Below are 267,757 nucleotides of genomic sequence, written 5' to 3'. Positions count from 1 at the left end.
TCTGCCGACAAGAGTACACACCGTAATGCTGCTACCAGTTAGCAGCTTAGTTGAGTGTGTGCTTTTCATTTATGGGTTTATTTATGCGTTTATTTATGCGTTAGTATGTGGTGTATGAGAGGACTGTATGGAGCTGGACCAGCACAGTGTTGCCGCAGATTCAAACGGCTCTATGTAAACACCCGGATCTCTTTAACTCAGTCACTGAAATAAATGACGACTCACATTACTGTGGATAAGATGTCCCAGTGCGGGAGCTGAGAACAGTTTGAATGTCTCTGTCCGGTATCATTATGACACAGAAATAGTCTGAACACATTCCTGGTGTCAAGCAGGTTCCTGCCTGGACAAGATCATGGACAGTGATAAAATGGCTTGTGACGTAATACATTCCTGTAGGACATTTCTCTCCTGATAAAGTATCAAAATATTATTTTATTAGTATGTTTTTCGGGCCTTTTCCTTTTTTTTTATTTGACACTATCTGGCAGAGAGGAACTGTGGGGAGAGGGAGAGGTGATGATTTGATTTGAGCGAGGATGTTGAACACAGTTCGCATCTTAGATCCCTTAACTAGGCCAACAAGATGACCCCAACTGTGCCATTAGATGGCCACATTTTAAACAAATAAAATTATTTGCACAAACTAAATCTTGACATCAATGAAAACATTCACATTTTATTTATAATCTCTATTTCAGTGTTTTTAAGAGTTTTGAAAAAGAAAACCGAATAAACCAATAATGGTTTTCATGATTGCCACTGTACACTAAGTTCAATAGAAGATGAATTTAGTCTGAACCTGTTATTTGTATAACTACTACCCTCCCCCCTCAGTTCAATGAAGTATCCCCACAGTCTGTGTAATATTGTGGACACAAAATGCCTGAGAAATATGTGAAGCACAATAAGCTAAACTGATGTGACTTGGCCAAACTTCAAAGCCTCTACAGACACTGATACGGCCTCTAAATAAGCATGAAAAGAATCCATTTCCTGCGTTTATGTCTGCGGTTTTTCAGCAAAAAAAGAAAAACGAGATTCCCCACTGGATTACACAAACTACTGCTCCCCACACAAAGATGAACTGATATACAGACATGGATTTATGTAGAGGAAGGAGTTCTTTCATCTTGACTTTTCAGGAACTTTGAACAAAAGTCTTACTTTGAAGTTGAAACAACAATGTATTCTATTGAAATGAGTTTTAAAAAGACTAGACAGACGACGGTGTGCAAATAATCCTCATACTGGATGTGAAAATCACCTCAACAAAAAGGAATGAGCGTCCTGATACTAGCTACTCCGGTTAAAACAATGTCGATCAGCAGATGTGACTCCAGTCATCATGGCACATCTTTCACACCTTTAGATACTGAAATGTTGGTGTAAGATATCTGATGTCACACTGGCAGTGAACGCAAAGCATCTTTGGCAGCATTTCTTTCACACCATAAGTGATGTTTCTTTTGAAAATGTAGATTAATCGACAGACTGGTATAATTTTAATCACATTCAGGTAACGTAAAAACAAGAAAGTCCCTCTCTAGAGCAGTGCTTGGATGTGGAAACTTGGCCGTGTAACATGGCGGACCCTTTGAAGAGGACCCGCCCCCATGTAGATATAAAGGGCTAATTTTAAGCTAACAAAAATACAATGATTCTTAGTTTCAAGTGATTATACAATGAAAATATGGTTATGGATATTATATTACATTTCTGCTAATAAATTCCCAAAAATGCTACACACTGTGCCTTTAACACATGATTTAAATCCAGTTAGGTCTCCTCTTTGGAGGAGACATTTGAGCTACTTACTACGTCAGACTTTCAAGTTTGAATCTATGTCTGTTAACTTTACATTTGACCTGTATCCTCCTGCTGTGCCGCATTAGACCACAAATCAGAAGAAGTACGAGTCCTTAAAGTGACTTTTAACCACCTGGAACATTCTTAAACACTGGTGGATCATTTTTAGATGCTGAGTCAGTGAGAAGTCAAGGTTCAGGGGGTTTTGGGCCAAATGAAATGCATTAGCTTCATTCTTATCAACGCCAGCAACTTTTCCACCCCACCAATCTCAATCTAAGAAATCTCTGCTACACTGCGCACAGGTTTTTGCTGCTGTCTGTATGTCCCAATGGAGTAACACTTTATAGTTATGGGGAAAATGTATTATCTATCTGGGTTGAGATATAGTGTGAAAAATGCCTGCAGTTCTGCAGAGTGATACAGCCTGTTAGTTAAGGATTCATTTTGACCAAACCAGAGCTGGTGATTGTTTGATCCGTGGAAAGACTAACCAAGACGTGTTTGGTGTTTTATTTTGTATCTGTCCAGTTTGAATGAAGTGTGTTTTACGATGAGTTAACGAGGCAATTAGGCCTCAGGTGTACAGTGTCAGGATATTTCCTTCATTGACATTTTGTGGGTATAATTTGTTTATTAATCAGACTACGATAGAGCTTGTGTAACCTAAAAACTCCCCACTTGTGTGCAATGCATCCTGGTACATGTAGGCACAGCCGGAACGACTCGGCAGCAGGAGAGATCAGCTTTGTCTCTCAATATAGCACGAGCTTGGCAATTTAATTCTTCAGTGGATTCCACTTATCATCAGCAGTGATTGGACAACCACATTCAAGTTGGCAAATGGTCTCTTTAAAAAGGCAACTGAATACTCCATTCTACAGTATGTGGCCATCAACAAGAGAAGCTACTTTTGAGCGAAAGATATTGATGACGTAATGTTAGTGCAGATTATTTTCTCTTTTAAGAAGCATTTTCAAAGCACTTTTCTGAATGGCACAACAAAGCAATATGAAAACATAAAATGTGCACTATTTGGTCTGTAAGGAGTTTTTCCTGGCATAGTGTGTCGTTTGAAATCCCTCGTTTTAACAAACCTTATAGCACTGTGAGACTTTTTGCATCTGTGCTCGTCTTTTCAGCACGAAGGACTCTCACACTAACGTCTGATGAACTGCTGTTTTCAGCCTGCTGCTCTGATGAGCCATTGATTGAGAACATCAGCTTTTGAATGACAACAGCTCTCGTACCCTGACCAGGAAATATCGACAGTGACACACAATCTTAACTATTTTTTTAATTTGGAGGAAAATTCAATTGTGCAGTAAACAGATTACCGACTCACGCATAAGCTGTGCACAGAAGTGTCTCACATCAGGCATGGTACAAAATGTGTGATGATGAAGAGTCCCCTTGTTAAAACATATGCCAGATGCCTATAAAAGTTCCGATGAATTACATCTACAAATCTTTAAATAAAATTACAAACTCAATTAACTAAATAATTACTGTAATGAAGGCCCCATATTTACGATGGCTTTGTTAATGTTTATGCCTTTTGTGTCCAACGACACATTAGAAAAGGAGAAGGTTCATCTTAAAGTGTTTTAAATGTCTAATACTATAAAGTATTATAATTTGACATCACAAATAAGCCTAAATCTGATTAAACCAGAGGAATGTGTCCTTAAACAAATTCATTTTGGAATCAACTCTTTTGATGTTTAATGCTAGTCGTTGGTTCCCTACATTGTTGCAACGTTATACAACAGCCCAAATGGAGATTTGAGATAATTTGAGTAAATGGATGTACCTAAAAGATACAATGTTGTACCTTTTAGCCTCAAAGCTGCACCTTTAGACTAAAAAGGTACAAAGCAGGTTTTTTTTCTGAGTGCAACATCTTGTGGCCCTCTACCCCAACACACCCGGTGACATCCGAGCACAAGCAAAAACCAAATTACACTGAGGTCGGACATAAACACAGGCTGTGTCGAGCTACTGTACATGACCACTGAGGCACCTAGATGGCCAGACGGTATATTTAGTAGCTTCACAGGGATCAGCAATTCGGAGCTTGCGGAAGGCAAACACTAATCATGACGGCCTTGATCAGCAGGATGGTTTGAAGGTGACTGTAAAGTAGCAGTCAGGAGGCAGCAAGGCCGGTGTTTAAGTCATTAAAAACACGTCAGGGAATTATGAATGAGCCGAGACTTTAAGCCCATCTTTAAACTCATCGTGAGTGACTTGACGTGTGTGTGCGAGGCGTGTTATTATATCAAAGTGTGGCTCAGCTTTCACTGACACACTCATCTCATCTGTAATTAACTCACAGCTGTTCTTAATGTAACTCACACCGGCTCATTTCACAGCAAACAACCAGAAACGATCACTTAGATACAGGAAAAACAGATGAAAACGCAGATGAACTGCACTCAGTGATGCTAATCAGACCCAACATCAAATTGCATCAAATCTTTAAATGTATCACGGTGAAGCCTAAAACTGTGCAGACACACACAGATCAAATCAATATCTCACTAATTGAGACATATGAATCAGATAAAGCTTTATCTGTTTGAGTGTATTCATGTGTGCAGCTCTGCAAAAACCTTGTCTAAAAAATACTATTAGAAAGCCTTTGATGCACTGAATCTCAAAACTAGGCAGGAAAATGATCAGTGTATGTCTTGCTCAGAGAGTAAACATTAACACTTTGCAGTTGTCCACCCTCATCAGAGCTAAACACTTTGAACAGCTGCTTCACAGCTACACCAGCTCAGTCAACCCGTCAACTCAAAGTTACTGTCAATGAAAAGTTCTTTAAATCATTGGACATGTTGCTGCGTACTCTGAATACAGGTGTCGACTAGATCCTATAGCCATAAAGAAGTCTGCTCCATGTAAAGGTGAGGTGATGATTTGTAGTTTTGCAAACAGAGCTGTCGTGTATTTCCATTGAATCACCAGGACGGGACAAGACGTCCTTCTGCTGAGAGAAAAAGGATGCTCTGTGCAACCGGGTCAGCACAGGAACAAATACCCAAACATTGAGGTCACTCCCCAAACAGGAATAGTCAGGTTAATGGACTCTGGCTTCAACGTCATGGCAAATATGCAGGAAACAGGGCGGGAAAAGGACAGCGGTGTGCACACACTCACAGTATCCTGCCAAATCAAACCTACGGGAGAGCTGGGCGGGCATTTTAAAAGTCAGCTCCCTACTGTACATAACATCCTCCCAGAGAGTGAGCGCCAAACAAAATCCACTTTATGTGCGACCGGCCACACCCTCTCTGCAGCCGAGGTGTGACAACACACACATTCAGAAACTTCCTCGTCAGGATTTGCAGGCTGCGACTCTCAACAGGCCAAACTAAGACTGAGTGTTCCAAATACAATTTCGTTCGACAGCACTGATTTCTAACATCACCTCCCTGGTGCTGTCGGATGGTTCATCCTCCTCCATGACTCACTTGCCAGTAAATGGGCATCCAGGAAGGGGGCAGGTACAGTGGCTGGTTTGTGAAATCTGCCTTAATGCTCGGTAACCTGAGACCTTCACCTCGAGTCAAAACACTCCGGCAGAGAGCATTGGCCAGTGTGCGCTATGGGAGCTGTGCTGTACTTGTACACGGTCAGTGTACATCTGTGCATGTTTCAACATAAAAGACTACTTGTCAGGACTTAATAAATAAAAGACTGTGTTACTATTTAAGAAGGAGACAGAGATGTAACTGTCACGTCTTATAGGTTACAAGGAAATCCTACATGAATGAATCATTCTAAATGTGATAAAAGAGAAAAGGTGTGTATTATAAAATGTTTAGGGCTGTTTTTCAATTAATTGATTAATAATTTAATCTATAAAATGTCAGAAAATGTGCAAGGTGATGTCTTCAAATTACTTGTTTTGTCGGAACAGTTCAAACCCCCGAAGATATTCAATGTACAAAAGATGTAAAATCAGCCAAAAAAAAGCAGCAAATCTTGAATAATATTTGCTTGATGAATGACAACGACAAATCGTTTGTCAATTCATTTTCTGTTATTAGACCGATCGCCTAGTTGTTTGAACACTAAAGATGTTGCTCAAGACTTGGAGGTCAACTTCTTAAGTAGGAGTAACTGAAAGTACCTCACCCTCCTCTGTCATCTCACAGAGAGTCGTATGTTAGGAAAATTATGGATTAGGAGTTGAACGCTGGGAAGATAAAACTCCACAGGACATCCAACACCTTTAGACGGGTTGGTTTTAATATAAATTGTGATTAGAAGGTGACAGTTACAGCAAACAAAAATGACAAAATCCTGCGTGAACAAAGAGATAACAGGATGGAAGTAAAAGCATCTCAGAATAAACAGAGCAGATTGTCATATTACCATTTTCCGTTCTGCGTGCTGTCATCCCCATTCATCGCAACAGCAGCGGTGTCTGAAATAATCCAAAACGAGTGATAGTAATCTACAGAGCTGCTGCTGCTGGTGCTCGGTGGCTGCTGGACCAAAATGAAATCCATTCTGTGACACTCGTTCACAGCCGAGTGAGTGAGGACAACCTTAAGCCAGCTGGATGAGCATTCATTAAGTCCTCAGCTGAGTTGCACTTAGTCTTTGATTTGTTTTTCTCTCCCTTTCTCCGTCTCTGATTTACTGTGTTGCCTCTGCTTCCTGTCTCTCTGTGTTTGCTCTCTCCCTCTCGCAGCACCTCGAGTGTCGGTCGCTATGTATGTCTGAAAGGGTCAGAGCAACCAAACATGAGGTGGGTGAGAGAGAGAGAGAGAGAGAGAGAGAGAGAGAGAGAGAGAGAGAGAGAGAGAAGCCTCACAGTAAATCCAAGTACATGCAAGTGCAAATTTTTAGGTTTTTTTCTGTGGCGTCTTCTTACATTATGGACACACACATTCACATGGAACAATAGTAGTTATTATTAGAGCACCATGCCAAAAAGGAACATAATCCTTGATACCAACAAGCCGTGTGTTTGTACACTCAGTGTGTGTGTGTGTGTGTGTGCGTGTGTGTGTGTGTGTGTGTCAGATTGAAGGAAGATGATGAGGAAGATGGAGGGGTCTGTAATTAAAACAGCTAACAAACATTTTTCTTTTACTTGACTTTTAAAACTACACTTATGACAATAACATATATTTGTGTTTTGTTAGTTGAAAAGAAAGACAATTAAACCACATGTCATTAAAGAGTATTAAACACATGCTGCACATTTTCGCTGATGTCGAATAAATCTATTTACTCTGTTTTCATTTTAAAAGAGTTAAATATTAACACTGGCTGTGTAGAGGTGAGTGTACAAATAAACAGGAGGCACAAATTGAAGAATATGGGCATGACATCATGTAAATATATTTTACTTAATTCACTCTAATATTGTATTTTCCTGCTTAATTGTACTTATTAACGTGTGCTGACCTCAAACTTTTTATTTCACTAATTTTTGAAAACTGCAGATCAGGAGGGAATCAGTGAGGATCCCAAACGGCTAACAAGTTGTAACGTCAGTTAAAAATAGTTAAATATGCTCAATGCTGTCAGTGTGGCAGCAAAAACCACCATCCACCACTAATGCGCTCTTTCTGTCACATGACCATTGTCAGGACCACATCAGGAGAAGCACTTCAGCTGAAAAGACATGAACCAAAGGATGGAAACACTACCATATCATATTTGTTATAAAGTTCTTCATCATGATTTAGGATATCTGGGTGACGAATGCTGAAACTAGAAAAGAGACAGAAAAAGGATCGGATATCAAGGAGAAGTGAAGACGTGAGAGGGGAAGAAAAAGTGAAAGAGCAGCAAGAATATCTTGTATGTTTGACCTGGTCATGTGAAACTAGAAACTAAGAGTGGCAGAGAGACACAGACTGACATTGAGGTCGCTCTCTCTGACCCAGCACATGTGGAGAGACATTAGGTCATTAAGTGAAATATTTAATTACCTATTAGCTATGTTTTTGATCTCTACATGCTCCACTGGCTAACTGCTAACTTTGTCTGCCGTTTGGTGCCAAGCAGATCGCGTACAATGGGCTACAGCTGAAAACAATGCTATGAGAGCGGTGAGAGTGAACCAAAACTATAAAGTTGTAGGCCTGAAAACCAACACAATGAATGAATGAATGAAAGGCTGCATAGAGCTGAGTGGATCTGCAGAACCAGGTGAGCTATCAGTGTTACTACGAGTGACCCCTTTCACATTCAAGTAGTCATGTAATCAATTGTTAATATAAATATATTGATTGTAGCAGCTTTAATCTGTCTAGATATGTACTCATTTTCATGGTACATTGGTATTTTTGCAGTAAGTTTATCCGTGTTTCAACTGTGGAAGCCACAAAGACAGAGTAAAATAAAATAACATGTGTTTTGCTGTTTTCTGACCACCATCTGGATTTTGCTTCAACTAGTGCAGTGGCCTTGCAAAACATGCCTGTTCGGAATGGGCCCAATGCTTGGCCTGTGAACCGCTCATCCAAACAACTTTGACACCGAGCAATACACCTGCTATGACATAGTTGCATCACACAACCAGGCGGCAGCTACTTAGAATCCCCAGTTAAATAAACCCTGAAAAAACCCTCCCAGGTCTGCCTATAGCGGTCAGAAACACTGGTGAAATACACTAAGCGGATGTATACATTTCCAAATAGGTTGGTTATAAAGTAGAGCATGAATTCAGACTCAGCTCACAGAGCCCTGAAGGAGACCAAATTGCACCAAATTTGACACAGCGTGTCCTTGGAATTATGTCGATTTACTGTATGTGCTGTGGCCACAACTAATGGTCGATGAATCTGTCCATTATGTTTGCAATTAATAAATTAATTATTTATACAAAAAAAGTAAAACATAGACACAGAGTCTTTACTTTGCTTGTTTTGTCCGACCAATAGTCCAAAACCCCAAATACATTAAATTTACAATTATATGAAACACTGCAAATCCTTACATTTGATAATCCAACACAGATAATTTTAGCTTCATAAATGGCTTTGACACATTTTTGTTCATTCCTTTTATCAACTAAGTGATAAATCAACGACTTGTTCCAGCACTAATGGGTGCTAAAACTATTAGGTACTATACTAGGCATCATATTGTCATATATAAACGATACCTTGCCCTAATTGTGTGCATGCAATGGCTGATGTGATGCACAAATGAGACTAGAAGGAAACATCAGCTGTTTCTTACCCGGCAACTGAACAACTTATGTATCCTCACGCATCTGAGAGTAACGTGCCCTCTGCTTCGACTTCTGCAGTTGAGAACAAGCCTGAGGACAAACATGTGTGTTGATGTAGTTGTTATGTAGTGGGTCATTGTTGTCCTCATGCTCCACCTCCCCCGCCCTTTTTTTTTTGTTCTTCCTCCTCTAGGCTGTTAATGCGCTGTCTCCACTGGGGGACAAGGCAAATGTGCAAAAGCCAAAAAAGGGACACAGAACGGGAGGGAGAGGGAGAATGGGAGGAGAAAATGTCAGGGAGCGGGAGTGCGGGAGAAAAAATTGAGTGTGACAGCATGTCGGTGGTATTAGGCTTGAGAAGAGCGAGCGTGTCCTTGCCAGAGGAGAGAAGCTGTTGATTCTACTGGTCCCAGCCAAGGCCTTGTCGCCCTCGTCCTCATCTCTCTCTCTCTCTCAAAATCCCCTTCTTACTCAGTCGCTCCGTTTCACTCATGCATATTATAAACAGGACATTTTACTTAATCCCAAATCTCTGCCCCTCCTCCTTTGCTTCTTTGTCAGCTCGTAAACTGTGAATTTTAATCTGCACAGAACCGGTTTTCCTGGTTAAAAATACCTCAGACAATAACTTATCACCCTAGCGGACGATGACAACAGCTTCACTGTGACACACACTCACACAGGGTTTAGACGAGGTTCAGACGAACATCACTGCTGAAATAAGACAGTGACAGGTAATTGCTACTGTATGATGCTTTCTCATTTTTTTGACTGCATTTTACTGTCCACATATAATTTATGCACAACATAGTTTTACATTCTAGCTGCACAGCAGCTGCACTGTTTGCTCGACAATGCAAACACTGCAGCTAGATGCATCAGTCAAACTGGGAACAATCTGCAAATTAAAAGCAATTTAGAGATTTTCTTTTCAACCTGACAGGAAACCAGGTTGAAATTTGGGAAAACCAGTGCCACTTAAACGGTCAGAATATAATAAACTGAGTCTTTCCTAAATAATGTGCCTCAAATTTCCAGCACCCGCTGCACTGCAAAGCAAAGCAGCTTAGAAAGCATGGATTTTCAATTTAAATTATTTGTCACTTGACATAGGATAAAACATACGGTAAAAAGTATTTGCAGGTGGTATTTGGTTGTATCTGCAGTCTTCCCTGTCGTCTTTCTATTTATCCCGGCTGTGAATGTCTGTGCAACATTGACAGCTCCAGACATATAAAACCAGCCAATAAAATAAGCCTGCCGCTCTGAATGCAACACTGGCTTTACTGTATTTGGAAGCAGCGCAGTCAATGTTAAACTGTGTCAGAAGAGATTTTAAAAAGGCGTGCATGTGTTCATGAGTCGGTGTATGTACTTTGTTACAATAGCCTTAATGGAGCGGAGTGTTTAAAAGATGCTAATCCCAGTCAGTGGTGGAAACAAACGTACCTCGAGCCTTGGCCTTCTATTTTTGCCTCCAGCATCCACAGCACTTCAAGCATGCATGATCCCGAACTCTGGTTTAGGCACCTCATTACCATTCTGTAAAGCGTTTAACATAGCTGGGGATGCATTTACTCCAGTGAGCAGACGGGAGTCAAAGCTGGATGCACCGGAAGTTCATATCATTTACATTTTTTTATGAGCAATTGGCTGCTTCAGTGTTTCTCTGGCATGCAAGCATTTCTGGGGCAGTAAACAAAACAGGCATATTTTCATGAGCTTGAATCCCATACAAGAGGACCGACAAGCAGCTGCTGAAGATTTCAGGAAGTTATTGAATCAAGTTTAACATTTTTGACAGTAGGTGATGCTCTTATCAGAAGCTAAACCTCCTCTGTTATTAAAGCTATTATTGACATTTTAATGAAACAATTAAAGTAATTACATCACAGTCTCTTCCCCATGTGTCTTTGAGTTTCTACAAACCAGTGAATCAGGGCCCCTCTATGTTGCTACATTAGGAAAATATCCCTCAATGTGTTGCAGCATAGCAACAATACTTCACACGTTTTGAATAGTTAAACATGTGTGTTATTAGACACACTGTAGAAAAAAGATAAAGAATGAAATTTAAAATGTAAACGAATCAACAAACAACTTAGCTTCCACTGGCGCGGGACAACTGCAACCCAAACTTAGAAAGCTTATCTTATTAACTTAGCTTACGTCTTAATTTATTGTCAAGCTTTACTGTTCTACTAGAAAGCATCATTGGATACAAGAATACTGCCTGCCTGGTATGGCAGCATCAAATCAGTAACCTGGTGCAGTGATTGTTAAACCATCTGGTGAAAAGAAAAGATATGAAAATAACTCAATCATAACTCAATATGAAAAATAATAAACACAAGCTTTAACTCCTGCCAGTTTATGCGTTTCATGATCTGTAATCAGTGGTCAGTAGACAAGTAAAAAATGGAAAACAACCCTATGGTTTCTCTGCTGCAGAAATGTTCAGCCAAGCAGCAACCACCACAGCTGGTCCTGCCAATGTCAGTACAATGCACAATGTCTATGTGGAGATCAAAGGTCAGATTTCAAACTTATCACATATCTGTCCAATACCGACTCAAACAGCTGGATTGGGTATCTGTGACAATAGGCCGATCTGGTATTGGATTATACTAAATAACAATTCAGTAAATTTATACCTTTGTATATGTTTGTTACATTTATTTTTACAAAGTTAGGAAAGCAATACTTAAGTCAAGCCTGATGTTTCTTTACATAAAAAATAATGATCCCAGTCACTTACAAAATGAGGCATACAGCTTATTAATTATACACTGGTATCGGATCGGTACTCTATATTGGCCGATACCCAAAGTCAAGGTGTCAATATGGGGACTGAAAAAGCCCAAAAGACTGGTGCACTCCTAGGGTTGTGTGAGCGTTTGAAAACTGATTTTTATATAGTTTTACTGCTGTTTAACCTGGCCTCCATTTACGTTGTCAGATTCACCATTGACATGCGACAAAACCAAAGTTTTCTTAATGAATTCACGGTAACACGCGTGAGTAATTGATAAACAAATGGTTGGTTTAAGGGTGAAGGATTCCTTTAAAGTCGATTTTCTAGCTCCAAACAGTTAAATCCAACTCCAGTTTGGTACAGCTACAATATAAGCAACCTGGTGAAGAACATATACTGTACATGTCCCGTACTGACCCACTTTGCAAAAGCGCTTACAGGCAGGAATGTCATCGTTATGGTCGTGACACCCATGTGACATACAAAACTGTTCGGTATTCCATTGGGTGCTAATATTATACACCAATGCTAAACCCCGTACGGGCACATTAGTGAGCTACAGAAAAACTCCAAACAGTTTGGCTCTCTTAACAGTCTGACCCAAAATATTCAGGCAGAGTGATTCAAAACTTGTTTTACAGTGACAGCTCTTGGTTAAGAGAAACAAATCGACCCAGTGGGGGAGAGAAGGAGAGGCGTCTATTTTGGCCGTCCAACTGACTATGTGACCCCTCACAGCCTCCTTGGGAGCCGACCCCGCTGGTCATGAATCACCACGAGATGTTTGGGTCACTCTGAATGTACTGCGAGGCTGGCTGGATTTTTTTTAAACATATTGTTCTCACCGGAGTGTATGTGCCTGGATGTGTCTGACTGAAATACGATGCCTACAGTAGCCGGATGGACAAACAGAATAGACAGGCAGGCATGACAGGAAACTGGGACATTGATTAACGAGAATAAGTAACCAAAAGAAAAAGAGGACGGACAATACAGGTCAAGATATTCCTATTCTTATTGATATTCCTATAACATGCTGCAATAAATGAACGACCAACTACTGTCATCTCTAAGAAAAGGAGTGAGTCAAAAGCCTTGACCCAGTTCTGACCTGGTGGCGAGGTCTTATGGACCTTTATGTTTGACTCATTCAGTGCGCGTTCCTTAGGCACATGATTCACATGCAACCCTGGCCTTCAATGTCAAGTCACGGCAGGCCTGGAGAAAAAGTCGTTCATCACATCACCAACAAACTGCAGCGGCAGTGCGTATGCACATTTTCCTAACGTGCATTTCCCTTAAGAGTTTACAGCCATGCTAGCAATTCTGTGAGACTGCTAAATGCTAACATCAGCATGTTAGCATTTAGCAAGTATAATGTTTACCATGTTCACCATCTTAGTTTGGGTTAGCATGCTAATATTTGCTTATTAGCGCTGTATTTAAAGAACAGCTGAGGATGATGGCAACGTCAGTATTTTTGTATTTGGTCATAAAAGCCAAATTTCAACTATTCGACCAATAGTTGTTGAGACATTACACATAAAATCAGATTTGTAAACATATCTCGCTCTTGTCACACAAGACTGACTTGAATGAACAAACAATGGTGAAATTGCTGTGACAATGGCCACTCCCAATAGCCTTTAAAATATTGAAAGAAATATAATTCTTTTAAATTGGAAATCAAATCACATTTTAGACACACTGGGTTAGAGATGTGTTAACGTCTATCAGATTGGAGAAAATCAGACTCTTACTTTCTGGTAAAGTTCATCTCTTTGCTAAGATCTATAGGATCCTTATAAAAGGTATCGGAGGACTTAATTTTAAACCAATTGTTCTGTTAATGTTATTATGTACGTATATATTTAGTTTTATATTGTTTGGATGTGCATAAATATAGACATACATATATATGTGTCTTTAAAAATATACACGTTAAATATTATAATGCGACAAAAAAAAAAGTACGCGACCCTTTCTTATTAGATTCAATGTAATAAGTAGACTACAATTATCAGAACTATACAAATATTCAGGTATATATAATATATCAAATATATATTTTTATTTATTTATTTTGCAACCCATAACAAAATCTCTGCGACCCACCTATGGGTCCCGACCCAATCTTTGGGAATTACTGCTGTACATGAAAGAGACCAGGTCATGTTGTACATTGTGGATATCATCAAGCTGTCAATATTTATATATTTATATATGACCGTCACTGTTGGTGGTCTGCCCCGCAATGTCGAGGCCACTTTCCCATGCTCCTCTCCGCCTAGACGAGAACACATAAACACACACAATTAAAGGCTATAATTTATCTTAGGGGAGCTGTTCAAAGATCAGAAATAGCATAAAAACCTCAAAATATAGGTTCTTAAATGTTTTCTCAGCTGTAAGTATTCTCAGTCAACTTTCGAGCAATAACTACGGAGGCAATCCTCCCAAACTCTGAAATCACTAGACATTTCTGGAGTTCATAGTAATGATTTTTGAGCCTCGGCGTCTCAGGAAGTACGGCAAACTACAACCCTATGATTAAACTCATATATGTACTATATACAACCAATCAAAGTGCATCTATATATAAATCTACATACTTATTTTAAATAAGTACACATTTTGAAATATGTTGCTAAAATAGGAGGGAGGACAAACATTTTGTCATACAACAGGAAAATATTTCAGGGTTAATTGGCCAGATTTACATTTCAGTACATTTCAAAAGGTCCCTCACAGCTAAAACACTGGAGACAGGTGATGCTGACCAAACACAAATAGACTCAAATCCTTGAGATAAAAGCAGGGTGGCACTGACTGCTGTCTGGGGGGGGGGGGTTTACCTTAAAACACGAGAAGAGCATCTAAAGGCCAGTGAGTACACCTGCACTCAGAGAGAGGGAGACAAACAAACCTCCCCAGCAGCTGGTTAAACAACACACACACGCAAAAACCTCGAGCCTCTTATTTATAACCTCGCCCGCACAGCAGAGAAGACGCATCCACACGGAGCGACAGTAACAGCTGGTTTCAGGAGGGAGTCAAATAGTTCAGGTCACACAGGAGGAACATTAAGTTTGAAAAAAGCAGAGAGAGAGAGCAGTTTAGGGTGTTTTACCATTACTGATTATCTATCAATTACTTTGTCAACCTATTGTTTCGCCTATAAAATCAAGTATCATAAGAGATGCCCACAACAACTTTCCAAAGCCCAAAGTGATGTTTTGAAATTGCTTAAGGAGGGTTACCAACATATTATATATGTATCTTATATATGTATATATAATATATTATGCATTATTTATAATTTCAATGATTTCTTTAAAAGACGAAAATCAATTATTCGTATTTGTGACGCTGAAACAAGCTATTCTTCAGTTCAATTTAGCTAATACAGAAAATAAAATAAATCTATGCTGATTATAATTAATATTCAAAATTTATGTCCTCCATCTTCTGTCTGTTATTTCACCTACTAATTTAGAAATTGTTATACGACTATAGTTACCTCTTTCATTTCAAAGGGATTATATTTATGTACAAAGAAAATCCACTTTTATCTCAAACCAAAATTACTTTATGTTCAGGGCATGTTGAACTATTGTATTTTGGCATAATTGAAGACTGATATGACAAGAAAAGAGTTAATTTACAAACCCGTCATGTTCTGTATACCCACCAGAAGAAAAAAAGATGTATAACGATCCAAAATGAATCATGCAATTGTGTAATAAAATAATAAAAGCTTGCAGAGGTATGGGTGTAAGAGTACACATCAATGGCCTTTTCACAAACACCTCATTCAGTAACAAGACTCTCCAAGCGGAATAACACCAGTCAATGATGAATATCAAATATCAACCCTTTAAAGAGGAGTCAGACCTTCAATCACGCTAATTTTGATGCAGACGAGTGACACTTGAGCACACTGTCTTGCATGTGTCATCACATCATCAGTCTTATTTGCTTTGCCTGCAGAGCAAATAGTTGGGAAGAGTATCACCTTCTTGTTGGCTTCTGATTAAAAGGATATCTGCATGAATTAATTCATCCACTACTAAAGTGAAACACAGTCCTCAGGGTGCTGATGTGTGTTTGATAATAAAACATAATTTAGTCATTATTAAGACAGCCTTGACACACAGACTTATTGATGATAAAGTGTAAGATTTATTTGTGCAGCACGTCAATATGTTATCAGATTGGATCTGCATATTGATTAAAATCATTTTCAAAATCCATTATTGACAGATTTTATCCAGCAGCTCAACTAAATGAGCTGCTGTGATAGAAAAAAAATCAGAATTCATAATCAGACTAGATCCTGGATCTCCAGCAGTAACGTATACTGCAGTACATGCATTTATAATAGACTTCTACAGCTTCAGTTTGACCATTGTGATAAAATAAACACGATATGTCTCTTTTCTACAGTTATGTGTGGACATTTACGCACAACGTTGGGTCTTTACCAACTTAAGTACCTGACTACAAAGACGGAAACACATGACATTAAACCACCAAACCGTGACTTGTAAATTTAAATCGGGTTCGTTCTGCAATTAAATCTTACTTTAAGCTACTCGCCAAAGGGCAAGCAGTGCTGGGTCAGCTTGACACCAAGTCAATTAGTCACTATGTGACAACTTTAAACACAAAACATTTCATTGAAGCTTCAGTTTCACTCTGTCTGTGGTTTAGCATTTTAAGATGAAATCATATTAATAAACGATCAGTTGTGCTGTTGTATAAACTCATAGGCCATCAATTATTAGTAGCAACATTACTTACACACTTATAGGAGCTCTCTACCTTACGTGTCGCTCTTCGTGTCCGGATTGGGACTGTGTCAGTCCGGCAGGAACATTCTGAAGCAGCGCGAGCAGCTACTGGAGTCTTCACGCTGCGTCTGGCTGCGTCCGTATGTCCACCTGGGGGTGTGGAGGGGGTCCTGCCAAGCCCTGTTGTTCGGGTCGGCGGTGCAGCGTCTTCCTGGTGCCGCAGAGTCTCCCCCTGGCAGTGGGAGCGCGCAGCGGGGACCGGAAATCAATATGCAGCTTCTAGAGATGAAGGAAACGCATTTCAATCAATCACTTAGTTACATTAAACATGTTATTATACATTCATCACATTATTACAAGCAAATAAAGGAGAAAAGAAGGTTGATAATAATAGCTGATAATTCAATTATTAAAGGAAAGGCAGGCTAAATATATTTTAATTTACTCATGAAACAGAAACGTTTAATACTGTCTGAGAACAGCTCGATCTTGAATTTATCAAAATGTGGGTGAATTTGATCGTGTGACACATTACATGTTCCTGTAGTTTCATAACATTGTAACATATTACATTTTCTGATCCAGCCCAGTCATCTCCTAGGAATTTAACGTGTGTTACTGTAATGCAACATTACACACACACACACACACACACACACACACACACACACACACACACACACACACTAAGATGATGCCTCACATGCCGCTGCTGTTTACATCACTGCTTCCTTTCTCGTGGGAACTATGAGGAGCAGCTTATTATAAGAGGCACAAAGGAAGTTCCATTGGTTTTGGTTTCCAAATCCCACTCTTCTTCTCATGTGATGACAGTAAATGCATTTGGAGTTTCACCTGACTAAGATACAGTTTAAAGTTTGTTGCAATTTGATAAATTCCCATGTACACTTTACACATTACGTGTCCATTATCAAGTAAATCAGTAAGGGAAGCTACTGGTGCTTACATGACTTAAAGAGTTTCTTCCCCAGTATACCATGCTATCATCTCCTTACAGGATGGCTTCGGTGGGCAGATATGAGATACAGTAGCTGGAGTGCACTGATGACTTTTGGATATATTTTGTTCTCCGTTTCATTTCGATTTTCCAGCTTTAACAGCTGACTTGCTTTTCATGTCCCAATTTTTGACAAAGGTCCCTTTCACAACAAAGTCTGAAAAAATAATTTCCGGTTTAGGTTAGAGGTTGTATTAACAACAGAGAGCACCCAACTCACCAGCAGTGACTAATAGCAATGAGATAGTTTTTAGGGGAGTTGCATTTAATAGGGTAACCAATACAGCTTGAAAACCAACAACTGAAATGATAGAGCGTCCTTCTCTTTCACTCTAAATGAAGCTGAACAACTTTATAAAAGAAGAATATTAGGGGAGTTGAAGGCATGCTGTCTCTTGGCATGGAAGAAGATGTGCTAAAAGAAGAATGGGAGTAATTTAATATAAAGTGTCTCTTCATTCAATTCAATCGGTATCAATACTATTTTCTTCTCCGTCCACCAGGTGGAGCCATGGGCAGAGAGGGGCAGCATGTTTCTATCTCTTTTTCTAAAACTTCATCAATGACATTCAAACAATCCTGAAATGATTCCCTTGGACAAACTTCTTTCTACAAGTTTATTGAACTTTTTACTACAACACAATGGTTCACATACAATACAGCATAGTGATGGGCCTATATATACAGAACTGTGATTCTTCACATAATCATGTTGACGCTACAGTATAGGCATACGGAAATAAATCAAACAAACATTTCTCTGAACAAAGTTAGCGTGTACCTTTCTTCTGCATTTTACTATGTCATGGCACGCTATTTTACTTACAAGATTAACAATATATAGCACATGTATTTTTAGATATGTTGAAATCAGACAGTGGAACAGAAGGTGACAATATATTACACATTCCCCCCTCCTGTAGATTCATTTATTACATTTAAAACATGATGTCAAATAGAGGGTTTGCTTGGACACGTACAGTAGGGTCTGACCAGAGGGATTTTTTTTTTTTTGGGATGTCACATGCTGGAATGGAGATTTTATACACTATGTATAAAATGAAGTAAGATCTGTAGATCCCTTCCATCTGCTAAGCGCTATGAGGATGACAGTGGTGATGACCCATGGCGGCTGTGATTCTGAATGTGAAGCCCTGAGATGTTGTTAATGCCAAAGACCTGTCATGAATGAGGCTGCTAAGGATCAGACAACCTTCACTGAACATACTTGGGTCCTACTTGGGCTAAGTCCAGTCATGCAATGAAGTACACTGAACTTTATCATTTTTCAACATAGAAGATTTTTTTGCGACACACTTTTGGTCTAATCTGTCCTTCAATTCAGTGACTAAGCTTTGTCCAAACACATCCATATCTTCGTCACCCACCTGAGACTTGCTGGTTTCTTCTATCCTGATTGGCTGGTCAGGATTTGTGACAGAAGAAAAACAGCACGACTCGACAACAAGCTACAAACTTCAAGCTTCTGTCCGTCCATCCCAGACTGGTGGCTGCTCAGCTGGGGACTGGTTTGCAGACACTCCCTAATCATCGGACTTCTGATGGTTCTGATTAAAAAGCACTTAATCACTGAATAAATTCCATGCAGACTAAAAGGTACTTCCCTTTTGTTTTTAAATTTAGATCACACAGTATATTAATAGTGTAACTTTAGATTCGTAGACAAAGGATCATCATCATTTCAGCCTTGTACCAAATAGGAAAATGCATCAAGCATCAGACATTTTTGGAAAATATTTGAATATCAACGTAGTATGACCTGTCCTGATGTGATAAACCCAAACTTTCTGGTCCTCTGCTGCACTAGAACATTTTGCAGGCACTTTTTCAGCCCATGTCCTGATCCTGTTACATGATGGAGGAAAACTCTGTGTCTGAATGAACTTCAGGAGAACATAACTACTGCTCTAATAACAGCTTTTTAAATCCACTTACAGCTATTGGTGTACTAAAGTTGCTGCTTTTTCAAGAAACTTTCAGATCCGCTCCTATTGAGCGTTTGAAAGGATGTTAGTATACTGTAATAAGCATGTAATGAGTAGCTCTAGAGGTAGTAATTACAAATGTATGCACATGACAGCATGTTAGTTTGATCATCATGAGAAGTCAGCTCTTATTAAGGCTCGGTATGAAGACTCACAAGGTGTGGGCGCAAAGCAGGGAGAAAGCCACAATAAATGGATGTGGGCAGCATTACCTGACATGTACAATGGCATCACACAGCTGCAACATCACAGTATCAAAGCAATTAACAAAAGGTTTCCTTGACATAGACTGTTAAGTCTGGGCTGGGTTTCCCTGACACATGTTGCATCTTCTATTCAATTAAAACTAGACCCTGATGTGTCTTGTGTCGTTTCTTCCAGTATTTAAGACACACTAACACAACAGCCCAGTTCTACTTTCAAATAGAAAATCTAAAGCACGGCGACCATGATCAGGTTTAGGGAAAACCAGCTCTCTCTCTCTCTGTCTCTCTATGACATCTGTCGAAGTCGATCAGACTGTTCACTCGCAGCATACCAACTCCTGACTGGAATCAGGAAACATGCAAAGATTTGAAAGCCAACCCGCTACGCGACATGCATGCAGAGTGTGGGTCTTCTGTTACAAGCTGGCGTTACACACATATGCTCTTATTTACGACAGAGAAAAAGGTCACGCCTGCCTACAGTATGTCATCCGCATGATGCCCTTAAGAAGAAGATGTGTGCAGGGGACGGTGTGCATTCACACAAACAGTTGCTGGTCAGAAATCCTCTACTGGAGTATACAGCACTATTATTTACAACATGTGTGTCCTAAGTCATCAGGGATGGAGTCAGCCCTGTTTCAGTTCAACCACCTAAGCAGGTAATCAGCATCAGTGATATCTGGTGACAAATTGATTGATCGATGAGTTGGTTAAGAGACATTTCTGTATTCAAAAAAGGAAAAACAAATTATGATTTAATTTACTTCCTGTACTGACTGAACTGGAAGGGACTGGACCTCAAACCGGAGGGTGGTCACCGTAGGAGGGGCTTCATTAAGTTTGATGACTATAGGGGCTACAGATCTTCATCATCATCATCTTCATCAGTGATGCAGTGGAGGGATGGGGAGACAGGTTGCATGCAGATGGGAGGGGAGGGTCCTTGGACGGGTACAGTGTTTGGTCATCTTCTGGAGAGAGACAATAAAAGGATGTCAGCGTTTGGAGGAATACAGAAATCTGTTAAAAGTTCTGTTGAATGATTATAAATTAATTTTCTAATGTTTTTTATTAAAGGACCTACGCAATGGTTTCCTTTGTTTTAACAACTTAAATCAAATATGCTTTGCATTTATTGCCACACATTTTCCAAAGTGTGAAATAACTTTGTCTAACCACCAAGCAGCCAGTGGTTTCTAGTTCATGGCAGTTTGTTAAGAAAGCAAATTTGCAGAGACTTTTTCTTCTCTTGCTTGACTCAGGGAACCCCCATCGAGGCTTCTGTAAGCAACTGCACGGACAAAGAAGACATTAAAGTGTGCCTGTGTGTAACTCGGTGTACTCTGTTAATTACCATGGCATTAACTTGCAGCGGTCTCCTGCTGAATGACGTAATGCCTGTTTGAATCATCCACCTCGCTGCCACAGTGAACATCACTTCTGTTGATGCAGAAACACAACACTCATTACCAAACAGATAACATGTAAGCTGATAACAACAAGACAAGAATTGATTTATTCCAATCTAGTCTGAAGTTAGTTAAAGTGACCAGAAACAATAAACAGCTAACTGACATCCTCACCTGTTGTCATTGATGTCTCTCGTTTCACTGACGTTGTTACCTGTTGGAAAGAAAACAATAGTTTGATTTCATTGATCAATACTAATTGATCATTAATTGATAAATTGATCCTATTAAATTAAAAAAGAGCATATAAAGGACACTGAGCTAAATACATCAAACATCCAGCATGCTTCACGATCAAGTATCTTGTGATAAAAACTGATTTGAAATCAGTGTACATGTGCTCTTGTGCTTACCGTTTTCAATGTTGAGTGGGAAGGACTCCAGTATGTCTCCAGTGTATTTGCCTGCTCTGTAGCCCAGCGCTGTGGACACTCTGTGTAAAACACCACAGAGGGAAAAAACAAAACAAAACACGGTCAAATATGAGCGCAGTTTGATGCATTACAAGTGAGGGAGACTTGTCTCCAGTAATTTGACAAATCACAAAAGAGTTAAAAGGAGCACAATGTTAAAGCAATACTTAATATAAAAGGAAATAGCCTGCCAGTTGTATGTTTTAATCAAATGACCATGTTTGGATGAATGACCTCTCAGTATGTCTGCAAACACCACAGGATGCTCTATTTTGTGAAGACTCTTCCTGACTGCCATCATCTGACACTTTAAGCCTGTAGCTTGAAACCAGTGGAAGGAAGGATCTAAACTCACGTGTTGCTCTGGACAGAGTTGGGGTTGCTGTTGACGCTGGCGGCGCTCGGCTGTGTCCTGTTGCTCTGGAAGAGGGCGTTGCTGTAGGTGTTGGCTTGTTCAGTGGCACGGATGTAAGTGTAGAACGGGTTGGTGGGAGAGCAGACGGGCAGCTGCTTCGGTCTCACTGGCTTGGCTGTCAGGATGATAAAGTAATGCAAGGTAAGGCACAACTACGAGGAAAATGAGTTACTGCAGACCAAAGAGGTGAAATAAAAGAAAGTCAGTTCAAATGTCATACATGTTAGACGTTTCACTGAAGAAAATTCCAATACTCAGACTATGTCCAAAAACAAAAGCATAAATCAAACGAGAAAGCTTGATTGCAGTACCGATCTGTGCTGCGTGGGGGCGCCTCAGGGCGCTCTTTGCCCTCATGGCATCCTTGATGCGGTCGACCTCCTGCTGGTAGCGGCGGCGGTCCAGCATTGCGCCCTCCTTGGCGTCCCTCAATGCATTCTCCAGGGCCTTAACTCTCTCAGCAGTAGACCTAAGTCGTTTCTCCAACTTTGGAAGCTCACAGCGCAGATCTGCATTGTCACGTACCAGCTGGAGGGGAGAGAGCGAGAGAGAGGGAGGGAGGGAGGGGTGAGAAATCACATGGGGTGGGAAAATTGGAATATTAATCAAAGATAATCAGAAGAAAAAAAGAGGCAGAGTAAGGAGTGAAAATATGTTGCCAAGTATGACTTACAGTTTAAGATGCTAATTGAAATTCCTGTTTAAAAATACTCAAGGAAGTATAAATACACAAAAAGACATGCGATTACAGTAATATGATGCAATATAATAGTTGTTCAGCACAATTTGCTTACATCACAAACGACTAGTGGGTTTTGAACATACTAGTTTACTTGAAGAGTGTTCAGAATAGCAATAAATTATCTTTCTGTTATGCACCCTCTAGCAGGCTCCTGGTTGAGCACTTTATGCAACTAGCAGGCAAATTATCCCCCAAAATTGCTGTATTTCTAGCAGTGAAAATATCACAATTACACCATCTCCTGGTCTTATACAATCCAAACTGCAGACTGTGTTTACATCACTAAAATTACAGTTCCTTTCTGCATTTCTCTCACCTGTTTGTGAACCTTTGTAAGTTGGTCCAGGTTATTCTCAAGAAAGGAAATCTTCTGCTTCTGGGTGCAAGACCCCCCGCTATCATCAGGCTCCATTTCGGAACTCTGCAGAGAGGACGACAAAGCACAAAGATGAGAAAATAAATACAAAGCAAGGTAGAGGAAGAGGTTTTATATTTTACTAAAGCAGAAGGTGATTGTAACACCAGATGGGGGCTGACAGAAGCTTTCATAAATACCAGTAACTCTCTGATTATCGTGAGAAGACATTTCAAAATTGCTTGAGAGTTGTGGTGGAACAAAACCTTCCACCTTATCAGATATTAAAATACACAGTAGCATGTGCTAAACAAGCTCCTTTTAGGCCAAAAATGACACCAGTTCTTCATCCTGGATTTTATATGGTTACATAAGGCCTTTAAATTGGATCTTTAATCCACTAGTCTTCACAAAAAGTGAATGTCTTTTGTTAAAAATCTAAAAGTCAAGGGGATTAGAGGAATGTTGCTACACATAGTGAAGTTTTTTCATCAGTGGGTATTCAGGCCACACAGTTTCCTTAACATGATTTAAAAGCTGCCTTCTCTCATCATCTTGGAGCTGCTTACTTTTTTAACCCGCGACGTGAGGTCTTGAACGAACAGCTTGCGCAGGTTGTGGAGGGTCTGGAGCTCGCGGGCCTGGAGGACAGACAGATGGAGAGGAGGTTAGGAAGACAACCGGATGTAAGACAAAGGCTATACAAGAGAAAGAAGAGCAGACTGAGGTAATACAAGAGAGAGACAGAGACACAGCAGGGGACAACGTTTCAGAAGAGACAGAGGTGTATATTTTACTTACGACGGTCTCCTCCAGACCCCTCAAGTCCTGTTTAGTCTGCTCATGGCGCTCATGCAGGAATCTGACGGAAACAGCAAAACCATCATCACACATAAGACAATATTTCTGTGTACTGCAATATCTGTGTGTTGTTTTGAGTGCCCTCTGCTGGAATTTAATTGAAGGGAGAGCGGACTGTATCAATTCTATACTTGAATGTTTTCATAGTCTCTATTGAAATAATTTCCCATCAAGTACTCTCTACTCAGACCTTTGTTTCAACCAGACTGAGTAGTCAGAGTGTGAGAAAATGGACCTCCACAACACTTACGAGAGCTCCTCCAGGCGCTCACTCTTGGTGGTGTCCTCGCTCTTCAGGCGCTCAAAGTCAGCACGAACCTGAGCGAGCTCAATCTCCAGCTTGGAGTTACGGCTGGAGATGTAGAGCAAAAGCACACGTGTTCGTTAGGAAAAAGAGAAAGGCAAGAGTTGAATGTACAGCAAACCTGATTATTCGACAAACTTTTTGTGCAAGCAAAGAATAATGTATGAAAAGATGTGTGCAATACTGTCAATAATAAGAACCTTTTATAATAAGCGATTATCACATCAATAGTAACTTAATAATGAATTATTTATAAATAGAAAGGACTAATTCAATTATCACGTACTCAGTGAGCTCGTCAATGATCCTCTGCTTCTCATTGATCTCATCCCGCAGGCGGGCCAGCTGCTGGTGATGGAGGCCACGGTGGGACTCCCCCTGCTGACGAGGAACCTGCTGGAAATGAAAAGAGATGCGGGCTTCAGCAGGAGAAACTAGAAAATGAATATAAAACGCCATATAATCTGTTCTTTGGAGCAAGAGAGTTTGAGGAGCCGTCTGTGCAACAAAGGCAACATATAGGGTCAGTTCCTCATGTAGCACCAAGAAATGGAACAAAGGAGTCAGATCTGAAAATAAGTACTTTGCTTGTATTCTATTCTGGGGTGACAGTACGCCCATATCAGAACTTTAATCTATATACTCAGGTTTCACACGAACGCTTCTTACCTTCACATTTCCATCCTCAATCTCACCCTTCTCTCCATCCTTCTCCTCAAGCAGGGAGTTATCTGGTACAAGACAAAGAGAAAGAAAGCATTCAGCACAGAGCAACAGCCTAATAACATCTTCAGGCAATTCCCTGAGAAATTTTAAAAAGAGGATGGCTAAACTATTCCACATTTCCTTTAGCGTGCATGTTAATCTTGCAGCTGTGTTATGTCAACAGTATATTTTGTGTATGTGTACACGTGTGGTGTGCATGTTACCCTGGTCTTGCAGCTTGGCCAGCTCCTCGCTCAGGGAGTCGTGGCTCTCCTCCAGCAGCCTCTTCTTCTGCTCCACGCTCTGCATGTACTCCGTCAGAGAGCGGATCTTAGCTTCATGCTGTGCGAAACACAAACGTACGGACAGCAAAAACAAGTCGTTAAACAAACAGCTGAAACAAACTACAATGAATGATTCATTCACGCATAGCCTGTCATCAATTCCACGTCTTCCATCCCTCACCTGAGAGATGAGGAGCTGGCAGGAGGAGAGCTCCCTCCCGGTCTCCTCCATCTTGCGGTGGCACTCCAGCTGCATGTTCTCCAGCTGGCGGCAGCGCTTCACCATGCTCTTCACCTCCGACTTGATCTTGCTGATGTAGAGGCGAGCCACCGTGAACTCCTCCTCGATCGCACCGCTGATCTCCACCGGCTGAGGATTGGAGAAAAAAAAACATGATTATTTTCTCTTCCAGTCAGGACAAACAGGAAACTCAATAAAAACACTATTACGTGTTGTGTAGTGTACCTACAGTTTATGTACATTTTGACCTTTAATTTAAACATCTTTTTACTCTTGGATCCAACTCACCAGCTTGATCTCCCCGTTGCCCACAATGGTGCTGAACTCGCTGAGGTCCCTCATCAGACCATTGAGGACGTCAGCGATGCGTTTCCTCTGCTGCCCGCTCACTTCCTGCATACGAGACAGCTCTGCCTCCAGCTCCATCAGACTGGCCTGGAGAGAAAAAGAGAGGAAGCAGTAAGGATCAGTGAAGCACTGCCCTTTTCCAACAGCAAGGAAGGAAGCGAGTGTCCTTCTGTTCCACCTCCTGTCTCTGATTTTAGCTTTCTTTCTGTAAATCTCACATTCACACCATTTGTCTTAAAACCTACCATTTTCTGGGACAGTTGGTCGGCCAGCAGCTGGTTCTGCAGGCCTTTCTCCTCCACCTCCTGGCTCTTCTGGTCATAGTTGATGGCCAGCTCCTCCAGAGCTTGCAGCACCTCCTTCACCTCAGCCTTGGCGCAGTCGCTCTCCACCTGCAGCCGGCCAAGTTCAGCCTGGACCTTGTCCCCATCGCCCTTGGATGAGGCCAGGAGCTGGAGGGAGGGAATGAAAAGAGAGGGAGACAGATGAGGACCTTCAGTTAAGACATTTAACAATCAACATTTTGACCAGTCCTCAATTATGCAGTTTGAAAGCTAGAGCTTGGTATTAAGTTTACGTTTAGAATAGCTCAGTATCCTCTCAAACATAGTCTGTGTGTGCATACAGTGTGTTTATTTGCGTGAGTTTGTGATGACCGACCTCATCCTGGTCCATCATCTGCTGCTTCAGTTTCTCCACCAACTGGCACTGCAGGTTGATCTCATCATCCTGTGTAGACAATATACTATCATTAATACCAACCTCACTACCATCCAGACTCCACCCCCTGCACGTGTGTATAAATACATGTGACACCGAAAAGTGTATAGGCTTTTATCTACCTTATCCATGATTGTTTTACATTTATAAATCCAGAATTACATGAGAAAGACACTAAATGTTCCTGTCCATCTTTCATTATACAAAATAACATCTGCATTTGCAAAGAGCTATAGAGGTGGAATTACTTAATGTACAGGCAAAAAAGTGTCTGTTGTAATTAGTATGTTCATGTTTTTGTGTTTGGACCTTGTCATCCAGCTGCTTGTACAGCTTGCGGATCTCCTCCTCGTACTTCTGCCGCTCCTCCTCGGAAATGCGGACAACAATGGAGGAGGTGTCGTTGTCCAAAACGGGACGCTCCTCCACTGTCTCGAAACGGGTCACCACTTCTTGCGTGGTCTGCTCCGTCTCAGGTACGTCCTCTCCTGAGGGTAGGGATCAAGTGACAAAGAGGACAGAGGAAAGAAACACATCAGAATGAGGCCGTTTTGTTTATGATTTAAGCACAGAAGAGCTGAAGTTACTCAGCTGAATCGAGGCTTCTGCTGGAATTCAGTTAGTCAGAAAACACTTGATGTGTCTCACCGTTTCTCCAGCGGTTGAGCTCAATCTCCAGCTTCTGGATGCTATCCTTCAGAGTTTTGTTCTTCTCCTTCTCCTTCTCGAACTTCTTCTTCCACTGCTCCGCCGTCAGCTCCAGGTTAATGGAGGCGGTGTTCCTGATGGTCTTGGCACTGTGACAGAGGAAGACAAAGACAGAGAGACACAGGGAGGAAAAAATGTGAATCAGTTCATTAGGAAAGGGCTGATGATCAGTGTTTGTGTTTGATTAACAGTTCTACTGGATGATGCAGCCAAAACTCAGCTTTATGTTTGTCAAATAGTGTAAAGGTCATCTGACTAGTATGAGAGGAAAATACTAAATAAATGACAGTTATAATGTCATTTAATGTGAATTTCTATTTTTTTAGACCTTTCTTGAGCCTTTTGACTCAAAAAGAAATTCATACCTCCCTGTTGAAAGATATAGTCAAGTAGGCAGTGTCAGTTAGCGATTGTATCTGCCTTGTATGGATTTTAGGTTATGCCCAAAACAGTTCATTGCCTTCCTTTTGAGAGGTAAATATAATCAGTTTGTGTTCTTGCTGAAACATAGCAGCATGTAAAAAGACTGATTGATTCTCATGCTCCTGCTGTATACTGCAATTTCTTTCCAAAGCTGCACTGGCTGTTTCCACAAATGTACATACCGTTGTCCAAACATCAGAGTCGACTTGGTCTCCGCGTCGTTGTAGCTGGAGGGAGAGCAGCAGATGAACATGGTGGTGCGACAGTTCCCTCCGAGGGAGTCCTGCAGGATGCGGGTCATTTTGCTGTCACGGTACGGCACGTGAGATTTCTGGAGGAGATAGAAGGAGAGAGGGAGGGGGAGGGGAAGAAGCAGAGAGAAAGAAGGGAGAAGTAAATAAATGAGGAAAAAAGATCAACATCAGGAGACTATTTGGAACCAAAAGAACGAAAGCAATGCCGGAGGTATGTTTCATTTGCTTCCTGATTTTGCACTTCTGCAGTGATTCATCAGCTTATATTTTCAGCAAAAATGCGAACTTTCCCATTTTGGATTCAAACAAACTCCAAAAACTGCTGCCAAAATTGTCCGATTTATTGTTCAGCATCTAACTAATCTATTAATTGGCAGGGATAGTGTTGGCGTTTGCCAGCCAAATCATATGAGCTGGCAGAATGGAAATAACAGTGCGGATCCTGGAAGTCGACATGAGGGACAGTAACTGTACATTAGCTTGGATGGATTACTGAAGGGGCCTACTAAGCACAGGCCCAAGGACCCAAAGTGTCAGGGCCCCCTCTGGCACACAACATCAACAAAAAGAGGCTAAACAACTATAAAGTCAGTGTCTTAGGAGAGGTGGTGCGGACTTTTGTATGTCTGTGCCATATGTGTACATGAGTGTAAGAAATGAGATACGAGTGTTATTTGTTACAGCATCTGAACCTGGAGATAAACTGGATACTTCCAGTTGTAGAAATGGAAATTAAACATGTTTTAATTTAAGTTTAATCACAAAATTCAACAATGGAAAGGGTACATATGTTTCACTACACCTAAACGTGGAGAAACTACTTCACGGCAGCTCCTTAAATATCTCACATATTGGCTCAATACGGACATACAGTATTCTCCACAACCAAACCAAGACGAAAACATACAGTAGGTACTACCACTTTTTGCCACTTTAGCACTATTTAGTTGATCTATTTTACTTTAATCCAGGTCTGCATTTCTGCTGATGTATTTACTGTTCCTCCACTGAGTATCCAAATACAGGTAAGTGGGGTTAAAATAGCTCACCGTGCCCTCAGCCAACGCAGAGATGACATTTCCCAGAGCAGAAAGAGACTTGTTGATGTTTTTAGCCTCATCCAGGACGGATCCTGCAGCTCCAGTCTTACTGACCTGGAATAAAGAAAGAGAGCCAGCAGGTCAAACATGAGCGATGAACAGCTGAAGAAAACACACACAGGAGACATGAATTTGAAGCAGCTGAATTGCAGGTTGGGAGTTGTTTATTTACAATCAGTCTTTCCCTCAGAGTGTCTCGTATACCTTCTCACTGCCAGCCAGATCCACCAGGTACAGTTTTCCACACAGTTTCTGCTCAGTCTCCACGTGCTCCTGCTTGATGTTGATCAGGAAGATGCTGTGGCTGCGAGAACTGTGCTCGTTCATGTCTGCACAAAGACAGAAGACACACAACCGTTGGTTGGAACAAAGGGCAAGAAGAGGCTTCATACAATCTGTTATTTACCTTCCTCTCTCTAACCTAGAGCCAGCAGTTCTTAGGATCACGGCAGTGAAAGTAATACCAGATTCATTTGTAGTAATTTATCTGTTCATTTTAAGTCTTCCGTGTCTTTTTTGTCAACCAGGACAGGACTGCAGGAGTGCAGATGACAGGCCGCCCTGATCTAAAAGCCCCTCTTCATCAGACAGGTTTCTCTGCAGACAATATCTGCTATCAGCACAGCACTCTGCAGCACCGTGAGTCAGCAGGCATCCACCAGGAAACAGAGAAGACTGCGCTGCTTGGGATTGCAGCCTCAAGCAACTCGGAGCCACTGCTGCATACATTCAGCTGATTTTCAAAGCTAGATTGTTGTAGGATTTGATTGTTATTACATTTTTAGCATTACAACGTTTTGTATTAATTCTGCTCTACTGAGCAAACATTATTTTACTCTATGTAAATAGTATATGAAGAAGTATATAAGTATAAGATCTATCTAATTTGTCACGTTTTGTCTTGCCCTCCGTACTGAAATCCATAGAATCCAAAGCCTATGCCTAAGCCGATGCATGCCTGTTATACAACCCTATTACAATGATGCTGTTTATTTAAAGTCATAACAGGCAGACATTAATATTTATAGCAATTTCTCATGCACCGAGGCACTTAGCTGCAGCTCAGTCTTAAAAGTCTGAGTTGGGTCAGACACTATTTTATTGGTCTGTCTGGTAGATCTGCTCAACGGATAGATGATTCATAACACATAGACGAGCAATCTGAGCTTTTCATCTTTAAACTGCACGATTCAGAATTCTCAGAGCCAGTAATAGATAACTGTTGCTGAGTAAGTGCCTTTATCTGTATAGAAAACATTTTTTTCAAACTTGGCTGAACACAAATATCTGTTATTATAAACATTTCCGGTTTTTTTCATCTTACATAAGACACAAAAAGCTCTGGAGATGCCTCCACCTTCTCTAATTAAGTCTTTACCTGGAAACAGACAGCCCCAAAGTGCATGCTTTCTTTTTAACAGATCTATTATAATGAATAATGTGATTTCTAAATAAATAATAAGCATATCTGTGCTTCTCAACTCATGGTGATTGCATACATGGGGCTATTATACTGGAAGTGATGAGGTATTACTGTAAACACGTTTTGAACAGCATATAAAACAATAATAACAGATTAAGCTGTTGACTGTTCTGAATCTTTAAACTTATTTATAGTGCAGCATTCTCTACCACGATAACACTAACAAAAAATATATAAAAAAATATAAATAAAATGACATTTCAACCCTTGGTTGTAAATGTGGCATTAATGCCGTTGGGTCATGCAGCAACATTTAAATGTTTGCGTCTGATAACCAGATTCAGACGCAAACACTATGAGAACATAGCCTTCTGTTCTGCTGAGCAAATGGTCTGAAATTAACTTTGATGTAACTGTAGTCCAAATAATTCGGTTGCATATCAATTGATGTGTGCCGTAACTATGAATTAGCATTCATTAATTGATCCATTAGGTATGAACTAATCACATAAAGTCATAGTGACTTGATCATATACTAATGGTGAGCAACGTGAATTCATGATAAGACCTGCATTAATTAATGCATTAAATCATTATGAGTCATGCACTAGTTCATTATTTATGATTTTTACCCTTTTTATAAAGTGTTGCCCACTTTACTTTATTTTGAATGTGCGTTCACTCTGACCTGTGATTCATCTCGTATTACCCGCATGCAAAGACTGTCGGGTCATCATTGTCAGGAAGCCGGAGTGCAGTGATTCAATTTAAAGTGATTAAGGACTCGCCCTGAGAAGCAGGAATGCTAATGCACAAAAGTTCCTACTGACGTGACACAATGACTGAAATGTACCAGATAAATAGTATTTGATTACTCTACAATTAAATTAGCTCCACAATATACTGTGTTGATTTATGTGGTGTTTGTTGTTAACAAGAATAAGAAGTTTTATAGGGGGACATTTACTTGGTTAACCCATTTTTGGTTCAACCACCAATCATTGATAAAGGTTTGTTGCTTGGATAGTATTCCAAAGAGTTGCTTTATTGTATTTTTACCTTTTGCAATACCTCCACTGCAATACAAAATCTGCCTCAACAGTAGTGATTTAAACTTATTCTTGCTTAAACAAATGTGAAAGAAATTTGTGAGCGGGATATTGTTTTGTTTTTGTTTTTTTCAGTATAACTGGCACAACATTTTGGCAGCAAACCAAATTAGATGAATCTTCGTAATACAGACATTGTAAGACAACTTCTTCACTACTGAAGCATGTTTATAGATTTGATGGAGTATCATTACTGGGTTTACTGGTAATTAGGTCACATGTTATTTTTAGCTTTTGTTTTTACACTGTAATGAAATATTGTACAATGCCGTATCAGAGCCATGAGTCAGATATTATTACTGAGCCGCAGAGGAGTGAGTCAGTGCACGGAGGCCAAAACAAGGTGCAGGAATTACAGATGAGAGAGCTTTTACTAACATACATTAAAGATATAAACATAATGTTGCCAGATTACTGAACACAGCATTATCAGAAACCAGTTTATTAGACGAGCTGATTCTGTTTGTTAGGAATGATTTTATTATATTTATAATAGCTCCAGGCAGAGTTTTTGTACTGCTTTGTTACTCTCTCCAAACCCAAAATAACTGCCCAATGCTGCCCATGTCATTACAGCGAATGCCATCTGACACGATGAATGAAGAAAATTATAGCCGGCTGTAACACGAAGATTACATAACAAGACACAATAACAGGCTACATGAACTGAGCTGTCTCTTCACGCATCAGTAACCGGTTGTGAGTGCTACTGCTGGCCCTGAAGCGGAGCTAGATCTCTCGCTCTGATATGGACGTGGAGGAACAAGACAACTTGTTTTATTCTGGACATCTAAAAATGTTTCACTGTAAGCATTTGTCTTTTGGGATGTTTTTTTCATGTTTACATCCTATGTTGCAACAACAATATTCTTAGATAAAGACTCACTGGTCACAGCAACGTGGCGGGCAGCTTTGCCCTCGTCGATCACATCCATCACCTCATCAGGGCTGGAGACAAAACGCTCAGTGCATCCCTGAGGAGAGGAGAGGAGAGGAGAGGAGAGGAGAGGAGAGGAGAGGAGAGGAGAGGAGAGGAGAGGAGAGGAAACCATAAGAGAGACAGAATATGAGTCAGATTCAACATCATGGATGTGATGAAGCCCACAGGCAGATTATCACCCACAAATACAAAGCACTTTCACAAACCTTGACATATGGCACCCTGTTCTTATCCTCATGGACAGACAGGTTGGTCTTTGTCACTAAAAAAGAATAAAGAGAGAAAATATAAAATTTGTGTTTTAAAGTATTTTAGAGGTATGACAAAGCCTACTTTATGTTAAGGAAAAGACTAAATCAGGCCCCAGCTGACAATTCAAAATATGAACATATAATTGAATATAATGCAGTAAGGCTCTCTGTATTGCTCTCAAATATTTATTCACTTGTAGATCAACTTTTCTCATTTATTATTATCTCTGCTGAGTCAGCACATGTGTCGGCATTATTTACTCTTCTCTCCTCTTTTGTATCTTTTGTTTGGGGAAGTAAACTCTTTAAATGTGCATTTGGCACCAATTCACCTTAATTCATTTCAATTAATTTATAAACCCCTGGACTTTAATGGCTCATATGTATTTCAACAAGACTTCTGATCATGTTAAAAATGTTCGCCATATTGAAAACACATCTGACAAAAAGCTTTTTTGATGAAAATGATTGCTCGGTGCAATTCAGTAGTCGCTGGAAGACGGGACATTCTACACTCTCGCTGTTGCAGGTGATCCATAAAGAGCTCATTAGCACTAACCATCCAGAAGGTCACGGATTTTGTCCATGTAGATCTCAAAGTATGAAACCTGTTGGAGAAGAAAGAAAAATAGGAAACCAAATTTAACTCGGGTTGAAATGTATCATCATGAAAGAATTATGTGTAAAAAGGTTTTTTATTGAACTGTTTGCAGAAAAAAAGATAAAGATTACCCAAGAAAAGAAGGATTAAAACAAGAAGCATACCACAACACAAATACACTACCTTGATGTGGAATTCCAGGTTTTCATCCATGGCAAAGATGTGATTGAAAATGTCCTCAGCGATGCGAGGAATGATACCCATCTGGTGAGCGTCGTGCAGTTTGCCCTGAAACACAAAGTCACCGATAAAGGTGTGAGAGTGAGATAGCTATGCAGGGCCAAAGGAGAACAAGTGGAGACTCCATGCAATAATGCCTTTAAATTCTCAAAACAAAAACGGTTAAATCAAAGCTGACGAAAGTAAAAGTCTGACTGGTTCTGTGAGACCTGCTACCAGTTTCTATCAAAATAGTCTTAATGTAAATTATGAAACAAATGTGCAATGTAAATAAATACAATTCTCACGAAGACCCAAAACTCCCCGAAATGTTTTATAAATGTTGAAAAAAACAACTTAAATCAACACAGACATTAACTTGCTTTGTTGCTCTGAATACTGTACCTCCATGGTGTGAGTCTTCCCAGAGGCAGTTTGTCCATATGCGAAAATAGTGCCATTGTATCCACCCAGAACATCTATGAGAAAAAAAGAACAGATGAGACCACAACACGTATATTTCAAATATCTGACATATCTTGACGTGGCTCATCATCCATACCTTTGACAATCTGCTTGGCGCAGGCGTTGTACACCTGCTCCTGGGTGGTGTTGGTGGGAAACACTCGATCGAACGCGTAGGACCTCCCCTGTGGACCGTGAACAACAACAAACAATTAACAAAAAACATAAAAGATATATAAATGTCTTTTCTAGCAGCTAGTCATCAGTCTGAGGTTTGGGAAATGATGTCAGCCGTGTGAGGTGGCCAGTGACTGATGTATCATCTGTTTGCATTTGCCTGACCATTAAAAAAGAGATTGGGTGATGATTGGGTAAAATGGGTGAGAAGAAAAAACACACATTAACGTTACTGGCTAATACTATTTATAATGGTGTTGTCAGTTTTTAAGAAAAACTATAATTAAATAAAAGCACAAAGAGGAGTCAGGACTTAAGTTTCTCAGAAAGAGTATATTAAAACTATCACTTAGTACCACACTACCAGGAAGTAGGTCAACAAATACATAAAGATGAAGCTCCATACGCACTGTTTCCAGAATATTTAATTACTGCAAAGCTCAGTAGAAAAAGCAGAGAACGACAACACACAAATGTTCTTTGAGTTTTACACTGATGTCCGCCCTCATTGTGTAAGAGCAGTGGAAGCTAAATCCACAGAAATGCATTGTCTTTATTCTAAAATTTGCCTGCCCCCCAAAATAAATCATCTCTGCCTAGAATACAAACAATCTTGGTTGAAAGACAGACGAGTGAGTCAGCCCTGAATGTCACAGAAGGCCACAGTGCAACACAATAACATGCGCTGCCAGAACAGGAGCGGTATTGAATGTCATTAACAAATTGACTCATCTGCAGATCGCCTCCATGACAGAGTGATTTACTAGAGAGAGAATTTCAGTCCCAGGAAGAGGGAGGTGGAGGAGAAGACACAGAAAGATAAATAAAAATGGTGACGGATGAGCAAAGGAGATACACGGGTGAGAGTCAGAGAGGCAGCTGCAAAATAGAGAGAGAGAGAGAGAGAGAGAGAGAGAGAGAGAGAAAAAAAATGCATGGAAAGACAGAAAGAGAGACAGACTTGAAGCCAGAGACAAGAAAAAGCAGGTCAGCCTGTGATGCTCAAGCTCACTGAGGGATTATCGATCCTCTCTGTGGGCAATTAGAGAGATCAGTTTCTGGCTCCACTGTCCATCAGGAAGGTCAGACTGAGATGTTTCCATTACTGCCAGAGAAAGTTTCAACGTGACTCCTCCCTCTGCACACTGCATTTATCAGCCTTAGCAGGACCAAAGCGTACTATTCCTCTTCTTTTAGCACTCTCAGTCAGTCAGTCCTCAAGACTGGGTCAGGGGAGATTTTCATTAGGATATCCAAATAAATTTGCAGAATTTCTTTTATAGCCTTTGATTTAACATTGATATCTGCAGTACACCTTTGGGCCACATGGGGGAGCCTGAATGTTCGTATTGTTCTGACAATTGTAGTCTACTTATAACGCTGAATCTGAAAGGAAGATGTATGTTCTGTTTGTTTTAATGAGGAGATGAAAAGAATGAGATAGCCTGTTTACTCCGCCTAAATGTATTTGTTTGTGTTTACACGTGTGTATGTTTTCAATAGCACATGCATAAAACAAAGTTGTGATTCATCAAACGTATATGTTTTCTAAATGTCTGGTTTGCCTGTTTAAGATAAATGCAGAAATGGCAGTAAAAATGGTCAAGAATGTGAATTTACGCATGCAAGTTGGTCTTCTCAGAACTTAAAGATAACACCTATTGTGAATTCGGTCATGATGGTGTGTCATTTTTAGTGGGTTCTCAGAAAAGAAGTTAGGGAAACACTGTACTCATGTACTCTGTTTCTTTTTCCTTCCTCAGACATGACATACTTGGCCAATAACTAAAAGAGGTAAAACCAGCAACACATACGAGCAGAAAATATCTATAATCATTTCAATTCTTCCTTTATTCACACTGAAAGTATTTCGAATGATTTTGGCCTGCAGAGATGGGATCAATTAAAGTTAATTTCTGTGAATTTAAAATCAATGTGAACCACATAGCAATGGCCAAATCTCTAATCTGAAAAATATTGATGGAACAAAATCTCCTTTTTTTGTTTATGAATCATATATTTTAAACTTAGGCTTTAATTTTGAACAAAGTCTGTTTTTATACACAATAAATGCAATAAGTTGACAATGTTTGCAGTGTTGAATAAACTGTATGAGACTCTTTATCTTCAATTTTGACAAAAATGTAACTCAAGTGTCCTGAAAGTGTGTCTGTTATGTAAGCATCTCCGTAAGCACCATATGTTTTATGATGTGTTTACAATAACAAGGTGTTTCATCTGCGAAGTGCAGACCTGAGTCAGCTGATGCAGGAGGCCAGTTTGCGCACTTTGACAACATAACATGAATTTGTGCTTTGTCATGTTATGGAAAATATACTTTTTTTTTTTTTTTTGTGGGGGGGGGGGCTGTGACATTGCCCCTGTGCTGCACTGATTATCATGTTTTCCTGCCCAGCCACGACCCAAACTGATGAGTCGAGCTGATGATTTATTGATGAAGGGCCTGCATGCACAACAAAGCGCCTCCGTTTACTTACCCCGACGAGGACTGTGTCATCTCCTTGGAATTTGGGGATGAACTGGTCCCCACGTACAATCTCCGACTGGTTGAGAGGACGAAAGCGACACAGCACTTTTATGTTACACTCCGCAGGGATATCGGCCATTGCGCAGATTCAAGGAGGAGGAAGGATGCTGCTTTATGCTGAGCTGAGGGATGCTGCTGAGGCTGGAGGCGAACCGTCGCTGATCGGGCCTGATCCGAAAATAAACGACGAGGGGTGCGCGAGGACTTCGTCCTTCTACGTCGAAAGGACTCTGAGAACCGTGGAGAGGTTGGACGGTTTTATCCCGACAAGCCGAGAGACGATGCAATCTATTTGTGCGCAGCTGGACGGTCGTTCCTTGTCGCAGAGAGGCAGGCAGGCTAAATTAGATGTCAAATCACAAAACGATCGCCTACATCATTAAAAACCACCGACTGTGATGTTACTCGGTTCTACGTGTTGGTTTGTTTGAAGCTCTTTCTCTCCTGAGTATTTCTTTTCTTTTCCCTTTCGGGTGCGGCGGTGAATGTGCGTCAGGCCGGTTGAAGGTGAGATGCTGCTGGAAGGGCAGCGAGGTAAAGCTGCTGATGATCGGCCTTCGTTGGACGCTACAGCGCCCTCTATCGGGAAAATAAAGGAAGGGCGTGGTCTGCATCCGTCTCTTTAAAGTGGTACCCACACAGCCTCGGCATCATCTCCCTCACAGATCAGGCGGAAACCAGAGCCCCGTGTTGCAGCGTCACATCCTTACAGAGCCATCAAGGATAACTTCATTCCCTTGTGTAAAGCGGCAGCCAGGCCCGATGATGCAGTGACTAATCTTCAAAGTCATACCTTGGCCCATCTCCGATGCCACACTGTATTTCTTGGAAGGTATAAGACACCATTATGGGAAGGCAGTGGAGATTATTGATTAAAAGATGAGTTTAGGCCTCATATTAGGCTCCTTGAAGGAGTATCAATCTGGTCAGACTAGGATGATGCAGCACAATGTCAAAACTGAAAAACACATCAGCATGCCCTTTAAATAAATACTTATACTACTTTCTTACTATGAGCCAACAAATTAGTTCCACCAAGGCCACAGAACTCTGTAAATTAATATTAAATAATTCTGGATATTTATCTGCATCAACATATAGACAATTGTGGGGTATTGTGCCAGATTTGTTAATTTAAGGACACTTTTAATTAAATCCTTAAGTATTTTTAAGATATTTTGATTAACGACAAATAAACATCTTCCTTCACTGGAGGTAATACACTTGGATTTGCTGATTTACTGAAGGTCAACAACAATGCACAAATAATCTGTAACTTTAACCCCGTCTTTATAAGAATATTGTGTAGTTGACACTTGACTGGGACACATAAACCCTCTCCTTGGGACTTCTTTGGAGTGTTTTGAAATATGTACATTGACAGTAATTTAGCAGGTATGAGACTTCCATTTGAAGCTATCAAACAAACATCTTGATATTTTTTGTAATAATAGCCTACAATGTTTTACGCATGTTCATTATAATCCTTCACAACGTATGAGAGTTCAAGGCTAATCCGGATATACCTATAAACATTTTTTCACTCGAGAAATCAACACAAGGTACATTTTCTGTAAATAGTTTAATATTAAATAAAAAAAGACTCCCATATAAAAAAAGAAAGCTACAGTCCACAATTTAATCGTCTTTTTTAAACATAAGTATTGAAAGCAAGGGGTAGAATGAGAAAAATACTTAATTACAATTCCCAGAAAAATTCACAATTCATTGTTTTCTCTCTTGTCTCTTTCTCTAACAATATAAAATCAAAATAAAACACATTAACTGTACATATGTACAAATCTCCAAGTGTAGAAATTGCATAATCTGCTTTCTTTTTCACTTTCTTTATTCTTTTTTTTTTTTTTAAATACAGCAAGAGATGCCAGTACTCTTGGGGCAGGGCAGTGTGTGGAGGAGAGCTCAAACAGTGACATGAGGAGACAGAGGGAAGAAATGACTCCAAATCCACAGTAATACACAGACTCAAAAGATCTACGCAAGACGTCATCGTTCACTGTGTTTCAGTTATCCAGCCGTTCATTCAACCAATCAAATGACATACTGTTCTGTCATTTGTATGACCTCGGGATTCCTGCAAATATTCAATATCTTTTCCAGACATTTATCTCCCCGCTGAGGAGTGGACGTTCGGGTGAGGTGTGAGATCAATGGATACTAAATGGTCTCCATCACACCACAGCTTTGTGAAATTCTTCACCGTGACAAATGACAGCATGTGAAGTGCAAGTGGGTTTGCCGAAAAGCGACAAATGACGCTCAAAGTTTTTCTGAGTTGTTCCACATTTATTGTGGACCTTGCAAACGTAAAAAAAAAAAAAAAAAAAAACGGATGTTGTCAGATTCACTCTGTGAACATGTCGGGGTATCCCGACGCGTTTCATGACACGAGTCAAAAGTTCTACAAAAGAAACTTTAAAATAATGTTTTCTCAGTTCAGAACATTATTGGTGACCACGAGGGAGCATCTCACGGGACACATGGAATTATGTTAAAGCGGTACTTTCTGTGTGGCTGATGTAAACGGACTCATGAAACCTGATAAGGTGAACATTATTTCCTTGGCTTGTCCCATATAAAAGATATTCTATACTTTGACAGAAAAGAAAACTCAAGTCTGTTCCTTCTTATATTCTCTTGCAGCACCTTCTGATAACCCTTCAATACATTTCCTTGAAATACAACCACCGTGTGTCTCTGCAGAGAACCCTTTGAGGGCCCCGTTCAATGAGAATGACTTCCACCAACGGTCGGACAGTGAGGGGCTCAGCTGTAGCACCGTTGTCCAACACACACTCGGACGCATAAAAAGACACACACACACACACACACACACACATCCACACACGTACAGACACACTTTCAACAGAGAGCATCGTTCAAGTAGTTGGGCTTCATCCTGACTCAGTTGTACACTGATGAGAAGAAAACACTACTCTTGTTTCTTGTGTGTTTTCTCATTGATATAATTCTAACAACAACCATATTTAACAGATCTCTGATCACAATGTCAAGCAACCATTATTTCGTGAACTAGACCCTAAGAGAAGAACTAAGTGAAAGAGTATCCACACAATTTCTCTTCAATTTGTTTGTTTTTTTTACACATTTTTATAAATTAACATTTCAGACTAGATCTCTCTCCTATGTGTTTTTCATAGCGGTTGCCATAACAATGATAACGGCATAATATTAGTGCAGTTGAACTAAAAAAAAACGACGGGTCTAAACATTGGTGAAGATGTTGGAGAGATGGAGGGGGAAAGTGAGACGCCTGGCCGCCTTTGATTGGTGAACAGCTGTGACTTCCAGCTCCCTCCACCGATCACTGCCTCTGAGACCTGGCGCCTCGTCGCCTCCTGCCGCGGACCGACCTCTCGGGCTTCAGCAGTGCTGTCTGGAGCGGGACAGAGACAGAAATTCCAGTCACATCAGCATTATCTCCTTCCCTCTGTGTGATGGAATGACTTTGCCACCGCAGTCAGAACTGCACCATCATTCCCAGTACGGAACAAAAAGATTCCTCTTCACATCTAGCATTTTGTTTTCTTCACAGGGTTGTAAGAGTACGGCGTACGAGACAGAATACTAACCCTCTAACTTCTGAGTCAACATGGACAAGAAGTCCTAAAATTTTTTACATACAATGGTATGACAACCCGGCAGCTCAATCTACTGACGAAGATAATGTGGTATTATTAAAAGCTCACCTAAAAAGGATTGTTTTCTCAAATGCTGTTTTTTGCTTGAATGTTATTTAGTTTTTTATCTCTTGAAAAGATTTTCTATGGCATTTTTTTTTTAATGACATTTGTTTGTGCTGCGCTGGAATTGCTGTGATACAAGCAAAGCACGCAAATGAAAACACTTTCTCTGTTACTTGTGTATTTGAATCATACAAAGGGAGTTAAAGCAGCCATTTGATGATGTGGAAAATACTCTTGGTACTCTAAATGCCAACGTCAGCATGCTCACAATAACAATGCTGACATACTAATGCTTAGCAGGTATGTTTACCATGTTCATGATCTCTTGGCTGATGAAATGTTCTGCAGGCATTTGGTCAAATACCAAAGTATGGAACAGATTTAAAAAAAAATGTTGTCCTGATGATGGCGCTAAATGAAAAAATAAGGGATCACCAACATTATAACAATTCCTCCTGAAGGGGAACATGAATGCCTGGACCAAATTCCATGATAATCCATTCAACGCTTGAGAAGACATTTCATTCAAAACCACAAATGCGAACCTCATGGTCATGCTGGAGGAAAAGTCATTGAGTCAGGCGATAACATGGATAAAAGAATCCAGACTGTTGGAAAGTACCAGTAACACTGTAGTGAACAACAACTGGAGAAGAAACAGAACATATTTTAAGGTAATAAAAAGTGAGAGGTAGGCCAAATAGAGAACTAGTTCTTCTGATAATTAAACCAATACATCAGAGTCTTACCGTGGCCTTGGTTTCCTCTAGTGCTGTAGCATCCATGTCTCTGAAGTCTTCCAACACATTCTGTAGCCTGATAGGCAAAGTAAGAAACACATTAACACACAATACACCAAAATATACCTGATACAGTCATTATGCAACATCTTTGATTCATCACAGTGCACGGTCTCAAGACCGACACCACTAGGAATGTCATTGGAAAACAAGAACACTTACGTTTGTTTCCTTTTCCTTCCTCTTCTGGCTCCACCCACTGCTCCCGCTTGATCCTGAGAGGTAAAAATCATTGTAAAAATGCAGTCATTCGAGTTAATCACAACGCCACATTCCTCTTTTATAGTCTTTGGTCCATACCGTGCTACATTCTGGTGTCTCAGCAGGATAGTTATGCAGTCCCACTTTGTGATATAAAATCTTGTTTTCAAGTTTAAAAGAATCATGGAGACCCAGGCACTCACCCTTCCCTGTTCGGTGCGCAGCAGCGTCCCAGCGGTCTCCTCATTGGGCCTCCCACTGCATCCATCCCTGGGACTGAGGTACCCCACATGGGGAAGATGCCCCTGCCTGTCTACCCCCGCCTCCACATAGGGGCACACAGCCGCAGCAGGCCCTGTGCAGTCCGTCTTAGCCTCCTCAAAGTACATGGATGGCAGAGGAGGCTCTGGGTGGGTGTGTCCCTCTACCATCACCGGTTTCCTTTGTAAAGGTGACGTAGGCCCATCGTCAGTGGGTTTGGGCGTCCCTTGGGCTGGGGAATGGGCTGCTGCTTCCAAGCTGAGTCGGGATAAGTCTGGGTTGCGGAGGGAACAGGCCCGACGTGGGCTGAGGGAGATTGGGGCACTTGCCCAGGGCAGAGTTTGAACAGGGGTGGACGGGGTATGGTGTTCCACGGGGAAAGAAACCGGTGGTAAGGCACAGAAGGGTGATGTGGGGTCAGACGGCCCCATGTGGGCCCTGCCTTCCTGCTCTTTAGCACTGACTTGAAGGAAGGAGGTATAAATCGTGTCCATGAAAGAGGTGTAAGGATCGATAACAGACCTGCCCTCAGATACCCGCTGTGGGGGTGGGCTGTGTTCTCGGGCCGGGGCTGAAACTGGAGCTGGAACAGGACTGGGTACTACTTCGGGAGCCATCTGACTGGCTGGAATGTCTTCCTGTGGGGCAGGACTTTGTGTTTCCTGCAATGACATTGGCTTGTCTCCTTCTGAGGGTGGTGCAAGGTTTAGCTGGAGGAAAAATAAATAAAAAAGGTTCAGGCAATCATTGAAATCACAGCTGTAGACGGTGTTTTTTTCATTAGCTACTTGATCCAAATACTTAAAAGTCCGGGTTCAAAACTATTTAGTTTATAGCGTATAAATACAAATTAAATACAAGTTAACTGGGAGAATGGGACTCCTAAAACAGATGTGACGCAATCCGATAAAGAGAAGACGTCTCACTCTGTTGGACTCTCAGTCCACTCGCGGTTGTAAAGTGGTGTTACAGAGCGGAGTGCACAGACCAGCTGAGCGAGCACTTTAACCCGTCAAAAGCCAAGTATGATATATGTCCATCATCTAGTTACTCACAGAATAAAATGGAGGTAGCAACAGCTGTAAAGCCTGCCACTGGTGATGTTAGTTATTTTAACCGGCAATAGCAACAGTCAGCGCCGGCTAAAGATGAGAAGCTGTCCCCTGAATGGTTTATCCACTGAGCTACAGGCCAGGTACCTACCTGTAGGTTGTTAAGCAAGTTGATAGCTCCATCAGGACCCTGCAGCAGAGGCATGCCCAAAGCAGAGGTCTGGACTGAAGGTAGGAGGATAGAACCTGCTCCAATCCCCAACAAGTTGTGGAGTCCTGTGATGCCAGAAAGATCTCCTACAAAGATTTGTCATAGTTGCACTGATTTAATGGCTTACTGATACAGACTATCTGCAATGTTTCAAGCATTAATACTGACAACTGTTGGTAGTTTTTGCTGGTATAATTTAATTGATTCCAAACATACAGAGTGTATTCTTTAGAAAGAAGTGTTACACCAACTCACCTAATACAGCAGAGTTAAGCAGAGTGGGCAGTAATTGTTGGAGGATGGGGTTGTCTTTGCCTTGCAGACAGAGGGGGATGAGGGTGTCAAGACCAGCATCAGTCGGTACCTTTGAGAATAGAGTACAGTAGAGGACCGAAGAGGAGTTTAGTTTCAGGAAAACAAATTACAAAAGCTTGAAACAAAGACAAAAATAAAAAAGGTAGAGATAGGGTCAGAGAAATGCAGACTGGCAAGACACAGACAAATTCTTTACATTTGTATAAATGCAAAATTAAAAATGTGCATTCACACCTGCAGCACATTAAGATAGACGGGCTGTAACCAACCCTAAAAAGGAAGAGGCCTTCATTTGAAAATAATTTAGCGAAAACCATATTTTAGCTGTAAAGGAAAACGGTTGATGGGTTTGTGAGGAAAATAAGTTAAACTAACACAGGGAGAAACAATGGAGCAGTCAAGGAAATTAACTCATAGGTTTTTCTCGGGAAACTATGGCGAGCTCAGAGGAAATAACTATAGGAGGTAGGGGAGCCTACCTGAGGTTGGGTATGTTGGGTTTGCTGTGCAGAAGCTAATTGGGTGTGGGGAGACGGGTGGAGCTCGGCAGAACTCAGGGCAGCAGAGAGCAAGGCAGGGCTGAGGGGCAGGAAGGCTGCGTGGGGATGAGGAAGAGAGGCAGAAAGGAGCAGAGACTGTAGGGCCTGGATGGTGCCCTCAGCTCCTGGGGGAAGAGAGAGAAGGCCTTGGGCGACCTCCAAGAGCCCTGCGCCCGATAGGGCTGAAGGATCCAGGAGACCAGAGGTCTTATCCAAGGTGAGGCCTTCCAATGTGGTGGTGATGTGTTGTGACTGCTGGAGAGGAACGTCTAAGCTCACCTGGCTCAACTGACCCAGCCCAGACAGAGGTAACAAAGGCCCCTGATGTTGCCCGAGTAACAAGGAGGCCATGATCAGAGCCTGAAGGCTAGCTTTTTCTGTGAGCCCTAAATCAGCTTCCTGTCCTGGGGTTGAGGCTGAAGGTGGGAGTGGATTCAGCAGGCCCAAAAGGTTCAGAGGCAGCTCTCCTTGTGCGCCGCTCAACAAAGGCAACAAGGGAAACAGAGGATTGTTGTTTAACTGCTTCTGTTGTTGATCCTGGTTCTGCTGCTGTGTCTCTTGTTGGTGTATCAGTAACTGCTGCTGCTGCTCCGATTGCTGCTGCTCTGCAAGAGTCTGTTGTGGTGCAGTGGCGGGATGTATCTGTGCATGTAGCCCTCCCAACCACAGCCCCCCTAGGGGCAATGAAGCTAGGACTGCTGGGTCCAGGAGGGATGGTAGACCTCCTGTGGATGACAGCAACTGAAGCAGCTGCTCTTGGTTCATGAAGGGGAAGGCCTCTGCCAGAGGTAAGGGAGAGGTTGAGTCACCCACAGCTGAAGGTGTATGAGGACTGTGATTATCCCCGAGACGAGAGGAGATAGCTGGCCTAGGGCTCGTGGCTACTGGAGGTTTGGTCGCTATGGAGCCCTTCGGGTCCACACATCTAGACTCATCTGGCCCTGTGGGAGAGACATGAATCATTTACATCTGTTCAGGCTGACTTATCAATCAGTAAAGACATTATACACAAGGGGTCCTGAGCTGGGCAGTTTGCTGTGTTTTATCTGGTGGTTGACTCTGGTACGTAATACTTAGCTTTACATTTACAAGATAGCAAAAGCACACCAATAAACACGTGCACACACGTCAATACCCAAAGAGGGTGAACCATGAGTACAGATGTGTATCCCTTGCCCTCAACCATCCTAAGAGCTACGATCATCCATAAAGCCTGATTTAAAAAAGGGAGAGCTCATGACACAGTTCATATAAAACAGACTTAAATGAGCTAAAGTTGAGAGAGTATCTTGATGTCTATGTGGGTGCATTTTCAGCATATTGCAAAGCTCTACAAGCCATGTTACATCAATATGTATTCGAATATTATGGTTGTATGTTCAAGACAAAAAAAAGCACACTTCAGACTTAAAATATCTTCACCTGCAGCGGGATTTCCTTGAGAAGACATCACAACATCAGTGGTATGGTCAGAGGAGCTGCCCTCCCCCTGTGGTACGGTGGAAGATGCTGCGAGAAGGGCCAGGACATGGTTGCTAAGATCAAGAGGCTTCGGGGAGCTGGATATAGAAACACAGCCTTGAGAATGACTCAGGTCCACTGATGAATTGATGCTGTTACTACCAATCTCTGTGCCCTGTGGTGACCGTTCCTGCGAAACAGAGTCAACTGTAGGAATGTGATTCTCAGTTGCTTGATGCTTGTCTGGAGTCTGGAACGTATGCCGAGATGGGCTGCAGCTGTTGTGTAAAGCTAAATTGGAGTTGGGCAGTGTTGAATGTCTCAGTAGAGGACTTGATTTAGTAGACTGAGGACGCGTTGGAGACTGCACCGATCTGAACTGGGAGGAAGTCGGGGGAGGAGAAAGCGGCTGAAGCGCCGACGGTAGAGGATTAGTGTTACTGGTTCGGCACGGCGACCGAGTCTGTGAGTGCCTGACGTTAGAATGAGAGGCGGGAGAAGAGGGCGACCGTCTGGGGCTCTGCTTATTAGTGTGTCCACCTCCTTCATGAGAAACAGATCCTGGCTGAGCTGAAGCAGAGCTGGATGCTGAGGCCTGCGCGTTCTGCACACTGAGCAGGCGCAACAGAGCAGACAGAGGCTGAGTTGGAGGATCCAAGCCAAGAGGTGCATGTGTCAGGCCTGTAGTGAAATCCAGAGCCTCAGTTTGTCGAGGAGGCCTGGAAAGGTGTGCCATCTGTCGAGAAACAGGGAGCCTTGGCGTCTGCCCGGGGAGAAGATGATGATGATGGTTTTCTAACATGACAGCATTCTGGTTCTGCACAGCTGAGGTAGAGGAGGAGTGCGAGGAGGTGGGGAAGGAAGAGGAAGAGGAGGACAGGTTGATAACTGTGTCTCCTGGTGGGGTCTTCTGCGGCCCATTAGCCAGCTGCTGGGTGTCTCTTACAATGCTGAGCACTGTGGGAGATCGCCGTTGCCTCTTCCTGTGCGACGCATTGCGCTCTGTTGTGGGAGGTAGGTGGGGCAAGGAGGAAGCCAGGGACTGGGCCAGCGAGTGGGATGGGGGGAAAAGGACAGAGGCTGCTGCAAGGGAGGAATGGGGAGGCCTAGTAGAAGCTTTGGAGGAGGGAGGGTGGCTACTATGTAAAGTGCTGTTTGTTACCTTGGATGACTGCTGCTGTCCGTCTTTCAGAACCTCCAGAGAGGCGGGCAAGCTCACCAGGTTGCTGGCCACCTTTGAGCCCTGGCCTTGGGTTATCTGGTTAGCCAGCTGAGCCTTGGCAGCCGCAGAGAGCAGGCTACTCGCAGGGAAAGAAGTTGGGTTCGACAGCTTTCCCTGATGGCTGTGATGTTGATTCAGAAACGGCCCCAGAGGTAAACTAGAAGTCCCTGCGGAGTTCAACCCAAAACCTGGTGGAATCGGACTCATGGTACTCTTTGAGGGCTTTGAGGAGGGAGCATTAGGGTTGCTACTGCTTTGGTTGGTCAGTAAGGAAAGGTTCGTAGGGACTAGGAGGTGGTGGTTATTAGTGTTGCTGTTGCCTGAGTTCTTAAACTGCTCCAATATGTCTTCCAGCTTGTACTTAGGGAAGTGGGGGCTGGGGTTTGGTGAGCAACCGGGGAGAGGGGAGTGTGGAGAGGAAGAGGTGGATTTCCTCCTCTGAGGCAAGTTACTTCCCATCAGTCCTCCTCCCTGATCAGAGAGAGGGGAAGGAGAGGCTGAAGGGTGGTGGGACCGCTGGTGAGGAGACACACAGTTCATGTTATGAACAGAGGGAGAGAGGGAGGGAGACGGAGAGAGGGGGGAGCCTCCCACAATGACACCATGAGGATGATGAGCGTGCGTCTGTGCTCCTCTTCCTCCTCCGCCCATGCTCATAGGGGAAGAGGGGGGAGGCGTAGAGAGGGGCCCTAGCCGAGGAGAACCCGGAGTCTCTGGGGTTTTCGGAGTTCTTTGACCTTGAGATGTGGGGGTGCGAGGTGATCTCTGGGCAGGGCTGTACGCTGGGAATGAGGAGGTGGAGGAGGAGCTGGAGGAGGCAGGAATAGGAGGAGGATTTTGAAGCCGTCTAAAAGCATCTAGGGGTTGGTGAGAGTTTGTGCCTGTGTGAAGGACAAGGGAGGAACCATTGTACGGGTAAATAAAGTGGTGGGAGGATTTGGGGCTGGCAGAAGGGTTGATATGGAGGTTGCTGTGGGGTCGAGCTGGGACCGGATGGAGTTTGGGATGGTAAATGCTACGGTCCTCTTCTTCCCGATCCACAAGTATTCGCTTTGGATTATGGCTGTCCACTCCGCTGCTCATGTCTGAAAGTGGACACACAGACACATATGGGTTATGGTGAAGTTGGTTTCCCTGCTTTCAAAGCAGATCTTGCATACAGTCTATAAACTAAATACTGAGAATTTAAATTCTGATTGAAACCGTTTCAAATATTCAGTAACGATACTTTGATATTTTAACACTTATGTGCACTATGGTGGATGTGTGTTCACTGAAAGCACATTATGGACAAAACAACCAAATAATTAAAAGGCAGTTGACATGCATTTTGTCAAAATATAAATACAGATGAAGACGGATTGACAGGACCACAAAGACAGTACTATTCTGCTGAGCACCGTAAAACTATGGACCTGTTCAAATATATTGTTAGGTATAAACTGCAGTAACAAATTTAAGCAAACAAAGTGTCCACGAAACGCCCCCTAATCCTTTTTGCTGAATATCTTCTGTCTTCTTTTAATTCCGCGTGGCTGACAGCTGCTGCACTGACCAGCACTCGTTGTTTTAATCCCACACCCACTTGGTCCCGCAGGATTTCCAACCATCACTGACTGCTCTGACAAGATACCCCATCCCACTCCCTCCTACTCCTGTAGGGATTCGGATCACACACAACATCCAAAATGTTTCTGGCCCTTTTTACAGGGAAATAAGACACATTTAGCTCTTTCAGTTCCTATTGCTTCAAGCTAAATCCATAAAAGTGTATTCAAACATGGATATGGAGCATGTCACCATTTTTCAGGTATCTAATGTTGATTACCATATCAGAGACACAAACCAGATGATTAAGTGTACGACTTCCAAGGAGAGAGAGAGAGAGAGAAAGGAAATGGGAGACAAGACAGCGAGGGAGAAACTAAACGGAAACATCTGAATCTGTCCTCTGAAGGCATGTGGTTTACTGAAGGACAATGAATTTTCATTAGTGGTGTAACGGACCACTGTTGATCCGGGATCCGTACGGATCCCCCCCCCTCACGGTTCGGCACGCATGTGAACCGCAGATTAATAACACAGTTTAACGTTAACCATCACAGTGTGAAATAAAGTTTTCCTGACGATCATTATCCGCCGACATTCAGTAAAATATGCGATCAGGACATCGGCATTTATGCTTTTTTAGTCGCCTATCTCTGATAATGTTACATTGTAAACAACCAATCCGTGTTTAAATTGACAGGAGAAGAGTTTTATGATCCACTAATTTACATGCATGGTTAAGCCCAATAATAACAGCCTCTCATAAATTATATATTATCTCCAATTCATCCCATCACAATGTTGACACTGACAAAGCGCTCCCACACAGAGTGAATTTGTGTTGGTGCTGCGGGACTTGTGAGCTCATAGTCCCATAAGAGCCCTCTACATGAGGCGAGTACTACACACACAGCACACTCAACCCAATATCAAAACTATGTAAATCAATCTAACACACCTGAACTGGAGAAAACTTAACAATAGTGATGATGCTGATTAGTATCCGTTTAGGAAATCAGTAGAAATTTGTATAGAAAAGCTATTAATAGATTAGTTTATGTTTGAATAGTACACAGGTACAGGAGTCAAACTTTACCTGGATGATGAAGGTTGGCGAAGGGCAGCTGTGAGGCCTGCATACTCCGACACAGAGCAGCCATTGCTACCACTTTCCTGCGGTGGTTACACAGTTTGGTCATGTCCTGCTCTGCTTTGCCTAATGGCTGGCTGTGCTGCTCCACCTTCACTCCCACAGTGAAGCTGAAAACCTGCAGGACACCAGATAAAAGAGGATTGGAGAGAACTCTTTGCATAATGAGAGAAATCTGAGCAAGATCTTTGCTAAACATTTCATCAAACGTATGACCGTTAAGGGCACCAGTGAGGGTATTTTTACACTTATAATATGCACACAAAGATTGTTGCTTATTGCAGACAAAGTGCACTCACATGTTTTATGAAGAAAAGGTCAGCCATGATTCTACACAGTTGGACAAACTTAATTCAAAAAGTTAGTCATAGATATTTAATCCAACACGTGTGGGGATGTCACATGCCTGCATCTTCCAGTGCTGCCAATGAGTACAGACTCTTGGCATAAAAGAAAACTGTAAACTTGAGTCAAACTCACTGAAGTGATATTCAAACACAATGCCTGATATTTGAAGCTTGTTTATAAGAGATGTTTTCTACCGCAATATCAAAACACATTGCGATAAACAAAGCAGCATGTATTGACATCCTGCGTGTCCGAACAAACGACGCTAACCCACCACAGTGGTCAAGTGAGTATGAAGAGGCTCAGAAGTCATCACCATGCTTTTATAAATACAAGTTCACATTCAAGTGTCACAGACTTACTACATCGAAAAACTCAAAAGTCCAGATAATATCTGGACATACTGTATACTGAATGTATTTCGTCTGTGCCCACCCTGACCACACACAAAATGGTTTTACCTTATTGACGATGAGCGGGCACTCAAGACCACATTTGCAGGTGCCATCAGTCAACAGATAGGTCTTGACCTCGTCCAGAGAGCATAGAGCAATGCCACTGGGACTATAAACAGAAGACAGGGACAAACTGTAACAGAAAACTCAAAATATATACGAACAAAGATATGTTCAAAGAAAAACTAAGTTTTAAGTTGCAAAGCTCAGCACACCCATTTTAGCCCAGGTAACAATTTAGAATTTAGAAATGTAAATAAAATCCTCTCTTAGATCTGGGAAATCTTAATTAACACAGATTATGTGATGCCACCCCAAAACGTTCAGCATACATTAAGTATTACAAGAGAAGAAAAATCTTTAAAATTGAACAAAGTTTAGTAAAAAGAACAGATTCTGCAGCCCACATCTGAAGCGGTGAAAACATAATTACAAACCATAGGAGTTTATTTGAATGTGATCACAGTTTCCTGTCTCCAAGTCATCTAGTCGGACTTAACTGATCACAAATCTAGGTAATAGCCCACATGTGTATAAGCTGTTTATACATTATATTATCAAGCTCATTGGTGCTTGTACATCAGCCACGCTTCTCTCCATTTCACTGGCTTAAATAGTACAAAGAACCGTCTTCAGAGAACCACAGGTCGGAAACAATTTCATATTTTCTACACTTAAAAAGATCCAAGCCACTGTTCAAAATAAAATGTGGTGCAAAACCAGCATTCCTGTTTCTCCAGATTAAATGATACACATACATTAACATTCATCCATGCATGTATGTATGTATACATTAATAAGCAGTCACATTAAATCACTGTCTTCAAATATGAATAAACATCAGCAATAAGTCTGCATATGCTTTCTGTTCAACTGGACCAACCTACCTGACATAGATCACCTGCCCGCCCTCCACTCTCCTCTGCCAGCCGATGGGGACGTGTATTGCAGTGGTGTGGACCCCGTCCTTGTCCCCGCTGACAGTCTCACTGCCTCCCATCATTTTGTAGCTGCGGCCTGCCAGCACCTTGGGAAAAGCAGCAAAAGTGTTGATACATCTTTTCTTTACATGCAAGTGAAATTTGTTTAAAGACCCCAGGGGACAGGATTATTCAAAACAAAATGTATAGTCGGTATCACAATTCAATAATCACTTTACCAGAGCTTTAAAATAGTCAAGGCAAATGTATTTGTATGGCCAAAAGGATCACAAGAATACTAATAATAATACTAGTTATTATTAATACTTTGAAAAATCTATCAGTGTCCTTTGTCGCACCTCACTGTGAGTCTCTAAATAAGTTAACACATGGATGCATGCATAAAATGGATGAACAAATGTCTTTGCTGGGAATTCTTCAGGATATCAGTGTTATAACCTGCATGCTAAATGTGTGGGCCACATTCATCTGACTACAAAACATCAAATACTACAGTGTGACCATGATGACGTCAGCCTAGGTTTACCAGAATATTGAAGGATGCTATACAATAAGGGCTGCTAATTAAATGTATTGCACTATGCCAGTCAATGTAAATTACTGAGACTCTACTTACCATCTGTCCTCAAAGAGGTCTGGCAAAGTGGCTAACACTTACTTCTTTATTTTGTGTGGTCCTGACAATTCAAGCGAGTGTGGTCTCTAACATTTTTAACCCAAAATATGGTATAAACACATGTGGTGAGGCCACAGCAAACGAAAAACAGATTTGATGTCAGGTTAAAGTAACCAAAAATAGAACAACTGAAGCACATTAAGCGTACCTTGTCATCTTTGAGAAGCCAGGATCCGTTTCGGCTAGGGTATCCACTGTCCAATGTACATACTGGTGGGTAAGAAGCACACAGACTGCCAGTAAAACCTGACTTGATGCTCAAAACACCTGGACGGGCAGATCCTGAATTTAGAGGATGCTTCTTGTAGATGAAACGGTTCAGTTCACATCAGAGTAGGGTCTAGGATGAAGATAAAGAGCCTGTAAGGAAAGGTGGAGGTGTATTATGTAATGTGACAGGGACGACTAAACTAGTCCCTGCAAGTGATGAGATCAAAGCGTATTTATAAAAGAAAAGGATCACATCGGATGCATTGCTCTCTCAAAAGGAATACAACTTCACAGCAAGCTGCGGCTACTTTGAAGTGGGAGGGTGTGTTTGGATAGGCCCGTGGTTTAGTGGATGTTTAGCTAACGTTACAAAATGAGCAGCTGCCCTTGCAACAAACAACATACAAGCTAACAAGCAAGCAACATGAAAGTAACTTAAAATACAATCTTGGTGTAAATCGTAGTTGCGCTTAGTCGACAGATCTGCAGTATGCAGCCATGGTGCAACATCTCACCAACTACACGACTGATACAAGGCAGGCTAGCAGCTAGGCTAACAGCTAAGCTAGTAAGCTACCCTACTTTGTATTATGTTGTCGTGACAGCTGTCAGGCGCACAAAACACTCCGATGTAAAACTCTTGCTCGTTAGCTACGGTTACAAGAAACGAGCGAGACACAATACTGATTTGTAAATAAAAACTCTTTGAATTTGGTCAGATTGCACTTACTTATTGACAGCCGTTAGCTAACGTTAATGTTAGCAGGACCTATCAATCTTTTCTCTGCGTCAACCTCTCTGTGTTGGCGAAGTTTTAGAGTCTTCGCTTTTCTGGCTCGCGGGAGAATCAAGAGTTAGCTGGTTAGCTAACGGACTAACCAGAGAATGTTTTGAAAACGGCCGATACTTTAATAAATAACCGTAAAATATAAGAACACCATGATTCAACCCGCGTATTAACGCGATCAATCAGCGCTCAGCGTTTATGTAACGTCTGCCAGTCCGATTTAAAAACAAAGGGCAATAACGCTTCATTTTACTGCGCCTGGGGTTTGGGGGCTAACGCTACCAGCTAGGCTAGCAGAGCTAACTGACTGAATTTACTTGATTCTGTAGGGTCCCAACAAGACTGAAGGATGTCCCGCTCCCGGTGCACACTTATCCAGCCGCTGTTTTGGTCTCTGTTTTGCTAAACCGTCTAGCATTCAATTGTATTCCGACAACCATTAGCGATCCATGTAATCCCAAATTCACAGTTTCCCACTGTTTTTTTTTTTTACAGATTCCGAGCAAAAAAAATAATGGAGTTTTCTGTTGCGCATGCGCATTCAGCGCTCAGGGAGTATTGTACCCAACATGCAACGGGACCTTTGTAGTGTTCCAGACAGATCAATGCAGAGCTCCTTGATAGAGGACAGAATAACAACAGGCCCGTGATACGCGCCTGCTGTTCACAATAATTGGTCATACGACATACCCAATTATATACCCATGTTTTTAAAGTGTTCTATTTATTAATGCATATCATATTCATCTCTGCTTCTAAGAGCGCTCCTTCATTCCCTGATTATCCCAAATAATTCCACCATGCATAGGCTAAATTCATTTTGATTTATATAGAAAAGTCTGTCGAGGCAGTAAAGTTATTGCCTTGTTTGTGTGTTTGTTGGTGTCTGGGCATACTATGATTTTGGTTAAAGACTGAAGACTGAAATAGACAATTTAGCAAAGCAGGCAACTGCCTGGCCCCCAACAGTGAGGGAGCCCAGAGCCTTCAGGTTCACCACATGGCAATTAGTCTGCAGTCATTAGATTATTTACAAATGTGTTTGGTGATGCTGTATGTAGGCCTACAATTGAAGCACAATATAAACTGAAATAATAAAGGCCTTAAAGTGACATCTGAATCAATACTCTTGTAGACGGGGCCCTCAAGACTGAGTAAATAAGTAGCCTGTATCAATTCAGTTTATACTGATCTTACATGGTGCAAATTCCTAAATATATGTGCACCTTATTAAGTCACCAAAATGTAATTTCTAGTCATTAACTAATTCATACACACTGCACAGAAGGTGGGGAAAAGGGGTGTTAATTTTAAGGAAAGGCCCACAGCTCATGTTTGACCCGAGACCCCTGGCTGGTTAATCTGGACCTGATTTTGGTGACCTGATAATGTTCCCTCTAGCACCACCACCAGGACAAACCTTCAACTTTCAAGTGAATCATTAGTTGTAAACACACAACATTTGTGGGGCAATTTTATGCTCCTAACAAATATAAACATTTGTTTTTTTGATTTTTTTAAGACCCAATGACCCCCCTAAAACCTCTAAAGACCACCGTCAGGGTCACTGGGACTTAAACAGTGATGTAAATGATCAAATAAAAAGTTCAACAAAAAGGTGACACACAGGTTTGCGCATTGTTTTTGGTCTCCAATCGATAAAAGTATAAGGAAAGTGAGCAGTATGGAGACAGAGGGAGAGAAAAGTATCTGATTTCTCTTCGTCATCGGCACTCACACTGAGGTCCCCAGCTGTTGCAAACAATCAGCTTGACTCATGAGTGCTCAGCCTAGCACGCACACCAACACACATATAAGCATGCACAAAATCATACAAAAGTACACAAAAACAAGACATAAGTGTCTCACCAGAGCCTCAAATCACCTTGGAAATCACATAAAAAAAACTATAAAGGGAATAAACAAAGGGCCCAGACTTTGTGAAAGTTGACACATAATTCTGAGGGCCACCAGTGAGGAGGCACATTGGTCGGCTGGTTTCAGACCCACTGGTTGTCTAGCGCTCCAGTCATCGGCAGCAGGTGAAGGACTCGTTCACAGAGAGATTTACCCACACTGGATGTTGTTGTTTCTTCTCTGAGCTGCGTGAATCTTGACAAAAGGTATGTTCCAGTTTGAAGTTTGAGTTATTCCATTACAAAATGTGTTTACATGACAAAAGCATGCGAGTCAGTTTAATCAATTTCATTTCAGCAAGGTAGTAACATAAAGCTTTGAAATACTAGTTGAATAACCAGCAATATTTAGAACGTTTTTGCCTATTCACAAAAACAGATTTTTATTGCCGTCATACTTTTGAGAATTTTGCTCTTCTTTCCCTGACTGGCAGAGGCACCCACATTTAGCTGTGATGAGATTGAATTTCACAACCCTAAAATAGTTTGGGTAAAAGTGGACAAGGGCACTTGTACAGTGTGTGTCTCTGCCAGTGCATAGCTTGATGTAACTTTTTTTGGTTAATACAGACACAAGAATACATCCCGTTTGCGTCATTGTATGTGCCGTGTTTCTAACAACACTGTGCTAATCTAGTTTCCACATCACAAACATCACATGAAATGCTACTTTTTTTAAGTCATTATCCTCTTCTAGAAAAAAAAAAGATGATAAAATATAGAGCCAAAATTCATTTTATGCATTTTGACTGGGTGTCACGCTAAATACAATGTTATTTCATTCCGTTGCGTCTCAATGAACACTTAGAAATATGCACATTTGACTAGTGGTACTTTTTTTACCAACCATGCCATATAACAATTGACATAGTTAAACACAGACTTGTAGGCACATTATTTGAGGATTAATAGAAAAAAGACAGAAGTTTAGTTCTTTAATATGGGAGTCTACTTCCCACATCTCTCAAACCAGTTTTAAACAAACGTTAACAGAAGTTTTAACCACATACTGTTCTTGTAACAGTCGGTAACAATTTTGTCATGTCTTGATGCCTTTTTTAATCGTACGATTATACACTATCTGTGTCTATTTATCCTCTTCTGTTGATGTGTGGACTAGTTTTTATTCTGTAATTTATTGTTTTGTTTTTATTGTATGTATGAATTCAACATGCACTCAACGTTTAACTTTGCCACCTTCTTGGCCAGATCATCATTGTTAAAGAGATTTTATATCAATTGGTTTTATCTAATTAAATAAAGGTTAATCCATTATCCCGCTGATCTGCATGACTTGTTGCAAAACTCCTCACAATCATGTGCTTCAGAAAAAAACTAACAAACTATATTTATCTTTGTAGGTGGGGCAGTAGTGACTTTATCCACCAAACAACATGGACCAGTGAGTAAATTTCCTGTAATAAGTTCAATTACCTCTACAATACAAATGTAATGCTTGCCCTACTTTTCCTTCCAGTACCTCTTCCCCATCTAGTCCATCAAGTCTCCATTCAAATTCAAGTGAGCTAAATGTTACAACAGTCAAGAGTGAAAAGCACAAAAGCCTCCGAACCAACGCAGTCTTTCTACAGTATATTAAAATCCCAATAGTGATAAAGCAGCGACATGTTCATTTGAAAAAATGTGTCATAGGAGTCTCCCAAAATAAATAATCAAGACTCAACTATTTTGAGGTGGAATGGTAATTTGATATCGGCACAAAGCATGTCGGTTACATCAGGTCACTCCGTGAGGTTGTCCTGTGAAAACATTTTAACCCAAACTTTAAAATGTCCTATTTAAGCTTTACATGTTTGAAAACAAAAGAGAGGGAAACTTTTCACAGGAAGGTAATGATATGAAGCTATGTATGCTATGTTAATGCTATGCTATGTAGATCTAACTCATGGCTTTGTGTTTCTTGTCTTTGTGCGTGTGTGTGTGTGTGTGTGTGTGTGTGTGTGTGTCAGAGAGGATGACAAAAACTCTGTTGATATCCATGACAACCCTCCAGCTCCTGAAAACGTAGTGAGAGAGGAAGGAGACACTGTGAGTGACAGGACCACGTCAACCCCCCACTGTTAGCGGTGCCATTCCCGGCCTGGTTTAAAATAGCCCCCAGCTGGGACAGGAACGCAGTGCAGCGTCAATTGGAAAAATAAGAGCCTTGACTATCTGTCTTTTACCACCCGAAGGCTGATCTGTGAGGGACGTATAGGGTTAGAAAACACTTTAAAGTAATAGATGAAGCTGAACTGTGTAAATGACAGTGTGTGCACATCTTTAGAATACTTCACTGCAGCAGTCAAATCCAATTGAAGGGTAATGTTTTTTTCTTTTTTAAAGTGCACATTCAATGAGAGTTTATCATATTGTCTCTGGACTGGTCATTGGTATTGGTGGGTACATTATTTTTCAAACCAACAATTTTTATAGAGACAAAACTCTACATAATGGAAAATATGTGGTATGATTTCAAACAACGGGGACATCAAGATAACATGTCCAAATATATTTCATACATATTTGACAAGTAGTCACTGTCCCTATTAATCAAATGATTTACCCCTGCAGGCTATGCTTCCCTGCAAAACGTTGCCCTTGTGTGGTGTTTTTAAAATAACCTTTTGTGTGTCCAGGTCTATTTTATATATGATGAGGAGGTGGAGGTGGAGGAGAAGGAACCAGAACCACCTCCTCCTGTACTCCGGATCAACGACAAACCCCACAAGTTCAAGGACCACTATTGCAAAAAACCCAAGTTCTGTGACGTCTGCGCTCGCATGATAGTCTGTATGTATTGGTAATTATGTCAAGAAAATATACACACAAAACGTCAACAACGTTACATTATGCTGTCTTATACATGTCATTTATTTTCTACATATAGTGCTTGATACTGGCTTACACTATTGCTGTCCCAATGTTTATTTTTCAGTGAACAACAAGTTTGCTCTGAGGTGTAGAAACTGCAAGACCAACATCCACCATTCATGTCAGTCCTATGTCGAGTTCCAGAAGTGCTTCGGCAAAATTGTGAGTCCTATTCCCTCTCTGAAGAGCAATAAAACATATCCATATTCCCATGACCTTACCCCTGGTGAGACAGATATTCATCACTAAAATGGTTGGAAATAGTGAGACAAGATGCTCTGTTTGTTTCCTGCAGCCACCTGGCTTCAGAAGGGCCTACAGCTCCCCGCTGTACAGCAGCGACATAGCAGATCCAAGTGAGTCCGCCGAATACCAATATGTGTCATGGCTGTCTAGGTTTCTTAACCTTTCTATTCATTTGTGTTTGTGAAAGAGTACAGCCTATTTGTGAAAGTGTGTAATCTAGTTAGCAGCACTTTCATTTAATAATCTGGCCAACTACTTTGTCCGTAACCAGACAACCCGAACCGGAACGACCCCGTCTTTGACACCCTGCGGGTCGGCGTCATTATGGCAAATAAGGAGCGCAAAAAGAATGAAAATGACAAGAAAAATGTGAGTGTGCAATAAATGTTTAATCCAACTGCAAAACCTAAAATCCTCAGATAAAACTTCTACATGTCTTTCACTCATTCATTAACTAACACCAGTAGAGGAAATTATTTAAGTAGGAATCTAGACATAACAGTATTAAAGCAAAATGAATGTTTTGAATGGATATGAAATATATTTGTGTACAGTTGTGACAAACAGCTTTTTCCCTCTAGATGATGATGATGATGGAGGAAGAAGAAGAGGAGAACAACCAACAGCCCAAAGAGAATGAGGAAGGAGGAGAAGGTAACATGTTCTGTATAGACCACAGGAAATTTGGAAAAAAACATTAAAAAGACAAAGAATGTGACATACCCCAAATAGTGAAGACACGTAAAATAACATATTTTTGAGTTACTGGGTCCATCATGTCCGATGTTCCTACAGGAAAGCCTGATGATAAGAAGGAGAAAGGAGGAGACAAAGCAGATGAAAAGGTAAGAAACATGTTAACTAAACAATTACAATTTTGAGCATTTCCTTTTTTATACTTTAAACTTCTACTCCACTACATCTCAGAGGGAAACATTGTACCTTTTACTACATTTATTTTATAGCTTTAGTTACTTTTTTCTTAACATAAGTTAAACATAAGTTACCCAATAGGTTCTAATATATTATTTTAATTTATCAATCAGGTTAGTATAATTATTGAAATGACAAATACATCAATGAACAGTAACATATTGTATATTATTCTGAAATGGGCTAGTCTTTAAACTGAGTTGCTTTTGATATTTTAAGTATATTTTGATTCTAATATTTTTGTACTTTTACTAGTTTTTTGAATAAAGGACTTTTACTTGTAACACAGTACTACTTTTACTCAAGTAAAAGTTCTAAATACTGACTAAAAGTAAACTAAAAGTACTGCCCTGGTCCACCAGCTGTATTAATGTATGTGTACATGTGTTCATTGTAAATCTGTTCTCGTATGCAGTAGCATCAGTGCTGTTTTGTCAACAGAGCAAGGGTACATTCTCCCAGACCCACTACTACCTGGCTCTCTACCGCTTCAAGGCCATAGAGAAAGACGACCTCGACTTCCAGTATGTTTGAAAGACGCATATAATGCCCAACATGCAGTTATTACAGTATATAGCATGGCCTATTCAAACCTACCCTCATTTTCAGTACACTTTTTTTTAAACTGTAATGTATTAGTTGACTAAAAAAGCAGTGATAAATGAAATGTATTGTTTGTTTGTGTATTAGCCCTGGGGATCGGATCACAGTACTGGATGACTCCAATGAAGAGTGGTGGAGGGTGAGCTGAACTTCATCATCTCTCGATTCTTTTAGCTTTCACCTTGAAATCCGCTGTCTGCAGTCAACCACTTAAAGTCGTGTGCTTCTTTTTGTTCCAATTTCTTGTGGCGGATGAACTCAAAGTCTGTTCTCGCTCTATTGTTAGGGAAAGATGGGGGAGAAGTCGGGCTACTTCCCCACCAACTACCTCATAAAAGTGCGTGCATCGGAAAGAGTTTTCAAGGTGCTACGTTCCTTTGTAGGAAACAGAGAGATGGGGCAAATCACACTGAAGAAAGATCAGGTATAACTGCACTAATGTGAGCAACTTTCCAAGTTTGTTTTCATGCATGGTCAATCTGTAAAGGACTTATCACGGTGTGTTTCAGATTGTTGTAAAGAAAGGAGATGAGAAAGGCGGCTACTTGAAGGTCAGCACTGGACGCAAGCTGGGCTACTTCCCTGCTGATCTGCTGGAGGAGATCACTGTGACATAAAAAACAACACAACATGCACTGAAAGAGCCCGCAACACACTTTCAACATGAGCACAAAGTAGAGATGCCACTGTTCTGGAGATCCTACTGATCTTTCAGCAATTTTCTATATTTGACACCTAAAGAAGTATCAAAATGCTGTCTGCAACGGCAGAACTGTATTTTGCTGTGATTTATTTGTGACTTTAACACAAAGTAAAGCAGGAGAGATGATTGATGCGTACATTAATAAGTTGAAAGAGACAATCAGATGATGTATTGGCTTTGTCGTGACTAGCATGGCAATACAAATGCTTAGATGCTGTTAAGTTACCTGCTGGTTGTAGCCAGCATCAAAGAGAAGTAGAGACAACCTGGAGAGCCTTGCACACGGTCATAAATCAATGCATTAGTTGATATGAAGGTAGACAATTAACATTGAAGATTGAACAAATACATCAATGTATTTCTAAATCAATTTCACCATGTTTTTAAGTGAGTGGACAATGAGAGTTCCTGTTACATCTCACAGCACATTAGTTAAGTTTGGCCATAACAAAACCTGAGTGTCCTTCATTGAACTTTCGTTATTTTTTTACCAGCTATAATTTAAAAAAAACATGAATTTAGCTATTTATTTACATTTAATGTCACTGTTAATTAACCTATTATACCGTTTATTTATATATTATATTTTTTGCATGGTATTCATTTATCGTTTTTAAAAATAGAGGTATTTTAATAATTATTATTGTTACATAAAATATCTAAAAAGGTCTTTGTTACCATTTGCAAGGCTCTCTCTGTCCTTTATAGTTAAGTAAATAGAGGCTTCAAAGCAATTTCAACATGTACATAGCTTTATATTAAGAAATAAAGTAAACAGTGCTATAAGGCAATTTCCTAGATTGGGCTTGATTTCACATGAGAGCCTGACAAATTGAAAAGAAGTTATATGAAAACAAGTTGTGTATAAAACAGCAATGCTGCTCAAAATAGTCTCTAAAGTTTGCACTAATTGCTGCTGATAAAATGCCTATAAAATCTGAAGAGTACTTCCTAAACTCCCTCTGCAACTTTCTTTCAAATGTTTCCAAAAAGGCATCATGGTATCTAAAACAAAAGAGGAGACGGAGAGAGACGCACAGGGGTCTCTCTTAATGAGTAGTTTCAGTATAGTTGCACCTTTTACTGTTGCTGAATAAGTTATAGCTTCTGGAGTTCAAGCTCATATCATATCCTGTGTTTGTCTTAAGACTGGCAGCTGGGATCCAGTTTCAAATCAAGATTGAAATTGGAGCGCTGTTATCAACCATGTGACCCAGTAGCAATTATCCTTATGGATTTAAAACGCATCAATATATATTTTCTACCATACTGTCTTTGACATCTGTTTCCTCCCTCGATGTAAAATATATTAAACACATTTTTGCCCCATCAGTTTCTATATTTTAGCAAACTTATTTCAAGGTTTGAACAATGACGTGTCCAACAGAGCAGCACCTATAAGACAAAGAGTAACCGCATCTTTACGACAACAGAGCAGAACAGAATGTTAAGGAAATTTGGCCAGATTGTACTTTGTGAAAACCAGCTGCGGCACATCGGCAGGGAGAAGTCTGTAATCTGGAGCAACGGCGTCTTCTCCTGTGCTCAAGAGCCTCTCGGAGGAGACACTTGTCGGTGGGCAGGCCAGATATTTGACAGCCACTCGAGCCAGTGCAGGATGTTGTGCCATCTTTGCTGACCAGTATGAAGACAGCGGGTCAGAGGCCAGTGACTGCGGGCTGCTCTCTGCTAGGTAGGTCTCTAAACCAAGCGACGTCACCGTCTTCGACAAAGACGCTGCATTATTTGCCACAAGGCTCTGCATTGCACCCCAGAAAAGGCTCGTCGGCTTGCTGCTGGTGTCCTCCGGTTCTGGCGCTGCACCTGATGAAGAGCCAGCGTCACCTGCTGAAAGCATCCTGTCCTGCTCTAGCAACTCCTCGACCTCCATTGTCACGGCGGCCTTCAACCTCTCAAAGTCCAGCTGGCTGAGCAGCGCCATGGGCATGATCTTAAACCTCGGGTCCAGCAGCGTGGCTTTAAAATAAGTGTTGGTGGGCGTTTGAAAGACATGTTCAAAGTGTTCCTCGAGGTGGCTCTGGAGTAGGCCAACCAGCTTGCGAGTCTCCAACAGATCACTCACATCCTTGTTGGCGATAAGTTCGTTGAGTGCAGCTCTGAGGGCCTGGATGCACGGAATCACGGTGGAAATAGACGCGTCATCTTGGCACACTGTGCGCGTCGCTTCCTCAAACGGCTCCAACACTTTGACGATGGCCTCCATCAGAGTCCACTGGTGCTCTGCGAGGGACCCACCGAGGTCCATCTCTGTTGACATATCGATCAGCGCCTTCTTCTGCTCCAGCAGCCGCTGCAGCATGAACAACACCGTGTTCCACCTGGTCGGCACGTCGTGAGTTAAGGCGGCCTCGGCGAGTCCGAGTCGCTCCTGGATCTCGTGCAGCTTGGCTACGGATTTGGTCGACATGTGTACAGTGTTGGTGATTCGTCGGGCAGTGTTGATTGCGGTAACCACACCGTGGCACTCTTCGATAGCCCCCGTCACAATCAAGTGTATGGAGTGAGCCATACATCTAATGTGCTCAACGCCACTGTCTGACACGGCTTTCACCGTGTTGCTAGTGTTGTTGGTGACTAAAAACCCAACAGTAAATCTGTGCAGAACCACAGTTTGCCACTCTTCGACGAGGCCCAGGAGGTGTTGCAAGATTTCTGCCGGAGTGTACTCTGTGTCGATGAGCTTCATACCGAGCAACGCACTGACACGTGTGCGTGTCACAGCCCCGCGCGCTGCTATCTTCTGTACAAACCAATGTCCTGTGAGAGAAAGGTAGGAGCTGGTGGAGAACTTTCTCGTCCAAATATCGGCCGTGCAGTGCACAACATTGCCCTCAATGTTCCTAAGGCTCTCGATCACTTTTGATGTTACTCTTTGGTGAAGCTGCGGAACAACTTTGTTGCTGAAGTGAATGCCTGCTGGCAGCGTGTAATGAGGCGCCACCACTTTCATGAGTTTACAGAACCCTTTGTTCTCCACAAATGAATACGGCAAAAGATCCATGCTGATCATTTCACCCACGCTGTCAGTGATGGTCTGGGTCACCGTGTGACCCGGTCGATCAGGTGCAGAAGCAGGAGTCGTTGGGGTTGGCTGAGATCTCCTGCTGCTCTGAGTGCCTCGGATGCCTGCCACATTGCGATGTTTGTAGTATATATGGTTGTGCATATTACTGGTGGTTAGATGTCCTACATTCTTGCCTCTGCCCACAACTCTCTTGCATATGTTGCACGCCACCTTCGTCACGTCATCATCACAGATGGTGAAATATTTCCAGATTGCACTCTTCTTTCTCCTTTGCTGTTTTGTTGTCGATGTGTCACAAACGTCTTCTTGTTTATCCCAAGCAGCAGCAGCATCGCCACAGTCTGTTATGTCTTCAATCTTAACAATATCATGAGCATCCATGACTAATTTATGAATGATCAGCAGTATACAGGATAACACGATTTTAAACGTGGTGGTCAGCTGGTGGAGACATGAATTTGTTCCTCATCTGGTCCACTTGACGCATTGTCTTAGGCACTTACCAAAATAAACCTCCACGAGTTTATTTTGTTTTCATGCAGCATGTAAACGCTCCTCCTCTTTCACCAGCTGGCACACAGGACGGATGTCAGCGATGACCACAATAGATCCACAGACGAGAGAAAGCAACTCTCTGGTAACCTGAGACAGAACAGCAGCGTGTCTTTTGCTGCTTCTTCTTCTTCTTCTTCTTCTTCTTCTTCTTCTTCTTCTTCTTCTTCCTTCAATTTCCTGCAGATTTCACGCCGCTAGTGTTTTGCTGCCCCTCACAGGCGACTTGGCAAAATTCAGCTCCCTTTCACAGACCATGAAGTCATGCATGTAGCTCGGGTGTTTTACATTTCGGTTGAAATTCCTCAAATCAACATTTTACTGTTGACATTCAACAAAAAAAGGTTTTCTGTTGGACAGAAATACAAGTTTCTGCTGCCATAAAAATATATTTTATTGATTTATTGTAAGGGGATACACAACTTTATTGTTTGTCATTTAAAATGTCACACATTGGTCTGCTTGATAGATATGTCGAGAAGTTGATGTGGATTCTTGTGGTTTGGGTTTATTTCTAAGTGGCGCCCTCTCGTGGTCACGTAGAGCAACTGTTTTGATGCCTGTCTTAAAGGACTGCTTCACTGTTTTAGAGAAGCGGACAGATACGAACTTAATTCTTCCCGATGGAAATGATTGTGCAACATATTCTGTACAAAGTAGGAAAGCGTGCAAAGATATAGAGCGCGAATAAATTAAAGAACAGAGAAAACACAGGTTTTATTTTCAAGGCAGTGGCGACTAAAACGCTATTTCAAGCGTCTCAGCGATGTATTTATACGATTAGGTACATTTTGAAGACAATGTGTGACAATTGTCAAAGCTTTCCAGGATGGCTCTGGCTGAGACGTTGTGCAACTTACTCAGACTCACTAAGACCTCCGCTGGATATGATGACGTCGTTTAAAATTGCGTAAGTAGGAAGCCCCGCCTAGTGCAGGGTATCAAAATGTAGATATATTGTCCTTTAACACTTCTCCATGATAATCTTTATCAACCAACATCCTCGGCATATTAATACCCGTAATGACTTTCTCTAATGCTGGTACTGTCAGAGTTTTGTTTTTGTACACCGTTAGGAAGCCCCACATACGCAGGGCATCAAAAAATTAGTTGAAACTCTTGTTGATCCTCTCCACGGAAATCTTTAGTAAAAGGCGAAAGATTTATGCGATCTGAAGAGAATCAAGAGTGTGTACTCCCTAACCGACAGAGTGTCCGACGCCATTCTCCGCCTTACAAGACTAACTCAGGGTTTCTTGTTTAAATACCACCATTGATGAAATTGTTTGGAGTCCCGAAATAAACCGTATATATCAAATACCTCTAAGAATAGTACCAAAATAACATGGATGAGAGTTACATGGAAACGGTTTAGCCTACAACTACCCCACGTGCGCTATGCATTGTGGGAGTATGGTAATCTGACCACGCCTCTACTTTGAACAAAGACCGCCCCTAGTGTAGATACTCTTTTTCTTCCTTTCGCATTAAGATGTTTATGTCTGTTGTATAAAGCGAGGGTGTGAACTGTTTTCACCATTAATTAGAATAATGTTTGCTCTCCTGCGTACGCATGCGCAAACAAAACTGAATTTCGGTCCAGATAATGGCGTACCTGTTCAGGGCATCCATAGCTCTCTATTTCTAGCTGCATACTTTATGTCAACAAGATGTTCACTTATGAACATTTTCACAACAATGTCTACGCATATTTAGTTTAATACATATCTAATATTTTTTTATTTATCTTGTGTTGTTCTTTCCTATGACTATACAAAGACTAGAAAGATAACAAAAAAAGTCCGACACAAAAATTAGGATCTCAAACTGTTTCATGTCTCTATAGTTTCGCACCCATCATTTCCGGTTACATTGCCATTATCTATTGGTCAGTTAACTATGCATTTTTTCATCTTAATGATTTTCTCACGGATGGGATATATGATTTCATCGGAAATGTCGTCAAATAGTATAGCTTCAATGTGAAGTCAATCACAATCATCAATTATTGCACATGAAGCAGGCTAATAAGCTCCTAAAATGTTGAAGAAGGCCTGTTTGAACAAAGAGGAGCTTAACATTTCATGGGTCTCTATATTTGCAGGCCTCATTCTTTATTAAAGACAACTTCTCTGGTTGGCTAGTGTCCTATACTCACAGTGATTTGTTGGCTTGAAATTCCACTGAAAAGCTGAGGCACTGGAAGAATTTCACCAGACTTGTCAGTGATTTGTACATTTCCCGGAGAGAGCCCTTGTCATTTTGTCAGCCTCCCCGTGGCTGCAGTATGCGGGGACAGCGGGGAGGGCTGTCAAACTGTGCCCGCCTGAGAGCGCCTTTCCCCGGGTTGATGATTCATAATAAGGGCCGGCCAGGTGGTGAAAATGAGCAGGGAGGCAAGTGTGATGGGTGTGCGTGCCCGCGTGTGTGTGTGCTTCTACATTACCAATTAGCCAACTACAAATTAGTCTCAATTGAGTACTAAGCACAATTTTCCTCCAGAGGCATTTAATGCTTTATTCAAATTTTTGGTCATGTTAAAATAAAGAAGCGTGGGGGGGGGGGGAGATAGAGAGAGGACGAAAAAGTGGAGAGAGAGAGAGAGAGAGAGAGAGAGAGAGAGAGAGAGAGAGAGAAGACTGGGGGGGGGGGGGGGGGGGGGGGGGCGCACTGAGCCGAGTATTCACTCCAGATCTTGGGGATTTGTGAGTCTCTCGCTGCGGAAAGTCTTCTCTACTTCTAAAGTGAGCGTAAGCTTAAACTCAGTAAATCACCACTTATTAATTTGGGCAGACTGCCTTGAAGACACGCGGGCTCTCTGCGTGGAGAAACGTTGCTGCTGTTACTGCAAAATGAGGGCGCTGTGTTTGAACTTTGCCATCACCTGTCTGTGGCTTCTCCCTTCAGCGGTGAGTAAGATCAGCGAACCGCCGCTCTTCTGCTCCGTGTTGCTCATTATTAACGTACGATGTTGTATAGGTGGCTCTCTGAAGTGTTCTGCAGGTAATTTGTGGGTAATTCCCTCATGTTCTAGATCTGCCACTGCTCATATATTGCTGCATTGTCTCCCAATCAAATGGTCAGTTTCTTTTCTGAGGATATGTTGGTTCTGAATTCATTAATAGTAAATCAGCATCAATAATTTCTGATAGATTTGAAACCGTTCTGTTGAGAAAGAATATAGAAAGAAATAATGATCAGTTGTGGCAGTTTTAAAGGATAATATGTAAGTTGACAGAAGCAGACAGAGTTGAGAACGAGTTAATTTACATGTGCTCTGGTGTGAAGTAGGAAGGTTTTGATCTGATTTCAGATTTAACTTGAAAATATTCCATTGAATAGTTCGTGACATGCTGTTTCATTCTAGGAATGACATGCTTTTGTTCTGATGTGATCTGTTTTTCTTCATGCAGGCTCAGGATTGAAGACTAGTTGTATCTTATGATGTGAGACTGTCTAGGGGACTTGATCAAAGTTGACTCTTCTATTAGATGGTGAAGTTCAGCCCAAATGGGTCTTTTCCATCGTCCAAATTTTAATTTGTTCCAGTGTTGTGGTCTGTAATTCTCTTTCAGGCATACTTGTAACTTAATTGTCTCTCTTGTCTTTAATTTAACTTACTTTGCTGCATGAGCAGCAGACTGCAGCATCTGTAGCTTTAACATTGAAACTGTCAGAAGAATACCTCAGAACAACCTCATTTTGTGCTGCGTTAGCTGAGCTATGATTGTGCAGCCTTTGTCAGTTTGACAAGTTTAATCTCCCCATCACTTTGTTTTTGAGTGGTGAAAAATGGACACAGTTAGTATCTTTTTAGCCAATGGCAAAAAATGTTTTCTCGGGCCCTTAAAATGCAATTACTGCTCTCAGGTTTCTCAGTTTTTCTGCTTCTGCAGGTGCCTTTGCACAGGTGTTGTGCGTGCATCCACTCCACCGCTGTTGCTCAGTTGCAGTCACTGTGCTGGCATCTTGACACAGAGCCAATGACATGGCTGTCACACAGTGGGCTCTAATTAGTGAAGGTGAGCACAGCACATAGCTGGAGATTCAGGCTTGTGACAATAGGCACAGCTAGAGCTGACTTGGTTACAGGAGAAGACGGAGATTGGCACACAGGGCTGGGGTGGTTAGAGGTGTTGTGAGTCCCACCTGTTGGTGAGGAATGATGGAGCTGTGTATTTTAGAAATATGGGGGAGAATAACACTAAACCTCAATCTGCCTTCGACACATTATAATGAAAATGGAAATCAAGTCCTAAAAAACAAGTGCACAGAACCTTTTGCCCAACTCATGTCTCAATTCTCTAGAGGCATAAACAACTTTGACTTGTCTCCCACACTGCATCCGATCGCTTCCACTTAAAAATGGAAGTGTGTTATGGGAGATAAAGTCTTGACACCTGAATTCAACTGCATAGTCATTAGTTTTTACATTTACTGGTTGCTCGATATCGTTAAAAAAGGGGCTGACCTATTGATCACAGTCAATTTTAAGACATTCTCATTCAGAGGACATCAAACCATAATTATCTTTGAATCGATTATCTGCTGCAGCAACACGGAAACACTGTCCTTCATTTGCGGTCGTCCTGTTGGTCTAGAGGCCTCTTTCTTCTCGCTCATCGGTCTTGTCACCTTCTACAATGCATCCTACACAAAACATGTTCTGAGGCTATATTTATTATGAATGAGCTCTTCAAAACGATTTACAAGTATTAAAGTACCTCTGATGAATGTGGAATGACAATAACCCCACTGGAGCAGTTTCTGGCCCTGTTTGAGCTATCTGGGTGTATCAAACCGACACAGACCCTGTACTCTGTTTAAAATGGACAATAGCAATTATTTGTCAGTATGATTTGAAGAGGTACATCAGAAATTCCTGGAAACCTTTAAAACCGTCAACCAATTTATTGTATGATGTCAGTAGTCCGCTTTTGTTGCCCACTGTTGAGAAGAAATGGACCAAGAAAAATTGTATCACAGAAAGGCAAGATCATAAAAGATAAGTTGTACATTAAATCTAGTAGTGCCTGGCTATGAAGAGGTTTGGTTTTATTTGCTCAGGTTTCGAGATATCTGTCCCTGAGATATCAGCATCCATCCCCAAACAACAGAGGTGAGTGGGATATTGTTTGTGGTGTTAACGGCATAGAAAGTCAACAGCAACACATCTCCCAAGAAACAGTGTCCCCGTTACTCTGGACAATCCCTACTGTCAGTGTTTTCTAAATTGGGAAGGTTTCTCAGTACAAACTAGCACCACAAACATGGCCCCGTAATCTCCATTGTATTGAGGCAGTTGCAGAAACAGATATCTCCCAACTTAAAGGTTCTCTATACGATATTCAGAGCATTATCGGTTGCCGTTGTTAGCGCTGTTAGCTGCGAGCCGCAGGCTCAGCCGACGCTGTGTGGAGGCAATAGATATGCTCTTTTTGAGTTCAGCACCATAAAGTTAAATAAAAAACAAAACCATCTGCATGATTACCACTGTGGAATAAAGGTAACGTTAAATGAGAAATGTGCTTTTCAGGGATTTGTGAGAATTTACCCTTTAATTTAAGAAAAAAGAGCACTTGCATTTTAAGTCTTTTCTTAATTTACATTTTGCTCTCCACAGGTCCAAGAAACAGCCAAGCCCTTGGAGTTTCAGAGCCAACAATGGAGAGAGGAAGAAGGAGTCGCAGGAGATACTGTGGGAGCTGATTTGAAAGTTAAACATATCTTCAAAGACCTACAGATCATCTCCACCAAACAAAAAACACCTGCTTACGGCTCTCTCGGCCCGTACGGATGGCCACAGAACTTTTCCCAAGCCCTTGATCAGTATCTGTACCGCCCCCCTCCTAAATCCAAACCGGCGGCAAAAACATCCCCAAAGACCAAGAAGATCCTGGGCTGGGGCGATTTTTACTTTAACGTGAAAACAGTGAAGTTCAGCCTCCTGGTGACGGGGAAAATCGTTGACCACATCAACGGCACATTCAGCGTCTACTTCCGCCACAACTCGTCCCGTCTGGGGAACATATCCGTCAGCATCGTCCCACCCTCCAAAGCGGTAGGATGGGAGGTTTTGGATCCAGCGGCTCAGGGCGTTCACACCAAAAACTCGGTCTTGGTTCCAGATCTGACGTCCCAGTTCCAGAGCCCACCTCAGTCCACCAGCTCTACTCCTCCCGACCATCAGAAGCCGCAGCAGGACATGATGATGGTGACCGAACTCAACTGCCGGATCGAATACCAGAGAACCAACCGGTCCAAGAAGACCAAGCCCTGCATGTATGACCCGGGGCAGACCTGCTACTCAGAAAACACCCAGTCCCAAGCAGCCTGGATCTGCGCCAAACCGTTTAAGGTTATCTGCATCTTCATCGCTTTCACCGGCACCGACTACAGGCTGGTGCAGAAAGTCTGTCCGGACCACAATTTTCAGACAGAGCAAAACCAGCAGCACTTCGGATGATCAATTCTGAGATATCAAACACTGACTTCTCATACATCTTTCAAAAACCATGTGTTCAGTTTTTAAAATAGGCTTGAGATTGACTGTTTTTATACGCTGTTAAATACTATTTTCAACACGTCAGTGAGTGCAGTTCCTTGTGTTAACGTGTCAATGAGATTAATGAGATTGATAACGTGAGCCTCGTGTTGTCTGAAACTACACTCATCTGCTAAAAGCTCCACATTGTCTTGAACAAAAAGCAGCGACTTAATTTACCATATCACTTTGTGTGTAGTATTGTTTTGTTTTCTGAATATGCATTGACAGAAGTGAAGACGTGAAATAGATACATCTTTAGAGACAAAATTGTGTCGTTTTTTTAATCAAATAAACACCTTGCCTGTTCATTGTACAGACGGATAAGATATTTCTTCTTCAAAGAACTCTGACGCAGAGTGGGATGAAACGGATGATTTACTGTTGCAGTTGCTTTTATCAGTGACACAAAGCACAAATGTCCTTGGCCTTCCTCCAGTCCTGATTTCACTTTCACCCTTTGCTCTTTGAAAAGTTTTCTATTTTCCCAGCGCTCAACTGTCACAGGCATGCTTTCTCTGTCGTTACGGCAAACAATACGGGTGAGTACATTATGCATTTATTTTAGAGCTTATTTAAATGTATGCACATTTACACTTGCATCTGTGTTAGAAGATCTCTCACCCTGCTTCCTAAGAGCTGTTGTAACTAAATCACCTCTTACAGCAAAGTAGGTCAGCTCGTCAACCCGGGTCCCCTCAACTACGAAGGAAATGTGTGGTTTGAAGAAGCCCGTTGTGCCCGACTTTGTGTTGTTTTTAATTTGTCAGTCCAGTTGAGTAAGTGTCACCGTATTTGTCTGATAACTGATTATCGCAGGTCCTCAAATAAGAAGAGTGCTGCTGTTTGTCCTAGAATATTTGTATTTGAAGGAAAGTTGACTGTACACTCCGCCCTTTGTGTAAGACTTAATTTACTCAAAGCTTAGAAAACATAATGAACACAATAGATGAAAGGAGACTAGCTTCAACATATATTATGCCTGAACAGTAATCGCTCTATTAAGCCAAAGGAAGGGTTCTGTAACTATCACGCAGCTACAAGCTGCCTTCAACAAACAAAACCCTGATAAATAAGTCACTGCCTGCGTGGCCAGCCACATATCACTTTTCATGTCCAAGGTTTTCCACTGAATAGCACTTTTTATTTTCACCGCCTTTCATTTAATGGATTGTTTAGAACATCAAAAGGCCCATTATTCTAACTCCCTGGTTTCCAAACCGCCGGTGCAAAGTATTATAATTTTGAGTGATGAAAGTGTGTTTTGCACACGCTCACTCTTTCTGAGGTTTTCAAAAGACACCAAAGGAGTAATCCTGGAAAACAACAACAAAACGCCTCAGAAAGTTTTGCTCTGCACAGACAGTTCATAACAATGGAGAGTTGCATCAAATCCTGTGTCTCCTCATGAAGGTTTTTATTAACCACCCTGAGTCGTTAAACAGAACAGTAAGTTCCATCAGGAGAGACAAGTGAATGATTAGTAGTTAACGTTTATTATGACGGATGCTGCGTTAATGAGTTACACAGAAATTCTTTGGAGCTTGAACTCAACGAGGAGATTTATGATCGAGTTGTGATTGCCCTGAGCGGCAACAATATAAATCCCCCCCGTGGAGTCCAGACACTGGTGGTGATGGTGGCTGATGAGGTTGATAGAATGATGAGTTGATGAAGTTGATGAATCTGCGAAGATTGGGCGGAGATGGGGAGGTGGAGGGTTGCGCAACAGCAGCTTGAACGAACTGAAGGTAGAGACACAATCGTATCTAAAGAAAGACAGCAGCCAGATGATAGGCTAACGATGTCCTTGTGTCGTTGTGCTAGTGGCTAGAGAGACCAGCTGATCTAGACAGCTGATATGATTGACAGCCCCGAACAATAACAGCCAGGAAATAATGAGTGTGCCTGCATGAGGAGTGATGGCAGATGTATGGTAAATAAGCTATGGGCTTAGGCATGCTATGGGCTTAGTTTCACAACTATTTAAGAAGTGGACATGTAGTTGTTGGCCAAAATAGTAATGTTGTGTGTCTACCCACCGCCCCATGCAGCCCCTCTTCCTCAGGGTCTCAGGATGTCTGGGCCGAGAAGGGCAGGTCACAGCGGAGTCGTGCAGGCGAGGCCTCAGCAGCGCAGACGGGTGGACGGGGCAGGAGAACCTGGCCCAGGACGACCCGGAGATGTGGAGCCTCCTGCAGCAGGAGAAGGAAAGGCAGTGTCGGGGACTGGAGCTCATCGCATCAGAGGTAAAGAGGAGAGAGACAGAAGCAGTCGAGTGTTGATGTTCAACAAAGACCATGTCAATAACGAGATGGAGAGATGGATTAAGGGTCCGGAAGGAGGATGACGGATGTAGGGAGGGGGGTCGAAGGATAAAGGGTTATGGGTAAAGGGATGAAGGGAGGGATCGGGGTTGTTGGATGTTGGTTGTCAGCTGGAGGGGAGCCGTCTCTTAGCGAGCTCTAATCCCCCACTGGTTCCTGTATTCAAACGAGAAAGAGAGAGAGAGATAGAAAGATTTTTAAGCATTGGTTTTGCCAATTTAAGTTGCTACCAGCCACAACACACGACAGCGCAACCGCAAGTCACCAGAGATGTATAGTTTCTAGAATTTATTGTTTTCTTCAGAGAGTTCAGAGATTTCCTTTGCATTTTTCTCCTCGCTAGTCAGTGATTCCATCTAAGTGGAAGCTGTGGGAAAAGAAGGGAGCTCTCATGCCACTACTCTCCAGTAATCATCAATCCACAGCACTATCAATCACAATGACATCTAAAAGATTTTTCATCTTCTCATGCGTGTGCTGTCAGTCAGTCACTGCAGCAGGCTGACTCCCAATGGAGAGACACCTTTTTTGAAAAGTCATGGAGAGAGTTTTGTGTCACATGGGGGACTGGGTTTAAATCCCACTGGAATGATTGAGGGATCCCAGAACAGTGACAGGTTTAGTATAATAACAAGGCAGAGGAGGCCAGGGAGGGAGACAGAGAGAGAAGACGAGCAGAAGTGAGAGTGGGAGAAAAAAAACTGCCTGAGACGGGGAGAAAAATTCATTTACATTCATTTCCTTTTCTGCAGCTCCATCACTCCTCTGACTCTCAAGTGTCTTTGGGAAAATGGCAGTGCTGAACCCCACAGGGATTCAGTATTAGATTCCTCCATATTTCTCTTTTAATTTGAATATATCACCTCTAAAACTTTATTATTTTGAGATAAACTAATCCGTTTTGCAGTTTCCAGAAAAGACTGTAATGAACATTCTGTAAGATTTATGAAACAAATTCAACAGATTAAAATATCTTTGCTTATCATCCTCTGACTCTGGAAATTGCCTTATTGTCATTATAATTGGTTTAGTTGAAGTAAATTGCATACTGGACAAGTAAAGTTTGGACTGTGGTTGTGCTGTGTAGCTGGGCCTTGCTGAAAAAGAGCAGGGGTGTTCAGTCACCCTTCGTCATGTAACAGGAGAAAAAGGTTATACTGTATTTGGATGGTGACAGTGTTCTGAATATATAAGCATGATATAAATAAAATGTTCGGCGTGTGGCTGTGGATCTTGACACTGTGCTTGTTTGTCCTGTCAGAACTTCTGCAGCCGTGCAGCGCTCGAGGCTCAGGGCTCCTGTCTGAACAACAAATACTCTGAGGGATACCCAGGACAAAGGTGACGACAGGGACAATGCACTTTCCAAAATAAATTGTTACAATTATTATAACATTTTGAACGATTTTCAGAAGCCCAAGTGTACAGTTTTGTTAAATTTAATTATATGGCAATTTTACTCCCCCAAACTACAATTTATATGATGCAATTCAACATAATATGATACAGTACTGTCGAACATAATACACTGTTATGCGATACAATATGAAACGCTATGAAATAATACAATGCAATACATAACAATGTAATACGATACAATACATAATGGTGTAATGCGATACAAGACATAACACTTAACGATAGAATATGTAACGATGCAATACGCAACGATACAGAATAATGCGATACGATACAAAATACGAGATAAAATAATACAATATAATAAGATACTTTAAAATGTCGTCTTTCTCAGGTACTATGGAGGTGCAGAGATCGTTGACAAGATTGAGCTGCTGTGTCAGAAGCGAGCACTCTTCGCCTTCGGTCTGGACCCAAGTCTGTGGGGCGTCAACGTTCAGCTGTACTCTGGATCCCCCGCTAACTTTGCAGCCTACACATCTGTACTGCAGCCCCATGACCGCATCATGGGCCTGGATCTGCCAGACGGAGGACAGTGAGTGAGCTTGTACTCAGAAAGAAAGAACACTCTAAATTAAAGGTACAGTGTGTAGCATTTAGGGGGATCCATTAGCAGAAACGGAATATAATATTAATAAGTATGTTTTCTTCAGTGCAAAATCACCTAAAAATAAGAATAGTTATATTTTTGTTACCTTAGAATGAGCCGTTTATATCTACATACAGAGAGATGCCGCCATGTTTCGGCAGTAGCCCAGACCTGACAAAGCAAGCACTATAGCTCTAGATAAGGCCATTGGTGCTTTCGCATCAGCCTCGGCGTTCTCCTACACGCTTTGCACACGGGAGAAGTTTCAGTTGGTTGCAATCTGCTCCTTCACAGCTGGATGGCTGTGATGACGCTGTCTGATGACTGACTAGAATAAGTCACATTCTTATGATTCTAACGAGATGTTACATAACATTCCAATGCATTTAGGCTGACATGTTATAGGCATTATCTGACAGTTATTATGTTGGCTACAGTTTTGCTAAATGTGCCATGAAATGATGTGAGATTTTGCCTGAGTGGTTCTGACATTTTTCTTGCATGAAACTAGATGTTTTCATGTGACTTAACGTCAAGAGGAATTAATGTAAATTACAGAATGTTAGTCACACAGTCTGGAGTCGTCACATTAGACCACCCTCTCTGAAATGAATACATCTTATTTGAACTACAACCACTGAAGTGTGGGAAATGTAAACAATAAGTCTTCCAAACTGACACCCAAACACGCATCCGAGTCATATTATCACTGCAGGCTATAATAGCTTATAGATGAACGCTGACCTGCAACTTTTATATGCAGGACACTAAAGCTTATATGATGGCTGGCTGGGAGTTAGGAGTACAGTAAATTAGAAGGATTTTGATATAAATGCACACAAATAGTTTATATTATTTAGCATACAACAATAGATTGAAAAATACAACCAGTGGAACAAGTAACAAGACAAAACATATGTACATATATATATATATGTACATATATATATATATATGTACATATACATAAGAAGTTTTTTTTATGTTTGTGTGGGGTTCTTTTCATTGAATATGGATTTAAATTGAGCATTTAAAGTAATATTGCACTTCTACCACTCAAAGTACCTGATGCAATTGCTCCAACCCAATTTGCATTCGGTTCATAACTTTGGAAAAAGTCACGTAACCTTCACTTGACAGTTAAATGGGGGGGGGGCAATACAAAGAGAAAAGTGAAAACTTTATCATTGTTTGTATGAAGGTTTGAGTGGAGAGTGAAGGATATTTCATCACACTGTCAGACACATTATGAGCAAAAACAGTAAATATCTCCTCGTCCTCCTCGTCCTCCTCCTCCTCCTCTCAGGTGGAACAGACACCCACCTGGCCTTGGTTGACCTCCGACCCCACGGGATGGACGGGGCTCGAGCTGAGAGGGTCCTGGAGTTGGTGTCCATCACCGCCAACAAGAACACCTGCCCCGGAGACAAGAGCGCTATGACTCCAGGAGGACTCAGACGAGTAGATAAAAAGCTTGTACAGGATGTACTGGTTATCTGGTTATTGATGGTGAAGAGCTGCAGGAGGAGAGGTTGTTTGGGCCGAATCTGTCAACCACTCAGTCTTGCTACCCAAATGTTATTGGACCTTTTGTTCTCCCTTTGTGTGTCTGTCTGTGTGACGTGTCTCTGTCTGTATGATTTGTCTGTATATTCATCGGCCTGTCAGTCAACCTGTCAGCATGTGTCTCTCTTAACCTCACCTTAATATTTAATTATTATACTGTTTTTCTGACAGGAACTCCGGCTCTAACCTCCAGACAGTTCAAGGAGGCAGCCTTTGAAAAGGTTGTGGAGTTTATTGATGAAGGGATTCAGATCGCACTGGATGTGAAAAAGAAGACTGGTGAGAGAGGAGGAAGAGTGTGTTTTATATAGTGTTAGACGCATCATGATGACACGATGTTTGGTGAGAAGGCTGTCTAATGCATTGTTACTAAGGAGAACCAGAGATAATGTGTTCAAAAGTGACATGATGATGTGCATCTAAAGGAAAACATTTAAAAGTTTTAAGGAGGTTCAATGTTGTACAGGGTTTTATATTCACTTTTTTTCTTTATTGCTCTTTCTCAGGAAATCTGTCCAGCTTTAAGTCCTTCCTGTTGGAGGACCAAGAGACGGTGTCGCGCATCGCGGAGCTCCGCCAGCGGGTGGAGCTATTCGCCAGACCCTTCCCCATGTCCGGATTCACTGACCACTAATAACACATCACACAGAAAGCCAGTATCCCCTTCATAACTCCTCTGATGTAATAGTCTTTTGATGACGCTGCCATGGAAACAAGCGTCGTTTCAAATCATGTTTGGACCTACTAGAAATGGAAATGATTTGTTTTGTGCATGTGATGAATAGGTTGATAATGATGATGCTTTCCATTAAGACTGTTTATAGTAGCCTAAAAACGTTGCACAGTAATGTACATTATCCTGCAGTTAATTCATTAACAGCTGCTGCGCTCGCTCTAATAAGTTCCCCACTTCTGAGACTGTTGTTTGCTTCTCTAAGCCGAGAAGGACCATAAGTGTTCAAGGTATTTGGCTTTTTGTCAATAAGCAGTATTGAGAGTCCTTATCAACGCCAGGCTTTGTCCCAGGCTGGGAAACTTGCAGCAGCTGTGTTAGGAATTGAACACAAGCTCAGTTTAAACCCGCAAAACCACAAACTAAATGGGGAAACAGTTAGACAGTGCACATTTTATTTCTTCTTTTGTTTGTATAACATACTATATCTCCTTCTATATTTGTGAATATAGTACAACGTGTATATATAGGCTACAGTGATCTTCTTCATTGCAATAAAAATTGGTCTTCAATGTTTATGTTTGTTGAATTTTCTAACAGCTCTATGTTGTCACTTGCACTGGTCTTATGAATACCTGCTGTCATATAAGACACATGCATTTCTTAGAGAGGCAGATGATTTATGTTTATGGGTCGGAGGAGGAAGGAGACTCGCCAGAGTTTATAAACACTGATCTGTATGTCTGATGGCATTTCCTCTCGCTGTCAACTTCAGGGAACAGTCCAGAAAAAGAAAATGAAAGCGGATCTTTTCAGCAGAAAGAGCCAGAGCTTTCCACCCTGAAAGAACACATGAGCTTCAGACATTTGATTTGTCCAATGAAGGCTTCCTGACTCCACTGAACAATTGGGTTTTTTCTATTTGAATGACTTGTTTCATGTTGTTAAAACTAACTTTCTTGCATGAAGACTACCAGACTGAACCTGTTATTAAAAAATAGAAACAGGCAGGTGGTCGAGGTGAGACCATCTTCACTTCACATTTAGCATCTTTTTATGTCCCCCTGTTACCCGACATTACATAATGCTCATAAACATAGATAGTTAATTGTATACAAGGTGAGATGAGAGCATTTTGTAACACCAGAGTCCTTCACTGTCCTCACAATACCTTCAGAACTTGCACTTCTATTGATCTAAACACGTTCTCTCCCCCTGTTTCTCAAATTGCTGCAGTCAGATCTTTATACTCCCAGACAGATACAAAAAAGAGCAGGCTTCCTCTTTCCTTCACTGCAGGATGAGACTTTGTTATTTTATTTTGATGTATGTTTTTATTATTCTGAAAGGACAGTTTCCTCTGAGACATGAAGTCTTTTATAAAGCAGCACTAAAACGAGCTTTGCAACATAACTTGCTGCCTCTTGGAGCGCTTAATATTTATTTCTCTGATGAACTGAATGGACTTTTATTTTGGTGTCAGACTTTTTTTTAGTCCTGCTGGGCTTTTCAGTCCGTCTTCCAATTTTTAATTTGAAGGTTATTGCTTGAGTTTGTGCCAGAGGAATGTGTCCCCTCCACAGAGACCGGCCAGCTAAATCACAGGTCAAAGGTGAGGGAAGCTCTCACAGCTCTGTCGTCAGAAAACACACAGAAACAACACAAGGACATACACACGCAGCATCACAACGCAAATACCGACTCATCTGCTCATCTCTGTGCCTGTTTCTCATGACCTGCCAACTCCTTTAACGCAGTGTGCGTATGTGTGTGTGTGTGTGTGTGTGTGTTATAAGGCTTTTAAATATCCTTCAGGGAAATCACATAGTCCCTCAAGCTCCATTGTCTGCCTCTAGCCATCTCCTTATTACCACAACAATCTTTTTGGTGTTTAAAAGTCGGATGATTTTTTGATGTTCGCTTTCTTCTCTCTTCATTCGCTCTTTTTGTCGTTTTACGGGGAGGAAAGAGATGAATACGAGCGCAGAGAGCCGGAAGGGTGGTCTGAAGGTTTCTTAAGAGGATGAAACATGAGTCTCACCTTCACTGAATAAAGCCAAATTCCTGTAAGAATTTAGAAGTTTGTTTTTAATTTATCCTTTATAAGCAGCAGAGGTGTTACTGAGGGAGTTAATGAGGAGGAAATAAGGGAGGGATAAATACTGTATGTCAATATTAAATATGACAAGTTTCAAAATATACAATATCCAGTCACAAGTTAAAGATTGACAAATCCTGTCTCCTGAGAGTTACCACAAATGTTTTTTTGTTTTACCATTACTCACCTTACAACATATTTATGGTATTTGTGATGACGCCGCCTGGATGGAACCGGTGGCTCTCTGAGAATCACTTTCTTTGATTTCTCGAGTGCATTCAACACCATCCAACCAGTGCTGCTGAGTGAGAAGCTGCGGGTGGTGGGGGTAGACACGTCCACCGTCTCCTGGATCACTGACTACCTCACAGGCAGACCACAGTTTGTCCGACTGGGCAGTGTGCTGTCTGATACGGTGGTCAGTGGTACTGGAGCTCCACAGGGAACTGTTCTGTCTCTCTTCCTTTTCACCTTGTACACCACTGACTTCTAGTACAACTCGGGGTCATACCATCTGCAGAAGTTCTCTGATGACTCTGCAGTGGTCGGGTGTATAAGGGACGGACGGGAGGAGGAGTACAGGACAGTAGTGGATGACTTTGTGGAGTGGGCCGGTAGAAATCACCTGCTTCTGAACATGGTCAAGACCAGAGAGATGGTGGTCGACTTCAGGAGGAAGACGACGGCTCCACAACCGCTGAGAGTTCTGGGAGAGGACGTGGACATGGTGGAGGAGTACAAGTTCCTGGGTGTCTCCATCGACAACAGACTGAACTGGAAGACCAACATCAACGCTGTGTACAAGAAGGGGATGAGTCGACTCTTTTTCTTGAGGAAACTTCGATCCTTCAACGTGTGCAGCAGGATGTTGGAGATGTTCTACCAGTCTGTTGTGGCCAGTGCACTTCACTTCGCCGTAGTCTGCTGGGGGAGCAGCATTGGAGCCGGATGAATAAAGTATATATCTATCTATCTACCTATCTATCTATTTTTGGTTACTTTAAAATCTTAATTCATGAGCTGGTTGTTATTTTAATCTGCAGACTTAAATTGACAATCACTTTCCTCCTCTTCATCGGCGTCTTTTAAAGACAGATGTGGATATCGATGATAAAAGTCAATGGGAGAAAGATCTTTCATCTGATTCACCTCATCATACGTAATGTAATCTGTGTATGCTTGTGGCTGCAGTATTGAGAGACTGTGTGTGTGTGTGTGTGTACACTTAGACTGTGCTCTGCTGTCATACATCAACACCATGCTGGGAGACTGCTCAGCATCCTGCCACTGCTGTCGCTGATCAAATAAGGCATAGGGCTGCTGTCACACACACTGGTGCATACACACCAACACACACACACACACACACCACTAAATGTGGCTGTATAAGCACCAATCAGGCTGCAAAGTGACAGCTGCACTGCCAACAGATGGATCTGTTCCATCAGAGTTACCGGTTGTGTATTTCTATCGTAGGATGTGGAAAAAGATCTGTATCTGACTCAGTTCCACGCAGGTGGTTGAAGAAAGTCACGGTGCAGGTTGGCAACAAACGCTCTCATCCAAACATGAAACAGACGGACTGTTTATTGAAAGAATCCAACCAAGTTTATGCATCCCTGTCTTTTTTTGTCATCTGTCATCATTGATTTTTATTTTTTTGTGAGTCTGATAATTCATTTTTACATGTGATAAGAGGTAAACAGAAACCAATAGATGCCTGAAACTTTCAAAATGATCCACTGAAATCTCTAAAACAGCAGCAGCATGGTTAACAAAACAGTTGTGATACAGCATCCCTTATTTGCATTAAATTGGCAAAAAATGCAATACCACTCGCACGGGTGCAATTATGTAGAAGGGGGACATATTCAACTTTTTCAATATTCATATGTGCCTTCAGGATCCATTCACTGACAATGCTGGTCACATTTACCAGATCACCAGATGCTTCGCAAACATCACACAGGCACAGAGACACTAAAGATTTACAGATCCTGATCTAGAATGCATTTCACCTTACAGTGACGACATCAAGGGGGGAGGGGGAGTGGATCTGACCCTAGATCAGGATTTTCTGTTACTTTTTCAAGCCAGCGAGAGATTCAGAACTCAGGTCCGTCTTTCTTTAGGTTTTTGTAGTCGGTGGTGATGGCCACAAGCTGGGGAAGAAGACGGAATTCAAACTGAGTGGAAGCTTGATACTGTTGTGCTAAGAAACAATTTCTGTATCCAATCTCACATGCAAACAGAGATGTATACATTAATTACAAGTAGGAGGCCATCTATGTTAACAACATAGAAATACTCGCAGTGTGCTGTATTACCTTGTACTGATACGTGGGATCAAGTTTATTCCATGGCTCTGGGTTGTTGGTCTTGTTCCAGCTAAATACACAAATAGATAAGGACAGAATTGGTATAAGTTAGGCTCTTTGTGAATCTGAGATGCATGAATAAAGCTCTCATTTCAGACTTAAACAAATATAATAAAAAGTGATCTGATACCCCTGAGAGCCAAGATATTTTATACACACAACAAAAGATAACAACCAAAAAGTTGTGGGTCAGATTCAAACTCAGCACTCAGTATGTGCTGTAAGCCTGCTGTGCCATCAACAAGACACTCTTTTTAATAATGTCATCAAGGATGTAAAGAATCATTGCTGCAAATAAATGATGAAAGACCTGCAAAGAAACAAGACAGAGCACCATCCTGTGAGCTTGTGTTAAAAGCACTTCGCTGTGTCTGCGTTTGTATAGCAGCAGGAGGAGAGGAAGTCCAGGCAAGAGGCGGCTGGAGGGGAAAATCAAAGTGAGCGGGGATCCCTGTAGTCAGTAACAATCGTAAAACAGAATCTCTCAGCTTGGTTGTAGTGTAAAACGTATTCATCTGTCCTCCACATGCCTTGTTAAAATGTTAGCACATCTGCATATGAAGATGAAATTCTAAAGGGAAGGAAGTCTAAAATCCATAATTTCCTTGTTTATACATCTTAATCTGGTGGTGTACTCCATCCTGTGACCGCCCTGTCGGGGGTCATTGATTCTTTTTTGGAAATTTGAGGCTAATTGTCCTCAAATAATAATAATGAAAACAGAACTAAACAGATGTCTAAACCAAAGGAAAACACACGTATTAAGCTCATTTTCAGATTCCTTGTGCATGGTGACGCATTTGTTTAAAGAATGGTGAAAAAAGCACCTGATGCTCAGTCTCAATTTTGACAAAATGCAGACGTTTACATTATTGAACAGGTAACTTGTTTAGTCAGTAAGCAGCTCAAGAAGGCCACCAAACTTGTGAACTTTTTGTTTTACCAGGTATCATCCTGACATATTACATATTATCTCTGTTGTATATCATCAGAGGTCCTTACGTGACATGGGGTCCTTTAGCCAACCGGAGCAGATACATGGATGCCCCGCCCATTCCCAAACAGATGAAGAAGAACTGGGGGATGAGCTGCAGACACAGAGAGAGACAATCCAAAGATAAGGCTTCTTAAGTCTTATTTTATTTAACATAAGTCGATTTTTTTTATTTCATATGTGATACTGTGCTGCTTATAAATGACAACACAACCTGAGGCTTTCAAAATAAGACAGCTGATGTGATTTAATTCGTGCATAGAGTGACTTGCAAAAGTATTCACCCCCCTTGGCGTTTTTCCTATTTTGTTGCATTACAACCTGGAATTAAAATGGATTTTCATTTGGATCTAGTAGTTGACCTTTACACAAAATAGTGACAGTTGGTGAAATGAAATGACAAAAAAAAAGAAAAAACTGAAAAGTGCTGTGTGCATATGTATTCACCCCCTTTGAGTTGAAGCCCTTAAATAAGATATGGTGCTATCTGGTGTTTACCTTCAGAAGTCAAATCATTACTTAAACAAAGTCCAGCTGTGCAATCTGAGTGACACGTGATCGGTCCCACCACCACCAGTAAATCCACTCTGTGAGTGTTAGTGCTGCGTTAGATCATGTGTCAGATAAGTATAAACTAAACACAGTACAGTGCAATACTTTAACACAGTATTCTAAGTAAATGGTGAATTAATGTAGTGTTACTGTTGTGTATATATACATAGAATGACAAATCAGTCAGAGGGGATGTTTTTCTGCAAAACAGGCATTTACTTCTTTTCTTTTTTACATTTTACCGATCAAACTTATATACTTTTACTAGTATGCATGACTTTTACTTAGCTTGTTTGATTTGTACTTTTACTCTGGTAAAAGAAACACTGAAAGACAGCCAGAGAGAGAAGAAGCACTTTTTACTGTCACCTTAAGATCTACAGCAACATGACTGAATAATAATCAGGCCTGTCTTTAATTCTGTCTGCCTGTCAAACGCTCTCTGTCTGACTGACTGTCTTTCTGATAACTTGTCTCTTTACACTTGATTAACTTACTGTCTACTGTGCGACTGTCTATCTGCTTACACAACAAATCACTCACTTCTCCTAATCACTACTTTTAGCTCTACGGTAGTGGATCATAACTAAGTACATTTACTCAGGTACTGGACTATGACTATGCCCACTGTCTGTCTCTCAGCCCGTCTGCCTGTCTGTCAGTCTGTTTGATGATAGACGAAGGAGCTCTGGTAGAGTCTCATAGGGATTTTCTCCCTGCAGCATTTCTCTCTCTCTCTCTCTCTCTCACTCTCTCTCTCTCACTCTCTCTCACTCGCTCTCATGGGAGGTCGATGACAAGAAGTTAACACTCTTTCACTTCGCTCTCTGACAGCAGAGCTGGTTAAAAAATGCAGAAATAATCCCATCCCCTGTAGGGACAACTCATATTTTTGAATGTATTTTATTCCAACAACTCATCTCCTTAAAACGTACGATTTTGTCAGTTTAGATTTAGGAGGTTTGTTCGGGTCATGAGAGTGTTTTTAAGTCTTAAGCCTCTCTCAGTTTGGCTTGATTTCAAATGAGCCACTGGAGAAACTTAACCTGCTTATTTGGAGTTAAAATAAGATCAGATGGGACAAAATTAGTCTTCTGATCGCATCAATTAATGTACCAAGACTCTATAAACCCTCCAGGCAATCATCAAGTGTGTCTGCTACAGAATTGTATTAACTAAAGCTAGAACCTATTAACATACAGTATATCAAGTTAAATTCATTGCGAATACATTTTATATTACATTCATTTGTATGTGATGTTATTCATATTGTAATGATATCATAGAAGGCAGAATTACATTTGGTTAGGAGCCTAAAAACAATAAATGTTAACCTGAATTTGAAAGCCTAACCAGTGATGGAGCAGCAAACTCGCTTCAGCCAGACCTACAATACATAACATTACTGTACTGCATCTGTTACAGTGAATAAACAAACAAATGAATAGATAAAAAACACAATACTTAACTTCTAGTTAACCAAAATGTATTTACATTGATGCTAATATGGCATCGTTGTTGAATAATGTGCAGGGAGAAAAATCAACATTTATTTTCTGCAGAACATGTGACCCACTAGAGCTGTCCAAATGATGATTCAGAAAAGCACATCGTCATATTAAAATGTTGTGTTATTTCAGTTTTAATAATTATTTTACATTAAAACTTTTGGGGATTGAAAACAGGTTGTTGTCACTGACAATAAAGTCCTAAAGAGAAACAAACAGGAAAGATATACATGTTACTTACCCCAGGGTGCCTCTTAGCATGCTCTACTGCTGTCCGAAATACCATGACTCCTGTTTATAGAGAGTAGGAACAATGTAATGAAATAAAATGATTCAGAGTCAGTACTTCAGGCCCTTGATATCCGCAGTGCACAGACAGGATTTAGACCTGTTGCTCTCTGCGTGCGGAGGGAGGAGGGGAGGAGGAGGAGGAGAAAGAGGTCATTTACATCTGATTACAGCAACTTCAGCTCCCTTGTTGGGGTGAATGCTCGGTGCTGGACACCGTGTAACATTCATTTTATCGTTTATATTCAAACGATAAGGTTTCATCCTTGTAAATATTCATTAAATATCCAGCAGAGAGAACATTTGATGCTCATATCACAGTGTTTAATCAGAAGAAGCTCAAAGGCCTTGTCTCCCTCATTTCCTTTACTGCATTTTGAAGACTTTCGACCCTTTGGGAGCTGACTGGAGGAAGTGGAAAAGCATACAAACACTGTGTCCTTTCAAGAGGCAGCTGGGGAATATCTATATTCTATGGGCCTCTTCAGTTGGCCTAATCATATCTGTAAAGATGTATCCAGTACACATCCCAGGAAAACACAGTTGAACTGAAATCTGCTACACCAAAGAGAAACCTCCTTGAGGTTTAAATGGGGCTGCAATTGAAGTACTTTTTTGTGTGAGCATTTTCTTGTTTCTCATGTAATGAAGTTAAACAAATTTAAAAAAAAGTAAACTATTGTTAAGAAGAAATAATGCAAAAAACAATGAATGATACCAAACTTCGCAAGTTGTGTCCTCTTCAAAAACACTCAGGGAAGCAATCCCTTTGTATTCTGGCTGTTTATGTTGGCAACTAAAGTCAGAAGCAATCCAAAACATAATTATGCAACACAATCACCAATATTGTACCCTCTAAACACTTTTCAAAAGACCAATCCACACATTCATTGACCTAGATACACTTTGACAAACAGACAGAGAGTTTAGAAACAACTCAGCTTGTTGACCATGACTTGCAGAAGAAGTCTCAGAGTTATGCAGCTGATTTTTAATCAAATGTTATAAAATGTTGGGTTAATCCAAGGAAAAATGTTCCCAGCAAGTGCTCCACTTGTGATTCAGCCTGGAGATTAGCTCTGTATGATTATCAGCTAACCCAGAGAAAAAAAAGATGAAAACATAACATGGTGATGCCTGAGGAGCAGAATAACAATGTCACCTTCACATTAACTCTATCACTTCATTTTGAGGTAATGGGAGGCTCAACTTAGCTAAACTAAGGTCAATGCAACAATCTCCCATTCTGTTACATGGACCAGTGCCTCTGATTCATTGTACTCCAGTTTAATCGGAAGTTAAAACAAATACAATTCAATACAATGTATGTGTGTGTGTGTGTGTGTGTGTGTGTGTGTGTGTGTGTGTGTGTGTGTGTGTGTGTGTGTGTGTGTGTGTGTGTGTGTGTGTGTGTGTGTGTGTGTGTGTGTGTGTGTGTGTGTGTGTGTAGCCAGGTGGACTAACCATTGGACAATAACTGGAACACATTTAACCACTGTTTCACAGCTGTTTTAAAGAGTAACTTGATCCAACATCTACCTTCTCGGTATGAAGCACCTACTGGACCCCCTGTAGGTTTGACAGGTCGCTCTGAAAAGTGTGTAACTGGATTCCCGTCACTTACAAAGCATGCAGTAGTGACAAGTTTTCACAGAAGTAAAAAAGTTCTACAAGTTCTAACTTCTCAAACAGCTCCTCTGACATAGTCAACTTTTCTACTTAAAGCAAATGCTATTCATGTTCAAAACCATTTAAATATGTTCCTCTCGTTATCCCCTTACTTCTACCTGTGCAGCAGTGGAAAGCATATGGGTGAGCAATAGTGAAGTGGATTATGCTGCAGAAATGATTGCTTATTGTTGATTAGTTTCTATGGGTATGTTGGTACTTTACTTCCACCTTTGTTCTTTGTGAGGGCTACAAACTACAAACCTGTTTTAGACACGTTTCAAGACCACAGTAGGAGAGTGTTTTATAATAAAATGACTGAGTGGAATATCCCTTTAACAGCAATCCCTGTAAACAAATACGTGAAATCTTACCAAAGAATAATGATTGGTCGGAAACGATGCAGAGACAGCGGTTTGTCAACACTTGTCCATGTCCAGTTTATAATGTTGCAGCCCTGACATGGGATCTAGATGGACAGCTGCCAAGAAACACTGAATGTTGTGTTGGAAAATCAAACCCAAAAAACAAACAGTAATCATGGACGTTTTTTACGAGCATCATGCGAATTTGGTTGTTTCTTGAATCTAACAAAAGATGTTTGTCAGAGGTAAGGAGCTTCTCACACGACGCATCAACTCCAAATACTTCTCAAAACAATTTGTGGCTTTCAGTGGATCAAAGTTATGTACACAACGTACTACACTTAATTACGATATTTTCATTCGTGCTACTTTATAATGAAACACTGAACTTTTTTACTCAACTACAACATTCATTTGACAAGCTATCGTTGATGTTTACTTTTCAGGTTAAGAATTTACATACAATGTAGATCAGTACCTAAAATATGATAATTCCAGATTAAACTACCCAAAAGTGGACAGAAAATAGTTTAAATTAGTTCCACCTCAACTAGCTGCAACAGCCACTGCTTTACACTTTGAATAGGTACTTTTGAAACTTAAATTACATCTTGTTGCTAAAATGTCTTCACAGACTTTCAAATGCAGGATTTTTACTTGTAATGGAGTTTTTTTATAGGGTGATATGAATACTGCTGTAGAAGAAAAAAAGGTAACAAATCAGCTCAAACACAATGAGGTTCACCAGTACGGCATCATGCGTATTAGGTTCAAGCTATAGCCCCATTTTCTCTCCCCACTGTGCAGGCGCCCCATCCAACTAAGTCGCTAGAAACAAGGCCATGATCCCTCACAGGCTTCCCACCCTTGAACACAAGGCATCTATGTTTGCGATAGTCTGCAAAAGTTTGTTTTTTCCCTGTGCAGAGTGAAGAGAGACAGGAAGCATGGAGAGAAAGAGGTGGTTGTCTGCCACAAAGGTTGTATTGGATTTCGACATGTCTTCACCTTGTGTAACTGTGCCATTCTGACATTCTGTCAACAGGCTATTTTAAACTCTGTAACCATCAAAAGAAGAACAAAATAAGTGGATCATATTGTTGCCTCCGGAATTATTCAGAATGTGTGACATGCAGGCCCCAGTTTTACACAGGAAAAATAAGATGCAATACGATTGTCCAGCCATTATATAAACCCTCATTGTGCATCTGTCACACCGCCAACTCTGGCTCCTTATTTTCTCCTCCCTTCTGACACAGGACTGTGTGACATGAGCTCAGCCCTGCCTGCTGCTCCTGCTGACCTGCAGCACAGAGCTCACAGATAAATCCTCCTAATTGGACACTAGCCAACACTATGGCACAAGCAGTGCCAACTCAGATCCAATACGGTGCAGGTATACCTACAGTATCCCGTAAGCTGTCTAATGATGACGCATATTGGCCCTAGCAGTAAATTTGACTTGTTCCTCGCTGACATCTGGCAAGGTGGTAGTGGCGGAGGAGCTGAAAGCAGGAATGAACATGCATAAAAGTGGGCACCATGACCACCCATCGCATGTTTTTTTTTTTTTGTTTGAGCTGTGACATATCTTGAAGGGCTCACAAGCACCAGGCCAACACGGATCATAGCCACATAATATTGTAATTACGAAATATAAACCGTAAGAGATTATTCACCAACTACTTGTTAATGCTGTACAACAAACCAAAAGCCACACATTGGCATCCCCCCATTAGCCAAACACAGTCAGCTGAAAGGGTTAGAAAACACATTATCCATCGTCGTCTTTGAGTTCCCACCTGCTGCTTTTGTTCCTCTAAATATCATTAAGAAAGTCTTGCTGAAATGTAGTGTAGCCATAGAAATGAATCCTGTTTACTTGTTTTTACACATAAAAGATTACCTTGTTTTTCCCCCCTTTTAATCCCTCTTGTTAAATTTGAGCCAATCACCCTTCAGTCACAGGCCTGCTTTGGCTCTGATTAGCCTCGCTCTGCCCTGTTGTGGAAACCAGGGGGTTTTTAGTGTGTGTGTGTGTGTGTGTGTGTGTGTGTGTGTGTGCGTGTTTGTTGTTGCTGTTGCTTGAGGAGAAACAGAACAAGCTGGCAGACGGTTTGAACCCCGAGCTGTGGCACAGTTCAGCACATAATACTATTAGACCGCAGAGGTCTGCTGGGTTAATAATGTGGACCAACAAAGAAACAGTGCAGCAAACACACCTGCAAGTCACCTGAGAATTCTTCAGTGAGTCAAAACCTTTGAATCAGATGAGAGAAAGAGACCTGGATGTATATAGTATAATAGCATAGCAACATTAGGCTGATTAAACTGTGGTTTTGTAGATGAGCAGGCTGGAAACAAAGCACATTTTTTTCAACTGGCACTCAGAATCCCACATCAGTTTTTAGCATCAATGGAAGCCAACAGTGAGAACGTCTCTCCTATAAGGAGATGTCTGACACAGCAGACTTTGCTGCAATACTGGCATGAATCAGCTTCTCAGAGGAAGCTTGAAACTCTTGGATTGAAACAGATCTACTAGACATTATAGGTCAATCTTATGTTGTATAATAGATCTGCTATTGGGAAATGCTCAGGCGTAGAGGTTGACAATATGCCGACTAGATTTTGTGTTTATCTGCGCCATCTAGTGGTTTATAACTATATTGAAACATCTTATAATATATTATGCTGCATTTAAAGGGTCAGTTCCCCCAAACATAACAAAAGATATATATATTTTCTCAATTACCTCAAGTCATTGTAAATATTTAGGATTGTTCGGTCAAGGTTTGGATACATTTGTCTGAACTGAAAATCAATTAGCAGTTTTGATATTTAATGGGCTTAACGTTTCAGTTATTTATCAAACAAAAACAAGCAAACAGTCTCTTGTAACAGCATGTCAAACGTGAGGATTTGTTTCTCGTTTGTTTTACATCACTGTGAGGTGAATATTTTTAGGGTTTGAACTGTTGGTCAGACAAAACAAGCATTTCGAGATGCTTTGGGAAACTGCAATGTGCATTATTCAGACTAAATCGCTAATATTCATAGTCATGTGGACACTGTTTCCTTAAAAAAATAAATAGGAAACTTTTTTCCATGTAATTGTTCAATGCTGTGAGCCCACAAAAAAAAAATCTATTCTCCTAAATTGTAGATCACACCGAGGGAATTAAACTAAAACTTGGTTTTAAAGTGAGCTGCAGTAAAAGGACAAACGACAGGACTGAGGAATAGTTAGACTTTTCCTCTGTAACCAGTGTTTCCTCTGTAACCAGTGTTTCCTCTGTAACCAGTGTCATCAGACAGCTGCCTGACTTTCATCTCAACCTGCAATACAAATAAAAGCAAACAGCTCTTTCAATCAGTGAAAATATATTTCCTTAAAAACATACAAACAACAAATGCTATTTACATAGTATCCAAAATATTCCCACTAGACCTTTAAAGATCATTCAATATGAATGGTCTCTTGTGGTTTCGCTAAGCATCATGGAAACAAAACAAAGCTGTATTTCCAACAAAGTTCCAGTCAGAACTTACAAAAGTCACAGGAGTCCAAAAACAGATGGGTGAAGATTGAGACCGGACAGGAAGTCTATTCCCATTTCCCCTGTTGGTACACAACAGGAAAAGGAAAAAAGACAAAGGAAATGTCTTAATATTGTAAAAACAGCTACAGCTAATGCACCGTACATCCCTGAGCTGATGTGATTGTTTGGTGCTGTGCTTCTTTACATTTCACACAGAGAAAGGCCCGATAGCAGACACAACTGATTAATCGCTGTTACAATCATGTGTGGGCAGGACCACCGTTTTCTTTTCTTTTCGAGTCCCTCAGAATCAAAGAGCAAGGTCTTCTTTACCTTTGATTGATTGTATCAAGTTCACAGCTGCTCTCTGGGGTTTGTTAAAAAGTAAAACATTACAAGTCACCAACCGATGTAGAAGACAAGTCAGACTGAATGAAAGTGGGTTCATCAAAAAAGTAAACACTTTCCCTCATTCAAAAATCATCTCCAGAATACATTGAACATCAGAGACTCAACAGTAACTGAGATCCCAGTTTAGGAGGAAACCAAAGTAACATGAGCAGCAACAGTAGAACAGCAGGGAGGCAGGTCAGACGTGGGCGTGGTGACAGCAGCAGAAGCTCCGGTAGATGTCAGTGTGGTAACGGAGGGCTCGGTGGCGCGAGCGGGAACTGGTTTGGCGATCTTCATGGGAACAAAGACGTTAGAAGCACAGTGCTCGCTGAGGTACTCGCCCCCTTTCTCCTCGTACTCCTGCCTGCTGATCCATCCCTCTGCTGCTCCTCCCTCTGCGCTAGGTAGATGCTGCAAGGCCCAGTCTCTCGCCCCGTACCAGGCGTCCAGGGCCGGCCGAGACGCCATTCTCACCTGGGACGGAGTCAGTCAGTTACAATGCATTTACAAGATTTTGTCTGGCGTATTTGGGCAGTAAAGCATGGTTAATGTGTGTTTTTCACATAAAAAGACATAAAACCATAACGGCAATAACTATCTTTACTGGTCAACGCCTGAAACGTGTGAAGTAGGAATGTGTAATGCTAAATAGGGTTCTAAAAAAGACCTTGTACCTTGAAGTGTGACTGGAAGGGCCTCATAGCCAACAGTTCTCTCTCCACTCTCTCCTTCATACCGGGGTACTGCATGTTCCCTCCCGTCAGAAACACATTGCTCACCAGCGCCTCCTGCTGCTCTGGTGTGTACCTGTATGTGGCACAGAAGACATAAGAAAGACATTAATACTATCTATCAATGAATACCTACGTCTTCTGAGAAAGAATGTTTTGAACGGGCATTAGTGAGGAAAAAAGACAATGTGCGTGATCCATGTGTATGTTCGCATGGTTTGTCATTACCTGGCAAGGACGTACTGCAGCGTCTCCATCAGTCCCATCTGGTCCTCTCCGGTTGGCGAGGGCTGGAACAGGATCTCTGGACACCGGAGACGCTCCGTCCCCACAAACAGCTGGTGGTACTCCGCCATGTTGAACAAGGGCTGGAGATGAGACAAAAGTTAATTTTGTGTGGTACCAAATGCATCGTCTTATTAGCAAAGTTTGTTAGTTTCCTGACTGTCCCGGCACATAAACATAATACAGCCCAAAAAAGTTTTTCTAACTCTGCCACACGGTAAACCGGCAGGTAATTGCCTACGCAGCATTAATGAGGATCTAAGTATCTTGTCTGGGAGCCTCCAGTGTCTCTGTGCCACTACCTGAACCACATTAGCAGGTTTCTCTGGCAGCGTGTCCTCGGGGAAGTCAGAATCAATCAGCGCCACTCCATCTCCCTCGTCCATCGGCTGCTCCAGCTCAGACACCTGGCAGAGGGGCAACAGAACAGCCTCAGGCTTCATGTCAGCCGCAGCACATCGACCGCAGCAAACAAGGACGGATCCAGTGACGCCCCGCAGCACATTCACGCCGACGACATGCAGAGATAATTAATAATTGGTACATTTGAATGTGACCTCAGCTCGGCGGTTCCTAAGTCGACCAGAATACAGTGTCCGCTTTGCTTCCTTATAGGACTTTTTCACAGCAGCCAGTTTGACATGTCATCGCAGGGTAAAACACAGGTGTAATTAATAATACTAAATATGGTCACCTTACAATACTCTCGGATTTGGTGGAGTAACACCCACCTCAGTCTTTCCCTCCACTCCGTCGCTATGCAGCAGCTTCTGTCTGCCCTGCTCCACAGCCAGCTGCAGTTTGTTGATGTACGACTGCAGCTCCTCGGCCGAGTCCATGTTGAGCTCCACCAGGCTCTTATGAAAGTGATCCAACAGGCCGTCCTCCAGCAGTTCCTGCACACAAACAAACTCTTTGATCACTGTGCAGCACACACCTGCTGTGTTTTAGAATCCACCCGTATTTAGTTCGAGCTACTTTGTATTCCAGATGTTTTAAAGTTACTGTTGTAGTGAACACAATCATTCCTCAGCAGAACAATTTGCCTTTTTTGTAGTTTATCAACAGATGCAAAGGGGTCAAAAAGCCTTATGCACATCAATAGCATCCGAAAAAACCCTAAAAGGCTTTCGAATAAACAGCAAATGATGCAATAGGCTTCTTGCCTGTACTGCTAGAAGTCTGTCCAGCCTCTCTTGGTCCTGCAGCAGCTTCTCCTCCCGGCGACGAGCGTTGATCTCCTGAAGCCGCCGAAGCTGCTGAGCTCGTCTCTCCTGCCTCTCCTCCACACTCACACAGCCGCCCGGCACCTTACCTGAGAAGGGGAGCTGCATGCGGTGAACCTCCCGCTCGTAAAACTCTGGGCTGCGCCACTTTTCCAGCTCTGTGGAGAACGCAACAAAAGAGGGAAAGGAGGGAAAGTATAGGGTTTAGGAGAAAATTCATGTCGGTGTGGAGTTTATTAATGTTACTTAAGATAAATGTCTTCAACTAATCCAAAACTTTCAACAGATTTGAGAACTTGCCCGGAGAAGCTCTAAGTGTATCAACATATATGTACGTTCGCACCGACATGACGTACCTTCTTGGTAATCCACAGCAGTGTAACTGTGTTCATGCAGCAGCTCCTCTACGCGGCTGAGTGTGATGGCGGCGAGGTGACCTGGGTATTTCAGCTGGAGGAGGCGCTGCAGGTAGGACGCGGCCTGACTCCCAGCCACGTTCACGCGCTTACAGTTCACCGCATCAAACCTTGAATTCAAAACCATATCAAAGTTAGACTCTACAGAACAGACTGTGCAAAACGTGTGCATGAAGCAGTCGTCTGTTAATCCTCACCTGCCGTCGATTACCGGCAGGATGTGAGAACAGTGGTACCCGGAGGACAGGACGATGCCGGTGTGTGGCGGCTGGAGGTTCCTTTGAGTGCTATTGTTGTACAAACTGTACAAACTGTCCACGCCGTAGGAGACGTGCGGGACGCGGTAGCACTCAAACAGCAACTCTGACATCATCTGCCGACAGTGCAGCGGGTTGCAGGGCGCCTCAGTCAGCACAATGGGGTTCGCCACGCTGTCCTAGAAAAGCACGGCGAAAGGAAGGCTGGTTGATAAACTGGATGTCATGGTCAGTTAGTTTGACGTTGCATATAAAACATAAAGGGATAAATATTACCAGCATGCATTACTGTAATTAAAACACACCTAATTTTCCTACAAAAAAAACATGGTGTATAACTTTCTTTATTCATTAGAAATAATCTGTTCTTGTGATAATTTCTACAAATTATAAAACAGTCTATTGACAACCTGGATTATTGACCAATTAATTTACAGACAGAATATATATACAGTAGAATGCAAATAATTAGAAAATTAAAAAACACATTGCTGCAATTAGAAATGGTTCATATGCATTCAGTGTCTGAGTAGTGAAAATAATCTACAGTCTGTGGTTTGATTAATCTGAGCACATAAATACACAAGACACACTTTAGATCAGTGATTTTAGTGTGTCAGAATATCATTTGGTTTGCCATTTACCTGTACAGATACAGCCACAGGCAGTTATTTATACTGAAAGATACTTTTTTATTTTATGCGGACAAAAATCTTCAATTTTTACTGACCCCAAAGGCCCACTGCTCTGTTTCTATATGACCTACAGGTTTTCTGACACTTTTGATGCATATAGTCACAGTGGTTCAGAAGCTACAGCCATTTTAATTTGGGTATGTCATTTTAGGCGGTTTTGCTCCAAAATAAGGGTGGAGTTGAACAGGTAACAATATAGTTATTGAATACAAATCAAACCAAGAGTGAGATCAATTAGTTAAACTAATAGTGTTAATATTTGAATGGGCCCCGGGACACTTTGTACTTGAAAAGTTGGGCCCCGAGGTCAAAAAGGTTAAGAACCCCTGCTTTAGATGAGAGCTCAGTGGAAAGGACGTCTAGTCGTTTCTCTGTGATAAAGTGTAGAAACGAATTAAACTTTAACTACCGTTTTTTAAAAGGCATTGATATGAAAATAAATGACATAATAAAAATAGCTGATTTCAAATCTAACCCAATGTCACGTTTTTAGCGTGACGAAAGCACGTGGCTGATGTAAATGTTGGCAGCAGCGGACACATCAGTCACCGTCCACCACTAACCTCTGAGCCGATGCCCAAGTGAGTGAACACATAGTCGAACATGAGCTCCTGGATCTCGAAGTTGACCACCACGTTTCGGTCAAACTGGCTCTTCAGCAGCCACCGCAGCGGCTCCAGGTTTGGGATATCGTTACCGATCTGGGTCTCGCTGCGGGCGGCCCCTCTGCAGCGCGCCGCCACCGACTTGAAGAGCAGCCGCGGAGAGTCAAACTCCGCCGCTGGAGCCGCCCAGCCGGCCCGGGTCTGGAAGGAGCCGTTATCTATCACTATAGGGGCCGATGTAGGGGCCAGGCACTGGGCGGGGAGTTCAAAAATGGGGTCAGGAGAGGTTTTACAGTCCTGAAATGTGAAAATTTGATAGACCGGTTCCTGTTTGGTAGCCATTTTGGAAGTGTGTCACTGCAAAATACAGCCGGGTGAAGTCTCGGTGTTGCCGACTTATAGTTCCCGATTGTTCTTAAGTCAACTATTCCAACTTACATGCATTAAATCTGTATACAGCAATATGTATTTTAAAAATAATTAATTAAAAATACGAGTAGCACTTAAAAGATTAAAAGATTACATATATTTAATATAAATAGAATACACGCTTTGGCTTTGCTGTTTCAAAAATACAAACGTGGCAAACAATTTTTTTATTTTTTTCAATGAAACACTCCCCGTTTATCTGCTTTTCAACTAAGGTATGGAACATTCACGTATTTCGTATCTATATGTAACCGGAGCTGCGACGTTGGAGGGTAACAGCAGACGGCGCTAGACATTATGGAATGGTGTCCACTCAGGTGCGCTGTGCCTGACAGAAGTAATGGGTAGACTCCTGCGGTACGTTCTAATGGATGGCAGCCGATATACAAAAGCATTTTTATTGTCTTTTACCAAAGATACTTTAATATAATTGCAGAATTGTAATTCTCACCCATTGCATTACATTCGTTCAAATTACGTCTTCATGTAGACCACATTTGTCGTCCAGTGTAATATGACTAACCAATGTCGTCTCTCTTTCAGCCTACAACATGCCACATTGACACGAATCAATTAACTCTGCTGTTATTACAATAAAGGTTCATTTTGAATATGTCTTTTGCCACCAGAGGTCGTGCTACACTCTATGTAAGCAAACTCCCTTTGAAATGAGAGACACTGATTTATCCTGGTGGATTATTGGGTAGGGAAAGGGCCTAGTGTAATATCTATAGGTGAGAGCAAGGCTGATGGTGTTGGTATTTTCTTTAAGACTCATGATGTTGTTGTTAGTAGAAGAAGGGACATTATTCCAGGCAGGCTTTTAATGATAGATTGCCTTTTTAGAGTAGAAAAACACAGAATAATAAATGTCTATACTTCTCCAGACAAAAAAAAAAGAAAGGGCCTGTTTATTATTATAGTCCGACTGTATAGAAACATCAGAAATTGTCAAAATATTGTTTAAATTTAAAACTCCTGTGTAGAAAATTTGAATTTACCTAATGTCACTAAATAGTTGTTTGACCAGAAGAGAACTCATGCTGTGCAGCACATTTTACATTTTAGTGGAGAACCCAAAGTTTCCATACAAAGGAATGATGAAGCAATAAAAAATTAAAATAGCCTAACGTTTCTCTACAGATTTCCATTTCCAATCTGTTTGCAAACTAAACGAGACGTTTCAAGTCTTGCTGCCATTTTTTTCTAATCACTCATCACTTAAAATCAGGGGGTCAACTGAATAAATATGCTAGAAATGGATGAGTCCGTTTTGAAGCTACATCTAAACCATGTGAACACACATTTTCCCTCAGGCTCTGAGATCCCTGATTTCTTTCTGTCTGCCATCCTGTTACTCTAAGCTGACCGGGTGAAGCCTCAGCTGGTGATGTGGGACACCTGCACATTTAAACTACTGTACATCCCAGTCTGCTTCAGGTCACAATATTCAGTCTAAGCACCATTTTGTGCAAATAATCTTTTGTTCTTACAAAATATTTTAATTTTTTTACATCATGGCAGTTGTTTTTAAAACTAGAATATCTATTAATATATTCTGGCCAGTGCAGATCTTGACAGCAAACTGAAATACAATATCTAAAGGAATTCATATACAAACATCCAGGCTGACTGTTAGTTAAACCCCTTCAATGCAGCACGATTCATCTACAAATCGATCTTTACACAAGCAGCGTTCTGCCCCCAAAAACTTTTAGATTCTAACAAAAATCCCAAAGAGTAATTTATTGTCTAAAGTAATGCTTAAGACACAGTATTTCCATTTGATGTAATCATCCAGCGATATACAAATGCTTCTCTGGTTTGAATCTACTGCTATATTGAAATGTAGTTTGGAATTATGACAAACTGTCCCACACTGTATGATGCTTGATGGTGTGTCAATGAAGCACGAGCACAGTTCACTGCTCAGGCACAAAGCTCTAAGTGACTGCCGTCCCCCTCCTCCTGATGCTAATAAGCAGATCTGGGTCAGCTCACCCTCTCGAACACACACGCACGGTTACACTGTTAAGACACACACATCCACACTATCCACACATCCCCACCCACACAAACATGCACATACGGTCACAAACTCAAATACAAATACACACACATCTATTTCCTCTCCTCCCCAACACACACACACACACACACACACACACACTGACGTCCATTCTTCCCAGGAGGCAAGACGTGACATTGTGTCGCTGTCTGTGCACGATGCTCGCAGCTCTCTGCTTGTTGTGCTTGTCATCCAGGCAGCGGTGATGAGGCGCAGGGGAACTAATAGGCTACAAGCACTCTGGGACTGCCACGCCTGATGCCAAGCAGCCTCCATTTTGTGGAGGAATGAACAGACTGTTACTTCCCACTGACAGGGAGGGGAAGGAGAGGGAATTTACATGTTGGGAACAATCATGTTTAGTGTTCATGAATAATACAATTATTTAATAAGGTAATTTATTAGTCTTAGTTTTAATTATTCACATGTCTTTCTTATTTAACATATTCAACAATATTTTATTTTTGGGTGGTTTCCACTGAAAGTGATGTGATTTACTGGTAAAATAATAAAAGTGAGTAGAAAATAAAATGTTGAATACAAGATGTAACTTGCTCTTTTTTAACTATACTATAGTGTCTTTTCCCCATTGCTCCAGAGTATATTGGCAGCGATGGAACAGTCATCGACTCCGGGGATTAGAACAGCAACCCCTCAAATACAAGCTCACTTAACTCTACTGAGGGTTTTCGCCTCCCCCTCAAATGCTGTTTTGTGGAGACGGGAAAAGACTGTGACTCCTCTGTGACTGTTTTTTAAACATATGTCAGTGATGATTATGTGTGTGATTATGAATCAGAGCATTCTGGAATCATTTTACATTCGTTGTCATGACAGCACAGCATTTTCTTTCCACCGTACATTCTGCAATCAGAAGACAGTTGTGTCATTATGATGCCACAATAGGATTATTAATTTAAATTTAAATTCCACTGATTGGAATCACAATAATTAAATTGGAAATCCTTAAGATTTCCATCCTGACTGAATTAGAATTTCTATTACAGTGAAAACAATGGATTTGTGCTTAAAGTTGAGCGTGTTTGGAGTCCTGAGCTGTGTCTGAGTTATGTGCATAGTCCCATTTTTGTGTGTATACAATAGTGAGAAACTGTAATGCAGCATTTTTTTCTGGAAATATTGCCACAGACACCCATTTCACAAATACTGCATATATGTAAATATTACAATACTTTCATCAGTGGGCCACATTGTGTTACCAACCATTGTGTTACCTCCTTCAACAATAGAAGCGTGTGTGTGTGGGTGTGTGGGTGTGTATGTGTGATAGAGAGAGAGAGAGAGAGAGAGAGAGAGAGAGAGAGAGAGAGAGAGAGAGAGAGAGAGAGAGAGAGAGAGAGAGAGAGAGAGAGAGGGAATGACGGATGGAGGAAGAGAGGCCAGTTTATGTAACAATCCTAACTCGGAGCACTTCTGAAATACCAGAGCCACACTGCGGACAAAACCCATGCAACCTCCATGACTCTCCTCCACACCCTTCACACACACGCACACACACACACACACACACACACACACACACACACACACACACAATCTTCCTCCTTGAGACAAATACACTGTACACATATACACTCTCTCTCTCTCTCTCTCTCTCTCTCTCTCTCTCTCTCTCTCACACACACACACACACACAGACACACACGCACATCGTCTGTCACTACCGATCTCTTCAGTCTCTGGCACTGTAAGCCCAGCAGATCTTTTTCGGCCATAGAGTGATTAATGTGTTTGTGCACCTGTCACTATTCATGCATTCATGTGTGTGAAAGTGTGTGCGTTTCATGTTAGCAATCTATGTCTTGTTTAGTGGATAAGATTAATATGTCTCAGTATCAATTCATCCACTGTTCTTTAGCATTTCAAAAGTCAGTAATGTGTTTTTAAGGTGTTCACGTTGGCTGATTAGATCTCTAGTTAGGTTGAAGTTGGAGGGAGCTATATTAAGAATTGACCCAAACCCTGCCATTGAACAGCAATCAACCAGTCATAGCAATCATAACTATGGCCTAGGTATGGCCACATCTGTAAAGTTTCGTGACCATATGCTATCACAGAAATATTACACCTGACAAAGTAATTTTGACAGGCAATTCTGCTGCTGTTGTTATTGTAAACTATGAGAGACTGGAAAGCTAACCAGGCCTTGCAACAGTAACAAAGGAGGGCGGGGCTTACAGTGTAAATTGTTCAGCAACAAAACCCACAGAAGGGTGAGGGTCGAATGTGGCTGAAATGTCAATTGACTGCTCACTATCGAGTAAACTGAAGCAAAATCACATTCACTTTTTTTGGTCTTGAAGACCATGCCCATTTTCACCTATCAGATATTTAACATTTTGATTTTTGTATTATTATTGCATTATAGTTTTTCAACACTCCCCCTTAATAATTGTATCTAATCTTAACACAACACACACAAGTGGTACATATATGGGACATATATGTACATATATGAAATGTATTTTTTTATTTTGACCTTTGGGAAAAGCACATTAATGATGGCTCAGTTGTATTCAACTGTACGTCTTGACAGTGAGCCAGCATGCACAATATCAGGACTCTGATTCTGGATCAGCTAAATGGAATTCAGCCATCAATAATTTTATAATGTAGGCTACACCTGTGTGCTATTCTCTAATGGGACAAATCAAAATGAGTGCTGTAAAAAATGACTTGTTTTGTAGGAAGGTATTTTAAAACCAAATTCAGCTGACATGTAGGCTACACGAGCGATCGTGCAAAATGTTCTAACGTATGGGTGGCGTGACATGGTTCAGTGGTCAGGAGACGCGCTTGACATTTTCTACATGCTTTTTCAATAAAAGGTATTCTCAAAACATCATATCAATCAGCATTATCTGATGCATATTTAAATGCAGATGCGCATAAAAAAATATATTCTCTATCATAAAACAAAAAAATTGCGACTGTGCTGCCTTGGAAGTGACATGTTCTGTAGCTGTTTATTTTGACTTTATTTTGTCAGTCAAAGGGGTTATGATTTGCTTAATTGTTTTAATTGTCCTTCCAGGCCAACCACTGAGTCAAAGCTTTCAGACACAAATAACCTGCGCTGAGGAAAATAAATCTCTTTTCTCCAAAATCTCAACATACACACACATGCACACACTCTGTCCAATTACTGTGGCCATGGCAACTATCAGAGATTATTGCCTCCAGTCAGCACTGCACGGCTGTTAGACGAGGCTATAAGCCCCTCCGTATCTCAGGCCTGCACACACACTCACACACACACACTCACACACACAGTGCAAGTGTCTCTTGCTGTCTCTTACTCTTACACACACATTCAGCCTGAATTAATCCTTCTCTTTGTAGCCTTAGAAGCTAAATTGGTCGCCACAGCAACCAATTTTAAAGCCCCTTCAAAGAAAAAAGGGAACACCGAAAACGCATTTTGTCGCGAGGAAGTAGAAATACGTGTATCGTGTTGGAGAGAATTTAAAGTGGACCGGTATATTTGTTTCAATATTGAGTTTTTTTATATTTCAGATTTGCTAAATTATTTTATATTCGGCAACATATATTTATTCTTACATGTCTTTATTTCACATTTAGATTTTTTTTTTTTTAAGATTTAGGGTGAGGCAGCATGTATTTTGCGTGCTTGCGTTTTTGTGTGCGCGTGTGTGTGACATTTGCAGCCGATCCTCTGTCCCAGCGTTAGCCCGAGGATTGTGCATGTGATGGGGGAGGGAGATATGCCTCGAGGACTCTCCCTGTTTCCTCACTGTCCTGCAACACACACACACACACACACACACACACACACACACACACACACACACACATACACACACGCACATACCTCCAGACATGGATGACACACACTCCCTAACAAACACTATGTTGGCCTGAGCACCAATGGCAGCTGGCAAAGCTGCCCAAGCCAAGCATGAAAATATGCGGAACTTTCTCTGTCCTCTGGCTGGTTTCTAAATTTAGACCTCTCGGTTCTTGCAATGCCGCACGTAAGATATTGTCTCGCATGTCTTAGTACTACTTGTTTCTGTGCGAAAATTTCAATCAGCCTTGAAAAAGAATACATCTAAATTTATTTGGTTTACATATATCCTCAAAAATGTTCAATGTTTCGTTAAAGAAGAGATAAATGCGTGAATTTCCAGCCTTCACCACAGCGGGATACATTTCTGGAGCAGGCTGCAAAAATGTGATGACACTTTTGCTCAGCCGTGTCACAGCAGATTATCGAGGCAAAGACGAGGTGCTTCGTATATTCCCGAGGATTAGAGCTGAGGTGGAGAATAAATAACTCTACCCTTTTTTTCCAATGTGCGGATATCAAGTAAATGTAGACCATTATAGACAATAATTAATATAGCTAGATTAAGTTCGTGGCGTGTTAAATGGGCAGACTCTTTTTTTTTAATTCTGTGTGAAAGAAAAAAAAAGGCTGAGGAGCAGTTTGACCCGTTTTTTTCCTTTCTGTTATAAGGAGCTGTCCGCGGTGCTGCCGGGGTTCTGCAGCAGGCCAGCTGCATGATGCTCATCATATCAGCAACGAGTTGCATCCCTTCACAGCCTGCTGAGCATGCTCATCTGGAATCAAGCTGTTAAATGAGTTGGAAACTTAAAATCTGTACACATATGCATTCACAACGTGAAGATCTGAGCAAACAGTGGCATTCATTTAAATCTTTTAATATGAAGGTGGGCGTATTTTGTATGGAAATAGGCTACTTGAATGTGCAAGAACAAAATAATTCAACATCATCGGGAAATGCATTACAATATTTTCTGTTGGCAAATAGTCTAGCATAATTTCCAAAAACATAATTTCATCATTCCTTAAAAATATTAGGCAACCCGTGGAATATCAGGCCTTTTGTCTGCACATGAGATGTGTGTACGACTCTCGACTGTGAGTGCACGTTGTCTCACACTAGGATACGTTGCAGTCGCGTGCTTTATTTAACAAATGTAAGATTGAGCAGGTCAGGCGGAACAGTTAAAATTCTGTCTAACGAAAAAACCCGAGATTGCCTTGTTGTACGAATAGTCTATTGGCCCATGGTTAATGTATATTTGGTGTTAATTGTATTTGCTATAAATTGTATATTGCAAAAACAACTGTAGATCAATGTAAGAATTAAAAATATATATAGTTTCATCCAATAAGCCTGAATATTTATAAGATCATGCATCTATGTCTATTCGTTGATGGCATTACCCGTCGACCTGTTGACAGAATGCAGCATGAAAGCAGGTACAATGTTTGATCTCTTCAGTCATGCATAATGTCAAGAGCAATTCCTGCTGCCTTTAAATGACCTGACCGTTTTATCCTCGTGATCACTCTGTCGGTGAATTAACGCTCTCTCTCTCTCTCTCTCTCTCTCTCTCTCTCTCTCTCTCTCTCTCTCTCTCTGCCATCCGTGACAGTTGTGCTGTGCGCGAGCCACACTGCTGACACACTATGCGGACACGTGCACGCTCCTCTCTCCTCTCTTTCGGTGGTGCAGTCAGAGATTCCAGCGCCCGTGCTGCCACCAAAGGGACCCCCAACTGACAAAAGAAAATGCTAAGTTGTCTTTTTTAACGACACATGAGGACATATTTTCGTTTTTGTCTCTGTTTTGGGGCGTTTTTCCCACGTGAAGCAGATGCTAAGGACTGTTTTATTTTAGGGAGTAATATGGATGAGCAAGCCAAGAGAAGCGGCTGAGGATTTTTAACGGGTTTGGGTGAAACGGGTTGGCAGCCGTTAGAGGACTGGGTAGCTTACTTTGCGACGACGATCGAAGAGGCAACAGGCATGACTTTACAGTAGCAGTTAAAAACGGAGAACAAATCACCCTGCATGCATCTGCCTCTTTTGCTTTCACTCGGTGATATAATTTTCAGTTGAAGAACGTGTTTTATTCGGATAAAGATGGCTCACCTAATACGACACAAGCTCACCAACAAGCTGACCAACGCGGCCCACACGGTGTCCAACAAATCTCAGGCCAAGGTCAGCGGGGTGTTCGCCCGGCTGGGCTTCCAGACCGCCACGGATGAAGAGGGTGTGGGTTTCGTCGAGTGCGACGACTTGGACTACGACTACAGGCATGGGATGCAAATGGATGTCCTTCAGGGGGAAGAGGAAGGGGGACACGCGGAGGGAGAGGGGGAGCTGGACGGAGACAGTCACTACCAGAGAGATGGCACCGACCGAAGGCCCTCGTCCATGAAGACAGGGGGCTCGCTGGATGAGGATAAACCACAAATCACGACATGGGAAGCTGGCTGGAACGTCACCAATGCCATTCAGGTACACCGTGGTGACTTTCATCTTGCATGTGTGCATGCAACAATAACGCGCTACGTGGACCAGGCCTGCGACTGGACCAAAAGTCACCTTGAACTGAGGATTTTCATATTATAAGATTTATATTTTAAGATGCCGCAGCCTTCTCTGTGGATGCGCATTATTTCACACAATCCAAGATAATATATTAAACAATATGTTCAATATTGTCAAATACTTTAACTTGAGCTAAATAGGCGGTAAATGTGTACCATAATTAACGCAGACTTTAATTTAACGTTTCATTATTGGTTTGAGGGGGAATTCATTGCAGCCAATGTGTTAGAATTTATATATTCAAATCTTTTTATCAGTGGAGTTGCAGGCAGGGCCTGTGTGGCTTTGATAGCCCTGAGGCTGAATGGCGCGCGCGTGCTTATCAGCGCCTCCATCAAATTGAAATTGTAACCAAATTAATTGAAAAGTTCGTTTTAAAATAGTATTGTTAAAGCCTTATTTCGATTCCGCCGATGTACGCAAACGAAAGGCCCGTTTGTTTCAAGGGCGAGGTGAATGAGAAAATGTTTTAGGCAGATACTGAAAATAAATCGTTGTGATATAAATGTTTTTGTCTGTGATCATTATATATCTATATATAGATATAGATATATATAAATATATATCTATAGATAGATAGATAGATAGATATTTTACAGTTATTATGTAAGATGTGAGCTCTGTGAGCCATGTCATTGCATGCCTGGGCTGGTTCGGCCTGTCACTGCGATGTGGGCCTCGTCCATTACCACTCAACTGCGCTTCTCTGTCCGCAGGGCATGTTCGTCCTCGGCCTGCCTTACGCCATCCTCCACGGTGGCTACCTCGGTCTCTTCCTCATTATCTTCGCGGCCGTGGTGTGCTGCTACACCGGAAAAATCCTCATCGCGTGTCTGTACGAGGAGAACGAGGACGGCATAAAAGTGCGCGTGAGGGACACCTACACCGACATCGCCAACGCCTGCTGCGCGCCCCGCTTCCCAGCGCTCGGCGGGCACGTCGTGAACGTCGCCCAGATCATCGAGCTGGTCATGACCTGCATTCTTTACGTTGTGGTCAGCGGCAACTTGATGGTCAACAGTTTCCCGGGGTTCCCAGTCTCCCAGAAGGCCTGGTCTGTGGTGGCCACGGTCGCGCTCCTGCCTTGCGCGTTCCTGAAGAACCTCAAGGCCGTGTCCAAGTTCAGCTTGCTCTGCACTATGGCGCACTTCGTCATCAACGTCCTCGTGATTGCCTACTGCCTCTCCAGGGCGCGCGACTGGGCCTGGGACAAGGTCAAGTTTTATATCGATGTGAAGAAATTCCCCATTTCAATCGGCATCATCGTGTTCAGCTACACCTCCCAGATCTTCCTCCCCTCCCTGGAGGGAAACATGCAGAAGCCCAGCGAGTTCCACTGCATGATGGAGTGGACTCACATCTCAGCCTGCGTCCTCAAGGGCCTCTTCGCCCTGGTGGCCTACTTGACTTGGGCAGACGCCACCAAAGAGGTCATCACAGATAACCTGCCTTCAACCATCCGGGCTGTGGTGAACCTCTTCCTCGTTGCCAAGGCGCTGTTATCTTACCCGCTGCCGTTCTTTGCTGCAGTTGAGGTTCTGGAGAAATCCTTTTTCCAGGATGGCGGGAGAGCCATGTTCCCTGACTGCTACGGCCCTGGCGGGCAGCTGAAATCATGGGGTCTGGGACTTCGAATTGTCCTGGTAGTCTTCACCTTGCTCATGGCCGTCTTTGTCCCCCATTTCGCCCTCCTTATGGGGTTAACTGGGAGCCTCACCGGCGCTGGCCTATGCTTCCTCCTGCCAAGCCTGTTCCACCTGAAGCTCCAGTGGAGGAATCTCCTGTGGCACCACGTCTTCTTCGACGTTGCCATTTTTGTTATTGGGGGCATATGCGCCATATCTGGCTTCATTCACTCGGTCGAAGGACTCATAGAGGCGTACAGGTACAATATCCACGACTGAGGGCTTCAGAGATGACCTTGGTTGAATGGCGATGCGCTAAAATGTCACACTCTGGCAAGTTGTCATGGCGCAAGACCTTATCAAAACATCATGTTAACCACTTGACAAAGAAGCTCATGAGGTGATTATTTGTGTGAAATGTACATCTTTTTTTATTTTGCCTTCGTGATAATGTGCAATAATAAACTTTTTAATCATAGTGTTAAGTATTCTACTCATTCCAGAAAATGTGTTTTATTGACTGGACAGAGGAATACAACCTCCGCATGAAAGGGGTGAATAAATATGCGGGCATTAAAAGGCCTGTCCAGGTATCAGTCTTCATGCAAAGTTGTCAAAGATCCAGTGAAAATGTCTACCATGGGTCTTACTGTGTATACGTGTTTATATCTGGGGAATGAAATATGTGAAAAACAATGGAGTGAATATGTAATTATTGGTTTTTGAGCTGCTAGATATATCAATAATCCCACTCCAGAGAAAATATCAATGCACCCATCAGATCAGATGGTGCTCTGTGGATTATAATAAACCGTAAAAAAACAACAAAAAACGTATGTGTAGTTGTTTAAAAACAAACTAACATGTGTAGTTTGTTTTGGTTTTAGTGTTTTATTTTCCATCTTATGCCTATAGTAGTCCTTGTTGGCTCATTTGTTTTCTTGATGTTTCAAGTGTCATTCTGGATGAAGTGAATTCAAAGTGCAAGCAAGTGGGTCCTAACTGTGTTATATGAAAAAAATGTCTGTCTGATAATATTCTCTTCCTATTGAACTTGTTAATTGTGATTTAATGGAACTAACCATGGTGTGTGAGACAAAGAGTATTTGTTGAATTAAGAGATAAATAAATCAAATATTTTATGGCTGGTGATTCTAATGATTCCTTGAAATGTAGCCATGACTGAGAGGCCTTGCTGGTTTCACTTCCTCTTGTAGTTCTACTGTCCTGGGCTCGGTTTAACTCACTCTTACAATGTTAATTAAGATTCCCTTTCTTAAAAAAACAACAATTTGCATTTGCCTATCTAAATAATCCTTGACAGGGCTCAGAGGCCTCCAAAAACAGCATATAGCAGACATGTGTGAAAACCCGGCCCTGTTGATTATCAACAATATAACTGCCGTCAGCTTCATACCTCCAGGCACACATGTGAGATGATTATCACTTCCTTTTTATGTTAGTGGGCCACATCAGGCCTTTTTTTAAAGGATGAGGAAGTTGTTCAAATAACTTATTTCTTTTCAAATTAACCTTTAACAACACTGATCTTGGCTATTGTACTTCAAGTATAGATGTCATTCAACACTTGAGCTCCTAAAACCTTCACTTTGTTTTGTTCTTGACACATTCTACCAAGTATTTGAACAACACAGACAGAGCAGAATCAAACAATAGTATCCTGTCACACACACGCCCACGTCTTTTATTGTCAGTCGTCAGTCAGTTTCACTTCTCAGGAACAGGAAGCCGAAGGTGGTGTCGAATCAACAGCAGAGAAAACAGTGAGGACCCTTGTTCAGGAGCTGACTTTCAACTTGGTGAAATCACTGCAGTATTTAAAGGTACGTGCTACATAATATCACAACAATAGGTCAAACGAGAATAGTATGTTTGATTTTAGAATGTATTTTTAACGTGGAAATGTAAGTTACATGTGTCGGTGGTTCTTTGACTGTGCAGAGTTTTGCAGTTGCTTTCATGCTGGCATATCTGTATCAAGTATTTGGTACATTGCGCCACAGAGGACCCAGGAACATGCTCCGACCTGTGATAGTAGTGCTCATGCTCGTCTCCTTTACCTGTGGGGAAAATCCTGCTATAAAAGTCACCTTGACTAACAAAGGACTTCAGTACGGTAAGTCGATGTGAGATGCTGTTTTTCACTCGGTTAACTTTATTCAAACACAAAATAATTGCTTCTTTGGGGGAGTTAGATTGCTGTGCAGCTACATTAGTCTTTTCATAAAGAACCCAACAAAACGGTCAATGAAACATCTTTCATTCAAAACTATTAAAACTGTACACGTGTGCTGTTCGTCCCAGGAAAGCATGTAGGTGCAGGATGGCTTCAGGACAAGCTGGATCTCGTCACTCTCCCTGACATCAGTGGTACAATCTTGCACTTCATACACTACACATTATCCGGGTAAGATTACATTTAACATTCTTGATTTATTTCATTAGACATTTTCACATTACTCCGATCCATGTCCTCACACCGGTCTTTGCTCTCCCCATGTGCACTAGAGTTCACATCACAAAGTGTGACTTTCCAGAGCCATCTGTTGAGTTCTATCAGGACATCACAGGATTCAACACATCCAGCTCCGGCCTCAGTGTTGCAGTAACCGGCAGGTGGACGACACATGCTGGCCTCATGTGAGTTTCCCCCGATCTCAGTCTTACATTTAAACTCCTTCATCGTGAAGCAAGTGACCCCACAGCTGTTCACTCAAGGTTTGTTGTCAGGTTTTCTTTTTGGGCAAAAGACAAATCTTCAGAGCACCTGAGGTAACCTGATTATCCTCTTTACCACAATATTAAATATTGTAATTCAAATGTATAAGTTACACACTTCAGTTTGAAATGTTGAAAGAAATGTACATGAAGCCTAAATGAGGAAGTGATATTAAAATTTAAAATAGCCTTTTTTTTTCTCAGTTCATCTGAGAACAACTAGAAAAGGAAGTGTCTCCTCGAAGGTCTCATGTCTCCAGTGATGTCTTGTTTCAACTCCTGTACTCTTGTATGAAACATCATTGGCTATTTTCTTAAAGAGAAATCACCGGTTCACTTATGACACTCCGTCCTAACTTTTTAAATTAAAGTGATCTTTATGTTGGCCTTTAAGTCACAAAACAGTACTAATCATTTTACTAGAAATGAATTGAAACCAGAACTTGCCACACTATCCTGGATCAAATGGTGTCAGTTAGATTATAATAGGTGTTGTTAGTGTGGCGGGGTCTTTAGGGGAAATGAGAGGGAACCAGCAACGCCACCAGGGGAACTACGCCCCTAGAAATATAAGCTTAAGAACCTTAAGATAAGATCCAAAAGGAAAAAACAGTAATTTAGGTGACTTCCTGTTCTTTCACCCAGTACCATGAGGCCACTATGTGTATCAGTTTATAACCACAGTCATCCACCCAGTTTCTGTTGAATATGTTGTTACAGCTAACTGGGGATATTATGAGGCCTGTTTTAACATGGAGTTTATATCAAATTATATATTTCGAACATGTCCAGTCTGGACTACAGAGCTGAGCCCATTCTTTCAAAGGATTTTAATGTGACTGATTTATTATTTCGTCACAAAGGCTTGAATTGTTAGCAAGTTGGTATGCCAGCAATGGCAAACCACCATTTAGATACAATCAAGAAAACAGGGACGGTAATAATGCGGAAGAGAAACTGAATTTCTTTACTTTCATAATGAAGATGGCTTTGCAAACAGGTTTTTTTTGCAATGCACGCATAATATGTTATAACTTGGACAAGTCACTGAGGTTAGTCTGCTTCATTTGTGTGTATGTTACACTCACTCACTCACACACACGCACACACACACACACACACACACACACACACACACACACACACACACACACACACACACACACACACACACACACACGGTAGTGGCTTTGGATATGTTAACTGCATGAATAAATGTTCACCACCACCACATGTACTGACTTTGTTTGTGCGTGTGTTTCAGACATGAGGGGGGATCATTCGACATGGCTATATTTAATATGGATGTGACCTCTGTAGTGAAGCTGGGGAAAGACGCTGACGGGCATCTGTCTGTCACCAGTGCCCACTGTGAAGCTCATGTTGGAGATGTGGACGTACGATTTCAGGGTGGAGCAAGGTACAGTAAAACACAGGGACAGGGAGAGGAAGGGGAATAGAGCAAATACTGATGTCTGGATGTAAGCCCTGCATTTTCATTTGTCAACAGTTGGATGTTCAAGCCTTTTGTGGAGTATTTAAAGGGGCGTATCAAGGATGAAATAGAGGCCTCAGTGAGTGTATATCTGTGTCACATTTATCAGTATTCTGTCAATGCTGTATGATCATCAGACAATGCTCAGTTGAAACATATTGTACAGACTTTTAGTGATGAGCATTGTAGGATATTTGCCTTGTTTTTTTCCTCCATAGATCTGCCCTGGAGTGGAGAAGTCCATCGTAAACTTGGAGTACCACCTACAGGCCATGAAAGGTATTGCAGCAGGCCACATCCTCAAAAAGACACTAAAAATGTCCATGTTGATACCAGTTACATCGTCCAAATGTAAATTAACAGCAAATAATCTAAATCAATGAATAGATAATTCACTCTACATGTGATTTCTACTCTCATCAGTTTCCTTTGATGTGGGGGAAAACTTTACTTTTGACCTCCCTCTCACCGGCATGCCCGTCATTGATGCTTCAAGTCTGAATCTAGGTCTTAAGGTAAGGATGCACACACTCTACAATCTATTTTTTGTATAGAGGAAGACCTCTGACTTTTGGCCACATCATTTCAGGCAGATCTTTGAAAGAAATGATGGTATAAACGCAGAACTATAGGTGTACCGTATGTCCAAGTTATGTCCTATGGCAGTAATTTATTACTACAGGGCGAGTGGCAAGACATGTGAAAAGAATTAATAACAACAACAACAAAGTGATCAATAGCTGTAATTGATCATTTGCAACTCTTCATTTAAAGGGAGAGTTATACAATATAAAAGGTCATACAGAACCTCCCTTTGAGGCCCAGCCTTTCACCTTGCCCGAGCAGCCGGGCTACATGCTGTCAGTGGGCCTGTCTGAGTTCACTCTGAACTCCGCCTCTTACGTACTCTACAAAGCGGGCCTGCTTCAGACCGTCATCACCGACAGCATGGTAAGAGCACCTGAAACACAAATGGCAACACAATCTTTCTGCCCTAATATTTGTCTATACTGTTAAAAACAATGGTGTGTCATCATCTCAGATACCTCCATACCTCCCCATGCACCTGAACACCAGCTGGATGGGGCCTTTCATTCCTCAGGTAAGTGTGTATCAGGGTTACATTTGGCAACACTGAAGGGTTTTATTTTTCCTTTATCAAAAAGCAGTACTGCTTCTGACATGTATGATCCCCTACCTTTATGATGAACATGTTTAAAACATATTTACATGCCATCACATATATAATAGCAAAATTCAGTGATCAAAAATCTTTAAACACTGTCATTCAAAATCAACAGTCATCCGGTAAATGTGCAAGTGATTGAACCACATATAATTATGTCATGGGGACAAAAACATTTGATACAAATGTGGGACCTGTTTTATTTGAAGGATTTTTTACTTTTTATTTTTCATAAACCGGTGCAGACAGCACCGGTTTATGCACAACCATGGATTTCATCTCATTTTCTAACTGACTCATTTTTGACACGACAGAGGTTTTTAAACATTAGTGCATGTTCTTTTTCACATTCTACATCACACGTTTATGCGCCATAATGCTCTTTATCTGGACCTGAGTTACTGCTCACCCACTCTTGTTTAACTGACATGTTACTTCCATGCTAGTCTACCTTGCCACCTGCACTTTACATTTGGAAAAAAAAATTGCTGATATGAAATGAACCCGAAGGACCGGAAAAAGCAACTTTATTCCAAACACAAGTCCATTAACTTCTGCATTGTCTGTAGCTTGTCATGAATCTCTCCTTGCTTGAAGTTGAATCTCAACTGTCTCACAACCATTTACTCTTTACGCTTATTCTTTCTATCTCGCTGCAGCTTCCCAAGATGTTTCCCGGACTTCTGATGAGTCTGCAGGTTTATGCCAGAAAAGTGCCAATGTTTTCCTTCCAGCCCGGTGTTGTTAAACTGGGTCTTGAAGGCACTGTCAAGGCTTTCGCCATCCAACCAAATGGTACCGAGACCCCGCTGTTCAAACTCAATGTTGTGAGTACTTACTCTTTATGTCAACAATGCATCCAAGTAGTCGTATAGTGGATATTATACAAGTACATTCAGATAAATTATAGTGCTGAGAGGAGTTGTCGGTTAATCAAAAGTTAATTGACAGAAAATAAATGGACAACTATTTTGATCATTTATTAATACTCTGAGTCATTTATCAAATAAAAATGCTGCAAACTAACCGTTCTCCAATGTGGGTTTCCTACATGTAATATATTAAACAATGAATGACTAAAACCACTGATTAATGATAAATAATCATTGGTTGTAGTTGTAATTTAAACCTCTTTCTTTCAGGACTCCACACACAGCGGTAAAGTGTGGATTGCTGGTGGACAACTGAAGGGCTCCGTGACACTGGATAAGTGAGCATCGCCATGTTTTTAAAACACACCTGAGCCTGAGTTCACAAACGCAAACTTAAAGTAGACTTAATGATATGTCTTACTTTCAAACAGCTTGACAGTGGCGCTGGTGTCGAGTGAAGTGGGAACCTTTCAGGTACGTGACACATAACGACACCACTCTATAGTCACAGGAAGCCTAATGTGTAAAAATACAGTGACTGAAATGATTCACGTTTCTCTTTGCAGACTGATACTTTGGAACACTCGATGAAGGCAGGCATGGTGCTCGTCTTTGCAAAGCTGAACGGTGAGCGTGTTTTTGTGTTCACAGCAGCCCTTTTAACGTGTCCTTGCAGGGGGAACACAGGTGCAATTAACAACATGAATTAGAGCAACACAGAGGGAAACAATGCATTTTGTCCTTCACAATATGCCGATACAATCCAACAAACTGAACACAATGTGTCGTGTACATTGTCCGTGACTTGACTTGTACTTGTCTGTTTCAGTGGAACTGGGCAAAGGTGTTGGTTTACCCGGAACGAAACACGCACAGCTGGTCAACACAGTTCTGGGGATGGAAGAGGTCAGTGTTAGCAAAAGATTACTCATGAATGTTAGGTCAACGTTTGGATTAAGAGCAGAACGTGTTGTGCTGACCTTTGCCTATATTTTTTAACAGGGATTTATAGCCATCGCTTCAGATGCCGTGTTGTTGTAAACAGACAAGAGGCTTCAACTGACAAACTGGTCTGTTTAATCTATCAAGCACGGACGCTCTTCATCTCACTTCAAATCCTTAAAACCAGTGAACTAACTGCATTTGTAGACATCGGATACATCACGATACAGATGTGTTTACAAGGTGAAGCATCTGCCCCACTCTGGATTCTGGACTGTAAATGATTAACAGGCCTCGTTAGCAGTATATAATCACAACCTACAACTCTACAGCATTCATGTCAAATCAACAGTTCATCTTTATAAATGCTTCTAAAATGGTTTTCAGGCTCAAATCAGATTTTTGTTTCAAACCAAAACATATTAAAAATGTTTTGCATTCTGGCGGTGTCGTTCATATTGTAGATTGTTGGTTTTGGACAGCACGCTGTGTGTCCATATTCATAGTACCACCGCAGCGCATTACATTTAAACTGGATCCGATACATTTCTCATGTTTCCTGGTAATCTCAATAACTGTCAGGAGCCAATTACCTGCATATGTTCACTGGAAGGGGTTGATTAAGGGGGTCCATATATTTTTGGTTTGGAAAAATAAACCTCAAGAGTTCACACATTTGAAAAGAAGAACACCACCACCAACATATTCATGAAACAATGACATCTCTTTATTTTGAAACTTTTCAGTGTGCATTATTTGGATCCTTTTACACGTTCACATTCTTGGAATGTAACACCACCAAAATATAAATATAAGCCTATTTACAGCCACTGTTCCTAAAATCTTCACCATAGAAAAACATCACACTTCGGTCATGAAAGGAGACACGGTGAGGTTACCAAATGGCTGATGGGTCATTTAGACAGCTGACCAGACTTCATACTGCGTGATCCTGAGTTGGACCCGACGAGGAGTTAGATTATTATGAACAAGAAGCTCAGCTGAACTGGAAGCAGGCGTGAGAAAGACTGACCTATTGTATACACCGATCTACTGAACTAATGACAGTTGAGCAGGATGCCAACCGTGGAGCGTCTTTGAACACTTGTGATGCCGAGTTTTATTAACAAACGTCGTCAAATAGCTTTCATTGTACCACAAACCCCTTTAATGTAAACTTAAATCTGTAGAACTGTCCTTATTAAATTCCAAAAGAGGAGAAGAGCAGAAAAGAACAAACAAGAGTTACAATAATGTTGCCTTCATCTTAATGTGGTCTTAAAGGAGGGAGCAAACAGGGGAACTGAACTGAAGTCAACCTGAGAGTCTGATGTAGAATAAAATGAACACAGACTTTGTCAATGTTCACTAAAACAAATATACCATAAATAACACCATCTATAGACATTAAGAAAACAGACAAGATCATAAATAAAGTGTTTTGGGGTATTAAATCAGTACTATTACTTCAATCTTCACATTTTCAGTTCGCACACTCAGTGATCCTGAATGTAACCCCGCAGAGCTCCTTCTGCAACACTGCTGAACGTTCACAATTCCGCACTTTAAACACTTCCTGCCTTTTTAAATGCATTTCAGTACACATGCTGAAAATAAGTTAGACATTCAGTACGCACAGTCTTATACTGTAACACATCAGTGTAAGAGACAAAACTAACAAACGGTAAGAAAGACTTCAAGAAACAAAGTCATTTTCATCCATTTGTATGACCAGAATAAAGTAGTCGTTAGTCCACCATGCTGGTAGATTTCCACCTGATGGCACACGAGTGTCAGCTGTACAAGAACTGGACAAGCACCGTAAGTGTTACAGCACCATGAAAGTACACCCACAAGGGCCTTCCTGTCTGAACTCAGATCCGACTGCAGCTCACAGCAAATCCATCTGTGAGAAAGTCCAGGTGGCGGAAAAGACGGCAGATTAATCTGGATTATCTGACCTCGCATGACCGTGGAGAATAAAAAGCCTGGAGCTTCGATACCACAAGAAACGAGTGCTGAAGCAGTGCGTCACTATAATACAGCCCGCATGTGGCTTTGAGATCATTTGGTCAGTTCTGCTGTACAAAGCAAGGTCAGCCAATCCAGAAAAAAAGTTAGAGAAAAGTGACTTCATTTCAGCGGTTACCAGTACTCAACCTGCTAACGAGGTTTTGGAAACAATAAGAAGAGAACATTAGAGACAGATAAACAAGTCAAGATGAAGGGGGGGGGGGGGGGGGGACAGACTAGAAGAAATAGATGAAATATGGAGGCACTATGTGAATTAAAAAAATAAGAGCTTAAACACCACAAGACTGAGCTTCAAATGCAGTCTGATTAAACTGGGTTTTTTTTTTTTGGTTTTTTTTTAAATGTCATCAGCTCAACACTCCCTGTCACTGCCCACGGCGGCGAGAATCAAACTCGTCTGCGCAGACTGCTGAGGAGGGACAAACGCACAGAAACAAAAAAGTACGTAGGGCCGGCGGATGGGGCTGTGTTGGCAGATTAGGTGAGGTGAAACGTCAGAGATCCATCGGTTCATGGCGGTGGACGAAGCAGTGGGAAGGCCGGCATCATTTGTCAGCGACCGCTGCCGCCATTGGCGCACGTATAGTACCACGAGCGGTCGCCGCCAACTCCTCGATTTCTGTGTTTAATCGTCTGATGACCCACTCCATTGCCTCCCGACCCTGAGGCAGACGGAGGGAGAGTATTACAAAACAGAATGTGTAGTGACGGGCACATTGCTATGAAGAGAGGGATCGTGACGAGTCATCAGGAGAATTTAAAAAGGGCAGCTTCACCTTGCCGGCGTTTGCAGAGATGGTCTTGGCCATGAGACTCTCGAGGTAGCTACTCAGACTGATGCCTTTCACACTGATCAGAGCCTCCTGGGTCAGCACCGTCCTGAGAACACAAATAAAAAGGTCACAAAACAGTCGACTCAAAGGTAAATCTCTTATAGATTATAATCTTTCAATTAAAAACTACCAAACATTTTTGCAATAAACCAAAATACTCAAACATAAGCACACATAAAAAGGGCCGAACTAGAGATAATAACATAAACAAATAATTAATCATGATGATAAATATCGCGGGTGACATTAGACATTTATGAAAGAAAACTAATCTACTTTTCAGGATCCTGCGGATGTGGCTTGTACGTCAACTTCTCATCCACAGACACCAGGTTAGTGAAGGAGATCTGGATAGACAAAACAGTCACATTTAGTCTTTGTCTCACTTACAATATTTACGTTGTCTACGGGCATTTTAGTAGATTTAACAGCAGCTGCAGTGAGAACAGAGCCATAAAGCCCCAGACACGGATCCTTCGCTTGTCGTAGTTAACGACAAAGGTCAGGAAAAACACAGGTGCAACTGATAACATTAACGATGGCTCCAGCTGCTACGCAGCAACTATTAGTGGTATAATTTGCACCTGTGTTTGACGAGTGAAACGTCCACTGTTAAGACTGTTAGACTACTATTACACAGACAGTCAGCCAACTCAATTCAACACCATGCTGAAATCCAATGTGGTGAGGGTGCAAGAAAAAAGGAGCTCGCTTTGAAATTCACCCACGCTACATGCCGATAGCGACTCTCTTCAGAGTTCAGGTCATGCGTGTGTGTTTAGGTTACAAATTAAACAAGTCAAACAAGTGTGTAGTGTCAGTAAATGGATATCTGAATAAGCAAGTCACTAACATGACATTAAACAAACTAACAATCAGGAAGTAGAAAGTCTTCCACACTATGGAGGCAGCTAAAAGGCTGGTATGTGAATGGCTTCTTAATGAGAAGCAGGTGTCAAGGCTGACTGAGGAACCTACCACAGCTTAGCTTAGTTTAGCTTCAGCAGTGGACACAAATCTATTTTGTTTTCCCAGAGATATGAAAGTTCCATTAAAAACAATGCCTGAAGTCCTCAGATATAATGAAGTGTTAATCGACAGCATTTCTCAACCAAAATAACCTCCTGTAATCAATCAGATGATAAAGAGGAGGCCATGTATTCATTTTCTGTCCTGCCCTCACACACTTTGTATCAGTGTTTCTTACAGAAACTGTGTTTATTAACAATGATGACAGCACTACTTACATTTGTAGATTTCAGCTCAAAGCTCTTCTCTTTGGGGTCCACAACTGAATGTTCCTGAACATAAGTGCATGTTCTTGTTACCCCGAACATCTGCAGGAAAAGGACACAACACAGGATTGGTTTAAAAAATAAATTAAAAAAACCTCTTGCCAACAAGTGGGATGTGAGGACCTTTAAATAACGATGTGGAGCCCTGACAGTCTTAATATCGCACATAATAATAATAAATACTATTGTCTTGTGTTTCTTTCCTCTACTAAATTATTTTAACTATTGAGTCGTGTTTTGAATTTCTTTAGCTTGCGAGGGACAGGTGATTTATATACAGCGGCAAACTGAGGAGGTCAAACCATGAACGCCGTCATGATTATCAAAGATCAGGCCAGGCGGAGTTCATCTCGAACAAGCCTATCATCAATCAAAAGAAAGCAGCAGCTCAAGCGTTTCATCATCTTAACTTACAGTCTTGGCCATGGCGGGAAGCCCCCACTCTGTGCTGAGCAGTCTGGTACTGTGTAACCGGCCCTCTGTGTCCACGCTTCTGTCCAGAACATCCACACCAAACACACCGGGGTTCATGGGGTTGGGGTACTTCTGCATCGCCGCCTTGGTCACCGTCTCCCATGGATGGCTGTCAAAAAACAATATCAACATTTAGCAACTTCCTAAAGGTCATTTAACACTCTGGAAAAGGATTGCGGACCGTCAATGTCAGCCAATTCTGTAATATTTACATTATGACACACACACACACACACACACACACACACACACACACACACACACACACACACACACAAACAAATAAATAAATAAAACAAAATGCATTGCTGTGGGTGACATCGCAAGAATCCAGCTGTCTTGCGAGATAAATGTGACAACAAACTGACAAATAACTTTGAAGTTCAGTTATTATGCACAGGACTCAGGAGGTAAAAAGTGAAAATGGTCCGTGCCCTGCCTTATAATGTAACAAAAATATGTTGTAAAAAAAGGTTCAAATGTCATATTGTCAATATTAAAGACTGGTGCAGACACAAAATGGAGGAATCACCTAGATATCCATAGACTGACAGGCGGAGCAGGAACGCCCCCTCTGCACAGCACGGACCATCATCGTGGATTTAACTACAAACTTATGGAAACGGACAACAATGTTCCGACCATTGTTCCACACTTACTACTGTCCGGTGAGCACAAACACACAGACAATAGACGCATCATGGTCTCTCGTTTGACAGACAGACCGTTATGAAACACCAATGATCGCGGCTCAGACACATTAATATCACGGAAATCATTTGTCTTTATAATAACGTGAACGTGTGGCTGAAACATTTCAGTACACTTTTAACATTTAAAATGACACACACGGCTGAGCTACTCAACGTTACAGCATCTAATAACAAAGTTAGCTTTGGGCTGTTAGCTTCAAAGCTAACCTTCAGCTAACGCTAGCTAAAGCTTAGCTTACTTCTAGCGCACAAATACCAACAAGTGTAGAGATTTGTTGAAACAACTTTAACCATAGAGGCGAATATAAGTCACATTTGCTGAATCTGATTACTGACATGAATGACACACAGTTAAGTAACATGACCGCGAGCGTGTGTTTAGTTACAGTTAACCTTAGCTCACGTTAGATAAGGTTAGTTACAGTTCACCTTAGCCCCTTAGCAGCTAAGGAGGCTAGCAGACAGTAACGGTAACGTATCACACGAAAGAAAAACAGTTACTAAACAGATTTACGTGTTTAAGGCATCGTCACAGACAGAAAAATACTCACTTGAAAATGTGCTCTGACGCCCAGATCTTCATTTTGTTAGGCTTTTCTTGTCAGGGCTCGGGAGCCGGGTGCCTGTGACCGCGGTGAGGAACGAAGGAGAAAACCTTAAAAGGACGAGACTCCCCCTGGTGGTAGAGACAAGAACTGAAGAAGAAAACCTTAAAAGGATGACGCTCTCCCTGGTGGTAGAGACAGGAACTGAAGGAGACAACCTTAAAACGACGAGACTCTCCCTGGTGGCAGGGACAGGAACTGCACTCTAACGTCCAGAACAATCCTTGTATTATATATTTATTTATTTGATAATGTCAAGTATTGGGGTTTTTTCTCCATTTTTGAGGAACTTTTACGTTACTAAAGCACATCTGCTTTATTGTACCTTAAACTTATTTTAATCCATCAGTAAAAAACGATCAAAAAACGGTGCATCCTATACTTACATTCGTGCTTTAATAGCAACTCAATAAATTAGCATTATTATTTCTTAACCTAATCAAAAGTAATTCCAATTCTACCAAAGGGGGCCATGAAAAAGATGCAGGACCCAAGCTGACTGAGCAACATCATACATCAAACCAACTAGATACCAACAGAACAGTATTGTCATCAGTAAAATCATTTCATACATACAATTAGGACGCTATTGTTATACTTCCAATTTTCCCATAAGTAATTTGATCTTCCTTAACAACTAATTAAATGTGGTGGCTACCTATCAATTTATTGTGTAAAGGAAACTTACTTCAGTTACTGCCACCACATAATCTAAAGGTACATTTACAATCAACCGACTGTATGACATTTCACCAAATCATGCAAGAAAAAAAAAGGCTGGTTGAAGTGTTGTCTGGAGGCGGGACAAATGACCGTCGAAGCTGCCAATCATGATCATAAACGGTTCTTATTGGTTCGGGGAAAAGACCGGCGTGTCTCAAATGTCGTCATCACGCACATATCCGATCTGTCCTTGAAGCATAACACGGGCAAGATGGTTGCATACTGGAGACAGGCAGGCCTCAGGTAAAAAAATACATATAATGTATATGTAGAGAGCTAGCTTTGTGGTCAGTGTTGACCACGTTATTGTAAATAAGAATTTGTTATTATAACTGAATACTTTCGCAACGTCCTTGTTGTTTTTCTATCTATTGAATCCTCAGAGGGCGACATAGCATAGCTTAGCTTTAGTTAACTGTTAGCTTTACCACCCATGCGTTTAGATTGCCGCACTAACGTTAGTTGAAAACCATCTATAACGTGACTCTTTCTGATAACGCATGGGATTATTAGTCATTAAAGCAGCAGTTGTGTTTTTCACTGTCAGTAGCGCGTGCCCTTTAGCATGCGGCTAACGAGTGTTCTCTCACTGCAGCTACATCCGCTTCTCCTCTATCTGCGCGAGCGCGGTGCGGGCGGCGATGAAGCCGCAGTTCCAAGCCAACGCTTTGAAGCTCGCAGAATCCAACGTGAAAGTCATCAAACCCAAAGCAGCAGCATGTAAGTTCATCACATATTATAAGTTACTCTGATCATACCGGCACATGAAGTCACCATGGCCCCCCGACTGTGACGAGGATAGGCGGCTGTGACATTGAGCGGTGTCAGCGGTGGAAGACTCATTCAGAGAGTTAACAATGTTCAAGTACAAGTGAAGGACGTGCGTCCTAGCTTTTATAAAAGCAGCAGCAGAAGAATTATCCGCTGCATTCATATACAGTTCAGTATCAACGGTGACCTTTCAGAGTGCTGTATCGTCATTGTGATATTATTGCTGCTGCACCAACATGTAGGTGTCATTTTAACGTTGTACCTAATCAAGGTGATCATTTATAACTAATACTAATAAGTATACGTCTATAACAATGCATTCTCTTTTCTAGATGAGTTTCCTGGAAACGTGCATACAATGTATTTTTGTATGTTAAATCTCCAAAGTAACTAATAATTAGATAAATGGAGGTTTGGGTTGAATTAAACTTTGGACACATGGCAGTCTTTTGGTACATGTCAACATCGTTCATTGAGTGCACTTGGGGTCAAATTATTCCTGATCAGGGCCCCTATACCAGAACTACTCATACCTTAAAGCTGATGCACAATACTGAACTGACCCCATGTATGGAGGTTATGTTTAATGACTGGAAGTGTCTGCACTTAACTGCTCATGACTCATTTTGGCCGACCTTTGCAAAGTTGAACTTCAAATCTTTAAAGTTTTTGTCATAAAAGAAGTTGAGAGTTTACTGTCCAAGTAGACTAATCCTTAACCTGCATTAACTGATATGAATGATTCTCGAGTTCTGTTTGGGATGCAAAATTATTTTCACTGATATTTTCAGTAATGTTTCTATTTTATTTTTTTTTCCAGGATTTGAGGCCGGGATGGAGATAGTTTTACCTTGAGTTGTGAGGTCCTTTCACTCTCCAGTCCTGCACACCGGGGAGAAGACAAGAAAAGATGGATGACATCAAGATGACCTGAATGAAATTGCTGTATTTTCCCTTTGTAATTTAAAAATGTATTAAAAATGGATATCGGAAATACATTTTGTCTCCTTGTCTTCTGGTGAATACAGTATTTACAGCACTGCAGAATGACACACAAAATACATTTTTGTTTAACAATTTTTATTTTGGTATAAATAAATCAGTACAGTAGTATACATAGTCATGTACAGAAACCTGGTATTTACAGAGGTATGCGTGTGCTGATCCATGAGTATATCAATGGTTTGTTGAACTTTCATTGATGCTGTACGATGTTGGGGAATAGGGTGTTTGTGTGTACTGTACAAGCATTAAAAATCTGAATCCAAAATCATTAGAAATGCATGCATTGCCCAGTGGTCTGAAAAAACAAGTACACTAGCAAACAACGGGCGGGCACTTAATTTGTTTTAACTGCAGTTCAGATTAGTGCCTTCTAAATTACTGTAACATGTCATTGTTTGTAGATACAGGCAAATGATAGAACATGACTCGAACATAGATGTCTAACAAGAGAATCCAACATTAATGACCGAAATGAAACTACAATCAAACAAGGAGAAGTGTTTTTGTCGGTATTCCTACTTGTAATGGTATAAGGAAAACAGTTTGATCCATTTTTATATAATTGCAATTACATTTTAATTGCATACGTTGAAATAGAAAGAAAAATGAAATGACTCCTCTGCACCAAATGTTATTTGCTCTAAAATATCCATTTTGAGTGATGGGAGTTCAGTGTGAACACATCCACAGCTGGCGATCCACCCTCCATGTCCCGTACTAACAGATGGTATTCCAACAAAACCCTAGCTGTCTTTCTTTTCCCTGGTCATCTTGATCATCGTCTCCGGCGATCGGTAGAGGAAGATGAGTTTCTCAAAGAGCGTCTCCTCCAGCTCCATCTCTCCCGTCTCGCGGACCACGAAAATGTCCGTGCAGAGCTTCAGGACCCGGTCCACACACGGGAGCTCCTCAAACATGATGGACCTGGAGATCCCGTTGAAGAACTCCCTGACGAACTTTCCGATGACCAGCACCACCGACATGTACAGGCCTACGATGCTGCGGTGAAGAGAAGAGGAGCAGATAGAGTGGACATGTTCGAATAATGTGAGAGAGATACCACTGTGAGCGCACAACAGCTGGACAGCTTTACTGTCACAATGCTGGTGAGATGTCTTGTTACCTACCCGTGACCAGCCAGAAAGCCCAGACTGGAGGGGCTGACTTTGTCACTGAACACCACGATCTCGATGTTGTGACACTTGTGGTCGGAAAAGGCGAGCACAGGGGAGCACTCCTCCACCACCCACCACTGGTCTGCCCCTCCGTTGACCTGTTGAAGATTGACTGACATGGGCCTGAAGAAAGACAGCGCCTGGAGTTCTGGCCGGTCCGATTGCGCTGAGGGGAAACATGCCGGGGTTAAAAACAAACTGCAAGTTTTAAACAAGAGATCACCACCTGATCCTTATCCAAGATGGATCCCTTTGAATGGTATCAGTACAATGCAGCTATAATTCATGGAAGAAAACGTCTGTAGTATGGTCAACATAGAATGAGCTGTAACTAACCTACTGTCATCCTGGTTGCCATTTTGGATATTGGTCCTTTGGGACCCCTGAGAAACTTTGGTAGCAGAGAATTAATGATCCTACGGGACAGAATAAGATGAAGAAAATATTCAGCGATGCTGCGCGGGACTGTCTGGGTTGTAAAATGAGAAATAGTTGATGACATACAATATTTCAGCTCTTAAAGTGTCATGCTTTCTTCAGTATTTTTAGAGTTTACTTAATTATAGCTGTAAGAGCCATTTTGTTATTATTTTGTTTTCTACAACCTCCCACCACTCGGGGGCGTAGTGACGCTGTCTATTAGGCCACAGGTTAATATAATCAGGGAGGTCACTTGAGACAGGTGTTGCTGAGTAAGCAGGAGCAAACAGTTTTTGACCGTGTGACATTTAATTTTATGATTTCTTTAGTATATGTAGAGGAAATGGATTACGACAGAGAAATAAAATACCTATATTGGAAACTGGACTTCGTTATTTATGGCACGCGTCTAAACAAACAATCAGCAACCGTGGTGACTTTTTTGATAAGCAACGGGGTCACTACAGTAGCCATTACTAGCATGTTTAACTCTCCAACATTAACATCTGTAGTCATTAAGCAAATTGCATTTCAGATCCAGAAGAAGACAAGCAGTAATAGCACAACCAAGTAAAAACCAACAGGTTGTGTGTGTGTGTGTGTGTGTGTGTGTGTGTGTGTGTGTGAGTGTTAACTGCGACTCACACAGGTTTGGTGCTGTTGCCTTTGAGCATGTGGATTATCCCTTCCCTCAAGTCATTGTCCTCAAACTTCACAGTGTGTTCTCCCACCGTCTCTGCATGCATTGATATGGACGCATCCCTGAGAAGGGAAGGAGAGGAGCGTTAAGCAGCACAGGTACCAAAGTTTGTTCAATGCTATGTGCGTCTTTGCAAAATCCAGCCAAATGATTTTAAAATTAAGTTACCGAACAGTTTAATGAAGAGATCTGCATAAAGAATTGAACATTTATAGTAAACTACTTGATTGATTTCTGAATCCCCAAGAAATGAATATGACATTATATAAATGGACAGGCACTTAATGCACAGATTACACATTAATGGAGTCTGTAACTTAACAAGTTTAAGGACTTTTAAGAACATTTGTTTTTCTTTCTTTGATATGTAAAACAATGGAGGGCTAAAAATCTGACTAATATACATAGCACAATAAGTAGCAAGAACACTTGTAAAAGGTATCGGAATAACATGTATTTAAGAAAATTTCGTATACTTCCGAATGCATTTCATGCCAGTACATGTATACATTGTCCACAAGCATTTGCGCATAAGCACTCATGAAAACAACAATGACACATGCAAGCCTACTGGATCTGCATTGCATTGTGAAACAATGACACACACACACACACACACACACACTTACCTGAGCAGTGTCCAGCGTAAGGTCATGTACATGTGAGAGGAGTTGCTGAGCTCCTGTATCATGGCCGCTCGACTTGCCGGGCTGATGCTCCACAGCAGACTGGCATCACTCTTGATCTTAGCGACAACAATGTCGTCCACCACGTGGTTCATTATGAACTGCATAGCAGACTGAGAGAGAGAGAGAGAGAGAAGGGAATTAGATTAACACGGTTATTTCAATAAATGTCACCATGGTGTTTTGAAATGAATTGAATCCTCATCTCTTTATTTACAGTATACTGTGTGTCCTTTATATTATTTTTCTCTCAATGCATTTTTTGTCTTATATAAAGCCTGTCGATTTGCCTTGTTGTTTACAGGTGCCTCACAAATAGACTTGCCTTGCTTATGCATCTTAAGTATTTGTCCAACGGTAGACACCAAAACAATCACTTCTGTATGTATCAACATACTGCAAGCCCTTTTCATGAAATCCACATTAAATAATTGTAATAAAATGCTGTGTTTTACAATAACAGGCTACCCTACAATTAAGAGAAACAAATAAAAAACTCACAAAATCATTAAAACCCACAAGTGGACTAAACAACAAATAAAAGTTGACCCACACAAGTTTACATCTACATGAACATATAGCTACAAACATAGAGGTGCTCCCCCTCGTGGCCACAGGCAGTTATTTTAATTAAGATAATTACTGCTATGACATATACAGTAGAAAGACTCAACAGTTTTATGAATTCGTTGCCCTGTTTCTGGTGGTCTCAGTTCAGTGTTTACAGTGAAATCTTACTGGATGGGTGGCGTAGACTTTGGTGAGTCTGTTGAATCCAGCTGCTGTATACGGAACCAAGTTCTGCTCCTGAGCGGTCATGGTGAACAGAGGCTGTGGAAACACAATCAGTAAAACATACACGCACACTAGACATGGACAATGACTAAATGGCTAGCGCCTGAACAGCAGTTAGAAGGGGAAGTGAAAACATTATCACTGTTATAAACCACGATGGTCCTGCAGGGGAGTGGTTGTTGTCTTTGGCTCTCGAGGCAACTGTCTGTCGGTCTGCTCCTTTGGTCCAGACTGAAATATCTTAACAACTACCCACTTAGCCCTAACTAGCTCCTGCTACCAGGTTTCTGGAAAACACGGCAACGACTAATTGAGGCGAAATGGCAGAGTTCGTCACACTATGCAATTTTGTGCCGACTTTCATGGTCCCCAGAGGATACATCCACTGACTTATCCTGTAGCGTCACCATTAGGTTGACAGTTGTGGTTTTTAGTAAAATGTTTCAAAAGTGTTTTTTTGCAAAAGAAAAACTGTTGTGTTAAATGATGGCGATGTGTAATGACCTTTATCCACAAGACACCACACCTGCATTTTGTCACTGTGGCATTTCAAGCGATACACACCTTTGCTGTTCCACCTTTTACAAGCAAGAAGTCCTCGATGAGAATAAGCTTTAGTGTTTTAGAATACGAGCATGCAAACGCTAAAAGTTGAAAGTAAGCACAGAGTTAAATGAACTTGTTTCCATCCTGACCTCATATCCTGCGATGCTGAGCTGGATGGAGACTTCCACCGGCTGATTGGTCACTCCGGCAGCTGACTGGACCAGTGACATGAAGAGGAGCGGGAACCAGATGATGCTGATGAGAGCGAAGATGATGAACCCTCCCATCCCATATTTCACCACCTTCTTCTTCTTCTGCCCTTGAGTGTGGGGGTATTTCTGGAAGAATTACAATAAAATTACCACAGTTCTCACCTTATAAAATGAGAAATTTTAAAAGAGAAATGTACGTCACAACTTATCAGATTGAAGCCTTTAAATTGAATATTTTCTCTGACCAGCAGTTATAAATTTAAATGTATATTTAATCGATACTTCCTCTTATTTTAGAAGCTCTAACCAGAATACTGTTACTATTTGTATTTAATAAACTACTAAATAATGTACTGGTCAACAGAATAGTTACATTTATACTAAAAAAATATGAAAATATTAATCTATTAACAATTATTATTAATTAATTAATTATCTGCCAATAAGGAAAGGAGATGCCAGTAAAAAAAATAAAAATTAAGCAACATGTTATCAACATTTTAAGGCAGATTATGGTGTACTTAATACTCAATAAACATTATTTAAATTGATAAACTTTGAGTTTGAGCTTCAGTAATAGTACAGCGAGCAGTATGTGCACTACACGCTCTCAATTACTTTCTCGGACTCCCTCCAGCACTTGAGGATAAATATGTTTGCATAGATGTCTTCAACACAAATCCAACTGGCGAGAGACAGCGTGGTGTCAGTCCAAACCCAATCCATCACGGCCCTCAACTCTGTCAGGAAGGGAACCAAACGAAACCTGGAAGAGGAGACGAGAGGACAATTTAAATACCACACAGAAAACAAATCACAAACACTCTCAACACTTTATCACAAGTGCTTAAAGCGTGGAAAACGTATCTGATTCGATGACGTTATAATAACTTCATGCTGTGTTAAGAAGATGTCTGTATTTATTAAAGCCAGTTACTGTTCTCTCACCCTTGGAAGAGGAAGAGGTTCAGGTAGTTGTAGTTCTTGGTGAGGAAGTTTCCCAGGATGCGGTTTGGGTAGCCACATTTGATCTGATAGGCAGACAAGCCGAAGTAGATACACTTTACAAAGTACCAGAGCTGAGCAACATGGTTTCTGTTGAATCTCCTGTGGAGCACAAAAGACATGATGAGATAAAGCAAAATCAATGAAAATATCTAAGATACAATTCTTTGCATCTTTCTTCTTTCTTTTCCCCTCCATTTATTCTAATTCTACAAATGGAGTCTTGAACAACTGGAATTAGGGTTGTAAGTTATATAAGATAAGTACAGTATGTGTGGGTTAGTTTTGTCAAGTTCATATTTTTCACAGCAGTCTAGATTAATTGTTCGATTTACTATCCTGAAATTGAATAGAAGCTCAAGAAGAAGAAGAAGAAGAAGAAGAAGAAGAGGATGAAGACAAGCACACTCAATGTGCACTTTCATGATGTTTCATGTAACTTTTTGAAATTATTATCTACCTTTATTTCTATCACACAGGCTTTTTATGAAGCCTGTAGAGGAAGATCATTTCAACTGAATTAAATGAGGAGAGTGAAAAACTAAGCTGATGACCTCTCTGTGACCCCGGGGAGGATGAAGAACATCCAGAAGTGTATGCCGAACACCAGCACCACCTGGAAAACACACTTCCCCAGCAGGGACTTCTTCAGGTAGAGGGCCCGGTCCACTATCATGGTGCCGAACTGCATCAGCAGCATGACCAGGAAGGCCTCTGGAACCTGGTCCTCCGAGAGAGACTCTGTGATGTCTGCTACTGACGAATATTTCTACAGACAGACAAACGATCAGCATGATTGTGTCGTACTGTACATAACATGCATTTAAAGTCTGTATATTGTTGGTTGGATGACAGGCAGGTCAGACTCTTACCCCAAAAGCCGAGTATCCATAGATAGTGACGATGAAGTTGACTACATCGATGAGAAACATGAGGGCATAGACGTCACACACAGGACTGTAGTCTGGGTGGATGATGTCATAGAAGAACTGCCTTATGGGTAAGTAAATGTGAAGGGCGCTGGAGAAAAAACAGAATATACATCGTCAAAAGACACTTTTCTCCAAGCTGCCATATTGACTCACTCTATATTTTAGAAAAGAACCAGTAAGATGATGTTAAAATGTCATGAGGTCGGTATGCAACAACGCACACTTCTATGATGGCAGCTTTGGCCTGTAGCATCCTCTCTTTGAACAGCTGTCTAATCCTCTGCTTCCTGGTCAGCGGTGCCTTGTTTCTTTGCCGTCTCTTGTTTTTGCTGTGCTGCTTTTTGGGCTTCACCTCTCCATTGAAAAAAATAAACGTGAAATGGAGAAATGTTAGTCATACATGGAGTTTAATGTCAACTACCAATGACAAAAAAAAAGAACAATAGACAACTGGAAATAAAGGAGAAGTGGAAGTCTCACAGTAGATTCACCCAAACTGTTGGGTCCGATTTGGATCGAAATATCTTAAGCTTTTCTGAATATTCACCATCAGATTCTGCTGAGTCGCCTTTCTTTCGTCTACAGAACATGGAGGTGGTGGAGGCCTGGATAGGGAGGAACTTCAGCCGGCGTTGACTTTTGTCTTTACTGCCCATCTTATCTCCTCCTGTCATCTTCTTCTTGTCGACTTTCTTCTTCATCTTCTTGAAAAAATCAGGCATCTCAACCTCTTTGTTGTCCCACAGCCCGTGGCACTACATGGACAACAAACTGAATGTTAACATGCAAAACTAGCTGCGCGGCAGCAATGCAGGTGGTCCCTTACAGGACATAAAGCGGCAGATGGGCATATTTGAATGAGTGCGGTAACTTTTCATGGTTACCTTGAGAATAGAGCGGTGGAAAAACAGAGCAAGCAGCTGAATGAGGTCGAAGAGGACGTAGCCGTCTTTCTTCTCCACCCCGATGATGTTGGGCAGGGCGAAGGGCTGATCAGCGTTGATGCCTCTGTAGGCAGAGGTGGTCCAGGGGAAGAAACCAAACTGGGAAAAGTACTTCACCACAACAGTCAGCTGAGAGAAACAGAGAAGAGAGGTCTGCATCATGCATCAGCTGAAACAATACAATGATCACCAAATCACATAATATGTTCTCCATAAAACTAATTTTCTTTTTTTCTGTCCTTGGTGTTCACATATGGAACTAGTAAACCAAAGATACAAGCAAAGAATTATATGTAAAAAATAACCATTTTTTAATCTGAACATTTTGAGTATTCTTCCAAAGTGGAATGAATTTATCTATCAAACATTAAACCGATTGCAGCCCTGGTGTCTATTTGTTCTAAAATTAATATTAATGCTCCGATGAAGCCCCTCAAGTTTGAAGATCATGTCAAACTCACCACTCAGTGTTGTAATAGCCTACCTCTGTGTAGATAATGGCAGTCATCCAGAAGCGTTTGCTCGGCCGGGGCACAGACAGCATGGCCCAGAGGAAGATGAGAATGGGCAGGATGAGGGAGAGCAGCGATGCCGTGACGATGTGGTTGAGGATGATGACAAAGTAGCACAGCATCTCTGACTTGGACACCATGGTGTTATAGAGGGCCATCAGCAGCTTCAGTGGCCTCGGCAACGTCACAAAAAACTTATCGGACTCTGAGATCTCGTCATTTTCAAACATACTACAGAAAGGATGGAGGGATGGGCGGAAAAGACAGAAATTATAATAATAATGTCACACAGCAGCTTGTCTCTCTCTTGCTAATTAGCTTTCAACTAATACAATTCTGTGTGTACTGACTTGTTAAGCAGCAGCTCACTGGCAGTGAGGTTCCTCGTTTCCTGACTCAAGGGTCTGGGAGATTCTGTGAGGTTGAGGCTTTTCTCTCCATCACTCTCCCTGAAGCCCAACGATGTGCCTTCTGGGTAATCAGCGCATTCGTCTTCTTCTCTCTGCTGTGCTTCCTCATTCAGGTCTTCTGTTTCCACGTCACGCTCCTCCCCTCGTTGTTCCTCTTCCTCTGTCTCTTCCTGCTCACGTTTCGTCTCACCCTCCATGTCCTCCTCATCATCCTCTTCTTGTTCTTGCTCACGTTTCGTCTCACCCTCCATGTCCTCCTCATCATCCTCTTCTTGTTCTTGCTCACGTTTCGTCTCACCCTCCATGTCCTCCTCATCATCCTCTTCTTGTTCTTGCTCACGTTTCGTCTCACCCTCTATGTCCTCCTCATCATCCTCTTCTTGCTCGTGGTCCTTCTTTTGTGGGAATTCATCTTCACAGCTTTTGAGACAAAGATAGAGACAGGGACATTTCAACTTCAAGAATCAAATGGGGAGATGGTTATGCAAACATTTGAAAGCGTTGACGGAAGTCTAGATTTACCATAGACGAACAATTTGCATCTATTTTGCACATGTACATATATTCAGGATTCTCTTCACTTGAATATGTTCTCCCTCACCTTGGTGAAAGTTCAACAGTCTCAAAGGAGGTCAGGTCGATGTTGGCTGTTTTCAGGAGCTTCCGTCTGAGCTTGTCAGCTGCAGGCGACACAGCGGGAGGATCGTCCAGCTCTTCCTGGGTCGGCTGCCGGGAGCCGAGCATCGTCTCATCTGTCATACAGCTGAAGGTGAGGAGGAGAGAGCAGGTGAGTAAACAGGGTTAGACTGAGGGGTAGACTGTGTATATATACACATATGTACGTTAATAATGCTATTCATTTATTTAATTTGTCGCCACGTCAAAGTTTACACATGCAGTACATGTATGCACACGTGTGATGAAAGACAGTAGAAGCAGAAAAACAGAATGAAAACATGAGAGATGTGAATATGTGACCGACTCAGTGTCCAGTAACCTACCTGGAAATGCTGCTGCCCCAGGACACTTTGGAAGCTTGGTTCTTTAGCTTGGCATAGGCATGGTGCGAGGAGGGGACATCATGTAGGGAGGGAGAAGGCAGGCAGTCGTCTAGGTCGTCTTGAGATGAAAGTGTGTTCTGACGGGATATCCAGTTTTCATAAAACTGCTTCACGCTCTCCTGGCTCACCTCTTTACCCTGTAGAGCGGGGGAGCGAAAGGGTGTAGCTGACCCAGAACTGTACTGTTTGTCCATTAAGGGTCCCCAAAATGTGCCATGTGAGTTAGTGAGCATGCACCTTTGATGATGCACCAAGCATCATTAATGTTACACTTGTGCTTTTTCTGCTTTGACAAGTCAAAATGTCTGCCGTGAGAAATTTTAATTTATTTAGCCAGAACTGAAACCACCAGTGTAAAAATCAACTTAAAACAAGTAACTAAATTAATATTAGGGTATGTCTTTAATTTACAATCATCAGCTATAAATCCTTTCCTCTCACCTTCTTCTGCTGTTGGCTGAGTAACGCGCGCTCGAAGCGCAGCACCTTGGAAATGTCCAGGGTTTCTTTACAGAATGAGTTCAGACTCCCTGTAACGTCGTCAAGCAGGGACTTAAAGAAGACCAAGCTGAACTTCAAGGTGCTAATGACGCGCTGCAGAATGTTTTCTGTAGGAGAGGACAAGTACATAGGTGAGCATGAATGAGTTGGTATAGTAAAGGTTTCCCTGCTCTTATAACAAATAAAAAGTAATTTAGTAATTTAGTGTTCCTTTCACTCAGACGTTAACTTGTGTTAGAACGTTGGAGGAATCCAGAGGTTTGTTGTGAGTGTAATGCAGTGACTCGTGTTTGTTTACCTTTTTCCTCCTCTCCCTCCTCCTCCACAGTGCTTTCATCCAGTTCATCCTCACTAGAGTCTGTTCTATCAATACCTGGAAGAAAGAAGATTTACTGTTATCATATTGGCAGTTGATCCATCAATCGAAAAGCTGCAGGATGTCTTCACAACTGCTGGCCAGACCGCTGTCAAATCCATGGTCGCTTCCTACGGATTCTGGTGACCTCCTGAGTTATAATTAACGCCGCTTTCCATTTTGGGCACTTAGGGCAGGATAAAACTTTGAAAACAAGACTCTTTATCTTATAACATACTGTCTTTAAACTTTCCAAGCATATTCATGCTCCGCAGAAGGTAAAGCTTTGGATTTGTGTCTAAATGTTTAAATCATCAGCAAATCATTTCTTATCATTTATAACTGCATGAAACAAGCTGTGGTTGGTGGTAGCCAGTCTGACATTTGAATTGAAAGACTGCAGAGGAGGATTGGAAGCGGTTTCATAATCACCACATGACGCTCTCTCTCACCCTGCTGTTTCTGCAGCTCTCTCTTTGCTCTCTTCTTCTCCTCTTTCTTTCTTATTTTCTTCTCCCTCTTCACGTCCTTAAGAGCCGACTTAGAGCTGGTGACCCAGGCGTCGTAGGCCAACTGGGATATCAAAGACAAAGATACACCTGTCAACTGATGATGTTACAACATAGCAACAACTCTCTCAGTGTTCACTTTTAGAGGATGATCCTAAAGCATGTAGAAACAAATAGTTCGTTTTGTGTTTCAGGGTTTTTTTCTGGCTCTCACCTGGAAAGCAGATTTCTTCTTTGGCGGTGGTTCCTCTTCCTTCTTCTCTGTAACTTCCTCCTCTTCCTCCTCGCTGTCACTTTCAAACAGGTGGTAGCCACAGTTGTTTTCCACTGCATGAAACAGAACAGTGTCAAAGCTGCATCACTATGCATACTGTTGAGCTCTTGAGCAAGGCATCTGATCCACAGCTGAGCCAATACAGCAGCTGGCTGTATCTACTGTTTCATTACATAACCTGAGGAGATGATTTTATGACAGGAAATCATTCATTCCCTCTGAGAGCACTGAGCAGTGTTTATGTTGGCTGATGTTGCTGCTCACCTCCAGGCTTAGACACCCAAGGCTTCCACCATTTTCCGGCATCTTTCTTTGCCTTCTCATCATCACCTGGAAAACGCAAATCAGTCGGTTTAGTCGTCACATATATTTGATGATTTTCTCCCTTTCAATGATAAAGAGTTCCACAAAGTAAACACTTACATGCAAGTATAGCTCTCAGTGAAAAGTGCAACACCCCATGTTGACACAAAATCATCTTTCACCGTAAAAATAAACTTCAAATATGGGTCTGATTTGAGCTCAAATGTCGATAGAAGACTGGAGCTATAATAATAGATAGAATTTGCTGATAAAATCGTTTCTGTCACAAAAGAGAAACCTATTAGAAATGTGGTATTAATGGTCTATTTCTTTATCTGAATTATTTACAGACTTTCTACCTATGTTTCATGGGCAGTAAATATAGAATTTGCTGGTTTATTAACAGTAGAAACAGAAGATAGATTCACTTGTGTTACGCAGTGCCTCCTGCTCCTCATTAGCAGGAAGAGCTGGTTTGTTTGCTGCTTTAGGCCCACTCCTCTGTTTAGATTTGATCTTCTCCATCCTAGAGGAAGAGAGTGGAAAGGCAAGTTAGCTGATCACTATGTATTTTTTATTGACAGTGAGAACAGTGAATGTTGTATTGTAAATGTACTTTGTACTGACTCTACACTGTTCTAAATGTGTCTTACTGTTTCTTCAGTGTCTCCACAGATTTCTTCTCCATCTCCAGTCTGGCTTCTACCTCCTTCTTCACTCTGGCCTCAAACAGCTCAGCGCCCCTTGGAGGTAGAGAGAGGTAGAGGAACAGAGCATGACTTACATTGTTGTGGTCACCATCTGTTCATTTCATCACTGCTGCATGTGTTTATAGCTGCGACCAGCAGCTCTGTAGCTCACTTCGTCTGTCAGTCGGTTGCTCCACGAAAGTTTCCCAACCCTTCAGCGGACACAGTTTTTGCCCTGGGAGGCTGAAATTTGGCATGGAGGTCAAATGTGTGAGTGGGAAGATGTGTGTTTGTGTTCATGCCAATTGGCAAAAAGGAGCTGTGGCTGTGAGAGTGGCAAATAAACAAAGAGGCGCATTACCTCTTAACTGATTAATGTACAATGCCCAAACTGAGGAACCGTTTGTTGTAAATTATTGTGGGAGGAATCATTGCACTCAGCAGAGTCCCTTTTTCATTTTCCCATGGTGGTCAAGTGTGAGGTTGTGTGTGTGAGTGTGTGTGTGTGTGTGTGTGTGTGTGTGTGTGTGTGTGTGTGAGTGTGTGTGAATGCTACATCTCAAATGAATAATTTCCAACTAATTGCTAGCATTTGAGTCTTTTAGTGAGTTCACAGCAGGTCAGCTGAACATTTCAAAATATGTAACAATTAAATATTTATGCAGAATAAAGTTAATTAATATTTCTGCTATTCATGAAATTACTGTTTTCCTTACAATAAGAACCACATTCTTCTTGCCAGAAAAATTTCTGTGAAATAATTATGAAATTATTCATGATTACCCATAAAATAGAGCGCAACAAAAACTTCCCCTGAACAGTGAGCTGCTTCATCTAAAGCAAGTTGGACTCTTTTGCCTATCACGTCCCTTTGGTTTTCTTTTATAAACTGAAAACAGGCAAGCTAGGTTGGGTTTAATGTATTCAATTTATCAAACTTTTACCCTCGTTGCCATTTATAACCTCTCACCCTAACTGTAAAGTTCACTTGCTGCGGCTTTAAAGCATGTTAGGGACCTAAACAGGAGGTTAGTGTGGAGTACAGACCTGGAGGCCAATATCTTAGACGACTTGAGGTCAGACACCACGTACAGGAAGTAGTAGCTGAGGAAGACCCTCCTCTGTACCAGGAGGACGGTGAAACAGATCGCGTCCCAGACGATGCCGGCCTCACCCTCCGGCAGCTCGCACTCAGCATCAGGAGCAGCTGACGAAATTTAAGAAATAGTTATACTCTATTTCAATAATCTGACAAAACTATTAGGGAAATAAATAAAAAAAAGCTCAATAAAGTGTCAGATCCCTGATTTCTGCATCCTCTACTGACAATAACTCTAACACCGAGTTTATTTTTAATACTAATATCAACAAAATTTGATAACACCTATATTCTGTACAAACAATAATGACATTTAAGTTGTCCTTCATCATCATCTGTTGCAGACACTTACGGACGTCGTAGCCTTTGATGGTGCAGAACATGCTGAAGGCCTGAATCAACCAGCAGCCGTTCTTCAACAGGCTGTCCAGGTAGGCACAAGATCCGAGCTGATCACAAAATACACAGGAATGGCAGAAAGAGGCTGTAATTGATAGCGTAGAGCCCGCACAAAAGGCTCACACGTTAAGTGGTGGGTGCTTGCACTGGTTTACTGTGTGGACACTCACAGACAGCAGGTTCTTCATTGCAATCACAAAGCAGGTGTATCCGATGAGCCAGTCCCACAGTCGCAGGATGTACCTGACAGGCTGCATCAACACGCTGCCTCCAAACAACATGAAGTAGAAACAGGCCACCAGGTAGCCCAGACAGAAGATGTTGATCCGCGTGGTGCCGGTGATGAAGATGAGGCACAGCACCAGCCAGAAGAAGTAGCTGAACACAAACACCTTCACCATGTCGAGGTAGCACCTGAGGACCAGACAGAGAGGGACGCTGAAAAAGCATGCTGCCAGAACAGATAAAAACAGACAAAGAGTGATTTCTAACATGACTGTAAAAGATATATCAGAACCAGAGACGTTTTTGTATCACAGAATTTGACTATAAGGAATAGTTTGAAATGTTGTGAAAAACTTTCGTAAGAAGATCGACACCACACTCACGTCTCTGTAAAAAAATTATAATTCTATCGCCTCTTTTTTAGCTCTGTCCAAAGTTGTAAAATACACCATGCTTCATGAGGCTAGCCGTTTCCCTTTGTTCCCAGTCTTTATGCTAAGCTAAGCTACCCGTCTCCTGGCTGTAGCTTCATATTTAGCGTACATATATGAGAGTGGTATCAATCTTCTCATCGAACTCTCGGCAAGAATGTGAATAAGGGTATTTCCAAAAATGTCAAACTATTCCTTAAACACGTGTTAGTTAATGGTTGTTAATTTGTTGATGTTGTTCTAATGGTGTTAATGGCTATAGATCCATCTCATGCTTATTTTTGTTATTAATTCATCTATAGCTTTTTCTTGAATAATTGATTAGTTGATAAGTAAATATACATTTTAATAGAATATCTTAACAAAAGCATAAATTACATTTAAATAATATAGGTTATCAAAACTGTTGATAAATTTTCTAGTTAAAGATCGTTTCAGCATTTGCTATGATTGTTGTTCATTCATTATTACAGTAAACAATATCGCAAAACACCTCATCCCTTCTGTCAATGAGACCCAGAGTATCTGATGATCGACATCTATCGACATAGAAAATACAATCAACTCTCCAACTCAAAACCAACTTCATCAGCCAATGAAACAACACAGCTGCTTTGCTTTGTCTGTGACACTGACGAAGACTCTTCGTAAAAAGTGAGAAGCATCCCGTAAACTAAATGGGAGATGTCCAGGACTGCTTAGGCAGCAGTTTCAGTTTACCAGAACAGCTTTCATGAGTTTGAAAGCAGACATAAAGTAATGATCTCTAACTCCACCCCTTAATACTCTTTGAGCAACCACACACCATGATGTGTGGACTAAAATATTCTCCACCAGCGGTTTAACCTACAGAGCAGGAAGCTGTTGGAAGAGATTAACTAAATGCTGGATTATGGAGTTCAGGCTATTTCCTGTTTTTTTTAATCTCAGGTCTATACATTTAGACTCTGAGGGTGACTCACAGTGAGTGAGTCGAGAAAATAAATCAATACAATGAGTTTTGGTTGTATAGATAAACATGAAAGATTCGAATCGACATTCAGACAAAGACAAGTCTGAGATATAATGGAAAGAAAAACACTTGAAAATAAAAAGGTTCTGTTTCTGACCTGCAGTGAAGGAAGTTATCTACAGGTACGAACTGGTTGAAGGAACAAGGATCCAGACTGCGGCTGATCTCAACGTTGTCTCCAGCAATCAGTCGCACCACTGCTCGGTTCTCCTCCTCAAACACCAGCCACTGCAGAGACGAGCAGAGCAACAGGAGGTGGTCATCTGCAGAGAGCAGGAGAGAGACAGGAGGAGGAGGTCAAAATCTAAAATACAGAGGAGGAACAGGTTCAAAGTCAGCAGAGAAGAGAGGAGCGTACAGATGGAGAAGTGAAACTCACAGAATATGAATGAAGGATTGGGTCTCATGGCGAAGTCGGGCAGGTAAAACCACTTAATGACATTAGAGGTCAAAGGTTGAACTGCAGATCTCCAGGGGTAATCTGATGAGGAAAAAAAACGTTCAAGGAGACTTATATGTAGACGGTGACATTTTTGAGTTGACGATATATTTAACAGGTCAAGTGACAGAAAATGAATCAGCAAATATTTTGATAGTTGATAACCTGTTTTAGTCGGTTTTACAAGCAAAAACACCAAACTTTTGTTGGTTTCAGCTTCTCAAATGTGAGAGTTTGAAGCTTTTCTTTGTTATATACGAGAGTTAACGTAATATTCGTGGGATTCGGACTGATGATTGGATAAAAGAAGCAATCTGAAGATTTTAACTTGGACTCCATTAATGGACATCTTTCACTTTTTTATGACATTTGATAGACCAAACAAATAATGAATTAATACAAAAATAAATCATTATTTGCTGTCTATTGGTCAATAGGCAGAACATTTTTTGCAGACTGTTGAAAACAGATTAATTACATAATTGATTTAAATACAATAAACAGTCTCTAGTTCCTGCTTGTAAAATGTGATGATTTGCTGCTTTTCTCCATTTGCTATCATTGTAAACTGACTGTAATATCTTTTGTTTGTTGGACTGTTATCTATTTGAGGACATCACCTTGAAATTTGATATTATTTTACCATTAATTGGTTAATTAAAAACATGAATGACAGATTAATCAATGACATATTTCATACTATGTGTTCTTTGCTGTGATGTTTTGCAGTTTTTTTCATTAAATGTCTTGTATTTGGCACTGTAGCCTTTGATTTGTGTCACTCTTGTCTTTATCACTGCTCATGCCACCCAGTTCCTCATCTGTTTTTTCAAAGCAAACTGGTGAATTTTTTTATAAAAATGCATAATTTTCTGCGTGCCACACACCTGGTGATAAACTGCAAATGTTAAAGTTGTCAGGAACTGGATATGAATTATATATAATTATATCAATCGTTTATTTCACGGAATCACAGAATTATTAAAAAGTCCATACCAACACAGAGAGCCGGAGGGATGCCAATGCAGAGCAGGTACTGCAGCACCATGAGCCCTGCAGTGAAGCAGCAGTATTTAGGCCACACCTCCCCGATGGCCTTTCTGCGTCGCCGTGACAGGACAGCCAATAAGACGCAGGAATGGAGCAGGGCATAGAAATCCATCCTCTGACCGATCACGTTGACTGCCACGATTAAACTGATCTAAGAAGAAGAAGTGTGTGCGTGTTAAGAAGTCAATGAAAGATACTTTGAACGGTTCAGATGACACACACTTCGGGCCCTTAAAAGTACCTCCAGTCCAAATTTGTAGTAGCAGAAGTTGATGAAGTACTTGATGCAGGGCAGGACACCATGATCCAGGTGCTGCCTCGTGATGCCCTGGAAGATGATGCTGAAGGGCAGGGACTTTAGGTCGTTATGCAGACGGAAGTAGAGCTGGTGCCGATGGACGGTCGCCTCAAACACCAGCAGCCCGAGCACCATCAGATGGTTCTACAACACAGAACACAGAAAATCTGAATCCAAAGGACTGTGGAGAGACTTCAAAAACCAACCAATGTGTCTCTGGAGTTCAGTTGTATGTCTTTCTATCTCTGAGGTCTTAATTGTTCGGTCCTGGTCAGCAAGCTTCAGAGCAAGGAGTTTACTTCCCTTGGTTACAAACAGCTATTAACAGGCTTTGCAGTTTATATACATAATACATAGTCCAGAGCGTTAGAGCCTGAATCTGGTTGAGTGTATTTGGTATTATATAATGGAATGCAAAACAGCTTTGTGTGATGTTGTGACTTTGGCAGGTGTGTCAGCGTACCCTGAGACAGGGGAGGATCCTGCCCTCACATTTACGCAGCGCACCACACCAGTAGACGGGGTCCACGGGCTCGATGTAGAGAATGGACCTCCCGAGCAGCTCCACCATGTTCCCCCTCAGCTCCGCTCCATCATCCAGGCCCGAGCTGTTGGACGGCACCAGACCCTGACATACAAACAACGTCAAAGCCCACTGACAGGTGATCCAGCTGTGCCGCTTGTCAAGCTGCCAACAAAAGCATTAGATTCGTTTTAGGTAACTGTTACAAACACACACAGTAATGGCTACTCACAGCAGTGCAGTTGGAAGAGTAATCAAGGGGTTTGATGACTTTGAGCTGGTAAAACATCTTGCACACCACCATGACGCAGGCCCACACAGCAGAGATGCTGGACGCTGTAGGTCGTAATCGTGGGAACGGAAGCGCAAACACCCACAGAACCAGGAAGAGCAAGTTCATCAGAGAAACCTGTGAAAAAGTTATTAAAGGCTAAAAATGTTGCCTTTTATTGGTTGACTTTACCTTCACGTTACGTAAAACAATATCAGGGGATTGTATACACACACATACCTACACATTTTTAAACACACACACACACACACACACACGTGCACAGATCAAACATCTCACCTCTTGCAGTGACACCCAGATGATGCCGGAGGACACGATTTTGAGGCTGTGGAGTTCCAGCAGTCTCCAGCTCTGCTCCTGGAGCCTGTGGAGTCCTGACATGGCCCGAATGAGCAGCAGGCTCGACCGGTCCACAATCACAACCCACTTGTCCTCGTGACTGCTGGTAACAGTTTCTGGGAGGAAAAGAAGGTATCAAGGGTAGGGAACATCATCTCTCATACGGCTCAGTCAGCAGTTAGTGGCAAGTCATTCATGTGTGATACACTGTGGTATCTGTGTAACCGAAGAGGAAAACATAACAGTGTATGGAATACATTTTTTGTGTAATTTATCCCACTCCTAATTGACCTCACAAAGGGAGGCTGAAGAGCCATTTTTGGTCTTGAGCTATAGTTACCCTCCTCTGTTGTCTCCTCCTGCTCTCCAGCTCCTTTCTCTGAGGAGGTTTGTTGTCCAACGCTGTGCAGAGTGTCCTGACTTTTCCCATTTTCCATTTGCTCCTTTACAAGTCTGGAGGACAACAAAAAATGTACTTAAATATTTACAAAATGATTGGAAAAACATACGCAGACACGTATCCACACATTGTTTATTCAACTTTACCTCACCTCAAAACACACAAAGTATGTATAGATATGAATTATATACCAAATAAATATAATACAGCATGTACTGTAGACACAAACGCTGATCCGTTTAACCAATAAGAATCAAGAGTCAAACAACAGCCTTACCTTTTCTGAATCTTTTCAATGTTTTCTTTAATGCTGGGAATGAAATTAAAGAGAGTTGTTTGAACACTACAGTGAGCATGACTGATATTCCTGTTACTGTGATGAACACTGAATAAAGTCAATAACTCAATGTTGAAATATTTATACACAACCTAAGCAGGACTTGTCGTTCTACCTGTAAGATTCAGAGGCAATACATTCACACTATGTGTGTCCAGCTGACTGATTAAACACTGATAATATCTAGATACTGTTGTGATGGGTCATCTGAAAAGTGAGCACAACGAAACATTTATGGAGGAATAAATGCAGCTCTTACGTCTCAGACATCACATTGACCAAACTCCTGAGCTCTTCTTCTCTGGGTGGAGAGAAAGATGGAAAAGATAAATGAGACAAACAGAGATATACAATATGTTTAACAGTCAATCAGAACTTATATAAAGTACAGAAACAGTATGTGTTTGTTTTATTTTAATATCTTTACTTGTACTGTTTTGAATATAATATAAGATTAGTAAAACCACTTTAATTTACAACAACATTTTGCTGCATTGCCTGTTAGATAATGAGCAGATTTAACTTGTTTAAAGTAGTCTTTTGTTGCGGTTTTGTGCTTTTTCTTGAGTCGATTTTAATATAATCCTCATTTCTCCTTGCTTGACATATTTAGCGACACTGTCACTTTACATTATTGTTAATTGAGCAGAATGTTCCTTGTCTGCACATATTCTTGCCATCTCACCTGGAAGCCTGTCTAACAGGTACGTTGTCGAGGTCAGTGAGGGTCAGAAAGTCCGAGTTGAAGTAGTGCAGCTGGAGGATACAAGCCAATAGAAACACAGCAGGAAGCAGGATACGTGCAAACAGCTCCACCGTGTCGTACTGCTCCAAACCCAGGTCGCGAAGACTGAAAAGTCAGACAGGTGTAATGCTGTGATAACTAACCAGAAGGGCCAAGTCTGCTGTCTGACAAAATCATTTTCTTGCTTCATTCCCAAGAAACGGGACTCTTAAAAAAACTCACCCTTCCTCCGACATGCCCATGATCTGTCTGAACAGCCCAGACACACTCCTGAACTGGTACATGTAGATGGCTATCAGCACCACCATGGAGTAACCGACCACCACCGCCCAGAACGTCTTCAGGACCCGACGCCACACGTCGTAACGGATCTGAGGGGAGAGACAACAGACTAAATATCTTGTAAACAAGCTTAGTAACAGTGTTTGATGTCAGTTAAAAGCAGATTGCCTTTTTAGTTTCGAGGGTAGGATTTCATTTCAGATTATGTAGCCAAGATCTTCCTCGTTGCCAGTGTTTTGGTACATTTTGTAAAAAGAAAAACATTTTTTTATGAAAAGTAAAGAGGTAAAACACGACACTGTAAAGCAGTTTGTCCTGAATGTTCTGCATCTTCCAAACAAGTTACCTCTAAACTCTAAACACCAGTAAACAGTGTTGCTGATGTTGTCCGAACAGACAAGTGGTGTTGTCTTGTCTTACGTCACTTCTACAGCCATTAGGCCTTCCTGTATAAGTGCCTTCTGTGTTTCTAAAATGTCAGCAGTAACATAAGATGGTGGAGAAAAAAACAAAACAGGAAAACAGCAACAAAAAATGACTGTGTAGGTGTTTATGAGTCATAATCAATACTTTTAACTGTAAAATAGAATTGATGAGTGGCAAATAGTCTGTGTGTGCGTTCCCAGTTCATATAAGAGCCGAGCGTTTTTATGCCCAAACAACAGCTGAATGATTCACTAATGATAATTTAGGAGTCAACGCATTACAGTGTAAGATGAACCTGAAAGCATCGCGGCTTTGTGTGTTGTGCAACAACGTGTCAACTATAAAAGCAAATTTCCTCTCCACTTATTGAGCCCTGCCATCTCCATATCAAATTTCCGCCCATCATCTGCTCAGAGAATAAATGTAATAAACAATTTTCACACCGAGGAGTAACATACATGTAGTTACTGTACGAGCCGCAGCGAGTTCTGTAAGTTACATCTTCAATGGAGAAGCTTGGCAACTAAAGTCAGATCACTAACATCACTAACCTGATAGAGGACAACACAGAAGAGGAACAGCACAATGTAGAGGATCTTGTAGACGACCACCTAAGCAGGTGAAACAGTCAAAATGAGGTAAATTGAAATAAAATAAAATATGATAGGCAGCTAACAATTTGCTCGACATGCAGGAAATCTACCAAAGATTAAGTAGACACCTGGACCCAAAAAGTCCTGTGACGGCATGCAGATATTATTCTTTTTTTTGTAAATGTGCTCATTTTTGTGATTCAATTTTTTTGTGGCTCTCAAAATACATATATTGTGTAAAGTACATATACATTCTTTACAGTATCTGAAATAAAGACCAAAAAATAGAATAGAAAAATACAAAAACATTTTCTGTCATTTATTCTTCACCTCAGATTTTAAGCCACCTATACGATCATGTAAACCTTCCCAAGTACTGTACCTGAAATAGTATTGTGATAAGTGACCTGATCTACGAGACGATTATAGAGTGTAGTTCTTCCTCGGTAGGTCTTTGACAGCACAAATGCTCATGTATGAAGTGGAATGGTGACAGATTACATGACAGGAACTTTAAATTAACACTGTGGGAAAATTTGGTCACCACAGCAGATGATAAAATGGAGACAACAATAGGGAAAGACTATCAAGACAAATCACTACACATGTGCCCTGAAGCTCTCTCAGCAGAATAATTCTCACATGCAGCTTATAATGCTATTCCTATTACCGTGACATTCACATTATTGTTTGGCAAAGTTTGATTAGACACAAGTCATGAACGGGACTTCACCCATTCTTAGTTTGTCAATAGATACCTTTCCAGAGAAGCTGACCACAAAGAACATGGAGCAGCAGAGGAGGATCCAGTATTTCACCAGCGTCCCTTTGACTACTGAGATCAGCATCGCTGCCAAAGGCGATGGCGGACTTTCCTCCGCTGATATGGAGGAAACCAAGAAGAGAAGGACGAGAAGGGCGTGGAGATACAGGAAAGAATTGATGGACAGAAGGAGAATAGGAGGAGAAAAGAGAAGAGAGACACTGTTCATCAAACTGAAGTTGGTCACAGCCTGGCTACATGTCAGGATGTTTTTCATGAGTACACAGGTCTTACATTATGATTACTCCAAGCAAAATGTTATTCTCTAAAACAGTAGCTGTAATCTTTGTCAAGGAAATTTGAAAATAAATTACGTGGCAGGACTTTGACTTCATCTAGAGATTCCTCTTTTAAGATCTGCTCCTCCTGTCTCTCCTTCAGCTGCTGACGAAACATCAACCAAAAGCTGAAGCTGTAGAAGACCTGCAGCACGCACACAAAACACACAGACACACACGGTTTTACAATCTGCTTTGGTAAACATTGTTTAGTTCAAATTCATATTTATGTAACAACTATAATACAATCTGGATAGGAAAAAACTTGGCTATAAAAAAAAGTTGCAAAAACTAACCTGTCAATGCACAATTATCAACCTCTGATCTGCGGGCACAGTTGAAAAAATCTTGTTTGACTGAATTGATTGATCTGAAAGTGTCTAGTTGGCAGCTCTGTTTAGCTTTCTGTCCTATCTGCACCAAAGAACCTGACAACTCATTTTCCTAATCAGCTTCTTACAATAAGTGATGGGATCCACATGAACACACTGTTATAGTTTAAACAGTCTTTCAGTTTTCTCTGTGTTCTTGTCACTGGTCCAACATAAGTGGTATTTCCATGCACCAATCTCAATTTAACACTATGAAAATCTAAATCTGAACCTGATGACAGTAACTAGAATGTGTGCTCATGTTGCCAGGAAGATGTTATTCAAATCTGATCAAAACACTCGCACACAGTCTGGATGATGAAGATCAGCTATGTTAAACAATTAGTAATTTATAAGTAAAACGTATTACTTTTATTGCTCATTTAATATGATAGGCCTAGATAAATACTTTCTTTAGGCACATTAACATTTACACAATCAAACCTTTGTAAGTGTAGTTGGATTAGCAAGAAATACTCTGATATTCTACTTAAGTAGAAGTAGCAGTACCACAGTGTAAGAATACTCCGTCTCAAGTAAAAGTCCTACATTAAAGTAAAAAGTATACAGTATATTAACATCAAAACGTACTTGAAGTATGAAAAGTGAAAGTACTCAATATGCAGAATGGCCCATTTTATGATAATATATGTATCACAGAATTAAAGTAGCTAATGCATTTATGTAAGCATCAATAGCCTAATTTAACCCCTATGTTGTAAAATAAATGTAATGTTAGTGGAGTAGACTACATTATTGATTGACAACATGTAGTGGAGTAGACTACATTATTGATTGGCAACATGTAGTGGAGTAGAAGTTTAAAGTTGCACAAAATGGAACTCTACTAAAGTAGAGTACAAGTAGTCTACATCAAAATTGTAGTCCAGTACTAGTTACAATCCACCACTTTTCCTACGCCAAGTTATTAGCTGACCTCATAACGTTTTTTAAATTAACGTCAACAAAACATATTTTCATATTCAATTAAATGTATTTTGTATTGCCCCAAATTACAGATGTGTCTCAGAGGGCCTTCCTTTCACCCCCTCTCCGCCTCACCTTGGCTCCCAGGTGCACACAGGGCGCAGGGTGGTAGCTGTTCAGGTCGAAGTCCATGATCACAGCAGGGGGCAGACCGGGGTACAGCTCGGCCCGGCTCAGACGCAGCCCGCTCAGGAAGCCCAGCACCAGCAGCACGGTGCCGTACACAGCCAGGAAAGGGGCGGACAGCATGGCGTAGCGGCGTCGGTCTCGCATTATCCAAATGATACAGGACCACACCAGCAGGGCAAAAGTCAGCCAGCTGTTGTAGGTGATACTCCACACCTATGAATAGATATTTTACATTGTGACATTGTTACAGCCAAACAGCTATTCCTGTCAAACTTTTACACTATTCTTGAATTTCCTGTCAAGGAGTTTAGTTAATGCTAAAAGCTAATGTTACTAAGCTAATGCTAGCTAGCCTTAATGCCATAGACTGTGGTTAATGTCGATGTCTGTGCTGTTTTCCACGTAAACTATTGGATATTCGTTTCGATAATGATATTTGGTGAGCTAAACTAACAAACAACCTGTCAAAAATAACAATTACATTGTTTTACATCCACTCAATTCGCTAACGTTCCTAATGCTACCACAGTGTGTTAAGTGTTAGCTACTTAATTAGCCTGCGGACTAGTTAGCATAGATAGCTAACCTCAACTCAATCAAAAGTTAAAGCTAGAAAATTAATCATAACCTATTATGATGATATTTTATGTAATTTATCAATAAAAAATACCTAACAATCTCTGGTTCCAGCTCCTAAAATGTTGCATTTCTCTTTTAGCATTATATCATTCTGCATTTATTCACTTATGGGTTTTTGACTGTTGGTCTGATCAAAGAAGTAATTTGAAGACATCACCTTTAGCTCTGGGGATTTTCCTTTCCTTAAACTAGAATCAATGAATATAAAAATAATTCACTAATTAATCAATAATAAAATAAATATTCCCCACAGTGGTCTTTTGTAATAATTTAATTTAATTTAAGAGTTTTAATAAAATGTTTATAGTATTTTATAATTATCCTCTTTGGCCGGTCATTTGCACTGCTGTAACATATATGAACCCTCCTTATCTTCTTTGATCTAATCTTATGTTACGTTATCTACAGTACTGAGCAGACCTACGCTACACATACAGCAGAACAAATGATCCTTTTTAGATATTTGTTCTCTCCTGTCGACCTCCGTCATGGCACTAGTCAGGGTTGCTAAAAGACTTGCCGCACAAACTCAAACTGTTGTAAGTATAGTTCACCATCATGATGATAAGGGCGCTGACATAGCTGTGTTTTTGCACCAGCAGTCCAAAGATTACCAGGCCACTCGGGCCTGAGGGGGGAGGTGAGGTCTCTGTTAGAGTCTTCAGGTTCTCCTCACTGTTTTCTCCCACTTCTCCCCCTCCGTCTGTTTCTAGCACAAGGGAGGGAAAAAGCACGACATGAAGAGATTTAATAAACAAACCAAACAAACTAATGTATGCATCGCTGAGATTTTATGACAACCCAAAATACGGTCCGTCTATTCAAATTTATGAAAACAGTTGTTGCTGAGGTCACATATTTAGAGATACGATAAGTGTGAAAATTACCATGTGATGGTGAGCGTTTGACTTCATACTGCGGTGGAAGGTAACAGTTTGTATACCCGGCCCCTTCTAACAGAGAGCTGAGATCATTGTCATCGACATCTTGCCAGGAACTCCCAGTCATTAAAACCATTGGCTGAGGAAAGAGAGTATACCATACTGTGAATTTAGACTTTGTTCTCAAAAACAATATTCATCAATAATATGATTTACCTCTTCCGTCAAATAGGTTTCATCATCCGTGCTGCTCAAAAGCTAAAAGGATAGAGAGAATCTTAGGTGTGTTACGAAATATTGCTGCCAATTTTGAAACGCTGACTTGAAAACCATGCGGCTGTACAGATGTGCTGATATTATTATCCAGAGTAACTAACAATGAGCCGAACAGCAGCGTTCTGATAACTGACATAATACATTAACAGTATTCCTGTGATCAAACAATAATAATAAGGAGAAACATGTAATTGTTTGCAGGTTACCTCCTGCTTGTCTCCTGAGATGTAGATGACCCTGGAGAAGCTTGGAGGAGCCTCTGGACTTTCCACTGGACTGTCACACTCCTCATCATCAACAGTATCCTGAGTAACACAACTGCTATTAAATGCCTGTCACGTAAGTTAATATAGTCTGAATACGGTGTGAAGTTTATGTGCCTGCATGTTCAGCACTGCAAGTGATTCTAGTCAAATTTCCAGTTTGGCAGTAGAAGTAATATTGGAAACTAGCCTCCATCCCTCTGGAAGAAAAAGAGCTTCCCGTTTAATACGCTCTCACAAACCTCCGTGATGTGAGCCCATTTGTGCAGCAGAGCCACTAGTGTGTAGTAGAGCAGCAGTAGAACCAAAGGGTTGATGAAGTCAGGCCAGCTGACGTGTGGGTGCAGACCAAGAACGTGCGGGTCTGAACCGTTGGTTCTGACCACTCCTGTCATACCAAACAACCTGGGACAGGTAGAGGGGAGGGAGTGCAGCATGGAGACGGAAAGGAAGAATGAATGGAGAGATTGTGAGGGACAGAGTAAGAGTGGAGAGAGGAATAAGAATACATGTGAGCTTGTATATTGTCAAACTTTAGTGCAAAAGAGATAAACCAACCAGGAAAAGTGTAAAGGGCAATTTCAAACAAATCATTAGACAAAGGTCTAAATCATTTATGTGCCTTTTCTCATCTCCACCTGCTCCTCTATATAGCGCAAATGCAAACATAAAAAAGGCAAAGTGATTACATCCAGTGAATACATCCAGAACAAAGTCTAAAATGATTGACTCCATGACCTGATTCTAATGAGGATGCACCTTGCATTGAAATATTTGTCCTCAGTTATTCACAGAAAAACTAAGAGCCTGAAACAAACATGAAATTGATGAAATCTGATATTCAATAAAAAAGACCAGATCAGTCCAGTATATCAGTCTAATCCTACGTTTTAATGACTTCTGTACCTTGCGTAGACATCTTCTGGGGGCACGAGCTGCTGGGACAGAGGCAGCTGGTAGAGGTACAGAGCCAGCAGGTGTCCTCCACTGAAGATTGCCATCATCACGCACAGGGAGCTGAAGAGCAGCAGGCTGATGGAGCGGCTGAACACCCACCACCACACCAGCCCGAGAAACACCCCGAAATACACACCTGAGGTGAGGGATGGCAGCGTGATACCTGCTCACACACACACACACACCCAAGAGAGAAAAAAGTCTAAAATAGACTTTTCAACATTTTAAAACTAAAATACACCTGCATGCTCACACAACAGCTGCTGTATTGTACCTGCCAGCCCCAGCAGTAAAGTCACCACCACTTTCCCTGCTGTGTTCATGATTGCTGTCAGCAGCAGCCTCAGTCCGGCTGCAAAAACAATCAGCTTCTGGACAAACTGGGGCGGAGCCGACTGAACCGGCACCGTGGTCTCATCTGAGCTGTCAAAGGACGAGCCCTCCGTGTCGCTTCCTCCCTCAGAGTCTGTTTCAGATGTTTCCACTTCCTGCCAGACCCATCAAACAATCAGACTGATATCAACGTGCTTTGTTCACGCATTATAAAGTCATAACGGTAGATGTGTTACCTCGGGGTCAGACGGCGGTACTCCGTTCTCATGCAGAGTGACTTGGGGCACGGTGCGCAGTCGTTTTTTGCACAGCCTCATGACGAAGAGGGAAGAGAAGAGGAGGCCCACATCTGGAGCCAGGAGACGCACAACGTTCCCAGCGTCAACCGAGCTGAACCTGGAAACACAAGCATCATCATAGGTTTGATCTCCACTGATCTCCATTCATACCAGAAAGGTACGAGAATCAAATTGTTGAGACTTTTTTGACATAGTAAACATGTAGTTTCCATTTGTCAGCTTTACGTTATTGGTACAGCTTTACCATATGACAACAAAACAAAAAGCCTTGTTGGGTTGATTTTCATACTGCACTGAAATCAACTAGAAGGCTGCCTGAAAGATAGGAAGCAATCTAAAATGGTTAGAAGTCATGTTTTTTAATGTAAAACTGCATAACCATTGATATGTGACCTGAAAAGTGTGATCCCATACCTTATAATGCCCAAATGATAGAGGACATCTTCCCAGTGGCCGCTAACTGTAGAAAAAATACAATAAAATAAGGTCACCAAGCTGGAGGCAAATCTGTTTTTCTTAGTTCCTGATATCTGTGAATTGAGCCGGGTTTGTTTTTACCGTGTGGAGGGATGTAGGCGAAGGGGATCTGCATGAAGCACTGCAGGGTCAGGAAGGTCAAGCTAGTATAGCTGAGCTGCCTCAAGAACTCACCTGTTTTACCTGAACACAGCAGCGAATGAGAGAAACCAGGTTGAAACAAAAGTTAGAGTTGGTTAATGGTGAATATATGTCAAATCAGCTGTAAATGTTGAAGGTTCATCTCTCTGTTTTACCTCTGAATTGGAGCAGCTCATGAAACGTTTCACAATTTCAGATTTCACAAGTTGGATTGAATAACAAAAATAAGTATTTTAAGCATTCTAAAAGTTGTGCATGGTAGTTGTTGTAACTTGTGTATAATTATATATATATATATATATATATATATATATATCTAATTATACTGCCAAAATGACTGAAAGGAAATGAAACCAAGGAGAGAGCACTGATGGTGGTACACACAGACACACACACACACACACACACACACACACACACCCTAATTGATGGACCTCGTACTTGTCTTCAAGATATTTTTCAGTAGAATATTGTCTCCCAGACAGTTGGCAGTATTTTAAATTGAACTGGTTCTGTCTCTTTGTGAGCACTTTTACAGATCAATAAGCCAGCTAAAGTGAGGTATGTGAGTCTGGGTATTCAAGTGCATTGTAGTCCTGCAGGAGGAGTATTCACTAAACTAAAGTTTCTCACAAAGAAGCCAAACATATCTTTTGAAGAGTCAATCAAAGTCGATCACTACAGGTCCGCAAATCAATCTCAACCTGCTGGTGGCGCTAGAGGATAAATCTGAGGATCACCGTAGTCTGCGGGCTTCATCCTCTGGGAATCATGAATGTACAAAATGACATGGCAATATATCAAATTGTAATTTAGGACATTCAATCAGGACAAAGGGATAGACGGACCTATCGACAGGCTGACATTGTATACCTAGAGCCATGATACCAACACGACGGAAGTCAGTAGATTAAATCAAAAGAAGTTAGCGTCTCAACAGCCAATTTAGCTCCCTGTAATTCCTGTCTTGGTAGTTATTTTGTTGAAGTTGTTTTCCGGTTGAAGTGATTAAGGCGTAGAAAAGAGCACGTTCCTGTTCATGATTGTTTGAGTGACCGACGTCTCGTTGTATCACACCTAGCCATGGATGTTGTTGCCCTCTAATAGGAGGTGGATAGAAATCTTGTTTTTATGTATGGTTTGATGTTACACACAAACTTATTTGTGGAATAGCTGGTGCGACCCAATCCAGAAGTTTCACCCGTAATGTTAAAGCCTAAATTCTGATTAGGTAAAATAGAGTTTAATATTCCTCTTGGATAGACTGCACCTATTCAGACAAACTAATAACAAATCAGTGTGTGAGGCAACATTCACAAAAGTCATGTGCATTATATATTTCACTGCATTAAATTTAATTAGAATCAAATGCTAGAAATGGGTAGCTTTAACATGAATTTGTTTTCAAAGCAATGCATCAGTTCATAATCTCAGTCGAGAGTTTGAGGCTTGTAATCAGAATGTTGGAGGTACAAAAGCATTAATAGCTGATGTGGCTCAACATTAGCTGAGGCTGCAAATGTGCTGTTGATGTTCAGGATTTTTACTAAAAGCTTCGTTTCACTTAAACCTCTCTGCTTCCCAATGAGGTAGACACACACACACACATACTCTCCCAGGTATCGGTGGATGTACAAAAACCTCATGAAACAAATGCACACAGGATGTACACACACTTGACCACTTAGCCCAAGGAGAGTGAGATCATATTAGGGAGATGAAGATAACTGGGGGATCTATGAAGCTTTCAAAGACAAGCTGAAAGGCAAACAGTTTTTAGATGGAGGGATGGGAAGAAAGAAAGAAAGAAAATGCTGTCAGGGTGCTGACATCACATCTTTTAATTCCTCACTGTAATTACCAAGCTATGTATAATTGATTTGACCGTTCCAACCACATCCCCTTTACAAAGTACTTTGACGGAGGGGTACAGATACTTTAATTCATCAGTAGGCAGTGATCAATACAGAGCACACACACACACACACACACACACTTACGCGATATAATCTCTCGTGCGTTATGTCCGTTATTCTCCCTCTTTGTTTTTCCTCCTCATCAAACTGTGACTATCTATTCCCATAATTTAAGAGTTTACAGTTCAGCTAAATTACCAAATTGATATTACGTTCAAAGTCTGTTGCTGCCTCAGTTGGTTAGGTTGTTTGTGTTAAAATGACTGTTTTTTGTCCAAGGAGTCTTGTGGCTTTGAAGAGCGCATAGATGGATACAACTGCTTCAGTTCACTGTTGGAAAAGGTGTCTGATGACGAGGTAAAGTGTTACAAATGTTCAAAATATAGCGTAAACTTATATAATATATATTTAAAATAGAATATATGAAATACATTTTAGCAGAACATTGCTCAGCTTCTGTGCCCGGACTCTTGCCTGTTTCTCCAAACTAGGGGAATGCCGAAAGCCACCTACTGTAAGTAATACACTGACTGAGGATAAGTACCTCACACAACCCCATTTCAAATGATCTAAACTATCCCTGTAGCAACAGAGGAAATTGCTTTTTCAATGAGAATTATTTGTAACATGGAGGAATGGTCTTATTTTAATGTGATCATCTTAAATTGCAAACACAAATGACTATAAATTAATTTCAATTCATCATCGACACTTTTACTTTGTAACTATATCAGAGCAAACATAAACTGGATGTGATTTGTCTCTGGAGCCCCTCTCACCTTTCATGGTGACCAGGCTGGGGTTCGGCATCAGCGGCAAAGTGAGCAAAAACAGGAAATACACCACCGACAGACCATTGTAGCGGAACGAAGACGCTGAGGTGCAGAGAGAGAGAACACGTTTACTTCATCTGTTCCATAGAAATGGTCGGAATTCATTCACTTGTCCACAGAAAAATATGACAAGCAGGTCACATTAGCAAGCAAAGAAACTGACACACAAAAGACGTGTAGGAGCAAATTTACCTTTATTAGCTAGAAAAAGTATGTTTTTTCCCACACTCTATCACATTCTAGTTTAACACAACAACATAACTATTTCCTTTAAGGAAAGGAGAGGAAGGGAAAGCAACATATAACTTGTCTGACGGTCTGGAAACATTTTGCCCATCGGCAAATATAAACTAATATCTTTTAACACCTTACAAAATTTCAAATTATCATCACCTTTTATGAGGTCAAGAGTCAACTTTGCAGCACATGGGTACGTAAGACCCCACATATTATCTAAGACAACAGTCAAAGTTACACAGCACACTTCAATATTTTTAAATCCCAGTAGATACAAACATATTGCTCGGGTATATCTTCGGTAGTGAGCGTGGTCGATCTCAGACCTGAACTAAACACACGCTGCTTCTTGCAAAACGCCGTCTCGATCGCAACGCTCGAGACTCCACTCATATATCACAAGATATGTATGAACCTCATAGAAAGCCACGTTGATTCCTGAATTTGAATCAGCATTGTCCTCAGTACTATTCAGCTGTAAGCCCACATGTACTAGCTTTACTACAAAAACTCATCAATACGCCACCTTCAGTGAAACTTGTTTTCACTAAAGGGAGGAAATATAACCAATATATTAGAATTAATCTAATGCTGATACCACACAGAAACCACGAGGGAAAATAATTGAAGATTATTTGATTTGGTAGGATTTTATCAGCATCTCCACGAGACACCTAAAGATACCTCTTACTCTGACTTGAAATTGCTGCTGAAATTCCGTTTGTATATTTAAACCTTTACTTTCTAACTGAAGAGAGAGGACCCACCAGAAATGTCATTTCTATCAGCATAAATGCATATGAATAAAAGGATTAAACAGACATCGACTCACCAGTCAGCAGGAGCAGTGGTAGTAATAAGTTATAGAGCATCCCGACCACGAGGTCCCCTGCCATGTCTCCGTCTTTGTGTCAGAGACCGCCACACCGCTCCGTTAGGTACTATCTCCCTCTAGATGTCTGCACAAATACGCAAATGTCTGAGCAATGTGGGGGGGGGGGAACTCCAACCCGATCACACATTTCTCAGAAGAACATCTATGAAGCCTCGGTCAAAGCATCCTGAAAAGCAGCAGTGAAAAATGCAGAAAATATAGTTTGAGTCCAAAACACTCAAACTATAACAGGACGGAGATGCTGTCAGTCCAGTGACAGGCAGCTGTGAGAGAGAGAGAGAGAGAGCAGAGAATCTAGATTTAAAATTGGGTGAAAATGATCTTTGCTTGTGTCTCTGTCACACCCTCCTTTCCCTCCCTCCTCTCTCTCTCTCTCCTCCTCTCTCTCCTCCTCTCTCTCTCTCTGTCTGTCTCTCTCCCAGACATAATGGGTTGTGACCCAGCATCTCTGTTACTATCCTCACATTGAGGCTAATCTCACTCAGGAGAATATCCGCGATCACTACATCGCTGCAAAACATGCTTTCACTGATACATAAAACCAGGCACACAATATTATGACGGCTTTGATCGGGATTGTGCTTAAAGGTTGTTACAGCTCGTGCGTGCAGGTGTCTTTGTGTTCATTCACGCGTTGTGTTGAATGTCTGATTTCTTTATTTCTGTAATCCAGCTCGATACTCATACAGCACTGTGTTTTGTTTCTGTACAGCCGCGTCAGGCTAGCTCATCATATTTGCGCCGTTGGGCGAAGGGAAGTGTATCTAATATTCATGGTTGTGAGGCCATTAAGAGCTGGTGTGACTACAGAGGAATGATCAATGCGAGGACTGAGACGAGCAAAAACATTAACTTTGCTCCAAAATAGAAGAGAAAACATTGCACCATCCTCCAAGGAAGATCTGATATGACTTTTTGTTTCTACACAGCATAGACTAACAAGACAAACCTGCTGAAATAGCAGCTGGGACTAAGTCTGCACAAGTGTTAACGGGGTGAGTCTGGAGAATGAGTAAATTGCGGTTTTATTACCAGTGACAGACATTTAAAGAGCCTGTTAACTTAATGGATCACCAGTTCAAGCAGGTATTTTATGCACTGGATGCTGTCAAATTTCTGTTGATTATTCTGTGTAGTGTATCCTGTTCATTTCTTAATGTGAAGCACATCAGTACAGGGTCAGTGTGGAACAGAACAAGCAAAGACTTGCTGCTTAAAATACCAAAAATAGCTCAAAATGTTTAAACAAAATTGTGTCTCGTGTCAGTAGTGCCATGAAATCTCCATGTCTCCTGCTTATGGATTCAGTTTCTCATGTGCATCGCATCCCATCCTGCTGTAAAGCACTTTGTAAAGTTGGGTTTTAGGAAACATAAAGATTAATCTTATTTGTATGCTCACTTAAGTTTGAATTCACACTCATTGAGACACGTCAGTTACGTGTTGAGGGTGTAATCAGCTGAGTTGTGGGTTTTCATATGTACTGAACAAGGTCACTACATAAAGTACAGCAATGCTTCTATGCAGAAATAACATGTTAGACTAAAGCTTAATTAATAGTCACAATTATTTTGTGAATCAATTAATCGTTCAAGTCATTTGTCAAGCAAACTGCCAAAGTTCCAGCTTGGTATTTATGAGGATGTGCTGCTTTTCCCACACGAGAGCAAATCGAAGGCGGATCAAAGTACATCAGGTTCTATGAAATGGTGATGGGCGTTTATCACTATTTTCTGACATTTTATCCACTAAACGATTCATCAATAATGAAAGTAATTGTTAGTTCGTGCGACTGCTGTATTTAATGACAAACTATTTTGTGAACAAAGTGGTGTTGAAAAGAAGACATTCTGGGTTTACGCTGCAAAGAAATAATAAGATAAGAGGAGCTTCAGTTATTTTCTTCTCCTCAGTTTTACAAAATGCTCAGAATACCATCACATCTCATTTATTCATCTCCATTTAATCATTTTAACACCACAAGCGATCCAGGAGATCCTAACCTTGTTAACTAAGCCCAAACCAAGCTAATAACTTCATTGTGTGCATTTGTTTGTAGATTATCACCGACGAGGCTCCTCTGTGGACAGATAAACCCTCGGACTCAATGAGAGGAGATAACACACACTCAATTACTCCGCAGCAGTAGATCTAAATTGATTAGGATGAGAACGAGTGCTGAGTAGGTAGCTAAAAGTTCATGACAGTGCAGTTAAAAAGAGCTGTGAGTGGACGTGCTGAGAAGGTCTTGGGTGGGGTTGTAGGCAGAGAAAGTGTGTGTGTGTGCGTGCGTGCGTGTGTGTGTAACTACTTATGAGACACAGGAATAGGAAGATGAAGAAAAGTGTTTGGGAAGTTATTATTATAGTCAAAGTTTTAGTTTTAAGATCAGAATTAGGTGTAGTTCAGAGTGAGTCAAGGATCGATTGATCATTTATGCTCAGCTTGTGAGCTAACTGCCATCATGTCGATGCATGATTGGGAAATCCTTGCAAATTTTTAATGCCCGGGTTTTGATTGAGTGCTGAGCCAATATTGATCGGTTGCCGGGAACGGTCTCACATCAGTTCCTCTGACATTTAACATATTGTCCGACCTCCACCGCTGCTGTCCAAGCTGTTGATACTACACTCTCACGGTGTGCAATCTGAGGAATGTGCACTATTAGTGTGCACATGTAATGTGTGAAAAGGAGCTGGGATTTGCAATTTTTTATTTCAATGCATGTTTTGTCCCAACACGTTCACGATAAAGGGAGCGTTTAGCACAACTAAGAGCTAAATGGGAAGCACCAACGTTCTACAAGGGGGCCCTTCACATGGTAGACTGTGTATGTAAACACACTGACACAACTAATGTTTACAAAACAAGCTTGTGATTTAATGCTTGACGTTATGACTTGGCTCCAGTTTTAATGTTAGCTAGGGTTTTTTCTGTGTTTTGCATAAGCAAAGGAAGGTAAACTTTTCTATCTGTGCGTCTGGTCTCTCAATCTGTTAATAATTACTTCATCAAGTTGATGTACGGAGACATTTAGAGATGTCATACTGTGAAAACCAAATGAAGGAAAGGAGACATGGCAATCATTTTTTCATGTGAGCCTAACAGATGGAGGATGGGTCCTCTGAGATTTTGACTGATTTGGCCTCAAGCTCCAGAGGGAAGCAGGTCAGCACAACACTCAAAGCCCACCGCAAAGCCCAGAGGACGGCCGGGGGGATTAACATACAGAGCCACAGCTTTTAGTCCTCTGATCTATTTCACTGTTTCTGGGACCAATCATCTTTTGACTTTTGCCCTTCTTGTGTATCTGGGTGGAGTGTGAAGGTTTGGGCTCAGGGTACAGGGTGTTTTCATAAGTCACATAGAGAGAAGGAAAAAGATCATCATCAGGAAGTGTGTGTTTTAAAGAAAATGCCTCAACAAATCAAATCAATTTTAAATAGTTTTATTTGTGTTCAGATTTCATCTCCAAAACTATACCCAGAACATTTAAGACTATTTAGAGAAAAACTTTAGGTGGCAGTCAATGTAACTTTGCAAAGTAACTTCAGAAAATACTTTTAAATAAACGTTGTTGTTTCTTTTTACCTGTTTACATACAAATGTATGACAATTATGCAGCTGTAAGGATAGAGTTGACAGAAATAAACCCCAAACCTGCTGCTCAGCGTTAGAAGACTGCTGCCACCTAGTGTTCAACAGACCTAACAGCAATATAGCTGGTGGTCTGCCCCTGTGACTATATATGAAAGGATAATTAGTTTGAAGAACTATGATTTCATCTCAAATGTACAGAATTCCCACAATAAGCCTAGAAAATAGGACAGAAATAATTGTTGGTATTTTTTTGTTGACATATATTCTAATTATAAAACCTCATAAGACCTGTGTATGAACATTGTTTATAATAAGTTTGTTTTAACATTAATGATGCTATAAATATTATTAGTCTGGTAAAGATGTTGACTGTGCAGTAACAGTAATTTAGGATTAAAGTTTAAAGACATGAAACAAGGCGTAATAATTCACACTTTTCACCACTTTCATAGTCTACTCACTTTAGTCTCGTGTTCTAATATAAGTTTTAGAGCGAAAGGATTTGTTGCAGGGCTATTGTATTAGTATGCAGTAGATGTACCTGTTTACCTAATAAACTGGTTGTTTTGACCACAGTCTGACTACGTTGCACCTAATGACTGGACATCTTGCATGTGCAGGGATGCCTTCAAGTGCCCTTCAGTATGAAGGTCCTGGGCTCCAGTACTTACTGTGTGCCGTTTGCATGTCCTCTATCAAAGAGGTTCCTCCAGTTGCTGCTGTTTTCTCCCACAGTCTAAAGACTTGCAGGTAAGATGAATTGTAATCGTCCCGAGCACACACCTAGGTGGAAACGTCTGATTGTGTCACCCTGCGATGGACGGTTCAAGGCTCTCACCCAGAACATGCTGGGTGGATTGAAGGAAAGATGGATGGATAAATGAGGTCCTATGATATTTACGCATGCATCCTGTGAGCAATTTAGATATAAAAGATACAAATGTATGTCTAAATGTTTGTTTTTTAAACTATTATTGTTGTTATTATTATTATTACTAATAGTAGTATTGTTGCTGTTATTATTAGATGGTGTATAAAATATGCTTCAACCAAACAAATAACACTATTTCTACACTTTCAGATTAAAGGTTAATCTGTATAGGCTATGGCTAAACACAGCAAACATACATCTGTGTTGACTTGTGTTTCATTGTATGTAGTAAATTTGTGTGTTTATTTGTGTTTGTGTTAGGGTTGGAGGTGTCCTCGGTGACAGCCCGTGTAGCAGTAGCTCTGGGAGCCCCCGGCCCGGCTGCTGTACGTGACGCCCACCCTTCAACCCGTGTGCGGTCGTTTTCTTTGAAGAGGGCGCCGTTTTCTCCGCAGAGCCGCGCCGGTGACGCTGCTCCGCGCCCGGGCCACGTGACGAGGCGAAGCGGCCTCTCCTCTCCTCGGTCCTTCCTTCCCAGGGTTCAATGAGCGCCGTGTGGCCCCACCCCGTCTCTCTTCAGCGCTGTCTATCTCCTCAATGTAGTGGGTTACTATTTTCGGAGAGAGGGAGAGAGAAAGCGAGAAAATAATAACCTCCAAGAATTGGTTATTCCTGTCTTTCACCTTCCACGACCAGCGGCCAGGAGGGGAGCGGCCTTCGCGGTGGGAATGTGCTGCTCCAACAACCTCGCGTCCTATTTTTTTGTCAATGTAAATGCACATGCAGTCTCAAGCCTGTAGCCTGTTTACCCACCTCGGATTCAAGAGGAATATTGATATATATATGTTTGTATGAGCGCGTGTAGCCTATGTGTGTACACATATATAGGCCTTATGTAGGCTACATAAACTGAGCCTGACAGCAGGGGTTGCTTTTTCACCTGCAAGAAACGTGGATACATTTCGAGGGATTTTCGCATCTTGGTCACGTTTCCGTTTTCTTTGACTTTTTTTAAATGATTTTTTTTTTCCTTGAAGAGATTCATCAGAGCCGAGCCGGGAGTTAAAAAAAAAAAAGTATCGGTGCGCAGTTTTGGAGGCTCGGTGGTGATGTGAGGGGCTGATAACACATTTCAGCAACAAAAGCGAGGGGCAGGGAGAGAGAGCGAGAGAGAGAGAGAAAAGGCCCTTTGGAGGAGAAACACAGCGAGGGACAGCCATCGCAAATGAGGACAAATCGGGGGGTATAGGATCGTTTCGGAGTTGGAGGTGGTGGGGCATCCAGCCGAAAAGACAACCGCAGTGAGTTTGGAGCTGTTTGGGAGTTGATTTGATGCAACGAATGCAAAGGAGCCGGAGGATGACGACGGAAGCAATGAGAATATCACACATGTAGCTCGTTGGGGTGTTAATATTATTTTCCTTCCCCCTGTCTTGCTGCCTCCCCCACCCACCCACCCCTCCGACCAAGACAGCCGTCGGGGAGACAGAGACATAGATAGAGAGAATAAGTGCACGCCTTTGGAAATGTTTATCATGAAAGAAGACGCGGAAACGAGCCGCGCCACAGCACGGGCGAGGTTTTCGGACACGCCGAGTTCGGCTCCTTGTCACGGGCAGCAGTGAGACGCAAGACCCGGGCTTTTGGAGATGCAAATTAGGCTGTTTGTTCTGCCTCCGTTCGAGGTGAAACACACCGATTTTGTGGCGTCTTAACAAACGTTGTGGATTACAAGTGTTAATGTGACACGGTTGACGGGGGGCAGAGAGTGGGAAAGCAAAAACAAACACAAAAAAAACTACACTGCATGTGAAGGAGGAAAAAGCTCGAGCAGGATTCAAGCTAACTGAGAAGGCGGCCTCGGTGTCGTCAGCCACAGTATCCTGCCCTTTCTCTGACAGCAAAATACGCGTTATGGACACATAATTCCTACAGTGCTGCACCACGGACAGTTTTTGGAGCAGGCCAGGGACGTTACACGGCGTACATGTGGGTGGCATTGCTACCGAATCCGCATGTCAAACGAGGGAACTAGACTAGTTTAGTTTATTTATTTATTTTTCTTTCAACATAACCACCTCCACTTCTTCTTCCACCTCCTCCTCCTCCTCCCCTGGACCCTCTTTTTTTCTTTTTCTTGCGGGAAGATGGGTTGTTTGGGCAACAGTAAGACTGAAGACCAGAGAAATGAGGAGAAGGCACAAAGAGAAGCAAACAAAAAGATAGACAAGCAGCTCCAGAAAGACAAACAGATATACAGAGCAACACACAGACTACTACTTTTAGGTGAGTTTGATTTGTGATTTTGTTCTCTATGCTTGCTGCTTTACAGGCAGGTTCTCTGTCTGCACAGTTGAGGCCTCCCGCCTCCCTGCATAACCTTCTGGGATGTTGTTTTGGGAAACATTGTCAACAGTGTGACTTTGCCATTGCATAAGGCTAAAAATGCAGCTCTGTGCCGGGTTTTCAGCATGTTACTGTCAAATTACCAGTCTACCATTGGCAACAACAAAACATACTGAGGCAGAGTCAATAGGTTGGTTTGAGAGCGTATATAGTGATGTCGAGGTAAATATATAAGTAGCGTGAACTGCTGTCAGTGATCATCATAGGAGAAACAACCACTTGCATCAATAAGAACTGAATGTATTGTCATTTATGCATGTATTTAAACAGAACATATATCATCAGCTGGACCACATAACATGCAGTGCATTATTAGTTTTGCATGTAGGCCTGAAAATTTAACACTAGGTTACCATTACCTGCCAGTTTGTGGGAGTGTAGCCCCCATACAGTGTCTTAAGAGAGTAGTGACTAAGAGAAATCCCAGAGACCTACCTAATGTAGACGTGAACATGTATAAGACTCAACATGTGGTTGTGTGTCAGAGAGTGAACTGGAGGTGGGCTGGGTCTCTACATTACATAAGAGACAAATAAGAGTGTCTTAACTTTCCCTGCCGTGCTCCCTTCTGTACCCTCCTCATATGTCCTTTCGCAGCAGGCTCACCACTTCTAAGAAGCCGTGGTGTTCTTTGTCAAAATCATAATATTTGATTGCCGAGATGCCAGCGAGGGTGCGTATTGTACGACACGCCTGTATTTATGTTGGGGAGGAAGTTGTGGTGACTTAAGGAAAGCAGAAGGACGGGGACCCACATGAAAACCAAAACAAAGATGTCTGCCGTCGTCTTTCTTTTATGTCATCTACCAGTTTGAGTTCATCACAGACCTGCAGGCTGGTGTTTGTGATTCTGCATGTTTTGGATGATCTGTTTAAATGGCAAATGAAGCCAAATGAAGCACAAAAGAGTCACTCAACTCAAACCTGGTGCAGCTGAAAACCTGAATGCTTTGTTTGTATCCATGTTGGGGGGGAAAGAAATGTAGTACAATCTACATTCTAACCAATGCCATTAAGAATGTAGCATCGAAAGTGTCTCGAAGCAAAACATGGTCAGTTGCTGTGTCGATCTGTACGCTCATTGTAGTTGGCACACACGCATTGTGGCCATCTATTTGCAGAGTGTGTCTGTCCACCAGGATGAACTTGTTGATCATTGGATTATGTTGCTCAGCAAAATTGTAACATGCAACTACAACTACACTGGTTATTGGATTAAACAGATCACCCAATTAACGTGTTAATGGGTTTGTGGCTCATGTTAGTAAAGTTTGCTTCACTTTAAAGAGGGACGCCTACAAAAGGAGTGGTGTTCACAAAGTATGTGGTGTATTGAGAGCTAGCAGTTATTTTAAGTCCTATCTTGACAAAGTAACATGTTTACATACTAGTCTCTATACTGAAGATGTGATGACCTTCAAGTAATATCATTGCAGGTATTTTAATTGACGGCACGATTCTAACGCTATATCGCCCCAATATTTGCAAAGCAAAGGGGCAATCCTGTCTGCACAAAGCTCTGCGAATGGAATTTTATTTGCTGTAAATGTTAAATTGACTAACAGTGTTGCATCCTTCCCCAGAGATCTCGTACATTTGAGTTGATCAGAGTTCATGACTTTTATCTGACGTGTTGCACTGTTTACATCCGTGTCTGCTTTACGGTGGTAACTTGATATGCCCTGTATTTCCATGTCTCCGGGTTCAGAAGAGACAAATTCATCAAGGACACGTTCAGCGAAGTTGTCATTAAGGTTATCGATCCTTCAGAGCGGACAACATCCACTAGCAGCCATGCTAGCTTTCAACATAACGTGATGATGAGTTTTCTGATTTGTTTCATAAATTCTCTCGTGAAATAAACAACTATATTGAGAATACAATAGTATCATCCCTGACCTCTGTACTTGGTCTGTTTCATGTCGGAAGAGAAATACACACAGTTTGGGACTTTTTAAATTGAGGTTATTTCGGAGTCATATAAGCAACTTTCAGCAGCCTGTTTGATGCATCACTGATGGCCAGAATCCTCTTATAGCATTGGAAAGTTTTACTTTTGCCGATGGTTTGCTTTGTAATCCATCTTAACTTCTCAAATGCATCAATGTGTAATGCTGTCTCAACAAACAGCTGTACAACAACTTTGCACTGATTTTAAAAATTTGAAATTCTAAATGTATGATCTGGAAGTATCTTTTAATATAATCAATGTAGAGACAAAGACTCTGACCAAGCATTGCGGGCCAGTTTTTGTGTGCTTATCTGTTTTTAATGCTTTGTGCTATGGACACACTTCTGGTACTCAAAAAGATTCAGGTTCACGCATCAAACATGCAACCCATCGCACACAAGAGGGACACGCTACGCTATTGTTCTTTATTCTATCGTGTTGGTATTTTGCAAGATGCTGTGGCATTTCTGCTTCATCTTGTAGTGTGAGAGAGAGGAGAGCTGACATTATGACATGAGGTCATCTGTTAGATTTGAGAGCATGATGTTTTGAGTTCATGGTATGTGCTGTAACTTGCTGAGCCACCAAAATGCCCAAATCCCAGAGTCTTCTGTGACTTGTCTGATAATGTGCCCGACTACCACAAATGCGTCTCGTGGGTGGGGAACGTTGGCTATTAAACAACCATTGCAAACCGCCAACAATAGGATTGTCATTAGAAGGCTGTTATTTGGAAATGGTTTTTTCCTTTACCAAACATCATAGATATACTCGAGAAATCCAACTTGACCAACATTTATGTCTCCTTTCTGAAATCTCACACCTACGTCTTCATATCAAATCTTAATATTGGGAGACTATTCTCAGCTATAATCCAGTTTTCACAGGGTTGTTGGAAAAAGGTGTCGGTACATGCATTTATCAGAACTCCAGTCACCAAAATCTCCACTTCCTGTGTGGAACATACATCGCAGCATGTCCATCCAAACATGTCCCTTAGTCACACGTTAAGCTGTTTTTATAGATTTGGCTAAACATGACCAACATTGTCATAAAGTGAGACATGTGGCGATACAGCTAGCTGTAATAATTTAGACATACTGGATTGAAAATGATCATTTATTAGTTTATTTAACAGATGCACTGCTGTAAATGCATCAGAGAGAAGTGGCCATTTTCCATCTGTACTGAAGTGGCCATGTTCCCTGTACTGATGTTACACACTGTACCTATCAGAGATTTAAATTAAGACAGTTATTGAAATGGTCTATAAGCAAAAAGAACAATGTTAATGTTAGTAAAGTAAATCATGAACCTCACTGTCTTCACTTTTAAGAAAAAGACTATTAGCTTGAATAGCTTCTTAGGATTAATATTATGGCAGATAGGTGCATTATTTAACTTCACATACAACTTTATTTTGGATTCTACATAAACTGTACAACTTATTTGGATCCCTTGCTCAAATAATTAAAAGTTTGAGTCATTGTTAATCTAACCTTCTAAAGATCAGATGAAGATGAAATAAGAGGCGACCGCTGAATGAAAGAAACAAAAAAAGGTTTAAGGTCTGAGACAGGAAAGGCATCGGGCCGTGTGAGAACTGAACTTGTTGAGCTTTAAGCGGCTCCCGCTCAGCAGTTGAACATACTGCAGGCGTTGCGTTACAGAGCCAGAGATGTGAGTTTCGTTCTCACAGCAGTGCAGGCCATCCACAGACCTGCAGCATACAGCTAACCTGCTAGCAATGCTGAACCAGCTCGTCTCTCATAATGCCTTTTAGCAACATTCAGAATGTTTGCAGTTTACTGTTCGTTGACAGCAAATGCCACACAGACAATAACGATGATCACATTTTCCTCACAGGACATAAAGACATGAAGAGCTCTTTTTTTATTCTACACCTGCTTTTTGACGGGGAAATATTTAACCCCACTTTTCAGGGAAAAGTCTAAAGGCAGTCATCATCATGTCTCAATCTCGTGATTCTGATCACAGTATCAAGTGGCTATTATTTCAGCCATGACCATGCAGCACTGTCCTTGCCTCTGCTCCCGGTTTTGCCAAATAATGTCAGTCGTGTGTGGAATCGGCTGTTTGTTCATTGAAAATGTCCTGTTGGGCAGAGTGATTTACAGCCGATGCAGCTTATGAAAATACCTTTTAGTGAGGTACAGAAAATGGGACTACTGTAAACATACTGTAGAGTGACGTGTGTGTGTGTGTGTGTGTGTGTGTGTGTGTGTGTGTGTGTGTGTGTGTGTGTGTGTGTGTGTGTGTGTGTGTGTGTGTGTGTGTGTGTGTGTGTGTGTGTGTGTGTGTGTGTGTGTGTGTGTGTGTGTGTGTGTGTGTGTGTGTGTGTGTGTGTGTGTGTGTTACATGTCAACAGATTCCTAATATTTCTTCTTTCATCTCTGTCTCCCAGGAGCTGGAGAATCAGGAAAGAGCACCATAGTGAAACAGATGAGGATCCTTCATGTCAACGGCTTCAATGCAGAGTGAGTACGATATGAGTGAAGTCTTACTTCTAAAGTAGCCCAACACGAGGACGCATCCAAAGTCGGTTGCAATATTAATCAATTGGCCAGCATGCAATGGATTGCAATATGCTGATGGCCACTTTTGGAGGAGCCTTTAAAATGAGACGGTTCCGTAAACCAATCCTCATGATGTGCTTGTTGTGTGAAGTGTGGACTTCACAGGAATTTTAAATGCAGTCTTAAGGTTTACTTAAGACTGCATCTCTGTAAGGAGAACATGTAATGCTGAATGAATTGGGTTAACATTTGTTTAGTTTCCAAACGCTGATCTCCATGGTGTCGGCAACTATATCTTCCAATAAACTTTGTTGGAGACATGCAAAGCCTCCTGGGAACTGTAGTTGGTAAACGCTGATGATTGTTGTTGTATCTTAGTTAAAATAAGGTATTGATAAGTATAGGAGTAGATGCCCATTAAGCTTAAAATAGAACAGAATATCATGGCTGTACTTTTCAGAAACATCTGTGCAACAAACTAAAGATGCAGGCCAGCAGCTTGTGGGTCTCCACATGACAAACAGAAACCTGTTCTATTAAACCTGGATCCTGAGGCAGGACATACATTTACTGCTGTTGGACTGAACAAGTTCAATAATGGCTGCCATAAAAGATTTTGGGTGAATGGATTGAGTATTGTGGTAACCTAAAGGTCAGAGTAATTGGCTTGTGACCGGAAGGCTGCTGGTTCCAAGTGCTGGCCCGATTTAAAGAATGACGGAATGACTGACTCAGCTCTCTCTATTCTTCTCAACTATGACTGAGCTGCCTTTAGACAAGGCATATAACTGCCAACCTCATCACTGGAGCTGTTAAGTGGTCAAAACTAGGAGCTGGGAAGTGTGTATGCATGGGCCATTTGTTTTATGGCTGAAGAAGCTCTGATAAACCCAAAAAGAGTTACATTTTTACGGCCCGTAAAACCAAAACAATCAGCTGAAAGACACTAAACGTTAGTTCCAGCTATGCATGTGCTTTCAGCTGCCTCACTTATACTGTCTACTTCAATACAAGGAACATAAATTTAATTATATATCATAAGATTTTGCAGACAAATTTATTTAGTGACGTACTGAATTATAACAAAATTGTAATTACTGTGATATTGAATTCAATCCCTTTCATTTGCATTTCTTTACCTTAACTTACTCTCACCAGACGCCATCAATGAAGCATGTCCTGTCATGTCTCTCCAACCACCCACAGGCATGCAGTCGTACTCTCATGACTGGAGAGTACGCGCACACACACACGACCATGTGATTTTTAATGACTATCAGGTTGAAAAAGTAAACGGCCTTCTCAATTCCCCTCCGAACCCAATAAACTCTGTCTTACCCCCTCTTTTCTCTCTCTGTCTGTCAACATTAATCAATGAGCATTACACAACTTTAATAAAAAGTAGTAGTTGTATTGTAAGTCTGCAGGCCTTTTCAGTCTAATACATAAAGTAAAATGGTTTTAGTGGGAATGCAACCACTCACTATAGTGTGTGTTTATGCGTTTGCATTTTATAAGAGCTTTTGTGTATTTTGAGTTAGTGTGACAGAATACGTTCTCCTTATTGACCTGTTTATGTTCTTCCCGATGGAAATTTCAGATCATCTGTGCTCTTCCCTGATCTTCACCCGTATTGAACACGATCTCGCCTTTAGCCCACGTGTTAGCAATTAGCTTTACGAAGAGCCTGCGCTACTTGAGCTTCTTTGACTGTAGGTGGCGATATTGACATGACTGCAGCTGCATGTCTAAACTGCTATTACAATTGCTTTCCTTCTGTAGTTCTCTGTGTGGACAATCTGCAGCCTGCTACATATAAGTGGAAGCATTTGGGAGCGAGTAAGAAACCACTTCCAATCTGATGCAAACATGCAGCTCCAACCTGGACTGAGAGCAGTGACTCTCTAATAGAGTTGACCGGTTAGGTGGCATTGTGAAGGAATTGTGCAGCCTCAGTTTTTGGTAACCAAATGGATGAGTCAAACTAATGAATGCAAATTGCACTGGTGTAAAGACATTGTTAAACATTGCATCAGTTTGGTTGAGTGCAGCAGAGTTCCTTGTGGAAAATGTTTAAAAACTGGCACAGACCAAAGAGGCCCATCTTGCCCTTTGTCACTGACACAGAACTATTGTAAACACAATGCGCTGTTGTCCTGGCAGGCTCAAGGTGAAAGATAGACTCACTTGCTCTCTGGTTGCCTTTTAATACAAACATTTCTGTCACAGAGAGTTCAAATGTCTTGTATAAACAGCTATCCTTCACAGCAGACAGACATAATTTCTCCAGCACGCATGCCAATGAAGGTCTGTTTACCCGTCCCAGATCAAAAACAGTCTCCCTGCAGCTCACTGAAGTGCACCATGTCACTGTAACATGGAACTCCTTTCCTCTTTTTTTTTTTCTTTTTTTTTTGCCTGCACTAAAACAATACTTTCTAATTAAACCCTCTTTTGTGACCAAAACAAGAGCACGCCATCTATGATGGCTGGTTATAAACAGCGCTGACAGTTTAAAGGATCCCCTTCATTCGACTGACATATACTGTAATATATATATATATATATATGACTAAAAACCTGCATCAGGATCCACAGTGTACCACTGTACCTCTTTCTTTCCTCATATTCCTTCTTCGTGAGGACACTCCCAAGTCTGTGTGTTACTGCTGTACGTCAATAATCCCTCACATGATCATCACTGAATCTGTGTGTCTGTTTCAGAGAGAAGAAGCAGAAAATTCACGACATCAAGAATAACATTAAAGAGGCTATTGAGGTAAGTGGCGAAAAAACACCAAAGCAGCACCAAATACTTAGTTCATAAATCCTGTCCCTCTTCCGTCTCTCTGTCATCCTCACTTTAATGTATTTTGTGTGTGTTTGTGATAGACCATAGTAACCGCGATGAGCACCCTGGCACCACCGGTACAGTTGGCATGCCCACAGAGCCAGTACCGGATCGAATACGTGCTCAACCTCGTCAACCAGAAGGACTTTGAGTTTCCCTCTGTGAGTAGTACAATATCAGAACACACACAAATACACACACACACACACACACACACACACACACACACACACACACACACACACACACACACACACACACACACACACACACACAGGCATATCAAACAGCACAAAGAACACAACACCGTATTCTTATTTTTGCCCTTTTACCGTGTGGCCTACAGTTTAAACTTCAATTAGAACTACCACGTAGTTAAAGTTTTATATACTGCACTTACAGTAGTTGTTTAAGCGTGTAGTTTTGCGATGCAAAATTCAAAGATCGAACATTTCAGGTGCACCCGCTAGTAGTTACAGTGACATTGTGGCCGATATAATCCATTATCAACAGGTGCAGGTATCCTCAGCTGTGTGTGTTTCAGTGTCTGATGGTAGGTAGTAATAGTCCCAAAATCCCAGGTGATAATCCCTCGACGCAGGTAGCAAACACTGAGGTTTACTAATGACCCGGTGGTTAAAGTCTTTGTGAGTTTAGTTTTCTCAGTGGGACGTTACTAATTGTCTGAGCCAAGAGACTAAACCTGGAAGTCTGTGAGTCTCACTGTTTATCCACAGACACCTGCGGGGCCTAATTCACTTTTCAGTTCCCTAAGTCATGTATGAATAGAAGATGTAGTTTCATTTTTTAGCAATGGGAATTAATTTCCTTTTAACATCTTGCCACCACGTTACTCGGCATATGTCCGTTATGTTGTCATTGAGGTATCGGTCCGCCAGTTAATGATAAAATCTTTAAAATTACACCAGAGGTCCTCCTCATACAGTACATGTTTGAATTTTGGAGTAAATTAGAGAGAAATAAAAACATGTTTCCCTGAAAATACTGCAGTTTGTTGAGCAACCATACCAGTGTTTTTAATGTTACGCCCATTTATCATAAACTGTATTTTAAACACATTTGCTTGGAGGTGTGAATTATTTTGAACAGTCTGCACTTCCTTGTGGGAAACTAGAGTCCTGAGAGCTGTCAGCTGAGCAGTATTGTTATCACAACCTCTTGTTTGTTTGCTTTTAAGGAGCACTATAATCTGTGCTTGAACTACATTTCCACACTGTGATCATTTAGATTTAGATTTCCTTTTTTAAAACAGATGTTCACACTGTTGATGGGAAATGATTTTCATACCAATCCAAACTGAATGGAAAAAAATCAACGCCCGAAATGTCACACATTCAGAAGTCTGAACAACTCTGTTGCTGTAGTCGGCAGCAATGTAATGTTGTGATTTGTAGTAAATGAGCTAAAACACTGGCCTCGTCCTTCAGTGCTTCGAGGGCACAGAGTTCATGTTAATGGCGTCCATGGCTTATGGGAAGATGAGTATTCTTGACTCGCCTGCTAATTAATGCATTCGTTGGCGTTAGGGCTGGGCGGTATACCGGTATACTGGTTTTAATTTCCCGTACGATATGAATTTTTCATATACCATCATACATTACAGCCGAGACAACTTCTGTCGCTCTTCAACAGGCAGTACAATATATTGTTCGCCGCTGAGAGCGCTGCGATCGGAGCTAGTTGTCTTAACTGTATTGAGAGGGAACCCTAGTCATGGTCATAACTTTATAATAATTAACAACCCACAACTAATGCTCTTTAGCGGGGCAAAACACCACGACACAACAGTTTGTGACACATAAACAATTTGTAACACTAATAATTGTACATTTATAAAATTTCCCTGCCAAACTGCATGCTGGGTAAAGCTCGCTAACAGTCTGCTAACAGCTGGGAGAGGCTCTGTCGCTCCAGTAACGTTACATTAAAGAACAGAAAAGAGCGATGCGGGATGAACAAAGATCGAACAACAAAAGGTATTTTGGTTAGACACATATGCAACGCTGATTACCGTGTAATATGTGTGGTATTTGTTATAAATGTAATGTTACGTTGGTACATAGAGGGTGATAAGAAGCTGTACATGGAGGGACTTAGGACCCAGGGGAATGTAGGTGAAGGAAACAGGAAGTGACGGAACGGAAGACACGCCACACAAACAGCTGTTCACCGCTCGCTGGCCGGTTGACCGGCAGGTTCTTTTCGGCGTTAATTAATTAATGCTTTAACGCGAAGGGAAAAAAATACCGTGATATACCGTGAAACCGACAGAATCTTACAAAATACCGTGATATGCATTTTTGGTCATACTGCCCAGCCCTAGTTGGCGTAATTACCTAATTAGCGTAAATGCTTGCATTTAATGTAAGATTTAGATTACGGACCTCAGGCAGCGAAAGCGCCTCTTGTTTCGTTCCAAACAGTCCCAGATGAAGACCTTCAGCAAACCGGGTGAACTGTCCTTACTGAACTAGTGCCCACACATGAGCCCCTGCTGAAGTGTCCTTGAGCAAGACACTTGTTGCTTTCCAGCCCCAGTGGTTCTGTTTTTAAACCTATGCTGCGCTCTGACCTCCTTGTGGGGATTGATAGTGTCTCATCGCACATCAAGGATTTATTTCTTCCTGGCTGCCCAGTTTGAAAGTTTGTTGTAGTTCTGTAACAGTAAAGAAAGAGAGAGAGAGGAAGAAAGGGAGGCTGTGAAAGAGGGAGAGTGTTACATCAAGGGACGAAGAGTGAATAGCATGACTGATTATAAAAGAGTGCTCTGTTAGTAAACACATGATGAGTTTGCTGTCATGGAAAAACTGCACGATGAAAGAATTTTTATTTTTAATTTATTTTTATTTTTTAAACACGCAAGTGACGATGCAGCTGACGAGATTCCTCTCGCTAACAGGTCGTTAACGTTGCAATTAAAGGCACAAAGCGAGTGGTAGTGAAGCAACTGAGCCAAACAAGGGTGTAGAACGATGATTAGATCAGCTGATTAGTTAATCATCAGAACATTCATTTGTAACTACTGCGATAATTAAGTAATTGTATGCCAAACATTTTTATTAATAACGATTTTATTCATGATCACAAAGCAAAAGAGGTAAAAGGAAGGAAAATGAGATGTAGGCTGTGTAACCTGGGCCTTTACATAAATACAACTTGTTGCACACCATGTTACTTTAGAGATACAAGAATGCAGAGACTGATGTATAGACGCTACAATCCAGCAAACAGGCTTTATATAACTCTGAGGTTTAGCCATATTAGCGAAACAGAAAATCTGTTGGATTTTTCAGTTGCTGTCATGGTTCATCTCTGGCCCTTAATATTCACACACACACACACACACACACACACATACACACACAGTTTTACTTTACAGTGGATGGTTTTAATTGAATTTCACTTCACTTATGATAAACTATACAGAAATGGATTAAATATAAGTTACTTATGGAAGATAATGATCAAATTTATATCCACAGGGTTCAAAACTATTAGAGGGCAGCACATGTATAGTCAAGTCAAGTGACCATCTTCACCAGATGCATTGATTTCTTTATTTATTTACCCACATGGTGGCTTTCTCTGCTAATTAATTTATAGTAAGTAAGCAGACAGCAAACTGTCTTACTCAGCAACACTTCAGCTGCTACAGGAATCAAATGTGTGAGTGTTCCTCTGCGGGAGGCTCTCTTTAACCACCAAATCACCGTGCTGCCCCAGGAATTCCACTCGTGCAGAGCTGTTGGGAAGCAATTATTTGTTTACGGCTGCTATTTGGCTTTACTTGTTTGGTTGGTTGACTTGCTTATGACGAGCATGGCATAGTTTCCAAGTTACAAAACAGGGTGGCGAAAGTCTATTCTGCTTTTCAATCTACTTGAGAGACTGCACACTGGATGTGGATGTCAATTTCATTGTCTGTTTTTGCATTGTCGGTTCTTAAATTTAGTCCCATAAGTATTTCTTACAAAGGATTACAATTCCGCTGCCCTCTTCTTCTTGCTTTTTGGTTTCCAACTCACATCCCTGTCTTGTGTTTGTTTCAAGGAGCTAAATGGAAAGTTGTGTGTCTGCGTATCTGTGACTCGGCGTGTATTGGTCTGGTGGTTGTGATGGGGATGTAAGCATCTATGCAAGGTTAGACCAGAAAATCAGCACCTAAGGCAAACAAGAGCGTATGACCCAGCGTGTGACTCCCCAACACTGAGGTGTGTGTGTGTGTGTGTGACACTGTGACACTGTTCATTTATCTGGTTGTCTTTTATGCTTTACTAAACATGGGATAGCAGATCATTACACATAGCTAATTGATCTATTCCGTTCTAGTTTTACATAATTGATATAAATGTGTGTGTGTACAAGGGCCAGACAGACGGGCGTCTGCGTATTCCCACTCTGAAACAAGGAAGTAGCCCGTGTTTATGTCAGTGAGTAGTGTCTGTGTAGTGAGTAGTGGTGCAACGGATCATAAAACGATTCGGATCAGCACAAAAGAAAAAGGGAAACGAATATAACTTTTAGCTGCTGATACTAATTGCTGATCATTGATGATCCATATTGACAGATACAGATCCATTTGTTGTTTGATTATAGCAGCTGATCTACAAGGCTCCAGACTATTTCTTTTTTTGCCACCGTCCCAAAAATTATTATTAAGTCTGTAAACCATCAAAAATTCTAAATGTTATCCTTTTACTTTGTTATAGTCATCTAGAGTGTTTTTTTTTCTAAATAGAAACACACATCATCAGAGATCGGCGACAAGAAAAGCATGAATGCCGACGTCCTGATCACATATTTTACTTAATATTGGCGGATAACGATCGTCAGTAAAACTTTATTTCACACTGTGATGGTTAACGTTAAACGGTGTAATTAATCCGCGGTTCACATGTGTGCCGATCCGTGAGGGGGGATCCAGACGGATCACGGATCAACAGTGGTCCGTTACACCACTAATGGTGACGTGTCTCTGTTATCCTCCACCACTATTGACCTTTACAGACATGTACACAGGCATCGCCTCAGCACAACGTACACCGCATGTGGTGTCAACAAAAACGTCTTCGCTCCCGGTGCCCTCAGACACACAAGCCTGCCCTCCTCTCTGTCTTCTTGCTGTCATATTTGGTGTAAGCTGCACCGTAAACAACACAGAATGTCAGTTAATGTTAGTTGACCCCGTTTAATCAAGCTTTAATCAAGATTGCAACTTTTTGCATGTAATTATAACATTGCCACGAGACGAAACTGAGTGTTTTTTATGTATTTCTGTTTCCTCCTCAGGAGTTTTATGACCATGCAAAGACACTGTGGCAGGACGAGGGGGTCAGGGCGTGCTTCGAGAGATCCAACGAGTACCAGCTAATCGACTGTGCACAATAGTAAGTACCAGCCACATGGTGACATGGTCTCTACGCTGAGGTACCAGTTCATTAGGTGCACAGTCCCATTTAATGCCATTTAATGTGTGTGTGTGTGTGTGTGTGTGTGTGTGTGTGTGTGTGTATTTGTGATAGATCTGCCAATCAGACAGATTGATTTAATTTCAGGCTAGGTGGTGTGCCTCCAGTATAAAATGTACAAAATACATTCTTAGAAGTAAACAGTTCCTGTACAATCACAAAGGTGCTGTAGGATTTGGCTCTTCGGTAACATCTAGTGGCAGCCGTAGGACACCACCACGAGCGTGGTGCCCATTAGGTAACTTCAGAGATATGACTTGAGCCTCCACGTGTACCTAGCACATGTTGTTATAATGTTATTTTACACTGGCATGCAGTGGAAATTAATTCAGGTCAGATTATTCACTGGAGAATCTTTCACCCTGTATAGTCTCCAAAAACATAACCTTTCTCATTGTCAAACTCTAAATGATACATTATGTATTTCATTGCACAAGGGCATCTAAAATGTGTTTTTACAGCTCAGAGTTGACTGGAAATGATAGCTAAGACAAAGCAAAGGCAGGTAAAAACACAGAGAAAGAAGAGAGATTATGGTGGAGTAGTTTTCATGTAACAGCAGCAGTTTGCAGTGTTTGTGAGCAAACATGGCCGAGGCTGAGTCATCTGCAGATCAGAGGATGTTTAAAGGAGAGGGGGTGATGTGTGAGGAGGACTGTGAGCCTGTAGCCTCAACAGCTTTTTACTGGTAAATCTGGTAAGTTAAGTGTAAACTGGTGAATATAACATGCTTTTAATTCAGCACTTTAGGTTGGTGTTATTTAAAGTTTACACGGTGAGAAACTCTCTTCCCCCTAATTCCCCCCCCTCAGGTGGTTGAGATGGTACAGTCCAGTCTTTTGTTCCCTCCCTTCTCTCGCTCACACATTAAAGCATAAACATTCAAACTCATCCTGTTTCTTGCTTTCTTCTTCTCCCAGGTCTTCCTTTTCTACATCTCCATCTGCCTGTCTGCCTGTCTGCCTGTCTGCCTGTCTGCCTGTCTGTCTGTCTGTCTGTCTGCCTGCCTGCCTGCCTGCCTGCCTGTCTGTCTGTCTGCCGTACTAGATTTGGGAGCTGATAGACTATTATTAGCGCCTGCGGTTGGGTCTCCATGGTAACCGTGCTGGAGGCCAGGGCGCAGGGGAGCTATTTTTGAAACGTGCTCTGTAATGTCAGACAGACGGCTCTGTGCTGTCATTCTGTCTGTCTGCCCCTCCTTCACGTGCACCCTCATCTCACCTTTCACATGCACTTCTTTTTAGCCATTTCTTTTTCACTTTGTTCTTCAGGAATACACAGAAGTCCTTAGACTCTCGTACTGTTGTGAGACGTTCACGGCTCGTTTCCTTTTCCTGTGACCTAGTTCACCTGTGATGCTAAGAACCAGCACTGGGCCACATAACAAGTCCACACCTTAATGAAACCGTTTAGATCTCACAATCTCAGCAGTAATATCCCCATAACAGTGTTTTTACAGTCGTTTTCTTTTCTTTTCTTTCTCCTCAGCTTTCTAGACAAGATTGACATTGTGAAACAGAATGACTACACTCCAACAGATCAGGTGGGTGAATCTCACAAAGTTAATATATCCTACACGTGTGTATCTTCTTTTCACACAGAGGTATTTCAAGATGAAGACGGTTTTGAAAGTCTTGTCTATATCATGTCATTAATAAGCAGTCTGTTACGGTTTGGCATCCCTGATAACACTTCCTCGAGTTGAACAACGCACACCCGTGTTTGAGAGTAAATAGAAGTGTTGTGTCTTTATCTGAGTGGTGCGTTTTCTGTTTACATTTTTAACCTGGAGTAGAGCAGCAGAGCTTCTTTATAGTGTTATTAATTAGACATATTTTTCTAAACCATCAAAGATAAATCTTAAGGAGTCTTTTAACCCAAGTTGCCCGATACGAGTCTGAAAGTAGGGGCGGAAAATATAAACATCTCGTGTCCCAGTTTCTCACCCTGACTTGTAAAATACGTTCAGGCCACAGAAGCCATTTGCAGAGTCTAAAGCTTGCTCCAGTTTCGCTGTGTAAGCATTCAAAATCCTGCTGGATGTCTTTATGATCTTAGGAACTTTTTTGTTACATTTCCTGTTTGTTTTTTTTACCAGGATTTGCTGCGGTGCAGAGTTCTGACTTCAGGCATCTTTGAGACGAGATTCCAAGTGGACAAAGTTAATTTCCAGTGAGTAAAAACACAGGAAGAAAATGGCAGTGAAACAACGGTATACATTAAAATGTCCTCCATCGCTTCAGTATTAAACGCGTACAATGACTCAGGATATAAACAAATGAGAATCTAAGTTCTAGTTTCTCCACATGATGGCAGTATTTGACCCGTCAACACCGCTGTCTCTTGTTCTACACAGTATGTTTGATGTTGGCGGTCAAAGAGACGAACGCAGGAAATGGATTCAGTGCTTTAACGGTAACTTGTGTTTTATTTCTGCTCCCTCTCACTTGCCTCGGCTCTTGTCTTCTTCCGTCCCCGTGTCTGATTTATTTCTGTCCCTCTCTCGTCCTCAGATGTAACGGCCATCATCTTCGTGGTGGCCAGTAGCAGTTACAACATGGTGATCAGAGAGGACAATCAGACCAACCGTTTACAGGAGGCCCTCAACCTCTTCAAGAACATCTGGAACAACAGGTGACGAGACACAGATACTGCATCTGCATGTTGTTTTCTGTCATTCTGTAGAACTACACATGGTAGGAAAAGTGTGTTTACACAGATTCCCAGTTCCAAACCTTGAAAAGAGTGGACCAATTCTTCCAGTCAGTGAAAACACATAGAAAATGAGAGGAAAATGTAAAATGTCTTTGGAAATGTTCTGCTGTCCTGGAAAGTTATTTCAACTTTCTCCTATTGTCCTTTTAGCTTAGATTGAACTAGATTATCATCTGAAAGGGTTAAGTTATGTTCAGGATCATATTAACGTTCAAATGGTAGTTTATGGATGAGAGTATGAACAGGCTGCTCTCGGTTATGTTGTGTGAACGCACCACCGAGTCACATGGTAGCATGTATGCAGGTTAGACTGTCGCATATCTCAGAGTTTTAAGGCCTCAGTTAAAATGTATTTGTCCGAGCTCTAAACCCAAACAGTCAATGTTCTGAGCCGTTAAGTCTTTTCAGGAAACACAACTCATTTTTCTCCAGTTGGGATCCATCCAGTATTAAGTGTTTTCTAGGAAGCATCTAATGTCATCTGCAGATGGAGCCGTCACCCACTGACCCCCTGTTTGAATTTATTTGTCCAACTCGTAGCGATTTCTTCCTGTGTCTCTGTTCCCACTCGGACCCGGTGCTATGGTTCAGTATGTGATGTTGATTCGTGGTGTTTTGCTCTCCTCAGGTGGCTGCGGACCATTTCTGTCATCTTGTTCCTGAATAAACAGGACCTGTTAGCAGAGAAGGTGCTGGCAGGGAAGTCCAAAATCGAGGAATACTTTCCTGAATTTGCTCGCTACACCACACCCGACGATGGTGAGCAGTTGCCTCCACTTCTGGACACTTTGACCTCATTCGGCCATTAACTTAGACAGGGAGGTGTGAAAGTAGTTAAGAGGTTCACTATAGCTTCTCAGCAGCACTGTTCATATTAGTAGCTGCGCAAATACAGCTGGCCCTTTTCAACTTGTAAATATCTCCTTTGGAAGCTGCTTTTTTTTCAGGAAATCATCTAGTTGTTGTTCGTAGAGTAGGGTGACCAAACCAAACTGCCTCAAAGAGTCCCAGCTGGAAACTGGTCTCTGAAAAAACATGCCAGATGTCCCAATTTTCCACCACCTGTGCCAAATATGTCACAGTTTTTAAAGAAATGCCTTGCTTGTCATAATAACCCTTTCCTGAGCATACAGAAACATCCCTGTGCTTCCACAGAGATACACCAACACGTACAACGATAGTTCTGCTTTTAATATAAAGTTTTTCCTCTACATTAAAACAGTTCCGCCAAACAATAAATCTGTGAGGTACACGCACACACACACACACACCTGTATGTGAAGGATTTTTACAATGCCGTGGAATATAACTCACTTCCTCAACTTGTTACATAATTACAGACGACATAATGTATTCCTGCTTACTAATGAAAGCCCAGAAAAGCCATCCTGGTTGTTGTATGGTCCATTCGTGTTTGAATATTCTCCACCTGAAAAGATTGCCTATGATAAGAAACGTGGGTTCATTAGCCTCTCCCTCCTCTTCCAGCGACACCAGAGCCTGGAGAAGATCCGCGTGTTACAAGAGCAAAGTACTTCATAAGAGATGAATTCCTGGTAAGTGCTATAAGCATAGGTTTGCTTTTGTGCTCTGTAACATGCAAAATGTAAACGAATCCCATGATAAGACCAAAACCAACAATAAACTGATCACATTAACAAATCTAGTTTGAGAGCTTATTTCTCTCTGTCATACACCTCTATTGTTGTTCAAATTAGAGGTTTATCCCACATACACTGATCTACTGCTGTAAACACTCACTGCAGCACCAAATGTGTATCAATCCGCAGTGGAAAATAGTCCCAGATAAATGCACTATTTGCTCCTGTTTGAGTAACGTATGCTTACAGCTGCATTGCCCAGCTGTTTTAGGAAACTATTTTTTCCTCTTTTTTTTTTTTAAACGAAAAAGAAAAAAACTATGTATTTGTGACATGTTTTTAAAAATGTATCTTCAGTAGGAACCACTGGGTCTTTGTGTGTTTGCTTTGCATCGGCTCTCTGTTCAAAATAGGAATTGGAGACAGCTGCTGAGACGACAGTCAATCAGCAGCTGTGTTAGTTGTACTATACACAGTGAAATAGTTTCTCACTCTTCCTTTCTCCGTCTACAGAGGATCAGCACAGCCAGCGGGGACGGGAGGCACTACTGTTACCCCCACTTCACCTGCGCCGTCGACACGGAAAACATCCGTCGCGTCTTCAACGACTGTCGAGACATCATTCAGCGGATGCACCTGCGACAGTACGAGCTGTTGTGATGGGAGAAAAAAATAAAAAGAAGTGTTCGGCCAAAAACACATGAACTGGACTATGAAAAACCCTGAGTCTCTGAACTCCCCTCTTCCACAAAAGTGTGTGAGCTCTAGTGAAGGAACGGGGGCCAAAACATACACACACACACACACAGTTAACACACCCTCAACACAGAACTTCCCCTGATGCAAACTCCCTATCTGCAGTAGACTGAGCTATTTTGATGGAAGGGCTTTTAGGGGTTAACACATGAACGGATTCTGATCTCCACCTTCAGCCATACTCCCAGCTCCACACCTCTCAACATCATCTATCGTCCACACACACACACACACACACACACACACACACACGTTCCCCTCACCTTTCTAGAAACGCAGACCGGCCCAGTCTGTGGACCGTATGTGCTGCAGTGTGGAGGCTTGAGAATGTGAGATTTCCCTCTTGTTGAGGCCGGAATAAATAACGGAGCGAGCTACTACTTCAGTGCAACTCGGAAAATGGATAACTGTTGAATTATTGCAAATAGAGAAGGAACATGTCATAGCAGATCAGCTGAACACTGTATCTAACAAGAAAAACTCACAAAAAGCACTGTGCTCAGAACTCAAACCGTGAACACCAATCCTTCCGATCACTTACACACATTCAGAATTTCCACGACAGGATCTGCTCGCACACAGAAACGTATCACACCTGCTTTTAACTGGACTGCACAACCGGTTGGTTCCGGATATGTACTGATCTGCAGACGAGTGGCAGGCTGGTCGAGCTGTCGGCTGATTTTCTCCGGCGCAGTGCTTTGAGATTAAAAGGAGCTGAGTTGACTGAGCCCCGAGCAGCAGCGTTGCCACAGACTAAACGGACCAGGGGTGTGTTGTGACCAGTTGGGCTGCAGTGGGGGGGAGGGGGGGACAGGACAGAGCCAACTCCGATGTGAATCCCTGATGGAGTCTTAGACACGTTTGACAGAGACGACGATGACGGTCCCTCGACTTCTCCACAGACCTGTTTTGCCACCTGACTTCGTCTCGTTGGTAGTGGAGCAAAACATGAGGAGGAAACATTGAGTTTAAAACAAAAAGAAACAACAAAAAAAAGAAAAATACCAACTTTTGCGGAGCTTAACTGACGGAGGGCAGAAAGCATCCTTAAAGAGAGCTCTCGTCTTGTCATGATTGACCCTGTTTTACTGTCTCCACAGCTGTTTTTGTCTGTGTAGACTTTGTGCCATTGTGCCCTGTGCGCTCTCTTTCTTTATCTTTACTCTCTCTGTCTCGGTCGTTCTCTCTCTTTTCTTTTTTTCCACCCCTCTTCTTTCGTCTGATGATTTTACTCCCCCATCTTGACATTTCTCCTACCCCCCCCCCCACCCCCCCACCCCCCCTTCTCTCTCTCTCTCTCATGTTCTCCTTCACTCCCCCTCCTCCTGACCACCACCTTCCCATCTGCACTTCTACCTTCCTGGCAGTGCTCTTTTCAAGAGAAAACTAAATATAATAATCCTGAAATATAAAAAAAAAATAAAATAAGACGACAACAACAACAAACGGGACACTAATGTTTTTTTTGTTTTTCTGTTATTTTTATACTGGTGTGGTCAAACAGCCTGCTCGCACCTTCTTGCCATTCCCTCCCTCTGCCTTCCTTCCATCTTTCCTCTTCTCACCTCCTTCCTCCCTGACCTCTTGCTCCTATGTATGTCTGTCTTTACATTACTGCTGAACTATTATTCTTGTACAGACTGTAAAATGTATTATTTTGTACAACTTTATTGAAAAAAAATAACTTTTAGAAGATCCCTGTGCCTTGATCACGACTGTACGTGTGTAATGAGCTAAAGTGGGTGTCATACTGCGCTGTATAGCTTGGCCAATCCCCTCCTAACTCCCAGCCTCCCTCTCCACTTCCTTCTCTCTTTCTTTAGCCCTCTTGCTCTTTATCTCTCACTCTCTCCCCTGTCCTCTCTCTCTCCTCGGGGACGGAGGGCAACCATTCGTAGCTTTTTTTTTTTTTTTTTTTTTCTCTCTCTCTCCCATACCCTCCCATTCTCTCTTTATGATTTAAATGTCTATTTTTGAATCCATATACCCCAAAAAGATAAATATATGAAATGTATATGGGTTTTAAAAAAAGTATTTTATTAGAATCAAATGAACCTTGACAAATTGTACACTTGATAGTGTGCGTATTGCTATAACTTAAATGCTTTCAACTGAAGTTGTGTTCAGGTTTCTTTTGTTGTTTTTCAGTGACATCTGCAAAGGACGTCCTGAAGGGTTAAAGAGGAGATGACCGATGCAAAACAGTGCTTGTTTCTACACAAATTGTATTCTTTTGCTAAAAAAAAAAAAGGCCAACAAAAAAAGAAATCCATTTCAGTTAATTATTTTGAATCACAGCAGAGACGGCCTGTACAGTATTAGCATCTCTCTCCTTTCAGAGCCCTCGTCCTTATTTAATGTGTACAACAAATATGGGTCTCTAATTTCTGAACAGAAGCTCTATATGATAATAAAGGTTGTTTTTTTTGGTGCAGACAGCGACAGGTCTGTGATGACGTATGTAAACACACTCACAGACACCGGCCACAATACTCTCTACTTTCTCACAAAAACTGTGTTTTTGCAATCTTATCCCCACATTTTTTTATATAAGTGTTGTAAATCCACGCTAGAGGAAGTGAAGTTTCCTGTTCGTTTACCAGTCATTTCCTCCTCAGATTCGCAGAGTATGTATTTTTTGGGACGACCATAAAGATTGCAAAACCAGTTCCTGACAGGACGGCCTCTGGTTTTGAAGGTAAATAATGTGGTAATTCAGGTTGAAAATTAAATAACGAGTTGTTCCCTAATGAAAGTGTAACCAGTGGCCTTTAACCTGCAGCTGGCTCCTCAGGGGGTCCCTGAAGGTAAAAATATACTGAGGAAAGTTCTGAATATCCAACCCAATTCTGGGAAATACTACTCCCGATATATGTTTATGGTTTTTCCTTGACCACAGTAAGAAATTAAACTGTTGAGAAGAATAATTTTACCCCAAATTTTGCCAATTATTCAACCAGTCCCTGTGTTAACTCCACACCACCAAATACACACACACCGAGTTAATTCACTCAAAGTGTTAAATTAAACTTTTGTATCTTTTATACTGCAAATACAAGACAAAACTTCATTTCCCCCCAAGGGAATGAAGTTTTGTGACCAAATATGCTTGATATACATAGTGGATATACACAAGTATCCAATCTTAAATTTATCCAAAAGCCCAAGTGTTTTATAGCCACAATGTGAGTTTTCAAATGCAAACATTTATCTTGTAAAAGTGTTATATTTGATGCTTTTTGAGCTGTGCAATGATTGCTATGCAACCAATAGTTGAGCTTGATGTTCAGGAGCAAGTTCCGTCCGTTTGGTGAGACTACCATCTTGATTAGGAGGTAAGTAGAAAATTACTGAATTTTGCTTTTGGTGAGAATTGTTGCTTTACAGTATACAGGATTAGATGCAACACAAGTAGCAGCCTAGCGCCTACCTTAAATTAGTTTTCCATGAAAAGTGGAGTACGATGGGATTTGAGGCGGCTTTAATTCCCCCTGGAAAATAATCCATTTGTAAAAGTGAACTTAAAGTTAGTAAAGGTGAACTGTCTGTGAAAGGAAAAGCAAAGCATGGTAAACAGTCGTACCCGACATCTGATGTCTGTATTAAATGCAATTAAGTGTCAGCTATTAAGACATGCAGCAAGTATGAAATTCAACAAATAACTCTGAGGATCACAAAATATGAACATTGGTGACTGTAAGGTAACGTATATCAAAATATATAACTGGTGTTACGGTCTACCAGGGAATTTCTCTGTGTTTCAGTGAGAGACATTGGGCCCGGAAAAGAAACTGAATAGTAATTTTGCTCGGGAAAAGGACAAAGGTAGTATGATTCTGGGAATTATGGAATAATCATCAATCACAACTTTTGTGTCAGAGTGTAATAAAATGCAACTCCCAACGGTTGGATCTGATTTAAGACTGCAGCTTTGTACCCCTCTGATTCAGCTCTTTCATGATTCATGTGACATAGAAATACAAAGTTAGAAAAACATGAGGGATAAAATACTAACATAAACTGTAATATATGAACTAGCTCGTAAGAGTATTTCATGGTATTGTAGATGTCCATAGTAGGGCCATAGCTACTATTAAGGTCATGTTATATATTTGTTATTTAGTTTTATGAATAAATAAGAAAATGTTAACAGCGTTTATTTTTTAACGTAAACATTTCAAGGCGTGATAGTTTGTTTTTGCAGCGGTCAAGCAACCACGTGACATTTGGCCCCAGCACCGCCCCTCTCGTGACGTCGCCTTCCTCCTTCCTTTCCGTCTTTCCTCCTCTGTTAGCAGAGTTAGCGCTAGCAGGTAGCCCCCAGCAGCTGTCGGTGGCACTCAGTCAGCCAACCAGTCAGTCCGAGTGGTGGTGCATTTGTAACCGTATCCTCCTTCCATCCCGTAAGACACACCGTGGACGGCCGGGTCGTTTCTCCGGGAGCCAGCTGCTTCACCTCCTCGGGCTAACGTTACCTGTGGTAAATTACTGTTGTCCTCGCTGTCACGACAGGAAGAAGCTCCGGGACATGGCCAGACCAGAACAAGTCCTGGTGCTAGAGCCACAACATGAACTGAAGTTCAGAGGTAACGTAAACGCTGAACCAGAGGGCAGGGCCGGGTGCTAGGTAGCAAACGTTCACCACGAAGTCGTTATTAACGGCCACCGCATCGATCTCTGCATTGGCCAGTTACGTGTGCAAATGTGTCGTTATGAGTTGGTGCCGTTATTAAAATTAGATAGACGGTCAATGCTAACGTTAGCTGTAGTCTACACTGTGTGCACGACAGCAGTGGCGATGACAGATGAAACGACACTGTTTCTGTGTGCGACGATGCTAACTAGCTAGGTAGCATTTAGCTAACCTAGCTAGCAAGTCAAACTCCTAGCTGTCATTGCAGCGTCAGGGCAGGCCCCCCGTCACATTGCTCTAATCCACATTCACTGATTTGCTCCATATGCTTTGGTTTTTTTAAATGGTCTGATAGCTCGTAAAACACCGTGATGTGATCTACCGTAATACTTTTGACATACGCCTCCCTGTAGATGTTACGAACACCCGATTGCCAAGCAGCGACTATTCTAGCAATTTCTGCGATCAGGATGTAATTTCTTAGCCTCATTACCATGCTTATTTCACGGGTTTCTAATCTAGCAAGCTGTGCTTGGGAGATTTGCCAGTTTACTTTCACTGTGCAACCTAAAATCCTTTCCAGCTTTTCTGTATACAGGCAGAAAGATTGTGAAAATACAGACTTAGCTGGTATGCCAGGGATAATGGCTACATTCTGAGATTACTGCCTTTGGGTGTGTGATATTGCTGTAGAAATGGGTCAAGTGATGGCCTAAAGAGATGGGCTCAGTCAGTAGCTGTTTGTTCTCTGATTGATTATTGCAGAGATTGGAATGCAGCGATAACCCAAGAATAAGATGCATACGTCCCACCCAGTTACTGATGCTCAGTGCATCTGATTAGAGCAGAAAGGGAGGTGAGGTGAGCGACCACAGTGAGGTTACTTGTCCAAAACACATTTCTAAAAACCAAGGTTAAGTTTTCAAAAGCTGTTAAATGTTCCGTTAAACATGATCAGACAGTCTAATGAGGGTGATCTACGTGCTATACAAGCAACAAAACAAAAAACAGTAATTTTCCTACAGTGTCCAGGTTTTGGCTGAGGGCGGGGCATGATTAGTGACATAAATGCTTGCACACTTTGCTCCTCTTACCACTGTTTAAATGTTTAATGTGCAATGTTTACGACAGACTCTGAGGAGCCCCTCATAAACACTAATTGTAAATTCATCCCTGCAGACACACAATGTACTTATGTACTTTATCATACATGCCCACTCGGTTTTGAATCTCAACTAGATAACTAAGCCATGCACACAAATGACAAAAGCCCATTCCAGTAAATACGAGTGTAAATTCTCCCACCCTGAAGTCACCGTGCTGTTTCTCTGTGTCCTCCTCAGGCCCGTTTACCGATGTCGTCACTGCCACGCTGAAGCTCACCAACCCCACGGATAGAAATGTGTGTTTCAAAGTCAAGACAACCGCGCCTCGCAGATACTGTGTGCGCCCAAACAGTGGCGTCATTGACCCCGGAAACTCCGTCAATGTTTCTGGTTCGTACAAATGTTTGCATCTTCTGCCAGCATCGGTGAAAAACCCGGTCAAAACCACGCATCTCCTTCAGATGATACTGATGCAATCAGATATCTGTATTTTTGACTTGGTGCATTATTAGTGTGATGATCTATATTTACTTTCAGACTATATGTCTAAATTAGGGCTAGGTATTTGGTATCTGAGGGGAAAAAATCACTACATCTGTGGATCTAATGGCCAAGCAGGAGGAGGCATTTATTGATGAGTTCACCCAGCGCTACCGCTTACATAAGTAGTATCATTTTACTCGAATGTAGGCTATAACAAGACCGTGTTAAAGTTGTATCAAGCTACCATACATTACCAACATGAATCTTCCAACCTCAGTTCCATCAGTGATTGTACGGATACATCAGGAGGCATATCTGTACAATCTTTAGTCACTGGGTAATCACACTCTGCACATACTGATAAACCTCTATCGGTTGTATGACTGTCATGGAAATCAAACTCATTGTACTCTTCAATGACTAAATAAATGATCATCCAGGCAGGTCACAGTGTAACCCAGATCATAAACCTGACTGACGTCTTTTCATTTACAGGTTGCGTAATACTTGTTATGAGGCCAATAAAGGAAGTTACTCTTTCCCTAACGTTCTGGCTCTCCTTTCTGTCATTGTTTTGGTCCACAGTTATGCTCCAGCCGTTTGACTACGACCCCAATGAAAAGAGTAAACACAAATTCATGGTGCAGTCCATGCTGGCTCCGTACGGCATGACTGACATGGAAGGAGTTGTGAGTACCAGAGCATAATATCTGATTTGGGATTATATTCTTGTTGATGTATTTATTTATTCCTTGTTCTTGCCCACAGTGGAAGGAGGCAAAGCCTGAAGAGCTGATGGATTCAAAGCTGAGATGTGCATTTGAGATGCCTCTAGAAAATGACAAAACTGTAAGTCTCACTCACGTACTTCACAGGTTTAAACGTATGCAGATTTATGAATCATATCAGATTAAAACATTCACATTGCATTTTTCTAGTCTCCTACCCATCAGCAACACATCACTGTATCACCCATTACATGCTTATTTATTCATTTATGATTCATTTGTCCTTTCATTTCACTCTCTACCACTTCTCTCTGCATGTCCCTTCATCCCCTCCCCCACCCTCACTCTCTTCCACAGCATGAGAGTGAAACCAACCAAACTGAGTATTCCTCTCCCTCTTCTGTTAAGTCTGAGCTCTCCACACTGCCCAAGTCAGCCAGTGCCTCGCTGGATGACGGGGAGGTGAAGAAGATCATGGAGGAGTGCAAGCGGCTGCAGATGGAGGTGCACAGGCTACGGGAAGAAAACAAACAGATCAGGGTGAGACGCGCACAAACAAAGAGGGAATATGTCTGCGTTCTCTTTCAGCCTCGTTCCGTACACAGACTGACATTAAAATAATAATCATCTGACATGAAATGATTGTTTAAATGACGGCCATCATACAACTAGAGGTGAAAAATTATTTGGTAGACTTTGACATGTGCTGTATTGCTGGAAACTGAACATGAAAACTGAACTGTCAGTCATTGCCATTCACCCCCCCCCCCCAATGAGGCTGTAGAAGTTAAAAGCTGCACATATCAGGTGACATTATGTACCAGTGCCAGGGACAATGTTGTCTCTTCCAGGGGTACGTCCAGCAGCCTCTAAATGATTCAATTAAAAATAAATAACCTTTTCTTGCATTGGGCAGAGCTTCAGTCCAAAGGCTCCTCTCTGCTGTGCAGGGAGAGTAGCTATCTGCTGTTAAAAATGTCACCAAATTACATCCGGATATTACTGTCAAAGTAATCCGCCTCAGAAGTCGCATGCCTCCAACAGTCAGGTCTTTACATTAAATCTACGCTTTTCTGTATTTCAATCTAGAGGCTTGTGTCTTCGTCACACCGAGGCAACGAAGTTGTCGTGAGACTATAGTGTTGTATTTAATTAAGGGGATTTGTGTGAATTTAGCTCGTGATTGGACGTTTCCGACAGCACTTTAAGACGGCAACATTCTACCTGCTTACAACGTGTGTGTGTGTGTGTGTGTGCGTGTGCGTGTGCGTGCGTGCGCGCGTGCGTGCTGAGCTGACTCCTCTGTCTCTTAAACGCAGGAGGACGACGGGCTGCGGAAGAGAAAGGTGACCTCAATGGGCTCGCCTCACTCTTCCTCCTCCTCCGCCATGGCTACCTCGGCCATGAGGGACGAAGGCCTGAGCACCCGCGTCCTGGCACTCTGCGTTCTCTTCTTTGTCATTGGAGTCATCATTGGCAAGCTGGCCCTGTAGAGACTCAGACAGACAGACAGCACAGTGACAGACGGGGCGGACGGCGTGCTCGGCAGGACACGTGTCGATGGCGGCAACGGGGATGTCTTCTGGGTTTATGTTTGTTTCTCTTTCTTTTCTTTTTTAACATTTAAGGCAATACCATGATAGTTTGTCTGGATGGAAAATAATTTAATGTGTAAAAAGAGAATGAAGCAAGTTAAACCGAGGGTTTTTGTCACAGGTCTTGCCTTTTGTCTTCTTTTTTTTGCGTGTGAAATAATCACCACCTCTGATCTGTCCTTTCCGTCCATCCCTCCTTCCTAAATGATCTTCCGCAACTTGCACAGGTAACAGTTTAGTGGTGTGTGGGAGTGGCTTCACGCTGGCTGAATGTCTTCTGTTGATTCTTAAGTCTTCAAGTTCCTCTCTCACATAGTCTATAGGAAAGATCTAACACTCTTCTGATAATCTCTCTTCCACTTATTACTGATAATCTACAAAAAGAGGTGAACACAAGTGATCAGTGAAAGACTTTTTTTTTTTTTTTTTCTAGATTAAAACTCAATGTATTGTTTTCTAAGCGGTATGTGGTAAAAATGTGAGCCAGTAGAAGCCGTGTGTGTGTTTGTGAGTGTGTGTCCTCTTGATTTTGCCTCCTGCAGGAGGGGCTGATGTGACTGTTTGTGGCTGTTTTTATGAGAGATCACAAACGGTGAAATCACCGGCTGTTTCAGAACGAAGGAAGAGGGGGTGGTTTGAAAACGAAACCGTCATCTGAATAGATTTCCTGCACACAACTGAAAAATGGGGGTCTTTGTTGAAAATCAGATTAAAACTTGATTCTTTTTTTTTTGCCATTTGAAAGCTATAACCGTCAAAATAAAGAATTCATGCTGCATGGTGATGTAGTTAAAAAAAGCAAAGCTGTTTTTTAGATTTAGTTCAAGACGTCACACTTGCATGTTCTAGATAATTGTTTCCTCGGGTTGAGTGAGAGCCACTCGACCAAAATGACAATAAATCCCCTAAATCAGTGCACTCATCATGCAAAACCGACGTTTTCCAACGGACTTTTACAATATATAACATACAGTATGTAACAATAGCTTTGGCCACCTTGTTTAACTTTGCTCATGGAGTATTGTATTTGCGTTCTCTAGTGTATTACAGCAATTTATTATTTTTTTCTTTTCGTATATTATCTTGTAGTCGGATGCTTCTGTTGTTTATAATATTCAAATGCACTATTTAAGTGTCCACTCTGCAGTCTGCATGTAATGACCTGGATTTATTATGATGATTATTATTATTTGAGTGTTGACGTTATATTGGCAAAACAAAAAAATAGTTTTCTCAAAAGGGACCATCCTGAGTCTGGTTTATCTGTGTGTGTGTTTTGTTTCCTTTTCGATTATCCTTTTGTTTTATGTTGGGCTGTGGTTGTGAGATAACTGAGACAACACAGCTGTATTATCTCGGCTGTCACATGACCATCTTAGCAGGTTGTTAAAGAAAAAAAAGAATGGATATTTGTATTTTTCGTTGCCTGAGGGAGCTCGGGGAGCAGAGAAGTGGGAATGTGGGCGGCTGGGAGGACGGCCGACCTGTGAATACACACTACATTAAAGAGAGAAACAAGGCATCAGTGCTTCAGACCACACATGCAAAGATAGTCACACAATGATGTAATCACACGGTAATTGGATACTCTTTTGTATGTACATAAAAAATACTTACGATAACTGGCAAAGTTATTAACATACTGTAGTAAAGGAAGGAAATAATTAAACAACCACCATGGATGATGTAGCATCATAATTAATTAAAATGCATAAACCCCCCAACTGTCTGCTTCTGTGAAAAGTTTCCTCTTTTAGATTGTAGTGTGTGAGAGAGAGAGAGAGAGAGAGAGAGTGAGAGTGAGAGTGTGTGAAGCTGCAAAAGTAGTTTGATAGTGAAAGAGCAAAAACATCCTGGATGCAGAACCACCAACCCAATGCCCTTATTAGGGGATTATTCAATACTGAAATGGAAGACAATTTTAAAACAATTTTAAACTTAATGGCATAAACTCCACTGATTTTAGAGATCAGTTCAGTTTTCACGTGAAAACAGTTGTATAATGTCTTCTGGGGCTCATAATCAGGGGCCTTGAGACTACAAACTCTTTAAAGATGGCCTCCATTACAAAGTGGGAGTAGCCTACATTTACTCCTACCTGATTGAAAAATCAAGTATTTGTGAATATGCAAACACTTCATTTCATACGTTTAAATGTTTAAATGACACAATGTCTTCTTCACTGAAAAGTCTATTCTCAGTTTATTTGCACTGGAGGCTTGATGCTTCCACATCACACAAGTGCATCTTGAATGTTGAACCACGATTGGCTTTCAAACTAGTTGTGACGTCACAAATCCTGTCCGACACATTGATGAAGACGGCCTTCAAGTACAGAACTCTGCACATAGATCATTCTGCACATAGAAGATAAAATATCCACGTGAAGTATAGGAACGTTTTTGAACGGAGAGGGTCTTAAAGGAATTAACGCCTCTGCTTACGTTAGTATTGATAATGTGGTAAATAGCCTAATATAATTTAAGGTTTAACTAAACCTAAAATTTAAGTTTGCAAAATCTCATTCATGCATATAAAAGTGTCTGAAGTTCTTTCTTTGTTTTTTAAACTAAAATTACCAATGTAGTGAAATTAATCCAGTACTCTTCAATATATGCATACAAAAAGACACTTCTATGCAGATTAGTATCCTGTTTCAGGTACAGAACCGAGTCTTTTGATATGGCTGCCTGCTGACACCTGATCTAAAACACCTGTCGTGACGTCATTGGTTTGGGCGTGGCCACAGGTTCACCGGTATCCCAGCAGCAGGGCAGTGCACCTGCAGGTTCTCCTAAAAATACTCAGAAATGAGTTGAAGCTCTTCATTGAATGAGACGAAACTGAATCCTGAGAATTAAATAGAGAGCACGTTCCAATACGTGAGAACAACTAAATACACAATAAGGTCATACACAGTCTATGGTGACAGTGAGGGCTCCGGTTGTTCAGCAGATGGAGACAGAAACCCAACAAACCCCGCCCACTCTCCATCGGGCAACATGACGTCATCGGGCCTTATCCAGGAAGTAGGAAAACGTCAACAATCCTTCCAGCTTCCAGGCTAGGGCGAAGTGTCAGTGTAGCCTAGCGGCGAGGTAGCTAAACTTGCTTTTCTCGGGTGTTTCGCAGATTTGTTTTATTTATTTTTTTATATTTATTGTAACTGTAGCACTCCAGATATGTCGCTGTTCGCGAAGATATTCGGAGGAGGAGGAGGAAAAGGAGGAAAGGGACCGAGCCCACAGGAGGCTATCCAGAAACTCCGAGAGACGGAGGAGATGCTAACGAAGAAACAGGAATTTCTAGAGAAAAAGATCGAACAGGAACTGCAAATTGCCAAAAAGAATGGCACGAAAAACAAAAGAGGTGAGACATCGGGGCGTATTTTCTGACAGTTTCTCGGCTTTATCACAAAATAGCCCGGGTCAACAACCCGGAGCTAAATGGCAGCACGCTAGCTAAGTTGGCTAACTTTCCCCATCTGTCAGAAGTGTCGGCAGCCTCACCTACCGTCGGTATCGTGGCCACGGCTGCCACCCGAGATAAGTGACTGTTACGTCGCTTGTGTTACAGATGTAATCATCTCATGCTTGACTATCGCTGCGGTAACACTAGCCTTGTCTTCCCCCCCACATCTCTGTGATGATCATTTTTTCGGCTGATTGATCGGTGGCCATTTAAAAAAAAATCTAAAAGGTGTGGCAAGCGGTGCAGCTCCAGCTGTTGGACTACAGATAGACTATCAGTACAGATGTTGGCTCGGTGTGTACGGACAAGGGTCGAGCATTGGAGGTGCTCGTGTTAAAAGGACGTGCTGTCACTGTCAGAGAGGTGGGCGTGTTTGCACCTTGGTCTGAAGTCTCCAGCGGGTCCTACAGCTGTCTGACATATTATTATTATTATTATTATTATTATAGAGGCTAATAATGCTAGAATACAAATACAAAGACCCATGAACTTTGTTTATCATCAGGAGGAACGCTTGTGAATGTGGTGGGTTGGTTGTTGAGTTTATTATGATTGTAAGTAGACGTTCCGGGCTGACGATACTGCTAGAATACAGATCAAGAGGTCATCCAAAAATGTAGAATAAATCCTCGGGGATCACGAATATCCAAAACAAATGTCATGCCGACCCAGCTAGTAGTAGTAGAGATATGCTGCTCTCGATTAAAGAACTGGAGAAGGAGAAAAAGCGATGGACGGACTAATGGATTGATTTATGTCGCCTTAAGTGGGGAAAAAATGTAATTTGTTATTGCAATGATGGGATATAAAACTATATTGCCCTGCCTCTCCTCATACTTTAAGTTATCAGTTCAGTGAAGACTCACTGAGGGTTGATAAAGAAGTGGCCGACCTCTTGGTGTTACACTACATTCAATATAAAGCAATAAATAATATAATATCAAGCAATAAAAAGCTTTGTTATCGCTTGAATACTTTAATCAACTTTAATCAAATCGATCAAAGGTTGATTGAATGAGTGAGCCCAGTCTTAGTCTTGAACATGTCGTATAGTTTCACTGCACTCTATCTGAGGTTATGCTCATGTGACAGCTGTGGCTGAATCATTTCTACTTTCCGTCTTGTCAGTCGAGTGCCAGTCACAAGCTATATCTAACACTCCTCCCTGTTGACCTAAGAGTCACTAACACGGTAGATTGGTGAGTAAGCATTATGTCAATGATTCCACTCGGTGCTGGATCACTGTCATTTCACAGGATATGCCATGCAAATGTTTCACCACGTTTTCAGGCTCTCGTTGCTGTTAAAGGACAAAACAATCCCCACCCCCCCCCCCCCCCCCCCCGATTCACAGTTTTACTTCATGTCAGTGGAATGCAATCAATCTATTTTTGGGACAATAAACTGTCTTTCTCTCCTCAGCGGCCCTGCAGGCTTTGAAAAGAAAGAAGCGGTACGAGAAGCAGCTCACCCAGATCGACGGCACGCTGTCGACCATCGAGTTCCAGAGAGAGGCTCTGGAGAACGCCAACACCAACACTGAAGTGCTCAAGAACATGGGCTTCGCCGCCAAGGCCATGAAGTCTGCCCATGAAAACATGTGAGAGCGAGCACCCAGTCACTGATTTAAGTTCTTTACAATTGTATTGATTGTGAACTGATGTGAAGCCTGTTTATGAAGGCTGCTTCTTGATTGCGTTCATGGGAAAAAGAGAGGCAGTCTGTTTTCCATCAATAGAAAGATTATGAGGAATATGCTTTGCTCGTAACAAAATACAGAGGATTTGAGTCGTATGCATTAATACCTCGCTCATCCAAACCCATTAGCACCGGATGTTATTATGTTATCAGTGACAGGATCAGAAACAATAGCAATATATAGTAAAAACATTCATACACATTTACCTGCCAAAATGACAATAAACATACTTCTAACTGTATCAAATGGTCAGTGTGTGTCGGTTAGAAGGTGTAATTCTGTTTAGCTCACGTATGACTCATCCTCTGCTTGTTGTTTCAGGGACATTGACAAGGTGGACGACCTAATGCAGGACATCACAGAGCAGCAGGAGCTGGCCCAGGAAATCTCCGACGCCATCTCTAAACCCGTCGGCTTTGGAGAGGAGTTTGATGAGGTTGGGCAGCGCTTTTCAGATAATATATTTAGATAGATAGAAGATGGATTTCCTCTGTGTTTAACACACGGTAATAAGGACTGATGATGATGATGACACAGGGTTGACCACAAAGTTGGTGCTGCCCAGCGTTGTTGCGTTTGTTGACCCCTTTGTGTTTCTTGAGTCATGACTCGGGCATTAAGGCTTCCTTATTTTTGAAAGGTCTCATTCATAGACCAACTTCACCACAATTGATGGTATTGAGTCATTGGGGGACAATATGGCAGAAAGAATGAATACGCTCTCTCGCAAATTCTCAGTCGACTGACTGGAAGTATTTAGAAGTTAAACTCACCAAGTGGACAGACGCACCAGATGATACCCCCCAGAATGATTTTGTAAAAATAGAAAAACTATTATTTAAGCTGCTTTGATTTACTACAGGTTTTGCATGAATTACTTTGTGATTACCCTCACCTTCAGTGTTGTTCTCTGTGTTTTGCCAGGATGAGCTGTTGGCGGAGCTGGATGAGCTGGAACAGGAGGAGCTGGACAAAAACCTGCTGGAGATCGGCGGACCAGAGAACGTCCCCCTTCCCAACGTGCCTTCTACTTCATTACCTTCCAGACCTGGTGAGAGCCTTTTGAACAGCTGATACAAGGACTCTGTGAGCCTGACTGTGTCATCCATAGAAACAAAATATTCTATTCTATATATGACACAATATTCTACTCTATGTATAATATTCTAGTTCTATGGCAGCATCTTTTTTTTTTTTTGTCAAAGGAATTGTCAACGCTTTGGGAAATATGGTTAATCGTTAAAAGATTTTGCTATTTTACGTGTGTGGTGATATTTCTCGGCTCTGTGCAGCTGCCAGGTAACCAGTGGAGACTCTATTAATTATTGTTCAAGGCCAAGAAATGGTCCAGCACATAAGCACATTGTTATTTATTAAAACAATGGTATCCGGTACCAGAACAGCCCATTGTCACTGATACCCGATCCAGCTATTTGAGTCAGTATTGGACCGATATGTGATATGAGTATCAGTATCAGTATCAGTGCATCTGTAGTAGAGATGGAGATATATACTTTTAGTTTATTTTCTAATACACACACCAATGTTTAGAGTGCTCTCACCATCCCTATAAAAAACATATAAATGAATGTATTATAAACTAAAACCGTTTAGAAAGGCTTCAGGTCTTTTACATTAAACTGGCTGACAGACCTGTGGCATTATTCATCCTCTCCTCCTCCTGCTGTTGATATAAAAACACTTCAACACATTTTAAGACGCATAGCTAATTACACTCAACTGTTACCTACAGTTAGTTTTCATTTTGAGCTTGTTCATAACAATTCTCCCAACAGCTATAAAGGTGTGTGTGTGTGTGTGTGTGTGTGTGTGTGTGTGTGTGTGTGTGTGTGTGTGTGTGTGTGTGTGTGTGTGTGTGTGTGTGTGTGTGTGTGTGTGTGTGTGTGTGTGTGTGTGTGTGTGTGTGTGTGTGTGTGTGTGTGTGTGTGTGTGTGTGTGTGTGTATATCGTGCACCCCTCGTGCAGACATCAGTCAATCCTCTCGTCTAACTCCTCACCAGAAGGCAAATAATCATATTTTCTAAAATGTTGACCGTTTGCTTCAGGCTCATCTGTTAAAGTAGATGTTTGAGGTGGAGGTTGATCCTGGTTCAGGATGAGTTCTGGAAGCATAACCGCACCCATTCATTCATTCACATCTCTCACAACTGTTATTTCCATCTTTTCACCCCCACAGCCAAGAAAGAAGAGGACGAGGACGACATGGAGGACCTGCAGCGCTGGGCATTGGAAGCCATGTAGACGCAGCGTCGGCCGCATCATACCTGCATCGCAGAGGGAAGAGGAAGGAGCAAGGGGGAATGAATGGACTGATAGGATGTTGTGTATGAGTATATTTTTGTGTGTCTGAGGAGAGCTGACGTTATGTAACACTAGCAAGCAAAAATGCTGTAGACTTTTTTTTTTCCCCGTCTCCTTCACAAATACAGAGACCCCTGGGTGCTCAGCAGACGAGCCAGTCGGGGGGCTTTTATATTGAAGCTCTATCACTGTACTTTGGCAAAGTCACCTAATGTTTTTACCCTGAATTTTAACACAATACTAGCACTTAATGGTCATCGTACTGGGCAGGGCTATCTCAGCGCCCACAGAGTTCATAGTGAGGTGTAATCTTATGAGCTCTGTGGTGCGATGAAGGAGTTGTGGTCAGATTAGTGTTAAAGGCTGCATGGCGTTGCTAACATCACTGGAGGACAGGGGCATGTTCATAGATCCTCAATGAACTGTTTCTGACTCATATTTACCTGTGTTTTGTGGCGTTAAACTGGCTGTTTTTTTTTTTTTTCCCTTCTTGACAAAAATAACAATCCTTTGCTCCTTTCGTTTTTTGTTAATGCTGTTGGAAATAGGACAACAGCTGAGCATGAGCTGGCTGAAGAAGCTATGAGCTGTGTGTTTGCCAGAATGCGAACCTCTTCTTTTGTCTACGGCTGCGTGCTTTTGTCCTTTTCCCTCCTCCGCCTCCTGTCGCCATTTCAGCGACTTCTCCCTCCCTTCAAAGGCGTTCTCACCAGTGGTTCTTGTTATTTGGTGTAAATATCCCAAATGTGTCTCTTTTTATATCCTGTATTTCTGCCATCACGGAGAGGTTGTGTTGAGTGAAGCATGCAACAATGGATAAATCCCAAATACAGATCACAAGGCACGGCTAGAAAGAGAGATGTTAAACATTTTCATCCTGCTCTGTCTGTCTGTCTCGGTTCTTCTCATAAAAGATTTTTGTTTCAAATTGTATAATGTTGAAAAAATAATAGTAACCTATTGTCACACCTTATTAACTGCATCTTGAAGGAGATAGTGGTTTGTAAAAGATTAGATGATAGTCAATCTACAACATTTTGGAGTTTAAAGAGTTAATTACTTTAGTTTTTCAAAGTCATTATGTACATTTTTTTTTACATAAGAAAAAAAAACATAACACAAGGATGTATGGACAAGCATGTTTGCATTTCTATGTTTTATTTATCAAGATGAGAATATTATTTGCAAAATCATTAAAGGTTTTCAATTCTTTTCTTGTAGTTTTGTCATTTATTATATGTCAGAACACCATAATCCATCACAATGTTCCATAGGTCATGTCCGACCAGCTGACCCCAACCCAAAAATATCTATCAAAGGAAACAGAGGCATTTTAGCTTAAAGAGAGGAACTTACTATTATATTCACGAGTTTTCCTGCCAGTTATGTTTATACTTACAAGCTAAGAGGTTTAAACTTCTGACTGTTCAGGTTTGCTTAATATGGTATGCATATTTAGAGGGTCATACTTTAACATTGCATGGGGAAAGCAGAATAATTGTCACCATCATGAATACACAGCTAATACATACATAATATCAATAATAATGATTACAGACTTTATCTATATGGTACTTTTCTAAACCAAGTTACAAAGTGCTTTACAGTTAATGCTAGCACAGAAGCCAAGCAATGTGCTTTCATAGTAGAGGGGACAACCACAATTAATATATCGGGAAATAAATATACAGACTTCTTATTTAGCAACAGATTTGTTTTTTCAATTCTGCTCTTGAACAACCAAATGCAACGCGACGTCGCAAGGTAATGACGTCAGGATTTGGGGTGTTCACGCTTGCGCACTGCAGATCCAACGCTGATGCAAGACATTTTCGGCGCAGCATTGTGCCACTGTTCGAGGGACAAAAATTAACCAGATTCCAGTCACTTTTCAGCCCGCAAACATGTCAGGAGACGAGGTAAGTCATCTCGGGTCATCCGCTGTTCACTCCGTGTTAGTGCGTAGACTTGTTTGGTGAAAATACGTGAATTATCAGCTCGCATCGGTGTTGAGCATGACTTTGGGCCTCGGCACTCCTTCCGATCCGCAGCAGCTCTCACATGGCTGCAGCCGAGCTAGCCCGACCAGACAAAACGTCAAGAAAACCCCCAGCAACGTTACACCACCGTATCACGATCTGTCACATGTCGCATATTATTAATCCTCACCGTGTTTCATCCATCCGCCCTGTCACATCTGCTGGATACTCAAATTGAAGGATTGACGTGAGCTAGCTAGCTAGCGTTAGCTGGCCGGCATCGAAGCTGCGGTGCTAATGGACGATGTTCTCCAGCAGGAACAAAAAGCGGCCGACACCGGCTCCAGAGTTAACGGCTCAGAGAGAGTCGAGACTGGTATAACGGTCAGAATTAAGATGTCCAACATTATCAAAATGAAATATCACGAAATACATTTTTTATCTTACTGGCTCTAATCACTACACCACCGGGGCTGCACCGGGGCTGCACCGGGGTTGCACGGTGGTGTAGTGGCTAGATTCCAGTCTGTCACCTCACAGCAAGAGGGAGCCGGGTTCGACCCCCGATCCCGGGTGGTCCTTCTGTGTGGAGTTTGCACGTTCTCCCCGTTGCAGCGTGGGTTCTCTCCGGGTTCTCCGGCTTCCTCCCACAGTCCAAAGACATGCAGCTTAGGTTATTTGGAGACTCGAAATTGCCCGTAGGTGTGAATGTGAGTGTGAATGTCTGTCTCTATATGATCGGCTCCAGCGCCCCGCGACCCTCAACAGGATAAGCGGTTTGGATAATGGATTGATGGCTCTAATCAATAAAATGTTCTTACTGCCATTAAAGATATCTGTTGTTTTAAGAAAACAGATTATCGTGATTTAACCGTTACTAAATTATCGTTAATACGTTAACGTTTGCTCATCTGGGTGCGAAGGCAAACTGGCCCGGTCATTCAGCTGCAACCGTTAACGTTGCAGTATTTCACAAAATTGCATCAGTTAAATGAGATAACAATGGCCCTTAAGACGAGGAAGAGTATCCCAATGTTGCGTATCAAGTCCTGTATCACAACATCTGTAATAACGCTTTATATCAGTTTTGTGCCGCTGTCACACAAATGACTGGTGTCTGATTGGCTGACAGGTGGCTGCTGTGTGGCTTCATCTCGATTATTTTCATAATTAATAATCTGTTAAATCACAGAAAATAGTGAAACATCACAATTTCCCAGATTTCAAGTTGACACATTCAGGTTTCTTGTTTTTCCTCTTACAAACTGTCTATTAGATTAACTATCAGTCAAATTAAGAAAAAGTCCTCTTTGAGCCTGTAACCTGATAGTTTTATCATTTGTGCTAAATATGACATAAACAGATTAATTTTTGGTCAATTAAGTCTTCATTTAATCTCATCTATTTTCTATTATAGCACACTTCAATCATGGCTGGTCAGTCGTTTAGTCGCTGTTTTATATCAGGGCCCAAAATATGTGACAGCACTTATCTGTCATTTATTGTTATCGGATAACTTTTATTAATGTAAAAAGCCATGGGTTGTATGACGACAAACACCCTGGAAATATCAAATTGCATTAAAATAATCAGGTATTTTTGTATATCACATTTTCACACAGAAAAACACCAATGGATACAGCTGATTTGAATGTTTTAAGAAAAAAACAATGTTAAAAAATACATTTTACACCTCCCAAAACATGAATCAATAATCACAGAAGTGCAAGCTAGGAAACGATACAACTACTTGAGCAATGGGAAAAGTCGGAAACTTGTCGCAGTTGTAAAACTTAATTTCCTCTCTTTTCTTTTCCTCTTCTTCAGATGATTTTTGACCCCAACATGACCAAGAAGAAGAAGAAGAAGAAGAAGCCCTTCATGCTAGATGAGGAAGGAGGAGAGGGAGTAGGAGGAGAAGAGGCTAAAGAGGTGGAGGCGAAGGAAGCCGAACCAGAGACCGGAGACGACAAGGAGATGGATCTAGATGAAGATGAAGGCAGGAAGAAAGGTTGGAACGGAAAAAGAGATGACTTAGTGTCTGTGCATATTCCTTCATGAGGGATGTTACATCGTATTGAACCACCAGCCTGCATTGAGTTTGTTTTGTCTTCTCTAGAACCGTCCGATGATCTGAGCGACTTGAACTTCTTCAACCAAAAGAAAAAGAAGAAGAAGCCCAAGAAAGTATTTGAGAATGATGTCGAGGAGGGATTAAAGGTCAGTCACTGCGAAACCACAGCCAGTTCTTCTTCTTTCTCCTCAATAGTAGTAGTCTGCTTATTCCTGTTTGCTTCCATCCTCTCTCTTTCTGATCATTCTGCATGAGCACTTCTTCACTCTCCTTTCATCTCCTCGCTGAACCTCACCTCTCGTTGATCCGAACCAGGAGCTGAAAATTGAGGCAGAGCAAACAGAGGTGGTGGAGGAGGACAACCTGGACCTGATGCTTCCCACCAAGAAGAAGAAGTCAAAAAAAGTGGACTTTGATGAGGGAGAGTTGCTGGAGATGGACGACGGTGAGAATAAGTCACTGCGAGCTTGAAGCAGAGAACTAATGGGAAGCACGTGTTTCATCATCATTTTTGTTTTCCAGCTTTGGAGGATGATGAGGGGAAGGACAAAGACGGGATCTCTTTCAGCTCCTCCACAGGACCGACCTGGGCCGGTACTGAAAGAGACTACACTTATGATGAGGTAGGACCGCTGTAAACGCACTCGCAGCCATATTATTTATATATTATTATACAATTCATTTTACATCAGGAAGGACAGCTTGTTTAGTGCAAGGAAATTAGAATATGTACGTTTTGGAAAATGCTGTGATACAGATGAAATGTCGCACTTCCTTGTTCTGTATGCACAAGCGGAAAAACAAGTATCATCAAAGAACGTAGCTGAGAATGAGGAAGGTATCTCAATTCTTACATCCTTATTTCTTGTAAACTGGAACAAACTATACTAAGTACAAGACTGTCTTTTTTTAGAAATCACAGGAAAATAACTTTTAACTCCAGAACAGGCATGAGAATCATCATGTTGTCTGTACATCCATGAGTATATTGCAAACAGCAACTGCCAATAGTTTATTCCGCACGATTTTAATCATGCCAAATTGCTAAAATGTCAATAATATTTCAAACAATTCAAAATGTTTCTCTGGCATAACTTTTTCAGCTCCTGAACCGGGTCTTCAACATAATGAGGGAGAAGAACCCGGATATGGTGGCCGGAGAGAAGAGGAAGTTTGTGATGAAGCCTCCTCAGGTGGTCCGAGTGGGAACCAAGAAAACCTCCTTCGTCAACTTCACAGACATCTGCAAACTGTGAGCCTCCCGCTCTTCAGACAGACACGTGAACACCTCTCAAACCGTCCCAGTCGGCACCAATACAACATTTTATTAAAGCGATGTCTACAAACTGACCTTTTATGTACTTCATCACAGGTTGCATCGTCAGCCTAAACATCTCCTCGCTTTCCTGTTGGCTGAGCTGGGAACAAGGTACATTTTTGTATTTGCAATCACAATTCATGGATACACTGTAATTGGATTTTATGTCAATTTTTGGCTCTAGTTCCTCAAAAATATTTCTGTGCATTGTTCTGAAAGTCTAATTTATGGGGGGGGGGGGGTTTCTGTTCACAGTGGTTCCATAGATGGAAATAACCAGCTTGTGATCAAAGGCAGATTTCAACAGAAACAGATAGAAAATGTCTTGAGAAGATATATCAGTAAGTAATTCATTACAGTGAATACACTAGACTGCAAATTTAGGCTTTGGTTCTCGCCTTTTTTCCACCAACGCACTCAATGTCTGTGTTCAGCTTTAGTCTGTCGAGTGAAAACAGAAATCCATTTACCATAACATCCATTTATAATGTGAATGTAGCCTATGCTTTGTTCTCCATGAAGGATGGAAGTCCCCAAAAAAAGGAAATGGATATAAACAGAATAAATGAAAGAAGATATCAAATTTAAATTGTTTTGAAATGGAAAACAATGTTGTTGTTTTTTACCTCTCCACCAAGAACGTCTCAAAGGACATTCATATAACTCCTGCGAGTGCTGCGATGCTAACAGCTGTCTTCTCAATCCCGCAGAGGAATACGTGACGTGTCACACCTGCCGCTCCCCGGAGACCATCCTGCAGAAAGACACTCGCCTCTACTTCCTGCAGTGTGAAACGTGCCACTCCCGCTGCTCCGTCGCCAGCATCAAGACCGGCTTCCAGGCTGTGACGGGCAAGAGGGCGCAGCTGCGCGCTAAAGCCAACTAAAAGACCACCGAAACTGGGCTCCCCTCCTCCTCCTCCTCTCGGCTTCCCCTTTCCCCGAAGCTGGGGGGTCGGGTGCCCCTCTGATTTGCTAAAAGGACTCTCTGGATCGAACTGCGGGAGGGTTTGGCTGTTAAGTTGTGTCGTGGCCTGACAGGGCAGAGAGAGTATCTAAAGCTGACAGATTGGGTTCAGGCACCGTAAGCAGATGACGCGTACCACACACACACACCATTGGATGCATTTGTTGTCTGGCTGACGAACCCTCCACCACCTAAGGTTGTTTTTGTTTCGATTTGCTGTGATTCTTGATTCCTGCCAGATTCCTGATTTGATACGGCTTCTTCATTCTTTCCTCTCCCGCTTAACATGCACAAGAGATGAATATTTCTTTGGATGAGGAACAGATGTCTCCATGCAAATTACAGTTAAGCTAAGTTGATCTACAATGACAGAGCGTAGTTGCTCTGGTAATTGTAGCCATGCGGCTCATATGGTCACTCCGCTTTTCTTGGATTCCAGATTGCGTTCCTGTTTCTGTTCTGGCCCGAAACTACACAACTGCCAGTCCAGAATTTTCTGCTGTAGCCTTTCAAGGATAGAAATCAAAATCACTACACGGAGGAAGGTTTGTCACTGCTACTGGTCTGTGACCGCCCCAACGCAGAGCTCATTTTGATCATCTGTTAGCAGGAGATGAACACACAAGTCAGAGAACTAGGGGTTGATAAAGGGGAGAGCAACTTCTCACTGGAGACTTTGAGAGATCCAAATGATGGTGTGTTTGTAAGTGGCATTGATGAGCAATTTTGTACTTCATTATTGCTTCCTTTTTGACTTTTGAAGTTAAGATGAACACACATTATCAACCATTTGAGATCTGATGTGGAAATTATTAAAATGACTTTCGTCAAGAAGAGCAGCTTTCCCTGAACATGAACGCCCAAATGCTTCCCCCTAAAAACAGCTTCTGAGCAGACGCCTCTATCCTCTTTATTTTCAAGTATAATTTCAACAAGTTTACACCACAAGCTAGCCAGGATGTGAGGATGTTTAGTCCACTGATGCTGGTTACTACATGATATTGGTTCTGTTGATGTTTGAGAAGGATGTGGATGAGTATGACGGGCTGGAATCATTTTAAAACCTGGTTTTTACAAAAATAAAATATTCTACTCTCTCTCCATTTCTGCTCTCTTTCTGTGTTTACACATTTTGTTTTGTACAGTGTGCCTCTTAACTAGTTCAATATTCAATCAGTTGCTGTAAAAATGTAACCATTGGGACCAGAGACAGTTTGCTGGGTTGATCACCCAGCAGGTTTGCTCCTTGCTCGACATGGTTGCCATGTTGCTGCTTTTACTTAGAACGGCCAAAAGCTGTTACTTGCAAGCAATGTATTTATAGCTGTCTCATTATTTTTAACCAAATATTAATTTTAAGTCTGTTCTAAATGCTTATATATTGTGTAAAGGCCTTAGATTGTTCTTGACTTTGTTGGATCAGCTCTTACATGCAAAGCACTGAGATTCATGTATTTAACCAGGCAAATACTAAGACAAGTAGTTTCTCAGGTCCACTTAAACCACACATCAATCCCAATGATTATATGCAGCCAACATTTTATTACTAATTATATCCCTTCTGACAGTATGTGATAAAATGGATAATAGAAGGAAATAAATAAAACCGATATGGCACCTGAAACCTTCTTGCACGAACATTCATGATATCTGGCAGATCACCATTTAGAACATAAATGATCAAATTATTCCTTATAGTGTACAGGATGGACATCCTTTTGGGTTACTGCTCATGTTGGTGTGGAGGGAAATGAGCAGGTGGATATTTTAGTCACACTATCACTCAGAATTAAACATGTAGATCCTACAAATTCCATTAAGTGTTGCCGAAGCAAGGACTTTCATATGTATGAATCGGGCATATACACAAGCAGGATTGGGATGATAATGAAACTGGAGGACATTTATAATATTTACACATGTTGGTGGGTGACGGTTGGCTGGAAAATAAGGGAAGAAAACATCAGCACCATTGACTGAATATATCTTTATATAATATATGATTATCACTGAAATAAATCATACAGGTCTCAAGCATAGATTATATCAAATAGGCAAGCGCCCAACTGGAAAACACGCACTCTGCAGCCAACCAGAAACAGTTGAACATTTACTACTTCATTGTAGGAAATAATATCAAGAGAAATCGCCCTCTTCAGCCAATAAAGAAGACAAAACACTATTACTTTTAATTGTCAAGTCTGTTGGTGAACAGCAACCATTCCCGCCTTCTCCTCTTGCTTGTCTTGTTGCACACCACAGTCCAGCTGGTGGCGGTAATGCGCCTCTAAAGTGGGTTGCCAGCTTCAAATAAACACTAAAGAAGAAGAAACAGAACACGACCAAGAAGAAGAAGAAGCAGTAACGGCTCTCTCGTTCAGCTTGGTAACGGGCCCCGCAGAAGAACAGTCGAGAAGTCATGCCTCGTATTTATATTGGACGGCTGAGCCACAATGTCCGCGAAAAAGACATTCAGCGGTTATTCAGCGGATATGGAAAGCTCATGGAAGTCGATTTGAAGAACGGGTGAGTGTTTGATAGAAATGCAACCGCGGGTTGAATAATATCGCCTAGCTAGCATTAACGTAACCTTTCATGTGAACGACGTCAGTGCTGGTACAGAAACACGATACGATTTTAACCAAATAGCTATATGTCTTACTCTGCAGGCCAGTCGGCTTGTAAACTTAAACCCCAGAGTTTGTTTCGCGGTTCTTTTGTTCCATTCCTCTACACGGAGTCCCGCTCGTGTGACCAATGTAGCATGGCCAACATGGCGTCTTTGTGTTGGTTTCATCGCAGTGCTAGCGGGCCCAGATGGCTACAGCTAGCTAGCTTGTTTGATGTACATGAACACATGGCGTGTGGAAAGACACACGACTTCAGCCGCTGTTATAACTTTTTTTTAAAATTTATATTAAAACTGTCTTTCTATTCCAGCTATGGATTCGTGGAGTTCGAGGACAACCGGGACGCCGACGACGCAGTGTACGAGCTGAACGGGAAGGAGCTGTGCGGGGAGCGCGTGATCGTGGAACATGCCCGGGGGCCGCGGAGAGATCGAGATGGCCACGGTGGGGGTTACCGGGGTGGTGGGCGCAGTAAGTGCAGTCTATTACAAGATACCCTCTCTAACCCCCTTCTCCCTGGGGTTGAGGTGTCTGTGTGGACTGCACAGATAACCCGTTATGTTGTTTTGCGCCAACTGAGACTTGCGGAATAGGTTTACACTTTGATTATTTCAGGTTCACTTCCACGGTTTATAATCCCAACCATCCCACGATAGTGTCAAGTGACAACATGTTTACTATGGCTCAGATTGCATGCTAATTTTGAGCGCCGCTGTAACATCTGTAGCAGTACTATACTCTATATCATGTTTATTTTATTTATGTAACCGTATGCCCACATGGAGAAGTTCCTGATCTATATTCTTCTTGCTCACACAGTTAAACTTTTTTCTTTTTGGCATGTTCGGCCTCATCCTGCTGAACAAATCTCATTTCCTACCGTTGAGGGTTGGTGACCTGCTGGTTTTTGCTCCTCCCTAGTGATCATGGGCCACCCTTGATTGGTCTGTAGTTCATTATCGGGGCGGAACAATAATATGCAAGTCAGAAACCTCAAATAGCAGAACTCTTTAGGCTTTAGAAGTTGGCATTAGCCAAGACGGCTTGCTTTCCTAACACCGATTTCATGGTTCTCTTAGATGATAATTGCTAGTCTGGCGAGCCATTTTTTTTAAGGCCTAGACATTCAAATGTGTTGTTTGCACCACAGAAGGAAGCTAATTGCAAATGATCACGACAAACCTAGCATAAACTTTAGCGTCATCATTAGAACTAGAACATTTTCATGTGAAATGTGTATTTTTTTTTAACTTTGGTATATATTTTTTATATTCCATATTAACAAAAGTCCTTGATGTTTCAATTTGAAAGAGTCCAGTTGCGGGCTGAGGCTGAGAGTCCATTGAGGCTAAAGATGACTGGCTAAGATGACTGCCTGTCCCGTTTGGCCTTGGCTTTCACCTTACAATGTGTGTGTGAGACCTTTGCCCCCCCCTTGATCCTTGGCTGACCTAACCGGAAGCCATGATGACATCAGCCTTTTGCCAATAGACCAGGGGTGATGGTGAGGATTGCCATTGGTTTTTATGTTGACAACAAACATAAGTGGAGCGGCTCAAGTAACGAACTTACAAACACCAGAAATGTTGTAAGTGAGAGAACGGGAAAACCAAATTTCGGACCGACATCCGGTCGAATGCCGAAAGATTGGCGTATGCGTTTAAATTTGATCGAACAGTGTCCTTGACCGCAACTTATGTGGATACCTCCTTTTTGTTTGCGTTACAGGGTTCGGAGGTCTTGAAAGAACATCACTGTTCATTTGTTTACGCAGCTAAACCATCACAGTGTGATGTACCGGAGTAAGGCAGGTTTTTTTATTGCCGGAAACGGATGCAGTGGTGTTCTTTGCAGCAGAGAACGACATCAAAATGCTGAACAATACAAATGATACAAAGTGGCCACTAGATCATTTATCTGAAGCTTTGTGTTTTGAAAATGGGATCAAAGGGACCCCATGTCATTATTAAGTTCAAATTAATATGCCCATGGATGTTAATCTAGCAGGTCACTGCCTTGTGTTAATTTGATAACCCAGGCCAGTAGTTCATTGTGTCTCGACCGTTTCTAACTTTATATCATGTGCTGTTGTTTTTAAAGGTAGCGGTTTCAGCAGCCGGAACCACACTGGCAGGGATAAGTACGGACCTCCAGTCCGTACCGAGTACCGCCTCATCGTGGAGAACTTGTCCAGCCGCTGCAGTTGGCAAGACCTCAAGGTACATGTTCGAACACCAGCTATTGTTTTACCATGGTGAGATGTTTTACACCGCAACCGCTCAGACAGAATGAGATTGTATGCGTATTTGGTGGTTAACTCTTTGTGTGCGTGTTCCACAGGACTTGATGCGTCAGGTAGGAGAGGTGACGTATGCAGACGCCCACAAGGAACGCACAAATGAGGGTGTGATCGAGTTCCGGTCCCAGTCGGACTTGAAGAGGGCCATTGACAAGCTGGACGGTACAGACATCAACGGACGGAAGATTCGTCTCGTGGAGGACCGGTCTCGCAAACGAAGGTCTTACTCCGGCAGCCGCTCCAGGTGGGAACACCGCTGAAGCTCTTTAATGCTTCTGACTTTTTGTCGAAGATGCACGCTAAACTGTTGCTAACAAACTTGTAACACTGATATCTATCCGACATTAGGTCTCGTAGTCGCCGCCGCTCCCGCAGCAGGAGCCGCAGAAGCTCCAGGAGTCGCTCCAGGTGAGAATGGGTCAAATCTAACAAAATAAGATTCAAGTACAGATTAGAGTTAGACTTGAAGTTTAGACATAGATAAGTAGGAAATAGAGGTTATGTATTGGGTGTTGTGCCAGAAATGAATGAATATCGTTAAATGGCACAGTCATGTAAAGCATTTGCCTCTTAAAAAAAAAAAAAAAAAAAAAAAAAAAAAATGTATTCCCTACAGGTCTCGTTCCCCTGGCAACAAGAGACGTCGCCATTCCCGCTCCAGATCTGGAAGGAAGTCTCGCTCCAAGTCGGGAGGAAGCAAATCACGATCTCGCAACCGCCGGTCCCGTTCTCGGTCCCGTAAATCTAAGTCCCGTTCACGCTCCCCCAAATCCCAGTCTCCTTCAGCTGGCCGGAAATCAAAGTCCCGTTCAAAGAGTCGCTCAAAGGTAAAGTCGGAGCGGGGTTCTCGCAGTCGTTCCAAGGAGATTTGTGGCGACAAGTCCCCCAGTCATTCAGGGTCCCCGATGGCGAACGGGAAGGAGGAGCCCGTCGCTAAGTCTCCCTCCCGCTCCCCTTCGCCTCTCAAGGATGACCGCCGATCCAAGTCCAGGGAGAAACGCTCCGCCTCCCGCTCAAAGTCTCGCTCAAGGTCTCGATCAGCTTCTCAGGATTAGTGATTAAAAACGGGAGCGTTTCTCTCATTGTCGAGCTTGATCCCTACGCTGTACATAGTGAGCAGTGTTGTCATACTGGCTTATGCTTCCTGGCTCGTCTACTTTTCTCCTTCAAGTGTTCACTTGTCTTAAACATGTTTTAGATTCAGTTTCCTCAGAGGATGCAGCACAGTAATTATTTTGATTTCTGTATCGTCTGCCTCTAAAAATAAAACTCGAAATAAGCTAGACTTAAAATCTTTAGAGCTTTTGATTTGAGATCTATTCCGATAACTTCAACTTGACTGGTAAACCGTAGGTTTGTCACACCCGTCTGTTATAGTCCAAAACTGATTATAGCTTAGTGAAAATGAAGTTGTCTTTATTTTACTTTCATCATTTTAGACACTCAGTTGTCACTCAGTTGTGACAGTGATAGTTTGATTTTTAGATCCAAAAAACGTACTAGCATAAGTCCATTGATGTCTGGAGCAACCATCAGACCGTTGTTTTCACAGTCAGCTGTGTGGTTGTGGGAGAAAAGTAACGTGTGGCCGGAGCATTGGAGCAGTTTCCCTCTGTGAGCTGCAGTCTCAATACTCTCTTTCTCATGGAATTTGCCGATCTTTGTGTTTTGCGGTACTCCAGAATGTACATCTGGGATGCAAGAACTTGTACTGCAGAACTGCATATTTACAAAAGAATAAGGGTTTGTATGTCATGTTTGAACAACTTGCATTCTAGGGGGACTCTTCTGATCTTTTAACCTCTTGTACATAAACAGTGTGATCAGCATCAAAAAATATTTCATTCTTTGTTGCTACATATTTTTTTTGTAACCTTGAGCAGTTAATCTGTGGAAGATCCTTTAACTTTCTGGATATTTTTTTTTTTGGTTTGCTTAGAGCTCTAAATGTCTTGTTTTTTGCTTTGTTTTGATTGCAGCCCTGATAAAGTTATTTTCATTTTCTAGTTCATCTCTTCTGTGAGTTTGCTCCAGAGGTTATGTTTTTGTCAAGCCTCTGCTTATTTAAAGTGTGCCGCTAGTGCTGGAGTTTTTGTACTTAAAAGCTACACCATTCAAATCTCTGGAGTGTCTGTGTGTTATTACAAACACCATCAGACTCAATGAAAGCACCCCCCCCCCCCCCCTCTCCATCTTGTGGAATACATTTATTTTATTTTATTTTTCTCTGTGCAAATGAGATCTAATGGATAATTGTCTTCTTTTTTTTTTTTTTTTATTGTATGTTCAATTAAAGATCTTGATGAAAGAATGTTGCCGTGTGGTGTTGCTTTGTGTCTGCATCACAGAAACCTTGTCTGCAGTATCGACATGACCTATATCCTGCTAATTATATAATAAATGGTGTTCCATGGAAGGGCGGCTCTTTCTGTTAAAGTGAGCCGGATCAATGTGTTGCAGACGTAAGCGGGTCTGTTTTTACCGTTTGAAACGGAAGCGGCCGAGCTCCGGTCTCCCGGCTAATCGATAGTCCACTACATTATTTTCACATCTCGACAGTGGAGCGGTCGCGCTCGAAGTCTTTTTTTGGCGTTACATTATAGTCAACGAGCGGTGACTGTACTGGGGGCTCACGCATGCGCAGTCAGAGCCCCGGAGCCGCAGGAGATAATAGCTGGTAAGCCAAATTTCAGTTCCGAATTGATGTGAAACCACGAATTTATTTCACATTTATAATTTGTCCCTCTTATTGTGGCAGATCAGAACATCTTTTAACCACAAGCGGTTTAAAGGGACAGGTGTAAATGTGTGTTTTAAGGCGGAGCGTTTCGGCGTTTAGGATGTAATCGACCACAAATGCTTTCCGTTTTAAAATGTATATCTGAGCTTTCACGCGCCTCATTAACCTACCGAGTTAAATACTTTGAAACAAGCAGTCGCGCGGGTGTTGCTGACATATCTAACACGCTTAACGCTGTGGTGAGGAGAGAATGCTGCTCATTCATTTGAGATGCAGCTGGAATGGGTAACAGGGTTCATTTTTCACTAAATGACATTTTCACAGGGTTTGAGACACTGCTTTTATTCATTTTTTTTCTCCTGGATGTGTTTGCCTCCGCCATTTTAACTGAAATGTATTTTTATTTAGTGTGCGTGTGTGGACTTGAGCTTGTGCGTAAATATTGATGTGTCACCATTATTGCCTTTTTATTGGAGGCAGCCTAATGGATGTCTGATAGAAAGTCACACGGGGTCATGGCTTTTGATGGAGGAAGGTGCTGCCGTCATTCTGTAAATGGCATCCTCAAAATACAATTATAAATATAAGTATTGTTTAAGTTGGGGGAAATATATCTAATAAGTATTTTCTTGTAGATTTACATTTGATAAATCTTAATTCATGTTTCTCAGTCATTTTTGTGAAAAGGGAGAAAGAAGTGCCTATTAGCAGAGGCTTCATAGTCATATCTAAAAACTCAGTCTTTACTTATCTGAAAGTGTCTGTTCTTGTGAATGTGCATCGTATTAATACCCTTTTTAATGATAACTGGTACAAGAAAAATGAAATCAGATGAATCAAACAACGCAAAAAAAAAACACGACAGAGGATCCATAACTTTTTGTCAAGTCAGTATATACATATATATATACATTCATACAAAAGACGGATTCACAGTCTGTCCACATACAACACCCTGAGATCACACCCATGATTCAAATTCATAAAAGGAAAATCTCCATAAAAAACGTTGAACTTTGAGTGCTGTAAACCTATTTATTCCATTGAGAGCACTGCTTTGTACTGCCCCTCATGCTCTTTACTCTCCAGTGCTCCGGAGTAAAGGACTGGGACGCCGTTATGAGTGCCAAAGTGAACGTGGAGGCTCTACCCAAAGAACCCGATCGCACCCCTTTGGACCCGTGCTCCTCGTCCCCTAGCGAGGCCGTCCTCATCTGTGGGAGTGACGGTGTGGCCAAGAAGGCTCGGCTCCAACCCCACACCACCACGGCTTTCCTTCTACCAGGTGAGCACGGGGTCTGCACTGTGGTCACATTCACGGAGACCTTCCTTTAACTCGTGGATACACGTTGAAGCTACTGTCTCATCAGGTGTATTGTGACGTGGGAGACATATAGAGAGCATCTAGACCCTTCTCACGTCGGGAGACGGTCCTCTTCCACCGAGCCTGTCTTGTTGCCCCGCCATGTTTCTATAGTGGCCCAGACCATATAGAAACCAAACACTGACCCTAGAGAGGGCCGTCCATGTTCTCCGTTGAAGACCACTGAAGGTTCTTCTACAGGCTTGGAAAGTGAGTGCAAGGGAGAATCTGCGACCTCACCGCTAGATGCCACCTAATCCTTCACACGGGTCCTTTAAAGGGGAACTCATCATCTTAACACATCAGAGCCGGTCCACACAGGTGTTGGGGGGGGGGGGGGGGGGGGGGTGCTACTGCCCTTGTGGGAAAAAGTTGTACAAAGCCTTTTGAGGCTCAAGCGGGAGCTGGGTTCTCAAGTGATGTCACTTGAGTCAGCGTCGGTTGGGGAGGAAGACTAAAAGTTAGAAAAGAAAAGAAAATGAAATCTGGGGATGTCTATAGAGAGAAATAAGTGAGCTTACCACACCTCTCTGCTCCTCATGCCTGATTGAGACTAGTGGCTAGATGCTACATTAGCCGCTACTAGCATAACACATGGGAATCTGACCAAACTGTTGGGGGGAAATGTAAGCGCCAGGTTTAAGGAAGAGGACTGCCTGGAGTAAAAAGACGATATTTCATGTTTCCAGTATCTGCTGCATTGATTTGGATCATTTTTTGAAAACTATATATTTGAGTCAGACGATGTCACTTGAGTGCAATGCTGAATCTGTGGAGGATGGTAGATAGACTATAGCATTTGTCTTCGGGGAGCAATTTGGGGTTCAGTATCTTGCCCATGGGACACTGCGGACTGGAAGAGCTGATCTTCTGATTAGTGGACGATCCACTCCTCCTCCTGAGCCACAGCCAACCACAGGACTGCTTTAAATGATTGTCTGTACGGTGGCGGGAGAAACATTGGTCTCTAGTAACACAGGTCAACATGTCAACATAGTACAACTCAGTTTTTTGTTCCATGAGGTAAGATATCCTTTTTAGACAAAACAGAAATCAAATAGTTACAATTCAATTAAAACATGATGTGGCAAACAAATTGTGCGCTCTTTGGTAGGGATGGAACAATATAGGATTTTTTTTTGCAGATCACGATAAAAAAAATACACTCACAATAAATTGTAGTTAAGAAAATACAGGAATTATCATGTAAAGAAAAACAGAATGTTGCTTTTTGATCCTTTGTTTATTTACTTTATATGATACTAATAATACTGTTGATAATATCATGAATCACAAATATTTTGGGCAGGATAATCCTGACATAAAATGTTCCTATCGTCCCATGTCTACTCTTGGGTTAGCTCAGGCAGGAAGTTGAATGAATTTGGATGCATGTCTCTCCTCAGCTCCCGCTGCCAGTCATCAGAAGCTGGAGGTGACTCCAGCTGTTTCAGTGGGAGACTCGGGTAAAGGAGGCAGGGCCAATGAGACGGCCACACCCACGTTGACAGCACAGGTGGGCGGGGCTTGTAGCATCGTCCACGTCCTGGAGTGGAAGGAAGGGGTGGCCATCCTGCCCAGCAGCAACCTCAAGGTAAAATGAAACAGTGTCATTGCCTAATTGTTTATCCACCTGGACTACGATGTGAATTTGAAACGTACCAGTCTGGTTTAAATGTAGGCGAGGGCATTGTGTCTTGTCTATCTCAACTTGCATCTGTCATATAAAAGCAAAAAAAGCCCAAAACAATGACAACAATTAGAGCGTTACTGTGGATCTGATGATCCAGTCAGAGTTCACTTACTGGACGGTTGATGATTTTAGTCAGAAAACTTTTAACTCACTTGTGTGAAAGCAATCAAGATGCTCTCCAGACACAGATTAACATACACACCTATTCTATTTTCAGTTGTTCAGAGAAGCATTTTGCCACATTGACAATGAAGAATAATGTCTCACCAAAATCCTGGATGATTAACAAATAGTCATATTTGTTTTGCTGTAAGTTTCAGAAAGCACTGGAACTCACTGCAGTAATTTAGCATAAAGGAGGCCGCAGTAACAAAGACAAACTACCAGACAAACAAAACGTAACACGTGTTTTCTCACACTATGAAGAAACATGGAAACAAACCAGGCACCATTGCATCTTCAAAATTGTCTGATCAATTGTTTTGAGGAGGAAAAAGGGTTGAATTGACAAAACGATATCTCCCATCAAGACACATTTTAACAGATGGATACATTGAGGCATGAGTGTGTGTGTGTTTGTTTTTGTGTGTTGCAGTTCTGTGTGAGTGATGTGGGAACGTTGAGCACACTGATCACCCCAGGGACCATCAGCAGCATCACTGAACCAGCAGCCGGGACTTCTGGGAGATCCGCTGATGCAGAGAGCGCTCCAGCAGACAAGCCAGGTAGAGTCGTAAGGCTGTCATGATCTGAACACAAAATACTGCACCTTTTCAATGCCTCACACTAAATTACACTAATACTATTTCCTGGTGTTGCAGGTCACGCTAGTTAATGACTGTTACTTTCTATATATGGCTGCACTGCTATTCTAAGTATTTCACAGCATGCCCCTTTCAACGATCACTGGAGCAATAATTACATCAGCTGAAGCAGAGTACTCTTGACAAAGGGAAGAGAGAGCAGCTGCAGATCCATGTAAAAATGGCAAACAGGCATCACTCACGTGTTGAGAACAAATTCAAAATCCAGCTGCAAAATGGTTAAAAGTAATCAATAAGTAGTGCAAATGATAATACACTTATTAGTGCAGTAACATCGTCCATGAATTCAGTAAAGGAAATACAAATCATTTGAAGACACAAGAGAACAGCAGAGTATTTAAATGAGATTTGAAATGTTAACCTGCATCATCAGTCTTCACCTGAAGCCTCTTCATATCTTCTCTTGTCTCCCACATGTCAGAGGTGTCGGCTCCTGTCGGCTCTGTGAGAGGTGCAGTAGTGGAGCCGGAGAGGTTGCTGCCGGTCAAACCTGAAGTCCAGGTCGGACTGAGACAACAGAGCTATGATGCCAGAGCTCAGAGGACCTACAGAGAGGAGCTGCGCAGAGAGCCCATCACTGACAAGTATGTTGGTAACAGCTGCTTCCACATGCTAGAGGTGGGCGATAACGCAAAATTTGGTTATACAGGGCCAGAATCGCAGGTATCAATACTGATACTTTTTATAATTAAAAGTGGTTTTCGTACTTTCATTTTGTGGTCCAATGTTAATTACGTAACCATATACATATTAAAACACAGGACACTTTTAAAGGCAAATAACAAAATATGTGTTTTTATTATTGTAAATTGAATGTACAAACATGAAGAAAGTTTTTGATTGAAACACGACAAAAGCAGTGAAGATTACAACATAATGTGTTTTGGGTTTTTTGATTGATGCGAGTATTTCTTTTGAAAAGCACCTTGAGTCAAATGAGGTACAGCGAATCTGTAAAGTACAACAAAATCAATCCTGCAGTGGAGAGCACAAGGCCGGAAATACATACCCTGATAATAGAAAATAAGGAAAGAGAGTACAGTCTGGTGATGTGTTTAGACTTGAGGAACACTGCATCTGTCCTCTCGGCACCTCAGGAGGATTGTCGGGGTAGAGAAGGTGCCAGCAGGCGGGAGGGTCTCCTCCCTTAACCCAGATCACCTGAAACCCATGAGGAAGAGGAAGAGGAAGGAATACCTGAGTCCCTCTGAGGAAGACTCTGACATCGAAGGCACGGTGGGACGGCATTGTTATTTACATTTAACATCCAGATACAAATATAGATGTTCTCCTATCTGATGAATTCAGAGAGATACACGACTGAAAGTATTTTAAGCAACGTGTTTGTTTGCTCTAATTCAGTGACGATACTTTCTTTCTGCTCTTAACTCTTGCATCATTTTTATTACATTTATTTTAGGATGAGAAAATTGATGATTCTAAAGCAGACGGCAGACACATCAGAGGAGGTTGGACTAATCTTTTATTTTTACATTTATCTGTTATATCATCTTTCATCCTATTTTGCGCTTCTTTGCTTATTTGCCGGCTGTATAGTACATCTGTTTTTCCTCCCTTCCTCCTTTCCCCCCCTTACATACAGATGCAGTGTCAAGTCAAGTCATAATAACATATCCCGGACTATATAATGTAATTCCATACAACATTGAACATTGAATTGTGTTTTATTGTAGTGTCATGTCATTATTTCGTCCAGCCCCTGTATGTTCTCAATACCTGTTAGATTATCCTTCACTAACCTTTGAGTACTTTTCTTTCTTTTCTTTAAATATTTATCCCTTAAAGAGGAATGGAAGTGCTTAGAGATTAACATTTTCACTCAGAATTTGTGCGTAAGATTACGCGTAAGATCCTTGCATACATGAATCAACTAATTATTTCATTTGTATATTTGGTGAAGCTGGAGACAGTAAGACAGAGCAGTGGACGTGGGCTCAGTATCTGGAGGAAACCAAATCTGTTGCTGCGCCCAACAAGCTTTTCCAAGAGGTACGTGTGAGTTTAATATCCAGACTGCAGTTTCAGGCTCAGCTACAGCCTTGTACACACAGGTTCACCCAGTGCACCCATGATTTTTTACTACTTTCATTACTACCACTGCAGCTCTTCCTATAGCACAGGGACAAATATATCGCCCCGGAGTGAAAAAATAATGCGCCATTGTCAAGGAAGGACGTAAGAAATGCAAATTTACCTGGGAGAAAGAGGATGTATGCAGCCAAAGGGCATTCATTAATATTCGTATTCTGTTACACAGTGTGGGGTTGATTTCATTTAAAAGTGATCTAGTTTTTGAACAATCTAAACATTTTTTGCAACACAAGCTTTGCCTTTGACTTTCTGTTCCAACATTGGAAGTAGTATGAGAATGATACACTTTCCATTTGCTGTGTTTGCTGTCCTGATCCTATTTCCCTCCATTCTTTGTTTTCACCTCGTTTAGTTTGAATCTCTGTGATCTGTCACTGAAATATTTGCCTTTGTATCCCACGTGTCCAGACCCAGAGAGTGCCAACAGTGAAGAGCGGCTTTAAGCAGGGGATGAAGCTGGAAGGCATCGACCCGCAGCATCCGTCCATGTACTTTGTTCTCACCGTGGCCGAGGTGAGCCAGACGTCCATTAACACGGTCGAAGGATCTTAATGGCCGGGCTGATTAGTTAAGATTCAAATCATCATTCACTTACAGGCTGCTTTGCATGCAGGAGGAGTTCACCCCGGTGTCGCCCTTCTCCAGCCGGCTTTTGTTTATCTAACGTATCATGTCATCATCCAGGTCTGTGGTTACCGGCTGCGGCTTCATTTTGACGGCTACTCTGACTGCCACGACTTCTGGGTGAATGCCAACTCCCCCGACATCCACCCAGCAGGCTGGTGTGAGAGCACGGCACACAAACTGCACACTCCCAAAGGTGAGAGGTCAGGACCCTCTGGACATACTGAGAGACCAAAGGGCAAATAGAGTCTAAAGAGAACAAAGTATCATGAACACACAAAAACCCGGTCTGTCACTTGTGCTTGATCTTACCTTTCACAGGATAAATCTTCAGGAATAGTTTGACATTTTAGGAAATACACTCATTCTCATGTTTCTGCCTGTTTCCTTTATGCTAAGCTCCCTTCAATATAGCGAAGTAGCATATTTCCCAAAACGCCAAACTATTCCTTTAAATGATGGGATGTTTTACCACATATGAATCATTTTAATCTTCTCTCTGTATCTCTGTTTTTCCTGCAGGCTGTAAAGAGGAGGAGTTTACCTGGACCAACTACCTGAGAATGACTAAAGCACAAGTGGCGTCCAAAGAACTCTTTGCCAGTCCTGGGAGGGTAACTGCCACTATATAATATACGGTAGTTGTATTATCTACAAGCACGAATGGATGAGGTGAATGATTTGGGGTTGGGGAAACTCCAACTCTAACGAGCAGCAGTTGTAATAAAACTCTCTTTTAAACAATTTGCAGCTTCTATCTGTTTCAGAAAACATTTTCACTTCAACAAGACCAAAAGTGGCAAAGTCGGGCCTGTTGTCCTGTCTGATATTTGTTTTAGTATTCATATTTAACGCCAGGACATCAAAAAAGCTTTATGCTTGTTTGCTTCTGCAAGGCAAGCTAATGTTTAAGCTTCATCATATCAAACTGTTTCAGTTTTTTTAATGATTGGTGAATTCATAAACAGATTTAGAAACGGTCACACAGCACAATTGTCACACTATTTGTCAGCTAGCCCACAGCTCTGTCTGTCTCTACTTCCTTATGTGCACATGCCGAGTCATTTCTAATACTTCTGCTTTCTGTTTAGATCGATGTGAAGTGCAGTTTTGAGATAGGAATGAAGCTGGAGGCCGTCGACCGTATGAATCCCTCGCTCATCTGTGTAGCAACCGTCACTGACATGGTGGACGAACGCTTCCTGGTTCATTTTGACAACTGGGATGATACGTACGACTACTGGTGAGTCTCAAAAAACATTGGGGATGTATGGGCTTTGGAAAATGACTGAAGAAAAAGATCTAGAAGAAATATTTCACTGCGCAGCTGTGGAGAAACTTAGGCCTGTTGTATTCTATGAAATTGCTAAAGAAGCAATGCAGATTGAACTGTCCAATCTTTCAGTCTGTTTAACTTCATGTTCACAGATTTGGTTCATTTGTAAAAAGCCAGTGTGAACCGGGAGAGGAACAGAACTTAAAGACAACAATGTGGTCCCGACCAAATGAACCAAACTACAGGTGTAGTAAGGCTACATTAATCTAAACATGGCCACTAAGGGGAAGAACGACTCAAAAACAAATGGACCCCCATGACATATATCACCATATAGAGTTGCTATGACTAAAATACTGTAGAAACAGTAACATTCATTGTGGAGTGGAGGTGTCCTGCTTTTGCTCACCTGATGAATGATCAATATTAATAAACTCTGCTTTCAGCTCTTATTTGGTCTCAACCAACTCCGACAAAAAATATGGGACTCTTTAGCCGTTAGATGCTCTTCTTTCTACATTCACGAGCTGCTAACTGTGTCAGTGTTAAACTGTTTCTTTTGTTAAACAGCATTCAGGGTTTTAATCACTATGTTGAAAACAGCTGCTGCTCTGGGTTAGTAACGTTGCTGCGACTGAACCAGTTTAGGCGTCATAAACCCCAAACAATGAACTAAAAGAGGTTAACAAGCACAGCAGCGCTGTACATTTAAGTGATAATTCTCTCTGGGGTTTGTCATCATGAGTGAGGTCTTTCACATCACATGTAGTTATTTGATTCAGTGTTAGTATAAAGCATCAAATAAACATCAGTCAAATCTGCAGTAAAAGCTGTTCCAGTAGCAAGGTGAGCAGCTCGAAAACACGAAAAAGCTTTTTCTTACAATGAAACTATTGAACTGTTGGACGTTGTTGTTTGTCAAACTATGCAGGTGTGATTCCAGCAGTCCGTACATTCACCCTATTGGTTGGTGCCAGGAGAGGAACCTCCCCCTAACACCACCCCAAGGTGAAAAGTGTGTTCAATGTTAATCATTGATTTAATCATGTTCATAGTCATAACATGGCTCATTCACTTTAAAAACATCTCTGCCCACTTAGTCATCTTGTCTTGACTTTAACATAATCCTGAAGGAAATAAGTTGAATATGCAGCGGAGGAGTTTTTATGTTTATATTCACTGACTGATTTTTTGTTGGATGTATGTTCTGCTGCACCAGATTACCCAGATCAGGCCCGGTTCTCCTGGTCTCACTACTTGGAGGAGACTGGTTCCAAGGTGGTGGCCGCTGACGCCTTTAAAGTGGTGAGAACAAAGAATAAATGTCAAAAACAAATATATAAACAACATGGGGAAATAAGGGGGCAACTGGCAATACACTAAATCAACCTGTCAGCCAAACTTTAAGCATCGCCTGCATCCACAAGATCACACTCCAAGATGTACCCACACTGTTAAATCATCTCCACACATATTTCCCCGCTTATACACACACTTAATGTACCTACATGCATACACGTGCATACACATCCCCCGGAACAGTCCACAGTTATCTTCCTCCAGTCAAACTTCCAACACTCTGGTCCAATTTGATGGATTGTATTGTTTCACAGTGAGAGATGAGACACTGCCACTGATTGTAAAAAAAATTCAGCTGATTCACAGACAGCAAATGTTATCTTTTCCAATTTCAGAAATTACATTAAGTCCAGCAACCAGGAGGTGTTTGCGGGGGGGGGGGGATTTTTCCATTAAAGGAGAATTTGACGAGGGGCAATCAAAGAGGCAGAAGAGATTACATTACTTTGCTTATCAGTCAGTCTAACAGCCTCCCATCATATATCAGAGGTAGCAATTTGAGACGATGGGTCCAGAGTTAGTTCCAATGTCTCCGATATAAAATCAAGAAAAGATCTCCAGTACTCCACCAAGCTCGGGCATTAACATGCGAGTCAAGTCGGCTGGTGCCTGAGAGCATCTGTCACAAATACCAGAGAGGTTTGGATAGATCTTCCATAAACTAGCTCCTATGAAGTACTTTGAACTGAATCAGGTTAAGACTCGCACAGGAGGAGGATGAATTCAATGCAACCAGAGCATCGTCCCGCTATTCATCTGACAAAGGGATGCCCAATTCAGTTTCCCAACCTGTCTTGATCATATGCAGAGCAGTAAGGTATGAAATGATTACTGTTGTGTGGATCTGTCATATGAGCTGACAGAACACAGAGCAGTGACATTGGAGGCAAAATAATTAGAGGCAAGGTTTGTTACAGTCCCGGTCAAATCAATTACTTACAGTATATCACGAATGTAATTACAGCTGACGGATCTTTTAAGAGCGCTGCAGTAAGTACATTAGGCACAGTTCAGGTGTTTATATAACAGATGATAATGCATATGTACTGATTGCAAAAAAAAACACCTTGAGATGCGGACCATGAACTCGGGTCTCGGGTTCGAGTCCGGCCAACTTTGTTGCGTGTCGTTTCCCTCCCCTCATTTCCTGTCATCATTCTACTGTAAAATCTCTAATAAAAGGCATAAAATGCCCCAAGTTAAATAGTAGAACGGATGTTTGGTGCAAGTAAAGCCAATGCTTTTATGGGAAGTACATTCAACATGTTTGGTTGTTGAGCTGAACATACAAGTTACTGTGTTTTTCAATCATCCTCTGCTCCGTCTCCAGCGTGCGGCCCACAGCTTCCAGCCTCAGATGAAACTGGAGGCGGTGGACAAGAGAAGTCCTGGTCTGATCAGAGTGGCTACAGTGGAGGAAGTCGAGACTCATCGCATTAAGGTAATGCTCTGTTTGTGTGTTGTCAGCTTGTATTACATGAACATTTGAGTACTAAATGTTTCAGGTTAAGAAGGTCATGATCATGTGTGTGTGTGTATGTACAGTATTATATATTTCTATTCCTCCTTCAGGTCCATTATGACGGCTGGAGTCATGTCTACGATGAGTGGATGGACTCGGATCACCCCGACATCCACCCAGCAGGCTGGTGTGAGGCAACCAGTCACCCACTCAAAGTTCCCCCACGGGACGCCAAAACACATCAGCCACATGGTAGCAACCAGCACTTCAGTCAAAACTGGAAGTAGATTTTCTTCAAAGTTCAAATCAAAGTTATTATTGATACCTAGCATTTCATCTTAGCAACAGTAATTGTTTTGAGCTCTGACTAAGCTTGTTTTAGTCCCTGTAAGGCCCCAGAGTGTCATGTAAAGGAAAAGTACACTGGCAAATGGAAAATGTGAAAGGGAAATTGAAATGCTAATTGAAATGTTTTTTATTACAAAAAATGCTTCAGTTTCAGAGTCCTGACATTGTGCATGCTTGAATACAACAGTGCCATCTTTAATGTTACTAGCAACACCTGTGGTTTTCCTACTATGAGAAGTCAAAATGTCTGCTGTTAAAAAAGGCCTCTTGGTATTTACACCACTTGTTAGCTATAGGCATAATCTCCCAATAATATGTATGAGGGTGCATGTCTGTATTTGAATGGATGTAGGTGTGAGGGAGCCTCCTGCCACAGGCCAGTCCACCTACCCCTCCTCGGTTCCCTGTAAACCCATCAGCCACCCCAGATCCAACAAGTACAGCTTCCACAACAGGTCAGCTGAACTCAACTCTATCATCATTTCATGGAGGCTTTATACACCAGGTCAACCATTCAAGATACATATCAATACCTGACATGAAAACAGTTTAAAGTCATGCATCTTCTTAATAAACTGCACTACGGGGCTGTGTCTTTGAAACAGGAAGTGTCCAACTCCTGGTTGTGATGGTTCAGGCCATGTGACCGGCCGCTTCACTGCCCATCACTGCATATCCGGCTGCCCACTGGCTGAGCGTAACCAAGGCAGGCTGAAGGCCGAGCTGTCAGACTCGGAGTGCAAGAGGACTCTCTTCTTCGGCCAGAGGACCAAGAAGACACATTTCCGTGGCAGGTGTGTGTGTGTTGGCCTACATGTGCATGCATGTTTGCCTTTGTCTCACAATGATCTTTTCCTCTGTTTTCAGGATTGGTCGTCCTCCCAAATACAGGAAGAACCAGCAGAGAGACTACCAGAGTGAGTTTTCTAAATGCATGATACATATCTTTCTCTGATGAGAGCATTTAACTCTGCAGCTTTAAGGGTGTCTGCCTGTCAAACCTGCTTTAAGGAGCTTATGGATTTCAGTGGAAATCTTTCATGTCAGTAGCAGGTGTGAATGTTGCATGAGGCTCACATCTGTCCTCATGTGCAACACAGTCTGCTCTGCAGTCATTTGTGACATGAAAATGGTTACATTGGAAAACCGGATAACAAACTTTTGGTTCTAAGCCTTTTCCACAGCAGACATTTTGACTTGTGTTAGCAAGGAATGCACAATTATAATTAATACTGTTAAAAACAAAGAGGGATTTGTTGCCGTAAATTAAATATAATATTCACAACTATGTTTTCAATTAGAGTATAATCACCTGATACTTCGTTACCTTAGAATGAGGCGTTTGTATCCACAAACGAAGCAGGTTCTCTTCACAATCTCCGGCATGTTTCACCGCCATGTTTCTACAGTAGCCCAGAACGGACAAACCAAACACAGACTCTAGAGAGAGCCTTTCCCATCTTTAAGTTACCTCAAGGCCACTGTAGTTCTCCTACCTCACAACTACATGCCACTCAATCATATACACTGCTCCTTTAATGATGGTACCATTTAATGATGGCACCATATAAGACGTGTCCAAATGTCTGCTGTGAAAGCAACGCGTTGGCAGTTTCAATCTGAAATGTTTGTCCGTGTGATCATAAATCCACATATCTTTGTGTGTGTGTTCGTCCTCAGACATGTCCTCAGAGGGCGTGTATCCGTCACTGTTCATGTCAGCTCTGAGCAGCCAGTCAGACAGGACTCTGTCTCTGTGCTGGGAGCAGCACTGTAAGCTACTGCCTGGCGTTCAGGGCATTCACGCCAGCCAGGTGGCAGCATGGAGCGTTGAAGAGGTAAGCGAACCTTATAACTTACCTTCATATTCATTTATTCTCTCTCTCGGTCTAGTTTGATTATTTGAAATCGGTTGTATTTGTACTTTAGGTCTTCATGTTTGTCCAGAATCTAATCGGCTGTGAAGAACAGGCTCGTCTCTTCAAAGAAGAGGTGAGACCACCAAGTGTATTTCAATCAGGAGAGACTTGTTTTATAATTTAACAATGATTTATTATACAAGCGTCAAATATGAAAAGTGCAAAGTCTTTGGCGATTGGACTCCATCCTGAAGTACTATCACCGAGGGTAGGGATACTGAGGTCCAACAGGCCTAATCCCCCCTGGAGTCCAGACACTGGTGGTGGTGGTGAAAGGAGTTGCTGCAATCTGATGATGAATCAGGAGCCTGACTGGAGGTGACTGGGGTGGAGGCGGGTCGCATCTGCTTAACGCTGAAATGACAACTGACAGCAGCAGAGAGGAGAACGCTTTAAAGTTTGACAGCAACGATCTGATTGGCTTAAGGAAACTGTGTGCCGAATCTGGTTGGTTGCTTAACAGTGCACGCCCCCAATCAGCTGATAGAGTAATTACAAGGAGAGGAGAGACAGAGATCACAAGTGAATGTCTTCCTGACTGAACTTGTGCTTGAGCTACATGTGAATGAAATATGAAGTTAATGCACATTTGCTGTACACGTTTTCAAATGTGACCAATGTAAACCGGTATTTATTGTCATGTTACACTGCACAAGTGAAAACTATGAAAACAACAGTCTGTTAAAGGGATAGTTTGTATTTTATGTAGAGGGGTTGTACGCGGTAAATAGGTTTAAGTGGACGTTGTATTTAAAATATTTTCACCGCTTGCAGACGAAAATCATCTTTAGAAAACTGTACAAAGTATAGTATCAGAAATTACCATTTAGTCAAGTGAACACCTCAGATCATCTATTTTATTATAAAGGTGTTTCTGTTTTAATTTGATGTACTATGAGTACCCATGGCAGACAAAACAAATGATTTCTTGACCTGTCATGTCCAGTTGCATCACCACTGTTGTGTCTGCGTCTCCCCCAGATGATTGACGGGGAGGCCTTCCTGCTGCTGACCCAGACCGACATTGTGAAGATCATGAGCATCAAGCTAGGCCCCGCCCTCAAGATCTCCAACGCCATTCTCATGTTCAAGAGCACAGACGAGATACTCAAGTGATCCCGCCCTCACCTGACCTGTGGCGTCGGGCCGTCGATCATCATGTGCCAAACTCATTCTGTTGCAGGGAAAAGACCCTGACCTCTTTTTTTTCATGTGTTTGGTGTCCTGTACCCATCAGAGAGGGGGGGGGAGGGGGAGGGGGAGGGGGGGGGGGGGGGGATAAGGAAATACAGATATTTTTTGGGAGTAATGTCTTAAAGACATTGGACAAATTGGTGTGGAGGTGGATAGAAGGAGGGTGATGAATGTGAGGTGGAACATCAGGAGTTTTTACAGTTTAGTGGTTTTACCACCCAAACCTCAGTGTTTCACATCTGTTTCGATCTGCCAGTCTATGGTTTGCCTAGTAATTTCCAACCGTCTGTTTTTAATGCTGAGTTTTAATTTGTGCATTAGAAGCCTGAGTGGGAATAGTAGAATTCAAAACAAGAATCACATTTAGTAAAAAAGTTCCTACACTTAGCTGAGGTTTGGGGGGGAAATGTGGCCAAAAAGAGGAGTTAAATGCAGTAGACGAGGCTGGTGAGTGAGGCTCCTACAAGCCTCACGTTTTGTGCAATAAAAAAAGTTGAGACAGAAGTACTATATTTGGTAACCCTTAATGTTACAGCTCCTTTATGTTATCAGACTGTTCTGTAATACAGTAAGATGAAAATTAAATAAATTTGCTGTGTTGTTCAGACTGTTGGGAAAAGGTTTCTATTTGTTGCAGATGAGCAAGTTGAAACGGTGAGAAAGCCTTTGCTCAGTTTCACGCTCGTCCTGAAGTATTAAGTCATTTGTTTTTAAATTCTCCACAATGTGCTTTCTTACTGCAATATTAATGTGAGGACTCGTGTGATGCAGGAGCTGTAATTTAAAATGTTTCCCTCTTATATGGAATCTGAGTCAGAGAACTGAAACAACACGGTGTTTTTATATCTTTATGCAAAGATCTGAAATATTTTTTTTGCCATTCTTGATGAAAAGGACACTTTTAGCACAACTGTGAAACCCAAAGGGATTTTACACAATGATGGTGCCACACTTGGTCACTAGAGAGTGCAAAAATTCACGTTTGGCTCTATAAACTTGGATTTGGTAGCAAGTCAATGGAGCTCTCTGCAGTTTACATGTGATGGAAACAACATTCAAAGTGTGTTCTGCAAAATGTTTACATTATATGTCAGAATTGGTTAAAAAAACACTGTACGGATTTGATATTGTGAGATGAAAGTTGTTTTACAGGAGTATTTTAAGGGCTCTTGGAATCTTACTTCTTTGTGTGTCTCTCTGGTGGGATTTGTGTGTGTGTGTGTGTGCGCGCGTGTGTGTGTGAGCGTGCGTGGGTGTGTGCGTGTCAAGATAATCTTGGGTCACAAATGTCATTCAATCCATATGAATTAATAAACATCCAAAGCTGTCTTGTCTGATTAAAGCCGCTGCCTCTTTTCTTTTTTGAAGGGATCACACACACTGCATTCCTGTGCTTGTGCAGCTGTGTTGTGTGTGTGTGTGTGTGTGTGGTGCTATTGACTATAAACCTACTTTGCTTACATCACATCCCCTTATTGACCTTCCATATTCTCGTCAACAGTTGGCTATGGTGGTGACAACTCGTTTCACGCCCCTCCTGCTTATCTTCTCGTACTGCTGCAGAGGCCAGAAAACAAGCTGATAACTTGCTGCTGCAGCTAGACAGCAAAATTAAAGAAGTATAATTGATTGTTGGGTGGTAAATGTGTCATACAAGAAAGAATGGCAGGTTTTTTATCCTTTTTTATCATTTGAAAGGGGGATGTTAAGGAGAGACACTCTTGCTCTCTTGCTTTTCAAAATCATTTGCAAGAGTGAAAAATGCTTAAATGTTTTAAAAGCCCCCCTTCAGTCCAAAAAGAGATTTGCTTATTGTGTCATAATTTGGAATTTTTAGCTTCACTGTGCATGTGCAGTGTTTGACACTAGAAGGCTCTTTTCCCATTCATGTGCTGAAGAAAGTCACCTTAAAGGTTCAATATACGGGATTCAGAGCATTATCATAGTGTAGTGCTGTCTACCTGAGCAGAGACTGAAGTCCGGCTGCGCATGCATTTCAGTGTGAGTCTCTCTGTTGTGTCCCACTGGTTAGGTAATGGCCGCCCTCGGCACTTCGCTCATACAGGAGTTACTACTGATAACATCCTCCCAACCCACGGGTAATCGTGGAAGCGTAGCACCCTCCCTCCGGTTCCCCCTAAGGTTCACACTGTTAGATCTGTCAGCAGCTTTAACATTGCATGCGCTGTTAGCACCGTTAGCTGCTAGCCGCTGGCTCAGCCATTACTTTTAGTAATACAATTTAAGTGAAAAGCTGCTCATTTAAAGTGACTAGAGACGCTTATAAACCTGTTTCTAAGGCTGCTCAATATTTCCGCATAATATTTTAAACAGAACTCTGTGTTGTGCAAAAGTTCATCCATCGTTATTTTGGAGAGAGGCAGGCTAGGCTATCACCGCCCCGGTTAACAGTACTTTATGCTAAGCTAGGCTAATCGTCACCTGTCTCCAACTTCGTATTAAATGCACAAATGTATCCATTAAGATTAATGAGAAATGTTTCATCTCATTTAAATCTTGGAAAAACATAATAATCATGTTCCCCAAAATATTGGACAAGTTCTGTAATACAGTGCTGAGCAAATGAATGCTATTGTCAAGAAAGATAGATATTGGTGTCTTACTAACATTACATTAGTCGCAGTAGTATACATATTTCGTCATCATCCCATGTGAACAAAATATATGTCATTTATCCAAAAGTAGCTTTCTGCTCATTTTATTCCTAAATTATAGATAAATGGCCCAAAAAAAGAAAGTAGGTTACTCGTCTTATTTTGAAAGCGAAGAGCAGAGTCCGGAACTAAAATTCTTAATGAAGTTTGGACAACCAACACTCTTCTTTTCCGACACACACGCACACGTTTTGAAATACGTTACAAGTGAAACTTTTCATCAATGATTCACTCTCTTAGACGACCTTCCTTCATGAGCATAAACAATAAATAAAAAAAAACTGAGCTCAGATCAGCTTCCGCCGTCCGCGAGCCTCCAACAGCTCCGTGAGCTTTAGAGTCTCCTGAGCAGAGCGCGCACACTGACCTCATCCCACAGGTGAGCAAACTGTTACTTTACAGGTTTCACACTGACAACCCAGATTATCCGTAGAGTGCCTGTTTGTTTCTAAATTACATCGATTATATTTGTATTTTGGGGGATAAAACATGTGCCAGGATATTGTCTTACCTTTCTCCTGATCCGCATTGTAGGCTATTGTTCTTGTTAAACTAATAAACGAGCTAGTAACCTTATAGTGCTGCTAATATTAGTATACTGCTGCTAATATATTCAAAATAACATACATGATATCTGAATTACTTTAGTTTATAATGACCTCAAGTTATTGATCTGCCGTGATATCACTATCAGTCTGTGCAGAGTTCAGTCTGTTTAGTTAATTGTATTGGTCTTTGAAACTATTCAGATCACCAACTTATTTAATAAGTTACTGCTGTCTTCTTTCATTCATAATATTGGCTCTATAGTTAACTAAATGGGGAGTTTATATTTAATTTGTGGCCAGACATATTGTGGGATACCTTGCCTATATATTCCTGAAAAAGTCAAATTGGGTCTTTTGTGTCGGGGTTTAAAACAAACAGACTTGTCCTGTCTGATGCACTGTGGCAGGTTATTGGTGTTGATTTGGTGGTTCAGAGTCTCCTACCTCTTCTGAGGAATAAACACAAAATAAAATTAAACAAATCTTTGAGTGTTGTCAGCAAAGAAGGTAGCCGTACTTGTTGTGGAAGGTAAAAAAAACAAAAACATATCAATTATGCATGATCATTTTAACCTGCAGACATGTCCTCTTTGTATGCCTGTATTTATTAATGAGGATTCAGATCAATTTGGTGGATTTTATTTATTTTATCTTGCAATAAGTCACTTATCCAAACTGCAAAAGACAAGCTGAGAATGCTTTGCATATGTATGTGTTGCCTATTCTATTCACATTTTTGATTGAATTACATGTACATCAAGTCCAGCTTTGCCCTGTTTCCTATTCAGTATGTCAATCACGTGTTACTTCATGTAGATTAATGTGGGAAAACTGCCATAAACACTAGTAGGCCTCCAGCTTGGGATAAAATGCACAATGCAAATAATGTAAATGCACTGCAGACTGAGGTGCCTTAAGTATCAGTCTTTTCTTAGGGAGCAGAAAGAAGTTAGCAATAATATGTAGATTCATTTACAATGGGGGAAATAAATTGTCGGACCACAACTTTCGGCTTGAGTACAATAGTGTGAAGTCCAAAACGGGACTCAGTCAGTGTTAAATCGATCTTTTTAGCCCAGAAATTAAAACTAGAGATGCTTGTTTTTTAATCTGCTATTTTGCGTGTTTTTCAGTCGATACACAGCTAATTTGGTGATAAAATTATTAATTACTAGATTTCATGTAGTTATGTGTCGCCTTAAAATTTGTGGGGATCACAAACAAAAAAAGTTTTTTTTGGAAAGCTTTAAATGTTTGAATTTGGCTCCTCCATCGTCTTGAAATAGAGAATAACAATAGATAAACTGGCCTGAAGCTCCTGAAGGGAAGAGAAACTGTAATCATGGGGACGTTTGTTTTATTTCTGTGTGTGTGACCTTTGTCAGATATGATAATGAAACAACAATATTTACCATGTAAACATGTTCACTGATGTGAACCTACACGCACGCACACACACACACACACACACACACATAGAGAATATGTAGACAATGTCCTTCATTGCGTTTCTGTTGTTCCAGCATCTTGTTCCTTACAAACCAGAACTACGAGCTCCTTAGGTTGTCATACTGAGGTCAGCAGTTTATTAGGACACACACACACACACACACACACACACACACACACACACACACACACACACACACACACACACACTGAATCCAGGCTCATGAGAACACATCTTATCTGTGCAATGAGAAAAGGCTGAAGAGATAAAGGTTCACCACCACGGTTGCATCCTGCACAGCTGCTGACCTCATGACCCTCAACATCTCCTCTCTCAGGTCTGTGAAACACTGATGCTGGACCAGTGGGAGGGGAATAGATAATGGCCATGGCACACTGTAATGTGAGTGTATTTATGTTTGCATGATGCAATTTTGCCTTATTTCATTTTGGGCCATGTTACAGGGGTTCTGCCTGCAGCCAATGTTTTAACTCTATTTTCTAGAAATGGATGTTTATTAAATATCTCTGAGTATATTTTTATTAGCGATACATCCAGGAGATCTGAGGTGAATGTGGTTGTTTGTGTTTTAGTTTTCACAACACGATTTCTTGTAATGTCAAGATATCTCCACCCCCCCCCCCCCCAAAACAAATTCCTCAATATATTAGATATATCAAACGGATGATCTCTAACAGTGGGATCTTTTCATCAGATGTTCTGTAATTACACAGTGATCATGCAATGAGAGGAAATGTGACTCCGATCCTCGTGGTTTTATTGTAAGGCTGAATATTATTTCCCTTTTGGTGCCACTGCATGTCAGAAGTTCATGGAGACCATTTTGTCTCAAAAAAAGACAATAAGTAACTGTTGCTGTTAATGGAGAACGGATGATTTCCCTCTACTAGACTGTTTGTCTCTCAGCTACGTCAAACTAGTGCAATTGAGGCCAACCTGACACTCAAGCAGCCGTGTCTGAAATCTTAAAAGCATAAACCAAATTGTCTAATAAGTTTTGCTTTACAATCTGAAAAAAAGATTTTCACAAAAGTTGTAGAAGTTGTTCAAAGAAAACAGACATTCACCCCTTTAGTTAGAGGAGTAGCTGGCCTGTGTCTGTCCCATCATCTTTGTAATGCACAGTCAGGTTGTTTGCCAACCGAAACGGGACAGAAGAAGACAGTTTATTAAGGGATGCTGATGTTTAATGGTGCAAGCGATTTTAAGTTAATGCAGTCTAATCTTTCTTTCTTTTGTTGACTTTTGTTGTGTTTGTTTTGTCCTCCAGTTGCGGTCACCATCCTCGTCTCCTCATGATGATGTCAACCTGGGACCTTCAGCAAACCCTCAGTCAGTAGCTCTGCTCTCACTAAGCAGCATGTCTATATATTACCACACAAGATATACAGCTACTAACCCAGTAAAAATGAGCTTGCATTGTCTTCACTAAAAGTGTATTTCCAGTGGTCTGGATTAGATATTTTCAGAAAATAATGCGAGGCCACTGTTAAGAGAATGGTCCATTTGAACTAAGTACTGTTTGCTCTTTGTCGGTCGCTTTTCTACCATATGTAAGCTATTACAAATATAGTACTTCAGAGTTATTATGTAATTCTGTCCACCATTTAATAAACTACTCTCGGTCTTGTTTCAGTGCCAGGCCCACTGACTTTGACTTCTTGGCCGTCATTGGCAAAGGGACCTTTGGAAAGGTAACACTGAAACAATTACTTATGTATCGATCTATGTATCTCTTTATTGTTGAATAGATATCGTGTGTTTTTCTTTCAGCAGTTTCCTGCATCTCAATCAGGTTACATATTCACCAGCAGGGAAAGTGGTTTGAACTAGACTAGTTCTCTGTGACACCAGCTGACGATAACAATGATAGACGCTATCGCAGGAATTATTGGTGGGTCGTATAGATTATAAATTACTATCAGTGGTATACTCTCAATTAGCAGCAGCTGACCTTTTTAGACAGAGGAGAGAGAGAAATAGTGAGCTGTTGCTGACTTTGCAGTTATCTGCTGACTGCTGTCTGATGAAAATGTGCTGCCTGCTTCATGAATCATTTACTTTAGAGTCCACTGAGGCCTCTTAAGGTTGACCTGAACATCATCCAATCAGACGTGTTTCATATAAGGTGTATTCCTTCTCTACTAAACTCTTCATGTGATTACGTTCCTTTGTCGGCAGGATTGTATTTTCTACATAAAAAGTAATGTTAATGAGGTTTGTGTTGGCCGCAGGTCAATGTCAGAGCTTGTATCAACACACTTCTCATATTTCTCAGTGTCATCTGTTTCCACAGATCACATATCTGTGTTGCGTTCTCAGAGGGGCTCGATGTAATGTCGTGACAGCGGTGTGTCGAGATGATGGCGCAGTCTGTTTACGAAACAAACCACTGACAAACACACCTCCATGCAGGTCCTGCTCGCCAAGCTGAAAGCGGACAACAAATTCTACGCCGTCAAAGTGCTGCAGAAGAAAGTCATCCTCAAGAAAAAAGAGGTGGGCTCCGCTCCAGCTGATCCTCGCTGGCTCCATCATTTCCTTTCCTTTATGAACGAATGAGAGTTTGGATTTTCAGAGGCGAACCATTTTTAATTCAAATCAATAATACAATGTTGCCTTTAAGCATATGATCTGATACAAACTTACCAACTACGAAATACATACTGTATTACGTTTTAGGTGATTAAGCAGATGTGATTTTTTGAGATTATGACCAGGATGTCAAAATATATACATTTATTTTGAATTACACAGTACTCCAATGTGCCAGGCTAAAGTAGATGAAGATGGAAAATAGCTCCATGAGCCAAGAGGAAAATATGTGTGTGCGTGTGTGAGAGAGAGAGTGTTATTAGTAAACAGTGTTTTAACCCAGCAACATGATCTCAATCTTATCTAATCTACAGCTTGTTCTGTACAAAGAGCAGATTTTACAACTCCCAGAAAATAAACGGAGCCACTTCTTTGTTCGTGTCCGACAACACGACGACAATATCTGATCAAACACACTTGTCCTCCTTTGATTCGTTTGCTTCTGCTGAAGTTGAAGTGCTCAGTGTTTTTTTTCCGAGAGGAAACGATTGGTCTGTTTTTTTCTTCTCTTTTAGTCTCTTTCTGCCGTCCAGTCCTAGAAAACGGATGACCCTTTCCCTCATTAACAAAGAGTCAGTGTTTCCATCAGACAGGAAGAGAATCTGAAACAGCATTTAGACAATTATTACGCATTAAAACTCTGTTGACGACCAGATTCATATTTTCTCGTCAGTAGCTTTGATACTTTTTCAATATATGTTACCTTTTTAATTAAGTAAAAAATAACTTTATTGAACAATAAAATTGTGCAAACTCCACATTGTTGTGTGGACAACATGCCTTGACAAATGTGATCAGATTATTATTATGAATTTAATGTACATTCTAAGAAAATAAATTCTGAAGAAAATTAAAATATGCTTATTTACAATGAAAGCTTAAGATAGAAATAAAATATTTAAACTGCAATTGACAATATGTACTGCATACTTCTACTGAGCAGCTAAAGTACTACAAATAGGCCTGTTTCACAGCAGACATGTTGTCTTGTCATTGTAGGAAACGCCCAGGTGTTAACGATGGCTCTGTTCAATTAAAGTGACAGTGAGCGAACTATACCAGGACCCTGAAATCAAAGCAGCTACATACAAATGAATTAATCATTAGATTCATTATTTACACCTGTGCTTTTCATTCTGTGAAAATGTAACTGTACCCCACAAACATTAACAAATACACTTGAGTACACAGTGGTGATGTTCAGGAAAATGTGTTTTCTGTATGATTGGTGTATTTGTGGCATTTTAATTAAATGTAGTCATCACTGTCTCACTCTGATGTCTTCTCTCTTTAGCAAAAGAACATCATGGCAGAGAGAAATGTACTGCTGAAGAGTCTGAAACATCCCTTTCTGGTTCGGCTCCACTACTCCTTCCAGACTCCAGAGAAGCTCTACTTTGTCCTCGACTATGTGAATGGTGGAGAGGTATGCGTCTTAAACTAAATAAATAGTGAAAGAAACTTGATCACCATATTTCCTCAAATAAACACCGGGGCCTGTATTTACCTCAACAGCAACTCTGTTTTATAAGTAGGATTGGTCGTATTTTAGTACAAAAACTAGTTCCCGCTTGACCTGTTAAAGATTACGCTGTTATTACAAACTCAACACTTCTTGTAACTGCTAACAACAAAATTATATTATATTTTTATTTTTACACACACACACACACACACACATAGACCCGCAGTGACTGAAATGCCAGTAGGCAACTATACTTTAGATGAGTACCTTAATCCAGAACAACAAAGTGTTGAAAATAACATGATTACCAGTATATTGTTGAATTTATTCAATTAAAGTGGTAGAAATGTACACAGGCACCAAGAGTTTATCTACACTTGTGTTTTCCCTGGCCTTAATTTTTTGGGCTTTGTGTCGATCACGCCCCCTGCCGTTATCGGAAGCCCGGCTTTTAACTAACTACCGTTTTTTATTTGAGGAAATACGTTATGTTTTTATGGCATAAAGTTAGAAATGGTGTGCTAGCTGTTTTGGGGAAAATGTTAAACTTAGCTGAATGTTAGTACCAGTCACCATGTTCATTTTAACACCTTGTAGACTTTATAATTTGTGTGTGCATGTGTGTGTTTGTGTTACCTATAGTCAGATTTCCTGGTTTATCATGACAGAAAGTGCTCTGACTGCACATAGATCAACATCCTGATAGAAAGGAGGCAACAGGATCTTTATTCTAAGAAGCATTATAATGGCAGAGCTGTTATCATCAGAAAGATGCGACTCCTTTTCTCACTTATGGACTCATTTGGATAATTGTACCAAATTGTCACTAATTTACAGACAAAGCTGTATACAGTCTATTGGACAGAGCCAGGCTAGCTGTTTCCCCCTGCTTCCAGTCTTTATGCTAAGCTAGGCTAACAAGCTGCTAGCTGTAGCTTCATAATTCACCTATAGACATGAAAGTGGTATCAATGTCCTCATCACTCAAGTGCATTTCCCAAAATATTGTACTATTGGTTTGATAAGTAAAATTGCCACACATAACATCTTCTATTTTCTAAAAATGTTCCTGGGAAAACATTTTTAAAACTATAAATAGTATTTAGTTTACTTATTCTGCCAGGGTTGTATATGTTTTTATGGCTATTAGTGTCAAAAAGTCCACATTGTGAATAAACTGGAGTAAGACCTGGTTTAGCATCATATCATCTTATCCTTGTACATTTTGGTTCCTTGTTGCTCATCTGGACACAGCAGGCTGCACTTTAACAATGTCCAAATAAGTAATCCTTTATTTACTCATATCAAACAAAGTCAGACACAGCTCGTTGGCGTGCAGCCAGCAGAACTGTTTTCTAACACAGAAACTTTGCTGTCTCTTCATCCCTCAATAATTCTCTGTCCTCCTCTAACAACTAAATGTAATTTTGATTTCTCCCTCCAACCTCTCCACGCTCTGTCTATCTGTCCATCCACCTTTCTCTCTCTTTCTGTAGCTGTTCTTCCACCTGCAAAGAGAGAGGTGTTTCTCCGAGCCCAGAGCAAGGTTCTACGCAGCCGAGGTAGCGAGCTCCATCGGCTATCTTCACTCTCTCAACATCGTTTACAGGTCAGAACATTTATGACAATACCGTTATGAGAGTTGGCCCCAATCATTATCTATTACACCCGAACCGTAGCGACACAAAACAGTAAATTCACAAATGATCTATCATAATAATCTTCTCATTCTTATCTGTTACAGAGATCTGAAGCCAGAAAATATTCTCTTAGACTTTCAGGTGAGTCCAATTCCTCACATTTGTTTTTTGTAAACTTCAACTCCTCTATATGTTTTAGTCTTTTTTTGCATTGCATTATTTATTGTTGTGTGCAGGGCCATGTGGTGCTGACAGATTTTGGGCTGTGCAAAGAAGGTATAGAGCCTGAGGGCACCACCTCAACTTTCTGTGGGACTCCAGAAGTAAGTAAAGAATACAACTGTATATCATAAATGATTAGGTCTTTTATTCCAAATGAGCAGTTGACAACTCAACTTTTTACTGACTAAGAACTGTGGCCTTTTAATCTAGTTAGAAAAACCAGTTGTAGAAAGAGGATTTGTCCATGCCCATCTGTTTCTATCTGTTTCTCTGTCTGCAGTATTTGGCACCAGAGGTTCTTCGTAAGGAAGCATATGACAGGACAGTGGACTGGTGGTGTCTGGGAGCAGTGACCTATGAGATGATCTACAGCCTGGTATGTGAGTTTGTGTGTGGCTGATTGGTACGGTATCCCTTTTTAGAAGCATCTTCATGTTTGACTAGACAATACAGTATATCCTGTGTGCAAGGTCGACATTTTCATTTGAGGGTGGGGCTAAAGTAAATCTCAGTGTCCAAATAAGAACAGGTTCAGCCTCTAGGGACCATGACCACATGCTTAGTACATTTCATGGTGACCTGTCTGTCAGATTTTTATGTTTTCTTTATGTACAAGTACATGATTTGGCCTGGTAGTGATGCAAGAGAAAAGGTCAGAGCATCTCTGTCCATAATTGTCTGCAGAAAATGTTGTAGAGACTAAAATGTCTCAACAGCTATTGGATGGATTGCCATTAATTAAGATTAGTTTCAGACATTCATGTTCCCCTCAATGAATTGTAATTACTTTATGTACCCTTTATCATTTCCTCCAGCACCACCACAAGGTCAACACTTTAGTTTAAACAAAATTCACCAGATTCCTATCAGCCTCCGCTGTACTTTCTGTTTAGTGCTAATTAGCGTTAGCATGCCAACACACTAAATTAAGATGGTGAACATAGTAATATTACTGTATCTGCTGAATAGCGGCTGTTAGCATACTGATGTTAGCATTTAGCTCAAAGTACTGCCGCTATGCCTGAGTACAGTCTCGCGGAGCCACTAGCTTGGCTGAGGACTCTTGTTTACACAAATAGAATATGTTGATTTAGCATTTATGTATTTCTATATGAAATGCTACAACTTGTGCCCCTTATAATATATTATTTTTAATATACTGTTTATACTGTTTGCACCCATCCCTCCGCTTCAGCCTCCTTTCTACAGCCGTGACGTCGATGAAATGTATAACGGGATCCTTCACAAGCCGCTGCCACTTCCTCCGGGGAAGTCTGACGCTGTCTGCTCTCTGCTGGTGGGTCTTCTGCAGAAAGACCAGCACAGACGCCTCGGGGCCATCGCCGACTTTGTGAGTCTGTCTTTCAACTGTTGCTACACATGAAAACAGGCGGTTTCCCAGACAAGAAATAAGCCTAGTCTTAGACAAGGGAAGATCAAACTCCATTAAATGCTGCTTTAGTCAAGGACTCGGCTTATTCTAATTTTGTGAAACTAGCCTCTTACAGTATGAGACATCTTTTAAAGGGATTTGGACCTTTTCTGAGAACCCTCTGAGAAAATTTACCAAGATGACATCACCTTCATACTTTATTTCTCATTGTTTGAAACAACATAGAGTGCCGTGAAAATCTCTATTGGAGTGCCAGTTTGTCCTCATAAATGTGTTTTGGGATTTCTGAACAGAAGGAATGGAAAATGCCAGTATGTACAGTACACATGTATAACATTTCTCTATTTTATTTACAGTTAGAAATAAAGAACCACATATTTTTCTCTCCAATCAACTGGGACGACCTTTACCACAAGAGAATCACTCCTCCTTACAACCCGAATGTGGTGAGTTTTTTCAGGCTGTCTGTATGTGTCAACTCATCCATTACTTGCATATATATAGTCATGCTTTATCAGTTACAATGATTGTTTCATCTTTTAGAGAGGCCCAGCTGACACTCAACATATTGATCCAGAGTTCACCAGAGAAATGGTTCCTAACTCGGTGAGTCGGAGCCCGGAGCTCAACGCCAGCAGCAGCTCCAACAACGCATTCAATGGGTTCTCCTTTGTCGGCACTGAGGACAGTTTTCTGTGAGGCAGGAGTTAATTGTTCCAATGTTTCAACACTGTAATCGAATCAGCGGAGTGAGCACAACTCTTTTGAGTCTGGTGAGAATAAGAGCTCCTCATGTACTATTGCCGAAATCCTACGTGGCATCTATAATGTTTGACTACTGCATGGATTTCAAAACGGTTCCTCTTGAGGGTGTAGCAGTGAGGGATCACGCCTGCAATGGACACATTTACGGTTAAAATATATAACACTTTTTTTGCCTGGAAGTCACAGGTCTATTCTTAGAGAGATAGCGAGGATCGTTATGAATGTGTTACCTAATATTCAGGGCTGGCAAGAAGTAGGACCATCTTTAAGATGCAGTGCAAATTATCTTTATTCCATTCCTTTACAATGGAATTAAGAGTGTGTTTTATTATTATTATTATTATTATTTTATAAACAGATATTGTCATATCGTGTGGAAAAAAACACAAAGTTGTCTTCCTGTGTACATCCATACTTAGAACTCAATTTTCCTGATAAAGGGCGCAAACGCAGGCAAAATCTCCGGGCGAAACACAAATGGGCATGACCATCAAACTTTCGGCAATTTTTGGTGACCACAGAAGTTGGTGAAAACCAGGCGCAGCTGCAAGAGGTGTGAGTGTAATCCTCTGCCATGGAGTTTGCTCTGAGCGGAAGGAAAATAATAATATTAAAAGTAATAACGAGGAAAATGTAATGAGTAAGGAATAAAGTTGCTGCTGTGTAAAATCACGGCCCATCACAGCCCATCTCTCAAATGAGAGACTGCAGATGAAACACATGCATCATCTGTCACAGTGATATATATATACATATACACATATATATATATACACAGTGATGTATAGATGTTTAAACTACACAGAAAAGATCTGACGTTCTACGTACGATCTTCTTGTGCAAAGACAGCTAAAGACGTGACAGACTGATGATAAAATAACGTCCAATATGTTTTGTTCTTCGTCAAAGACCAAAAGAAAGTCCTCACCACAGTGGTCTCGTTTGTTTATAACAATTAAGAGTCAAAGGTAATTTGTAGATGATGCACTGATTTTAGAAAACGGTCCTTGTAGCACCTTTTAAAAAAATAGATAATTACATAGCAGATGGTGATAGCTATTAGACATGCTAAAACAGTTAATGTTATACAGAAAATACTTTATGCAACATACAGTAGTATCTTTGCAGTAGGATTATCTACCGTGGTAATTAATGTAATTATATCAATGTTAACCATGAAGTGCCTCTCTGCCTTAAATATGAAGTTGGTGATTGATGGTGCTTGACGTTGGCAGTAACGGGTGATACACTTGCATCTGAAGTCCTTGCATTTTATTTGTATTATGTCATTTATATGTACTTAAAGCCCTGTTTGTACACCCGATATTAAAGATGCTCTTCTCTTCCAAATCCTAAACATATCATGTTCCCATTTACCTTCTTAGAAAAACGTCTGCTTCTAAAACTGTAACCCTGCATGCCAAGCTGTTGATCCCTGACTGAACCTGTAAACAGAGAAGTTAAAGGTGCCGGGTGTGTGTGTGTGTGTGTGTGTGTGTGTGTGTGCGTGCGTGTGTGTGTGTTTGTGTACATAGAAAACGTGTTAATAAATCAAATATGTCAAAACAGTTATGTGTTCTTTTGGATGAGCAATTAAACATGTGTGCATAACAGAAACAGTGTTCAGTGACCAGCTTGTAAATGTTGCATGTTATCAAAAATCACCTCACCTGAGTGATGATGACCTTTGCTGAGATTACAGGTAGACTATTTATCTGCGTAGTGAATTTAGATTTAGACCAATAGGTAAATTATTAACCCCAGAAAGAAAGAAATAAACAGGTGGAGAATTGTGACCTTATTAGAATATTATCTACATTACTGTACAACTGCGCCACTCAGAGGTCAAAATGACAAACACAACATATGATCAGTGTCTGATTCTGATGGATTTAAATACATATAAATAAAAACAGAAGTCAGAAGGCTTCGAAATAAACACATGCAGAAATGTGCGTAACATAGCAGTATGTATTACCACCTTTTCATTATGTGGTAAATAGAATTTTACTAATTTTGGATAAAGATAACAGATTTAATGTGACATTAAGGTGCAATGCTGTCAGAAATAAACATTCAAAATATGGCAATATGCGGACGTGGAGAGGGCCAAAGTGTGATGGAAAAATATTGGTTTAAGTAACAGTGAGGAACCAATTAGCAACACTGTTGAAGACTGCAGGGATGATATGAAACAAGCAAAGTGAACAAGGATGTACAACTTAGGTTCACCACATTAACATTAAGAATAACAGAGATGAAGCCGAAATAAGTACAATGATGCTGGATTACATTAAACTGATTCGTAGCCTATAGCAGAAATGCTCACTGATTTCGTAAATAGGTTAGTGTGATGCTAAGTGTCCTTAATACACAGTCAATAAAACGTTCACGAATACAATATATGTGTGCGCAGATTTAGTTTACATAATGGACAAATACCTTTTCACTTCGCACATCAATTTGCAATAACAAATTTGCTACGTTGTGGTCAGAATGGGTGTTTTATATAAAGCGGGCCACACTTGATGGAATGCATAGCTTCTTTGTTGGATTGTCTCCCAACGTGTTACTTGACATCTTTGTTACTATACATCCATCTTTTTGGAATGCTTATATATTCAGATAATTTTTATGGGATGCATATTGTTTTAAAAAATGATGGGAAAGGTTTCAAGATATGCTGTTGATGTGTTGTAGACTTCTCGTGCTAGCTGTAGCACTAGAACGGCTAACTGCAAGGCTATTACTTGGTGAAATATTCTCAACTATCCTCTAAAAAAAGAATCGAAAAATATACCGTTCAGGAATGTTTGATCGACACTGGTTATTTATTTTGTATTACCAATGTGTTAACGTTAACGTCAGAGGGGGAAATGGAGAGTAACCAGTCAAAGTCTGTGCAACAGCAGTCGTTAGCCGTTAGCCTCGGTTGAAACCGTTTCTCACGTGGACCGTTTCCGGGGAGTAGTGTACTGGATAGCCATGGTAGTAGTGTTCTTGAACACATCCTCTGTTCAGTCCCGGGTAATATTTCTATCGATACAACATCGCGAGTTATTTAACTGTTAATGCATTTTAATAATTAACACACATTTCATTACGCGTGTGTTATTTGAACTCCGTAAAAATACTGATTGTTTTAGTTGTTGTTAAACTCATAACTACTCCAGCAGCCGTTGCGAGCTCCAGTCTGAATCTCGAGCAGAGTAGCAGAGACAGGAGGGATGTCGCGCGGGTAAGTGAAGGAGGCATTAAGGTTCCTAGATGATAACGTTGCCTATTTTATTCGAGGGGTTGCATTGCGTTGTAGTGTGTGTGAGAGTGTGAGACGACTGTTTCCTCTCCCTCATGTCGTTTAAAAGCCGTTGTTCTGTTGTGTCATGGTAGTGAGCTGGAACAGCTGGACCCGGCGGTATTCCAGAAGCAGTTGCACAATCTGAAATTTAGGTAGGCATTTCTGTGTTCTCAACACTGTCATGTCAGCAAACTTTCTCCATCACAGTCGAAATCGACATGATCACAAACGCCTCATATTCGCCGATACAATTGTTGCGGTTGCGTTACGTTACATGCGCCGCTGGAGGCGCTATACTTTCTGAATTTAAAGTCAACGTTTCTTCAAGCGTGCTCATGGTGTTTGGTAGGCACGTTAGCTGAGGTTAGCTTGAAGTTAGAGCCAAGTTGCAATGTAAGTTAATTCGTTTGGCAATCATTTTTGACTCATCAATCGCAATAATTCTGTCTTGAGAGTTGCCCCGTGTGATGTTTGGACACACACGTTCGCTGCATGATTTATATGTATGTCGTGGTCACTGTTTGGTTTGCACAAGCTAATGTTAGCTACTAAGCTATGTCAACTTTTCTGGGGTCAGTTAAGCTAATGCTAGCTCATGCTAGCTCGCTGCTCTGGAGCACAACATGCATGCTTGTCTAGGTTTAGGACGGGAAAGTGAAATACAGAGGCTTTGTACTCAAGGAAACAGTTACAAGTTAGCTAACTATATGTCAGTGTAGTGTTAATTAACTATTTGTATATTGTATGTTAAACATGCAAGGTTGCAAGTCTGTGGCAACTCTGTTAGTCTTGGCTTCAACTAATCTCTTTGATGCATTGCGAACAACTGTCGGTGTTATAGTAATATATTCTAGTATTTTAATGTTGGGCACTTTAAATGTACCACTTAAACACACTTAATGAAGACATAAGTTCTGTTGATTTAAACCGGAAAGCTAAACATTAGTCTGTTTTTACATCTGCAGCTGAAACGTCTGACGCTTCACCAATGCAAGCTGGATGGAATTGTGTTCAAATGATAAAAATTAAATTTAAACTGAACAGCATCCATTATATAGTCCATATCAAACATGTCATATGTTCATATTTATTTACACTTTGGAAGCAGAGATGTCTAATAATTCTCTAGTATGTCTTCTCACTCTTAATAGTCTATAAATTGATTGGCCCAGCTGAAGGTTTTGTTTTCATGACAAAATCTATTAATACATGTTTAAATTATTGGTTATCTGTCTGGTTGCAGCATGGATGAAGAAGATGATAGTACAATGTGCATTGACACTGACTCGGACGCAGCAGATAAGAACGATGGTACCAAGTCAGTCAAATGGACTCAGGAAGAGGTGAGTGAAGAGAATACTTTGACCTTAATATGTATGTTTCAGATATTCATCTGATTATATTATCTTTAGAGCAACACCCGATGATTTCCAGTAGATTATTATGTTCGTGTCAGTGAAGTAACAAAGCTTACACTAAACTATACTGAATCTGAACTGATTCCTTTTTTGTGTGCAGGATGAAAATCTCAAAATCCTGATCAGCAACTTTGGGAAAAAAGATTGGAAAACCATAGCCAGTTTTTTTCCGGTAAGTATTCAGCAGAAGCAAAGTTACTTGAGTGAGAGAGAATGAATGAAACAGCAATGTAAACTTTTAAAGGAACAGAGGATGCAGATCTCTGATTGCTTGCTAATCTCTTCTTCTTTTGTTTTGGTAGGGGCGGACAGAATTCCAGTGTATGCATCGCTGGAGAAAGTACCTGAATCCTGATTTAGTCAAGGGCTTCTGGTCCAAAGAGGAAGACGATAAGGTAGAAGAAATGACACTGAACATCAGATACAGACTATGCTTGAACCCAGTTTGTAGTTAAACTGTCCCATCTCACTCTCTCCTCCTGTGTTAACATGCATTTGCTCTGGACAGATAGTAGAGCTGGTGGACAAGTACGGCTTCAAACACTGGTCGTTGATTGCCAGGCACCTGAAAGGACGGGTGGGGAAACAGTGTCGTGAGCGCTGGCACAAGCACCTCGATCCACTGCTCAAAAAGAGCTCCTGGACCAACGAAGAAAACCTCATCATCTACAAAGCCCACTCACTTCTGGGAAACCGGTGGGCTGAGATTGCCATGCTGCTCCCTGGAAGGTGGGTTAGCTGTGATTGATTTGTTGAAGTTTAACAATATGGATGACGGGCAATCAAATGCATTATTTGGTAGTTATTGTTAAAATAAGAGGGTGAATGTAACAACGTATCAGCCTGTTTAACCAGAAATGACACAGAGACTTGAATGTATATTTTTGATTCCTCTCGCAGGACTGACATTGCTGTGAAAAATCACTGGAACTCAACCATCAAACCAGAGTTGGACTTGTACAAAGACGACGCTGACATTATTTCCCTTGATATTCAACAGTTTGAAGGAGAGGTACAGTACCTGTTTAGTTTAGCACATACTGTGTAATACTTATCACTTTCAGCTTCCACACCGTTTGTACAAATGTTTTTTTTCCTCAATGATTTCTTAGCAAGCAAATATGAATAGATTATAAATGAATGAAAATGGTTAATGGATTAGATTATGCCAGTTGATTAATCATCATAGTGATGTAGCAGGTAAAATGTTGGTTGGTTACAGTTTTACATTTTTTTTAAAGAAAATGCTACTTGCTACATATTATGAAATCAATAATAATATACTAATCTAATCATTATATGGGCTACAGGTCAGACTATGACAGAAGAAAACGCTTTGGTGTCATTTATTGTACTACACTATTGCGCATTCACATTATATGTTGTTTTACAGGTGGACTTCAAGTGTGACGTTGTATTAGACACTGAACCAGTAATTCCTAAAGTGGTAAGCTTGCTATGATGATTTTCTTTTATGACTCAGAAACTTTTACCAAAGTACAAACACTCAAATTTCAAAAAAGTTACTATTAAGTAAGTAAGTTAACACAATAATCACCAGACTTGACTGGATTTGTAGGGGTGGTCCTGGACTCATGCCTGTCATATTCTGCTGTGATGTCTCAGCTGGCAAGCTTGGTATGGCTCACCTACTCTCTGCTTTGCTGCAGGTCAGGCCAGTGAAGGAAAAGAAGGCGGCATGTCAGAAAGTCAAGCAGAAGACGGTCGCTCTGCTTCCACAGACTTTAGCGTCCACGAGTCCCTCCTTGCCCCACAGTTCGAGTTCCAGTCCCAGCTCCAGCTCAGGCGCTGCACCAGCAGCTGCACCGGTGGACCCGAAGAAGTTTACCAGCGCGGCACTGAGGATGATCTCTGAAGACATGCTGCCGCTCAGGTGACCTGTTGAAAGTGTCCTTGTTGGGTTGTTGTCCAAAGTTGGCAAAATCCCCAAGTTTGTTAATCCCTAAGTCGAATAGGTGATCTCATGGGTCTATATACCCAGGATGATGTCGTGTGTGTCAGTAGACTTAACAGCAACAGAGGGCTAGTTGTATATTCTGTATGAATACTAAATACACATCAAACCACCAATCTAGATCACACACACTCGCACACATCATTTGCAAATGCACAATGCCAATGTAGCTTCCTTTTTTGTTCCCCACAGTTTTGTTGAAGGCGCAGGCTTCCGGTCATTCATGAGTACCATCAGTCCTGAATGCAGCAAGCTATCCCAGCGGGCCATGGGCCTACAGCTCTATGATGAAGTGGAGAGAACCATCAAGCCTCGGCTCATCCGGGATCTTAAAGCCTGCCTTGCCAAAACCAAAGATGGCGAGAGTGCAATTCATGTCACGTTTGACCTCTGGGCAGGGAATCAATCCCACCCAGCGGAGGAGCCCATTGTCGTTGTGCAGCTCCACTTCGTCAGTGATTCCTGGCAGATACGCCGTCCCATTGTAGCCTTCCGCCACCTCAGCCACAAAAACCTCAGCACGGCTGTGGCCAGGGAGCTTGAAGGTGTGCTATTGAGCTACGGCCTCTTTCCTCCCAGCATCGGCTACGTGCTCGCAAACCAAGCCAAAGAAGCACTGTCTGGGAACAACTTGTTCTGCGACTACAAGATCATGTGCTCATCCAACCGGGGAGAACCCGATGGAGAAGAGATGGTGGCATTTCTGTCAGACCAGATGTCTGAAACAGAGTCCCCCTTTTCAGAGCTACAGATTGGGACTAGAACCACCTGTGTGGCTCACACATTGCAGCTTGTGATTAAGGAGGCACTGAAGAACTCCAGGGTGGTGGAAAACCTGCTCTCGCAGGTCCACAACGTGGTGGCTTTCTTTAGGAGCAGCGCCTACTGGAGCGAGGTAAGAGAAACTAAAAATGATTTTGCAATTGTATGTTACACTGTGTTATATTTGTCTTGCAAAGGTACATAAACCAGGTCAGCAAGTCTGTTTTTCAGATTTTTATAGATTTTACATGCAAAGATGAAACGACAGCACCAGTGTGTCTTGTTTTAAATATGTATTCATTAGCACTGATTATTAAACCTTTCAAACTCAGAGTGTGCAGACAAAAAATAAATGATATCTTCATCCCCAACCTTCGTCTTAAAGGTTTGTTTCTGAGCTGTAGAGTTATGTGAAACCAAAGCTGATTATTTGAGGTGGAAAAGCTAATTAACATAATCGTTCAATTGAGGTCTAACAATACTATTTTTGTTTATGGACAGACATTATATGATTTTCTTTCCTGTGTTGTTGACCGTTTTGTATCATTGTCTTGTTTAGGTCCTGTTGAAGGAGTGCAACGTTTCCCTGTGCCCTTCCTCCAGTAGCTGTCGCTGGAACTCCATGATGCTGTCTTTACGCCGCATGGTGCAGGAGTCGGCCTGGACCGCCATCATGGCTCTCCTGGCCCAGGCCCGCATAGAGGCTAACGACACAGCCAGCGCCCCGCCTCTGGTCATGGCCAAGAGGGAGCAAGTGATTGACATCCTGGGTCTCCTTGAGCCCTTTGAGGAGGCCTTGCAGGTAAAACAGAAAGTTAATTTCATGGATGTAGTGTAATATAATGTTTTACAAAGATCACACACAATTGTAAAATGTAGTATTACTTGTAAATATTAGTTGTTTTTTAGAACCCTAACCTTTTTAGAAATATTTAAATTGGAATTTCCACGTTTTACTTGTTACTTTTTGGGATATTTATTCTGGTAAAATATGAACCAATCAGCTTAAGAAGAGATATAAACAGGGTTGATATCACTCCAAGTAATGACATTGAAATGACCATCTTTTAATATTAAGCACTTTAGCTTCATGTCAGCCCACATTGTGTTACATGTTCTTAAACAAAACCTATTATTGGCTTATTTGGTGTTAAATACAATGAAGTCTGTTGACAAATGTTCTGAATTGGGCAGTTTGAATTACTGAAACAAAGAAAACAAAAACATTACGATCATTAATGTTGCAGCACTAATGCCCTTATTTGTCAATTGTACATTGCACCTTGCTTCATGGATTAGAGACTATATATTATATACATGCATAGAAATACAGTATTATAGTGTTGGGGTATTGTTAATAGAAGATTATGTGAGATCATTTCCCGATGCTTCTTCTAACTCAGGTCCTGCAAGGAAATGGAGTGACCATCTCTTTCATCACGCCATCCCTGATTGGCCTTGATAAGACATTGGAGAGCCTGGTCACCAACTACTCCCACTTCAACAAGGCCCTGCGCACAGGCATCCACACACACTTCCAGTCCCTGATTCACCAGAAGGACATGATATTAGCTGCTGTGCTCGACCCCAGGATCAAACTGCAGGTATTGAATTGAAACATTGCCGTTGTGTCATGCTTTGCCACTTTGCATCCACAGAGCGGAATCAGAATCACTCGAAATCAGAACTCTCATCCTTTCTTGAATGTTTTTTTCCAGCCGTTTTCTGATGCCAAACTGGAGGACCAGACAGGTTTCCTAACACCCCCGTCAAAGTATCAGGCTCGCACCATCGTGGAAGCCACACTAGGAAGCATGGGGGCCTCAGCCACTCCCTCTGTAGAGGCAGATAACGACCAGACAAGCAAGGAGCAAGGTGGCAAAGAGGCGAGTCGAGACAACGCACCGATGGAGGCATCTGGTGGCAGCTCAGTTGACGGCAACTGCAACGGAGTCGGCGAGAACGATCTCAAGCGCAAGTCCATCTTTAACTTCCTCCAGCCTCCGGCAAAGACCATGAAGACGGCAGAGCTCGATATGTACCTCTCCGAACCACTGTGGGAAAGCAACAGCAGCGTGTTGTACTGGAAATCTGCAGCTCGGTTCCCCCTGCTCCAGGGCGTTGTCAAGAAGCTGCTGGCAGCACCGGCCACCTCGGGGGGCTTCGACCGGCTGTGTCCGATGGCAGCGTGTATTGTAAAGGCCAAGAGGAACCGCCTGCCTCCTCACACCACAGAGAGACTGCTTCTGTACAAAAACTCTTTGAAGACAAAGACTGTGAAAAAGCCCAGTGGGGTCGCCAAACACTGATTGGTTAAGTGACAATTGGGGCCCACACATTTGCTTCTCCATACAACATGCTATGCTTCCACACCCAACTGTCACCATCCTTCTTAAATTAAATTCCTTTGAATGGTGAATTTAAATAACTGAATTATTTTTGCAGTAGTAGTCAACAGCAACATAATATATTAAAAGTATATTGAAAATAAGGGCAATCCACTCAGAAATATCTCTTTAGTTGAAATAGCAAGATTTAGCACGATGGCAGCCAGCAGGCTACAGTCACAGCACACAAACGGTTGCCATTTCTCTGTGGACTGAGAGTGAAAGGCAGCTTCTCTTTGTCCTTCACACAAGGTAGCTTAACTGCATTCCAAAAACAATGTAGAATAAATGTTATATTTGAGTACAATTCAACACTTTAAAAATGTAATCCAGTGTGAATTAAGATGCCTTGAGAGCATGCATTCTCTGAAGGCCTTGTGCTGCTGCTAACTTGTTACAGACAGGAGAAAATGAGGCTTCTGTGGTCAAACATTATCTGACTTTGTGACTCCTACTGGTCGTGGTAAAAAAGACCCTGGCAGACAGCAATGCTCCTTATGCCACTGAAATTATTTGAAAGATGCTTAAATCTGCAATATGAGTGCTGCACATCACAGCTTTAACACCAGCTTGTGTCTGTGCATTGAATATTTGTTGCTGTACTGTGCATGAATTGTCTATTCAGTATCTAAATCAAAACGTTTAAGTGATATTTTCTCGTAAAACAATGTAGGAGTGCCAGAAAATACGCTGTACATTTTTATGTTTTTCTTCCTTCTAATTTATTTGTTTTGTATGGCGTACAGCAGATAGACTGTATCGGATCACTTGGTGTAAATTGAATGAGAGACTGTCCTTTTCCACTTTAAAATCCATGTTTATTATCTTAGTCTTTGACAATTTTTCTTATTTTTGTAAGGTGCTGCAATAAGTGTTCTCAAGAGTCTTGATGTTCAGCTGTTTTTGCTCCTAAATGATTTGTAATGTCCCGATGGGAAAGGTCAGTTTCTTACGTTGGCAGGTAGACTTTTACACAAACTAAAGTTCACATTGAATGACTAACTGATTTTAATGCAGTGATGATTGTTCGTTATTGTGGTAAACAGTAGTATGAACTTGAGCCCTTTGACCTCTCCACATGGGAATATCCAGGGAATGAATTTGTATTAAAAAATAAAGCTATTTTCTGTACCCCACGATTTTCACGTCCATTTCTGTGTTTTCTAAGAGCACTATCTGGGTTATAATATAACTAATACTACAATCAGCTGGGAGCAGTTAGTTAGTGTGCAGAGTAATTTAACCTGAGCACTCCAGACTGAAAGGATTAAGAATAAAATCTACCGATCAATACAGTCAAAGAAAGCTATTTGAATACCAATGTTTAGAATGTAATTTAAACGTTTATATAAAAAAATAAGATGCGTTTAATGAGTAATCATAGTTAAAAGACATAAGTGCTCTATGTTCAGCCAGTTGCTCCGTGATTGGCTGGACAGACCGCCTACGTCAGACGAAAACAGTGCGTCTGCTAGTACTTCCGGAGTCACGCGTCTTCCTCCGCCATGTGCATGGTGGGAACGAAATAACGACGCTGCTTTTCTGAAACGTGAATGAGGAAAACAAAGCTGCTTGTTGCCGCTCAGAGAAGAGGAAAGCCCCGGCGGGACGAGGGACGTGTCCGGACTGTTGTCGAGAGGGAAACACCACCAAGTAGCCGATAAACTAGCGAAATAGTGGAGTCGTCTCTCTCGTCAGCTAGCTGGTAAGCTCGTACGTTTTCGCCATGGCTCTGTACATCAAAGCTGCTGAGGTCCTGGAGAAAGCCGAGATGAAGCAGGGCGCTTTGAAAACTCTGGTTTACGACAGCAAATTTGCAAACATCAAGCAGCTGTTCGCTCTGGTTTGTGAGACCGAGAAGTTTTCCTCCATCCTGGAGGAGATCATCGAGTCCACCAAGCTGCTCAAACAGACCAAGCTGAAGATACACCTGGCCAAAGTGCTGGTGTACGACCTGTTGATCGGCCGGGGGCTGAAGTGCGGCGGCTCCTGGAAGACCATGATGATGAAGCATCGCTCTCGACTGCAGGCGGCGCTGGCCCGCATGAAGGTGAAGCAGAACGTCAGCAAGAATGGGGACCTGCTCCCGGTCAGCGTCCAGAGGGTTGTCGGGGTCCAGCTGCCCAGGTATGCGCGCGTGAACACCCTGAAGACCACCGTGGAGGACGCTGTGGACTACCTGAAGAGGGATGGCTTCTCCTACATGGGACAGGCCTCCAGTCTGGAGGACTTAACCATGAAGAGGAAAGACTTTGTGCTGGACCTGCATCTGCCGGAGGTGCTGGCTTTCTCTCCTAAAACTGACTTCCATGACCACTTCCTGTACAAGGCCGGCCACATCATCCTGCAGGACAAAGCCAGCTGCCTCCCCGCTTTCCTCCTCAACCCCCCACCTGGCAGCCATCTCATCGATGCCTGTGCTGCCCCTGGCAACAAAACCAGCCACCTGGCTGCCATCATGAAGAACAAGGGCAGGCTGTTTGCCTTTGATTTGGATGCCAAGCGTCTGGCCACCATGGCGACTCTCCTGCTCCGAGCTGGGGTCACCTGCCAGCAGCTGGCCAACCAGGACTTCCTGAAGGTGGACCCTGACAGCCCGCAGTTTAAAGATGTTGAGTACGTCCTGCTGGATCCATCCTGCAGCGGATCAGGTAGAGTAACAAAGGGTTATTTCTGTGTGTGTGTGTGTGTGTGTGTGTGTGTGTGTGTGTGTGTGATCTAGGTTTCTGATCACCCGTCTGCTGTCTTTACAGGTTTACCCCAGAGGCTTTGAGGTCCCAGTGAGCCTATGAATCATGTGGCTATGGTTTTACAGTCACATGATTCATACATCGTACAATTATATGCAATCACAATATCCCTCGAGCAATCAGGCAGCAAAGCAGCACCACCAACCAAATTACATGTTATTGCCAGTGGTAGATATACACAAGAATATTACTAAAGTAAAATTTCTCTCACACATTTATGATTTATTTAAATCATAAATACTGAAACATAAAAGTTGCAGCTGCATGAGTGAATGTAACAGTCGGAACATCTCCCATTCCTTACTCACAACTCGTATATCATTTAGGATTTACATGCGTTTCTTTCACCAGTATGTAGTTTACATGCAATACTAGTGTACCTGTACACAAACAAATTAGATTTAAATGTAATTCATGATGTATGATCTGTGTGTGGGGTCCAGGTATGGTGTGTCTCCGGGACGATGCGTCTTCTGCTGACGATGTTCAGGCTCGTCTGGCCTCCTTGGCCTCCTTCCAGCTGCGGTGCCTGAACCACGGCCTCAAGTTCCCTCGCCTGAAGCGCCTGGTCTACTCCACCTGCTCCATCCACAGACAGGAGAACGAGGACGTCGTCACGGCCTGTCTGCAGCAGAACCCGGGCTTCAGGTAGGAGCAGTCCACTTTCACTCACTCAAAACAAACCGAGAAGAAGAAGAAGAAGCCAAATACCACAAGTGACCCTGCATTCTGGGGGCACAGTGCTCTAGTGGGGCAATAGGGTACTATGAGCTAGATATGATGGTCCCTGAACATTTAGGGCTTTGTAGGTGAGAAGAAAGATTTTAAATTCAGTTCTGGATTTTACTGTTCCCTGAATACATTTCATATTTTCTCCTCCAGGTTGGTTCCACTGCTGGCTCAGTGGCCAGAGCGTGGCCTGGAGCCACTCACTCAGTGTCTTCGTGCCAGCACCACCAAGACTCGCACACACGGCTTCTTTGTGGCTCTGCTGGAGAAGCACAGTGAGGCTGGGAATAAGAGGCCAGAGCCAGCAGTTCAGATAAGGTAACTACCCGGCTGCCATGTAAAGTAATGAAGTGTGAAATCCTATTGTAATACACTGATTAAGCCATAGTTGCTCAGAATTTGTAATTCCAAGGGAAAATGTCACAAATGTTAATTATAATGCTGTTTTATTGCATGTAAATTGTAAAATTGAAACAATCTAGACTACATATTTTGTGCATTCAGTCACATTCAACTTTGATTTTGTTAAGATATTGAGCTTGAACTAGAATGTCGCAGGTCTGTGGTGTAATTTTCTGAAATCTACAATTATATCAAATCAGACTCTGTAGGCTTTTCACTTTCAATTGACTTTATGAGCACAAACTACATGGAATTTGACATGTTTTAGAGCAGCTGTTGGTACAGATGCACAACTATTTTGTTCTGAAATTGACTTTAGCCGTCTGCTCTGTCACAGCAAGCCGGAGGCTGCGGCACCACTCGGCCCGTCCACCTGCGAGAAGAGACCTGCGGCACCACTCGGCCCGTCCACCTGCGAGAAGAGACCTGCCGCCTCAGAAGAAGAGTCTGAAGCTTCAGAGACGGAGGACACCCCGACAGCAGCAGCAGAACAGGCTGACGCTACACCTGGCAAGAAGAAGAGGAGGAAGAGGACGAAGAAGAAGAAGGCAGCAACAGTGGAGTGATGAGAAATGTAACATGGGACTGCTACAGCATGTTGTCTGGAAGGCATGCTATGTGTACGAGGCTTTATTAATGTGATGTAAAGGAAAAGTAAAGATTATTTTTTACTGTATCCCGTCTCCGTGTTTCATTATTGCTGCCCTGCAGAGAGGTCTTCTTTCAGAGACGGCTTCAGGTGTTTCTCCACAGAAGTGACCGTTTATTTCCAGTAGAGGGCAGGAAAGCAGCAGCAAACCTGCCGAAGAAGAAGAAGTTTATTTCCGGCTAAACAGAGTCAGTGATTGGTGGAAACGCTCGTGGCTTTTGTAACTCATTTACGGAAAACACGTTTTGTAACTGCAGGACGTTGTTGTGACTTGTAGTTTATTTCTCTCCTGGCGGTGGTTCGTCTTGACATAAAGTCAGTAACTTGTATTGATGTATCTGATCTGATGTTAATATCCTGCAGTTTTAGAGCGGTTAATGCATGAAGTCGACCCACAACGATCTAACGCGCAAATATGTTTTTGCCTTTGTGGAAGAAGGGCATAAATCGTGTGTGATTTCAAACCGCAGGCCTCTTCCAGCAGCTTCTTCCCCGGCACGGACAGCAGGATGTCCCCGGTTCCCAGAGTGAGACTGTCCGGAGGTCTGGAGATCTGCCGCGTGCTGAACGGAATGTGGCAGGTATCCGGAGCGCACGGAGCGGTGGACAATGCTAAAGCAGGTGAGCGATCATGTGGCCAAAATGAAAACATCTGGGTGTTTTGGGAGATCTGTGGAAACGATCACTAGCAGAAGACGTGTCCTGTAGTAGATTCAATGTATGATCTGATAAAGACATCATGAAGGCTTTAAAAAAAAATTCGATATTATACCATTGTCAAACATGGTTGTGTTTGCTTAGAAAAGCAAATGCAAAATCCCAGGAAGGTCATACATTTAATCTAATAGACAGCACTCCAGTCTGGCTGTGGAAAGGCTTGTTACACTAGTCTAGTGCCATGTTTCTGCAACAGTTCCTTTGTGTTCAAACAGACACTTTAAATAAGTTACACATGTTAGTTGTGCAAAATTAGGATTTCTCAACTAGTCTCTTTCTAACTATCTATTCCATAGCCTAATTATGATTGTGAATATAATAACACACATATTAATGATACATTTAATCTAAAAATGTGTCCCTCTCATCTCTCCAGTGGAGGCGATGCAGGCCTACGTAGACGCTGGTCTGACCACATTTGACATGGCAGATATTTATGGGCCTGCAGAGGAAATATTTGGACGGTTCAACAGCCAGGTACACACACACACACACACTCCCTCCTATTCAATACATGACATTATTATATGGGGCTATAATGTGGCAAAGATGAGAAGAATAATGCAATAATAATCAGATTTACTTTGAATCATGTTATTCAGTTTCTTTGTCAGGATTTAAAAATATATATCATTGTACGGTGGGAGCTATTGAACTCCATATTTTCTCCCCTTTAATGAATAATAACTGATACAAACTGTCAAGTCATTGATGTGGCTGTCATGCCATGCAACACATGTCCCTGTAAAGATTTGACCATATCTGATGTTTTAAAGTCCTTCTCTATGGGTTGAAAAAGCATTCCTTCTAAAACCTAATGGATAAACTCACATGTATGTTAAGGTTCAACTGGCCTGCTCATCTTTGACCCGTTTGCATGACATGATGCTGGAGATAGTTCTGGAGACGGTAGTTTATGAAGTTTAATTGATTACTGGAATTGTCTGTAGAGACATCAGTGTTCACACACACACACACACAGTGAGAAGCTCCATCTCCATTTGTTACGATTTCATCATAGCTGAATAATAACCTTTAAAACACAAGAGGGAGCTGTTCTGCTGCAGATTGAAGTTGGCGCTCCACAGAGGCTTTTGTGTGTGAGTGTGTGTGTGTGTGTGTGTGTGTGTGTGTGCCTGTGTGTCATCTACAAGAAAGAGACGGAAAGGAAGCAAGAAACATCAACAGATCCTAAGACACAGATTCTCAAAAAGAAAACAGTCTGCTCGAGGAAAAATAAAAGTTTTAATTTGCTTGTAAAAACCTGTGACTACATTCCCAGGATATGTTGGGGAATAAAGCTAAGCTAGGTAAAGATGGTTAATGCTTTTACATTTTCCGTCATTGAGCTACAGCGGTAAAGTAAACTGACAGCATTCAGATGAAACTGTATTATTGAACATAGTTGTATTGAGCTAAGTGTGATGGACACCGTTGTCATTCATACTGTATAATCCCTGTGAGCTCAGTCGTGCCAGTTTATTGATTCGTCAACCCAACTGTTAGTGTCTGTGTTCTCCACAGAGCTGCAGATCCTCAATACACACACATTAAGAAATGCTCTCACACACACACACACACACACACACACACACACACACACACACACACAGACAGGTCCCGGTGTGGCTCAGATCAGAGTTCTTGTGGCTGATGTGCTGTGACAGTTTAATGATGCTGGCTGTGGTCTCAACCGTTCACCTGGAATAATGTGCAGAGAGCTTTTTTCTCCTCCAACCAGCTTTTTCTCTCTCACACATTTGACCTCATTACTCGTGCTTTCCAGGCTTTTTGACACTTTTTGATTTAACTAATCAACAGACACTTCTATCCTTTTAAATGCTAAATGTGTTTAGCAGTGCAATATGGTTTAAATAGAAGCTACTGTGCAGTATTTAATAATTTGCAAGATATTTAGCATGGTAAGATTATAATATATAAGTGCAAGATACAGAAGGAAGACATAGCTCAATTCAAATATTTGTAGTTTGTAATTATAATTGTTACGACTCTTTGTTTGATCTTTTCTTAGTGCAAATCATCTGGGAACGACATCCCAGCTCTGCAGAGTCTGACCAAATACGTGCCGAGACCAGAACCAATGAACCGCAAGGTGAGCCGTTTGACAAATGTGTTGAGACAAGAGTGGCACCTGCACTCAGTCTGCTGTGTTTTACAGAGAGAGTAGTTCTATCCACTAGAGAGCACTGTGTGTCTGTTATAAAGAAGCAGGACATCACCTTACTGGCCTACTGAACAAATGTAAGGCTGCATAGAAAATTCCCAGGAAATATGTTGGTGTTGAGTCCTTTTTAAAGGATTCCCTCTGTAGCCTTTGTTTTATGATTTTGAAAACAAATAACTTGAAAAGTAATCTGATTTTATTTATGGTTTAATGTTATTTGTACCTACAATATGCTAGTAAATCAACAGTAAGAAACATAAGCAAACATAAGCAACTCATGTTTATTTTTATGTTAAATGATTTAGGTTGTGAGATTCACCGGTATTAGAGCTTGGTAATGTATCGGTTAATATTCACTTACAGCTGATACATTTGTGATGGTGTATGTGTCTTTATTATTTTACTGTTGAAAGTAGAAATAGGGGCTGAGGTGTGTGTGCGTGTGTGCGCAGGTGGTGGAGAAGGCCCTGCAACGCTCCATGACCCGTATGCAGGTTGACAGTCTGGACTGTGTTCAGTTCCACTGGTGGGACTATAAAGACAAAAGATACCTGGACGCACTGGGACACCTCTCCGACATGCAGCAGGAGGGACTCATACGTACGAACACAATACATACTGTAAACGTCTACAGATAAACAGAATAAACAAAAACACTAGAATCTGACTGATATATTAGCAGGCTGATATCGCAGGTTTAACAGTAATTGTAATATATTCTTGTTTTATAGGCTGCATTTTCTTTATATTTGTTCAATCTTGACCTGGAAATGGTTCTTTGGAAAAGGCTCGTAAGTGGACCTTGAGTAAAGCTTATTTGGTCAGAGCTTTCAACTGCATCTCAAGGGCTTCATTAGCTGTTTGAGTCATTATTCATCTTAACACAAGGTCCTCTTACTTGGGGTTTCCACATTTTTCAACTACAGTAACTCTCATCTGCTGAGGAAGGCCATGAGGTGGCGCTGAAAGCTTCAGAAAAATACCTGGCGGACCTTGTGTTAAGAACTTTCATCAAGTTGCTATTTTTAAGGTTGAAAATGAACCTTCAAGTCCAACATAAAATGAATAATTTATCATATTTGCATTAGCGAGTTTGATATATTTTGTGCTTTTTATTTCTTTACAATCATTTTATTTTCTACTTATGTTTACTTTATATACATATATACATAGAAGGTTATTGTTCATCTATGATCAAATCATAACAAAAGGATCAAACCAAACATATTATTTGATTATGTTAAAAACTAATTTGGAGCAGTATTTCATTGTTGGATCATTTTAACTTTAATCACAATATGAGCAGACTTTTCAGCAGACTGAAAATGAAAAGAAAGTCCGGCTCTAATGCTGATCTCACACACCTATAAGGATTCACACATATTCTCTGGAGGCAGAACAGTAGTGTGTTTCTTGTTCCTTCCTGTTACCAAAGATTTTTATTTTTAAGAGACCTCAACCTGTTTCTTCCTTTTTGTTTCCCTCAGGAGAACTCGGCCTCACTAACTTTGACACTCAGAGGCTGGAGGAGATCACCAGCAGAGGTATCCGCATCTCAAGCAACCAGGTACCTGGCACCACGCACCTGCATGCTAGTACAATACTCCACGAGACCCTCTCCTTCAGTGCATCTATTAATCATGTTTTCAATGTGTTTGTCATGCAGATTCAGTACTCTTTGATTGACCAGCGACCTGTAGCCAAGATGGAGAAGTTCTGTCTGGCTAACAACATTCAGCTCCTCACGTACGGCACTCTGGGTGAGATACAACACATTAAGCTTTAAATCCAGTCATCATATATTCATGTTTTCATCATTTTCATTTACTTAGATACATGAATATCACTCCAGTAGAGCAATTACAAAGATGAAGGTTTCCTTTACGTTAAATGATGTAAGAAGTGCATTTACCATTGTGATGTAAAATGGTGGGTTTCTAAAATGGAGTCAGTCGCTGTGACGACACATCCTCTGTCCTCTTCCCTCCCCGTCTATCATCGCTACTCCTCCCTCCGTCTCTGCATCCCATCCTCCTCCTGACCTCAATGGTCTCTGCATTGCCCTCCCGTCTTCTCTTTTCTCTCCACATTCTCTCGCTTCCTCTTCTCCACCCTTCTCCGTCTCATCTTTTCGTTTCCTCCATCCCTTTATTCCCGCCGCCTCCTCCTCCCACCTCTCCTTTCCCTCCATCCTGTATTCATCCCCCCCCCCCCCCCGACTCCTTTTTAACTCCTCCGTCTGCCTCTCTCTCCTCCATCCCTCACTCCACTCCTCTTCCTCCATCACTGTCCTCTCTTAGCTGGCGGTCTACTCTCAGAGCGTTATCTGGGGAAGGCGGAGCCTACTTCCAGGGCGGAGCTCTACACCGCCTCCCTCTCTAAGTACAAGAACATGATCAACTCTTGGGGTGGCTGGAGCCTCTTCCAGGACCTCATTGTTGCCTTGGAGACAGCTGCTAAGAGACACGACTGCTCAGTGGCCAGCGTGGCGACGCGTTACGTGCTGGACCGCCCTGCAGTGGGGGGGGTCATTGTCGGCTGTCGGCTAGGCGTCGCAGGGGCGGGGCAACACATCGGTGACAGTCTGCGTAGCTGCAGCCCTGACTTGAAGTTGACAGTGGAAGATCATGACGCCATCACAGCAGTGACGCGACGCTCCAGGGACCTCGTGGCACTTATCGGGGACTGTGGGGATGAGTACAGGAGCTAAAGGGGGAGGGGGGGGGGCATCTCACACAGAACAGCCCTATAAGTAGAAAAAGCATAAAATACATATACTGATCAAAATCTGTTCAATTCTCCATTTGGCCACTTCTATTGATGTTGATTCATATCAGTTTCTGAGCACAAAGACCGAAGCTGCTGTTTTGTTCCACATTATTTACATTACATTAGAAAGCGCATTCAGGAAGTGGGGAACTATAAGTTTTAACTTGCCCGTTCCTTTTACTTATATACAACCTCTGAAGATATGTGCCTCATACAAAGTGTGTTTTACCCACTTAATAATTGATGCCGTTAAACAGTGTAGCATGTGCTGTAAGAGAAAAGTGTTCAATGTGTTTAAGTGCTTTTTAATGTGGGAGAGAAGCTTCTCATTCAGGCTTGAATATAGTTGCACTGATATGCACAAACACACAGTGATTACTGTTTACATTTAAGTGTCTAGTAAGTTTTTTTTAATTACAGAATTAAGAGAATGTTCAGAGTCTAAACTATAATTTTAATCGTTCACGCTGTGATTTAAATCAATATTGTGTAAATAAAAAGATATGGCATTGGGAGTTTTCTTTTCTGTTTTGAGTTGAATTCAATGTATGAGTTGAGTGTGTTGCATTGGTAAATACAACTTTTCTCATCACATTTGCTGTTTATCTAGCTTTTATTTATTTTAAGATAATTTAACCGAAATCACGAAAAAATATTTTCTCACTAAACTCTAGCCAGACACATAGCTACCGAAGAAAACTGTTCTCACTGAGGTCTTTGGATTATCCTAACTACATCTGACCTTGTTCCTGGAAAGAGATGTTGCTGCTGAGTTTTTACTTTTCCAATGCTTTGAGCTTCAGAAATGATATTCACTTCTGTATTCTCTCAGTATTGGTGTGGTATTGACCCTTAAAGATATATAATGAGACAATGTGCTGTACATTAATATTCCTTTGTGTCTGAGAAACTGGCCAAGTGGTAGACTGTTAATGTGTGTGCATCGGGGGCGGGGGCTCAGTGAAGCGGAATAAAGTGGGGAACCCAGTAGCACTGTCGACATACAGATGACGAGAAAGTGACACACTCTCTCACACACACACACACACACACACACACATCCCATGCACACAGATAATTCAGAAATGTTAGGCTCCTATCGTATACATTTTCTTTTAGGATAGAAGCACGTGCTGCATCAGAAATGGTGAGGGATTGTGTCGATGTTATTCTAGTTTCAATGGGTGAGTGTATAATTAGTGTGTCATGTAAGTCATTAATTCACGTGCTGAAAGCATGTTTTAATATATAGCTTTTATTTTTGTTTGCATGTACCGTATGTGCGCTTGGAAGGTGCTGAAATAGCAGAAATTATGTTTGACAGGAGGTGTGAGCTGCTCCATGTGTTCATATGTACTATCGAGTGTGTGTGTGTGTGTTAGTGGAGAACAATCCATACGACAGATTGACAGATGCTTCGACGGCCGTCAGGACAGAGACGCCCAGCCCGTCTGCACTCCCAGCATCTAAAGTGTCTGAACAGTAAACACACACACACACACACACACTGTACATGCACTCACAATCTGTCAGTCCATTTCACTTTTCTCCCTCACACACACTTACAGCTGACACACACTGTTCACCTTAAAGACCAGACAGACTCCAGCTGCGCTATATAAACGAGGTCAAAGGTCCCAGATATCACGTTCAATCTTCTGTAGTCCTTTTTACAAGCTGAAGTTCAGTCAGCACCCTGTACCGAAGACTTTGGAGTTGAGTAAGACAACACTGTTAGTTACAAGACTGAAGGGGGTCTTATTGTAGTTATATACATTGCTGCAGCAGCTTTGATTTACATGCATTTCGAAACACCCTAAAACAATTTCTTACCTTTGACGAACGCTTGTGTGCAGAGCCAGTGGATTTCTATATTTCATTAAAATGTATACATCAGCAGACCTCTTTACTTCCATTTCTTCGTGGATCTGACATGCTGCAGTATGCGTGAATCTTTCAATAGGCTTTTTAATTATTAAAGACACATTTAATATGCACACCACATGGTGGATGTGGGCTTAACAGACTTCAACCAGTCACAAGGGCACTTTGACCTAAACTTAACCAAGACATGGGCAGCAATAAGGTGTGGCTGAGATCTTTATACAGAACTGTGCATGCCTAGATAGATAAGAGGACATTACAGCCTAAAGGACCAACTTATTTTCTGCTGACTGTCTGTCCCTATAGATTGGACAGAGATGGTTAGACAAGTCTTCAGGATTGCTGCTCCTGAAAGGGAAACCTGCATCATATTCAAAAGACAAATAATTCTTAGTTTAAAGCAGTTCATTCAAAACAATAATTGTTTAAAGCAATTATTTTATTTAGGAGTTTTCCAGGTCTAAAAATGGTGGAAGATCTAGAGCAATCAGGCAAATTGACTTTTTGATAATCCTGTCAGGACAGGTGTTATCATTATGCTTTAAAACGATGTCAATGTCAAGACGCTTGTCTCGGTCACGTGATACGTTACCTCAAAAATTAAGCCGGCAAACTAGCGAAAATGAGTAAATAACTTTTGGAGAGCTTCTTTGCAAAGGGGAAAAGGCCCACGAAGGAGACAGAAGAAGAGCCTACAACTTCCAAGAAAATGAAAGCTTCATTTAACAGACAATATCAGGAGTCTGATTAAATATCAGGAGTAATTCTGAAACGCCAAGCCCGCTCTGTAGAATATGTGGCGACAGAGGAAGATCAGCTGCTGGAGATTGTAAATGACGGTGGCCTTAAAAGTATGTTTGAGACAACAACTCTGCTGGTGTTTAGGATTAAAATCAAGGCTGACTATCCTGAGATCGCCACTAAAGCACTGAAAACCCTGCTTCTATTTCCAACATCCTCTTTGTGAAGCAGGATGTTCTACAGTGACGGCAATCAAAACAAATTAAGGAATAGTCTGGACATCAGGAACAGACTGCAGGTGTCATTGTCTCCCGTTACCCCCAGATGGGACCGTCTCGTTGCAGAGAAACAAGCTCAGGGCTCCCACTGATTCAGCGTTATTGTGAGTTGTATTTATTTATGCATTTTATATTTGTTTTCATGCTGATCGTATCATTTTATTTCCTTGTGTTTTTCCGCCACACCTTGAAGGCCGGTCCATGAAAATATTGTCTTACATGAAACCGGTCCGGGGTTATATAGTAAGTCATGAACAGGTTATAGTATAGTATGTCGAGAAAAGTTATAAGAAGACATGAAAAAGTCAATGTACAGTATTGCAAAAAGATCATAGGTCATACTATGTGTATAAAAGACACAAAGAAGTTAATAACTATTATCCACCAAATAATTCAGTTCAAAACAGTTTTAAGGTCTTAAATCCATCAACTGACTAATTCCCAAACTCAAGGTGCAGGTGAAATGTGGCTATAGTTACCATACAGTAGGACGGGATGCAATATATTAGCATTTGAATATGAATTTGCAAACATAGACAGCTTAACAATGTTAAAAGGATAATTTGCGGATTTAGCCTACTTGCAACAGCTTCAACTTTTGTTGTGACTTGTGTTTTCTTTGCAATATACAGTGTTATGTCATTACTGCTAATGGGTCATAATGTGTGGAGTTTTGTGAAAACTGTGCCATGGAAAACATGATGAACGCTGGACTAGCAAATAGTGAATTCATAAAAGGAGACATTATCTGCCCTTGAGAATAGAACAGAATAGAACAGAATAGAATAGAATGCTGGATGGAAAGTGAATGTGTTAGAATGTTGACGTGTCTTATGTATGAAGCCAGGTCTTGTGCAAATTAACCTCAGTATCTTCACACACTCCACAGAGGACAGCTGGACAGCTCTGAGGTAGGCCACGGCAAAACCACTGCTCATAATTTACAGTAAATTTGTATTTTATTTGACTGTGGTCAGGCTTCCTGAGGGGCTCCCTGGTAGTAGCCCTGGCTTCTCTTAGCCAATGCTGATGGTTGGCGTTGAACTGTGGGGAAGACTCAGTCGCGCTCTTAAGCCCTGCATGGTAGGTGATCGCTGTGTGGGGCAAGCCACAGGCTGCTGTCAGCATTGTGTAAATAAGGTCGACCAGTCTTCAATGCTACCAGGGGGCAGGAAGTCTGTGTGCCAGTCTGCCTCAGAGCTCACTTCAGGCTTCCGGTGTGCCCGATGTAGGCTGCTGTGGTAAGATACTCGCACCAAACTCCTGTCGTGTAAACCAGCAGCATATCTGACCTGTAACTTTGGATTCAGAATAGACTTTGACTGCTACCACTTTTCATAATTTGGCTCAGGATGTTTGGTGCCACCATGATGATTTTAGGATTACCAAATCCCTCCTTGAATATCAAATTGTTTTACTTCAAGTAAAGTACAGTAAAACCTTGTAAGAGAGCTGTCATGTCCAGTCCGTGCCCCCTGCTTGTCCTGTGTGTGTGTGTGTGTGTGTGTGTGTGTGTGTGTGTGTGTGTGTGCTCTGACCTGATCTCCTCCCGGCTTCCTGACTACAATTCACCTCCCCTGCCCAGTCAACCCAGCTGCCTTCCATCAACTCATCACTCAACAGTATATCTACCCCGGTTCTTCATCCACTCTTCTTGTTCGTTGTTACAACTTAACGTGATAGTTCGTTCGTTCTCGGCCGCTCCGTTTGAAAGTATTTCAGAGTTTTTTTTCCCCAAGTGTCTTTTCATTGCATTGACCCTGTCTTCCTGTTCCTGCAGTTTGGTTCATCCTCCTGGTTCCCCAGTCTGCCTGCTCTGCCTCATCCTGCCTGGATTCCACCCTCGCCCTCCTTGGATTTCCCCGCTGTTCCCTGACTGTTTTGCCCTTGTGTTTTCCCTGCAAATAAACCCTGTGACAAGAGCTTTGCTTATAGGAGTGATATTTTGAAATATAGTATTTATAATAATACAGTTGTTAAATAATACACTTAAAGTTTCTGGGGTTCAGAGTGATTGACACATCAAGTTTTACTACATATTTGTGTTGTCCTGTATACATTTTAATCCAGTATAGTAAAAGAAAAAAGGGTAATATATATAAACAGGTCAGTCAGACAGCTTATTTAAAAGTTGCAGCTACAGCAGATCGTGAGTCATTCTGACCTGCCGACGAAGAAAAGCTGAACAGCAAACAACAGACGGGTCAAACTCCGTCTGCAGCAGCTGCAAGACATTAATCAAATATGATAAAAAGTCATAAATAACATCATAAAAAGATTATTGTATATCATTTCTATAAAATGTCAAAAGATGCATAGTATAGAATGTCACTGTATAGTCATAAACATACCATAAAATATAAAAAATCCCATAGTTTTGTAAGTCATACAAATGTAAAAAAAGAGGTAGTATAGTATTGTCTAAAGTAAAGAAAGCAGGTTTTGTACATTTTTGTTTCACTGTAAAAATTGACCTGTGTATCATGCAACCGCAACCTACAAGAAAGACCTCGGACACAGATATTGTGAAGAAACCTTCCCTTTATTGGTGTGAAGCAGTCGCATCCAAGTCGGGGTCAACAAGGTTACAAACAGTCAGTGCTCAAACAGACCATACCAGAGTTTCTCCACACCCTGCTGGATCTAGTGGGGTGGGATTTAAAGAGTCGAACCGGGTGCAGACGTACGAAATGCTGGGCCGATGAAGTGAGAGGGGATCCACAGAAAATATAAAAAAGACTTCACTTTTACTCCAAACCACGTTCACTGCTTTTTACTGAAACACTACAGCAGCACCAGAGCTTTCTTTGGGAGGTAGGACGAGGTTAGAGGGTGGCGGTGTGGATGTGAGCTTGTGAAGGGAAGGGGTGCGTTTACACAAACTAATGGGGCAAAACCACATCAATGACAGTTTAAGAGAAAAGCTGGGTTATGTTTTTTTTTTTTTTTTCTCAAACAAATGCTTTAGATAGTTTTACGAGGAGGAGAGCGTGAGTGGGCCAGAAGTGCTTTCCCTCCTTTTGTGTTGGGTTACTTGTTTGTTGTCTCCATGGTGATCAGCAGTTAACCACAGAGTCCATATTTGCCATATTTGTTGCCGCTGCTGCTGCAACGTTCTTACTTGGCATTGGCGGAGCTGGTGAGCACCTTACGGACCGCTTGAGTGATGGCGTCGCGGTCGATGCCGAAGATTCGGAGCAGCTCTTGGGGCTTGCCGCTGCGGGGCACCTGGGAAACTGCCAGGCGGTGAACAGTGAAGCCAGTCTCGTTCACTACCGCAGAGCACACCGCCTCGCCTAGACCACCTGAGGAATCAGAATATACAGCAGTCAGGACTATCGAGTAAAGGGTCAATTCACTCAAATCACAGACAGTTTCTCACTTGAAGTCTTTTATTTGTTCCTCTGTCATATTAAAATCTCTCGCACCTTCACGGGCGATTGAGCTCTGCAGCGATGTGATGTGGACTGACAGGACGGCCAACGCCCTCCCTCCACTTTCTCACTCCTCACTTACACCCCCTTAAGACTATCCCTCTCCTTCCATCTTCCCCTTCTCTCTCTCTCACACATTTCTTTTTTACTTCTCACTCCAAACTGTCATTCAAACATTTCTGACTGAGTGAACATGAAAGCTGAGAAATGACAAAAAGAGAGTCATTATTACATGTTCTTACATGGCCTTTAGTACTAGATGTTTCCCATCCGTTGGTTGATATAATTGCTGGCAACCAGTGTGTGAGCCAGACAGAAAAAACTGACAAATGCCATTTACCCATCTGTTCACCACATCCCCCTGTTCCCTGGATACTACTTGGTTTCTACTGCCTGTCTGTATAACACGCACATGTTAAATATGGACATATTAAAATGACTGCACACCTGTGACATTTTCACTTGCATGTAATGAACTAATGAATGTGAATAAAGGTGTGTGTGTGTGTGTGTGTGAGACCAAACAACAGTGTCATCTTCCTTTTTTTTTAGGCTGTATCATGGCAAACATACGTATTGTCGACCAGCAGAGAAAGCAGCTACATGTAGGACAACAGAAAAACAAAACAGAGAGAGAGAGAGAGAAAGCTAATTCTGGACACTCTTTGTCATGCTGGTGCTGTATGTAGGTCAGCGTGAGCCCGAAGGTCAGAGCTGAAATTAAGAAACCCTGACAAGCTCTCCCAGCTCCTCCTCCTTCGCCCCCACACCCACTGTTTATATCCATTTCACCGTTTCTGTATCTTCCATCTCTCTCATGAAACCCACAACCTTTACCCCAATTCTCCGTCACCTTCAGAATCCCTATACCTCCGTCCTCTTTCTCCCCTCCTCATGCTGCTCTTCTCTCTCTTCCCTTGCTCAGACTCCAGCTTCCTCACACTTTCCCTATCCGTCTGCAGATTGTCCTTTGCTGCTCCAGGCATTTTTATTCATGAGCACAAACATGCAAGCAGCTGCATAACAATCCTCATGCCTGCTAGTTAAAGCTCTCCTGTTCATACCATGGGATCCACAACGATGTGACTGTTCTGATTTTAAATTAGACATGATTCAGTAGATGAATGCATTAGAGTGGCACTTTACATTGCTAATCTATTGAGACCTGTCACAACGTATAATGTATTACACCACGTCAGTTTATGTGACATTATGTTGCAACGTCCTGTGACCAGAAATTTAACTTTTGGGGAATTAAGATTACTTTGTGACCATGCATTTCTTGCATTTTATGATAGTTTATCCATCAATGGTATAATATTAATCAAACAGATATAAAATCATAATTTCAGGAATATACCGCAGGAAAGAAAATGTAATTCTCACCAATATGACTTCCCAGTAGTTCTCAAATCAGGTTTAAAATTAATTTGAAGTTATCATTTTTAAATGTTTAATTTGATCTATTGGTGGAAAGAGGCTGGATGGATCGGAGACCGAGGGTACGGACATGTGACGAAGGCTACAGGTCAGAGTTGAACCCTGGAAGTTGTAGGTTGAAATGCACCTTGTTTGATCACGTTAAGAATATCTAAAGAAAATAATTCAGCCATTTCTCTACATTTGTTTTGTTTTTGGACGGTCATTCACAACCCCCCACCTTCATAGTAGTGGTCTTCCACTGTGATGATGCGTCCTCTGGTGGCCTTGGCGTTGTCGATGATGGTCTTGGAGTCCAGGGGTTTGATGGTGAACGGGTCAATCACACGGATGTTAATTCTTTCTGAGTGAGGAGAGAGGAAGGTGGAGGATGCACATCAGTCCAACTGATGATTCATATAAAGATCGTATACTGTTATGCTGACACGGGTTGTTTTCTTTGGTTAGGTCTTTCTTTATACCTTTCTTCAGCTGTTCAGCAGCCGCCAGAGCCTCGTGGAGGGTCACTCCTGCTCCGATCACAGTAACATGGTCGTCATTGGTTTTATACACAACCTGAGTGGGAAGTGAAGACATATTTGTTTGTGGACTCCAAATGGAAACATGCACACACTCTAGTCCGATAAGTCGTTTGTGATAATGAGGTATAAAAAAAGTTCAAAGAGCATGAAATGTTTGACTAATATATAAAACGCTGCTACAAACCTTAGCCTGACCAACATGGAAGTCCTCATTGCAGTTGTAGATGATGGAGTTCTCTGGGCGGCTCGTTCGGATGAAACACAAACCCTGAAACGAACCACAAATCATCTACATGGGTCTGTGTTATTTAACACAAAATCTGTAAAAGATTGGATCCCATAAATCTCGATATGATGAAGCTTTCATTCTGCTCTAAACCTACACATTTTCTTTTCAGGATGTCCATTTTTAAATCTTTTTCACTTCTTATGATGGTGACTATGGGTACCTTTGTGTTGGCGGCGAGCTCCACAGCTTTCTCAGTGGAGACACCATCACTTGGGTAAAAGATGGTTGCCGTGGGAATGGCCCTAAACATGGCCAGGTCCTCCAGACCCATCTGAGAGGGCCCGTCCTCACCTAAAGATACACACATCTCAGCATCAAAGAGACAAGTAAGGTACAACAAGACTCATGTTTAACGGAGACTGGAAAATAAATTCTGGTGGACTGGCATGCATTCAGTCTGGAAAGGTGCGCATGCAATGTACCTGGAGAGGTGAAGGAGTAAGGGGAGGAGGAGGAGGAGGAGGAGGAAGAGGTGAAAGAGAATCAGGCCGCTCTGTCATCACCTCCATGACACAGTGACAGTGAGAGGGGGAGGAGGAAGAGTGCTGACACCAGGAGAGGAAGATGGAAGACAGAATAACAGGGGAGGTGAGAAGTTTGGGGAAAAAAGGTTTAGGGTCAGGAACATACTGAGGGTCGGTTCAACGCATGTTGTAGTGAAATTAAAGCAACAACAACATCTGATAAAATAAAGAATTCAATATAATACATTTTTATATTCTTATATTTAAAAAATCTGTTTGTCAGTTATCATAAATGAACTGTATAACTATGATACGATGTTTTTGGGGGAAAAAGAAGAAGTAAAAGGACTTAAAAATGAACCGCTTTAAAGGTCAAAGGTCAATTCTTTCAGGTCATGATTGGTGAAAAGAGAGACAGGAACTGACCAATAGAGACACCACAGTGGGAGCCGCAGAGGTTGATGTTGCTCTCAGAGATGCCGGCCATGCGGAGCTGGTCGTAGGCCCGGGTGAAGAACGTAGCAAAAGTGCTGGCAAACACCACGTTACGGTCCCTCACGGCACAACCCATTGCAACGCTCACCTGCAGGAGAGGGGAGAGGGATAGAAAGGAGCGGAAAGGAGGAGGGGAAAAAAAGGCAGAAGTTGGCGTGGTCTAAGAAGATAAACGCTGCTGACTTTGTTGATCCCCTGAGTTGTCGTCTAGCTGACCATGATGTTTTACTTTGGTTTTTATTGAAATGTCTCTGCTTCGCCTTCTTCCAATGTGCATGGAAAAGTTAAAAAGTCTGAAGAGGTCACAACTCCAGCAACACTTGTAGTATTAAGTGACTTTATTGTGAGACCAGAGCGTTTCAACTTGGCCAATTGGTCTTTATACCACAAGTGTTGCTAATCACATCCCCATCAGCTTCAGCTGTACTAATTGTTTAGTTGTAATTGGCAAATGTATGCATGCTAACGTGCTAAACTAAGAGAGAGGACATGTTAAAACATTAAACCTGCTTAGCATCAACATTGCATGCTGATGTTAACCTGTAGCTGAAGGTACAGTCCTACAGAGCTGTTGTTTATATTAATACCTCTCAAGTGGTGATGTGTCAGTATAAACAATATATTTATGTTAATACTTACGACATAAAATGAACCTGGTATTTCATAGTGTCAAAATGTAAGAACCAAATGCCCTTATTTTATTTATTGAATGGAAGTTTTAATAGCCTGAATGATTTAAAACCTCTCCAGCCATCTAACTGGAGCGCTATTGTCTCTTTCTCACCATGTTCTGCTCTGCGATGTAACACTCCACGTAGCGGTTGGGGTGTTCGTTCTTAAAGAGCTCGGAGAAGGTGGAGTTCTTGGTGTCTCCATCCAGAGCCACCACATGGTCGTTGTAACGGCCCAGCTTGGCCAGAGCCATGCCGTAGGCCTTCCTTGTAGCAATCTGGTGACACAGAGACAAACCGACAACTAGTCAGTAGAAGATACGCAAGCTTGGCTGAAGCTATGTTGTGTACTATCTGAAAGGTTAAGACACATTTATTTGTTTAGGCCAATATAACATACAATTAAAAACCCGAATGATGAGATTTTAAGGTTAATCAAGACATCTGAGCTCGTCTGTCACCACTTGTCACACCTTCTCTCCAGGTTTGTAGCTGGGTGCGCTCGGCATGCGGACGTTACGGAGGCTGACAGGTGAGGCATCCTCAGTGGGCGAAGCAGGATACAGGCGCTTGTTGCAGCTGACGACGCGGCTCTGCATCTCCTTGATCACGCTGTCGGCCATGTCTTTGGGCAAGGGTTTACCATGCCAGCCCATTTTATCCTCAGCCGCTGAAAAACACACAAAACACAACGTAGGCTAGAGCAAACAAATGCAGCTATTACTGTTGTAGCGGTACAACATACTCTATAAACTCTATATACTCTATAAACCAAATTCCTCCTCATATCCTGCTTATCTCCTCCACATTTATGCATGTGCATTAAATAAACCATGGCCAGCTGTCACACTCATAACAATCATCCACTGCAGTGGGTCCCAACAGGCTACTTCAAAGATCCACAGGTTAGAATCAAGAGGCCACAGGCTTATGACAACACTCACCATTTCTGACAAAATCCTATGAATACAAAGACATACTCCTCTTTTCACCTCTCTCTTTCTCACTAACACACATGGTCACACACACACACACACACACACACACTGCCCCTTACCATTATCACAACACAAGCATAAAGGGCTGTTGCTGCGAGTGTATCCTACACATTCTGAAGGATTACTGTGCTGCAGCAGCTAAAGCACTAAAGCACTGTCTGGATTACAGCGAGTTAGGGCCCCTTTGCACTGGCGGCGGGTCCCCGGGGCAGTTAAGAAAGCTTCTGACAGAAATATTGTTCCCAGTGAGTTGCCACCGTTTTACCAAGTCATCATTTAGAAACAGGTTTTTGGAGCAGGAATAACCGCCCAGTGTCGTGGTTATGTAAAACTGTGCTTGTTATGATAGTTTTGAATTCCTTTGCTTGAAATATGTTATGTAAGATTACATAAGAAAGACATCTACATTCAAACAAAACAAAATAATGATGGTACTTATAAAAAAAAGTAGGTAATTTTGATCCACGACACACACTCAACAGCTCACATCCTTCATTTATTTAAGGAATTATTGAGTTTTTCACGTAAGAATCTTACTTATAATCTACACCACACTGATATTTTGTACTCGTACTGTGGATCACTGCATGTGTGCCTGATTATTGTACCTGGGATGCCTTTGCCCTTGATGGTCTTGGCGATGATGGCAAGTGGCTGGTGGCGGGGTTGACTCAGCACCTTACACAGCTCCTCCACACTGTGGCCATCCACAATGATTGCATGCCATCTGGTAAAACAGAAGAGATCAAACTTTAAATGCAATCCTACAGGTGCATTTTTAGGAATGAAAACAACTCTGGGTTTTGTTTAATTATTGAAAAATCCTACTGGAATTCCTGTAGGATCCCCTAAACTCATCACCACCTTTCACCCTACTTATGATGGCTCTGCAGCACTTTACATCGTGGCAATATTTTAGCATTTTAGCTCATACCAGTGCTTTGCAAGTGCTGGATGGAGGGATGACATGAAGCAGGCCAGATTAAACTGGCAGCTCATAGCATCTTTGTCAACTTATTCAAACATTAGTCCTGAGGATCAGACTTTGGGTCACAAAGTTAGACTGTATCTAATACACAAATTCTTACAAGTTATAGTCTGTGAATATTGGGCATTTCTTTCTTCATTAAATGAAAAACAATTAATTGATTATCAAAGCTGAATAATTTCTTTGGGTTTATTACCCAAGTAATTATCTAATCATTTCAGCATTCAGATGTACGCATACTTCACATCCACCCACCAACCCAGCTTCCCCCCCTGACTCCCCCTGCTCACCCAAAAGCCTCACAGCGTCGCTGGTACTTCTCCACATGGTGCTGAAGTGGAGCCGGGTCGCTCTGACCCAGACGGTTGATGTCCAAAATGGCCACCAGGTTGTCTAGCTGGTAGTAAGAGGCGAAGGCCATGGCCTCCCACACCGAGCCCTCGGATATCTCTCCATCACCAAGCAGGCAGAACACCCGATAGCTACGACCAGAGAGAGATGTTAATTTATTCAGAGCTTATAAAGACAGACCAGAAGAAAAAGATAAATAAATAGTAGAGAGCTGTCATTTTCCGTATCAGCTCCATTTTCCCTCTTGGCACATCGTCCCATCTTCTGATTCCTCCTATTGGGCTCAATGTGACAGCTGACCCTCACACCTAAACACACACACACACACACACACACACACACACACTTCACTCCCCCCTCGCTGAGCTCTGATGATCCTCAGTTGCTCCGGCGGTGTAACGACTCCTGACAGCTTTCCAGTCAAATAGACACATTCTCATTAAAGCTGGAAGATGGACTGAGACACGCCGCATTACACTACGCATTCCAACCCTGAATACACAAACGCCACAGAAAAAAAAGAGAGGAAGAAAAAGAAGGGAGGAATTCCACAGATGTGGAGATGGAGAGATGGAGAGAAAAGAGGTGGAGATGAAAAATGAATAACCAGTTAGACTGATCTCTAATGGTCGGTTTCTGAAATGTGTCTGCTGAAACTATCCGCAGTAATATATATACAGATGCATTGAACCAAATCTTGTAAAAGTGCCAGCTTGCGTTCATCATTCAAGGTCTCTAAAATATAGA

General features: G+C 41.6%; 23 protein-coding genes, 2 long non-coding RNA genes, 1 other non-coding gene and 1 pseudogene across 44 annotated transcripts in view; 16 read left to right on the top strand and 11 right to left on the bottom strand.

The window, feature by feature from the left end:
* Nucleotides 1–21,158: 21,158 nt before the first annotated feature.
* kif5aa (kinesin family member 5A, a) lies at nucleotides 21,159–36,977 on the bottom strand. 2 transcript variants are annotated; one of them, XM_076090804.1, is made up of 28 exons: nucleotides 36,823–36,977; nucleotides 34,245–34,332; nucleotides 34,088–34,161; nucleotides 33,647–33,751; nucleotides 33,422–33,470; nucleotides 32,818–32,873; nucleotides 32,558–32,645; nucleotides 29,344–29,468; nucleotides 29,089–29,193; nucleotides 27,968–28,116; nucleotides 27,303–27,451; nucleotides 26,964–27,142; nucleotides 26,595–26,663; nucleotides 26,180–26,386; nucleotides 25,875–26,021; nucleotides 25,527–25,715; nucleotides 25,286–25,403; nucleotides 25,011–25,087; nucleotides 24,643–24,734; nucleotides 24,303–24,404; nucleotides 23,993–24,053; nucleotides 23,761–23,832; nucleotides 23,153–23,257; nucleotides 22,406–22,622; nucleotides 22,063–22,209; nucleotides 21,616–21,688; nucleotides 21,381–21,407; nucleotides 21,159–21,237 (listed from the first exon to the last, which is right to left on the bottom strand). In XM_076090804.1, exons 1-28 carry the CDS (start codon nucleotides 36,949–36,951, stop codon nucleotides 21,159–21,161), a joined length of 3,078 nt encoding a protein of 1,025 aa, XP_075946919.1. In that variant the 5' UTR covers nucleotides 36,952–36,977. The 2 variants fall into 2 exon arrangements, with proteins under 2 accessions (XP_075946919.1, XP_075946911.1); XM_076090796.1 differs by having other exon boundaries at nucleotides 21,381–21,420; nucleotides 21,620–21,699; nucleotides 22,035–22,209; nucleotides 24,643–24,752; nucleotides 25,026–25,087.
* Nucleotides 36,978–38,435: 1,458 nt separating this feature from the next.
* mbd6 (methyl-CpG binding domain protein 6) lies at nucleotides 38,436–53,319 on the bottom strand. Of its 5 annotated transcripts, none has more exons than XM_076094216.1 (13): nucleotides 53,095–53,319; nucleotides 51,929–52,140; nucleotides 51,051–51,190; nucleotides 50,170–50,272; nucleotides 49,307–49,478; nucleotides 45,402–47,747; nucleotides 43,920–44,920; nucleotides 43,381–43,489; nucleotides 43,066–43,211; nucleotides 41,805–42,572; nucleotides 41,563–41,615; nucleotides 41,350–41,416; nucleotides 38,436–40,290 (listed from the first exon to the last, which is right to left on the bottom strand). In XM_076094216.1, the coding sequence occupies exons 3-13, from the start codon at nucleotides 51,164–51,166 to the stop codon at nucleotides 40,219–40,221; spliced, it is 4,953 nt and encodes a 1,650-aa protein (XP_075950331.1). In that variant the 5' UTR covers nucleotides 51,167–51,190; nucleotides 51,929–52,140; nucleotides 53,095–53,319; the 3' UTR covers nucleotides 38,436–40,218. The 5 variants fall into 5 exon arrangements, with proteins under 5 accessions (XP_075950331.1, XP_075950339.1, XP_075950337.1 ...); XM_076094224.1 differs by having other exon boundaries at nucleotides 51,929–52,120; XM_076094222.1 differs by lacking the exon at nucleotides 53,095–53,319 and adding an exon at nucleotides 52,721–53,043.
* Nucleotides 53,320–56,087: 2,768 nt separating this feature from the next.
* stac3 (SH3 and cysteine rich domain 3) lies at nucleotides 56,088–60,077 on the top strand. Its single transcript, XM_076094203.1, has 12 exons — nucleotides 56,088–56,095; nucleotides 56,664–56,742; nucleotides 57,333–57,486; nucleotides 57,632–57,729; nucleotides 57,863–57,923; nucleotides 58,085–58,182; nucleotides 58,395–58,467; nucleotides 58,609–58,658; nucleotides 59,188–59,270; nucleotides 59,437–59,488; nucleotides 59,636–59,773; nucleotides 59,859–60,077. Exons 1-12 carry the CDS (start codon nucleotides 56,088–56,090, stop codon nucleotides 59,964–59,966), a joined length of 1,002 nt encoding a protein of 333 aa, XP_075950318.1. The 3' UTR covers nucleotides 59,967–60,077.
* A 1,422-nt stretch (nucleotides 60,078–61,499) lies between these two features.
* LOC142960339 (zinc finger BED domain-containing protein 4-like) lies at nucleotides 61,500–63,479 on the bottom strand. Its single transcript, XM_076102150.1, has one exon. The coding sequence runs from the start codon at nucleotides 63,477–63,479 to the stop codon at nucleotides 61,500–61,502; it is 1,980 nt and encodes a 659-aa protein (XP_075958265.1).
* A 1,249-nt stretch (nucleotides 63,480–64,728) lies between these two features.
* LOC142960881 (U5 spliceosomal RNA) lies at nucleotides 64,729–64,842 on the bottom strand. Its single transcript, XR_012956473.1, has one exon. It is a non-coding gene; the product is annotated as a U5 spliceosomal RNA (small nuclear RNA).
* A 1,660-nt stretch (nucleotides 64,843–66,502) lies between these two features.
* LOC142948649 (neurexophilin-2-like) lies at nucleotides 66,503–70,116 on the top strand (annotated as a pseudogene).
* Nucleotides 70,117–70,595: 479 nt separating this feature from the next.
* On the top strand, nucleotides 70,596–76,729 carry LOC142960329 (serine hydroxymethyltransferase, mitochondrial-like). Its single transcript, XM_076102138.1, has 7 exons — nucleotides 70,596–70,736; nucleotides 72,249–72,443; nucleotides 73,783–73,862; nucleotides 74,275–74,475; nucleotides 75,831–75,986; nucleotides 76,262–76,374; nucleotides 76,602–76,729. The coding sequence occupies exons 1-7, from the start codon at nucleotides 70,704–70,706 to the stop codon at nucleotides 76,727–76,729; spliced, it is 906 nt and encodes a 301-aa protein (XP_075958253.1). The 5' UTR covers nucleotides 70,596–70,703.
* A 4,242-nt stretch (nucleotides 76,730–80,971) lies between these two features.
* Nucleotides 80,972–84,584, bottom strand: ndufa4l2a (NDUFA4 mitochondrial complex associated like 2a). The gene is made up of 4 exons (XM_076090774.1): nucleotides 84,540–84,584; nucleotides 82,247–82,332; nucleotides 81,194–81,254; nucleotides 80,972–81,028 (listed from the first exon to the last, which is right to left on the bottom strand). Exons 1-4 carry the CDS (start codon nucleotides 84,582–84,584, stop codon nucleotides 80,972–80,974), a joined length of 249 nt encoding a protein of 82 aa, XP_075946889.1.
* A 5,402-nt stretch (nucleotides 84,585–89,986) lies between these two features.
* Nucleotides 89,987–95,126, bottom strand: actr5 (actin related protein 5). The gene is made up of 9 exons (XM_076094190.1): nucleotides 94,728–95,126; nucleotides 93,410–93,648; nucleotides 93,153–93,322; nucleotides 92,737–92,954; nucleotides 92,302–92,466; nucleotides 91,873–91,977; nucleotides 91,514–91,653; nucleotides 91,229–91,361; nucleotides 89,987–91,028 (listed from the first exon to the last, which is right to left on the bottom strand). Exons 1-9 carry the CDS (start codon nucleotides 95,109–95,111, stop codon nucleotides 90,696–90,698), a joined length of 1,887 nt encoding a protein of 628 aa, XP_075950305.1. The 5' UTR covers nucleotides 95,112–95,126; the 3' UTR covers nucleotides 89,987–90,695.
* Nucleotides 95,127–102,742: 7,616 nt separating this feature from the next.
* LOC142948628 (vesicular inhibitory amino acid transporter-like) lies at nucleotides 102,743–105,582 on the top strand. Its single transcript, XM_076090764.1, has 2 exons — nucleotides 102,743–103,585; nucleotides 104,395–105,582. The coding sequence occupies exons 1-2, from the start codon at nucleotides 103,205–103,207 to the stop codon at nucleotides 105,580–105,582; spliced, it is 1,569 nt and encodes a 522-aa protein (XP_075946879.1). The 5' UTR covers nucleotides 102,743–103,204.
* Nucleotides 105,583–107,045: 1,463 nt separating this feature from the next.
* On the top strand, nucleotides 107,046–112,980 carry bpifcl (BPI fold containing family C, like). 2 transcript variants are annotated; one of them, XM_076094156.1, is made up of 16 exons: nucleotides 107,046–107,147; nucleotides 107,266–107,440; nucleotides 107,629–107,731; nucleotides 107,833–107,964; nucleotides 109,307–109,462; nucleotides 109,553–109,616; nucleotides 109,756–109,816; nucleotides 109,961–110,052; nucleotides 110,312–110,488; nucleotides 110,580–110,639; nucleotides 111,383–111,550; nucleotides 111,866–111,933; nucleotides 112,027–112,069; nucleotides 112,162–112,222; nucleotides 112,425–112,501; nucleotides 112,598–112,980. In XM_076094156.1, the coding sequence occupies exons 2-16, from the start codon at nucleotides 107,284–107,286 to the stop codon at nucleotides 112,634–112,636; spliced, it is 1,458 nt and encodes a 485-aa protein (XP_075950271.1). In that variant the 5' UTR covers nucleotides 107,046–107,147; nucleotides 107,266–107,283; the 3' UTR covers nucleotides 112,637–112,980. The 2 variants fall into 2 exon arrangements, with proteins under 2 accessions (XP_075950271.1, XP_075950279.1); XM_076094164.1 differs by having other exon boundaries at nucleotides 107,081–107,147; nucleotides 107,276–107,440.
* A 262-nt stretch (nucleotides 112,981–113,242) lies between these two features.
* LOC142952137 (PRELI domain containing protein 3B-like) lies at nucleotides 113,243–118,593 on the bottom strand. The gene is made up of 6 exons (XM_076094178.1): nucleotides 118,438–118,593; nucleotides 117,114–117,282; nucleotides 116,652–116,741; nucleotides 115,681–115,751; nucleotides 115,348–115,450; nucleotides 113,243–115,233 (listed from the first exon to the last, which is right to left on the bottom strand). Exons 1-6 carry the CDS (start codon nucleotides 118,467–118,469, stop codon nucleotides 115,117–115,119), a joined length of 582 nt encoding a protein of 193 aa, XP_075950293.1. The 5' UTR covers nucleotides 118,470–118,593; the 3' UTR covers nucleotides 113,243–115,116.
* Nucleotides 118,594–119,343: 750 nt separating this feature from the next.
* Nucleotides 119,344–120,983, top strand: atp5f1e (ATP synthase F1 subunit epsilon). The gene is made up of 3 exons (XM_076094143.1): nucleotides 119,344–119,457; nucleotides 119,810–119,934; nucleotides 120,806–120,983. Coding segments are annotated over exons 1-3 (159 nt in total). The 5' UTR covers nucleotides 119,344–119,425; the 3' UTR covers nucleotides 120,808–120,983.
* Nucleotides 120,984–121,686: 703 nt separating this feature from the next.
* Nucleotides 121,687–152,645, bottom strand: LOC142952107 (piezo-type mechanosensitive ion channel component 2). The gene is made up of 57 exons (XM_076094132.1): nucleotides 152,582–152,645; nucleotides 151,459–151,554; nucleotides 148,704–148,805; nucleotides 148,560–148,605; nucleotides 148,083–148,242; nucleotides 147,788–148,001; nucleotides 147,463–147,676; nucleotides 146,799–146,961; nucleotides 146,500–146,598; nucleotides 146,234–146,275; nucleotides 146,024–146,156; nucleotides 145,691–145,845; nucleotides 144,444–144,710; nucleotides 143,047–143,155; nucleotides 142,668–142,789; nucleotides 141,868–141,927; nucleotides 140,831–140,979; nucleotides 140,549–140,713; nucleotides 140,123–140,164; nucleotides 139,804–139,836; nucleotides 139,467–139,579; nucleotides 139,067–139,242; nucleotides 138,728–138,904; nucleotides 138,436–138,600; nucleotides 137,916–138,116; nucleotides 137,621–137,825; nucleotides 136,565–136,666; nucleotides 136,283–136,448; nucleotides 134,688–134,931; nucleotides 134,471–134,567; nucleotides 134,067–134,226; nucleotides 132,984–133,073; nucleotides 132,759–132,856; nucleotides 132,292–132,357; nucleotides 131,968–132,080; nucleotides 131,697–131,817; nucleotides 131,188–131,262; nucleotides 130,830–130,996; nucleotides 130,329–130,525; nucleotides 129,929–130,090; nucleotides 129,687–129,747; nucleotides 129,268–129,524; nucleotides 128,890–129,148; nucleotides 128,346–128,534; nucleotides 128,009–128,216; nucleotides 127,683–127,815; nucleotides 127,402–127,549; nucleotides 127,084–127,298; nucleotides 126,473–126,631; nucleotides 126,143–126,290; nucleotides 125,462–125,650; nucleotides 124,710–124,802; nucleotides 123,915–124,084; nucleotides 123,231–123,347; nucleotides 122,502–122,581; nucleotides 122,118–122,331; nucleotides 121,687–121,989 (listed from the first exon to the last, which is right to left on the bottom strand). Exons 1-57 carry the CDS (start codon nucleotides 152,643–152,645, stop codon nucleotides 121,734–121,736), a joined length of 8,226 nt encoding a protein of 2,741 aa, XP_075950247.1. The 3' UTR covers nucleotides 121,687–121,733.
* A 5,248-nt stretch (nucleotides 152,646–157,893) lies between these two features.
* Nucleotides 157,894–179,862, top strand: gnas (GNAS complex locus). 2 transcript variants are annotated; one of them, XM_076094066.1, is made up of 13 exons: nucleotides 157,894–158,416; nucleotides 159,263–159,401; nucleotides 163,898–163,970; nucleotides 166,734–166,788; nucleotides 166,902–167,021; nucleotides 172,171–172,268; nucleotides 173,838–173,892; nucleotides 174,448–174,521; nucleotides 174,706–174,764; nucleotides 174,863–174,983; nucleotides 175,693–175,823; nucleotides 176,553–176,620; nucleotides 177,179–179,862. In XM_076094066.1, exons 2-13 carry the CDS (start codon nucleotides 159,263–159,265, stop codon nucleotides 177,323–177,325), a joined length of 1,140 nt encoding a protein of 379 aa, XP_075950181.1. In that variant the 5' UTR covers nucleotides 157,894–158,416; the 3' UTR covers nucleotides 177,326–179,862. The 2 variants fall into 2 exon arrangements, with proteins under 2 accessions (XP_075950181.1, XP_075950173.1); XM_076094058.1 differs by having other exon boundaries at nucleotides 157,894–159,401.
* A 1,818-nt stretch (nucleotides 179,863–181,680) lies between these two features.
* On the top strand, nucleotides 181,681–187,212 carry LOC142952084 (vesicle-associated membrane protein-associated protein B-like). Of its 2 annotated transcripts, none has more exons than XM_076094099.1 (6): nucleotides 181,681–182,010; nucleotides 183,401–183,553; nucleotides 184,232–184,335; nucleotides 184,415–184,495; nucleotides 184,783–184,914; nucleotides 185,694–187,212. In XM_076094099.1, the coding sequence occupies exons 1-6, from the start codon at nucleotides 181,953–181,955 to the stop codon at nucleotides 185,865–185,867; spliced, it is 702 nt and encodes a 233-aa protein (XP_075950214.1). In that variant the 5' UTR covers nucleotides 181,681–181,952; the 3' UTR covers nucleotides 185,868–187,212. The 2 variants fall into 2 exon arrangements, with proteins under 2 accessions (XP_075950214.1, XP_075950205.1); XM_076094090.1 differs by having other exon boundaries at nucleotides 181,684–182,010; nucleotides 184,732–184,914.
* A 1,779-nt stretch (nucleotides 187,213–188,991) lies between these two features.
* On the top strand, nucleotides 188,992–194,673 carry LOC142952097 (charged multivesicular body protein 4b-like). 2 transcript variants are annotated; one of them, XM_076094120.1, is made up of 6 exons: nucleotides 188,998–189,067; nucleotides 189,142–189,338; nucleotides 190,863–191,040; nucleotides 191,461–191,575; nucleotides 192,064–192,190; nucleotides 193,337–194,673. In XM_076094120.1, the coding sequence occupies exons 2-6, from the start codon at nucleotides 189,152–189,154 to the stop codon at nucleotides 193,399–193,401; spliced, it is 672 nt and encodes a 223-aa protein (XP_075950235.1). In that variant the 5' UTR covers nucleotides 188,998–189,067; nucleotides 189,142–189,151; the 3' UTR covers nucleotides 193,402–194,673. The 2 variants fall into 2 exon arrangements, with proteins under 2 accessions (XP_075950226.1, XP_075950235.1); XM_076094111.1 differs by having other exon boundaries at nucleotides 188,992–189,338.
* A 549-nt stretch (nucleotides 194,674–195,222) lies between these two features.
* eif2s2 (eukaryotic translation initiation factor 2, subunit 2 beta) lies at nucleotides 195,223–200,901 on the top strand. The gene is made up of 9 exons (XM_076094079.1): nucleotides 195,223–195,380; nucleotides 197,268–197,451; nucleotides 197,560–197,660; nucleotides 197,830–197,959; nucleotides 198,037–198,137; nucleotides 198,618–198,766; nucleotides 198,887–198,943; nucleotides 199,088–199,173; nucleotides 199,543–200,901. Exons 1-9 carry the CDS (start codon nucleotides 195,366–195,368, stop codon nucleotides 199,716–199,718), a joined length of 999 nt encoding a protein of 332 aa, XP_075950194.1. The 5' UTR covers nucleotides 195,223–195,365; the 3' UTR covers nucleotides 199,719–200,901.
* Nucleotides 200,902–202,120: 1,219 nt separating this feature from the next.
* LOC142952027 (serine/arginine-rich splicing factor 6-like) lies at nucleotides 202,121–206,898 on the top strand. Of its 2 annotated transcripts, none has more exons than XM_076094010.1 (6): nucleotides 202,121–202,324; nucleotides 202,739–202,899; nucleotides 204,529–204,647; nucleotides 204,769–204,971; nucleotides 205,076–205,135; nucleotides 205,344–206,898. In XM_076094010.1, the coding sequence occupies exons 1-6, from the start codon at nucleotides 202,218–202,220 to the stop codon at nucleotides 205,780–205,782; spliced, it is 1,089 nt and encodes a 362-aa protein (XP_075950125.1). In that variant the 5' UTR covers nucleotides 202,121–202,217; the 3' UTR covers nucleotides 205,783–206,898. The 2 variants fall into 2 exon arrangements, with proteins under 2 accessions (XP_075950125.1, XP_075950133.1); XM_076094018.1 differs by having other exon boundaries at nucleotides 202,122–202,324; nucleotides 202,739–202,872.
* Nucleotides 206,899–207,177: 279 nt separating this feature from the next.
* Nucleotides 207,178–221,689, top strand: l3mbtl1 (L3MBTL histone methyl-lysine binding protein 1). Its single transcript, XM_076094027.1, has 22 exons — nucleotides 207,178–207,404; nucleotides 208,557–208,752; nucleotides 210,237–210,424; nucleotides 211,119–211,248; nucleotides 211,769–211,931; nucleotides 212,445–212,583; nucleotides 212,768–212,816; nucleotides 213,269–213,357; nucleotides 213,868–213,972; nucleotides 214,144–214,279; nucleotides 214,606–214,697; nucleotides 215,175–215,326; nucleotides 216,291–216,367; nucleotides 216,579–216,664; nucleotides 218,049–218,159; nucleotides 218,291–218,459; nucleotides 218,881–218,983; nucleotides 219,134–219,322; nucleotides 219,396–219,445; nucleotides 220,209–220,366; nucleotides 220,458–220,520; nucleotides 221,429–221,689. The coding sequence occupies exons 2-22, from the start codon at nucleotides 208,587–208,589 to the stop codon at nucleotides 221,561–221,563; spliced, it is 2,550 nt and encodes an 849-aa protein (XP_075950142.1). The 5' UTR covers nucleotides 207,178–207,404; nucleotides 208,557–208,586; the 3' UTR covers nucleotides 221,564–221,689.
* Nucleotides 220,556–223,723, bottom strand: LOC142952047 (uncharacterized). 4 transcript variants are annotated; one of them, XR_012954637.1, is made up of 3 exons: nucleotides 223,603–223,723; nucleotides 223,094–223,198; nucleotides 220,556–221,671 (listed from the first exon to the last, which is right to left on the bottom strand). It is a non-coding gene; the product is annotated as an uncharacterized LOC142952047 (long non-coding RNA). The 4 variants fall into 4 exon arrangements; XR_012954643.1 differs by having other exon boundaries at nucleotides 223,103–223,198; XR_012954638.1 differs by having other exon boundaries at nucleotides 223,094–223,239; nucleotides 223,603–223,720.
* A 2,942-nt stretch (nucleotides 223,724–226,665) lies between these two features.
* sgk2a (serum/glucocorticoid regulated kinase 2a) lies at nucleotides 226,666–234,478 on the top strand. Of its 2 annotated transcripts, XM_076090745.1 has the most exons (13): nucleotides 226,696–226,716; nucleotides 227,606–227,667; nucleotides 227,972–228,029; nucleotides 228,751–228,834; nucleotides 230,225–230,356; nucleotides 231,892–232,004; nucleotides 232,140–232,176; nucleotides 232,272–232,358; nucleotides 232,538–232,633; nucleotides 233,453–233,608; nucleotides 234,007–234,096; nucleotides 234,194–234,345; nucleotides 234,457–234,478. In XM_076090745.1, exons 1-13 carry the CDS (start codon nucleotides 226,696–226,698, stop codon nucleotides 234,476–234,478), a joined length of 1,110 nt encoding a protein of 369 aa, XP_075946860.1. The 2 variants fall into 2 exon arrangements, with proteins under 2 accessions (XP_075946867.1, XP_075946860.1); XM_076090752.1 differs by lacking the exon at nucleotides 234,457–234,478 and having other exon boundaries at nucleotides 226,666–226,716; nucleotides 234,194–234,349.
* Nucleotides 234,479–237,394: 2,916 nt separating this feature from the next.
* mybl2a (v-myb avian myeloblastosis viral oncogene homolog-like 2a) lies at nucleotides 237,395–245,394 on the top strand. Of its 3 annotated transcripts, XM_076093978.1 has the most exons (13): nucleotides 237,395–237,653; nucleotides 237,806–237,865; nucleotides 238,957–239,056; nucleotides 239,232–239,303; nucleotides 239,434–239,526; nucleotides 239,640–239,860; nucleotides 240,032–240,143; nucleotides 240,525–240,578; nucleotides 240,802–241,025; nucleotides 241,299–242,001; nucleotides 242,428–242,670; nucleotides 243,272–243,472; nucleotides 243,587–245,394. In XM_076093978.1, exons 1-13 carry the CDS (start codon nucleotides 237,643–237,645, stop codon nucleotides 244,175–244,177), a joined length of 2,685 nt encoding a protein of 894 aa, XP_075950093.1. In that variant the 5' UTR covers nucleotides 237,395–237,642; the 3' UTR covers nucleotides 244,178–245,394. The 3 variants fall into 3 exon arrangements, with proteins under 3 accessions (XP_075950093.1, XP_075950102.1, XP_075950112.1); XM_076093987.1 differs by lacking the exon at nucleotides 237,806–237,865; XM_076093997.1 differs by lacking the exons at nucleotides 237,395–237,653; nucleotides 237,806–237,865 and adding an exon at nucleotides 237,889–238,106.
* A 340-nt stretch (nucleotides 245,395–245,734) lies between these two features.
* nsun5 (NOP2/Sun RNA methyltransferase 5) lies at nucleotides 245,735–248,812 on the top strand. The gene is made up of 4 exons (XM_076093966.1): nucleotides 245,735–246,906; nucleotides 247,449–247,653; nucleotides 247,888–248,052; nucleotides 248,474–248,812. The coding sequence occupies exons 1-4, from the start codon at nucleotides 245,982–245,984 to the stop codon at nucleotides 248,700–248,702; spliced, it is 1,524 nt and encodes a 507-aa protein (XP_075950081.1). The 5' UTR covers nucleotides 245,735–245,981; the 3' UTR covers nucleotides 248,703–248,812.
* Nucleotides 248,813–248,984: 172 nt separating this feature from the next.
* On the top strand, nucleotides 248,985–254,971 carry LOC142951980 (uncharacterized). 3 transcript variants are annotated; one of them, XM_076093938.1, is made up of 8 exons: nucleotides 248,985–249,100; nucleotides 249,256–249,406; nucleotides 249,879–249,979; nucleotides 251,535–251,615; nucleotides 252,140–252,287; nucleotides 253,175–253,254; nucleotides 253,354–253,447; nucleotides 253,988–254,971. In XM_076093938.1, exons 2-8 carry the CDS (start codon nucleotides 249,295–249,297, stop codon nucleotides 254,395–254,397), a joined length of 1,026 nt encoding a protein of 341 aa, XP_075950053.1. In that variant the 5' UTR covers nucleotides 248,985–249,100; nucleotides 249,256–249,294; the 3' UTR covers nucleotides 254,398–254,971. The 3 variants fall into 3 exon arrangements, with proteins under 3 accessions (XP_075950053.1, XP_075950061.1, XP_075950045.1); XM_076093946.1 differs by having other exon boundaries at nucleotides 248,992–249,100; nucleotides 249,270–249,406; XM_076093930.1 differs by having other exon boundaries at nucleotides 249,001–249,406.
* On the bottom strand, nucleotides 253,840–256,477 carry LOC142952000 (uncharacterized). The gene is made up of 3 exons (XR_012954627.1): nucleotides 256,290–256,477; nucleotides 256,043–256,164; nucleotides 253,840–254,433 (listed from the first exon to the last, which is right to left on the bottom strand). It is a non-coding gene; the product is annotated as an uncharacterized LOC142952000 (long non-coding RNA).
* A 3,405-nt stretch (nucleotides 256,478–259,882) lies between these two features.
* The window catches only part of LOC142951966 (transketolase-like), a 14,563-nt gene continuing 6,688 nt past the window's right edge, over nucleotides 259,883–267,757 (bottom strand). Inside the window, exons 5-14 of the mRNA XM_076093905.1 lie at nucleotides 266,950–267,141; nucleotides 266,280–266,398; nucleotides 265,147–265,343; nucleotides 264,787–264,951; nucleotides 263,934–264,090; nucleotides 263,204–263,334; nucleotides 262,939–263,022; nucleotides 262,695–262,788; nucleotides 262,454–262,576; nucleotides 259,883–260,664 (exon numbers count right to left, since the gene is read on the bottom strand). Of these exons, the coding sequence (XP_075950020.1) occupies nucleotides 260,477–260,664; nucleotides 262,454–262,576; nucleotides 262,695–262,788; nucleotides 262,939–263,022; nucleotides 263,204–263,334; nucleotides 263,934–264,090; nucleotides 264,787–264,951; nucleotides 265,147–265,343; nucleotides 266,280–266,398; nucleotides 266,950–267,141 (1,450 nt within the window). The 3' untranslated portion in view covers nucleotides 259,883–260,476. The remainder of the gene's footprint in view (nucleotides 260,665–262,453; nucleotides 262,577–262,694; nucleotides 262,789–262,938; nucleotides 263,023–263,203; nucleotides 263,335–263,933; nucleotides 264,091–264,786; nucleotides 264,952–265,146; nucleotides 265,344–266,279; nucleotides 266,399–266,949; nucleotides 267,142–267,757) is intronic.

The sequence above is a fragment of the Anarhichas minor genome, unplaced genomic scaffold (genome assembly GCF_050575085.1).
Source record: "Anarhichas minor isolate MPS153535 unplaced genomic scaffold, ASM5057508v1 ptg000003l, whole genome shotgun sequence".
NCBI lineage: Eukaryota > Metazoa > Chordata > Actinopteri > Perciformes > Anarhichadidae > Anarhichas > Anarhichas minor.
The sequence above is the reverse complement of the archived record's forward strand: the minus strand, read 5'-3'. Positions and strand labels throughout refer to the sequence as shown.

Excerpts from the sequence above, each read along its gene's own strand:
- kif5aa (XM_076090796.1), bottom strand. The coding sequence starts at position 36,951 with ATGGCCGATATCCCTGCGGAGTGTAACATAAAAGTGCTGTGTCGCTTT. Across the intron at positions 34,333-36,822 it reads ATGACACAGTCCTCGTCGGG|GGGAGGTCCTACGCGTTCGA; the intron begins GTAAGTAAACGG and ends CACGGTCCACAG. Across the intron at positions 25,716-25,874 it reads GCAACGGGGAGATCAAGCTG|CCGGTGGAGATCAGCGGTGC; the intron begins GTGAGTTGGATC and ends TCCAATCCTCAG.
- mbd6 (XM_076094216.1), bottom strand. The coding sequence starts at position 51,166 with ATGATGGGAGGCAGTGAGACTGTCAGCGGGGACAAGGACGGGGTCCAC. Across the intron at positions 43,212-43,380 it reads GCTTAACTCTGCTGTATTAG|GAGATCTTTCTGGCATCACA; the intron begins GTGAGTTGGTGT and ends AAATCTTTGTAG. Across the intron at positions 40,291-41,349 it reads TAGAGGAAACCAAGGCCACG|ACAGCACTGCTGAAGCCCGA; the intron begins GTAAGACTCTGA and ends GTCCCGCTCCAG.
- stac3 (XM_076094203.1), top strand. Across the intron at positions 57,487-57,631 it reads CTGCGCTCGCATGATAGTCT|TGAACAACAAGTTTGCTCTG; the intron begins GTATGTATTGGT and ends TTTATTTTTCAG. Across the intron at positions 58,659-59,187 it reads GAGACAAAGCAGATGAAAAG|AGCAAGGGTACATTCTCCCA; the intron begins GTAAGAAACATG and ends TTTTGTCAACAG.
- LOC142960339 (XM_076102150.1), bottom strand. The coding sequence starts at position 63,479 with ATGGATGCTCATGATATTGTTAAGATTGAAGACATAACAGACTGTGGC.
- LOC142960329 (XM_076102138.1), top strand. The coding sequence starts at position 70,704 with ATGCTTTCTCTGTCGTTACGGCAAACAATACGG. Across the intron at positions 70,737-72,248 it reads CGTTACGGCAAACAATACGG|CCCCTCTTCCTCAGGGTCTC; the intron begins GTGAGTACATTA and ends CGCCCCATGCAG. Across the intron at positions 75,987-76,261 it reads ATGACTCCAGGAGGACTCAG|GACAGGAACTCCGGCTCTAA; the intron begins ACGAGTAGATAA and ends TACTGTTTTTCT.
- ndufa4l2a (XM_076090774.1), bottom strand. The coding sequence starts at position 84,584 with ATGGTATTTCGGACAGCAGTAGAGCATGCTAAGAGGCACCCTGGG. Across the intron at positions 81,255-82,246 it reads GCTAAAGGACCCCATGTCAC|CTGGAACAAGACCAACAACC; the intron begins GTAAGGACCTCT and ends TTGTGTATTTAG. Across the intron at positions 81,029-81,193 it reads ATCCCACGTATCAGTACAAG|CTTGTGGCCATCACCACCGA; the intron begins GTAATACAGCAC and ends CTTCTTCCCCAG.
- actr5 (XM_076094190.1), bottom strand. The coding sequence starts at position 95,111 with ATGGCTACCAAACAGGAACCGGTCTATCAAATTTTCACATTTCAGGAC. Across the intron at positions 91,654-91,872 it reads AACCTGCTAATGTGGTTCAG|CCCTTGTTCAACATGGCGGA; the intron begins GTAGTGGCACAG and ends TCTCATCTCCAG. Across the intron at positions 91,029-91,228 it reads CCTTCCAGTCACACTTCAAG|GTGAGAATGGCGTCTCGGCC; the intron begins GTACAAGGTCTT and ends ACTCCGTCCCAG.
- LOC142948628 (XM_076090764.1), top strand. The coding sequence starts at position 103,205 with ATGGCTCACCTAATACGACACAAGCTCACCAACAAGCTGACCAACGCG. Across the intron at positions 103,586-104,394 it reads ACGTCACCAATGCCATTCAG|GGCATGTTCGTCCTCGGCCT; the intron begins GTACACCGTGGT and ends CTCTGTCCGCAG.
- bpifcl (XM_076094156.1), top strand. The coding sequence starts at position 107,284 with ATGCTGGCATATCTGTATCAAGTATTTGGTACATTGCGCCACAGAGGA. Across the intron at positions 107,965-109,306 it reads ACGACACATGCTGGCCTCAT|ACATGAGGGGGGATCATTCG; the intron begins GTGAGTTTCCCC and ends CGTGTGTTTCAG. Across the intron at positions 111,551-111,865 it reads CGCTGTTCAAACTCAATGTT|GACTCCACACACAGCGGTAA; the intron begins GTGAGTACTTAC and ends TCTTTCTTTCAG.
- LOC142952137 (XM_076094178.1), bottom strand. The coding sequence starts at position 118,469 with ATGAAGATCTGGGCGTCAGAGCACATTTTCAA. Across the intron at positions 115,451-115,680 it reads CATCCGCAGGATCCTGAAAA|GACGGTGCTGACCCAGGAGG; the intron begins GTAGATTAGTTT and ends TTGTGTTCTCAG. Across the intron at positions 115,234-115,347 it reads TCTCTGCAAACGCCGGCAAG|GGTCGGGAGGCAATGGAGTG; the intron begins GTGAAGCTGCCC and ends CGTCTGCCTCAG.
- atp5f1e (XM_076094143.1), top strand. The coding sequence starts at position 119,426 with ATGGTTGCATACTGGAGACAGGCAGGCCTCAG. Across the intron at positions 119,458-119,809 it reads TGGAGACAGGCAGGCCTCAG|CTACATCCGCTTCTCCTCTA; the intron begins GTAAAAAAATAC and ends CTCTCACTGCAG.
- LOC142952107 (XM_076094132.1), bottom strand. The coding sequence starts at position 152,645 with ATGGCAGGGGACCTCGTGGTCGGGATGCTCTATAACTTATTACTACCA. Across the intron at positions 151,555-152,581 it reads ACCACTGCTCCTGCTGACTG|CGTCTTCGTTCCGCTACAAT; the intron begins GTGAGTCGATGT and ends TCTGCACCTCAG. Across the intron at positions 134,227-134,470 it reads CATCAAAGGCTACGACGTCC|CTGCTCCTGATGCTGAGTGC; the intron begins GTAAGTGTCTGC and ends AAATTTCGTCAG.
- gnas (XM_076094066.1), top strand. The coding sequence starts at position 159,263 with ATGGGTTGTTTGGGCAACAGTAAGACTGAAGACCAGAGAAATGAGGAG. Across the intron at positions 166,789-166,901 it reads ACATTAAAGAGGCTATTGAG|ACCATAGTAACCGCGATGAG; the intron begins GTAAGTGGCGAA and ends TGTTTGTGATAG. Across the intron at positions 175,824-176,552 it reads CTACACCACACCCGACGATG|CGACACCAGAGCCTGGAGAA; the intron begins GTGAGCAGTTGC and ends CTCCTCTTCCAG.
- LOC142952084 (XM_076094090.1), top strand. The coding sequence starts at position 181,953 with ATGGCCAGACCAGAACAAGTCCTGGTGCTAGAGCCACAACATGAACTG. Across the intron at positions 183,554-184,231 it reads AAACTCCGTCAATGTTTCTG|TTATGCTCCAGCCGTTTGAC; the intron begins GTTCGTACAAAT and ends TTTGGTCCACAG. Across the intron at positions 184,915-185,693 it reads AAGAAAACAAACAGATCAGG|GAGGACGACGGGCTGCGGAA; the intron begins GTGAGACGCGCA and ends TCTTAAACGCAG.
- LOC142952097 (XM_076094111.1), top strand. The coding sequence starts at position 189,152 with ATGTCGCTGTTCGCGAAGATATTCGGAGGAGGAGGAGGAAAAGGAGGA. Across the intron at positions 191,576-192,063 it reads TTGGAGAGGAGTTTGATGAG|GATGAGCTGTTGGCGGAGCT; the intron begins GTTGGGCAGCGC and ends GTGTTTTGCCAG. Across the intron at positions 192,191-193,336 it reads TTCATTACCTTCCAGACCTG|CCAAGAAAGAAGAGGACGAG; the intron begins GTGAGAGCCTTT and ends TCACCCCCACAG.
- eif2s2 (XM_076094079.1), top strand. Across the intron at positions 197,452-197,559 it reads AGATGAAGGCAGGAAGAAAG|AACCGTCCGATGATCTGAGC; the intron begins GTTGGAACGGAA and ends TGTCTTCTCTAG. Across the intron at positions 198,767-198,886 it reads TTCACAGACATCTGCAAACT|GTTGCATCGTCAGCCTAAAC; the intron begins GTGAGCCTCCCG and ends ACTTCATCACAG.
- LOC142952027 (XM_076094010.1), top strand. The coding sequence starts at position 202,218 with ATGCCTCGTATTTATATTGGACGGCTGAGCCACAATGTCCGCGAAAAA. Across the intron at positions 204,648-204,768 it reads GCAGTTGGCAAGACCTCAAG|GACTTGATGCGTCAGGTAGG; the intron begins GTACATGTTCGA and ends CGTGTTCCACAG. Across the intron at positions 205,136-205,343 it reads AGCTCCAGGAGTCGCTCCAG|GTCTCGTTCCCCTGGCAACA; the intron begins GTGAGAATGGGT and ends TATTCCCTACAG.
- l3mbtl1 (XM_076094027.1), top strand. The coding sequence starts at position 208,587 with ATGAGTGCCAAAGTGAACGTGGAGGCTCTACCCAAAGAACCCGATCGC. Across the intron at positions 211,932-212,444 it reads AGAGAGCCCATCACTGACAA|GAGGATTGTCGGGGTAGAGA; the intron begins GTATGTTGGTAA and ends TCGGCACCTCAG. Across the intron at positions 219,446-220,208 it reads CCAGCAGAGAGACTACCAGA|ACATGTCCTCAGAGGGCGTG; the intron begins GTGAGTTTTCTA and ends GTTCGTCCTCAG.
- sgk2a (XM_076090745.1), top strand. The coding sequence starts at position 226,696 with ATGGCCATGGCACACTGTAAT. Across the intron at positions 226,717-227,605 it reads TGGCCATGGCACACTGTAAT|TTGCGGTCACCATCCTCGTC; the intron begins GTGAGTGTATTT and ends TTTGTCCTCCAG. Across the intron at positions 234,346-234,456 it reads GGCACTGAGGACAGTTTTCT|AAATCCTACGTGGCATCTAT; the intron begins GTGAGGCAGGAG and ends GTACTATTGCCG.
- mybl2a (XM_076093978.1), top strand. Across the intron at positions 239,304-239,433 it reads CCATAGCCAGTTTTTTTCCG|GGGCGGACAGAATTCCAGTG; the intron begins GTAAGTATTCAG and ends TTGTTTTGGTAG. Across the intron at positions 243,473-243,586 it reads ACCCCAGGATCAAACTGCAG|CCGTTTTCTGATGCCAAACT; the intron begins GTATTGAATTGA and ends GTTTTTTTCCAG.
- nsun5 (XM_076093966.1), top strand. The coding sequence starts at position 245,982 with ATGGCTCTGTACATCAAAGCTGCTGAGGTCCTGGAGAAAGCCGAGATG. Across the intron at positions 246,907-247,448 it reads TCCATCCTGCAGCGGATCAG|GTATGGTGTGTCTCCGGGAC; the intron begins GTAGAGTAACAA and ends TGTGGGGTCCAG. Across the intron at positions 248,053-248,473 it reads GAGCCAGCAGTTCAGATAAG|CAAGCCGGAGGCTGCGGCAC; the intron begins GTAACTACCCGG and ends GCTCTGTCACAG.
- LOC142951980 (XM_076093938.1), top strand. The coding sequence starts at position 249,295 with ATGTCCCCGGTTCCCAGAGTGAGACTGTCCGGAGGTCTGGAGATCTGC. Across the intron at positions 252,288-253,174 it reads GCAGCAGGAGGGACTCATAC|GAGAACTCGGCCTCACTAAC; the intron begins GTACGAACACAA and ends TGTTTCCCTCAG. Across the intron at positions 253,448-253,987 it reads CCTCACGTACGGCACTCTGG|CTGGCGGTCTACTCTCAGAG; the intron begins GTGAGATACAAC and ends GTCCTCTCTTAG.